Below are 288,358 nucleotides of genomic sequence, written 5' to 3' on the forward strand. Positions count from 1 at the left end.
CGGAGTAAACGTTTTTATCCTGTGACATGTAGTGACGGCTCGACAGCGACAGAATTTAATTCCCACCCGGTTCAAACAAAAATCAACGACCTATGCTTTCTTAATTAACTCCATCACTTTGTTACAACATGCTGTTTTGACTCAGAGCTTTAACACAACAAAGCTAATATCGAAAAATAATCTCAAAGCCAAAGGTATTCTTTAGCTGAAATTTTAGCACCGCCCACTTATTAAGCTCAGCTGACATTTTCGGTGTTACATAAAGACTGCCAGAACACTACAAAACTCCTGTATTAAAGGCATTTCGCTTCTTTCAGTAAAACATTTTCAGAGAACATAATGATTTTCACAGTTAACACAATCATCTCCAGTTACGCGATCAGTATTGTATTCATGTCGTTGATAATCTAGGCCGTAATTATTCCAAAGTTTTGATTTTTTAAAATCATTTCTCGCTAGGTTCAACACGGGCGTGGGAAGCGAGAACGCTACCGCACGACCACGAGATGCGGGCTCCTCAGTAGGAATACATTGTCATGCATCTATACTGCGCCTGAAGGATTTAAATGTAGGACGAGCGATAGTAGAAAATTGAACTGACAATCAATCACTTAATAGTCGAGGACACTCAGTCGTTATGTCATTCTATATACGAGACAAGATTAATGTATGACGTTCCTACGACGAAAATGCACAAGGCCCTCAAAGAGTAATGTCAAATGATGACTGCCTGTCCACTCCAGGATCAAATGCATAAGATTTATTGTCTAAGAATTTTTATTAATGGTCTGCATTACTGTTAACTGTTTCTGCTTATCTGCTTCCCGAATGAAATAATTCCAGTGCCAAAAAAGACAGGTGCTGAAAGGAATGCTACCGAGCCACTGCTTTAATAAATTATACCTGCAAAACACTAACACCTGTTATCTACAACAGGATGGAACGACTGGTTGTAATAAATCTGGGGAAGTTTAGTACGAACACAGAAATCTATATGACCTTACGACTTATCCCTGAACTTCTCTGAACTCATGATAAACAAAGCAAATCTACATGTATAGCATTTGTAAATTTGGATGAAAATGAGTTATTCTGAAGTTATCCCTAATAAAATATAAGATACTAAAGGCTATTTACACTTTTACAGAAACCAGAAAGCGATTATAAAAGTCCAAGGAAATGAAAGGGAAGCAGTATCTGAGAGGGCAATGGAGATAAGGTTGTAGCCTATAGCGTATGTTACTTAATCTCTGCATATAGCAAGTAGTAGGTGAAACGGAGATCAAATTTGGATAAGAAATTACATTTCATGGAGAAGAACTGAAAGCTTTAATGTGTTTCTTGATGTCGCAATCGTCATATTATACCTATATGTTCGAAAGTAGTACATTTCCTTAGGACTACCACGGCTAATAAGATTACTGGCAAAGCAAGCTTAGCACTGGTTACACAGAGAATCAGATATACTCGTCGGAGTTTGGATTTGGTGCCGGAAGAGCAGTTTCACTTATACCTCAACAAAGCAGTAGTGTCCTCCTCTTAGCTGAAAATGGACTGACGACGTAACTTGGATAAAATCGGACAGGATCCATCAAAACTCCAATGCAACGCCAGATGCAGAGTTTGAACGCCTGGTTACTTTCTCTCAGGGAGAAACATCTTTTAAATAATCAGTTTAAAATCTAACGAATAAGGATTGGATAACTCGACGATGGCTGTTTTAGGAAAGACTTTTAATTTTGTTTGTACACCGAGGCCCTTGCCACTAACAGTTTTTATGGGAAGAAATGCAGAAGCCATCAGAAAACTACCTGTGGACATTGCTGAAGAAGTAAGGAGTGAAGCATTCCAAGCAGTAATAAGATCCCGTCCACAAAAAAGGCAACATATCCTCGTCTGATAGAGCTGCACTTTCGAAGCTCCGGAACGATTCTTCCTGCAAACAAAGTTAATGCCACTGCTTTGTTGCTTTGTTGCCAAGAGTCGTCTACTTGAAAATGTATGACTTATTTCAGGACAACATATCGTAAGACTGACGAGGACCCCACTGCACGTATTCCAAGAAAACTGATTCACTTCTGAACTCCAGCTCTATACCCAAGGAAGTTACGAACAGACTGAAGGGTCACAGCTCTGTGTCGATAACGACGTCCAGAAAGTACCACAGAACCAAAATAAATGTTCAAAAGAAAATGAAACTCAAACTACGCTTGCGGCAAATTCTAAAAGCATTGACGTTTAGCCCAATACTGAATAACAAGGACGCACATACTTATTGGTTCGCCACATATTTAGCTTCTTTGTTGAGACCTTTTGTAGTAAATGTGAACATTATATCCGTAATTCAGAAGATTTTATTGATAGGCGAAAAACTTAAAAAACTTAAAACTTTTAGTACACAAGGCTCATGTAGTGACAGACCACAGAGTGAACTGATACAGTTTAAAGAAATACACTCCTGGAAATGGAAAAAAGAACACATTGACACCGGTGTGTCAGACCCACCATACTTGCTCCGGACACTGCGAGAGGGCTGTACAAGCAATGATCACACGCACGGCGCAGCGGACACACCAGGAACCGCGGTGTTGGCCGTCGAATGGCGCTAGCTGCGCAGCATTTGTGCACCGCCGCCGTCAGTGTCAGCCAGTTTGCCGTGGCATACGGAGCTCCATCGCAGTCTTTAACACTGGTAGCATGCCGCGACAGCGTGGACGTGAACCGTATGTGCAGTTGACGGACTTTGAGCGAGGGCGTATAGTGGGCATGCGGGAGGCCGGGTGGACGTACCGCCGAATTGCTCAACACGTGGGGCGTGAGGTCTCCACAGTACATCGATGTTGTCGCCAGTGGTCGGCGGAAGGTGCACGTGCCCGTCGACCTGGGACCGGACCGCAGCGACGCACGGATGCACTCCAAGACCGTAGGATCCTACGTAGTGCCGTAGGGGACCGCACCGCCACTTCCCAGCAAATTAGGGACACTGTTGCTCCTGGGGTATCGGCGAGGACCATGCGCAACCGTCTCCATGAAGCTGGGCTACGGTCCCGCACACCGTTAGGCCGTCTTCCGCTCACGCCCCAACATTGTGCAGCCCGCCTCCAGTGGTGTCGTGACAGGCGTGAATGGAGGGACGAATGGAGACGTGTCGTCTTCAGCGATGAGAGTCGCTTCTGCCTTGGTGCCAATGATGGTCGTATGCGTCTTTGGCGCCGTGCAGGTGAGCGCCACAATCAGGACTGCATACGACCGAGGCACACAGGGCCAACACCCGGCATCATGGTGTGGGGAGCGATCTCCTGCACTGGCCGTACACCACTGGTGATCGTCGAGGGGACACTGAATAGTGCACGGTACATCCAAACCGTCATCGAACCCATCGTTCTACCATTCCTAGACCGGCAAGGGAACTTGCTGTTCCAACAGGACAATGCACGTCCGCATGTATCCCGTGTCACCCAACGTGCTCTAGAAGGTGTAAGTCAACTACCCTGGCCAGCAAGATCTCCGGATCTGTCCCCCATTGAGCATGTTTGGGACTGGATGAAGCGTCGTCTCACGCGGTCTGCACGTCCAGCACGAACGCTGGTCCAACTGAGGCGCCAGGTGGAAATGGCATGGCAAGCCGTTCCACAGGACTACATCCAGCATATCTACGATCGTCTCCATGGGAGAATAGCAGCCTGCATTGCTGCGAAAGGTGGATATACACTGTACTAGTGCCGATATTGTGCATGCTCTGTTGCCTGTGTCTATGTGCCTGTGGTTCTGTCAGTGTGATCATGTGATGTATCTGACCCCAGGAATGTGTCAATAAAGTTTCCCCTTCCTGGGACAATGAATTCACGGTGTTCTTATTTCAATTTCCAGGAGTGTATTTCGAAAGAATGGATGTATAAAACATCATATTAAGAGAGCTCTGCAAGCGAAAACACCAGACCAAACAAAATAATAGCAATAAAGAAGTATGTAAAGTCTACAGCCTTCCTACCCCATCTGAGATACATATCGCCAAAAATTGCAAGAATAATGAAGAAGCATAACGTGGCTGTGATCCTCCTCCTACCAGCCAAGACGGCAGATCTTCTGAGATCTGTGAAGGATGATGTGCTTGTACGAAAGGCAGGTATATACCAAAATCCCTGTGAATGTGGTAAGAGGTACATAGGACAAACAATACCCACTGCAAAAGAACTTTGCATTGAACACTAGCGATACATTCGTCTACCACAGCCCAACAGATCTGCAGTGGCCGAACGTTGTATTTTCACTCGCCATTCTATTGATTACAGGGAATTAAAATACTGGCTACAGCCTCATCCTGCTAGGATTCAGTGGTCAGAGAAGCTGTGGAAATACAATTAGCGGACAACCTGCTCAATCGAGACGAGTGTTTCCAGCTCGACAAATCGTGGAAACCTCATTTCGCGTCTGCATTCTCGAAGGAAATATTGTTCTTAAGTCTTCACTGCTTGACATTCCGGCATATGCCATCCACAATAATCAACCAAATACTTCGTAAGCACTGTGATTTCACCGGCTCTGCACTTGCTTTGTTTTACTCTTAGAGGCGTAGAGTTTAATCTATGACTGACGCTATTGTAACCAACAGTGTTGTTTATGGCGCATGCGTGTTTACTCCACAGCGTAAAGTGCTTTTAAGATCTTGCAAGCGATCACTATGAGTATGGTTGAAACGTTATCACCCTAAATATCGGTACAAGAGTTAATCCCGGATACACTCCCGAAAAATGAAGGAAAAAACTTTATTGCTTACTGGAGATATTATAATTCTATCAGGGACAGCGAAGCACCTGAAAAACCAATCACATGCAGTGAGTAATCACTTGAATAGAGGTTATGAGATTAACATTAAGAAAACAAAACAAAATAGTGAAGTGTACTCGCATCAAATCAAGTGACAGTGAGGGAATTAGTTTAGAATATGAGACACGAATGTAATAGGTGAGGTTTGCTACCTAGGCCGTAAAGTAAGTGACGATGGCAGAAGTGATGAGGAAACAAGGTGTAGACTGTGAATAACGAGAACGTTTTTCTGAAAAAGAGAAATGTATTAACATCTAATAAAAATGTACGATATGTGTTAGAAGATTTTTTTTCCAAATTATTTGTCTGGAGTGCAGATTTGTTTGGAAGTGGACCATGAACGATAGAGTGCTGACAAGATGAGAATAGAAGCTTTAGATATATAGTGTTACAGAAGAAGAGGCATCTAAGTAACCATTCATACCGCTTTCCGTCCGTCAACTGAATGGAAGATATCTTCGTGCCTTTTACAATGGGAAATACCCTCTTCAATGTTCTTCTCGGTGGTTTCTAGAGTCTAGATGTAAATGTATATGTAGACCTTCAGTAACAACATACTGGCATGTCTCAAATTTGAATGTGCATTCTATCATGAAAGGAGAACATTGTAGTTGTTGGACAATTTGGCAGCGTTACTAACTGACCGCAGCTGTTGTACGCTTGGACACGCCGAAGTGAATGTACAGTTGCAATTTAACTGAGTTTTAGACATTCTTCTGAAAGTGGTACCAATAATCGTGCCACGAAGGGTGGATCTACCTTGACTAAAAGGACGTTATTGCAGTCCAGATGAAAGCTGCTGGTCTAATTCCGTGTGGTTATTAATTTACCATAGGGCGTGCTTAACCTGCCGTAAATTTTACATGGTGGACTCGTATCATGGGTACTGCAAATGCAACGCACGCATATGTGCGTGCTGCCCATTACCTGAGGTGAAGCCGGTGTTAGTAATCTCTGTGTTTGCTTTGTTCCTCGTAACTGTGTATGTATTCGCTAATATAAGTCTAACAAAGGAACTGATGGCTCTCTGATAGGGAGCGAGTATCGCTGTGAAATTATTACGTTCGGAGGATGCATTACTTCGCCTATTCGTAGCAGCAAATTCCGCAACACTCCGCTGTACGACATATATATGAAAAAATTAACGTTCATTGTCTCATTTTGCAACAAGGAGGTGTAACCTAAACCGTACCTCAGTACCGACTGGTTCTTTGACGCACTGCAAAATACTGGGTCTGAAATAGACCCCAACTGTTTTCCGAATCAACAGATTTATTGCGTTTGCAACAATTTAACAAATTAACGTTACGTTTCATAAAACGACAAGGGAAAACAAGGCTGAAGCGTACATACCATGAGGAGGCGGAATTCTAAATACATAGAAGCATAAAGAAATATCCCAGATTTGTGAAATACTAGTCTCTTCCTTAAGTAAAAAAAGAAAGGTAGGTTTTCGATATTCAAGCCACAGACAGAGTGATCCACCGACTGATAGGAAGAAAACATTAGATTTTCCCTTAGATCATCGATCGTTAGACCATTATCGTTTCTAGTTCATAAGCTCACCTAAAAAATACAGAGCACACTGGTCACTTTGGAGCGTTGTAAATGATGTTGAACTGGTGCCAGGTGATCATGTTGCCCTCCATCAGCGACGTAAGTCGTGGAAGTGAATTGGTGTTGATATGCCTATCAGTTGTATGGAATATGCGCAGTAACATGGATTCAGGTGGAGACGTAACAGAATGGTAGAAAGGAACTACCGCGTTTGAACGTTCCTTGACCACATCGTGAATGAAAATATTCGATTTCTTGGTGTACCGACACGAACTGTCGAACGCGTCTACAGCGACTGTTGTACCACTCTTAGGGATGCCAAAGGCGGGAGAAACCGCAGTAGCAAGAAGATCCTGTCAGAAAGGGTCCGTAAACCAACATCAGGCCTTGTCAATGTCAAACCGTTTGAAACCTGACGAGCTTTTCTGCTGTGAGCGAGTGCAGAAGCATCTGAACCTGCGAAGGGAAGGCCGGCCGCTGTGACGGAGCGGTTCTAGGCGCTTCAGTTCGGCCCCACGCGACTGCTATGGTCGCAGGTTCGAATCCTGCCTCGGGCATGGATGTGTGAGATGTCCATAGGTTAGTTAGGTTTAAGTAGTTCTAAGTTCTAGGGGACTGATGACCTCAGATGTTAGTCCCATAGTGCTCAGAGCCATTTGAACCATTTGCGAAGGGAAGTGCTTGAAATGGACGTCTGGAGTGGGGTAGCACACACAGGGCTGTTGCTCAAAATGGTACATACTCGTAAAACTGTACGTCTTCAGCTGGCCAGGTAACACATAAACTGGGCTACTGATGATTGGAGGCATATAGCCCAAAGTTCGACTACATTAACGGTCAATGCGGCGTTTAACTTGCAGTATGCGCTGAGTGTAGTCGATGTTCTGGGGATGGTTTTCGTGCCGTGACTTGCCCTCTCGTGCGAGTTACTGTGAACATGAACCACGACGTTTATTTCAACATTCTCAGTTACCAGTGTTGCCTTTTCGTTTACGAATATATGACGAGTATGCTGTGTTCCAAGGGAACACCAGTGGTGTTAATAGTTCTGCAAGCACACGTTCGCGATTTGAGAAACAGTCAGGCGCCTTATCGCACCCTGACTTGCCCTCTAAGCCACCCGATCTTAATCTCACGATAGCAGTCAATGAACATTCACTCAGTTTGGTAGCTCTACAGAATCTGACAATAAAGAATGGCTCCAGCAAGGTGGAGCATACCTGAAGAAAATTGAGGAATCTCTTCGAACTGGCACGATTGACCATGCCACAGTGCGACTTTATACGGTATTAGCGTGATGTCTCCTGGGGGTGACTATTTGTGCAGTGTGCTTCTTACAGTGCAATATAAGGAGCGATCAAAAATCTTTCATTCGCAGGCCTTGCAGTCTAGAGTCTGTATGCCAATCACGTAAAATTTCCGTGAGCACTGGAGCAATGATCCCACCGACGCACACCACCTCGAAGGTATCCGTTCGGTAAAACACAGTCAGCTGCGGCATAAAGACATCCGTGACTACCTGCTGCACACCTTCGGCTGACAGTAATCGTCGACCCTTCAGGGTCTTTATAAGGGGACCGAAGGTTTGATAATCGCACGGGAGAGATCAAGACTACAGGGCAAGTGCTAGCGTGTCTCCCACTTGAGTTGGCATAACGAATGACGCTGGCCTCCCAGTTCGATACGCGTCTTGTGTCGAACTGCGACCGGCACGTAACCTGGTGCTCCATTCCATAATAGTGGTTTTCGACAGACATGTCCGCCTCATACACATTCTTCATTCTTAGACTGATGTCTGTCGGTGTTACACCTTCGGAAAAAAAAAACATGTTTGTCCTGTCCTGTTTGGACGCATTTGCTAATAACGTCCCCATAGTTAACGTTTTCGCGTTTACCGCACGCACGTCGGAAAGATAGAAATACTGCACTAATCCCTTACCTACATGTCGGTATTTATATACCCGCATCGGAGTACCGCTACGTTGCTTATATGCTGCAGGAACGTCCTCAAATGGAATATTTTTGATGGTCCCTTATAAATATGATTTCTTGTAATACCTTTACTACAAAAACGAAATATTTTCTCTTCCCGTACTTTTACTGAAAATGTTTCGACTTGTGTGTACAATCTACAGTAAATCTCACTAATTTTTGTGAAAAATATGATCCAGATTTGATTAGATTTCTTTAAACCGTAATACGTACGCCTACTTTCGTTATACTATGGCTTACCTTCTAGTGCACCATTTTACACCTGGGTTCCACTTTGTAGCATAATGTTGTATATTCGACGGCCTAACCACATTAAACTTCAAAGTAACGATAAACTGTTTCTTTCGCCAAAGATTATTTCTGCATATTTTATTTGCTATTGTAACAGTACTGTTTTGCTCAACGTACGTTTTGTACAATGTTACGCTGCGTTGTACTGTTTTTTTTTATGTGTAGCTACACACATCGCAAGATATTTCTTATTTCAGTGTTACTTTACTTCGCTAGTTGCCAGAAACAAAACCCGTCAGAGGGAAAATCAGCGACTCAAAGAGGGATTTTCTGTTACTTCTACTGCTCGCTTATTCATCGAGTTCTTTTCCATAAGTGTGCTGCCAGTTTTGAAAGTTTAGTTTTCGAAAGTTTAGTTAGAATGTGGATAGTAAGCAACTAAGATAATCTGTAGACTGCGTATGCGTGGGAGACAGAGAGAAAGAGATTTTCTCGCAATAAAATCCGCAAAACAAAATTTGTGGGGACTACACCCTAAAATGTGAGAAAGTGACGGGCGAAGCGTCAGTTGCAGTTATCGACATCAATCGTCAGAACGATTCTGCGCCATCGGTTACACTGATGACAGTAGAAACCGTAACTTGTACACAAGCTGCGGTCTAATCATCCTTTGAAGAAGCAGAAGTCTGGTGTGAACTTCATAAGCATTAGCGAATGGGATGAGTTAACCGGAATGAATAATTAAGAGTGATGAAATGACATTTACGTGACGTTTTCATAAAGCGCGCACGTACGCTGCTCTACACCGACAATACAACCACACTGTGTACAGAATATTCACCTCCTCTTCGTATAACGCCATAAATGCAAATTTTGTAGTCTCCGAACCGAATGTTGGTGGCATACGATTATTCGCCCGTTGGTCTGCCATCGTTCTCCACCATCATCTTTGTGATTCCTACACGACGCTACGGGCTTTTCGTGCAAATCTGAGCATTGTGTGGTGAGACGCGGCTACCTGCGCGGCATCCTCTGTGAGGGGAAGGCCCGATAAGAGCGGAAGCTGCGGCGGCGATCGTGTCCCGCACGAGCCGCGCGCCCGCTCTGCCAGTCGCAACCCACCGCCTCCTGGCGAGGTAAGCCGGCGCTCACCAGCACGCTTGTCACGAGCGCCCTCACTGTGCCACTCGCTGTGCACCCTCTTGTTGCGTAGCAGCTTTTCCTAAACTGTTGGCCACATCTCTAACTTTTCTCAGTTGGTGCAACACTATGTTGGAATTTTGGCCGGACTACACATCCCTATTTTTCGAAAAACATCATCAATTGCCAGAAATAGATACGTATTTTTGTTTAGGCTACTTTGTTTTACAAACGGAATACTGTACATAGGCTTTAGCAACAGCTCTGCCAATTTCTAATATTCTATAACATAATAAAAGTTCAAATAGCAACTTCAGCATTATCACAGCACGAAGTATGAAGAGTCGCTTACTTCTTGCTATATTTCTAATGTTGCCGCCCTGTACTGAACGTTACTGCCAACAGTCGTACGTGTGTCTGTGATATCTGTAGTTTTGTACGCGTGTAGACGCGCTCGCGCGTGCTTGCACATGTAAGCCAGTGAGTGAATATATATTTCAGCGCAGTTCGGTCTATACATGTGTCTTTTTATTTCCTTAAAATATTTGTTTTATCGAGGTTAGCGGAGAATTTTATGCTCGTGTCCGTGACCGTTTATCGCTTGTTTATTCCCCGCGATAGCTTTCTGGATATGGTAGATATCATGCGTTGGGATGTGGATTTGTTGCGGTTCTTTATCCTTACGATTCTCATATATTGTTCTATGTTGGTTGTCTGGTGCTTTCGATGCTTTAAGAACTCCGTAAATGTGGGATCGTTTTTATCTTACTTCCAACATCTGATGTGTTCATTGTAGTGCGCTTTAAAACTTTTACACGCTCTACCTATGCATGCTGCATCAAAAATTTTACATTCAAGTTTATATAGTCCTGCAGTCTGGAATTCATTCCCCCTAACTGATGTTCTGCTTAACTTTATTTGGAGAATTTGCACAGTTTTTATATGAACGCTCTGTTTCATTATTAAGTTTGCCACTCCGTGTTTCAGTTCATGTTTGTAATTCACAGTATACCACGTCGTTTGTTTCTGTGTGGTGTTATAATTTTCTGCGTGTGTTCTGTGTATTTGTGACTTTTGTGCTTGTGAGTTTTCCTGCACTCTGTGTATGGTGTTTGTTTTGTATCTTTGTTTATACTTTTTGGATTGAATATTTGTGCTACATGTGTAGGTTGAGGAAATTTGTTTCGTTTTATACAGACGGACCTAACATGAAAATAATCAACATACTATTTCTGGTCAATGGGAATGCAACACCATGAAGGCGCCAAGCAACGAACATCAAAATCACAAGTGTACTGCATGCTTGGATATGTACATGGTTGGCATTTTAGTTCCACTGCACAAAGTAGCTGGAGTCAATCTTGGACATAAATGCTCGAAACATATCTCACGCTAATGGTTACCAGCTCATTTTTGCGCACTGCACTTTAACTGCGCCGGATCGCCTACAGATCAAGCACACGTATTAATTCTGAGGTTGATGGCCACGTGTCCTCGGATTAAAATGATCACACGTTCTTCAAATCTCTATGAAGCTCTCAACGTTGTGAATCTGTACGAGCCTTCTCTTTCCGGACCTTTACCCTTAGCAACCCTCAGCTCCCGTTTACATACAACAAAAGTTTTACACCTTGCTACTGAACCGAAGACTAAGAAAATAAGATTTTGTATGCAGAGTTCTTTAACTTCTTACTCTGTCTTAACTAGTTTTCATCAAAATGCAAGGTGAATTTACAAGCTTAGCACTCCAAATAAATAGACGTCCTCGCAAAACATCTCTGTGACGATTGCGAATATGTAACACGACATTACTCTGCAAAGGGAGGCGTCACTTCAGTAGCTCATGTAGGTCAACAGCAATAATTTACCCCGCCAAAAAGAATACGCGCCACACAGTTCTCATTTGGAATCAATGCACAACGATCTCAAGGGATAATGCGATTGAAGTTGGGTATTCGAAAACGCGATTTTCAAGACTGTTTTTCTGTACTCATTAAAACAAGCACTGTCAATACTACCAAAATCCTCCTCACCCACCGTTCCCCAGAAACTCGTGCTTGGGGAAGCAAGTTTTTCTTCGCCGCCACCAAATTTTTACAGACGAAGACAGCCACTGCCTAAGCCGCCAGCGCCTAGGGGTAAGCGTCAGCTTTACAGTCTGTTGTCCTGTCATTTAGGAACCACTCAAGAAAGCGTTACCAGCACACTTGACTTTGTCAATGCATACAAGGTGCTGAGGAAGCATATTACGCAAAGTGTCTTTAAGATCGGACACGTATTTTTGGAGACATTTTTGTTTTACATGTTTACTAGTTTTTCAGACAGCCTTAATATTACACAGAAATTGCAATTCTATGTTTCATAAACATTGAAATATCCATTACTTTTGAGCTTTTTCCTTGCTTTATTAATATACATATTTAAGTAAAATAATTTCAAAATAAAGTTGAAACCTCTCATTTACAGTCATCCCACTACATACAGAGCATTTTTTACCAAATTCCCGAGAAGACGCGCTCTTCATTATGAAGAACGCAAGTATCGAGTATTTCACTAGTTCAAACTATCGGGAACTATAATAATCTCTATCCAAGTCAGTTATATTTCATTCCGAATTTTTTCATATTTTTAATGTAATGTGGGCGTGTATTACTACATGTGTTTTTTTCCGTTTCAGGAAATTAATTTGAATTTAAGCGTTTTAAAAAGATCCACTTTGGAGTGAGCTTTTAAAATGTCAGCAAAATTCATGACGGCAAATACAATTCCACCATCAGAATCCAAACCCGTGTCGAGTGTGTGTTCTGAAAGTCAACAGTATTGCAAAGCCTTTGATGTTCTACTGCAGAGTTAGGATTTTTTTCTTAATTTTCAGAATATATTTAGTGTTGTTCTTTGTAGAAAATTGCCACACCACTAAAAGCGTGTTATTCACAGAGCTGAGAAGGAGGATTTGTTTTTTTAGGAAAAACACTGAAAGAGCCTGAAATAAGGAGAGACGGAGTCATTGCCCTTTCCAGTCTTTTCCAAGTGACAATACCACCCGCCTGAGCTGTTGCTGTGGAACGGGATGCTCCAGATAGACTTATTGACTCGACAGAAAAAATATGATTCAGCTGTTAAGCGGGTAGGTCACATTGCAGAAAAGTTTAAATTTAGTTTCACAACCCCTTATTTAAAATGGAGCGATGAGTTTTACGAACAGATGGATGGTGTGGCTATGGGGATTCCCTTACGCCCGGTATTACCAATTTTCTTTACGAAAAATTCGAAGAACAGTTATTAGGAACTGCCAATAAAAACCAATTACACGATTACGTTACATGGTTGATGCGTGTTGTGGAAACATAGCAGAGATGAACTAGGTCGTTTCCATTATATCTCAATAAAATTAATCCGAAGAGTCTTTTCACAGTGGACCAGGTGTTAAACGGCAAACTACATTTCTTTGACGTGCTAGTCTTCAAGAGAGAAGACGGCAGTTTGGATCTCAGTACGCGGAAACCCACTCACATCGTGCTTTAGTACATCTGGATTCAAATCACCATCCGCGACAAAAGCGGGGTGTGACAATCTCGAAACGATAAATCGAGGAACTTACAGGAACCGGAGCTACTTGATGTGGAATTGGAATATTTCACCACTCTGTTACTGAAGAATGCATACCTCAGTAGGTATGGGAAAGGGAGGCTGGCAAAGCTTATAGGTGACAGTGTAGTTGGCAATGGTGAGATCACTCATGGATAAATTCCTGTAGTAGTTAATGTTAGAGATTCATCTTTTTTAGATTGAAGTCAGCTGACAGGTACACCTGCTTAAAGGAAGTCCCTCTAACGAATCACCTTCAGAGGACGTCATGTTTCCAAGTAAAGAAGGAATTAGCATATTTCGTCGAAATATAAGAGGTAGTAGAGATAAAGTTAGTCAAGTGCTTATAAATGTTGACTCTGAAATTATTGGTAAATAATTTGACAATTCAGAGGCTTCCTTTGCCGGGATGCACATTAGCTGGCTGTTTTTTCAAGGAGTTCCTTGCGGGGTGGTGGAGTGGCCATGTACGTAAAAAAAACAGTACTCCATTTGAATGCATAGACTTATCACGGCATTGTACTGAACAGATATTTGAATGTTGCCCAGCGTAAGTTGAATTTAGTGAAACTAAACGTCTAATTTTTGTTGTTTATAGGTCCCCTAATTCTGACTTGAGAGCATTTCTGCTGAAACTAGAGAGGATCCTTGATTCACTTTATAGGAAGTAACAGAAATTAGTTATATGTGGTGACTTCAGAATTAATTTTGTATATGATTGTGCACGAAAAAGGATGTTGGTAGATCACCTAAACTCATATGATCTGATGCAGACTGGATTTTTTCCAGCTAGGGTGCATGTGAACAGTAGCACAGCCATAAATATTTTTACTCATTCTTCATTAATAGATGGGCATTCTGTTAGTAAAAGGGTGAATGGTCTTTCAGATCGTGACGCACGAATTTTAACACTAAAACACTTTTGTACTCAGATGTCACATAATTACAAAGTATTTAGGAAAGTTAATCCATCGGCAATAGTGTTTTTTAAACATCGTCAAGGAACAAGAGTGGCAGGATGTTTATAGTGTCGATAACGTAATGACAAACACATTTCTCATGCTCTTTGAGAGTTGCTTTCTATTAGAACATTCTAAATGGGGAGTTAGCGATAAAAGGCAGTCTGGGTGGCTGACTATTGGGATAAGGATATCTTGTAGATTAAATTGGTAATTATACTAAAATGTTAGAAGCAGTCACAATCATGCTACAGTAGCCCATTACAAACAGTATTGTAAAGTGCGTAAAAATGTTATTAGGAAAGCGATGAGTATGTGGTAAGCAAACAGAATGGCTAATTCACAGGATAAAATTAAAACCATAGGGGCAGTTGTGAAGGAAGTGTCTGGTCAGCAGCACAAGGTCGACGATATAAAGTTAGTTCGTAGTAAAAATATTTCTGTTACTGATAAATCAGATATTTGTACAGTACTTAGCGACCATTTTCTGAGCATTGCTTGAGAATTAAATAAAAATTTAGTTTCTAGAGGAAATCATATAACTCTCTTGGCAAATGCCTTTCCGAGATTGATGTCTGAAATACTCCTCTGTTATACAGACAAGGGGGATATTGAGTCAATAATTAAACCACAGAAGGCTAAGGACTCTTTGATGGAGTGCCTAGCAGAATATTAAAGTAATGTGTTTCACATGTTAGCTCTATACTTAGCCATATTTGTAATTTTTCCTTTAGGAATAGTCAGTTTCCTGAACGATTAAAGTACTCAGTAGTAAAGTCGCTTTATAAAAACGGAGAAAGGAATAATGTAGACAATTTTAGACTGATTTTTATGGCATCAGTTTTTGCTAAGGTTATTCAAAAGGCTGTGTATGTAAGGATAACTGATAATTTTTCATCACATAATTTGCTGTCAAATGAACAGTTCGGCTTCAGAAGCAGTTTAAGAACTGGAAATGCTGTAGTTTCTTTTCTCTGTGAGGTACTGGATGGGTTAAATAAAAGGTTTCGAACGCTTGGCATATTTTTGATGTAACAAAGGCGTTTGATTGTTGATCACAAAATATTGCTCCAGAAGTTGGACCATTACTTAATACAGGGAGTAGCTCACAATTGGTTCACCTCTTACTTTAACAACAGACAGCGGAAGGTGTCACACTGTGACCCAGTGTTGCCTGTAGCTGTGATGTGGGGTCTGGATGGGGGAACAGTCAAATGGGGGGTGCCCCAGGGATCAGTGTTGGGGCCACTCCTGTTCCTCATTTATATAATCGACATGTCCACCAGTATTACGGGTAACTAAAATATTTCTGTTTGCTGCTGACATTAGCGTGGTAGTAAAGTATGTTGTATGCAACATTGGCTCGGTTTCAAATAGTGTAGTTCGTGACCTAAGTCCATGGCCTGTAGAAAATAAACTAATGGTAGATCACAGTGAGACTCAGTTTTTACGGTTTCTAACACACAATTCAACAAAACCTTAAGTTTTCATTTCACAGAATAGGCATATGATTAGTGAAACTGAACAGTTCAAATTTCTAGGTGTTCAGAGAGATAGTAAATTGGCGTGGAAAGCCCACGTTCAGAACGGTAACTGAAATGATCGTTCGACACAAAAAATAGTGTACTTTGCTTATTTTCATTCCCTTATGTGGTATGGTATTATGTATTGGGGTAACTCTTCCCATTCTTAAATGATATTTTTGGCTCATAAACAGGCGGTTCGAGCAATAAGTGGTGTAAGTTCGCGAACCTCTTGTCGACCCCTGTTCACTAGTCTGGGTGTTTTGAAATTTTCCTCTCAATATATATATATATATATATTCTTTACTGTCGTTTCTTGTTAACAATATCACCTTATTCCCATGAATAAGCAGCTTTCACACAGTTAACACTCGGCAGAAATCCAACCTGCATTTGGATCAAACTTCCGTAACTTGTGCAGAAAGGTGTGCAGTATACTGCTGCATTCATTTTCAATAAGCTTGTAATGTCTCTTGCAGCGGTCTCTCCGCGATATTTTCAGAAATTTTATAAATTGTATAACTCAGTACATATCTCGAAATATCTCTTCTTATCTTACCGATTCCTAAAATTTAATATACGATGATTATCAATGCAAAGTAGTTTCAAGCCCTATTATTCCTTGGAGCGTCCATTTACTCCATGGAATAGCTTCTCTGCTATCTATGTTTCCTATTATGAAAAGAATGATTCAGATCTTCCCGATTAGCCGTGAAAGGAGGAGGATGTATATGTATGTATTGTTGAGCTAGTCGCCATCTTGATGAGATTCTGTATGAGAAGGAATTTAATACATGAACTAAACTAAAGTAAGTGTGTTCGCGTATTATTTAACTGATTATTATTGATAGTGTCTGCTTACTACGCTGTGTTGCACGGGATCATTGGGGAATGTCTGATATACACTGGACGAACCTGCCGTTTTGTATGCTCAAGATATCCAGTTACTTCAAATAAATAGGCTAACACGGTCTTACCGGCAGATCTCCGGTCTTCCCCATGTGATCACCGAAAGTTAATATTATTACAAACGTTTTCAGGAGATCGACTGACAATTTTCGTCGCACCGGGACTTCGAAATTGCTTCACTGCCTTATGGAATTTAAGTTAAGCTCAATTTAATCAGGATAGAACAGTATTGAACTGTGTGAATGTGATAAGCCTGCTTTGCGAATGAAAATTCCCTTAAAATACGCATGTTTTTACTATTCTGATCAGTGAAGCTAAATCAGGCCGGTGTGAGAGAGGTTTTTCAAATTTTTTGAATATCACAAGAAAAAATATTAAAAGCTACCACATGAGATCAAAATTCTTACCAGTAATCCATGCGTTTTCAAAACGAAACTGAATGTTTCTTCATGGGTCACACCTATTCTGTTGAGTTCCTTGAAAAATCAAGCTGATGTTGATTGCGTTTACTTAAACTTATGGCTTGACTTTTTTGGACATATTTTTAACTGTTATTACTTTTATGTTGAAATTTCATGTACTGACACGTTCCATGGTCTTGGAGATTTGCTCCTCAATTTGGTCCTACGGAGCTTGACGTGCAAATAAATAAATAAATAAATAATCGTCCGCTGGGATAAAGAGAGCCCTAAAGCAGCCAAGAAAACATCATAGTAAAGTACGTTCGGCTGACGAAAAAAGAAATGAGCTGCTTGTGAAACAATTTCTTTGTCACTCGGATCCCACACAGATATCATAATGATTTTTTAATAGTGGCAAGAAAAGCTCTAAATTTCGAACTACGTAAAAATACACGTGAATGTTCTGTAGCTAACTATGGTTGTCATTCCAAGTAGCACACATAGCGTTTCAGAATGCACTAGGAAACGCTGTGGCTTTCTTAAAGTTTATTTCCGTTTCTCCACTTTGAAAAGAATTATTTTGGCCTTTTCTCTCTTTTTTTAGTAGCATTTGAGGAGTCCCGGTTGTGCGGTTCAGCATACCCCTATGATGTTCGGTCTCTGGTGACCAGGGAAGGGAAACACCCATACGCTGATGCAAATTAATTTTAATAAAATGATAATATCGCGCAAACAGAAGAGTTACTGAAATGATACCGGAGGGCCCAATCAAGCTTGAAAATATGGGTGCCACACCACGTGCATAGATATATTAATGAAAGAAGGGATCGTGTACCTATAACAGAAACAAGTAATCACTATAACAGTCTGGTTTATTATCGTAAATATCAGCGTGTGAGTTACCGATTGATATTACTGAATGAACGTTTAGTAATAGGACACTATTATTATAAAATCTAACCTTGACACAATTCGGTAACAGCATAAAAACCATAGTTATGAGTATTTCGCAGATACGACCAGTGACTGCAAGAGTGGATAGTTGATTACATAAATAACACGGGAAAATAGGTATGACGCGAGAGTCTCACCAAAACGCACAATGAAAGTGTGGCTACTGAGGCAACGTCGGTTCTCACGGTGCTCTCAGGACAGTGACACCTGGCTTTATTTTTCTTTCTAACAGGGTTCTTCGAACAATGCTGGATTTTTTCTTTGGCAGATAGGTGTCCCCGTGAACCAACCGAGGTGTGTCGGATGCGGAACGCGAATGCTGTGTTGGCTACCTGAAGCCGAAACTCAGTTCCAGTCTAATAAATTTACAACTACGCTCCTTTCTTTTAAGAAAACACTTATTTTTTGCCTGCAGTTCACAGCCTCTCAATTATGCAGTCCCTTACCGTAATAAAAGAGAAGAGAAAGGAAGGCAATAACCAAGACCGCCAGGACTGACTCTGGTCTGTATTCATGGAGCAGCGTAACAAAATAACTACATTTATCAGGGGGATTAGCATATAGTATTCTGGAATATGTTCCGTGACAGTATAAGAGAAAAACTGCCTTGTAACACATCCTAAGAGGATCTCCTCCGTCGTTCTGATTTTATTTTCAGATTTTTAATTTTCAGTGAGAAGCCGACATTACTGGTGTACTATCGAAAATATTTCTTGTGAGTAACTCGTTGAATAACCTGAAATTAATCACGAGATGAATGTAATTTCAGTTCCTAAACTCAAAGTTTTGCTTTCATATTGATGTGGCTTTCATACACTGAAGAGCCAAAGAAACTGGTACACCTACCCAATACCATGTAGAGCCCCCGCGAGCACTCAGAAGTGCCGCAACACGACGTGGCATGGACTCTACTAATGTTTGAAGTAGTGCTAGAGGGAGCTGACACCATGAATGCTGGAGGGTTGTCCATAAATCCGTAAGAGTATGAGGGTGTGGGGATCCTTTGAACAGCACGTTGTAAGGCATCCTAGATATGCTCAATAATGTTCATGTCTGGGGAGTTTGGCGGCCAGCAGAAGTGTTTAAACTGAGAATAGTGTTCCAGTAGCCACTCTGTAGTAATTCTGGACGGGTGAGATGGCGCACTGTCCTGCTGAAATTGCCCAAGAACGTCGGAATGCACAATGGACATGAATGGATGCAGGATGCTTACGAACGTGTCACCTGTCAGTCGTATCTGGACGTATCGACGGTCCCATCTCAGTCCAACTGCACAGGCCCCACTCCATTACAGAGCCTCCACTAGCTTGAACAGTACCCTGCTGACATGCAGGGTCCATGAATTCTTGAGGTTGTCTCCATAACTATACACGTCCATCCGTTCGATACAATTTGAAACGAGACTCGTCGGACTAGTCAACATGTTCCCAGTCATCAACAGTCCAATGTGTGACGGGCCCAGGCGAGGCGTAAAGCTTTGTGTCATGCAGTCATCAAGGGTGAGCCTTCGGCTCCGAAAGCCCATATAGATGATGTTTCGTTGAATGGTTCGCACGCTGACGCTTGTTGATGGCCCAACACTGAAATCTGCAGCAGTTTGCGAAATGGTTGCACTTCTGTCACGTTAAATGTATCTCTTCAGTCTTCGTTGGTCCCGTTCTTGCAGGATCTTTGTCCGGCCGCAGCGATGTCTGAGATTTGATGTTTTACCGGATTCCTGATATTCACGGTACACTCGTGAAATGGTCGTACGGAAAAATCCCACTTCATCGCTACCTGGGAAAAGCTGTGTCCCATCACTCGTGAGCCGACTATAACACCACGTTCAAACTCACTAAAACCTTGATAACCTGCCACTGTAGCAGCAATAGCCGATCTAGCAACTGCACCAGACTCCTGATGTCTTACATAGGGGTTGCCGACCGCAGCGCCGTATTCTGCCTGTTTACATAGCTATTTGAATACGCATGCCTGTACCAGTTTCTCTGGCGCTTCAGTGTATCTATATTAATAATGGTTTTCATATTTATATTAATAACTAGCGAACCGGCAATGGTTCGCAAATGGTAAATATGTATGGCAATTGGATATACGTCCAAATCTCCTTAACTCACTCATCTCTCTACCCTTCGTCCCCTACCCCCTACCTTCGTCCTCCCCCTCCCACTGTCTCTACCGTCACCGTCCTCCCGCTCCCTGTATATGTTACCCCACACGCTCTGTGTTCATCTCCTCCTCCCTCATCTCTCTGTCCACATCTTCGTTCCCCCTCTTTATATCCGTTTTATTCCCCCTTCTCTGTCCCTCTCTGTCTCCCTCCTGTCTCCAACCTTATTTACTGTTACTGCAAGTGGACCCTTGACTGGAAAGATAAGTCAAAATGAAATCAATAGTATACATGGTATGAGAGAGACCTTTCCAGTTCCTGGATCAGTGAGAATAGTAGCTTTTGAGACCTACAATTATACATAAAGGGATATAAAGTGAAAGGTTAGGGCCCATTTACGATCATGTGTCATTTATTATTACTACCTAATTGACATAAATGACTCTGAAACAGATAGACCTTATGCAATAATTAATTCAAACACAGATTGAGTAATATATCAAATCTCAATAACAGGTCAATAAAAACAGATAGACCTTCATAAGAGTTTCAGGTAACCCATATTTTGAAACAGCTCTTAATTTACTTAAAAGCAGACAGGCCTTCAATAATAACAGTGTCAGTTAAGTGAAGTTACCGAATAGAAAACAAGCAAGTCTTCTTTAATAACAGCTTCAGTCATGTAAGACTAACAAATGGAAAACAGGTGAATAACTGCTCCAGTTAAGTAACCCAGAGTTTGAATTACCTCCTCACAAGGATTGCACCATAAGCCTTATACGCAAGGAGCACGAGACTACATCACACATGAAGAAAGGTTCCAACGAGAGGACCGGTCTTCCAATGCCCTTTTCGTTGGGTACAAGCTGACAAAAGAAATATTAACACAACAATGTTAATTACGTGAAAGCAACAATAACTAGCCAAAACGTATACCCGTGTCACTGCAAAATACCACCTCTACAACGACGGCGAAGCGCCCGAAGGAAAACTACGGTGCCAAGCCGAATAGCCTTAGCAATGGCAAATTTTGAGACCCAGGCTCCTCCTAAGCCAATACAATTAACAGAACATTGACGTCTGCACTGTCCGAAGGTACCTCGAAACCAGCACCCTGTCGTATTACAAGAGGAAGGTAATCCTGTTAACAGGCAACCAGTGCCAGTATCGACTCAGGAAAAGCAAACAACAGCCGCAATTGAAGGACACAACTGGTGGTGAAATACATCAGCTAAGAAACCGCAATGATCGCAACAGATCTATAGGTACCAATAAGAAAATAACAGTTAAGACCTCTAAAATCCAAAACTTAACTGAAGTTCACGAATCGAAGCTAAGGCTTGCCGCTTACAAAGGGGGCCTGGAATTCAGCACAGTGAAACTGGCTTCAACTCTCTCATCGGTGTGCCACGTCCCAAAGCTGGATTCAAATCGGCCCACGAATATGCCCAGCAACCACTAGCCGGACTCCGGGCCTGGACGCTTGAGCAAGTGCTCGCCTTACTCATCGGGCGGGCCTCTCACCTTCCTCCTCTCTCCTTTAACGCTCACCCACTCGCCACACCACAACACGACCCGTCCCCATCAACAACCTCGAGCAAAGATCTCAATAGCCTCAAGCCAGAGGGACATCACACGAGAGATCGAGCTAGTGGTGTCAGGAATTCTGAAGGTGACGTCGCTACCTCGCCACGGCTCAGCTTTAAAGGTCGTATTTCGCATGGTTTTAATGTACGAACAGGTAGGATTATAAAGTTAGCCGTATACACAACTTCCCTGTTTTCTGTAAAAAATGACTGCGAAAAGGCGAACAAAATCACACACTTTCACAGCACAGCATAGTATGTTTTTTCTCGCAGACAGTTTTACAAAAAGTGTTTATTGTGTAACACATCTGTATTTTCTGCGGTTTAGACTACGCGTTGTTTGTCGGTCAGTCACTCACTGGTGCCATTTTCCAAAGAAATAAACCATGAACTGAAATCAAATGTTTGCAACACACCAAATTACCGCGAACTGACATAAATTCAATCTTTGCAACACACTAAGTATACGATCGTCACCGACAACACACTGAAATATCGCTTTCACTTGTATTCTTTTTTGGCAAAAAATCATTTTTCAAGGCAGAATTTGGCCACGACAGAACTGTCAAACTGAACGTCATTTTGTTTTTGTTATGGAAACATGTGACAGCAGAACTTTCAAGCCGATCGTCACATTTATTTGAGATTTTCATTCAAAAACGCTATCCAAATTTCCAGCTTTTCCGATGGATTTTCCAAAACATCTCTGACGAACACAACAATAATAAAAAATGAGCCAAATCAGTCGACCCGTTCCCAAATGATAAGCTTTCATACATGCAGCGATTGATTTTTATTTATTTAGATATAAAGACGTACACAATGTTTCTCAATTCCTATTATAGGTTTCTAGAGGTTGCAGAGGGGACTCAGTAGAAAACGTTTTGATAAGGGACCGGGGAATGTACCGTTCTGATGTAAAATAAGTTTGAAGATCGGCTCACTTTCAAATCTCCAGCTTGACGTTGCGCACTTTGCGGAGCCAATGGACTCTGATCTGTGAGATGTACAGCAGCTGCTCCACGTGTCGACCCTGCTATCCGTTGCAGAAGCTGTAGCTGCGACCCATGCTTCCATACTCACGATCCACAAACCCTGAAGGGCGTCGATGAAACAGCACAGTAAACCCTCAAAGTTACGAGCGTACGTATCTCGCTGCTGTTGGTGTAGTCGGAAGAAAATAGTGTGTGATGGACTGAGGCGATCGGGGAAACGTTTTCCATACTTGCTTTGTGCAGCCCTACTATAAAGCACCATGTGTGAAGCGAGAGATTTGAAACTGATCAGATCTTCAAACTTAGTTTAAATCCAAATCGTAGATTTTCGGACATGAGATCCTTATCAAAAGTAAGAATTCACATCTACATCTACATTTATACTCCGCAAGCCACCCAACGGTGTGTGCGGGGGGCACTTTACGTGCCACTGTCAATACCTCCCTTTCCTGTTCCACTCGCGTATGGTTCGCGGGAAGAACGACTGCCGGAAAGCCTCCGTGCACTCTCGAATCTCTCTAATTTTACATTCGTGATGTCCTCGGGAGGTATAAGTAGGGGGAAGCAATATATTCGATACCTCATCCAGAAACGCATCCTCTCGAAATATGGACAGCAAGCTACACCGCGATGCAGAGCGCCTCTCTTGAAGAGTCTGCCACTTGAGTTTGCTAAACATCTCCGTAACGCTATCACGCTTACCAAATAAACCTGTGACGAAACGCGCCGCTCTTCTTTGGATCTTCTCTATCTCCTCTGTCAACCCGACCTGGTACGGATCCCACACTGATGAGCAATACTCAAGTATAGGCCGAACGAGTGTTTTGTAAGCCACCTCCTTTGTTGATGGACTACATTTTCTAAGGACTCTCCCAATGAATCTCAACCTGGCACCCGCCTTACCAACAATTAATTTTATATGATCATTCCACTTCAAATCGTTCCGTACGCATACTCCCAGGTATTTTACAGACGTAACTGCTACCAGTGTTTGTCCGCACAATCATACAATAAAGGATCCTTCTTTCTATGTATTCGCAATTCATTACATTTGTCTATGTTAAGGGTCAGTTGCCACTCCCTGCACCATGTGCATATCCGCTGCAGATCTTCCTGAATTTCGCTGCAATTTTCTAATGCTGCAACTTCTCTGTATACTACAGCATCATCCGCGAAAAGCCGCATGGAACTTCCGACACTATCTACTAGGTCATTTATATATATTGTGAAAAGCAATGGTCCCATAACACTCCCTTGTGGTACGCCAGAGGTTACTTTAACGTCTCTCCATTGAGAACAACATGCTGTGCTCTGTTTGCTAAAAACTCTTCAAGCAGCCACACAGCTGGTCTGATATTCCGTAGGCTCTTACTTTGTTTATCAGGCGACAGTGCGGAACTGTATCGAACGCCTTCCGGAAGTCAAGGAAAATGGCATCTACCTGGGAGCCTGTATCTAATATTTTCTGGGTCTCATGAACAAATAAAGCGAGTTGGGCTTCACACGAGCGCTGTTTCCGGAATCCATGCTGTATACATAGCTTCTACCAATGAAGTTAGCTAACCATTTTTCTATCAAAATATTCCACCTAAAAACATTAAATGGATATTACTAATTATTTAAGATATAATACGTTTTATGACGTTCCTATCACATTAAGTTTTTAGGGTAATATACACTCTCAGACCAACTGTATCAGTTACATAAAGAGTACCAATTACAGAACATTGTCCCCTCTTGGAAAAAAATTCTGTGAAAACCAATGCTTATGTACACATAGTAGCCTCCCTCTGCGACTCTTTCTCTCTATCATCCGTTCAATTACTGTTTTCATCAGGTTTTCATATGGTATTATGCGCCCTGTCATTGTGTTCTTCGTTTGAAATTTATTCTCGGTGACACGTTGCAAGACTTCTTCATTCCTGGCTCAGCCAGTCCATTTCATCTTCATAGCCTCATGTATCACTGTATTTCAAATGCTCGTTTCACAGGCCTCTAATAGTTTCATTTCAGTTCTCTCCACTGTGCATGATTTGCTTCCACACTGAGGTATGCTCCAATTATATATTTTCGTGAATCTTACTTTGGTTTTAATTCTACAATTTTTGGGTATTATTAGCTGTTTATTTTCTTAGAAAGCCTTTTTGTCGTGCAATCCACGCTAATACGCAATATAACACGTTTTTGTTAGGTGGCTTTCTTGTTTGTCCGTCTGTTTTGTACAGATTACAGACTGCATTGATACCAATGGCCATCACTTCGAACACCTTCTGTAAATGGACGTACACCTATTTGAGCTTCGTTGACCTTCAAAGAGTTTACTGTTACACTTCATTGGATTTATCGCCACAGCCGCTATCAGAAAATAAGTACCAAATTATAGAATCCCATTTTTTTTAAAAAAAATGACCTTCATATCTCTGAGGCGACCCCACATAGCAACAAAAAACCAACGTCATATTATGTCCCCCGTTGTCCCATGCAACATTTGTCTCACAAACTTTTCAGCTACTACGATACTTTCAGAGTTATTCTACGAGGCAATAGTTAGTGACTCACCCTGTATATCAGAGTGTAGTATATACACACATCAAAAAATGTTTTGCATCACCTCGGTTCCGAGAGTTCCGGAACCTGTACGGAAAATTGGAATAGAGATCAGCATAAACATCAATTCCGCCCTTTTTATTACTCATGAAAACTACGCATTGCATGTTTTACCACCATACAGCGAGACCTCCAGATTGCTGTACACACCGGTACCTCTAATTCCCAGTAGCACGTCCTCTTGCATTGATGCATGCCTGTATTCATCGTGACATACTATCCACAAGTTCGTCAAGCCACTGTTGGTACAAATTTCCCACTCCACAACAGCGATTCGGCGTAGATCCCTCAGAGTCGTTGGTGGATCACGTCGTCCACAAACAACCCGTTTCAATCTATCCCAGGCATTGTCGATAGGGTTCGTGTCTGGAAAACATGCTGGCCACTCTAGTCGAGCGATATCGTTATCCTGAAGGAAGCCATTCACAAGATGTGCACGATGGGGCGCAAACTGTCGTCGATGAAGACGAATGCCTTGCCAATATGCTGCCGATATTGTTGAACTATCGGTCGGAGGACGGCATTCACGTATCGTACAGCCGTTACGGCGCCTTCCATGACCACAAGCGGCCTAAGTCGGCCCCACATAATGCCACTCCAAAACAACAGGGAACCTCCACCTTGCTGCACTCGCTGGACAGTGTGTCTAAGGCGTTCAGCCTGACCGGGTTGCCTCCAAACACATCTCCGACGATTTTCTGGTTGAATGCATATGCGACACTCGTCGGCGAAGAGAACGTGATGCCAATTCTGTGCGGTCCATTCGGCATGTTGTTGGGCCTATCTCTACCGCGCTGCATGGTGTCGTGGTTGCAAAGATGGACCTCGACATGGACGTCGGGAGTGAAGTTGCGCATCACGCATCCTATTGCGCACAGTTTGAGTCGTAACACGACGTCCTGTGGCTGCACGAAAAGCATTATTCCACATGGTGGCGTTGCTGTCAAATGTTCCTGCGAGCCATAATTTGTAGGTAGCGGTCATCCACTGCAGTAGTAGACCTTGGGCGACCTGAGCGAGGCATGTCATCGACAGTTCCTGTCTCTCTATGTCTTCTCCATGTCTGAACAACGTCGCTTTGGTTCACTCCGAGACGCCTGGGCACTTCCCCTGTTGGGAGCCCTTCCTAGCACAAAGTATTGACCGTCTAGATTTGGTTGAACTACAGATAACACGAGCCGTGTACCTGCTTCCTGGTGGAATCATTGGAACTGATCGGCTGTGGGACCCCCTCCGTCTGCTAGGCGCTGCTCATGCAAGGTTGTTTACATCTTTGGGCGGATTTAAAGAAATCTCTGAACAGTCAAATGGATTGCGTCTGTGATACAATATCCACAGTCAACGTCTATCTTCAGGAGTTCTGGGAGTGTATATACATACACTACAGTCTAAAACAAAAAAAGCGATGCACCGTGAATGAGGTACGCAAGTTGGTCACAAATTTATATTCATACAGGTAAAATTGTAAACTGTTTTTTAATCTCATTTTGTTCGTCTTCGTTCTTTGTATCTGCTCGGGGCGGGCGTCGCAAGACACCTGTTTGAGTTCGTCGTTGATCCATTAACTCAGTTTTTTTATTACAGAGGGCAGCTAACCTGCTAACCGAACACGGTGAGTTACCGTGCCGGCAAATTAAAACTGTGTGCAGGACCTAGACTCGAACTCGGGACCTTTGCCTATCGCAGGCAAGTGGTCGACCTTTTTTTTCCGCTGTGTTTGGTCGTTACGGACGTTACGTGACATCCGATCAAGTTCCTTTGTTGATCCTTCCACTCAGTTTCTTTATTACAGAGGCCAACCAGCTCTCTGACCGAACACCCTGAGCCACCGTGCCGGTTGAAGTTAGGCCATGATGGACGAATGTGTGACACTGTAGTGCAATTTCACTGGGCAGCTAGCAACGATAGAAAATAGGCGACATGTCGATATGGGGGCATAAAGTCATTGTGAATTTCATTTCGTGTACTCAGTTGGACAGTAACTATGCTTCCTAGATGGGCGCGTGAACAATATATGCAGATGACAAACTTTGAGAGAGGATGTGTAATTGGGGTAAAGAAAGCCGGTTGGCACAATCAGAGATTCGACTTTTCAATAGGAGCATTGCCACTATTCGTTGATGTTCGCTGGAATCGGTAAACCATGGATGAAAACTGGGTGAATATGGAAGTGGTCGACGTAGCGAGATGGCAGAAAGTGAGCACCGAGCGATCGTCAGAGAGACGCTCAGAGACCCGATTCACCATTATCATCGACCCGACGTGCAACTGCACGCCGCTGTCTGGGGCGTCTCCAAAGTGAGACGTGCCAAAGCCAACCATGGCCAGAAATGTTCCCGGATTTCCTCCCAATTTATAACATTTGGAACATAATTGTCAGAGCCCTACAACTAGCTCGGTATTTTGACCATCCAAAGCGCCACTTGGACAGAATTTGGCACGATATCCCTCAGAAGGACATCCAAAAACACTATCAATCAGCTCCAAGCCAAATAACTGCTAGCATAAAGACCACACGTGGACCAACGCGTCATTGACTTGCTCAATTTGTGAAGTTCTTTCTCTTCACTAAATTATCCAATTTTTCCGAAATTGTAATCAGTTTTTTGCCTGTATATGTACACCGCATCTACCGGTTTCTGCCCTATTCGGATAATTCCTTCGTGGTGTGTCGTTGTTTTTGTTTTAGAGTGTATTATTTTGATCTGCACTTCAGGTCTGTTTAAACTTTTATCGGTAGCTCAAGACGGCTTTAGCTTCTCGTACTCTGTTGAAAAGCGAGATCCAGACGTTAGTCTTTCTCCTACTCCCTTCGAAAATTCGAAATTTGAACTTAGTGGCAGGCCCACTGCACTTCTGCGCACCATACGTTACGAACTTTTTTGTGTATCTCCTAGTTACGGAAGTTACTAACTTGTTATGTTGTTTATGATTGCTACTATCTTATTCAAGTTGTGCCAGAGTCTTCTCAATAAAGTTCATAAAACGGCAAACATAATTTGAAGCCTTTTTAGCAAACTTTTTTTTTTAAGTTTCCTCCTGAAGTTCGAAGATGGACGTCTTACAACACGTTTCTATGCAATGGGTACTTTGTGTCTACGTATGAAATTGTGTCAGAAAATTACTCCATATGGCGTCAACGAAAAAAGTGTACAAAATAACCTAATTTTCCAACGCTTTCACCACCAAAATCAGAGCGTAATGCGGATGTTGCCGAACTAGAGCGTTTGAGAAGACTATAACACGGAATTTCCAGTGCGAGTTCTGATCGATATGCACACCCAGGAGTTTTGAACCACCACTTTTTCATATTTCCTTCACCAGTGCTGCATTGTTACTGATGATCATGTATCTGGTCTTGTACAACATTGAACGATATGTGCTTTTCCAAGTTAAGTAACAGAACATTTACTGAGAACCAATCAATAATACTTTTGAATATTGCATTTATTGTTCGCTCTGGTGATCCATCTCTGTTGAGTTTGAATATTATGCTTGCATTATTAACAAAGAGGTCTGTTTCTTCGTTATCAGTGTAAGATGGTTTTATATAGGTAGGAGTGGTCTCAGAATCGAGCCATGTGGAACACCACGCCAGTAGTAATTTATCCCCACTCATATGACTGTAATTATCTGCCACCTTACTTATGTCATTTCATTGTAGCCATTTGTATTACTGTTTTTGTGGAATAAAAAAACTCATAAAAAAATGTATAATGGGAGCTGCATGAGCTATCTGACATGACACTTTGCTTGCTGCCATTTGAATATAAAGTGAACAGCATAATCAAAGCAATAAACTTTAACTTTATCTAAAAGACTGTTGTTATTTGCAAAGTCAAATGCCTCAGACAGTATGTTTTCCTTTCTTGTTTATAGAATACATGTCCGGTATCCTTGTAAAATGTAAATGCACTTAGTTTGGGGTCTCCTTTCAGAGTTAATGCAAGCCCACTGCACCAACAAACGTTGCTAGCCTTTGCGGGAACTATTTTTGCAAACGCGGTTGCCCGATATCAGCAGCTTCCTGATGGCTTCGAACTTGCCGGGGAATTAGCGAGCGACAAGCGGTTTGCTACCGGAGCGGAAGGAATGAAATTACCGTGATCAGATTAGCGCTCGGCCGCCGTTAACCGCAACAGGAAGAGAGAGCCGATGCGGAAATTTGCTGGCGGCTGCGGTGAAGCCACACCTATGGCCACTTTGCAGCCGGCGACTGCACGCTACGACGCAGTAACGCCGTGCAATGGCCGATAAATGTCGCGACGCCTAATTTAACAGTAACAGAGCCGACAACGTGCTGACAGGGTCACAACCTAGCGATGTGTGCCGGAGGGTACTTCGTGTAAACAGTCGTTCCTTCCGTTTTCTAACTCTGTATGCGTAACGGTCCCTGGGCTAAAAGAATGATACTGGAATGGTACTGACGACATCTATTTGTTACTTGTTGATGAGGATTTAGAGATAATTCGCAGACGGTGTAGTTGCATACAGAGAGGTTACATCTTCACGAAATAGTTTATAAATGCAGGTAGACCTGCAAATGATAATTATTTTGTGAATAACCTGGAAACTGACCCCCATCGTAGAATAATGTGGTACAACAACTGGAGGTAAGGGAAAATACTATATTCTGGTTGATATCGGAACCACTGATAATCGCTAGTCTTCAATTACCTAGAGCAGGGCTTCCCAAACTGTGGTCCGCGGTCCCCTTAGGGATGTACCGGCTATTTCTAGGGGGTCCGCGGCCACCTTTCACCAAATCGTGTAAAATAATGAGTAAAATTATTGAATAAAAATGTGAAAATCAAATTCATCACTATTTTTTTCGTGTGAAAAACATGTGTACTTCTTAGTACAGGTCGTATCCCCAAGCAGCCTTTGCGGTTACTAAGTGAGAACGTATACACAGTTAGAGCCAGAGAATGCGGCTTCTCTGATCAACTGTTTCGCAACAATACGAGGGTCGTTTGTGCTCCGGCTCACGGCGCTAGATGCTGAAACCTTTTACGCATGCGCTCGCTGGCACGTATGCGGCCCCAGGCATCATTAAATGTTAAACTTGCTTTGTCAGTGCACTACCTATTTCATAAGTCGATTTTTGACCAGTTTATTATTTATAATATGGATCTGAGGGGGGTGCGATGAGGAGTTTCCCTTGTAAGATACATACCTTAAGAGCTATGAGTACTTGTTCAGAAAAAGAGATATGTTTTACAGCAGCGATTATGAAGAAGTATGCATTTTTAGTGGCCGTGTTTACTAGACATTTTTGCCTTTCATATCCCTGAATATGGATCATTTCTCCTGGGACGTCCTATATAGATCCATTTGCTCGAGGACCTGCTGTAAATGCAAACTAACAGCGACGTATTGTGCCATTATCATCACTGGGGAACATTTCGGAGTCCCAGTTCGTTAACCCGCGCTATTGCAGCGCGTCTCGTTCTGAAATCCTGTTGATAGCAAGATGTAAATGTCCACAGTTTGGTCAGGTTGATGAGGATTGAGAGTGGCGGACGTAATATGATGACCAATGCGTCCTGCAGTGAGCAGAATCTAATATGAAACCTCTCTGCAGGTATCATACAGCGAAAGCATGCCACGATGTTGATGGTTATTCGTCAGTCGGATGGACACTTGAAGCATCAGTAGCCTCTTAGTGCTATCTGGAATACTTAGTTCCACTCCTTTCCTTTTCTTCCATCGTTATCAGCAACAGAAGCACAGCACAGTCACACGATGCATTCACACTTTTGTGTCACTTTTTTAGTTGGGGTCTTACGTTTCTTCAGAATTCTTCCAAAGAATCTACCCGCCTTCCCAGAATTAGACGTATCCCCACTCAGAATCGAGCAGGATAGATCTCTCTAGGTCAGGGCTTCCCAACCTTTTCAGCTGGCGGACCCCTTCTTCAGTCGCAAATCCATGGCGGACCCCTACTCAGTCAAGAGCACAGTAACTTTAAATTTCAGAGCGAAACCCATGGGAACTGAAAGCTTCTTAATACAAGTGCCATGTTCCCAATGACCCATGCTCCCAATCAATAGTCTTTAGTTTAGAGATCAATGAAAACAACTTGAAATTAACGATCCAATTTGAATTCCCACTGTATCCAGACACTTACTAGTAGATTTACTCTCTTTGTTCAACACACTATAGCCTGATAAAAATTACTTGGTAATTGAAATTTCGCACGATGGAGCTCTCTTCCTCCAAGAGCAATCAACGTCTCGTCCAAACTGTTGACAAGCTGCTGCATATGGTCTGTTCACTTCCACTATTTGGCTACTGTTGTGTAAGGAGCATGCATATTTCGTAACAGTCGTGTGTGTGTGTGTGTATGTGTGTGTGGGTGGGTGGGTGGGTGTGTGTGTGTGTGGTTTTTCGTGAAATCCGAACAAAAATGTTCAAATGTATGCCTATCTTGCGCATGGACTACTCAGTTTGTATATTTTGCTTATTATTTTTCATAGGTCCACAGAACTTCTTCCTGTTTTCTCGATTGATCTGCGTTCAGTTTTTCAAGGCCTATCCACTGTGCCAACTTATAACTAAATCTGAGGAGGGTGCGATGGGGAGGTTCCCTTGTTAGAACCCATGTGTAATAGATAATTTTTGTTTTGTTTTTGTTACGTTCATTTTTGCTATATATGTGTGTGGCAATACTGACACACTTATCGTGAACACTTCAACTACTGCCTGTGAAGTGACTGAATGACTGGTGTGTTAATCTCCCCTCCTCCAAGACTGCAAACGCTGTTGTGTACAAACCCCCAAAATATGAAAAGCCAAGAGCTTACAGAAATAAGAGATTTGTTTCATAGTATCGAAGATGAAGAAGTGCTAGTAGCTCTTAAGGTATGCATTTTACAGCCATGTTTTTTGCTTAGAATGAATGTTTCTTTCATATCCCTGAATATTGATCGTTCCTTCTGAGACACGCGTATACATAAGAATGGCGCCGTTTGACGGTAACATTAGCTAAACTGAAAGCGTATGTTGTCGCCTTTATTGTTAGTAAAGACAAACCGAACACATCAACGCACGGCTCTACTCGTTTAATAAGCTACTGTCCTTGATTTGCCTCGAACCATATTTCATACTTAATGATCCCTAGTGTGTATCCACCGCAAAATTTTACAGTAGGCTGCTTCCGGTTCAAGAGTTTTCTCAAGGATCGTGTGACTATATCATCGCAATAACATTGCAAATGATGTTTATTTCATTGCTAACGTACAGTCCTTCGCAAAATGTGCAAGCATTAAGTTTCTTATCACCAAAGGAAATAAATTTCCTGAATGATTTCGCGATTATTGTGGATATTATGTGAATAAAACCGTCTACATCGCTTAATATCTGTCTTTTTTTTATAAAGTCGTTTCGGTTACTGCTATCATTAATCAGATCGAAACCTACAACTTTTAAACCAAGGGGTAGAGCAACACGCTGATTGACTATGATTGCTGTTTTACAACTTTTAAGTTTTGATCAAATGATGGCGGAAACCGAAACTATTTGATAAATAAAGCTATATATTAAGCGTTCTAAATGGTTTTGTTCACAAAACATTTAAGTATCTTGCCAATGCCTTTTAACTCGTGAGGAGAAAATCGGCCGCCTGCTAACTACTCACTCCAGATAGGGAAGTATGTATGGACTCACAATAATAAAGTTTAAAATAATGTACATTAAAATACATAAGACTGATATAAAATTAGATAAGCTTTGGAATAATAAATGCCTTGATGTTGTAGGCAGGCTGGCTGAGCAAAAAGCAATATACTCGGAAGAAACAAGTCGCACATTCACACTTCTATCTTGTGTCTTCTGCGTCCAGTTCGAGGTCGTCTGTTTAAAATTGAGGGTACCTACCAAGTGTGTGTTTTGGAGCTAGATTCTGGGTAAATTATTCTATATATTAACCCGATCTATGTTTGTAATTCGATATTTATCATTAGGTTGCACAATATTCTGCGCATAATAAGTAGTAGATGCATATCGAATGATACCGCTGTCCACCTTTCCTATATATGTAACTAATAAATACTTCCACTTCGTGCGTAATTTAATATTTATTTCGACCAATATAATGTAAAACTTTGTTTGGAATCTCATACTCAATTGAACTTATTGCTGAAATTTCCAGAAACTATAACTAAAGATAAATAAGTACAGCAGAACATTTGTTGCTTGTTTTCATAGTCACATAACTAACTCTGTTTATCTGCTACACGTAATTCTAATTCCATTTCAGCCGTCCAGTTGCTGATATTCGGGCAGTAATATTTATCTGCTGTTCGAGCAGAACTGGAACACTGCTGTAGTTGAAATAGCACAACGAAAAGTTTCCATGATTGAACCACCAAAAGTGCCCAAGGCGCCTTTACCCCTTATTCATCTCCAGAGAGGAAAATAGTAAGGACTGTAAAAATTTATGTTCATTGTTCCATTTTTCATTTTCTTTGAGAACTTGAACAGCAAAATTACACTATTCATTATGTAATTTTAATGGTTACAGGAAGGGTGTAAATATGGGTATCATCTCTTATTTTTGACTTAAAGGTACCTTGTGATTCTTCAACTTCTCCCGGCGTATTGGGAAGTGTCAAAGACGATCTCGGTTTGCGGAAGGCCGGCATATACCAGATTCCCTGTGAGTGTGGGAAGACTTACATTGGACATACTGAAATGTATACTTTCACGGCCGGAAATATCATGTCCATTATAATTACCCGGGCTGTTATACCGTGGTCGGTTGATGAATTTTGTCTCAATTCCCAACGTTTCGTCTCCGACTGCGGGAGACATCTTCAAGGGGGTCCGTAGGTCGATGGAAGGTCCAACACACCCACTGGATCGCTACAGTCTGTAACGAGCCAGTGGGTGTGTTGGACCTTCCATCGACCTACGGACCCCCTTGAAGATGTCTCCCGCAGTCGGAGACGAAACGTTGGGAATTGAGACAAAATTCATCAACCGACCACGGCATAGCAGCCCGGATAATTATAATGGACATTACATTGGACAGACAGTGCGCACCATCGAAGATCGTTGCCGAGAACATCAGAGGCACACTCGTCTTATGTACCCCAACAAGTCGGCAGTCGCAGAGCACCGTTTGTCCGAAAATCACGAAATGGACTACCAACACACCAGGGTCTTGGCACAGACATCTAAATACTGGGACAGCGTCGTTAGAGAGGCTATCGAAATTCGTACCAGGGACGGACTCATCAACAGAGATTGCGGCTATAATCTCAGCAAGGCATGGAAACCAGCACTGAGTCTAATTAAAAAGAGGCTCAGCAAAGAAAACGAACAAGCGACCAGGGCGGACGAGGCAGTTACACCGACGCCACCATACACGCCGACGCCAGCCTCTCAGCGACCGCCGACGAGCGGGCGCGGAACGCGGAGAGAACGCCGCGCTGGGGAAGGGGATTTAGGACAGCCGCCCGCCCTCAGGAGCTCAGTTCGTCAGCGCACCTGAAGATGGCGACATGGCTGATCGCCGAAATATTGTGCCCGTTGGACACTACGGACCGGCAGTACACCGTGAATTGTTCGAGTAAAGGTACCTTATTTTTTGAAAATTCTAGATTTTTGCCTTCACTAATAACTATAACAAATGATATAGGGGGAAACAATGAATAATATCAATTATTTCTGTACGAAAACGAAGATTCACAAACAGTTTGTAAAATAGCATTAAAAATATGGTGCAAATATAGGCCGGTCCAAAAAAGTCACAAAAATCTTTTAAAATATTATACTAAAGCTCGGTAAAACTTAACAAAGCAGTAGAATCACCTATGAAGAGCCGTTTGTTTATTTGTGCATTTTAAAGGAACAGCGAATTAAAAATGATTTACAGAAACCGCAAATTTAAATGGCTTCTTCAGTCCCGGAGCAATCCAGGTATGTCCTCATTTGGCACATGACACGTTTAAATCACATTTCTCCTCAAGTATCTGGAAAGAATTTTTCATCATCTAAAGAGCACGTTGCACCGCTCCAGTCTGGTGTCCAGGTCATTATCGCTGTCCACAAGAAAAAGGTCGAAGGAATCTGATGAGAAATCGGATCGTTCCGTGGATGGTATTTTCTTTTCTGAAGGCCACAAACTCAACGACCTTTCATTGACAGCACTTTTCTCAAGCGATTTGGTCAACTGACCCTTGGATGGCTTCCATTGATGAGGCCGGCGCTTGCAGCTTTGCTCCCCATCTGACGGTTCTCTTCTTAATGCTGAGGACAAGTGATATATCCAACAAAGATACTCAATTTCAAGTCTCCATGGAATATTGCAGTGTTTAATTGAGGGCCTATCCGTTTGAGAGAAAGAGAGGGACACAGTGGTAGCGGAACATAGTTGACAGAGATAAAACAGTGTTAGGGAAAGAGTGAAGGAGGTGTTGCCTGTGTGAGAGGAATAAAGAGAACGAGGAATCAGATGCGGTTGAGAGCCAGTGATGATGAGACACAGAGTCTTTGATAACGATGAGAAAGCGAGGAGTATAGACCGCAGTAATTGGAAGAATCAGATACCAGCAGTAAGAGAGAGCAAAATCGAGATAGTGACAGTGAGAAGAGACTGCAGTAGTAGGGCAGAACGAAAGAGACTGTGGCTGTGGCTGTGACACAGGAGATAATGACAACGACGGACCAGTGGGTGTGAGCGAATTACAGTTACGGGAGCTTGTGGGAGCGAGAAGTGAACTGCATATCCAGTATGTCAGCATGCCAAAATTCTTGGGAGAATTTTTAAAGGTGCTGAGGAAGGTAGAATGAGGCAGCTGATACCCGACTTTTCAGTCAGTTTTTCAAATAAATGGGAATATACTCGCACACACACACACACACACATATATATATATGCTGTGGATTGGCAAGAGAGCCAACCCAGTTATGAGAGGAAGCCGAAAGGCACGCGGTTTAGCTCACGCAGGCTGGCGTGAGGTCTGGAACAGGTCAATGAAATTAGACTAGCAAAAAAGGACGTAGCTGTGGAGTACTTAACTTTAATCCATAAATGGTGAACATCGCTATTGACGGTACATGTTGTAACTGGTAATGGCGCCTTGCTAGGGTCCGCCGCTCGTGGTCTCGCGGTAGCGTTCTCGCTTCCCGAGCACGGGGTCCCGGGTTCGATTCCCGGCGGGGTCAGGGATTTTCACCTGCCTCGAGATGACTGGGTGTTTGTGTTGTCCTCATCATTTCATCATCATCCAGGAAAGTGGCGAAATTGGACTGAGCAAAGATTGGATAATTGTACGGGCGCTGATAACCACGCAGTTGAGCGCCCCACAAACCAAACATCATCATCATCATCATCGCCTTGCTAGGTCGTAGCAAATGACGTAGCTGAAAGCTATGCTAACTATCGTCTCGGCAAATGAGAGCGTAATTTGTCAGTGAACCATCGCTAACAAAGTCGGTTGTACCACTGGGGCGAGTGCTAGGAAGTCTCTCTAGACCTGCCGTGTGGCGGCGCTCGGTCTGCAATCACTAATAGTGGCGACACGCGGGTCCGACGTATACTAACGGACCGCGGCCGATTTAAAGGCTACCACCTAGCAAGTGTGATGCCTGGCGGTGACACCTCATTATATATATATATATATATATATATATATATATATATATATATGTGTGTGTGTGTGTGTGTGTGTGTGTGTGTGTGTGTGTGTGTGTGTGCCGATAGGAGTATTTTTCAGCTGATGAACATGCATCTATAAATGCTAAAGGCCATTTTATTCATACCATACAGCACTTACTCCAGTCGATACTTCTGCGTGTGATGCTTGCATCACTGTTGCATTTGTTGGTTACAATTATTGGCTGTCAGTTCCACTGTTATTGCCAGTAGCCCCCAAGTGGATGAATGTAGGCTACGTCCTTTCCTCTTTCCCACTGTGGACAACTGCGTCAACCTCTAATGACCCTGATGTCGACTTGTTGACAAACTTCAACTTTCCCGTGTTTCTACGAAGCACTTTGAAAAGCTGTTGGGCAGCGTTACTCTATATTTCCCTCGACACGCAAAGTAATTACATCAAGCCGAGAAAAGTTTCTAATCCGTGCCGGCACTCTAGACAGGAAGTACTTGCTGAAGAAGAGCCTTTTATTAAAACTTCTCATCACGTTCTTAATCACACCTTCCGCTCGTCAAATCCTTGCTGTAGTGCAGGGTGGCTTAAGCATGGGACGCAAAGTTCCATCCTCTTATCTAGCTGCTGGCGCTTGCTAAGCCCTCGCCCGCACAGCTTAATCGTAGCCAAGTGGCCATAGCGGCAGGGATTCTTGGCGCAGAAGTGGTGTAACAAGGCTATGACAACCTAAGGGCGATGGATCCCTATGGGGACAAACGAATTCCTGCTCAGGAAGGCAAGAGGTCACCATGTCACTATCCTGAGTAGCTGTCGTTCCTATATACCCCTCCTTCCTGTTGATCTACTGTATTACATTCCGCAAGTCCCAAAATAAACGCCGTGACACTCCGTCAGCGAAGTAGCTCACGTGAGTCCTGGCGACGAGATAAAGTTGCTGCGTTAGTATGAGACAAGCAGGAGAAGGAAATGTAGCGATGTGCAGCTGTGATGCCCTCACATAGAAAGAAGCAAAGAATACAGCCATAAAAATACTTGACCCTCTTGCGAATTAAAATGCTGACAGATAATGAAAGTTTTGAAAACAAACGCAAATCATTTCTATTTCATATTCCTTTCACTCCATGGATAAATATCTGAGTAGCGTTAATGTATGACGTCGGGCTACAGTTGTCAAACTTTATTGTAGTTCAAGGTCACTGAAATTCAATTATGAAAATGGCCACCATACAGCCATGTGTTCGCAGAGGACATCTGTGATATTTTTTTAAATCGATGTAGGGAGTTGTCGCTATTATTATCCACGTAACATGCAAAAAAATTAACTAAACGAGGTACACAGGCTTCCGCATTTAGTGTCAATCTGAATCATATCATTTCGGAAACCAGATCTCATCAGACCGTAAGAAATTGTAAGAGTTACAAGTACCTCGTACGCCACCCTTTGCTTTACAGGATGTTTGAAAATCACACAGCATACTTTGAGGGTCGATAGAACATTGGGCATAACGTTGCAAAGCGATATGAAATGCAACGCGCATGTGAGGACTGTGGTAGGGAAGGCGAATGGTCGACTTAGGTTTATTGGGCGAATTTTAGGATAGCATGGTTCATACTTTCATAGTGAACGCATTATTGTAGCCAAGATAGACACGAAGCACACGCCTACAACGGTAGTGCAAGTTTATATGCCAACTAGCTCCGTAGATAACGAAGAGATTGAAGAAATGTATGATGGGATAAAAGAGATTATTCAGATAGTGAAGGGAGACGAAAAATTAATAGTTATAGGGGACTGGAATTCGATAGTAGGAAAAGGAATGGAAGGAAAAGTACACTCCTGGAAATTGAAATAAGAACACCGTGAATTCATTGTCCCAGGAAGGGGAAACTTTATTGACACATTCCTGGGGTCAGATACATCAGATGATCACACTGACAGAACCACAGGCACATAGACACAGGCAACAGAGCATGCACAATGTCGGCACTAGTACAGTGTATATCCACCTTTCGCAGCTATGCAGGCTGCTATTCTCCCATGGAGACGATCGTAGAGATGCTGGATGTAGTCCTGTGGAACGGCTTGCCATGCCATTTCCACCTGGCGCCTCAGTTGGACCAGCGTTCGTGCTGGACGTGCAGACCGCGTGAGACGACGCTTCATCCAGTCCCAAACATGCTCAATGGGGGACAGATCCGGAGATCTTGCTGGCCAGGGTAGTTGACTTACACCTTCTAGAGCACGTTGGGTGGCACGGGATACATGCAGACGTGCATTGTCCTGTTGGAACAGCAAGTTCCCTTGCCGGTCTAGGAATGGTACAACGATGGGTTCGATGACGGTTTGGATGTACCGTGCACTATTCAGTGTCCCCTCGACGATCACCAGTGGTGTACCGCCAGTGTAGGAGATCGCTCCCCACACCATGATGCCGGGTGTTGGCCCTGTGTGCCTCGGTCGTATGCAGTCCTGATTGTGGCGCTCACCTGCACGGCGCCAAACACGCATACGACCATCATTGGCACCAAGGCAGAAGCGACTCTCATCGCTGAAGACGACACGTCTCCATTCGTCCCTCCATTCACGCCTGTCGCGACACCACTGGAGGCGGGCTGCACGATGTTGGGGCGTGAGCGGAAGACGGCCTAACGGTGTGCGGGACCGTAGCCCAGCTTCATGGAGACGGTTGCGAATGGTCCTCGCCGATACCCCAGGAGCAACAGTGTCCCTAATTTGCTGGGAAGTGGCGGTGCGGTCCTCTACGGCACTGCGTAGGATCCTACGGTCTTGGCGTGCATCCGTGCGTCGCTGCGGTCCGGTCCCAGGTCGACGGGCACGTGCACCTTCCGCCGACCACTGGCGACAACATCGATGTACAGTGGAGACCTCACGCCCCACGTGTTGAGCAATTCGGCGGTACGTCCACCCGGCCTCCCGCATGCCCACTATACGCCCTCGCTCAAAGTCCGTCAACTGCACATACGGTTCACGTCCACGCTGTCGCGGCATGCTACCAGTGTTAAAGACTGCGATGGAGCTCCGTATGCCACGGCAAACTGGCTGACACTGACGGCGGCGGTGCACAAATGCTGCACAGCTAGCGCCATTCGACGGCCAACACCGCGGTTCCTGGTGTGTCCGCTGTGCCGTGCGTGTGATCATTGCTTGTACAGCCCTCTCGCAGTGTCCGGAGCAAGTATGGTGGGTCTGACACACCGGTGTCAATGTGTTCTTTTTTCCATTTCCAGGAGTGTAGTACGTGAATATGGAATGGTGGTAAGTAATGAAAGAGGAAGCCGCCTGGTAGAATTTTGCACAGAGCATAACTTAATCATAGCTAACACTTGGTTCAAGAATCATGAAAGAAGGTTATATACATGGAAGAAGGCTAGAGATACTGGAAGGTTTCAGATAGGTTATATAATGGTAAGACAGAGATTCAGGAACCAGGTTTTAAATTATACGACATTGCCAGGGGCAGATGTGGAATCTGACCACAATCTATTGGTTACGAACTGTAGATTAAAACTGACGAAACTGCAAAATGGTGCGGATTTAAGGAGATAGGACCTGGATAAACTGAAACAACCGGAGGTTGTAGAGAGTTTCAGAGAGAGCATTAGGCATCGATTGACAATTACAGGGGAAAGAAATACAGTAGAACAAGAATGAGAGATGAAATAGTGAAGGCAGCAGGGGATCAAATACGTAAAAAGACGAGGGCTAGTATAAATCCTTGGGTAACAGAGGAGATATTGAATTTAATTGATGAAAGGAGGAAATATGAAAATGCAGTAAATGAAACAGGCAAAAAGGAGTACAGTCATTTAAAAAATTAGATCGACAGACAGTGCAAATTGGCTAAGCGTGGATGGCTAGAGTACAAATGTAAGGATGTAGAAGCATATATCACTAGAGGTTAGACAGAAACTGCCTACAGAAAAATTAAAGAGACATTTGGAAAAAAGAGAATCATTTGTATGAATATCAAGAGCACAGATGGAAAACCATTTCTAAGCAAAGAAAGAAAGCAGATAGATGGAAGGAGTATATAGAGGATTTATACAAGGGCCACGTACTTTAGGAGAATATTAAGGAAATGGAAGAGGACAAAGATGAAGATGAAATGTAGTTATGATATTGCGTGAAGAGTTTGACAGAGCACTGGAAGACCTAAGCCGAAACAAGGTAGACAACATTCCATAGAGCTACTGATTGCCTTGGGAGAGCCAGCATGACAGAACTCTTCCATCTGGTGAGCAAGATGCATGAGACAGGCGAAATGCCTTCAGACATCAAAAAGAATATAATAATTCCAATACCAAAGAAAGCAGGTGCTGACAGGTGTGAAAATTACTGCAAGATCAGTTTAATAAGTCACGGCTGCAAACTACTAACAAGAATACTTTATAGACGAATGGAAAAACTGGTAGAAGCCGACCTCGGAGAAGATCAGTTTGGATTTCGTAGAAATGTTTGAACACATGAGGCAATACTGACCCTACGACTTATCTTAGAAGATAGATTAAGGAAAGGCACACCTAACGTTTATAGGATTTGTAGACTTAGAGAAAGCTTTTGACAATGTTGACTGGAATACTCTCTTTCAAATTCTGAAGGTGGCAGGGGTCAAATACAGAGAGCAAAGGGCTATTTACAATTTGTACAGAAACCAGATGGCAATTATAAGAGTCGAGGGACATGAAAGGGAAGCAGTGGTTGGGAAGTGAGTGAGACAGGGTTGTAGCCTATCCCCGATGTTATTCAATTTGTGTATTGAGCAAGCTGTAAAGGAAACAAAATAAAAATTTGGAGTAGGAACTAAAATCCATGGAGAAGAAATAAAAACTTTGATGCTTGTCGATGACATTGTAATTCTGTCAGAGACAGCAAAGGACCTGGAAGAGCAGCTGAAGGGAATGGACAGTGTCTTGAAAGGAGGATATAAGATGGACATAAACAAAAGCAAAACGAGGATAATGGAATGTAGTCGAATTAAATCAGGTGATGCTGTGGGAATTAGATTAGGAAATGAGCCACTTTAAGTAGTAGATGAGTTTTGCTGTTTGGGGAAGAAAAGAACTGATGATGGTCGAAGTAGAGAGGATGTAAAATGTAGACTGGCAATGGTAAGGAAAGCGTTTCCGAAGAAGAAAAATTTGTTAAAATCGAATGTAGGTTTAAGTCTTTTCTGGAAGTTTTTGTATGTAGTGCAACCTTCTATGGAAGTGAAACATGAACGATAAATAGTTTAACAAGAGAATAAAAGCTTTCGAAATGTGATGCTACAGAAAAATGTTGAAGATTAGATGGGTAGATCACGTAACTAATGAGAAGGTACTGAATAGAACTGGGGAGAAGAGGAATTTGTGGCACAACTTGACGAGAAGAAGGTATCGTTGGTAGGAAATGTTCTGAAGCATCAAGGGATCATCAATTTGGTATGGCAGAGCAACGTGGAGGATAAATATCGTAGAGGGAGACCAAGAGATGAATACACTAGGCAGATTCAGAAGGCTGTAGGTTGCAGTAGGTACCTGGAGATGAAAAAGCTTGCACAGTATAGAATAGGGTGGAGAGCTGCATCAATCCAGTCTCTCGACTGAAGATCACAATAACAACATGGTTCATCTGTAAAGGGGACCGCATATAGGACGCTGGTGCGACCTATTCTTGAGTACTGATCGAATGTTTCGGATCGTATCAGTTCGAGTTGAAAGAGGACATCGAAGAAATTCAAAAGTGGACTGCTAGATTTGTTACCAGTAGGTTCGAACAAAACGTGTTACGGAGATGCTTCGGTAACTCAAATGGGAATCCCTGGAGGAAAGGCGACGTTCCTTTCGAGGAACACTACTGAGAAAATATAGACAACCAGCATTTGAAACTGACTACCGAAAGATTCTACTGCCGCCACGAAGAGAAGATACGATATGCGAAATTAGGGCTCAAACAGAGGTAAATAAACATTCGTTTTTTCCTCGCTTTATTTCCGAGTGGAACAGGAGGGAAAATGACTAGTTGTGGTACGGGGTACGCTCCGCCACGCTCCGTACAGTGGCTTGCCGAGTATCTATGAAAATGTAGACAGAAACAGGACCATTTTTTGTTGAAGTACGTCTCCTTTTTTATGCGTCGTTAACAGCTCATATGCATGAGGCGCACTGGATATGGCACGCAACGTGCTGTAGCCAAGTTGCAGTTGGTTGTTGTTCGTCTACCAAGGTTTCAGCTTACCTTACCAGTTGTAATCGTTTACTTATGGTTTTTTTCTGGCTTGTTATATAAAAATGATATGCCTCATATACAAATGCAGCAGAAACCTCTTTATTATTATGTGTGTGGTGTCTATTCTCTCGGACATATCCGAAAAAACGGACATTGCACATATAATAGCAATATCTTAGCCATGATGGCATTTCATGATCAGTGTGGACGCACCCTACGTCTGACCTGTGGGAATCATGCGAGATGCTGCGAGCAATGAGGAGAATGGGCACGGGGGGGGGGAGGGGGGGTGCTAAGAACGTAGTGTCCGGTAAGCTGGGAATTTGTGTTGGACGAGAAGCGTGTTCGGATAGCCAAAGCTGTTAAGGCGACTGCTCCCATTAAGCGGGAAATCCGCTTGTATCCATTGTATTATTTAGTGCCTTCATGCAACTGACGCTGGTATTTTTCTTTCATCGTAGTTGTCTTTGTCGACGACGGCGCTGACGAATGACAGTTCCTCTGAGCATATACTATGTGTGTTGGAGGCTGTGTGATTGACGCAGCGTACTGTAAGCAGCAGAATTGTCCGGTATTCATGTCGGGAACAAGCCGAGATGGCGTTTGTGTACGGTCAAGCAGATGGAAATGGTCGAGAGGCAACATGGCTGAACCGAAACAAGTACCCTCACAGACACCAACCGTATCACACAACATTTGAAGCCTTTCTGAGCGTCTGTGTGATCACGGGCCCTTTTAGACAGACGAACATGCAGGAAAGTGGCGGACTGTGCATACACCAGATTTGGAGGACCGGGTTCTACAGGATCTTGAGACGAACCCTAGTACAAACTCCAAGCAAGTGGCCCGCCAACATGGTGTAAGCCAGAGTACGATTATTTGTATCCTGCATGACAATCGCTACTGTCCCTATCACGTGCAAATCGCTGGAGACCACCTCGAACATCTGTTGTGACGTGGATGCGATGCAGCTATGTAGTATGTTTCGCGACGACTTTTTGTTGCTGCAGGCACACCTTCCATTTCCGGACACATGCTCGTACGACCTTTTTTCCCATTTCCTGTCAGGTATCCGCCCCTGCAGATTGTTGGTTTTATTAATGTTCACCCTGTATATATCCACAATTGCCAACTTGTTCTCTGCAAATAAACTGTCTATAAACTTAGATCAAACACAAAACAAGCATAAGTTCCCACGAAATCATTAGAAAAAGTGTTTATGAGTAAATGAATGGACAAAAAAGAATACGCTAAATTCTTGGATATTTATTTTGGCAAGCAGCTCAGCTTAAAGACGTATGTTCAATATTTGAACCACTTCGAGCGATGGCCACTGTGTCTCGACAGCGAAGTGTCAGCGTATTTGCCTAGTAAGCAGAAGACCCAGGTCTGGCACAAATTTTCAACTTTTTCCGCTGATTTAAATCAGTACGCGCTCGCAGCTAATGTCACTGATTCCCTTGTGCCTTGACTCACAGTAGCTGCAGGATCAAAATGGTGACTTTTTTTTCGGGCAAGTCCGAAAGAACAGACACCACATATAAACATAGATAACGTTTTCGTTGATGTTCGATACCATGCCATATCGACTACTCACCAAGGAAAGGTCACACAGAATGTCTTCGCCGATATGTGGTTGGCTCGAGGAATATTTGGCTAACAGAACCCACAATGTCATACGGAAAAGCAGATGTTCAATAAAAACGGAAGTAGGTTCGGATTCGCCTTCCCGGAGCGCAATAGGAACACTAATATTCTCAATAAACATTAACGCCGGCCGGAGTGGCCGAGCGGTTCTAGGCGCTACAGTCTGGAACCGCGCGACCGCTACGGTCGCAGGTTCGAATCCTGCCTCGGGCATGGATGTGTGTGACGTTCTTAGGTTAGTTGGGTTTAAGTAGTTCTAAGTTCTAGGAGACTGATGACCTCAGAAGTTAAGTCCCATAGTGCTCAGAGCCAAACATTAACGACTTATCGGACAGAATCAGTGACACGGTAAGATTACACGCTATCGACGCTGTTGTGAACAGATCTGTCGACGATCGTAAGAAACTCCAAAAAGATTTCGACAAAATTTCCATTGCCTATAATGAAAGGCAGGCCACTTTAAATGTTGGTAAATCTAAGATAACGGGCGTAACAAAGAACCATATATTATCCGATTACAGGATCCGCGGTGAACGCATTGGCCACGTAATATCCTATAAATTTTAGGTCACAGAAATAAATTCAATAGCGGCAAGTGAAAATTTGTGTCTGACCGGGGCTCGAGCCCAGATATCCCGCTTTATGCTAGCGATCGCCTTAATCGCTTCGGCTATTCGAGTGAGCTTCCCGTCCGGCTCAAATTGCCAACTTGTCGCACACTACACACGTAGCGCCGCCTGTAAATTACCTTCATTGCTCTCAGCCTCACGCTGATTCACGCAAGAAATCGGACGAAGACTGAATCTGCAGTGAATGATTGTTAATTGCTGTCAAGATGCTTATATTTATATGAGTACTTCCTGTTCTCTCGGATGTGTCCGAAGGAAGAGACACCACACTTATAAATATTTAGGTACAATACAAAGCAGCGATATGAATTGCGGCATTCACATATAGTCAGTATTAGGGGAGGCGAATGAAAGACTTGGACTTGATGGAAGAGCATTGCTTCTACATTTAGGATCTGTATGAAGTGAGCATCATGTCAGACAGCGTTGTTAGGATCGCCAGAGGTCGGTGCAGTTCTTAGGAAAATGTAACAGAAATGGTCAGGAAACCTAAATAGCAATCTGCAAAGGAGTTCTCGTGAAACCTTCTTGTGTAAATTTATTGTGTTCTTCGACTGTGCGACAATTTCGTTGCCACCATCGTATGTCTCTCGTTGGGATCATGAGAATACGAGAGGCCATGGTGTGAACAGAGGCGAATAGACAGTCATTTTTCTTTTGATCGATACATGAGCGGAATAAGATAGAAAATGAATGATACTGGTACAATATAAACTTCGCCGTGCACTGTACAATGACTTGCGGAATATACAGCGTGATTGAGCTGTCCCTAGCTCTGGGTTTTATCCAGCCCACAACACCTTCAAATAATGCCACAAGATTTCCATATTCTCTAGCTCGCTACATGCAGACTATTAGTCCCATAGAAATTATGAACAGGACCTATTTGTAGGACATTTTACAGTTAATTTTCGTAATGGGATACGTTTTTGCTGGAGGTGCGATTTTCGAGTTATTCAAGAAAAACGCGTTAAAAGGTCACTTTCGTACATTTTTCTTGAATATTTCGAAAAATATGGCCTCTAGCAGAAAATGTAACTATATTAAATTACCTACAAAATGTCCTGTTCATTTTTTCTGTAGGACTTATAGTTTCCATGTAGCTAGCGAAGGAATACGAAAATGTCGCATGTGGTATTTGGAGGCATTGTGGGTTGCATAAAACCCAGCTGTAACGGCAGCTGAAGCATCCTGTATAAACACTGTTTCAAAATCTTTGTGCCAAAAGCCTAGGCGTGACAGATCACGTCATGAGGAAGAACGTTTGTTAGGCAAAATGTTCGCTGGGACTTTCTGGAAATGTTAGCCTTCCTTCAATGTTCGCCCGCCCCTGGGACGACGAGATTTCACCGAACTAGCGGGGTATATTAAACAGGTGTGTTGCATCTACGTACTATCTATCGCAGTAAATTGATAGACATATGAATTTTAAAATGTTTCCGACGAAATGAAATTTCAAACAGACTTCGGGCATGCAGACGATCATCGTTCAACACTTTCCACGATATTTCGATTGGCCGCCTGCTAGTCATTCCAAGATGAGCCACTGAAAACTGACGAAGACGTCCACCGTTCCGCAACATACAGCGCTCAATGAATAATCCGCGCATGCGTCAGAATCAATTTGAAAGACGGGCCACGTTACCCTCGCTAGTGGAACTGTGGGACTCAGCTATCCTCTGCATTACTGTTCGCCGCGGCCGTCGGCATACTCTACCGTCTTCGATCAGAGCAACTCGTGGAGATGACAGGGCTCCACGCACTGTCCAACTGGGTGACGTAATCACGGTTCATCAGATATTGCGCCAGGCATTTTTCCAAGAGTTCTTTAATATTGGGGTCCCAACAAGATAGCGCTGTGCTGAAAATTATTATTTTATTATGTTTCATCGTACGTCAATTGGAAATACAATGTTCGACAATAGCGGACTTGCTCAGTTGCAAAAGGCGAGTGCAGCGTCGATGCTCAATGGAGCGTTCCTTCACGGTACGTGAGGTCTGCCATATGTAAGTCATACCGCAATGGCAGATTCCGACCGTTCGCAGTAACAAATCGTCCTTCACCCGCCCGAGAGGATCTGCAGTTTTAGAAGGTGGGCGGAAAACCACTTTCACCTGAAATTTGTGGAGGATTCCTACTATCTTAAACGAAATGTTGCCCCCAAAAGGCTAAAGATTTTGCCAGAGAGTTCTCCTCTTTATCCACTTCCTAGATCTTAGTTTCAACTGACAGCGCACTGTTATTATGCCGTGAAGGATCTCCGTTATCCCTGAACACAATCTTTAGGTGGGCGAGCTCTTTAGGCGAACTGTCTAAATCTGAGACTGTCCGACAGGTGATGACAACTCGGCGCTTGTAAATACAAATCAGTATGAGTGGGCTTACGATAAAATGAATACCCGAGAGAGTCATCATTCTTCTGTCTAACGTAGACATCCAAGAAAGACAGATAACCTTGTTTCTCTATTTCCACAGTGAATCGGATGTTAGTATGAATTACGCCGGGACGAGCGGTAGTGTAGGGGACAGCTGAGTTCTGAGGTTCCACCAGCGAGGGCGTTACCACCAGATACTGTGCTCGGTCTATTAAATTTATTTTGACGAATGCGCGGAATTCTCAGGGCGCGCTATAAATTGCGGAACCAAGGACATCTTCTTCAGTCTTCGATGGCTCACACGAGGAAGACTGCCAGGAGCCCAGCTGAAATATCGAGGAGGTATTGAACGACGACCTGCTGCATGCTCGAAGTATGTTTGATAGACGGATTCTCAACAAGAAAACCGTAAGGAAGATAGTCTCGAGCCGGAGAAACATATTTTAGAAGCGAATTAGCAACTTCAGTTTTGCTCGGCATTCCGCCTTTCACGCGAAGCATACAAACGTCGCACAGTGCCTACGTACTGCCGCCTCTCAGAGGCGAAAGGATGCCTAGCGTCGCCCGGAAGCGTCAAAAAAAACTTTGTCTCCAACAAAAGTTGTTCCCCATGATGTGAACTACCGGCCCCTGACGTTTGTTGAAGAGACATTGAAACGCCCTGTACATAGGCCGGCCGGTGTGGCCGTACGGTTCTAGGCGCTTCAGTCTGGAACCGCGTGACCGCTACGGTCACAGGTTCGAATCCTGCCTCGGGCATGGATGTGTGTGATGTCCTTAGGTTAGTTAGGTTTAAGTAGTTCTAAGTTCTAGGGGACTGATGACCTCAGAAGTTAAGTCCCATAGTGCTCAGAGCCATTTGAACCATTTTTTGAAAAAGAAAAAGGCATTCATCGGGGGGAGAGAGGGATGGTAGTGTACGAAGCTAAGGAATGGGAGAGAGAAGAGGACAGAGTAGGAGCTATGGGCGGACACGAAACGTAGTGTACCGTCCCATCATCAAACTGGAACCGTTCTCTAACTTTGTTGCTTCACAGCTCCCTACCTACGAATTTTTAAAAATTTCCTTTTTCCCCGGGAGTAGGCCGCGTGTGAGCTTTCTCTGCTTTTATTTTACAACATCCATCCAAAGAATTTAGAATAGCTAATGGCATGTTATAACTAAGTAGAAAACCAAGAAAAATTCCAAGGAGATTTGATGACGCCGTTCTCAAAGTTCAACACACCGTACCACCCAAACTAGGCGTTTCCGTACAGGTTTTACTCTTCCACAAACAGCCAATTTGTCGTCGCGTACGACATAGTAAGCTTTCTCTGCTTTTATTTTACAACATCCATCCAAAGAATTTAGAGAGTGGTTTTATTATGGTGTATAAGCGACGTCAGAGCGCATTAAATAACGTGCCAGCTTGAACCGACAACTGTAAACAACGGATTGGACCAGTGATTCGTGAGCAGGCAGCGTTCAGTGTTAAAGTGGCGGCAGTGCGACTGTAGTGTCTCAGTGTTGTTCTGTCGCAAATCTCAGTGGAACAATATCGCGAAATCAAGTGTTCGAGATAGGCCTATTCTCCATGTGAAGTTCGTCCCGCGAAAAATTCAACACGTGTAACGAGACGGAGTTACCAGAAAACGACACAGCGGAAAAATTCACATGAACGGGCAATGCTTTGAGGACAACACTGACATTTAACCCGATGTGCCACGTTAGTAGAACATCATCCCAAATACGGACTTTTCTGAGTATTTTACATGGTAGTATGCACGTCCTCTATGTTGCACTCAAGTGGAGCGAGAGTCTGTGGAACACCTGGGCATTAAAACTAGCGTAGCTTTCCTCTGCCTTTTTTTTATGATCCAGTCTTGAAACATTTTGGACACTTTGTCATCTTACTGTAAACACGCCGTTATGTATAAACATCGAAAATATAATAACCTTTCCAGCGCTAATCTGACGCTGCAAGATATACAGGAAAATAGCACGGAACAGCTATGTTATAAATTTTCCTTCTATCTCACTTTTCGGCACTGTAACAGCACCTGTGAATATTAACGTAGACCACCGTATTCCTTTTCTGATATTCTGCGAGGCACGCTTGGCCTTTGAAGGTGCAACGCAAGCGTTCCGTCGCCCTTCGGTGAACTCGGTTCAATTGCAAGAAGAGCCCGTATCGATGCCAATCTGACGCAAAAGCGCGGCGCTGGCTGGTAAACACAGGCTAGTGTGCTGCTGACTCGACTGTGGGAGGGATTTGGCTTCCCTGTGCGGCCGCGCCCGGGGAACGGGCGAGATTGCGGTGTGGGCGGTCGCCGTAAACGGGCGAGGAGCGGGGCGCGGAGCAAGTGGCGCTTGGCGGATGCGCGCGCCTTTGTGTGCCGGACAAAGAGAGCTGAAATATCAGCGAGGCGCCACCGTCGGCGCCGGCGCCGGCGCCGCTTCCTGGACCAGCAGCCGCTAATGTTGACAGCGCCTGACGACGCGTAAGCGTCGCTGATCAAAGCTCTGTTAGCGCAGTCCTGTGCAATTAGCGCCATGTACCTGCGTTCCGTCGGTTTTTCGTAATTATATTTCCCACCCCAAGGACTGCACTAGAGTGTTTGATAGCGAGTGAAGCTGCCTGCCAATTCTGTGTAACGCAAAGTAACACGAACATTATCTGGTTGCGTCTTTATACCGATCGACCCTAAAATGTCAAGATTAGGTAATACACTACTGGCCATTAAAATTGCTACACCACGAAGATGACGTGCTACAGACGCGAAATTTAAGCGACACCAAGAAGATGCTGTGATATGCTTTTCAGAGCATTCACGCAAGGTTGGCTCCGGTGGCGACACCTACAACGTGCTGACATGAGGAAAGTTTCCAACCGATTTCTCATACACAAACAGCAGTTGACCGGCGTTGCCTTGTGAAACGTTGCTGTGATGCCTCGTGTAAGGAGGAGAAATGTGTACCATCACGTTTCCGACTTTGATAAAGATCAGATTGTAGCCTATTGCGATTGCGGTTTATCGTATCGCGACATTGGTGCTCGTGTTGGTCGAGATCCAATGACTGTTAGCAGGATATGGAATCGGTGGTTTCAGGAGGGTAATACGGAAAGGCCGTGGTGGGTCCCAACGGCCTCGTATCACTAGCAGTCGAGATGACAGGCATCTTATCCACATGGCTGTAACGGATCGTGCAGCCACGTCTCGATCCCTGAGTCAACAGATGGGGACGTTTGCAAGACAATAACCATCTGCACGAACAGTTCGACGACGTTTGCCGCAGCATGGACTATCAGCTCGGAGACCATGGCTGCGGTTGCCCTTGACGTTGGATCACAGACAGGAGCGCCTGCGATGGTGTACTCAACGACGAACCTGGGTGCACGAATGGCAAAACATCATTTCTTCGGATGAATCCAGGTTCTGTTTACAGCATCATGATAGTCGCATCCGTGTTTGGCGACATCACGGTGAACGCACATTGGAAGCGTGTATTCGTCATCGCCATACTGCCGTATCACCCGGAGTGATGGTATGGGGTGTCATTGGTTACACGTTTCGATCACCTCAATTGTTCGCATTGACGGCGCTTTGAACAATGGACGTTACATTTCAGATGTGTTACGACCCGTGACTCTACCCTCCATTCGATCCCTGCGAAACCCTACATTTCAGCAGGATTATGCACGACCGCATGTTGCAGGTCCTGTACGGGCCTTTCTGGATACAGAAAATGTTCGACTGCTGCCCTGGCCAGCACATTCTCCAGATCTCTCACCAATTGAAAACGTCTGGTCAATGGTGGCCGAGCAACTGGCTGGTTACAATACGCCACTCACTGCTCTTGATGAACTGTGGTATCGTGTTGAAGCTGCATGGCCAGCTGTACCTGTACACGCCCTCCAAGCTCTGTTTGACTCAATGCCCAGGGGTATCAAGGCCGTTATTACGGCCAGAGCTGGTTGTTCTGGGTACTGATTTCTTAGGACCAATGGGCCTAAATTGCTTGAAAATGTAATCACATGTCACTTCTAGTATAATATATTTGTCCAATGAATACCCGTTTATCATCTGCATTTCTTCTTGGAGTAGCAATTTTAATGCCCAGTAGTGTAAATTACGGAACGCTACATCACGTAGCACTAGTGAGATAATTTATTATCTAACTTGGTGATATTAAATGATTAAACTTTAATTCCACTCCGAATTGATGTCTATGAATACACTCTTTTAGTCTTTGTGGCAAGAGTAAACAGCCTCCGATTATTTTGGGGAATTGCACGCCGAGCGAGAAACACATGCTGTTGCAGATCATGTTATGTTGCTGGCTGGAGGCTGCCTTGTAAGTATACACCTTCCCGTAGCATCCCAGACATGCTCTCTGGCTGAAAAATCAGAGGACTGGGCAAGTCCAGACTACTGCGAGACGTGCAAGAGGGAAGCCGTTGAGGCTCTGGAAGGTAGCGACAGGAATGTGTAGCCATTCCAATTGCAGCTCCATGCCCAGCTGCGCTAGCTTTCTCGGTTGAGGATACACTGCGTGAACAGAACGATCGAGGTGGTCCCATAGATTCTCGCCGGTTTTAAATCCGGGGAGCTTCGTGACCGGGGGAGTACGGTAAACCCATCCTGGTGTTCTTCGAACCACGTGCGTACACTACGAGCTGTGACACGTTGCATTGTCGTGCTGATAGATCTCAGAAATTATTCAGGTAGTGAAAGGAGACGAAAATTTAATAGTCATGGGTGACTGGAATTCGTCAGTAGGAAAAGGGAGAGAAGGAAACATAGTAGGTGAATATGGATTGGGGGGAAGGAATGAAAGAGGAAGCCGCCTTGTAGAATTTTGCACAGAGCATAACTTAATCATAGCCAACACTTGGTTCAAGAATCATAAAAGAAGGTTGTATACCTGGAAGAATCCTGGAGATACTAGTAGGTATCAGATAGATTATATAATGGTAAGACAGAGATTTAGGAACCAGGTTTTAAATTGTAAGACATTTCCTGGGGCAGATGTGGATTCTGACCGCAATCTATTGGTTATGAACTGCAGATTGAAACTGAAGAAACTGCAAAAAGGTAGGAATTTAAGGAGATGGGACCTGGATAAACTGAAAGAACCAGAGGTTGTAGAGAGTTTCAGGGAGAGCATAAGGGAACAATTGACAGGAATGGGGGAAAGAAATACAGTAGAAGAAGAATGGGTAGCTCTGAGGGATGAAGTAGTGAAGGCAGCAGAGGATCAAGTAGGTAAAAAGACGAGGGCTAATAGAAATCCTTGGGTAACAGAAGAAATATTGAATTTAATTGATGAAAGGAGAAAATACAAAAATGCAGTAAATGAAGCAGGCAAAAAGGAATACAGACGTCTCAAAAATGATATCGACAGGAAGTGCAAAATGGCTAAGCAGCGATGGCTAGAGGACAAATGTAAGGATGTAGAGGCTTGTCTCACTAGGGGTAAGATAGATACTGCCTACAGGAAAATTAAAGAGACCTTTGGAGAGAAGAGAACCACTTGTATGAATATCAAGAGCTCAGATGGCAACCCAGTTCTAAGCAAAGAAGGGAAGGCAGAAAGGTGGAAGGAGTATATAGAGGGTTTATACAAGGGCGATGTACTTGAGGACAATATTATGGAAATGGAAGAGGATGTAGAGGAAGACGAAATGGGAGATAAGATACTGCGTGAAGAGTTTGACAGAGCACTGAAAGACCTGAGTCGAAACAAGGCCCCGGGAGTAGACAACATTCCATTTGAACTACTGATGGCCTCGGGAGAGCCATTCATGACAAAACTCTACCATCTGGTGAGCACGATGTATGAGACAGGCGAAATACCCTCAGACTTCAAGAAGAATATAATAATTCCAATCCCAAAGAAAGCAGGTGTTGACAGATGTGAAAATTACCGAACTATCAGTTTAATAAGTCACAGCTGCAAAATACTAACGCGAATTCTTTACAGACGAATGGAAAAACTGGTAGAAGCCGACCTCGGGGAAGATCAGTTTGGATTCCGTAGAAATGTTGGAACACGTGAGGCAATACTGACCTTACGACTTATCTTAGAAGAAAGATTAAGAAAAGGCAAACCTACGTTTCTAGCATTTGTAGACTTAGAGAAAGCTTTTGATAATGTTAACTGGAATACTCTCTTTCAAATTCTGAAGGTGGCAGGGGTAAAATACAGGGAGCGAAAGGCTATTTACAGTTTGTACAGAAACCAGATGGCAGTTATAAGAGTCGAGGGGCATGAAAGGGAAGCAGTGGTTGGGAAAGGAGTAAGACAGGGTTGTAGCCTCTCCCCGATGTTATTCAATCTGTATATTGAGCAAGCAGTAAAGGAAACAAAAGAAAAATTCGGAGTAGGTATTAAAATTCATGGAGAAGAAGTAAAAACTTTGAGGTTCGCCGATGACATTGTAATTCTGTCAGAGACAGCAAAGGACTTGGAAGAGCAGTTGAACGGAATGGACAGTGTCTTGAAAGGAGGATATAAGATGAACATCAACAAAAGCAAAACGAGGATAATGGAATGTAGTCAAATTAAGTCGGGTGATGCTGAGGGAATTAGATTAGAAAATGAGACACTTAAAGTAGTAAAGGAGTTTTGCTATTTAGGGAGTAAAATAACCGATGATGGCCGAAGTAGAGAGGATATAAAATGTAGACTGGCAATGGCAAGGAAAGCGTTTCTCAAGAAGAGGAAATTGTTAACATCGAGTATAGATTTAAGTGTCAGGAAGTCGTTTCTGAAAGTATTTGTATGGAGTGTAGCCATGTATGGAAGTGAAACATGGACGATAACTAGTTTGGACAAGAAGAGAATAGAAGCTTTCGAAATGTGGTGCTACAGAAGAATGCTGAAGATAAGGTGGGTAGATCACGTAACTAATGAGGAGGTATTGAATAGGATTGGGGAGAAGAGAAGTTTGTGGCACAACTTGACTAGAAGAAGGGATCGGTTGGTAGGACATGTTTTGAGGCATCAAGGGATCACAAATTTAGCATTGGAGGGCAGTGTGGAGGGTAAAAATCGTAGAGGGAGACCAAGAGATGAATACATTAAGCAGATTCAGAAGGATGTAGGTTGCAGTAGATACTGGGAGATGAAGAAGCTTGCACAGGATAGAGTAGCATGGAGAGCTGCATCAAACCAGTCTCAGGACTGAAGACCACAACAACAACAACAACAACCTGTCGTCAGTAAGTCGACGCCTAGATGTGGTACTGTCGTTCAAGTTCCAACCTTCATCGCCGATGAACAGCAGTCAGTGTGGCCGGACGAACCAGGCACCTGCTGCGGAGGTCCGCATTTAGCAACGTACGCTGAACGTTCGTTGGGGAGACACTGTTGGTAGCCCCTTGCTTCATCTGCGTGGTCAGCTGCTCAGTAGTTCCATGTCTGTTTGCGCGTGCACATCTCCACAGCCCTCGTTCACTCCTTGTCATCTATGGCCCATGGTGCACCACATTTGCCTTGACGCCGTATTCTGATAGCACCATTTTACCATGATATACTTTAACAATGGCAGCATACGAACAGTTTAGAAACTTAGCCATTTAGGAAATGCTTCCACTCTTGGCCCAAAAGCCAATGATCATGCCCTTTCAGACGTCAGATAAATCGCTCTTTTTTACATATTACGAAAACGACCGCAGTGCTTGCTGTTTTTCGTGTCCCCCCCCCCTTCCCCCCCACCCCCACCCCCAACCCACCGACTTTCTTTATATACCCTCCACTGGTAGTGTGGCCAGCTACCGTCTGGTTGCTGCACATTGACGTCGAACATAGGCGGTGCTCAGATTAATGTGACTGGGTACTGTATATTCTTAGTGCGTTTGTGATGTGAACTTGCATACCCTGGTAATATATTCCATTTGGTCCCTTGAAAGGATATGACAACAGCGTGTACCTTTGATGCTACATACTGGCAAACTCAGCCTCCCTTCAACAATTATTAATCAGTCCTATTGTCACATCCGATAGCTCGTTATACCGTACTTCCAGGAGTTGGATATGTGTGAGTCTATAGAACAGCTGCATCCTGTGCCGATCACCAAGACATCTAGGTGACGTTGGCATCGATCTGACAGCCACAGACAAAAGTTACACTCATCACTGAACACCACAAATTGCCGGAAAACGTTAACGTACCAATCCTAAGTCGTCAACTTTGTTTAGCAAGCTGGGCACATCTGGAGACCCGATGTTCGTTTCTTAATTTCTCAGCATAGTAGTGTAGAAGGTTTATCAGTTTAGGTTCTTTGGATGTAGAAAAGTATATCTAAATTAAATATGCATTACTGATGTGTTGCTTTATCGTCAGACCAGACAAACTGGAAAATATGCGCAAATCGATTCCGTAGGAAAAACTGCCGTTGTCTACACTTCAGAAATTTATTCCTTTCAGCAGCGAAGAGCTACAGTTTTGCAGTAGCTACATCTGTCCTAATTCTTATTCTTTTCAGAGCAGCGATTCCATTGTAATGCTGAAGAACAAGTGATGCTTCAGTATTGGTAAAGGTGCATATAATATGTACAATTTGATTATTAAAGGTAATATTGAAAATATCGGACATTGCATTCATTGCATTCGTTGGCCTTTGACATCCTTTGAAAATGTTATGTTAACGACAGCGAGTCAAGAGACACTGAACTTGTCCATTTTCGTCCTGAATTTGCAATGCTCTCATCACCTTCATCGCCATCCACATCAGAACTTTCACTGACAGCGCCAGAGGAGCTCAAGAAACTTCATTGGACTGTTCTTCCTCGTCCACCCTAAAGCCCGGATTTCGCACATTCCGGCTTCTATCTGTCTGGCCCGATGAAAGATCCACTCCGCGAGAAGCAGTACGTGGATGATGGGGAGGTCATTGATGTAGCAAGACTTTGTCTCCGACGTCGACTAGTAGAGTGGTACCATGCGCACATACGGGCTCTCCTAGCAAGATGCCGTAAATCCATCACATTGAACAGAGATTATGTTGAAAACAGGGTTTTGTAACCGAAAGAGTGGGGAATAATATGATGTATTGTAATCCTGAATGAAACCAACCTGCTCTCAGAAAAAAAATGTACTGCGTTACTTATTGAACGCCCCTCGTATATTTGCGAAATCTTCGATTTTGATGATATTCTGTCATTTAAACTGTAAATGCTGAGTGTCTTCATTTTTCTGCATAATTATCTTTGTCTCCCCAACAAATTATCGAAATAATCGCATTTCTGAGGCTTCGATTTCGCTTTTGCCTTTGCTAACTGGGACCCATGATTCAGGAGCTTATAAACTTGATGGTAACGCCGTACTCCCGAACAGTTGTTTTTCTACTTACTTTGTTTCTTCGTGATCTACTTATTTAGCTCCCATTTTGTTAAGTTTTTCAGTATTATTTCCAACATCTAATTCTGCAAGAGGTGAGAGAGTGCAGGCAATGAGCGTAAATTGTCTGACGCATTTAATGAATTTGATATTCATAATTACTTGTAGCAGATTGGAGATGGACCCCAAATGTCATGGATTCTATTTTATTCAGAGAAATTCCAATGTTGGACTGTTCCATCATTTTATTTAATTCTAAGAGTCTTCAGAATTTGATACTAGTACTTGACCGTTGACAAAAAAGTACTAAACACCCTCGTGTCCCTCACCCTTATCAGGTACATGTCGGTAACTGAGACTGTTTCCACTAGAATTCCAGTTGATTACCTCTATAATGAATCTCATGAGCATGACTATGCAGGAACTTCAGTTTCATTCAACATTTCGGTACAAAATCTGCAGGGAGCTTATATAGCGTGGCAGTTCTTGTCTGTCCACTGCTCCTCTGCCTATTTTCATCTAGATTAGGAATGCGAAGCTAAAGCACATTTTGCAAGTGCTTAGCACGAACAAAGTTTCCTACAATGATTCACGTATAACGGAGCTGCTGTAGCTGCCAAGAATTTCTCCTTCTTACTCTCCAATGGCCGCTCCCGAACGCCTCACAAAGGAACGGCCCAAGGCGTTGAACACCAAAGGTGAAATTACATTAAGGCCATTTGAGCAAGTAGGAGAGAACTGCACAGTCTTGCAGTAATTTCTTTCTTACGGTAATTTCTACTTCTGGCATCGCTAGTACCTAACTAAAAAGCTTAGGTAAGAACTTTTTAAAACTTAATTAGGGCAGTAGTTAATTAAAGGAAGACAACGAGTATTTATGTAGGAATTGTTCATAGATGCAAGTAAAAAGGAATGTGATATCCAATACAATTTCAGCTTTTATACTGGTATAACCGAAATCTCGGGCCCCTTTCCCCTTTAATCGTGTCCGTTAAATCGAGTAGACAGTGCCAAATGGTCGTGGGCCGAGTACCGTCGACACCGGAGGGAGGGGGCAGGTGGATTTGAGTCTGTTTTATGTTCCGTCTGTGTTACAGTTCTCAAAATTTATGTCTATCCTAATCTACGTTCTATTGAGAACAACGTAACATTTGGATAATGTTACATACTTTCAGTTGCAAAATACGATTTACAATAGCGCAAATCTTAAATCTTTACGACCCATCTCCGCCTTATTTATTTATCATCGCCTATGGTGTTTGACGTCTAGTTACTACAGAAAATACACTTTAACTACACTATACCACTTCTGTTTCCAGTATAAAGTATTTCCCATCTGCGAAAGACATTTTAATTGAAACTATGCATCTAATTTCTAACCAATTACTTCCTGCTAGCAACCAACTTATATGTATTCACACAGAGAACCAAAACTAAATTGCTCCATTTAAACTCGTCATCTACCACTGATTCCACAGGTGTACACATTCTTTAACTACTGTCTTCTCCCAAGAGGGAGATAAAAGGACACCTTACAGAAGACATGATTTCTTACTTCAATCGGCGTAATTAACGACAGAAAGTAGCATGGGCTGTTTGCAGTACTCCAACAGCGACTCGGCTACAAACTGAAAGTATTCCCAAGGACGGAACTTGGTGTATACCTCAAGGAAGCAAGATAGAAATCGAAGTCAGAACGGATTCATGATAATGGAACTCTACTCCAGGCACTACTCCAAGGCAAATACCTCCTTAGCTAATTGTGTATCTAACTCTGAACGCGTGCCGACGATATAGATTAGCTAACAACACCTAACAATCTACGTAAGTCCGATACCGGGTGACGAGCGACACAGGATTTATGCCTCCGTTCTACTGCAGGCGTGTTCACCCTTGGGTCGCAGACGGATCTGTATTCATATTGTTCACAAAGGCAGCTTTCTTGACCATATCATATTATGACGCACCTCCACTGACGTCTATCAGTGTTAGGCGTGTGTGGAATAACGCGCGCAGCGCAAGCCTCCCTTCATCTGTTGCGCAAGCCCAGTCTGTCGCTCGGCGCCGGGATGTCGGCTGCTTGCACGCGCTTGTTCAAACGATGTCGCAACGCTCTGGCTAGGTCTGGCTACCACCTCCAAGTTGCGGCTTTAGAACAATTTCTGAATTCGATCCTTCTTTACATCTTTTGGAATCGGAATTCGTGACACTATATTCATCTTATAATCTGTCGAACAATGTCTGCGTCAGTAATTTTGTGTCGTAATCTGGTTTTCACACTCTACTAATAATTTAATACGGCAAAGTAGATAAATGTTATACCCTAAACACTAAAGCACAATCATCTAATTAAGTACATCTGCCGTAATGGAATTTTAAACTCTGTTCCCGTGCTTGAAAATAATAATTATGAATTAAACAGCGTCAGCATTTTTGCAAGGAACGTAAGTCACTACTGGGATATACAGTTTAAACATTATATACTGAACAAAAATTTAATTCAGACGTTGCCATAATACCCCTGCGTTGCAGATGAAATGATGTATTAACTTAGACTTGCAGCTGAATTCTGTTGGCAGCCACAGGTCACACAAAATGTAAATAAAAGGTAAAGTACAAATGTTATTAAACAACAATAAAATCTGATATAACGTTTTCCTTACCTCCATAAAATGCATACGGATATATTTCATGAACAATAAAAGGAAAAAAATCACTAAAGCTGCCGCAGCTACGGTGAAACACGTTTGGGCATCAAACGAAACAAAAATTATGCTATCTCGAAAAGGCGGGCCCTCATCAATTCAATATTAAATATATCTAAGCCCCACCTACCGGAATCTGCGTAGGTAAGAGATGTCTTAACCTGGAGCATTGCTTTCCGAAAGCCCATATGCGTTGCTTAAGAACACAACGATTGTTGCAAATCAGTTTATTAAAGCATGCAAAACGTGTCAGACTAGAGAAATATTTTCTGTTTACCCACACACTCATATGTCTCAATAGATTCATATCAAACATGAAAGCTATTTAACAACAAATATCTTTCACTTGTTGGTCATTTTCGGCTTAATGGGTCACCGTCAGGAAGTAACTGACAAGCGTCCGTTAGAGACACTACTCTGCAGGAAACCAGTCATTACAAAGAGAGATCCTATCAACTCGCATAGAATTTTTCGTCATGAAAAATCGAGCGCTCATCGCTCGTGTTGTGCACCAAACATGTTAATTTATAGTATTACATTACAATTTACCAGATGGATAGTATCAAACACACAAAATTAATACATGCAAGTTATATGGATGTAATACTAAAGGTTGTAAGGAACGACAAAGTAAATATAATGACTGTTACACTAGTAATCAGTAGGACCGCGGTTACAATAGAGAGTGGCGTCTTAATCGGATCATGTGAAGCTTAAGAGTGGGAATGTGCTCTGCTGTAACGATTTAGAGCCAGGTGAGTATTTTATGGTAAATGCTTATTTAACTAAAGTCCGTCTAACAGATTGACTTTATTTTTCTTTATTGTTATGTGCAGCATTTCTGTGCTGACTTTATTCCTATGACCTTTCTTCAGCAAAATGTAGTCTGACTTGTGTAATATTCAGCTACATTCATGCTCAGTCAGTCTCGTTGCTTGAAAGCAGTCATTCGACATGAAATATTTCATAATCGTAAAATTTCTGATGTGTCTGGTAGTGTGTCTGCAGCAGTATTAGACGATTCACAAAAATGTCGAAGCCAGTACTTAAAATCAAGTATCACATGAATCTCACATCAGATCTGTACACGGTTAGAATAACGAAAGCTACCGTTAGTATACTCACACATATTGCACTACATCATACCACAGAATGTGCAATATGTTTAGTCTTCATCCAGTGTTAATTTGAGTCTACGGTACTTCCTCCTACACTCTCCCATCAGCACAGCATTTTTTTCAGGAACACCAACTTCTAACACTTATTGCACAAAGTGATACCACAACGTCAAGCAGTCCCCGCAGGGCATGGTCAAAAGCGTCCTATCGTTGACTCAGGATACTAATTACTGCTTCACAATACATTCATTCCTTAATGGAATTTGTCATAAATAATATATATCTCACTCAAACAACAGCTCAGTTAATAGAACAAATACGATAAACAAGAATAATCTACATACACTGATAAGCCAAAATATTATGACCACTGCCCACCGCGACGCTGGATGCCGCCTGGTGGCGCTGTGCGCATGTGACGTGGTAATGAAAGTATGTAAGTGGAGGAGACATGGACGGGGGATAATCCTAGCGAAGATATGGGCTACAAATGGGGAAATGTTAAAGTAACCTCCCACAGGGGAGTGTTATGGACCAATGCTTTTCACAATATACCGGGTGATCAAAAAGTCAGTATAAATTTGAAAACTTAAAAAACCACGGAATAATGTAGATAGAGAGGTAAAAATTGACACACATTCTCGGAATGACATGGGGTTTTATTAGAACCAAAAAAAAAAACACCCCATATTGCTAGATGCGTGAAAGATCTCTTGCGCGTGTCTTTGGTGATGATCGTGTGCTCAGCCTCCACTTTCGTCATGCTTGGTCTCCCAGGTCCCCAGACCTCAGTCCGTGCGATTATTGGCTTTGGAGTTACCTGAAGTCGCAAGTGTATCGCAATCGACCGACATCTCTGGGGATGCTGAAAGACAACATCCAATGCCAATGCCTCACCATAACTCCGGACATGCTTTACAGTGCTGTTCCTCGACTACAGCTATTGTTGAGGAATGATGGTGGACATATTGAGCATTTCCTGTAAAGAACATCATCTTTGCTTTGTCTTACTGCGTTATGCTAATTATTGCTATTCTTATCAGATGAAGCGCCATCGGTCGGACATTTTTTGAACTTTTGTATTTTTTGGTTCTAATAAAACCCCATGTCATTCCAAGCTTGAGTGTCAATTTGAACCTCTCTGTCTACATTATTCCATGATTTATTCAGTTTTCAAATTTATACTGACTTTTTGTCACCCTCTATATAAATGACCTAGTAGATAGTGTCGGAAGTTCCATGTGGATTTTCGCGGATGATGCTGTAGTATACAGAGAAGTTGCACCATTAGAAAATTGCAGCGAAATGCAGGAAGATGTGCAGCGGATAGGCTCTTGGTGCAGGGACTGACAACTGACCCTTAACACAGACAAATGTAATGTATTGCAAATACATAGAAAGAAGGATCCTTTATTGTATGATTATATGATAGCGGAACAAGCACTGGTAGCAGTTAATTCTGTAAAATATCTGGGAGTATGAGCACGGAATGGTTTAAAGTGGAATGATCATATAAAATTAACTGTTGGTAAGGCGGGTGCCAGGTTGAGGTTCATTGGGAGAGTTCTTAGAAAATGTATTCCATCAATAAAGGAGGTGGCTTACAAAACACTCGTTCGGCCTATACATGAGTATTGCTCATCAGTGTGGGATCCGTACCAGGTCAAGTTGACAGAGGAAGTAGAGAAGATCCGAAGAAGAGCGGCGCGTTTCGTCACAGGGTTATTTGGTAAGCGTGATAGCGTTACGGAGATGTTTAGCAAACCCAAGTGGCAGACTCTACAAGAGAGGCGCTCTGCATCGCGGTGTGGCTTGCTGTCCAGGTTTCGAGAGGGTGCGTTTCTGGATGAGATATCGAATATATTGTTTCCCCCTACTTATATCTCCCGAGGAGATCACGAATGTAAAATTAGAGAGATTCGAGCGCGCACGGAGGCTTTCCGGCAGTCGTTCTTCCCGCGAACCATACGCGACTGGAACAGGAAATGGAGGTAATGACAGTGGCACCTAAAGTGCCCTCCTCCACACACCGTTGGGTGGCTTGCGAAGTATAAATGTAGATGTAGATGTAGATGAAATCCACAGAGATAAGCGACTTTGACAAAGATTATTATTACACAGAGCCTCTGAACGAGTATCTCGAAAACGGTGAAGCTGGTCGAATATTCACGTGTTACTGTCGTGAGCTTCTACGGAAAGAGGTAGGACAGTGAAGTTACCACTACGCACTAAATCGTTGCATGTCTACGACTCTTAATAGGACGTGGGGTTCGGAGGCTTGTCTGCTCTGTGGATTAGAATAGATGGTGACCTGTGATACCTCTGCCGAAACAGCACAACGCTGGTGCATGCACAAGTATTTTGGAGCACACCGTCCACCGTACATTGTTGAACATGGAGTTCCGCTGCGGACCACCCCTACGTGTTCACATGTTAACCCAACGACATCGTCAATTACGATTACAATGGGCACGGGACCATAGGGGTTCGACCGTCGATCAATGGAAAAGTGTGAGCTCTTCGAGTGAATCACGTTTTTGCTACAATATGTCGATGATCGTCTCCACAAACTGCGTCATTGAGGTGAACGGCGGTTCCAAACGTGCAGCGCGTTATGGACGCAAGCTGCTGGGAGCAGTATTATGCTACGGGAGACATTCTCCTGCGCTCGCATGGGACCTTTGGTAGTAATTGAAGACACGCTGAAAGCTGCGAACAATTTGCATCCCTTCATGCTTGATGTCTTCCCCGATGGCGGTGTCATCTTTCAACAGTATAATTGTCCGTGTTACGGAGCGACGACCGTGCTACCAGACACATCAGTACATTATAGTGAACTCACGTTGATATCTCGGTCACTAAATTCACTTGATGTAAATCCTATGGAGCCCATCTGGGTGGTTATCGGGCGCCATCACCGCCTAAGCAAATCATCGGCCCGTTATTTACGCGAATTACACGCCTTGTGCTCAGACAACGAATGCCACATACCTCCACAAACCTGCCAACAAACTGTCGGATCCTTGATACGCAGAATCAGTGATTTATTTCGTTCCGAAGACGGACATACACGCTATTAAGCAGGTGGTCATTGTTTTGCTCATCAGTGTAAATACTTACGGGTACTTACTCTGATACAGGAAAGCGTCCGTTATTCAGGATCACACATTATCAGTAACTTGTCAGCAGCCATTAAAAGTTTATCTATTAATGAAGTAGAATATAAGAGGAGCCTAAGGCTTTATCGGTGGCCAATTCTTCCACTTCACTGACGAATTTCTCGGTGGAACCAACTGATGCCCATGTTAGTAATAATACAATAACGTGTCACGCAAAACCTAATATGTGCATATTTAATACAGCAATGTGATCTGTGCAAATAGGTGTTGTAAATTAGTTTGTGTTTATGATTCTTGACTAAGTAGCCTAGAATTATCTTATATACTTTAGCGTATATTCTTTAACTTATTTGTGACTAGTTTGATATTAACTTTTAAATGAAAATGTGTTTCAGAGTTTTTGCTTATTCCAACTTCTTGAAAGCAATTTTATTTAAACTCTGTGTAGGGATTTTTAGCATATCTCCTTTTTTGTAATTATATTTTATGCATTATTGTTCTTATTTTTTGTTGTATATCCTCAGTTGTATGTCCTATGAAAGTATAGCTATCTATCCAGACCGGACATCGTTATCTGTCTTTGCGCTGGCGTCGGAGATAAACATTCCCTTTTAGTGATAAGGTACAACCTTGAACATACACTGAAAACTGTAAACTATGATGTTCTTAGCCAGCACCTCCCCGCTTAGCAATATTTCACACCATGTTGTTCAAGACAAGCGACCATAACAGACGACGTATTTGCGTAGTCATATGAAAGAAAAAACTAATTTTTTACATGTAGTGGAAAAAATTACAATCTATCTGTCATAGCACAACGTGAACAATATTATATGGCGCTAGATACATGTTTAAGTTTCATTGTTTGGGTTTTCTGGGGTTACCTGGAAGAATGTTGCATTTGTAGATTTATCCTGACATTTCTTCCTCCTCATTATGTTGGTTGCGACCTGCATAATACAAAATAGTTAGGATTCTTCTTAAAGTAAAGCTGGGGAAAGCCAACAAAACACTAGTTTCATTACACTATGTGATCAAAAGTATCCGGACACTCCGAAAAACATAGGTTTTTCATATTAGGTGCATTGTGCTGCCACCTACGGCCAGGTACTCCGTATCAGCTACCTCAGTAGTCATTAAACATCGTGAGAGCAGAATGGGGCGCTCCGCAGAACTCACGGATTTCGAACGTGGTCAGGTGCTTGGGTGCCACTTGTCATACGTCTGTACGCGAGATTTCCACACTCCTAAACATCCCTAGGTGCACTGTTTCCAATGTGATGGTGAAGTGGAGACTTGAAGGGACACGTACAGCACAAAAGCGTACAGGCCGACGTCGTCTGTCGATTGACAGAGACCGCCGACAGTTGAAGAGGGTCGTACTGTGTAATAGGCAGACGTCTATCCAGACCAATCACACAGGAATTCCAAACTGCATCAGGATCCATTGCAAGTACTATGACAGTTAGGCGAGAGGTGAGAAAATTTGGATTTCATGGTCGAGCTGCTGCTCATAAGTCACACATCACGCCGGTAAATGCCTCGCTTGGTGTAAGGAGCGTAAACATTGGACGATTGAACTGTGAAAAAACATTGTGCGGAGTGACGAATCACGGTACACAATGTGGCTACTCAATGGCAGGGTGTGGGTATGGCCAATGCCCGGTGAACGTCATGTGCCAGTGTGTGTAGTGCCAACAGTAAAATTCGTAGGCGGTGGTGTTATGGTGTGGTCGTGTTTTTCATAGAGGGAGCTTGCACTCGTTTTGTCTTGCACTATCATAGCACAGGCCTATATTGATGTTTTAACCATCTTCTTGCTTCCCACTGTTGAAGAGCACTTCGGGCATGGCGATTGCATCTTTCAACACGATCGAGCATCTGTTCATAATGCACGGCCTGTGGCGGAGTGGTTACACGACATTAGCAACCCTGTAATGGACTGATCTGGCCAGAGTCCTGACCTGAATCCTATAGAACACCTTTAGGGTGTTTTGGAACGCCGACTTTGTCCCAGGCCTCACCAAACGACATCGATACCTCTGCTCAGTGCAGCGCTTCGTGAAGAATGGGTTGCCATTCCCCAAGAAACCTTCCAGCAGCTGAATGGACGTATGCCTGCGAGAGTGGAAGCTGTTATCAAGGCTAAGGGTGGGTCAACACCATATTGAATTCCAGCATTACGGATGGAGGACGCCACGAACTTGTAGGTCATTTTCAGCCAGGTATCCGGATACTTTTGCTCACATAGCATATCACCGACTTTCAGTCTTAATGTTCCATCTATCCTCACCCTGTAAGTCTAAACTGGTTAAGGGAGGTAATCCATTACAGCCATCACTTCAGTAAACTGACTTCTTATTCTGGAGTCCTATGAGGAACCTGTCATACAAGACCGAATTCGATATACACCATTGGATTAGAATTTTAACTAGCGCAGTGATTTTACGTTCATTTGAATCTGACTTAATACATGGCAGCGTCTTGGGATACGATCTCAGCTGCCACCAATGCTAGATTCGGGGACTGGCGGCGTTTCCATAAGACCTGTGGTCAACAAGTGTCCTCTGGCACCTGCTGGGCTGTTTCCCATAGTCCATAAAAGCCGAGACATTCCCGTGCTCAATACTGGTCAGCGATTGATAGGCTCGCTCAAGAATTAGAATCTTTCTGATAACATCAAGTTTTCTCTCAGTAACATTCTTCTTCTTCTCCTTCTTCTTCTTCTGTCATGCTTTTGGCTTTGCTCAGTCTGTTGCAGAAACACTTGCTGGCCTTGCAAAGCATCTTTTACTTTGCGGAATATATTGCCAAAAATGTAGAAGTAATCTCGGCTCCTCCTTTCGCAAACAGATGGGATAACAATTTTTGTCTATTTTCTTCACACTTTTCATCAATACCAAATATTTTCAATTTCTTTCCAATATTCGTGTTGCCTTTATAATCTAACTTTGTGTATCCTGCTAGGTTCCCTATCTTCCCGAGGAATTTCCTTTCATAGGCCTGTAATCTTATTCTAACTTTTTTTAACTACCCAAGATAATCATAAAGCAATGTTAGACTGATGTATCTTTATAAAATTTAAGGTAAGTTTATCTGCTTACTTTATTTCGAAGACATCTTCTAATGGTACTGTTTAGGCAACTTCTCAGTTCTGTCTTCTTGATATAGGTCTCATGTGAACGTTAACTTGTTACGTAAAAATAAGAGTAGAAGTCAATAAAGTTTTGTCTGAAACTGCTTTATCTCAGTTACGCAACAGAGGAAGGATAACAAGTGCAACACAATAACACAAAATTAATTCTTCGCAGAAAGCAATGACACGAAGACATCCGAAATTCAAATCAACTACGTACTGTACGTTTGACCCAGGACATGATCAAAATGATGTCCATGTAGACAAAGAGAGTGACGTGCTCGACTTCTTACCGGTCTCCGAATGTTGCAGTCTCCGTTCATCTCATTCTGCACAGCGGCACAGCCATTTTCAGTTCGCTGCTGAAGTTGTGCTACATTCTCAATTGCAACACCAAACGCCTTGAGACGGCCGCAATAGTTGAAGTCCAGTGTTAAGATCTGTAGATTGGTGGGCAAACTCGTCCTGCGCGACCTGTTCACTTATATGGACAAGAAACTTCGAGATATTCTCTTGCTCCCGACTGCAATTTGTAGTGCCACCGTTGACAAAGCAAATCAGTCGATATGCAGGCGAAAAATTGGAACTTACGTTCCTATGGGACCAAACTGCTGAGGTCATCGGTCCCTAGGTTTACACACTACTTAATCTAACTTAAACTAACTTACGCGAAGGACAACACACACACCCATGCCCGATCGAGGACTCGAACCTCCGACGGGGGGAGCAGCGCGAACCGTAGAAAGGCGCCCTAGACCGCATTGCTACCCCGCGCGGAGATATGTAAGACAATACGACACATCAAAAGCCTGTTCTTGCCCATGATATAATGCCTATCAGAAATGGCAATATGCATCATAACTCGAAAATAAAGCAGTTTCCGACAAAACTTTATTCAAGTTTTTGATCCATTCATTACAACCACGAAGCTTATACAGTTTTCTTGCCCATGATATAATGCCTATCAGAAATGGCAATATGCATCACAACTCGAAAATAAAGCAGTTTCCGACAAAACTTTATTCAAGTTTTTGATCCATTCATTACAACCACGAAGCTTATACAGTTACTTTTGTATCACTCTGTATAACTTTGTTGGTTAAAATCGTATGTATAATACTGTAGTTTTATTACCCATTACCGTATTATTTATTCTATGTATATATTAAAGAGCAGTGGTGAAAGACTGCAGCCTTGGCGAAGTCTTCAGTTTGTAGCACCTGTTCTCTTATTATCACCAGTCACTTGGATTCTTACATTGTTTTAGATCTCCTGCATTACTTGTAAAAGATGTAATGGTATGCCTCTTCTTTTTAGTATCGCCCACAATAGTTGTCTGTTTTCTTTACCGAAAGCCTTTAGGAGTATATAATGTATAAAAAGGGTGTGTGTTTCAATATTGTATTCCTTATGTTTATAATTTCCGTTTTAATCCTCTGACAGAATGCACTCCATTTTGCGCTTCAGTGTTTTAGTTATTATTATAGCATACTAGCTTATACGTAGAGTTCAGTAAAGGTATCCCTCTATAATATTCGGGATTTGATATGTTGCCCTACTTGACATTGGTTTTCTGATATCTTCCATTCGCTGGGTATTTCCTTCCTTGCCCAGCAAACATTCGGAAATGTAAGGATCTTGTTTTAGATTCTACTGAAGAGTATTTTATCAGTTCGCTATTTTCATAGTCACATCCTACTGCCTTTACGTATCTAGCAAATCTGACATCATGCTCTAATTTTTGGAGACCTATACTTGATTCTACAGCTGCCTCATTTTATATATTGGTTTCATCAGTTCACAAATTTTTGCAATAACTGGGACAGTCTTCGTTCGTGTGTTTTCAGTCCTGCCTATAGAGTTATGCCGCTCATCTTTATGCGACTTTATGCTTAACTTCATCACCTTTGCCATTTACTTCTTATATCTTTCCTTATTGTACTGAGCTGGGTGCTACAGGTATTTTATATATAGTTTTCTCTTTATTCCAACTTTCCCTTCAATTTCTTTCGTCCAAAACATGTGTCTTTTCCTCGTTTTCCTTTGTTTTATTTTACCTAACGATTCACTGACTGCAATTCCTATTATGTTTTTAATTAATTCCCATTAATGTTCAGTACTGTCTGCTTGTAGGAGTCTACCCGTTATTTTGTCCATCCGTCTTTGGTATAGATTCTTGACAGAACTCCCGTCCTAGTAAGTATATTCTACCTATCTACACTGAAGAGCCAAAGATACTGGTACATCTGCCTAATATCGTGTAGCCCCTCCCCCCCTCCCCCAAAGCACGCAGATGTGCCGCAACACGACGTGGCATGGACTCGACTAATGTCTGAAGTAATGTTGGAGGGAACCGACGCCATGATTTCTGCAGGGCTGTCCATAAATCCGTAAGAGAACGACGGGGTTGGAGATCTCTTCTGAAAAGCACGTTGCAAGGCATCCAAATATGCTCATTATCGTTCATGTCTAGGGAGTTTGGTGGCCATCGAAAGTGTTTAAACTCAGAAAGGTGTTCCTGGAGCCACTCTGTAACAATTCTGGACGTGTGGTGTGTAGCATTGTCCTACTGGAATTGCCCAAGTCCGTCGGACTGCACAATGGACATGCATGGATGCACATGTTCAGACAGTATGTTTACATACCTGTCACCTGTCGGAGTCGAATCTAGACGTATCAGGGGTCCCATACCACTCCAACTGCACATCCCACACACCATTACAGAGCCTCCATTGAAAGGTGGCTACACTGAGTCACAGCGCCAGAGATTGCGCCAGAGAGTATTTTTCTGCCGCCTCCACTGGGGCAGTAGTAGTTCTGAGGTTGCCGTGGGCAGTGCTTGTTGCGAGGATGTCGATAGCAGTACCAGTTGAGGGAATGTCGTGTGCAGTTGTTCTGTTGGGTGAGACAGCAGATGCTGTTCGATTTGGGATGTTGTAATGATCACAGTGTATTTTTCGTCAATATATATGAAGGTAACAAAATAAAAATTTTATTTCAAATTTCCTACATAACAATGCCTCTTGGTCACAGGTTCAGTCAACAAAGCATCTGGCTTGTGTTCATGTATTAGACTGTAATTCTGGTTTCTATATGCAATTATAGTATTTCTGGTTTTTTAATTACTTCATTGTAAATGGTGTTTATAATATCTTGTCTTACTGAGGAAGAACCGTGCCAGATGTGTACGTTGAATCACACTTCCACACACAGAACAGTTACACTTGTGCTTTGTTGTTTCGCAGCTTTTATAGTTGTTGGGGTCTTAATTAATCAATTGTGTTAACGTAAATTTCCTTTCATTATTGTTATTCTCTGCAGTCATATTGCGTACTAATACTACTCAGGGCCAACCGGTTACGAGACTTCGTAACCGGACATGCAGCAACTAAAAATTATTGTATTATATAATTAATATAATCATGGATCTATGGATTCATGAGGTTGGCTCCGTACCCGTACATGTCCATTCGCTCGATACAATTTGAAACGAGACTCGTCCGACCAGGCAACATGTTTCCAGTCATCAAAAGTCCAATGTTGGTGTTGAGAGGCTCAGGCGAGGCGTAAGACTTTGTGTCGTGCAGTCATCGAGAGTACACGAGTGGGCCTTCGGCTCAGAAAGCCCATATCGATGCTGTTTCGTTGAATGGTTCACACGCTGACACTTGTTGATGGCCCAGCATTGAAACCTGTAGCAATTTGCGGAACTGTTGCCCTTCTGTCACTCTTCAGTCGTCGTTGGTCCCCTTCTTGCAGGACCTTTTTCCGGCCGCAGCGATGTTGGAGATCTGATGTTTTTCCGGCTTCCTGATATTCACGGTACTCTCGTGAAATGGTCGTACCTGAAAATCACCAGTTCATCGCTACCTCGGAGATGCTGTATCCCATCGCTCGTGCGCCGACTGTAACATTACGTGCAAACTCACTTAAATCTTGATAACCTGACATTGTAGCAGCAGTAACCGATCTAACAACTGCGCCAGACACTTGTCTTACAGAGTCGTATTCTGCTTGTTTGCAAATCTCTGTATTTGAATACGCATGCCTACATCAGTTTCTTTGGCGCTTCAGTTTAGCTTGGTTCCTCTGAGCAGTTTTTTGTTTTGTTTTTTATACCATCCCTGCATTAAGACAATCTTTGCTTACAGTATTAATTGGTCCATATCTGTACCCAAGCACATCCTGAAACAGAATAGCTGTTTTCTGGTTTGCTAGGAAACAGTCAACCATAGTTATAGGTCCTCTGGCAGACCACGTGTACTTGTCAATAGCTTGGTGTTTGTAGAAAGGGTTCAAGTCTCTTTAACTGTTAAACGTTGCAAAATGTCTTAGCGTGGTTACCACTGACTGTAATCTTTCCTGTTTTATAGTCTCCACCAATTACAATGTTTGCTGACGCTTCCTGTGGTCGTTTAGTATTCGACAGCCATGGGATTAGAGATTTCAACAAATTAGCAGGATCTACTAACCAGGTGTCAGGTGTGCTTTATCTGCATATCACCTACCGCATTAAACGGATAAAATGGTTTACGACGAGAAAACCTTAGGAATATGTGTCAATAAGAGGAGAAAGGTATTACACAAGCGAATCATAAACTTCAATTTTACTGGACCCATCCACTTTCATATGGAGCGGATGATTGGATTGTAGGCAACACATAAGGCACACATATACACAGTGTGCCTTTGTCCAACACAGCAGGATGCCTACCTTGCTTTTTGCCTGCAGCTTCACTCCCATAAGCACACGTCTCCTCCACTCTCTCTCTGCATCCACCTCTTCCCATCTGTCCCTCCAACTCATCCATCCCCTCTCTGTCCATTCCTTCCTGCTCCCCTCTCTCTCTGTTCATCACACCTATCCTGCTCTCTCCCTATCCATCCCCTCCTGCCATGTCTCTCTGTCCACCACTTTCTATGTCCATCTCGATTTTCTCCAGACATGCCCAACCGCACATGTAACCCCAACAAAACAGGTCTATAACGCAAGCCAATTATGCACTCATCTGTCATACAGGGCATCCTGTGTGTGAGGGCTGAAAAGCCGTTTCTTGCCCCAGACGTGAAGGCCATCTTGCATAGCAGGTCAGTACTGTTCCCATACAACACATCTGTCGAGCAGAGCAGCCTAATGTGTGGGGGCTGGAAAAACGTTTCTTCCCACTGACATGTAGATCACCCTGCAAAGCATGTCTATAGGTCAACCTGATACTACTCACGTACAACACCTGTTAAGCAGAGCTGCATTCGTCTGTAGCAACAAATCTCGAATGTTTCGATTCTCTTCTGTTCTGGTTTTCCAACAATCTATGTTTCACATCCATACAATGATGTGCTCCATATGCACATTCTCAGAAATATCTTCCTCAAATTAAGGCCTGTGTTTGATACTACTAGACTTCTCTTAACCAAGAATGCCCTTTCTGCTTGTGTGAGTCAGCTTTTGATGTCCTCCTTGCTCCATCCATCATTAATTATTTTGCTGCCTAGGTAACACAGATCCTTCAGTTCCTCTACTTTGTAACCATCAATCCTGATATTAAGTTCCTCGCTGTTCTCATTTCTGATGCTTCTTATTACTTTTTTCTTTCTTCCATTTACTCTCAATCCATATTCTATACCTATTAGACTGTTCATTCCATTCAGCAGATCCTGTAATTCTTATTCACTTTCACTCAGGACAGCAATGTCATCAGAAAATCGTGTCACTGATATCTTCTCACCTTGAATTTTGATTCCACTCCTGAACCTTTCTTTTATTTCCATCTCTGCTTCTTTGGCGTACAGATTGCACAGTGGTGGTGAAAGACTGCACCCTTGTCTTAAACCCTTTTTAATCTGAGCACTCCATTCTTGGTTATCCACTCTTATTACTCCCTCTTGGCTCTTATACAGATTGTATACTAGCCATCTCTCTCTATAGCTTATCCCTATTTTTCTTGTGATTCCGAACATCCTGCACCATTTTACTCGTACATTCTCGAACGGTTTTTCCAGGTCGATAAATCCTATGTATGTGACATGATTTTTCTTTGTTCTTCCTCCCATTATCAGCCGCAACATCAGAATTGCTTCTCTGGTACCTTCATCGTTCCTAAAGCCAAACTGATAGTCATCTAACACACTCTCAATATTTTTTTCTATTCTTCTGTATATTATTCTTGTAAGAGTCTTTGAACTGTTATGCTGATTGTCCTCCAAAGCTCTCTTAAATTCTGATTCTAAAACTGGATCCCATATCTATTCTAAATCGACTCCCGTTTCTTCTTATATCACATTAGACAAATCTTTTCCCTCATAGAGGCTTTCAATGTACTCTTTACACCTATCCGCTCTCTCCTCTGCATTTAACAGTGGAATACCCGTTGCATTCTTAATGATACTAACCTTTCTTTTAATTTCATCGAAGGGTGTTTTGCCTGTCCAATATGCTGAGTCAGTTCTTCAGACAATCATTTCTTTTTCAATTTCTTCACATTTTTCATGCAGCCATTTCGCTTCCATACACTTTCTGTTTATTTCGTTCCTCAGTCACTCGTATTTCTATATTCCTGAATTTCCCATAACTTTTTTTACTTCCTTCTTTTATCGATCAGCTGAAATATGGTTTCTTTGCAGTTATCTTGTTTGTACCTATGTTTTTCTTTACAACATCTGTGATTGCCCTTTTTAGAGATTTCCATTCTTCTTTAACTGTACTGCCTACTGAGATATCCCTCATTACCGCATCTATAGTCTTAGAGAACTTCAAGCGTATCTCGTCATTCTTCAGTACTTCCATATCAGACTTCTTTGCGTATTGATTCTTCCTGACTAACCTCTAAACTTCAGCCTACTCTTCATCACTACCACATTGTGATCTGAGTCTAAATCTGCTCCTTGATACGCCTTACAATCCAGTATCTGATTTCGGAATCTCTGCCTAACTATAACGTACCCTAACTGAAATCTTGTCGTATCGCCCGGCCTTTTCCTCCTCTTGTGCTTCTTGAACAGCGTATTCGCTATTACTAGCTGAAATGTATTACAGAACTCAATTAGTCTTTCTCCTTTCTCATTCCTTGTCCCAATCCTATATCCTCCTGTAACCTTTTCCCCTACAACTGCGTTCCAGTCCACCATGACTATTAGATTTTTATCTCCCTTTACGATCTGTATTACTCTTTCAGTATCCTCATATACTTTCTGTATCTGTCCATTTTCAGCTTGCGCGTCGCCGTGTATACCTGAAGTATCGTTGTCAGTGTTGATTTGCTGGCGATTCTGATAAGAACAACCCTATCACTGAACTGTTCACAGTACAATACTCTTTGCCCTACCTTCCTATTCATAATGAATCCCACTCCAGTTATATCATTTTCTGCTGCTGTTGCTATTACCCTACACTATCTGACCAGAAATCCTTGTCTTCTTTCCACTTCACTTCACTGACCGTACGATATCTAGATTGAGCCTTTGCATTTCCCTTTTCAGATTTTCTAACTTCCCCACCACGTTCAAGCTTCTGACATTCCACTCCCCGACTTTCGTCGGTTATTCAGTGTTTTTCTCATGGTCACTTCCACCTAGGCAATCCTCTCCCAGAGATCCGATTGGGTAACTATTCCGGAATCTTTTTCCAATGGAGAGATCATCATCATTACACTTTTTAATTACAGGCCGCATGTCATGTGGATACACGTTATGTGCCTTTAATTCACTGGCTTCCATCGCCTTCAGAATCCTCATGCCGTTCGTCATTGCTGATTCTTCCGTCTTTAAGGGCAATTTCCCACGCCAAGGGCAAGAAAGTGCCTTAAACCTTTGTGCGCTCTTCCGCCCTCTTAGACAATGCCGTTGGCAGAATGAGGGTGACTTCTTATGCCAGAAGTCTTAGGTCACCAGGGAAAATTGTCAATCAAAATTTAAGCTGTGTCGGGTTTCTAACCCGGGACCGAGGACGTTTTGATTTCTAATCACAGACGTTACCACCATTTTATTTTATTTTTTGTCCCGCACTGTTCGTTGCGTTTGGTCTGGGCGGACGTCACATGGCATCCGTATAATTTGATCGTTGATTCCTTTACTCAGTTTTTTATTACAGAGGATAAGTTTGCCCTGTGACCGAACACGCTGAGCTACCGGGCTGGTAAACCCCTAGAGTACTGGTGCCAGTACGTTACACACGGAAAAATCACGTTCTCTGCAAATATCTCCCCTCCTATGGGAGCTAGAATCCTGTTATCCCCATAGTTTTGATACTCATGAAGTGGGCTGTTTTGGGGTTTAGGAGGAGATGTTGGACACATATACGTCATATATGAAGGGCTTATTTCAATAGTGGTACAAGTCCATTTTTGTTCATATTGAGATACAGAGTCCCAGAGTTAAATGAGCGCTGAAAAATGTGCAGTTGAGATACCAGAAACATTCAAGCATATGGCTTCTTGCTAGAGATAAACCTTTCTTTCTGTTTGTTTGGCTCATTAATTTCAGAAGAATTATAGACAGAAAAGTGGAGGTAATGGACTTGTACCACTATTGAAATAAGCCCTTCATATAAGGCTGAAAACTAATTACGTATGCTGACATGCTAGAGATAGACTTGATTAGAATGTATAAGGACCTTGGGAATGGAAGTCTAATGTTTCAACAAGATAATGCTTCAGTGTATGCTTCTAATAAAACCAAAATATATTGATGTGTTGTCCTGACCTGCTCATAGCCCGGATATGAAACTTGTGGAAAACCGTTGGGGAATACATGCAAGTTGTGTTTGTCGCAATGGAAGGGAATTTGAGGCAACAATTTCACTGCAAGAACTACAAATCCCAACAAAATCAATGCCGAAGATAATTATTGAGGTAATTAGGAAGAACGGAGGTTGGACAAAGTACTAACAATGCAATAGCAGAGCAGAACAGTGAGTACCTTATACCAGTTTCCGCGTAGGAAATGAAAACGCCTTATTTTGTTAATCGTATTATGAGAGAAATTATGTAATTTGTCATAATTGTTTACGTCTTATATGTATCTACTACTTTCATAATAATTTCGGCACAGTATGCTACAGACAGTGTGCTATTACTTTCGCAAGAATCCTACCTTTATGCTGATTTCCACTGCTGTATCGTGGTTAGGTAACAGCCGTGGCCTTATGTGGCTGTTGATCCGTACACGAGCTGAGCTACCGCTGGCGCACTGTTGCAGATGGCGGACCCCGCAGCGATGCACAGCGAGGCGTCCTACCTGGCGGTGTACGGCCTGGTGTCTGTGTTGCTGGTCACGCTCGTGGGTGGCTTGCTGTACGTCGCCTGCTCGCGCAGATACCGCCTCAACTGGTTCGAGAAGAACCTGCTGGAGGCCGCCGAGAAGGGCCACATCGACGAGAGGTAAGTGCATGAGAACTGTCAGATGACATAAGGCTGCCACTAGATACCCGAGCTACAATGAATTTTGTTGTGATTGCCAGGAGAGCCAACACCGTGTTACTAGAGGAAGCCGAAAGACACACGTTTTAGCTCACGCAGGCTGGCGTGAGGTCTGGAACAGGACAAGGAAATTAGAATTTAGAAAAAACGGACGTAGCTGGTGGAATACTTAACTTTAATCCATTAATGGTGAACGTCGCTCTTGACTGTACGTGATTCACAGTATCAATAGTAACTGGTAATGGCGCCTTCCTAGGTCGTAGCAAATGACGTAGCTGAAGGCTAAGCTAACTATCGTCTCGGCAAATGAGAGCGTATTTTGCCAGTGAACCATCGGTAGCAAAGTCGGTTGTACAACTGGGGCGAGTTCTAGGAAGTCTCTCTAGACCTGCCGTGTGGCGGCGCTCGGTCTACACTCACTGACAGTGGCGACACGCGGGTCCGACGTATACTAACGGACCGCGGCCGATTTAAAGGCTACCACCTAGCAAGTGTGGTGTCTGGCGGTGACACCACATTCCTCCCCCGCAAATCGGCGTACGGTTGTGGCATAAGGCTTCCACCCGCCGTGGGGAGGACCCCATGTTGACGTATGCGACGAGGTGGGGAGCCTAACAACAGGCGTGGCTGTGCCACCCGCACCCTGCCATTCGGACCACGGGGAGCTAGGAAACGCCTGAAAACCTGCTCCAGGGTGCACGCCAACATGCGGTGTATGCGCCCGCAGAGAGACAGGAGGGACCGAAGGGTCGACCTCCATCGGGCCGGGGCACACGACGGGCGAAGACGACATACGATCCGGAGCGGGCAAGAGTTCCATGTCGGAGGACAACTGGTCACGGGAAGAGATCGGCGTCGCGTGACCCAAGCACAGCACCGATCCCGAAATATGATGCATGCACCATCAACAAAAGGGGCTTCTTGGGATCGAATGGCGTAAGGCAAGTACTGGAAAGCAACGCCGATTTCAACTGGCGAAAGGCGCGTTCGCATGCCGTCGTCCAGACGAACGGAACACCTTTACGGCGTAAGCGATGAAGCGGAGCTGAAATGGAAGAGGCATGCGGCACATATCTGTGATAATAGTTAATTTTTCCCAGCACACTCTGTAGCTGCTTCAAATTCTGCGGCGAAGGCAAGTCTTGTATGGCACGGAGGTGCTCGGGACTGGGATGCATGCCTTGGGCATTGAGTACATGTCCCAGGTAGGGCAAGTCACGAGCAAAAAACACACATTTGTCCTTCCGCAAGCGAAGACCATTTTGTCGCAAGACCTGAAATAATGTTCTGAGATTGGCTAAATGTTCTTCTTCCGTCTTTCCGGAGATCACAATATCGTCCAGATAGTTTGCTGCAGTATGGACCGACGCACAAACAGTTTGTAGATATTGCTGAAACAATGCAGTGGCGGATGCACACCCGAATGGCAGTCGTTTTAATCGATACAAACCAAGATGCGTGTTAACCACCAACAAGCGCTGGGATTCTTCATCCACCGGTATTTGCAAGTACGCATCCGCTAGGTCCAACTTCGAAAAATATTTACACGGGCACGGTTTGTCAAAAAGATCTTCCGGGCGGGGTAAAGGAAAAGTTGCAGTCACTAGTTGTGGATTCACTGTTGCCTTGAAGTCCACAGAAAGTCTCAATTTTCCGGAAGGTTTTGGCAAAATTACTAAGGGTGATGCCCAGAGAGAAGCCTGCACACGTTCAATTACACCTTGTGATTCCACATCGTGTAATGTTTTTGCGAGCTCATCACGCAATGCGTGGGGAACATTGCGCGCTCTGAAAAATTTCGGTTGCGCGTTTACTTTCAGTTCCAAATGTGCTTTATAGATCTTAGTGCAACCGAGGCCCGGTGCAAAAATGTCTGCAAATTCTTCACATAGACGTGAAACACTGTCTGAAGGCACAGTCTGGTCACTGATAGGACCTGATTGACTATAGACAAGTTAAACAACTAAAATAAATCGAAACCAAACAAGTTCACTGCAGAAGAAGAACGAAAGACGTAAAATGACAAGTTTTGTTTGTCATTTGTATGTTGCAAGAATGCTGCACTGTCCTAACACAGGGATCGCTTGACCTGAATAGCTAGTTAACTTAACATTGATCAGTGAAACTGCAGCCCTGGTATCGAGCTGGAATGGTATCACTTTGCCGTTAATGTCCAAGTCCACAAAACGTTTATTGCCCTGCTGACGACAAGACCGACTGTCTCGTGCAACGTGAACTGACACTGGGACAAAATCACTTGCGACTTGACGGGAGTTCCGGCGATGTCGACGCAAACTACTTGTGGGACGAACACAGTCACTGTTAGAGAAAGTGGCACTGGGCGGAATGGAATGGACTATATGAATGGGCGAAGTTTCGCAAGCCTGAGTATCCTTGGGTCGATTCCGATTCCGGCACGAAGCAAAGGGCCTGGAATGATTTTGAGTTTCCGATCTGAGCTTTTTCTGGCAAACACTTTGAACATGTCCTTTTTTATTACAGTAAAAGCAAATAGCTTGGCGTGATGGGCAATTCTCACGCGAATGTCTAGTAGCACACCGCGGGCATGATTTTAGCACTGCATTGGCTTGCTGGCGCGGTACACGTGGCTGAGAGCCTGGTGGCAGCGGCGCGGCCAGGCGTGAGGACTGTTTACTGTTCCGTGCAGCGCGCCCGGTGGGCCGGCTAACCTGACACACGGGTGGCGAAGTTTCAAATGATTCCTGTGCAAAGTCAAGTGTGTCCTGCCGATCCAATATGTCCATCGCTTGTTGAAGGGAGGGATTGACTAGGTTCAAAATCTGTTCCCTTATACGAACATCAGAAACGTTCTGTGCGATTGCATCACATACCATAGTATTTGAATAAGGGATTCCACATTGACACTCAAAAGCACAATCCCTAGTAAGGCCTTGAAAGGTTGCAACCCACTCCCAATTAGTCTGACCTGACGTACGTTTTATACGAAAGAAGGTATACCGTTTGGCAACAACATTGACTGATTCTTTGAAATATGCATCTAATGCAGACAAAATTTCGTCGTAGGACAGAGTTGCTACGTCGCGTCGGGGAAATAATTTGACTATCACACGGTACGTTTGTACACCGACTGAAGACAACAAAAATGGCTGCCACTCGTTACCTTGAATTCTGTAGGCGGCTAGATGGAATCCAAATTGGCGTGACCACTCCATCCAGTTTTCCAGTGCAGTATCAAAAGGTCGAAAAGTTGGTGCAACTGCGTGTTGTGGCTGCGTTAGCAGTGGAGCAGCGGCTGCCGCATCGTTTTGCATCGCCCGTTGACCCTGGACAAGCTGTCCAAGGGCATCCAGTAATGCCTGCATTTGCTGATTCTTTAAGCGATAAAATTCGGACAGTACATCTGGAGATGGTGGCGAAGCCATTACACAAGTAAATCATTGCAGTATTGTTAAGAACGCGATTTTGCCACGTCGCCAATGTTGTGGTTGGCAGGAGAGCCAACACCGTGTTACTAGAGGAAGCCGAAAGGCACGCGTTTTAGCTCATGCAGGCTGGCGTGAGGTCTGGAACAGGACAAGGAAATTAGAATTTAGAAAAAACGGATGTAGCTGGTGGATTACTTAACATTAATCCATTAATGGTGAACGTCGCTCTTGACTGTACATGATTCACAGTATCAATAGTAACTGATAATGGCGCCTTCCTAGGTCGTAGCAAATGACATAGCTGAAGGCTATGCTAACTATCGTCTCGGCAAATGAGAGCGTATTTTGTCAGTGAACCATCGCTAGCAAAGTCGGTTGTACAACTGGGACGAGTGCTAGGAAGTCTCCCTAGACATGCCATGTGGCGGCGCTCGGTCTGCAATCACTGATAGTGGCGACACGCGGGCCCGACGTATACTAACAGACCGCGGCCGATTTAAAGGCTACCATCTAGCAAGTGTGGTGTCTGGCGGTGACACCACAAATTTATATAACGAAAAAGACTGAACCCAAGAGATCATATGAAATGATCCGTACTTTAGAGCAGTTGTCATCAGACTACAGCCCACGAGCTGCATGCAGCCCGAATCAAGCCTTCGTGCTGCCCGCGGTTCTCAGCTGTACTTATAATACAGAGTCCGCCAGAAAAATGTACACACTCTTTGTCAAGCTCTATACAGGTATCGATATTGTTGTTTGGTTTGAGTGACGATTGTGTTGTAGTATAGTCTTTGGTTCAACAGATGTTAATACTTTCATCTCGGTATTGAGAAAACAAGATAGCTGGAGCACGCTAGACATTCGAGCAACGAAAATGTAATGTGGTTTTTCAAGTTTGGTAATGCCGTTGAAGTGCAAAGTCCGTGGAGGCGGGAGTTTGAAACAGAACCGCCAACCCACCTAACAATTAAACGCATCATTGACCAGTTTGAATTGCATGGAACGATTTGTGATATTCACAAAGGAAGATCAGGAAGACGGTGTACTGTTACAAGTCTTCCTTCGTCGGCTCTCGTGTTGGAATCGTTTGGTAATCCTCCACAGAAGTCTGCTGTGCAATGTGCACGTGAAGTGGGGGTAAGCAGTACAAGTGTACGAAGACTTCTGAAAGCTGCAAAGTGGGAAGTTTACATTCCACGATTACTGCACACGATTAATGATGGCGATCCTGATCGCCGAATGCAGTTTTGCGAATGGTATCGGCAAATGGTAACTGATGATGAACAATTTGTGACGAAGATAGTGTGGAGTGACGAGGCACAATTTAAACATAATGGAACCGTGAATCGCCATAACACTGTGCACTGGGCACCGGAAAATCCGCATGTTTATGTGGATAAAGCGGTCAGGGGTTCATGTGGGGTGTGGACTATCATCTAGGTGCTTAGTAGGATCTTTCTTCTTTGATGCTAATGTCACTGGAGAAGTGTATCTGGAAATGTTACGCACATCAATTTTGCCAGGTATACGTGCGCTTTATGGAGCTGATGAAGAGGTCTTCTACCAACAGGACAGGGAGCCACTACACTACCACCTAGCCGTACGAGCTTTCCTGGATGGCAATTTTCCGGGGCATTGGACTGAACGAAGAGGGCCCATTGAGTTTCCTCCACGGTCGCCTGATCTAACGCCTGTGGACTTTTACTTGTGTAGAATTGTGAAAGATAACGATTATCGACGTAAGCCTCAAACGCTGGAGGAACTTCGCCAGGAGATTACAGCGACATGTGCAGCGACCTCCACTGTAACATTGATTGTCATAGTTGCGGCAACCGCTCGTCGTTCTGTTATGTGTATAGCTGCCAACGGTGAACATTTTGAACATTTAAAGTAACCATGAGCTAAACTGAAGGTTGCACAACATGTGTGATCAATTATTAAGTGTAAAATAAACACGTAAGTAATACTTTTCTCACTTAAAATGCGTATACATTTTTCTGGCGGACTCTGTAGTATGCATCCAGTAACCAACCTCCGAACCCAAAGACGTCCGGGTCACCACTGTCTCTAGTCTGCGGCGCGCTAGGCTTGCGAACTCCATATTGCGTTGTGATGGCAGCGATATTCAGATACAAACGACTGTGTGGTTTTGGAGTAACATTTTATTCTGATAAATCGCTTGCCTTCACCAAGAAAATGCAATGTATTCACTAACAAAAAGCGTATGGAATCACAAGTTTTGCTTGATAACCAAGCGAACGAATAACCTAGGTACAGCAAAAAGCACCGACAAAATTAAGGTCACAGATCTCCGCGCTGCAGCAAGAAAAAGGCATTTCGCAGCGCTCCTGACGATAAGTATGTGAAACCTACTGACGTCTGCCAAACGATCAGTTTATGACTTCAGCCGAGGTTGTCGCTGGTTGCGTCCCTACAACGTCAACTAACATTAGGAGCTTCTTAAGAGTGTAGCTTTCCTGCTTATAACAAACAAAAATGTTTACAGAGGCGGTACTATATCTTTAAGACGTGCTTAAGTTTAATTGAGATTGTTAGATTCAGCCACGAGTTACGTGAAGTTGGGCTGTCACCTCAGGAGCAGTGCGGTCGCTGCGGGGTTAGAGGATGTTTTATTATTTGTCTTCCAGTACTGACGGCTAATGGGCGTTCGCAGCTCGATCCGATCAGCTGCTATGGCTTGAATTTTGACAGAGAAGTAACATGGATTCGTGAATTCGCATTACAGAGAGGTTTCTTCCTCAAATGCGGTACTTATTTGTAGCACGGAATATGAAATTAACTAAAGGCTGTCATAGCACAATGCAATGAGTAGAAGAAAACTGTCATCCGAAACATTTGGTAAACATTTGTAATCGTGTCTCATATTGCATAATGCATTTAAATACAATTACTGTTGTCAATCAGTTAATCATCAACATACACGGATAAATCAACACTTCGACAGGCAATTATAGTGTCATAACTTTGGGGTGGCAGCAGTCTGAAGCAGAAAAGGATATTGCAGTGTCTGTGTTATTCTGAATTATGGTGGCAGTATAACGTGCTCGGATAGCCAAATGTTAAGGCGACCGCTCGTGACGTGCGGGAAATCCAGTTTCGAGTCCTGGTCCGGCACAAATTTTCATTGTCGTCTTTCCATCACACAGCTGATGTTGTCCGTATTCGCAATTGCGAATATATTTCCTGTATTTCATGACGGCTGTAGTCGCCACAGTGCGTCCCAATTTGGAATAACACAAGCACTGCAATATCGCATTTATCTGCTGACACCGGGCAAGTGACTCTCAAGTAAAGTGTCTCCCCTGTATGGGAATATTCACAATGGATGTACGAGTACTGATAGTAGGCAGATATTTGACGACATATATAAGTTTGGGTGTGGCCATGAGTCGTGCACTGATAGCCAAATGGTAAGGCGACCGCTCGCGATAAGTGGGAAATCCGGGTTCGATTCCCAATCCGGTACATTTTTGCTTTGTCGTCATATCATTACACAGCTGATAGTTGTCCATATTCGCAACTGCGAATACACTTCATGTGAAGCAATAAACAGTCGACACGTAGTTATCCGAGTGATGCTGACTTTTAACGGTCAGTACTTGGGGACCGGCGGCCGACTTATCGGTCCCTTACTATAGCTGGCCTGTTGTTGGCTCATAACATACTATGTTATGCAGGTTCCCAGTTAATAGGAAGACAGGTACACGAGGCCCTAGGTGCCGTCCTACAGCGTCAGTATTGGCTCTTGAGCAGAAAAGTTTGACGACTACTGTTTTAGAGCCTCACTCACAGTTCTGGAGAAAATGCGTTACTGCCGTAATCATACTCCTTTTAACTAAATGTGCTATTGACGAAAGGGCCTCGGTCCCGATGTAACATATGTGCCTTCTCCTTGGACTTATTATGGCACTGGTGAGCATATTCATTTGCATCAACAGTGCATCAAATTGCTTTCTCTGACAGCAGTGCACGAGTATACGGGAGGATACCCCTAATCGAGTTCTCTCGTGTGAACTCTCGCCAACCGTCTATGCCTGCCATGCTCTTGTTCGTAATGTCGGAATCACTTTCTGTTACGCTTCTTGTGAATATTTGTAGAAAAGTTGCTTTGCGCGTAAGCAGTTACTTAGTGGAATATTGTGTGGAATTTCGTGATGAAAAAGTGTTAATAAAAAAGACGTATAGCTGAGAACGAAGTCTTTTGCGACGGCACTGTTGCCGCGTCAGTTCAGGGTAAAAGCTCGAGTTTTCAACGATTACCTCCACTGTCTTCGTCTGGACCAACTGACTGACTAAACTGCTGCTGTGGTGGACTTACATTGCCCACAGACGGCTTCTGATTAGTTGAGCCACAGACGGCTCCATTAGTGGGTGCATAACTTCGTAGCGTTTTTCCATAAATTTGATAAACAAAACAGACACACATAACAGACTCTTTAGTGAACAATAATATGTTCTCCTTCACTGTTTACCACAGTCTGCCAACGCTGGGCTAACTCTTCGACTTCGCGACTGTAGAAATCAAGTGCGTTTGAAGCGAAGAACTTGTCGAGTCATATTCGAAGAACATTTTCATTCGGATTGAAAGTTCCATGAAGGTTGTTCGATAGAGAGCTGAAAAGGTGAAAATCTGAGGGCGCAAGGGGTGCGGAATGACTTCCCAACCCAACTCTTGTAGTGTTTTTCGTCGGTCTCGCAGAATGCGGGCGGGCTTTATCGTGGAGTAGAATCACTTCACGCAGTCTTCTTGGTCGTTGTTCTTATATTGCGTCTGTAAGACGTCTCGGTTGTTGACTATAAATGTCAGCAGTGATGGTTATACTTCGGGGAAGCAATTTGTATTACACCACACCGTCGCTGATCCTCCCGATGCATAGCATTATCTTTTGTGGATGCGAGCAGGTCTTTGTTTCAGCTCGACCATTCCTTTCTTTTCCTTATGTTAGCATGAAGACACCATTCCTCATCACCAGTAACAGTACAGGATAGGAATGATCGGTGTTGTTCGAAAGCCTATTGATTACGAGCAAGTAGAGATGCAGATATGGCCACTTGCTGATTTTTGTGATTTTGGCTTCGAGCATGCGGTACCCATACGCCCCACTTTTGTTCTCCATTGCACACAAATGTCGCACGATGGTGGAATGATCGCTGTTCTTCACATCTGCCACTTCTCAAGTACACTGACGTGGATCATTGTGCATTAATGCATTTAAACGATCTTCATCAAACCCCAAAGATCTTCCTTAACATGAGAGACACTAACATCAAAACGTTCCTCCCTAAACGAGAAAACCATTCCTTGGCGTCCTCTGTCCAGCAGCATTAGCGTCATACATGGCGCAAATGATTCTGTCAGCCTTCGCAACTGTTACTCCTCTATTGAACAGAAACAGAAGAATACGTCCGGATGACAAAATGACAATATCTAAGCTCAGATACCAATAGTGAACTACAAATAAAAAATAACAATCGATAAATAAACCTACAACAACCGGAATACCAACAAGCAAAACAAAAACGCTTAGAACTTATGAAACAATTCAGTTGATGTCACCGTCTGTGCTGATGGCGCCACTGTTCGCACAGTAGCGTAAACTTTGCGACGAATATCTCTGCTTCTTCCTTGCATCGACAGCCGCGTTCCATGCATTGTCGCGGCTGAAGTTCTTCTCGCACATTCTTATCTCTACAGCCTCTTCAATTTCAGAATCCCAGTATGTAGAAGCCTGGGACAAAACTTTTGTTTCGTCGGACAGTATTTTGTGGGAACAAACCCTGGACTGACGAGGCAATAAGAGGGAGAATATTTTGTACGCTGGTACCGTCGCGTAACAAAAACCGTGTTTCGTAGAAACGGAGTACTGTCTAACGAATCAAAAGTTTTGTCCCAGGTTTTTACGTAGTGGGACTTTGTAATTAAAGAGGCTGTCGAAATAATAGTGGGTAAGAAGAACTTCAATCGTGACAACGAATATAATCTTAACGGTGCTCGCAAGCGAGCTGTCGATGCAGAGAAGAAGCAGGGAGATTCTTCACACTAAGAAGGGAGCGGTGCCGCCGTCAGCGAAGACACTGATACGCTCTGCGACTTATCAGTAGCCGTCCATGGGCTATATAAGGCAGCCACAGCAGTAGTTCAGAAAGTCAGTTGCGCTTGACGAAGGCGACGGAGGTTATCGTCGAAAGCTCGAGGTTTCATCCCGAAATGGCGCTGCAAGAAGTCCGAGAATATTTTATACAATAAATCTAGTTCTATCACAGTTGTTAATCAACCGCTGCGTTCTTAAAATTCAAGTAATAGACATTAGAAATTATCTTGCTGTGGTGTTACAACACGCTTCGTAACTCTGTTGAGACAGGGTCTCAGATCCGTGACTGATAACCTCGTTGGTTATAAAGGCTGAGGCAAACAGGACATTAATGTTTCAGTCCGACCGTTACTTGTGTATTTCATTACTAGGCGGTGTGTGACAGGTCATTGGTGCCGAGCAACTCACGGTTTTCATGCTGCATGAATGAAATAGCAGCAGTGGCTGTTGTGAATGTGGTCGCACCTCAGCAGGACTGGAGTAGGTGCTCAGAAATAAGACCTCTGAATGATCAACGCCTACACTCACAACCAAAATTTTTGATTGTATCCCGGCAGCTGTTGAAGTGCCGCACATTAGGCTTAGCAGCAAAGAGACCCACAGAAGCAATATATCGACCTATCTGGCCCCCTGGCATCCTCCGCAATTTGCCTTGGGCGTGTCCTTTTTCGACTGGTGCCTACCCAGTTCTTTATCCGACCAATAGAATAATTTTTTATTGAGTGGCGCCCCCTTTTCGCAGACTAAATTACAGATTTCCCCCATTACCATTTCAAGGTAAAGATGAAATAACATAATAAATGTCGTGACAGTACAGAATTACTCTCAGAAAAGTATTTCCAATGTCTCTTCAAGTAATTTCTGAATTTTCTGCTATTAAATTAAGAACAGATTTGAGACACTTTTGACACCTTTTCTTACAATAATAATTCTTTCGCAATGAAATGGAAATGAGCGATTGGCGTCATTGGCCCAGAGACCCCTTGCGGCGCAGGTCCGGCCGCCTTGGTGCACGTCTTCTTACATTCGACGCCACACTGGGCAACCCGCGCGCCGGATGTGGATTAAATGCTGATGAAGACAACACAACACCCATTCCCGAAACGTAGAGAATCTCTGACCCAGCCGGGAATCGAACCCGGGCCCATAGGACGGCAATCCGTCACCCTGACCACTCAGCTATCGGGGGCGGACTATTCTTTTGCAATGATACCTCTTGTCTAACACCAGTGTTAAAGGCAGACTCTTCAAATATTAATTCATTAGAGAATTCCATTTGCTAAACACGTATGTCGGTTCAACATACACTACTGACCATTAAAATTGCTACACCAAGAGGAAATGCAGATGATAAACTCGTATTCATTGCACAAATATTTTATACTAGAACTGACATGTGATTACATTTTCACGTAATTTGGGTGCATAGATCCTGAGAAATCAGTACCCAGAACAACCACCTCTGGCCGTAAAAACGGCCTTGATACGCCTGGGCATTGAGTCAAACAAAGCTTGGATGGCGTGTACAGGTACAGCTGCCCATGCAGCTTCAACACGATACCACAGTTCATCAAGAGCAGTGACTGGCTTATTGTGACGCGCCAGTTGCTCGGCCACCATTGTCCAGACGTTTTCAATTGGTGAGAGATCTGGGGAATGTGGTGGCCAGGGCGGCAGTCGAACATTTTCTGTATCCAGGAAGGCCCCTACAGGACCTGCAACATGCGGTCGTGCATTATCCTGCTGAAATGTAGGATTTCGCAGGGATCGAATGAAGGGTAGAGCCACGGGTCGTAACACATCTGAAATGTAACGTCCACTGTTCAAAGTGTAACCAGTGGCACCCCATACCATCACGCCGGGTGATACGCCAGTATGGCGATGACAAATACACGCTTCCAATGTGCGTTCACCGCGATGTCGCCAAACACGGATGCGACCATCGTGATGCTGTACACAGAACATGGATTCATCCGAAAAAATGACGTTTTGCCATTCGTGCACCCAGGTTCGTCGTTGAGTACACCATCGCAGGCGCTCCTATCTGTGATGCAGCGTCAAGGGTAACCGCAGCCACGGTCACCGAGCTGATTGTCCAAGCTGCTGCAAACGTCGTCGAACTGTTCGTTCAGATGGTTGTTGTCTTGCAAATGTCCCCATCTGTTGACTCAGGGATCGAGACGTGGCTGCACGATCCGTTACAGCCATGCGGATAAGATGTCTGTCATCTCGACTGCTAGTGATACGAGGCCGTTGGGATACAGCACGGCGATCCGTATTACCCTCCTGAACCCACCGATTCGATATTCTGCTAACAGTCATTGGATTTCGACCAACCGAGCAGCAATGTCGCGATACGGTAAACCGCAATCGCGATAGGCTACAATCCGACCTCTATCAAAGTCGGAAAAGTGATGGTACGCATTTCTCCTCCTCACACGAGGCATCACAACAGCGTTTCACCAGCCAACGCCGGTCAACTGCTGTTTTGTGTATGAGAAATGGGTTGGAAACTTTCCTCATGTCAGCACTTTGTAGGTGTCGCCACCGGCGCCAAACTTGTGTGAATGCTCTAAAAAGCTAATCATTTGCATATCACAGCATCTTCTTCCTGTCGGTTAAATTTCGCGTATGTGGCCCCTCATCTTCGTGGATAGCAATTTTAATGGCCAGTAGTGTAATTACTTACACAGAACTAGGGAAAAATTTAGATATATTTTTGCTGTCATTAAATAATTAATTTACTTTCAATAAAAATTGTGAACCCTGTACACTATACCGTACATGGGACTGATCAGTGGCTTCTAACAGACTATAAACACCTTACAACTGCACCCAAATTTATAACCTCTTCTGGCCATCACGTTGGTCGAACTGGCTGTGTTAGCACCAAAAAAATGGTTCAAATGGCTCTGAGCACTATGGGACTTTACATCTGTGGTCATCAGTCCCCTAGAACATAGAACTGCTTAAACCTAACTAACCTAAGGACATCACACACATCCATGCCCGAGGCAGGATTCGAACCTACGACTGTAGCAGTCGCGCGGTTCCGGACTGAGCGTCTAGAACCGCTAGACCACCGCGGCCGGCTGTTAGCAACAATTCAGCTTTATAATGTAATGCAGCTTAGACATATTATCCAAATATATCTACAATGAATAGATACAGGATGTTTCAAAAATAATGACCTGATTTTGGATGGTAATAATAACGAAACATGGGGCATGCCAGCCAGAAAATGTGTGATGTTTGAATAGATGTGGCCTAGAGTTTCAGAAAATCGCCATTAGAAGTCAGTAAGTGCGTCTCCTCAGTTTGCAGACATTCAGAAGTAAGATGGTGTCCGCTCAACAGAAGACTTTTGTGTGCTGCAGTATGCAAAGAATGAGTCAGTGATTTCGATCTAGAATCGGCATTTTGGCACTGATTCGCCTGCACCCAAAAACATTTATCGTTGGTAGCGCCATTTTGAAGAGACAGGAGGCTTGTGCAAATTAAAGAGTCTAGATCGACCTCGCATTTCTGATGACATGATGGAAATAATTCGGTAAGCGTTTGAGCAGAGTCCACGAAAGTCTACTCGCCACGCAAGCAGAGAACGGATAATACATCAGGCCCGACTTTTTCCTCTACTGTTCGCTTTATACAATGCTATAAAACGTGTTCATATCCTTCTGCAGTTAGCGTTTTCTTAAGCACAAGTGGACAACACCCTAACCACGAAAAACACCCCCTTACTGTAACACTACCTTCTCATAGTTCACTGTTGGCGCTACACGTAGTGGCAAGTAATGTTCTCCTGCCATTCGCGAAACCCGAACTCTTGCATAGAACTGTCACAGGGCATGGAGTAAATTACCACTCCAAATCGCTCGTTTCCAGTCGTCCACTGTCCAGCGTCGTCGTTCCTAGCAGAACCTCAAGCGTCGCTCGGCTTTGATTACAGAAGTTTGTGGCTTGTAAGGAGCTGCTCGACCATTCAGCTCCAGTCATTTTAGCTTCATATGCACAGTCATTATGCTATCTGGACTGGTGGTAGCACTTTAGAATTTTTTCGCTAATTTCACGCGGTTTTTACAAGTATCTTCCGGAATACTCGACGGTCCCAGTCCGTCAGTACGTGAGATCTACATGGTCTTGGTTTAGGTGTGGCTGTTCCTTCGTTTTCCCACTTCACAATCACATCACCAACAGTTGACTTGCGCAGTTCCACATTAAACACAGGTTTCCAGATAAATTTGATCAGATATTGTATATACTGATAGCAAAGGTTGGACCAAAATTCGCGCACTTCGTGAGATTCCTTGGATACGAAAGGTAGAAAAAAGTCTGTCACGAAAGTTTCGTCCCGTACATATTTTCTTTAGAAAATGGATCTCAATGAAAGCCTGCTTGGCAACATTTTAATTACATGTACGGTAAGTATTTTCATTAAATTCCCGGCATGTATGATCTACAGTTATCGCAGTGGGTACAGGTCTTAGATAGCATACTAGAATTCGAGAGATCGGTTCCGGGTTTGCTTATAGTTTTTTTGGTACTGTCTAATTCTCATCAGCTCAAAAAATGCTGCACCTTGTATGATACATAACCTACTACAAGTTTTTACAAGTTTTGAACATACTATTAATTAGACATGTCAGAAATATTCCACGTGCCATACCAAGAAAACCTATCAACGTATAGTTACAGCACACATACAGTAAGAACAGCCAGCATTACATATTAAACATACTGTCAGTGTCGGCATGTCCTTCACAAAACATACATAGTCTTCAGAGCAGATGCTGAAAGCGACCTCTCTGCATCTCCAAAACTTTAGTGATCCGCTAACTTAAGATTCTTTGAAGTCTTCCACTTTTATAAGAGCAGAATATAAGCGTGTTACGAGCTCCTTCTAGCACCTCTCAGGAAGAAATTGTACTGCGCCACCCTTTGGACACCACTAACGCCAACTTTGTACTATATTTCAATCGTAGGAGACACACTATGTAAACAAGCGCTATCAGCACTGCAATGCGTAGGTGAAAGGCAACGTCGGCCAGTGTAGCGCACTCTCGTAATACTACAATTAGTTGTCCTGGCAAGACCTTGCCTACACTCAATGGCGTACTATGTGTGTCTTGAAATAATCGTCTGTACTAATACAACGACGTCACGTAAGATTTTATATTCAGCTTCTCATGCTGTAAATTACACTGTCGCTCATTAGGAAATGACTATGTGCGAAAGGATGGACACAATAACACTTCGTGGTATAATGGGGTCAGTGATAGCTATCTGGATATTAATTACAATAACGTATCTGACTATTAGGGTTAGCCGGCTCCGGTGGCCGAGCGGTTCTAGGCGCTTCAGTCTGTAACTACGCAGCTGCCCCGGTCGCAGGTTCGAATCCTACCTCGGCCATGGATGTGTGTGATGTCCTTAGATTAGTTTGGTTTAAGTAGTTCTAAGTCTAGGGGACTGATGACCTCAGATGTTAAGTCTCATAGTGCTTAGAGCCATTTGAACCATTTTGAACTATCTGGGTTAACTAGGCTCGAAAGATAAAATACGAACAAAACTAGTATCAGTCGTAAGAAAAATACTAAATGCGAGAGTCTACGGCGAGTACGAATGACGTATTTGCTTCACCAATAACAGCAACCTATATTGGAGAATACGTTCACAAAGAAAAGATATAATTTTATATTGTTTATGTCTCGTTGTCAATCAACGATAACCTCTTTAAGTAGCACCTTGCTACAACAATATCCTTGACTCTGTTGAAATTTTGTTATAAAAACTGTATCGTTAATCTCAATCTTTCAGAATTAAATGGACTAACTTTTCATTTATAATTAATCGCTTTTCCATAACACCAAACTTTCTTTCCTTATCTAAGGATTAATTATCTTTCTTTTCGTTACAAGTCGTTCATTGAAAAATAATATTCCTTTTCTTTACTTACTTTGAATTTTGCTTTTACCAGTATTCCAGTCTTTATTGGTCTTTGGATTTACTTTATTCCGAAAAGATATATTCCAGATATTAGTGTGCTTTCAAATAAGCCTTATATTATTTTTTCTTGTAATAATTTTGCGGATAAAAGATAAGTCGGGTACTGACTTTTTCAGTTTTAACTGTTTTCTTTATTTGCTGAAATTAAATCAACATCGAAAGAGTTCAAATAAGGTTCAAAAATGTCTCTGAGCACTGTGGGACTTAACATCTAAGGTCATCAGTCCCCTAGAACTTAGAACTACTTCAACCTTCCCTCGATATGTTGGCAAAAATACTTGTTCCAAATCACTGATAGGCAGAAAACATCTTCCGAGATTGCCCTAAATGCTTTCTCCGAAAATTATTTCGAGCAGTTAGTCCACGAACCCACGCGAATTGTAAATGGTTGCGAAAACACACTTGACCTCTTAGCCACAAACAATCCAGAGCTGATAGAGAGCATCATGACTGATACAGGGATTGGTGATCACAGGGTCGTTGTAGCTAGGCTCAATACCGTTTCTTCCAAATCCACCAAAAACAAACGCAAAATAATTTTGTTTAAAAAAGTGGATATAGTGTCACTAGAAGCCTTCCTAAGAGACAATCTCCATTCCTTCCGAACTGACTATGCAAATGTAGACGAGATGTGGCTCAAATTCAAAGATATAGTAGCAACAGCAATTGAGAGATTCATACCTCATAAATTGGTAAGAGATGGACCTGATCCCCCGTGGTACACAAAACATGTCCGAACGCTGTTGCAGAGGCAACGGAAAAAGCATGCCAAGCTCAGAAGAACGCGAAATCCCGAAGATTGGCTAAAATTTACAGACGCGCGAAATTTGGCACGGACTTCAATGCGAGATGCCTTTAATAGGTTCCACAACGAAACATTGTCTCGAAATTTGGTAGAAAATCCGAAGAAAATCTGGTCTTATGTAAAGTACACAAGCGGCAAGACGCAGTCAATACCTTCGCTGCGCAGTGCCGATGGTACTGTTACCGACGACTGTGCCGCTAAAGCGGAGTTATTGAACGCAGTTTTCCGAAATTCCTTCACCAGGGAAGACGAATGGAATATTCCAGAATTTGAAACACGAACAGCTGCTAGCATGAGTTTCTTAGAAGTAGATACCTCAGGGGTTGCGAAGCAACTCAAATCGATTGATACTGGCAAGTCTTCAGGTCAAGATTGTATACCGATTAGGTTCCTTTCAGATTACGCTGATACAATAGCTCCCTACTTAGCATTCATATACAACCGCTCGCTCACCGATAGATCTGTACCTACAGATTGGAAAATTGCGCAGGTCGTACCAGTGTTTAAGTAGGGTAGTAGGAGTAATCCATCTAAATGCAGACCTATATCATTGATGTCGGTTTGCAGTAGGGTCTTGGAGCATATACTGTATTCAAAAATTATGAATCACCTCGAAGAGAAGGATCTATTGATACGTAATCAGCATGGTTTCAGAAAACATCGTTCTTGTGCAACGCAGCTAGCTCTTTATTCGCTCGAAGTAATGGCCGCTATCGACAGGGGATCTAAAGTTGATTCCGTATTGCTAGATTTCCGGAAAGCTTTTGACACCGTTCCTCACAAGCGACTTCTAATCAAGCTGCGGGCCTATGGGGTATCGTCTCAGTTGTGCGACTGGATTCGTGATTTCCTGTCAGGAAGGTCGCAGTTCATAGTAATAGACGGTAAATCATCGAGTAAAACTGAAGTGATATCAGGTGTTCCCCAGGGAAGCGTCCTGGGACCTCTGCTATTCCTGATCTATATAAATGGCCTGGGTGACAATCTGAGCAGTTCTCTTAGGTTGTTCGCAGATGATGCTGTAATTGACCGTCTAGTAAGGTCATCCGAAGACCAGTATCAGTTGCAAAGCGATTTAGAAAAGATTGCTGTATGGTGTGGCAGGTGGCAGTTGACGCTAAATAACGAAAAGTCGGAGGTGATCCACATGAGTTCCAAAAGAAATCCGTTGGAATTCGATTACTTGATAAATAGTACAATTCTCAAGGCTGTCAATTCAACTAAGTACCTGGGTGTTAAAATTACTTCAGTTGGAAAGACCACATAGATAATATTGTGGGGAAGGCGAGCCAAAGGTTGCGTTTCATTGGCAGGACACTTAGAAGATGCAACAAGTCCACTAAAGAGACAGCTTACACTACACTCGTTCGTCCTCTGTTAGAATATTGCTGCACGGTGTGGGATCCTTACCAGGTGGGATTGACGGAGGACATCGAAAGGGTTCAAAAAAGGGCAGCTCGTTTTGTATTATCACGTAATAGGGGAGAGAATGTGGCAGATATGATACGCGAGTTGGGATGGAAGTCATTACAGCAAAGACGTTTTTCGTCGCGGCGAGATCTATTTACGAAATTTCAGTCACCAATTTTCTCTTCCGAATGCGGAAATATTATGTTGAGCCCAACCTACATAGGTAGAAATGATCATCAAAGCAAAATAAGAGAAATCAGAGCTCGAACAGAAAGGTTTAGGTGTTCGTTTTTCCCGCGCGCTGTTCGGTAGTGGAATGGTAGAGAGATAGTATGATTGTGGTTCGATGAACCCTCTGCCAAGCACTTAAATGTGAATTGCAGAGTAGTCATGTAGATGTAGATGTAGATGTAGAGACCTAACTAACTTAAGGACATCACACACAACCATGCCCTAGGCAGGATTCGAACCTGCGACCGTAGCGGTCGCGCGGTTCCAGACTGAAGCGCCTAGAACCGCTCGGCCACGCCGGCCGGCGTTCAAATAAGGGCAGCACGTCTTGTATTATTGAGAAATATGGGAGAGTGTGTCACTGAAATGATACAGGATTTGGGCTGGACATCGTTAAAACAAAGGCGTTTTTCGTTGCGACAGAATCTTCTCACGAAATTCCAATCACTAACTTTCTCCTCCGAATGTGAAAATATTTTATTGACACCGACCTACATAGGGAGAAACGGTCACCATAATAAAATAAGGGGAATCAGAGCTCGTACGAAAAGATATATGTGTTCGTTCTTTCCGCGCGCTATACGAGATTGGAATAATAGAGAAGTCTGAAGGTGGTTCGATGAACCCTCTGCCAGGAATTTAAATGTGATTTGCAGAGTATCCATGTAGATGTAGATGTAGATTAAGATGAACTACAGTTACAGGTCAGCGTTTTATTTTTCGAGTGCTGGTAATCTATTAAAAATATCACTAAGCAGAAATTTAATTAAAAAAAATAAAACAAAGTACCTGAGTGTCACCGCCACTTTTCGGCTATATGATCTTCAAATAATCAGACAAAACTCAGTCACTTCAGGCGTTGACTTTTGCAGCCCATTAAAATTTAAAATTCAAAATTCAGCACTCGATGAACTTTTTCAGATCGAATTAGCGTGTTCTCTTTTAAATGGTTCTTGAGTTGTCGTTTAGGGCCAAAGGGAAAAGCTATCTCTTTCTCAATAAACCTCAGATTGTCTCTCAATGAATAACTATTGCGTAGGACAACCGTTCTCTTTAATACAGACTACACATTCAGTGCATCCAACGAGATTTCCGGAATTTACTATATTGCGACGCTCACGCCGAAGTCACACATTAAATCCTAACCCAAATATCGCTAAGTCACTAGACCTTATGCCTGCGTACACCTATATAACCACAATGATACATTGCAATGCTAGTACCCCTTAGTGCGTGATTTAATCCTCAACCACAAACCAATGAAATCACTTCACGTGAACACGTCTCTTCACAAACACCATCCAACGGAAAATCTCTCAAAACTATTGAAATACAGTTCGCCTACCATTGCGTGGCTGTTAAGCAGCGCAGCGCACTATTAATCACATCTCGGAGAAACTACTCTCACACTTCAGTAAACCGGAGCTTTTCCTATATCTGGTGAATGTACTCTCTACCAAAAATCGGCGAAGTCATCATTCCCTACATAAGCCGATAATCTTCTCAAAATACCTTCCTAAACGACTTAAAACTGCTTTGAACACATTTGAGTTCCATCCGCATTGCAGACTAGTTCATATATCGTACGGGTGAGCCGATCTAATCACACTCTCGAGATAATATCTCTCGAGGCTCACTACTCAAACGACACTCGGATACTACTAAAATTCTAAAACGACAAGCCAAGAACCATTCTCTGTCCGCATCTCGTGGTCGTGCGGTAGCGTTCTCGCTTCCCACGCCCGGGTTCCAGGGTTCGATTCCCGGCGGGGTCAGGGATTTTCTCTGCCTCGTGATGACTTGGTGTTGTGTGATGTCCTTAGGTTAGTTAGGTTTAAGTAGTTCTAAGTTCTAGGGGACTGATGACCATAGATGTTAAGTCCCATAGTGCTCAGAGCCATTTTGAACCATTCTCTGCCAACAAACATACCACGTTAATAATTCTCTCTTTAACAGCAAGTGTTTCTTCTGTGCAGTCGCTGGCAAACGTTGTCGCCAGCTGCAGCGTAGTTATCTTTGCCGCACGCCGCAGGCTTTGCTAAATGACGATTCCTACCGGAAGATCAGCGTTGACCGTACAAAGAAGGTGGAGGACAAGACGAGGTCGCTTCTCAAGGACGCAGATTTACCGGAGGGTGACGCTAAGAAATTGTTACCACAAGGTCCGGTACCGCCTAGACCAGGGCTTCACGACATACGTGCTCGCGGAGCAAGCTGTGAGCAGCAAGGTGCTAGCACGGAGCAGCGCGAGCACGCTACCCTAGCTAACGGACCAGAGCGGGGAGTGGGGAAAGTCACGTGGGGCACACAACAGCTGCGGCCAGTCAATGTAAATCCGCGGCCACCTGCAGGGATATCACTCACGAATTATTACTGCGACAAATGAAACAAATAAAGGAGAATGTACACGTGCCACATAATTTTATTAGCTTAGTGTATGCCTCTACATTCGCATTAATTTGTGAACTGTTACACAATAAAAGGTGTCACTGAAGTGTGGGATTCTCGGTTATCTTGTACTTTTTGCCCTTTACAATTGCGTCTATGTTCGGAGTAATTGTTCTTGTGCATTTTAGGCGCAGCGTGCACTTTAAATTTCGATCAGACAATGCGTTTCTCAGTCGCGTCTAGTTACATTTCATTGCAGAGAACAGTTGTTCACAAACATACGTGGAACCGAACATTGATATTATTGTAGCCGCCAGTTTGTGCAAACGAAGAAATCTATCCTGAGAGAAGTGTCTGTAGAATTCCAAAATGTTTTTCTTGTTCTGAAATTTGTCTCTGTATTCTCTGTCACACTGCAGGTAAATAATTTCTAGTTGCAGCTCAGGACGAATCTCTTAAATATTCGCTGAATATGGAGAGAACAGATCAAAATCACTGTCTAGTGCTGTCACATCTTGAAAGCGCTGATCAACTAAACTATGTGAATAACGTTCACAGTCTTTGTGAACATCTTGCATGGATAGGAAAATGAGCTACGTTTCCTGTTTATAGCTGACTCACCCAAAGTGTCAACTTCATTTTAAAAGCTCGTATTCGATCTATGAAATGAGTAATTAGCAGATCTTTACCTTGTAGTAAAATGTTCAAAGCATTCAGATGGCTAGTTAAATCTGCTAAGAACGCGAGATCACATTCAAACGTGCGCGCGCATTTCCCCTCCCTCCGCGACCTTGCACCTGCTCGCGAGCACGTGCCTGAGCAGACGCGAGTACTCGCGCTCAAAACCGACCAGTTGTTAAGCCCTGGCCTAGACTATATGGACTCCCGAAGGTTCACAAAGAGGGGGTACCATTACGCCCCATTGTCAGCAACATCAGGGGACCTACATATTTGTTGGCCAAATACCTGACGGGAATATTAAGTCCTTATGTGGGTAGATGCCCTCATCACATCCGTAATTCCGTGGATTTTGTTAAACGCCTTGATAGCTTCAGGTTTGATGAGTCAGATATCATGGTGAGTTTTGACGTCGTTTCCTTGTTTACGAGGATACCCCTGCGAGAGTAACTAGAATTGATTAGTCAGAAGTTTGACGAGAAGACCACTGAACCTTTTTGGCGTGTCTTGACTTCTACGTATTTTCTTTTTAATGGAGAATACTACGAACAAACGGAGGGAGTCGCCATGGGTAGCCCACTCTCACCGGTGGTAGCGAATTTGTACATGGAGAACTTCGAGGAGGAAGCCCTGTCGTCATCCGAATGGAAACCTACTTGCTTTTTCCGTTACGTGGACGACACGTTCGTCATCTGGCCACATGGTATGGATAAACTACATCTACATCTACATCTACATCTACATCCATACTCCGCAAACCACCTGACGGTGTGTGGCGGAGGGTACCTTGAATACCTCTATCGGTTCTCCCTTCTATTCCAGTCTCGTATTGTTCGTGGAAAGAAGGATTGTCGGTATGCCTCTGTGTGGGCTCTAATCTCTCTGATTTTATCCTCATGGTCTCTTCGCGAGATATACGTAGGAGGGAGCAGTATACTGCTTGACTCTTCGGTGAAGGTATGTTCTCGAAACTTTGACAAAAGCCCGTACCGAGCTACTGAGCGTCTCTCCTGCAGAGTCTTCCACTGGAGTTTATCTATCATCTCCGTAACGCTTTCGCGATTACTAAATGATCCTGTAACGAAGCGTGCTGCTCTCCGTTGGATCTTCTCTATATCTTCCGTCAACCCCATCTGGTACGGATCCCACACTGCTGAGCAGTATTCAAGTAGTGGGCGAACAAGCGTACTGTAACCTACTTCCTTTGTTTTCGGATTGCATTTCCTTAGGATTCTTCCAATGAATCTCAGTCTGGCATCTGCTTTACCGACGATCAACATTATATGATCATTCCATTTTAAATCACTCCTAATGCGTACTCCCAGATAATTTATGGTATTAACTGCTTCCAGTTGCTGACCTGCTATTTTGTAGCTAAATGATAAAGGATCTATCTTTCTGTGTATTCGCAGCACATTACACTTGTCTACATTGAGATTCAATTGCCATTCCCTGCACCACGCGTCAATTCGCTGCAGATCCTCCTGCATTTCAGTACAATTTTCCATTGTTACAACCTCTCGATACACCACAGCATCATCTGCAAAAAGCCTCAGTGAACTTCCGATGTCATCCACCAGGTCATTTATGTATATTGTGAATAGCAACGGTCCTATGGCACTCCCCTGCGGCACACCTGAAATCACTCTTACTTCGGAAGACTTCTCTCCATTGAGAATAACATGCTGCGTCCTGTTATCTAGGAACTCCTCAATCCAATCACACAATTGGTCTGATAGTCCATATGCTCTTACTTTGTTCATTAAACGACTGTGGGGAACTGTATCGAACGCCTTGCGGAAGTCAAGAAACACGGCATCTACCTGTGAACCCGTGTCTATGGCCCTCTGAGTCTCGTGGACGAATAGCGCGAGCTGGGTTTCACATGACCGTCTTTTTCGAAACCCATGCTGATTCCTACAGAGTAGATTTCTAGTCTCCAGAAAAGTCATTATACTCGAACACAATACGTGTTCCAAAATTCTACAACTGATCGACGTTAGAGATATAGGTCTATAGTTCTGCACATCTGTTCGACGTCCCTTCTTGAAAACGGGGATGACCTGTGCCCTTTTCCAATCCTTTGGAACGCTACGCTCTTCTAGAGACCTACGGTACACCGCTGCAAGAAGGGGGGCAAGTTCCTTCGCGTACTCTGTGTAAAATTGAACTGGTATCCCATCAGGTCCAGAGGCCTTTCCTCTTTTGAGCGATTTTAATTGTTTCTCTATCCCTCTGTCGTCTATTTCGATATCTACCATTTTGTCATCTGTGCGACAATCTAGAGAAGGAACTACAGTGCAATCTTCCTCTGTGAAACAACTTTGGAAAAAGACATTTAGTATTTCGGCCTTTAGTCCGTCATCCTCTGTTTCAGTACCATCTCGGTCACAGAGTGTCTGGACATTTTGTTTTGATCCACCTACCGCTTTGACATAAGACCAAAATTTCTTAGGATTATCTGCCAAGTAAGTACATAGAACTTTACTTTCGAATTCATTGAACGCCTCTCGCATAGCCCTCCTCACACTACATTTCGCTTCGCGTAATTTTTGTTTGTCTGCAAGGCTTTGGCTATGTTTATGTTTGCTGTGAAGTTCCCTTTGCTTCCGCAGCAGTTTTCTAACTCGGTTGTTGTACCACGGTGGCTCTTTTCCATCTCTTACGATCTTGCTTGGCACGTACTCATCTAACGCATTATGTACGACGGTTTTGAACTTTGTCCACTGATCCTCAACACTATCTGTACTTGAGACAAAACTTTTGTGTTGAGCCGTCAGGGACTCTGAAATCTGCTTTTTGTCACTTTTTCTAAACAGAAAAATCTTCCTACCCTTTTTAATATTCCTATTTACGGCTGAAATCATCGATGCCGTAACCGCTTTATGATCGCTGATTCCCTGTTCTGCGTTAATTTTTTCAAATAGTTCGGGTCTGTTTGTCACCAGAAGGTCTAATATGTTATCGTCACGGGTCGGTTCTCTGTTTAACTGCTCAAGGTAGTTTTCAGATAAAGCACTTAAAAAATTTCACTGGATTCTTTGTCCCTGCCACCCGTTATCAACGTCTGAGTCTCCCAGTCTATATCCGGCAAATTAAAATCTCCACCCAGAACTATAACATGGTGGGGAAATCTACTCGAAATATTATCCAAACTATTCTTCAGGTGCTCAGCCACAACAGCTGCTGAGCCAGGGGGCCTATAGAGACATCCAATTACCATGTCTGAGCCTGCTTTAACCGTGACCTTCACCCAAATCATTTCACATTTCGGATCTCCGTCAATTTCCTTCGATACTATTGCACTTCTTATCGCTATAAACACGCCTCCCCCTTCACTGTCCAGCCTGTCTCTGCGGTATACATTCCAATCTGACTTCCTTACGCATCTATACTCCATACACCCCAACATCAAATTCACTATGGAGACTGAAACGGAGGGTAAATTACCTTTCCTTGCGTCTTGGTCAAGAGAAGGGCTGACGGCACCCTAGGTCATGGGGTGTATCGGAAGACAACGCACACTGATCTGTATTTACACGTAGACAGCTGCCACCACCCTTCACAGAGGAATGGGGTACTTAAAACTCTAGTACATAGGGCACGCACTATCTCTGACGCAGAGAGTCTACCCCAGGAATTGGAACATATGAGAACTGTATTTCGAAAAAATGGGTACTCAGAATGGCAGATTCAACGTGCTCTCCGCCCAACTACCACAGCACAACCTGTGGAGATGGATGAAATCACGAGGGAGGAGATAGGCACTGGTTTATTCCATATACAGGCGCACTCTCGGGGAAAATCGCCAGCATTTTGAAGAAACACCGGGTCGGAGCTGTATTTTGTCCTCCGAATAAATCTCGTGCACTGGTGGGGAGCGCCAAAGATGACCTCGGTTTGAGGAAGGCCGGCGTGTACCAGATTCCGTGCCAATGTGGCAAGTCGTATATTGGTCAGACGATGCGTACCGTCGAGAATCGATGCCGTGAACACCAGAGGCACACTCGACTGATGTATCCGAGCAAGTCGGCGGTCGCTGAACATTGTTTGTCGGAAAATCACCCTACGGAGTATGAACGCGCGAGGATTCTGGTACAGACGTCGAGATACTGGGACAGCGTTGTTAGAGAGGCCATCGAAATTCGCACCAATGACGACCTCATAAACCGTGACTGTGGCTATAATCTTAGCAAGGCTTGGGAACCAGCGATTGGGTTAATCAAGAGTAAATCGAGCAAACGTATAGTTGTGACGACCACGGCGGACAGAGCCATCACACCGACGTCATCTCAGACGCCGTCGCAATCTGTTCCACCGCGCGCCCGGGGCGCGGGGTGCGGACGGCGGGGGGAGCGCGCCGCGGGCGGAGGGTATTTAAATCGGCCGCCACCGCGACCGAACCCAGTTCCCCCTGGGCAGCCACACCGTACGGATCTCCGTGCCGGCACGTTCACAGGAGCTCAGTCCGTCAATTCACCTGATGATGGCGACATGTTCGATCGCCGAAATATTGTGCCCGTTGGACACTGTAGACCGGCAGTACACCCGTGGATATTTTGATTATCAAATACGCCAGGAGAAACTCAAGAATCACATGTCTTCATTCTGTTATCAAGCGCAACGTCAGCACAGGCTCTCTGATGTCTTTACCTTCGCTAAAGCCAAACTGTTGGTCATCTAAGACATCCTCCTTTTCTCTTCCATTCTTATGTATATTATTCTTGTCAGCAACCTGGATGGATGAACTGTTAAGCTGGTTGTACGATGCTTCTCGAAGTTATCAGCTGTTGCATCTTCGGAACTGTTTGGATGATGTTTTTCCCGGATGTCTGATGGTATGTCGCCTGAGACTGATGGTCTGTCACCCGTCTCATATAACCTAAACACCGACTTGAATAGTCGTTTGTACGTCGCTTCCCCCAGCGATTTTAGAAATTCCAGTGGAATGTTATGTATCCCTTTGGCCTCATTTTATCTCAAGTCTTCCAAGGCACTTTTACGTTTGGACACTAACACTGAATCCCCTATCTCCTCCATATCAACTTCAGTTTCTTCTTCTGCCACGTCATCAGAAAACTCTTGTCCCTCAAAGATACTTCAAAGTTCTCTTTCCACCTACCTGCTCTCTCCTTTGCGTTTAACTGTGTTATTCCCATTTGACTCTAAATGTTGCCACCCGTGGTTTTCATTTCACAAAAGATTGTGCTGATTTCTCTATATGCCGAGTCAGTCCTTCTGACGATCATTTCTTTTTCGATTTCACTGTGGCCTTTCTGTACTTCCTCTGTATTTCATTCCTAAGTGAGTTATTTTTCTGTACGTCTGTCTTTCGCTGAATAGTTCTGCACTTCGTTCTTTCGTCGAACAAGTGCATTACTTCTCCTGTAACCTAAGGTTTGTTCGCAGTTACTTTTATTGTACCTATGTTAGTCTGTCCACCATCTGTGATTGCTCTTTTAGAGATGTTCTCTTCAATTGAACTCCTTGCTCTGGTATTCCTTATCGCAACTTCAAACGCGTCGCATCATTCCCCAGTACCTTAGTATCCCACTTCCTTCCACACTGGTTCTTTCAGACGATTCTCTTAAACTTCAGTTTGCTCTTCGTCATTATTAAATTGTTACCTGAGCATATATCTGCCCCTAGGTAAGCCATACAATCCAATATCTCATTTCGGAATCTCTGTCTGACCACCGCATAATCCCACTGGCATCTTGCAGTGTGGCCATTACCAAGTATAACTCCTCCTCTTGTGACTTTGGAACAGAATATTCGCAATTATTAACTGTAATGTATTGCAGAAATCAGTTAGTCATTCTCCCCTCTCATTCTTACCACTAATTCCACATTCTCCCGTAACTCTTTCTTCTACACCTTCCTCTCTACAACTGCATTCCAATCACCCATCACTGTTAGATTATCATCTCCCTTTACATACCGAATGTTAAGTAGCAGAGCATTCCTTGACAAAGTCAACAGTGTGAAGATTTTCAGAACACCTTGGAAATTGCTTGTGTGAGTGATTTACGACTCGTGCAAAAACAGCTTTTGTTCTGCAACAATTTACTTAACACTGCCACTCGCGAAAAGCATAAGTTGCCGATTACTCTGTTTCCCTTGTGGTAATAAACGAGATTTTTCCAGGTATCCATCGATGGAGCCAATATTAATAATAATAACAGAATGAAAGCTGGACGTCATAATTGGTGATGAAGATAATAAAAATAGTAATGGAGTTTCGTAATTACCTATGAAGCAAGTTCTTAGTCCTCCTGGTATCTGAATATACTAAGGAAATGTAATGAATATGAAAGTGATACGCATGATACTGTAGCTAGTATTGATCGATAGAATGCATGATAATATATCGAAAACTGGGTTCGAATGTGATTGATTAAGTACTGCGAAGCAATGCATTTAAGGGACGTGGCTATGCGATTTGAATGGTTGCAGGGTAACTATCTAAGATAAAAGAAACAGTGATAGAGAAAGATCGCATATAACGACGTAAAAGGAAAGCAATCTTAATAACGGGTCGGAAGGCATGAAGGTGTAGGGTGTAGAAAAGTGTGCGTAGACGTTTAAAAGCAAAATACGTCTTTAAAAGTGGAATAATAAAAACGATTTCATCGCATTTTTGTTTTAGTATAAATAGTGGCGCATGTTTTGAATGAGACCTGCCGGAGTTGTTGTATAACGATTAAGAAAGCATGTACAGTATCACACAGATGAAAATTAGAAATAAAAAAAAATTACGTGTAGAGCCAGAATCGAACTCTCAAGCTCGGTGGTTCTGGCGCAAAACTCTACCCACAGCACTAACTGGGCCGGACAGCTAAACAATGCTGAACGAAGATACAGTGTTGCCAAGTTGGCTTTTCTTGACGTCCATTTTTTACCGAAAATATGCGAAGTACAAAATTTTGTTAGAGGCGTCTTTATACAGTTAGTGCGCAAGGAATCGCGCTGTAGCTTTAGAATGTGCCAATTCTGGTTCATCCTTTATAATGGTATAGACTGTTTTGTTCTGCAAATTATAAAATAATCTCACTGTTGCGTCCTGCGAAACAACGACGCACTTCTGTACAAATCAAACGTATTGCGTCAAATATAGTAACATTTCATGCTGGAGTTTATTTTGAGGGTTCCATACCTTAATCAGTAAAAACAGAACACATATAGGATCAGTTTGTTGTCTGTCGGTCTGTCCGACGGTTAAGAGCATTTCTTCTAAGGAACGGGCACAGGTATCAAGCTGAAATTTATGTAAAATACTAAGGTCTACAGTCATTTGGTGGTGTAAATAATTTAAGCTTCTAAGGCAATACAGTCGAAAGATACGGCCGTATACGTCGCATATTTTGACACCCATAAATTGACTCTTAAAAATCGATAGCTGGAGAGTCTACACACATATCGAACCTGCAGGTCTGTAGATTGCGCCATTGAATCAGTCTTCGTTTCAGCCAGTCTCGTCCTAAAGATAAATTTAAGCCTTAAATTCAAAACTTCATTAAGAGACAGTTGATTACTCGTCAAGCCATTCATTCCAGCCTTCACCTCTTAACGATGTGAGGAGTCGCTGGAAACAACATATAGTTCGAATTCCAATTAAATCGTACACAACTGGGTAGATTAGGGACACGCAAGTTTCCGAAATAGAATCTAATAGAAAGACTTGCACCAGGCCATTGAGGCACACGAAATTATTGTTATTACTTATGTACATAGCGAGTTTGCAAGGAACCATCAGAGTGGAGTTCTTCTCGTACTTGTTCGGTTTTTCACTTTTAATGCATCCGCCAGTACTTTGAATTGCATATACTTTCGAATTTACAAGACTTGTAGTGCATCACAGGCGTTTCCAGATTGAATACTGTGTTGCATCAGTGGCTACGGAGAAGAAAAGTTGAAACTTCGAGATAATATCATGCTTTTTCACCAAAAAAAAGCATGGAAAACTAAAAACACTTTGTGTGTGAAGTCCACAAAAATGTTTATGAAGCAAAAACCATTTTTAGGTCATAGAACGAATACAAGAAGCTTCCCACGGAAGCAAGAAGTCACGCAAATGCAGACTCAAGATATTTTCATCTTCAATACACTGCCAATCGCATAACATTTCTCCTCCTCAGCTTTTGGCATTCGAAGCCACAATCGGTACTCCCGTGCCGAAAGGCTCGCTAGACTGACGATTATCGGAAACTGCAGAAAGACATTTTCCCTGTTAGACAGGGAACCGTTGGTATACTCACATGAATAGGAGCGAGCAATAAAATTGTATGTGGCATCCCCATGCCAAACAAATGGAGAGAGACAGATGAAATGGCGTAATAATGTGAGATGAAATGCGATATGGCGGGGAGTCGTTCCGCTGTCCGCCTGAGGCCGGCGTGTCGAAGCCCCCACTCCGCCTTCCGCCCACGCTGTTCGCAGCTCGCTGGCCCGTATCGAGCGCCGGCGCGACGTCTTCAGCGGCCACCAGACGCCAATATATCAGCCGCCGCGGATTGCCTCAGCGCCCCCCCCCCCCCCCCCCATCTGCGCCTCCATCCACGCGTGTCGCCCTTCAGAGAAGACGAGCGCCTTCTGTTTTCATTACTCTACCGCTCTCCCTCTCTCTCTCTAACACCTAACTCCACAAGTTGCCTTTTCTTTTCGTCCACTACTTCCTCTCTTCTCTCTCACATCCTTCGGAGGAGAGGGGCGGGGGTTCTTCGTAGGTGGCGCGCGAGGGACAGAGAATGTGAGAGGCGAATGGGGAAGAAGGGGGTGGCTGCACACGAGGGCGCAGAGGGCAGCTGACGGGGGATGGTAGGGGAAGGGATGTGAAATAGTCTTGAAGCTTGTTTGAGACGCCGTGGTCTAGCAGTTATGACAGGCACGACCAGTAAGAGGAGAAGCGACGTAAATACGCATCAATAAACGTAAAGCGGCGAAGACGCTGTCATTTTTGGCATAAACCACTGTGATCTGACGAAATTGTTTGTGAAATGGAGCGAAACAATGTTTCTGAGTCCTTTCTATACATCACTGCCACATCTTGCCTGAGCAATGACATCGAAAAACCATTTCTCATGTCTAGCTGTCCTCTGTTTCTAAGAAAACGCCTTGAAATAATAAGGTTACTTTTACACTGAAAATCTCGCCTTCATTCATGTTCTTCGAAATGTTTGTAATTTCCAGAACTTAAACTGGTCGAAATAATTCGATCACTAGTAATCTACAACAACAGTGAATCATTGTTCGTTATAAGTGGATATTTCCTTTTTGCGATTCTGCTAGAAACGAGATTAAGTTGCCTATTACAAACATTTGTTATGATCAAACCACACAAAGCTTACCTGATATTTGCAACTCCTGCTTGGAAGTATTGACTACATTTTCATTTTCTAAACGTTCAAGGTCGTATTCTGTGTAATAATCAATTAATTTATAGTATTTACGTTCATTTTTTCCGAAAGTTTTTATATTCGCATCTTGAAAGGTGTAGACAAACACAACGTGTGTATAATGCAGAACGAAATTACAAGAACACAGTACTGATGGTACAACAGCGAAAAATTATCGGAATGAATTTTCATTCTGCAGCGGATTGTGCACTAATTTGAAACGTCCTCATAGATTAAAACTGTGCGCCGGACCGGGACCCGAAACTGGAACATTTGCTTTTCGTGGACAACTGTTCTAACGACTAAGGTTTTTTTTAATCCTTTTTAACTTAAATTCATTCATTGTGCTGAAATAGACAGACCTACAACGCAGTACAAATGTTTGCGCAAAGCTTGACTGTTATGAACACATCCTTCAAATTATTTCCATTAAGCAAGTAAATGATTAATTAAAAAAATAAAATGCCGTGTGACTAGCGCATCCCGTCGGGTAGACCGTTCACCGGGTGCAAGTCTTTTGATTTGACGCCACTTTGGCGACTTGCACCTCGATAGGGATGAAATGATGATGATTAGGACAACACAACACCCAGTCCCTAAGCGGAGAAAATCTCCGACCTAGCCGGGAAACGAACCTGGGCCGTTAGGATTGACATTCTGCCGCAATGACCACTCAGCTACCGGGAGCTGACAAATGATTAATTAAAAAGCTGAAAAGAGAAGAAGAAGGTAAAACCTAGGTAAGACTCACCAACCGTCCTCATAGCATTACTTCCGTCAGTATCTATCTTACCTCCCAAACTTCACAGAGATGTCCTGCATACCTTGCATGACTAGCACTCCTGGAAGAAAGGATTCTGAAGAGAAGTGATTTAACCATAGCCTAGGGGACCATTCCGAGGATGAAGCTTCATTCTGCAGCGGAGTTTGAGAGAGGTACTGGTGGATGCTTTAATCTGCGAGGAAATTAAGAAACATATTACACCCTAAGCATGCAATAATACAAGGACGTAACAGAATATTTACATGTATCAAATATTTTCGACCACACGTAAACTATGTCAATTCTATTTAGCATTGTTGCCGGCAGGTCTTCAAATGAGCATGTTTTGGGACATAACTGACACTTCATGAGATGCATCGTCCTTAGTACTTCCCCACATTCCCACATAACTGATTTTCATGGAAAGCCACATATTATTCTTTCAACTCTAGATGAAGCCATTTCACCACACAGTCAATTCTGCGAAAGCCCACGTCGACCACAGCTCTTCGCGTATGGGTGGAAGTCGTTCAGAAGGTGCCAACCAGTTTGATGGATGAAACTTCCTAGCAGATTAAAACTGTGCTGCACCAAGACTCGAACTCCTTTGCCTTTCGCGGGCAAGTGCTCTACCGACTGAGCTATACAAGCACGAGTGCTAGTCTTGCAAGCTTCGCAGGAAAGCTTCTGTGAAGTCTGGAAGGTAGGAGGCGAGGTACAGGCAGAAGTAAAGCTGTGAGGATGGGTTGTGAGTCGTGCTTGGATAGCTCAGTCGATGTTCGGTCAGAGACCTGTCTGGCCTCTGTAATTAAAAAAAAAGTGAGTGAAAGGATCAACAACGAGCTTCAACGGATGTCATGTGACGTCCGCTACGACCAAATACAACGAACAAAAAGAGAAGCCGGTAGAGCAATTGTTCGCGAAAAGCAAAGGTCCCGAGTTCGAGTCTCGATGCAGCACACAGCTTTAATCAGCCAGGACTTTGAATGTAAGAGTGAAAATTTCATTTCAGTGTGTCGGATGATTGTTTCATGCTCGCCGTAGTTCTACTCTGGTACGCTGAGCTGACTCAGGCAGTTCCTTCTCTCCTTTTGTACCTGAGCCAAAGCCTCTATCCCATACACAAACACACTACAAGCTTCCACGCATACATGGTGCCCCACTCAGTATTTTAAGCTTCAACATTCTGTGGTTGTGCTGATAGAAGTAGATGTTATGAAGAAATTGGCTAAGTTTCATTATTTTATGCTTCATGTGTTCACATCAGTTTGGAGAAGATAACTAGAACATAGCCTACTATGTAAATGGCTTTTATACGTATTCTCACGATTTTTACATTGAGTGTATCTATTACTTGCGTTTTCATTTCCAATCTCTTTCCTTTAAAACTATGTTCTACTCAAACTCAAATCTATGCAACAGTTGATCAGTAATTCATCTCATTAGTGTACTGCAGTCATCTGACGAACAGTTTGTTTGTAACAAGTAATGGAGTGGCCCAATAAATGATTTTCAACATGTAATCAGTTTGGTTAGCAGCTATTTGGCAACATAACTTATCATATTTCACAGTACTCTCAGTATGTTATCTATTGACAAAATAGCTTCAAAAATTATTTAACTTTGCAAACTCGTGCTTAGTGTGAGATTTACGTTGTAGTGTGGCGCCTGTTTGTTAGCAAGTCATCCATAATTCCTTCCTCGTATATCTTTACACTGCATCCATAAAATAGTTATTCTCCGGCGCTATCAACGTAGCTTCCGTCTACACCTACCCAACCCCATGACTCTGTGAAGAGGCCAAGGTGCACATCACACGTCACCCATGTGGCTGTCTGTACGTGGAGTGCGCGCAAGTCCTTCCTAGCTTCGGCGTCTCCATCCAGTCCAGATAATCACGGCTGTAGGAGACCCCGAAGTGTTCGTGTGAAACCTAAAGGAATGGCCCCAACAAATGAACTGCCAAAGAATTCGTAACAAAGGCGAAGCGTTTGAATCAGTCCTAAAACACAGTAGAGTTCATAATATTTATTAGACACAGAAAGATGGTGAAAACCTTAAACTGATGGAAGTGAGATTTTTGCGGTAAGCCTAAACGTGCACATAATGGATAGGCGAATGGGAAGTGGAGATGTACTTTTTTTTACGAAAAACAGGAACCTCAGATCTGCTGTGATAGGTATTTTACAGTAGTTACTGTTTCCTGAGATTTGTTACCAGTATTGTAATCGGGCAGGAGTTGACTTCTTCACCTATATCTGCGCAAGACATTACATTTATGTACGTTAAGCGTCAAATTTTCGCCCCTGTGCAAATCATCGATCCTCTGTTGATCCCTTGCAGTTCTCTGCAGTCTTTTGGCGTTTTTACCTTCTTATAGAGAACCACATCACCTTCAAACAGCCTCATGGAGCTTCCGTTGTAATCCACAAGAGCATGTATTACGTTATCAAGAGCAATGGTCTTATCAAACTTCCTGACCAACGGCCTTGCCTTGTTGAATACACTGGTTCTCATCAGGACACTGAAGTTAAGCGACTTTAAGCGAGACCAGTGCTCAGATGGGTGACCGCCTGCTGGTGGCTGCTTTCCCTTTGCCTGTACTGCAGAGAGGAGGATGGATGGTGACTTGAAGTCCCCGATCTCTAGTCTTTGCGCCAATGTCCTGGATTAAATTCCAAAACTCACACCAGAGTCTCATGAAGTCAGGGAATAGTGCTCGGTGGCCCCCAAGGTGCTATTCGAGAGGACTAGGCTATGTGCTAGCTCCAGGTTTCACCCACTCCCTTCTCTCATCATCATTCTATACAACCTTGGCATCATAGTAAACACACACTTATCAGATATACTTAAACACCCAATTCTCACATCGTGAAGGAAATGTGATACTGCGTGCGAAGGAAAAAACTCTGTCCTATTAGGCGACTGAACCTGTCATTTGCGCTGCACCCGCCAACAATACCATACGACTTTTTTTTCACATTTTCTTGGGGTACTCCTGACGTTGGCTTTACATCTCTCAGTTTTGTTCCGTTAAGAGCGTCGTGTTGAGTTGTATCTGCAAGGAAGTCCTGAATTTAGCTACAAATCTGGTTCGATGAGAGGTAAGCTGCTTGGAACAGATAATTCAGAAATCCACAAATCTAATGGTAACAATAATACCCACTTTGAGGATTTCCGTATTGAAACTTTCGTCGGTGGCCATAGGGCAGCTGTAGCAACAATGATTAATAACAAAGTAAATAAATAAAAACCCACTGTATATAGCACAGAAAGCGATGAGAGATTTTTAGGTAACGCGAAACAAATCAAACAGTGCCTTCTATAACGCAAAATTTCTCTCCTATTACAAATAAAATACAAAAAGCAATTAAAACAAGTAGAAATATTCAGACGTCCAGTTAGGTACATGAAGACACAGTTCTGTCATATTTCAAATAGAATCTCGAAAAATTTACTTCTGAGCAGAAGTATGTAGAGGAATTGTGCCGTAAGTCTGAACGAATAAGTGACCTAGCAATGGATAAATATTTATCTGTTAGAATAGTTAATCATGGAAGGGACCCCCCTTGGTATATAATCACTGTAATGAGACTTTTAAAGAAACAGTGACTTCTGCGTAACAGGCGTGAAACAAAGCTAGAGATCCAGATAGATGTCGACCGAAATTCATTTGGCTGTGAGAAAGCACTGCGCCAAGCCTTCAATGATGATTGTAACACAAACTCATCGCAATATCTCTTATCAATTCTGGGCGTATGTAAAAGCTGTCAGTGGCTCCATAGCTACTGTCAGACCCTTATGAATGACTCAGCAACCGAAACTGAAGGTAGCAAACAAAAAGCAAAACTGATGATAAAAATCTTCTGAATCGTGAGGCCGCATCATACACTCCTGGAAATGGAAAAAAGAACACATTGACACCGGTGTGTCAGACCCACCATACTTGCTCCGGACACTGCGAGAGGGCTGTACAAGCAATGATCACACGCACGGCACAGCGGACACACCAGGAACCGCGGTGTTGGCCGTCGAATGGCGCTAGCTGCGCAGCATTTGTGCACCGCCGCCGTCAGTGTCAGCCAGTTTGCCGTGGCATACGGAGCTCCATCGCAGTCTTTAACACTGGTAGCATGCCGCGACAGCGTGGACGTGAACCGTATGTGCAGTTGACGGACTTTGAGCGAGGGCGTATAGTGGGCATGCGGGAGGCCGGGTGGACGTACCGCCGAATTGCTCAACACGTGGGGCGTGAGGTCTCCACAGTACATCGATGTTGTCGCCAGTGGTCGGCGGAAGGTGCACGTGCCCGTCGACCTGGGACCGGACCGCAGCGACGCACGGATGCACGCCAAGACCGTAGGATCCTACGCAGTGCCGTAGGGGACCGCACCGCCACTTCCCAGCAAATTAGGGACACTGTTGCTCCTGGGGTATCGGCGAGGACCATTCGCAACCGTCTCCATGAAGCTGGGCTACGGTCCCGCACACCGTTAGGCCGTCTTCTGCTCACGCCCCAACATCGTGCAGCCCGCCTCCAGTGGTGTCGCGACAGGCGTGAATGGAGGGACGAATGGAGACGTGTCGTCTTCAGCGATGAGAGTCGCTTCTGCCTTGGTGCCAATGATGGTCGTATGCGTGTTTGGCGCCGTGCAGGTGAGCGCCACAATCAGGACTGCATACGACCGAGGCACACAGGGCCAACACCCGGCATCATGGTGTGGGGAGCGATCTCCTACACTGGCCGTACACCACTGGTGATCGTCGAGGGGACACTGAATAGTGCACGGTACATCCAAACCGTCATCGAACCCATCGTTCTACCATTCCTAGACCGGCAAGGGAACTTGCTGTTCCAACAGGACAATGCACGTCCGCATGTATCCCGTGCCACCCAACGTGCTCTAGAAGGTGTAAGTCAACTACCCTGGCCAGCAAGATCTCCGGATCTGTCCCCCATTGAGCATGTTTGGGACTGGATGAAGCGTCGTCTCACGCGGTCTGCACGTCCAGCACGAACGCTGGTCCAACTGAGGCGACAGGTGGAAATGTCATGGCAAGCCGTTCCACAGGACTACATCCAGCATCTCTACGATCGTCTCCATGGGAGAATAGCAGCCTGCATTGCTGCGAAAGGTGGATATACACTGTACTAGTGCCTACATTGTGCATGCTCTGTTTCCTGTGTCTATGTGCCTGTGGTTCTGTCAGTGTGATCATGTGATGTATCTGACCCCAGGAATGTGTCAATAAAGTTTCCCCTTCCTGGGACAATGAATTCACGGTGTTCTTATTTCAATTTCCAGGAGTGTATTACTGTTCGGACTTTTTCTGATATACACATTGCTGACGGAGATTCCCATGAAGTGAAACCCAGGTGTACAATGAATAACAGGTTTATTGATAAATATAAAAACTCAACGCTCTCGCGTGGAATTAGTTCTACATAAAAAAGAAATAGTTCATGAATACGTGTGATTCTCACCAAAAGTCACAACGTAAGCTTGATTGTCTGAGGACTAAAATAAATTACAAAGTCACTGTTGGGTTTCACTAAAACCAACTTACAAAGCTTAAAAAAAGAGTCTTAAGTGAAGAGTCTACAAATATACTAAGCCTCCTATGTAATGCTCCGTAATGACCGTGAAGATAAAATCAGATTAACTGCAGCGTTCAAAGACGCATTTAAGCAATCGTTCTTCCCGCACTCCGTACGAGGTTTGAAGTGGACGAAATCCTACCGTGCGGTACAATGCTGATTATCCTCTGCCGTGCACTTCACAGCGGTTTGCGGAGTATTTATGTAGACGTACTAAAGCTGATCGTTGTTTCTTCACCCACAGCCATCTACCACACAGCAGTCATCAAGACAGCTGAGGAGACAAAGGGACTTTCTTATTTCTAAAAGCCATCATTTCACATTAATATGTCGAAGAAAGTGAATGCTGTCAGACACTAATTGTAGTACGCGAGACAAATATCAGTAATCAGTTATCTAAAAAGAGACAAACAAAGTAATAGTGAGCATAGTAGTATTACTGTAATTCCTGACAAGAAGCTGCGCGTAACGTTGAAATTTATAAAAGGAAACCAGTTCGCAAATCAAATGGCTCTGAGCACTATGGGACTTAACATCTAAGGTCATCAGTCCCCCTAGAACTTAGACCTACTTAAACCTAACTAACCTAAGGACATCACACACATCCATGCCCGAGGCAGGATTCGAACCTGCGACCGTAGCGGTCGCGCGGTTCCAGACTGTAGCGCCTAGAACCGCTCGGCCACCCCGGCCGGCAGTTCGCAAATCCTTGACGGTTCGCATGATCAGTTGTATGCGTTAGTTTTTACAAGAGTATCTACCGAAAATAATGCCAAATGGTCACCACAAAGCCAGGAAATAAAAGAAAAAAAATTATTCATCTTGAAATTATGTGCACTTCATTCCCCACATGCAGACATTTCCACCTGTGTTGTGACCGCATGCCCAATCTCACGCACAACGTCAACATGAATTATGCGCCACGCAGCTAAATTTGATTAATTAGTGTTTGCTCTCATGCGGAAAATCGACAGCTACCAAATCTGTTTGTTTACTGACAGCGTGTAAAAATTTTCTTATAACTACAGTACTGCCTTTCGGTAACAAGCTAATTAGCTGGATATTACGAAGGAAATCTTTAGTTTGTGGAGTTACGTTTTGATCTTTTTACCTGAAAACTTTTATGTACATTAAGATAAACATTACTCATTTTAGCGTTATTGTTGTGCTACATTAGTAGGGAACTGTCCATTATTTGACACCAGATTTCATTGTGGATTTCTTCGAAAACAGAGGTCAGGTAGGCATGCAACATACCATTCCTGATAGCATCTAAACTCTCTGAAGTCACAAACAAATCGGCACCATCAAATTCGAAGTTTCAAATGTGTAACTGCTTATGACAAACTGCGTGCGTGCACGGTAGTGCAGCAGTCATCAACATCGTGATTTTAATTATCAAAATTCTTTAAGTTTTCATCGAATGTCACACAGAGGCGAGTGTCTTTGAGGGGATGACTCGGGTTCGTTCATGCGGTCTTCAACTGGGATCGTGACTGGGGCAGCAGAGAGATCGAGAAAACCGCCGCAGAGATCACGAGCAGGGGTCATTGCCAGGGAACTGCGGCAGCAGATGAATGAAATATTTTGATGACTGCAGACCGCATTACTAGATAACGAAGGTGTTTCGTTTGAGGTTTCAAGGGTTCCCACGGATTTACAATTTAGAGCCCCTAGTTTCAGTACATATACAGCACTCGCTCAACATTTCGCATTCAGCACTGCACGTGGAGGTCCATTTTGGTCTTGTCAACCAGCAACCAGCAGTGTTTCTCTCTCTCTCTCTCTCTCTCTCTCTCTCTCTCTGCCCCCAGATTTGTTACTGCATCCTGTTAAGATGCTACAGTCGGATTCAAGAGGAACAGGTTTCAAGTATCAACGTTCAGCCATATTGACTTACGTTTTCTGTAGTTTCCCTAAATCAATAAATCAAATGTTGGGTGGATCCGTTGCAAATTACATTAAAAATTTTCCTTGCTATCCTTGTCGAATCTGTCGCTAGTGACCTCGACGTCGATTCGTGAAACCTTGATATTTTTCCTGTCGTTTTGGATATTTCCTGCATGTCCCATCTCTTCCGTCTTGCGCCATGCATTGCAATATGACAGAATAATCGTCTCGTTTCCAATTATCTATTTAAACTGTTGATTTCCAGGTTTACTGGGAATTCGTGCAGTCAAAACGTAGTGTATTATTCTGTTACACAGCTATGATATAGTATGATATTTACATACCTCTACCACACGTATAATTTTCGAGCACAGGTTATGAACTTTTAAATACAGAAGTAATAAAACTCTGAAATACATTCGGATAAAATTAAACTTGGCTACAGAAAATTGGTGACTTCTAAAAGAAGGAGAGGAGTGAGCGCTTATGAGTAATTCTTAATAGAGGACAGAAAGGCCAACAGCATTCACTTAGCTACACAAACGTGCATAATTCTTATTTTACTTGTTGCGGTCATTGGTACCTCAATATGTGCCCACTTCAGTGTGATGGTTGTTGTTTACTCTATGTCTAACAGTCTTCCCGGAAAAAAGTCACATAATTTACTATCGGACGTCGTAACTGTGCCACTTAAATTGACTGCACCTCTCAGTATAGACTAACCATTTTGCGTCCTCACAACCACACTTCAACACTTGACCTGCTGTCAAGCGAAAGTAAGCTTAATGACTTCTTCTTTTCACATGTTCTTGGAGGTACTAACCAACCTAAAAACATATTACTCCCAGTAACTACAATTATTAGTCTGCAAATGAAATCAATAGTGATCTAATGTTGTTCAGTACACTGACCTTAGTCACCAATAAATATATATGCACGTATACCCCTAGAACCTTTCGTATTAAAAGGCACAGTCAAATGAAAACGAAACAGATGGAAAAAGAGCACTCAAATGAAAACGAGACAGCTGGAAAAAAGGAACTAAACTGTTTATTATTTTAAAAATAATCACCGTAACTGTTAACACATTTACCCGCCACATGTTGCCAAGGTTGATTCGAGCAAGCTGCAGAACTTTCGCTAGGAAGCCCTTACACATACTCCAGTCCCGATCTCTTCCCATGCGATTTCCATATTTTTGAAATCATGAAGAAAGACTTTTATGGCCGTAGATCTACTTCGGACCAAGAGGTGCCCGTCTGGGTACAATTATGGTTACGTAGATAACTGCAGTCTTTTTCCATGAAGTCACTGACCTTTTTGTCTCACAGTGGGATAAATGTGTTAACAGTTACGGCAGTTACTTTTGAAATACTAAAGAGTTTACTTAATTTTTTTACTTACTGTCTCGTTTTCATTTGACTACCCTTTATATATACATCCACACAGGAAGATTTTCAATATGTGTGGAAAATCTAACCTCATACAAAACATTCCGAAAAGACTGGGAAAGGTATTACCATTTATCAAACAAACCAAAATTTACGGAGCTAACGCTACTTTTCTGTAGCTCACAAAGAGAGGTACGTAAAACTAAGCTATTCAAAAGAGTCTTAACGAACACGTGCTGGACCCATACTAAAAACAATTATCCTTTAGTGGAATAGACATAAGAAATCCTGCCTTACATGCTTTACACACTCTGTTAAGAATCGTTGGAGGCCACGGAGCTGGGTTCTCCCACAGTTCTGTCAGGTGCTATGACAGCGACAACTGTTCGGCGTGCCTGATCGTTAGTGGCTTTCTCGAAAGTGGATATTTCAGTCCAGTTGTCGTATGCACAAATTTTAATACTTCCGGTTGACATACAAAAAAATTAATTTGAGTGTAAGACACGTATAAGCTAGAAACGACAATTTCTTTTTTAGTTACATAATCAATGCAACAACTGACCGGGCGTTGTGATTAATGTTGAAAAATAGTTATAACTGTACCCAACAAAAGTAGATCAGTCAGTTACAGGGTGGAGTAGTTACTATTTTTACTAGAAGGGCGTCTAGGGTGTATACACAATAAAAAAGCAATTTTCTAATTTCTGAAATGAAACTTAAACCCGCACTTTTTATGCAATTGCCATACATCAATACCCACAACTACAATCGCTAGCAATCGATTGTCAACCTTTACAGCCGCATGTAGTTGATTAAAAACTAGTGTTTATTAAAATAATTAATACCAATCATTCTATAACATATTCGGCGCTACTACTAATACATGTGAAAGTATAATATGCGAGATCTGACCAGCTTAACATACAACTGGGCGTTCATGTCTGTGCGTCTACGTTTTTGTTATCCTAAAGTAAAATACCTGTATATTTTTTATAATTCTGATGACCACAAACGTTGTGACGAAATTAATGTGTTCATAAAAACGAAAATATCTGGATGATAAGAAAAGAAGTATGTGTAATATGGAACTGTGTAGTACCAAAAGGAATTCTCGAAACCACCATTCACAAACACTTAAAGATTTTTTATTTCTGATTTTTCAATAATGATACAAGAACAAAATTTGCGTCCATTCAAGACACAAAGATATCATTTCGTGCGACATCTGCGTCTGTCATTGTTAATCTAAACCGACTTCACCCTACTCGATGGCCGGGTGACATCATTTTGTTTAAGGCGGATTCCTAACAACTTTAATGCACGACGTTCTTCGCTTGGCATTGCCAGGGGGAAATAATGTTTTTGGTGCGAATTAAAACTCTTGCTTCACGTCAGAAACGAACAAAATACCTTCAATATATTAAACTAGAGCCAATCCACCTTACTATACAGCATTTGCCTAAAGTTACGTACGGAAATCGAAACTAAAAACAAACAGTGGGGTAGAGGTATACTGCATGTATGCATTTTTGCTCGAACGTTATTAGCTCCCTCATCGAATACACATATTGAATATCTTTTTCCTTTATATGAACTTCACAAAACAATAGATTGATGGTTGAACCTTAACAAAGTAAAAGATTGTACAGGTCTTCAAAAGATAATGTTATTTATCTCGTGACACAACGAAGGTGTTGTGTACTACAAACTGCTTTCCAGGGGTACATCGTAACTGACATTCGTTTTTATTAACTAAAACACTTTGTGGTCACTTCATAAAAATAACTGGTCAGGTGTGAACAGGTCTAGCGCACTAAGGGTTCCGTACAAACTTAATTACGTATATAGACAGTTCATCCATTCCTGGAATCGAGAATCTCGATGATTTTTTGCCTATTAACGACATGTCTCTTGGCAAGATATTGGTCCCAGGGATTGCAAGACATTCGAGAACGTTTTAATTTCATGTTTGAAGCTGCATTACAAATAACAAAAGAAATATTTTCTATTGTGATGTAATTGCAAATTAACAATTTTCTGATTCTTTTCATTTAAGTGTACTGTGAAACATCCCTCACTACACTTATTCTTCTGATTTTGTAAAATGTTTACCTTGTACAAGCGCTATCGAACAAGCATCAAGAAAATCCCTTTCTGAACGAAATTACAAAATCCGTTTCCTAATTATGTGCAGTCCAGACACCCTACTAATAAAGCTAATAACCACTGCTCCCTGTAACTGAAAGATTTATTTTTATTGGGTACAGTTATAACTACTTTTCGACGTTGATCCACAATGTACGGCAGGGTATTATAATAATTATGTATCTACACAATAAATTGTAATTAAGGATATCATAGCTAGCTTATATGTGTCTTACACTCATATTAATATTTTAGTCAATATGTCAACACCAAGTATTAAAATTTGTGCAGACGACATCTGGACTAAAATATTTACTTTCGAGAAAGGCACCAGCGACTCGCTACGCCAAACAGTTGTCGCTGCTATAGATCCTGAGAGAGCTGTTGAGCGGTCCGAAATTGTGGGCCCCCGCGGCTCTAACGATTCTTAGCAGAGGGTGTAAAGCGATAATCGAGAAGCGCGGAAACGGACACGTGCTGGAGTGGCCGCGTGATTTAACTTGCAGAAGCCTGGTTGGGCGGCAGCCGTCTCGGATGAAATTCAGGTCGCTCGATACGATCATGCTATCTAGCCTGAGTGTGCGTTTTAGACGTTTCCTCATGTCCGTCCAGGTGAACTTTGAGCTGATTAGCGGCTTTCTATTTAGTTAAACACTTGACGATTAGGAACAACAGAAAAATAATAGCTGGATCTTCGAGCAGCTGTGAGATCGACTATCAGATATAACGTGGTTCATATATAGATACATAATCGTGTCAATACCGAAAAAGGAATATGCTCACGAGTTTCGTGACGTCATACTACGAAAAAATCATTATCGATAACTCAGAGACCCACCAAACGTCCGGCTCCTCTATACAGTGTGATCTACGTATGTTAAATTTGCAGCACTGTAGGACCTGTCAAAATTGCTTCTCGTCATGTAGTTCACGGAATTCCATATGATGTAAGCATCGTTTCATTCCAGTGTATCAGAAATATATGATTAATCAGTCCGAACTGCAGCATCCCAAGCTACTTGTACGTTGGCGGCAGTTGACTCGTTCTGCAGTCAGCTCAAAATACCGGTTCTCTAAATTTTCTCAACAGAGTTTCGCGAAAATAACATCGTCTTCTGTTCAGTGATTCATTTTTAAGTTCACGAACCATTTCCTTAACACTCGCGTGTTGGTCGAACCTAGTGATAACAATTGCTTCGATATCTTTCTTTAATTCCGCATGGTGGAGATGCCAAACACTCGAACTATAGTCAAGAATGGTCGCTGTAGTGTTCTGTACGTGGTCTCCTTTATAGGTGAGCCACGCTTTTCTCGAACTCTCCGAATAAATTGAAGTTCACCACTCCCCTTCCCTACCACCGTTCCATTTTATGTCGCTTTGCAGTTTCACGCTCAGATATTTTATCGACGTGACTCTGTAAAGTAGGACACTGTCTGTGTTGTATTAGAACATCGTGGGTTTCCTACTCATTTGTTTAAACTTCGATGTTTCTACATTTAGAGAAAGACCTTCATCACACCATCCAGAAACTTTTTTTAAGTCATTTTGTATCTTCTACAATCATTCAACTTCGACACCTTCCCGTAAACCACAACGTCATCAGCAAACAGCCATAAATTGCTACTCACATTGTCGATCAGATCAGGTATGTTTATGGAGAATAAGACTGGTCCTATTACACTTCCCTAGGGCACTCCTGACGATACCCTTGTCTCTGACGATCACACGTCGTACTGGGTTCTGTTGCATGGAAGCCACTCACATACCTGGGAACCTAAACTGTATGCTCAGATCTTCGTTAACAGTCTGTAGTGGAGCACCATGTCCAACTTTTAGGTCCTCATCCCGCCAATTTTTTAAACCAGCTGTCCCCAAGTCCAGATTTACTGCAAACTGGATCTGGCAAAACTAGGTGTCAGAGACAAACAAAATCATCAAAATTCATAGGTAAGTGTTTATTACGTGTTGACATGGCAATGAGGGCGCTTACATAACAAAATGGTTCAAATGGCTCTGAGCACTATGGGAGTTAACTTCTGAGCTCATAAGTCCCCTAGAACTTAGAACTACATAAACCTAACTAACCTAAGGACATCACACACATCCATGCCCGAGGCAGGATTCGAACCTGCGACCGTAGCGGTCGCGCGGTTCCAGACTGTAGCGCCTAGAACCGCTCGGCCACTCCGGTCGGTGCTTACATAACAACCTAAGATCTCACGATTAAGCCGTGCCTTCTAAATGTGCATACTAACTCTTCTATTAACTTTTCTCAATAAATTATGAAGATAGTAACTGTTCTCGAATGAACAGATACCATTGATGACCGTGCAGCTTCTCTAGAATAAGTGATAATTAATTGAAACCCTCAGCTGCCGAGAGGTGTTGAAGCTGCATCTTCATATATAGTTAAATGGCTACCCGATCATTGACCATCGTCTGTGCGAATGCGCACGGGTTGCCCGAGCTCTTACGGGAATCGTCGCCTTAGTGGGCGCGAGTAATGAGTGGATGGGCAAAGTATCTATTAGGAACATTACGTATGCAGATTGTGGACAGTTGGGAATGTGGGTCTCACGGGAAGCGTACAAGGGATAACTCCCTTGTCCTTGGTGGCTCAGATGGATAGAGCGTCTGCCATGTAAGTAGGAGATCCCGGGCTCAAGTCCCGGTCGGGGCACACATTTTCAGCTGTCCCCATCGAGGTATGTCAACAACACCAGTCGGTAGCTGAGGGTTTCAATTAATTATCATTTCTCAAAACATTTCTCTAAATAAGTGAAATAAATTAAATCTTTAAACCAATAAAGAAAATAAAAAAGTCGAAGACAAACTCTTTCAAGTTAAATATATTAATTTATCAAACAAAGTAAAGTACCTCGACTCAAATAAATCCAAAAGATACAATAGCAAGCTTAATAAAAAAATATAAAAGAATAAAAACTAAATAAAAAATAAAAGAGTATATACTAATAATAATAATAATGCTATAAGACAGTAGACGGTGTTTCATTATTAAGTTTTTCTACTTTGAAGTTAATTATAGACTAAATAACTGGCCAAACAAAAATAAGACGACTTTTTTCTACAATTATTTGTAGTTCCTGTACAAATGAGAAACTCTCATTGTGTGTGAGCGCTACATATATGTATATGACTGAGGAAAAGGAGACAAGCACCACATGTAGGTGGAACGCTATTGCTGAGCTGCTTTATCTATTTCAACTTACTAGGAGAAAGTTTCCGACATTACCACTTTCTCATGCCTGCCTCTTTAATTTCTTTCTCTTGTCTCGCACCAAATGACTGCGAAATGTAAGATAATTTGTGTGTTTTCATGTACATAGAGCTTTCATTTGCGCCACGTGTGTTGCGTTCCAGTGAGGAGGCGCTGGTGGAGGACGCCGGAGAGGGCGACAAGTTCTGGGTGCCGCCCAGCCTGCACCGACAGAACAGCTTCTGTCCCAGCGACATCATACAGGACACGTCTGGAGGTAGGCTCTACAAAGCGTTGTGCGTTTGCTCAAACAATAAAATACTCAAATCTTCGTTTGCTCCATTCTCACTTTTTCTGTTAATCGCTTCCACTATCCACACAACATGCACTTTTCTGTTCTTCGACAAAACATATTGCGCTGCAGATATGAGGTGGAGGAAAAGCTAGAATCAACTACAGTATCCATGTGTGTCTAGATCAATTCACTCAAAAAAGACGGACAACTTTTCTTCAGTGGGAAAAAATACACATATTTATTGATTTATATTTTTTTAAAGTTAGACTCATGTGTCAATGACAACTTACATCGTAAAAAATCCCAAATTTAGAAAAGGAGCTACATCTGAACAACAAATTGTATGAATTTGCAGAATGAAAAGAAATGAAAATGACAGCGGCAATTATAACAGAAACAGCTAAGACAGCGACTGGAATCCTTCATGAGATCGTTGAAATTAAAGGGGTTTCCAGTGAGGTGTCAAAACTCACGGGATAGCGATATGCTCATATACACTCCTGGAAATGGAAAAAAGAACACATTGACACCGGTGTGTCAGACCCACCATACTTGCTCCGGACACTGCGAGAGCGCTGTACAAGCAATGATCACACGCACGGCACAGCGGACACACCAGGAACCGCGGTGTTGGCCGTCGAATGGCGCTAGCTGCGCAGCATTTGTGCACCGCCGCCGTCAGTGTCAGCCAGTTTGCCGTGGCATACGGAGCTCCATCGCAGTCTTTAACACTGGTAGCATGCCGCGACAGCGTGGACGTGAACCGTATGTGCAGTTGACGGACTTTGAGCGAGGGCGTATAGTGGGCATGCGGGAGGCTGGGTGGACGTACCGCCGAATTGCTCAACACGTGGGGCGTGAGGTCTCCACAGTACATCGATGTTGTCGCCAGTGGTCGGCGGAAGGTGCACGTGCCCGTCGACCTGGGACCGGACCGCAGCGACGCACGGATGCACGCCAAGACCGTAGGATCCCACGCAGTGCCGTAGGGGACCGCACCGCCACTTCCCAGCAAATTAGGGACACTGTTGCTCCTGGGGTATCGGCGAGGACCATTCGCAACCGTCTCCATGAAACTGGGCTACGGTCCCGCACACCGTTAGGCCGTCTTCCGCTCACGCCCCAACATCGTGCAGCCCGCCTCCAGTGGTGTCGCGACAGGCGTAAATGGAGGGACGAATGGAGACGTGTCGTCTTCAGCGATGAGAGTCGCTTCTGCCTTGGTGCCAATGATGGTCGTATGCGTGTTTGGCGCCATGCAGGTGAGCGCCACAATCAGGACTGCATACGACCGCGGCACACAGGGCCAACACCCGGCATCATGGTGTGGGGAGCGATCTCCTACACTGGCCATACACCACTGGTGATCGTCGAGGGGACACTGAATAGTGCACGGTACATCCAAACCGTCATCGAACCCATCGTTCTACCATTCCTAGACCGGCAAGGGAACTTGCTGTTCCAACAGGACAATGCACGTCCGCATGTATCCCGTGCCACCCAACGTGCTCTAGAAGGTGTAAGTCAACTACCCTGGCCAGCAAGATCTCCGGATCTGTCCCCCATTGAGCATGTTTGGGACTGGATGAAGCGTCGTCTCACGCGGTCTGCACGTCCAGCACGAACGCTGGTCCAGCTGAGGCGCCAGGTGGAAATGGCATGGCAAGCCGTTCCACAGGACTACATCCAGCATCTCTACGATCGTCTCCATGGGAGAATAGCAGCCTGCATTGCTGCGAAAGGTGGATATACACTGTACTAGTGCCGACATTGTGCATGCTCTGTTGCCTGTGTCTATGTGCCTGTGGTTCTGTCAGTGTGATCATGTGATGTATCTGACCCCAGGAATGTGTCAATAAAGTTTCCCCTTCCTGGGACAATGAATTCACGGTGTTCTTATTTCAATTTCCAGGAGTGTACAAATGGCTATAGTATTGCGCACACAAGGCATAAAAGTGCATTGACGGAGCTGTCATTTGTACTCATGTGACTCATGTGAAAAAGTTTCCGATGTGATTATAGCCCCACGTTGAAAGTTAACAGATTTGAACTTAGAATGGTAGTTGGAGCTAGCACATGCGACATTCTGTTTCGGAAATCAGTAGTGAATTCAGTATTCCGCTATCCACAGTGTCAAGCGTGTGCCGATAATACCAAATTTCAGGCGTTACCACGTGCCACGGACAACCCCACTTAACGACCGAGAGCAGCGGCGTTTGCGTAGAGTTGTCGGTGCTAACAAACAAGCAATGCCGTGTGAAATAATCGCAGAAATCTATGTGGAACGTATCCGTTAGGACAGTGCGGCGTAACGTGGCGTTAATAGGCTGTGACAGCAGACGACCGACGCGAGTGCCTTTGCTGACAGCACAACATCGCCTGCAAGGCCCCTCTTCCGCTCATGAGCGTATCGGTTTGACTCAAACTGGAAAACCGTGGTCTGGTCAGCTGACATAGTTTTAGTTGGTAAGAGCTGATGGTAGGGTCCGAGTGTGGCGCAGACCTCACGAAGCCATGGACCCAAGTTGTCAACAAGGCACTGTGCAAGCTGGTAGTGGATCCATAATGGTGTGGTCGGTGTTTACGTGGAATGAACCGGGTCCTCTGGTCCTACCGAACCGATCATTGACTCGAAATGGTTATTCGGCTACTTGGAGACCATTTGCAGACATTCACGGACGTCATATTCCCAAACAACGATGGAATTTTTATGGACGACATTGCGCCATCTGGCAAAATTGTTCGCGACTGGTTTAAAGAACATTCTGGACAATTCGAATGAATGATTTGGCCGTCCATATTGACCGACATTAATGCCATCGAACATTTATGGGACATAATCGAGAGGTTAGTTCGTCAACAAAATCCTGCACTGACAACACTTTCGCAAAATTGTTCGCGACTGGTTTAAAGAACATTCTGGACAATTCGAATGAATGATTTGGCCGTCCATATTGACCGACATTAATGCCATCGAACATTTATGGGACATAATCGAGAGGTTAGTTCGTCAACAAAATCCTGCACCGACAACACTTTCGCAATTATGGACAGCTCTAGACGTCGCATGACTCAATACTTCTGAATACCAGTGACTTGTTGAGCCCGTGCCACGTCCAGTTGCTGCACTACGCAGGGAAAAATCTGTCCTATCCGATATTAGGAGATATCCAATGACTTTTATCACCTCCTTGTAAATATCTTATGCAAACCAAAACTGACGAACACGAATGTGAGTATCCAAATTCTGAATAGTTAAGGGAGTGCAGAAATGAAAATGTTTACGGGATGAATAACGCCAGCAGAGTTACCGACAATGGCATTAAAGTAAGCCCGCCCGGTTGGCCGTGCGATCTAACGCACGGCTTTCTGGGCGGGAAGGAGCGCCTGGTCCCAGACATGAATCCGCCCGGCGGATTTGTGTCGAGGTGCGGTGAACCGGCTAGTCTGTGGATGGTTTTTAGGCGGTTTTCCATCTGCCTCGGCGAATGCGGGCTGGTTCCCCTTATTCCGCCTCAGTTACACTATGTCGGCGATTGCTGCGCAAACAAGTTCTCCACATACGCGTACACCACCATTACTCTACCACGCAGACATAGGGGTTACACTCGTCTGATGTGAGACGTTCCCTGAGGGATCCACCGGGGGCCGAACCGCACAATAACCCTCGATTCGGTGTGGGGCGGGGCGGCGGAGAGGTGGACTGCAGTAGTCGTCGTGGGGTTGTGGACCACTGCGGCTGCGGCTGGGACGGAGTCTCTCCGTCGTTTCTAGGTCCCCGGTTAACATACAATACAATGGCATTAAAGTAGAGAGCAAGAGAGAAACACCGCTCCAATTAAGGCAAATGTTTACAATACAAAAATCGATCTCATTCAACGTAAAACCCAGGAAGTACAGGTCAGTGATAAAACCAGAAATTTAGAATTAGATGGAACGCTTGCTGGAGAACATGGAAAACTCGCAGCGTCCTTTAAGAAGAGAGGATGGGCATCTAAAAGCGTGTCAGAAGTATGGCACCGACGAGAACGGCAAAGAGAATCCAGGAATACTTCGAAAGCAGGAAGACTCAAATGAATTAGCTGAGAGCCGGCCGCGGTGGTCTAGTGGTTCTAGGCGCGCAGTCCGGAACCGCGGGACTGCTACGGTCGCGGGTTCGAATCCTGCCTCGGGCATGGATGTGTGTGATGTCCTTAGGTTAGTTAGGTTTAAGTAATTCTAAGTTCTAGGGGACTGATGACCACAGAAGTTAAATCCCATAGTGCTCAGAGCCATTTGCACCATTTTTTGAACTAGCTGAGAGACGTAAAGGAGGATATGGCAGAAATGGACGTTGCACTGGACACGGTAAAAAAACAGAACAGAATACAGGAAATGAAATAAAGGGATTCAAAGCCCGAAAGGGCTCCAAGGAGACGGGAAATAACTGGTAGCAGGGATGCAAGAAAGCCTATCCAGAAAAAAGTAAGGACTACCAGATTGAAAGCAAACAGAAACACAATAAATGACCGATGCTTCATGCATGACATGAGCTACAAGTAATAATAATAATAAGCAACAATAATAACGCAATAAACACACACCACAGTCATTTACTTCATTTTAAAAGACTAATAATGGAAAATTTAAGGTGCAAGTATCCGTCTTGGCCTATTAATAGGAACCATCCTATTAACTGTTTGGATTTATTTGGTAAACCAACAGAAAATCCACCTAAGCTTGGTTGTATCACGTAAGCAAGTCCCTGTCGTCTTTACATCAACACTGCCTTTTTTTAATAATTCATTTATTTTCGTAAGCGTTCTGGCTAATTTTATGCTTCCGTCCAGGATTCTCTCTCCTGTACAAATCGTAGAGTAGCACTTACACCCAACATCTTCAATTATTTCTTGCACGTACTCTGCCTCTATAGTTTTTCTCCTTTACGCCTCCCTCCAGTACCATGTAAATTATTCACTGATGGCTTAACACACATCCATTAACACTGTCCTCCCTTCTAGTCAGTGGTTTACAGGTATTCCTCTCCTCCCTGATGCTGCGTGGAAATTCCGCGTTTCTTTTCATGTAATTTAATTCTAATCCTATTTCCGTAACACAACATCTGAAACAATTCGATTATCTCCTTTTATGGTTCTCCCACAGTTTACAATCACGATTTCATTAAATGTCCTACATTCTCAGAAAAAAATTCTGAAATTAAGATCTGTTTTTGTTACTAGAAGATTTCTTTTGAAAAGGCGACGAAGGCCCATCTGCTTCTTAGATCGTCATTTGTCACCTGTTGTTTTGCTTCCAAGGCAGAAGAATCTCTTCACTTCAGCTGCTACGTAGTCCTCTATTTTAATACCAAGTTTGTCGCTGATCTCATTTCTGCTACTCGTCAACTCTTTGTCGTTCTTTAGTTTACTCTCAGTCCCTGTTCTGTGTTCAGTAGCCCATGCATTCCATTGAACTGGTTCTATAATTCTTCCTCGCTTTCATATAGCATCTGAGAATTTTATCACTGATATCGTTTCTGTCTGAATTTTAATCCCTCTTTTGTATCTTTCTTATATTTACTTCGTTGCTTCCCTGACACAATAACACAATAAATGAGTAGTAGAGGAGAAAGACAATATCCTACCTCACGCATTTGTTATTGTAAGTATTTTCTCTTGATCTTCCATTCTTATTGTTGTCTCTTGTCTCTCGTGCACTGCCTGATCGAAAGTATCTGTACTCCTGTATGTGGAGTGTGTCCATCCTTCACCTTTATGACGTCTTGAACTCTGTTGGAGACACTTTGACTAAGGCGGAACGGCGGAGTAATGGCAGCCCCACTCGTCAAGAGCTGAAACGAGACCATTTCAGGAATGTTATTGTCCACATATCTTTTCCTTACAGAAGCTGCTTTTTGACAGGGCGTGTTGTATTGTTGATACCATCAATCATCGTCTTCGAACTATTCCTCTACTACACGCAGTACACAATGCTGTAGAATTGTGTTCATAGCCTTCCACATTCAGCGTTTTCTTAAGTGCAGAAAGGGGACCACGAGTAACCACGAAAAACACCAACACACCGTAACACCATGCGGCGGGACGGGGTTTGTCTGTGCAGGCTGCAAATTAAAATTCACCTACCTCAGAACGATGTGTGCTCGATGTCCCTTCACTCGACAACGTAGATACTTACAAGATGATGTAAAAGCAGCGTTGATGAAAAAAACACCATCTAATATCTACAATTACTGAGGCCGCGCAACTCTCGTGATGAAATAAAGTTCTGTAGAAAAACTGTCATTAAAATTTTATTGGGCAGTAAGAAAATGGATTGGCTTCTGGAAAATAATGTCCGAAATTTCCACACAAAAATGTTTATTTTGTCCTTACAGCCAAAGAAACAGTACTATTCAGTCCACATTAAACTGTTGGCTATTACCTTCCGATTCGTGATTCATACATACATTTCACAAGCGCAGCAACCAGAAATCTGTCCAAACCCGACCCATTTAAACCACGTTTTCTCAGTCATTAATTCCACCACTAACATCAGTTATTACATTCGGTTCTTCTTGTGGATTTCTAAAAAAAGAAACTGCTCGCCAAAAATGCTCAGTGGTTGAATACTGAAACAAGCCACATGGATACTATGAAGGCCAAATTTTCACACGCGAATATCATTCCAACAAAGCAATTCCAAAACATCCAAACTTCACAACACTGTCCGTAACTACATCAGCGTTAGTCACGACACGTATCAAACGCGAGGAACTCAATATTACTTCATTTTACACATAATGAGAAACATCACATTTAACATGTCCTTCCGCGACCGAAGCTGGGGAGTCTAACAACCCTACCACAACAAAGGTCAAAATTTTAATAACGATTGTGGTGTTGCTCACGCTGCTAAATACTGCATTTTCGGGCAACATCAGTCATATTATGTGGCAGGTGTCATTAGAGCACAGTTAATAGTCATTTCATGTAATAATGAAAAAACTAGGCACTCATCTTTTTGTGTTTCCCACGCTGGTCTCGTATTACCATGGCTCAATCGTTGATAATCTAGGTGATTATGATTCCAAGCTCGGATGCAAAAAGGCCTAGGTTTTATTCTGCTATATTCAAAAGTTTTGTAGATGCGCTTCTCAAACCATTCTTGGAGATTAAACCTTTCAAAGTTAGTACAACGGTGATGTAAAAAAAAAAAATCAGCACACCGAATTTAAGTTACACTTCCTTTTAACTGCTTTTATTGCAATATCACGTATCACACAAAACATCACTTCACAATACAAAACATACTTGAAAACATCTTCCTCACATTTTATAAGCCAACTATAATATGCGTCTTTCCAACATGACGTCCAAGACTTGACCTTTTCAAGGTCCGACTCTCTAACAAGTTAACAACTAACTAATAATCGCTTACGCGCCCAAAAATCGGATTTACAAGTACGTCAAAGATCATAGTGACAAAAGAAAAAATAAACATAAGAATAATATCATTGCAATATAAACATATCGATGTATCAAAAGTGAAATCAAATCTGAATGTTGTCTCAGAAATATGTTAAGTAGTTAACAGAAACACAGTAGAATATTACCGGTATCGAGAGGTTCAGGTGAGGTGCCGTAATGGTTGCGTAATTCAAGTACCATCACAGGAGCGACTTCTCTTCTTGCAGCCTCACTCCCAGTATAACTACAAGGTAAGGAGTGGGAACCATCTCAATTCTGATTGGCTGATCATACTCGCTGCCTATCAGAATGCTCCCTCATGATCATACTCGCGCCAAAACTGGCCTGCACACAATGCTCGACGGTCCCTAGCAGTTAGTACAGGAAGTCTGCCACGTTTCCTTTGGCCAGGGTTGTGCCTTCGTGTTTTCACTTCACAATCACATCACTAACGATGGCGTTGGGAAGCTTCAGACGACATCCAGTAACTAGCCCACGTCTGAAGTTACTGTGCTCTCCTGATCGAATAATTCTGCTGTTATTGCTCTACAGACAACTTAATAGTCGCCGCCTCCTTTTACACTGGTGAGTCCGCCTCTGGTGGCGTTTAGCGGTCAATTTCAGGTTACACAGTGATGACAGAATACTTCAGATCACCTACTGAACACATTATTTTTTATCTGTCTTTCCTGTAATGTTTACCTATTTTCTGAGGGTTTCACACGTCTTACAGCACGTTACAGTGTCGAAGGGTGTGCTATCTCTAGCTCGATAATTCTTATTAAGATGTCAATAATTCTGTCGCCGCCTCCTTTTACACTGGCGAGTCCTCCTCTGGTGACGTCTAGCGGTCACAATGTTTCAAATGGCTCTGAGCACTATGGGACTTAACATCTGAGGTGATCAGCCCCCTAGAGTTAGAACTACTTAAACCTAACTAACCTAAGGACATCACACACATCCATGGACAAGGCAGGATTCGAACCTGCGACCGTAGCAGCCGCGTGGTTCCGTCTAGCGGTCAATTTCCGGTTACACAATGGTGCCAGAATACTTCAGATCATGTACTGAACATATTATTTTTTATCTGTCTTTCCTGTAGTGTTTACCTATTTTCTGAGGATTTCACACGTCTTACAGCACTTTCCAGTGTCGAAAGGTATGCTATCTCTAGCTCGAGAAATCTTATTATCTAGCGTAACGTCAGAACCGTCTTACTGGTACCTTTACCTTGACTGAGCGTCATGTAAATGACCCTTAATTTTACTTTTGACTCTTTTGTATGTTATTCTGGTCGGCAATTTGGATGTATCAGCTGTCAATCTGATTGTACGATATTTTTCACGTTCATCTGGTCTTGTTATTTTCTGAAAAAAGAAAGAAGAACTGCTTGGGACATTCGTTGAGCGGGAGTGCTTTCTCACGGACGCTTCGGAAGGTCTAGTTCGTGGGAGGAGACTGAGAGAACGGAGGAGATACAATTTGATGGACGACATGAAGAGAAGCGGAAATTACGTGGACCTGAAGAGGATATTACTGTCTACTTCTCTACCAGTTCGAGTGGGTTACGTTGCCAGAAAACAATGAAGTGTGCCTTACAGGAAATAGAGGGAGCTCGCTAAAGAAAAATACTTCAGTTTCAGTTTAAAATCTGCAGTATGTCACCAAAAGACTTCAGGCCTTGTGGATGTATCTTGAAAATATTTATTGCTATTTGCTACATTCTTATAAGGTTCGCAATGTGAGACAGCAACAGTGCGAAAGCCAGAAAGTCTGTAAGAGCCATTTGAAGACTGATTTGTAAGAAACACTGCACAGGTAATGGTTCGACTTTTTTTAAACTTTACACGTGCCTGGGTGCTGTTGCGTAGTATAAAACATACATTTTAATTTTTTTCTTTTCTGTCATTGCTTAGTTGCTCCTATTATTCTTGGAGATGTGGTCCGTCTACGCTACAAAGTGAAAAGCTGTTCGTTTTGTGCCATACGTGTTTCATTTCCTTGTATTTATGACCCACCTTCAGTGGCCTGTGATACATACTTGATTTATGTACTTATTAATTGTGTCGTATAATGATTCCAGATCGTGGCCGAGCGTTTCTAGGCGCTTCAGTCTGGAACAGAGCGACCACTACGGTCGCAGGTTCGAATCCTGCCTCGGGCATGGATGTGTGTGATGTCCTTAGGTTAGTTAGGTTTAAGTAGTTCTAAGTTCTAGGGGACTGATGACCTCAGCTGTTACGTCCCATAGTGCTCAGAGCCATTTGAACCATTTTTTGATTCCTGATCTGCTACTTGACATACAATAAGCGAAGAAGAAAACTGTAGTATAATAACTTATCTGGAAACATTATATATGCAGTTATTGTATACATAAAATAAACAGGTATTACACGCCACTGAACATACTTCATAAATAAAAAAAAGCGAAACACTTATGGAACAAAACATACAAGCTTTCATTTAATTGCAAAGAGAGAGCAACACTGCAAGAAAAACTCATAATTACTCTAAAGCCAGGGTTCTCCTAATGACTGTTTCCAGTAAGATAGCGTGCTGAATTTTGTATTGATTAGTGCTCAAAAACTGATTTAAAAATTAGATTTTGCGACTACATTACATTTCCTGAATGAGTTCTGATGTAGGGAACGGTTTGGAAAGGCCGCGGGGGGGGGGGGGGGGGGGGAGGGGGGGGCTACTGCCTCCATTCTTTTTGGTAAAAACTTTCTGATTTTCAGTCGTCTGGCATAAGGCAAGTCATATATATTATTCTTGTTACCTCAGTCATTTATTTATTCTTGTTACCTCACTTACACATACAGTAATTCTCTTTGCAATATCAATGTTTAACAAAATTCTCTTTCTTTGCAATGTCAATGTTTAACCAACGTCTTTTCGCTTGAAAATGTAGTTCCCCGTTGTTTCTTTTGGTTTAATAATTTCATCTCTGAATCAGTAATGCCGACATCGTGTTCCATCGGGAAAAGTGCCCATACTACTCGTTGGGAAAAGTAACCAAGGTGTCCAGCTTTCCCAGCATTTCACTTTCAATCTGTTTACCCCAAGAAGAATTAGTTATTTTCATGTATCACACATGACACTACAGACTGAATTCCTAGTTCTTTTACATACGAAGCAATCATCCGTCTTTCTATCCGTTTGTGATGATTAACTAATGATATTTAAAACCACTTCTGTTCTGTTACATTTGGCCTAAAAATCAGCCGCTTGGTATTCTTTGAGATTCTAGGGCTTCATGGTGCCTACAAAATACGTTCATAAATTAGAGCAACGACCCTGGGACCCTGCTGGGATGAGAAACGCAATTGAAGCGGTAAATAATGATACAATACCTTCTTCTACAGCAACAAAGCAATTTCATGTTCCTTGTAATAAGCTAATAAGAATAGTTCCAGAAAAAAAACAGAAGTGCAGTAGATGGTAAAAAAAATTATGAGAAGCTAAGAGTGTGTTGAATGAAAAACAAGAACAAGAAATCCTTGATAATGTTTTTGGGATGGAAAAGAGATTTTATGAATTTACGATGAACGAACTATGCAGATTAGCATTCCGGTTAGCAGAGTAGAACAAAATACCACATCGTTTTAACGAACAGTCGGAGAGGTCAGGCAAGTTTTAGGAAGCCTGCCCTAATGGCTAGAGGGCAAGATTTTAATTAAATAAACGTAGATAAGTTTTTTGATGTCCTTAAAACAGTGCAAGGAAAACAGTTTCATCCTAATCGTTTATAATGTGGATGAACCAGTTGACAGGTCAGTCCAAGAATTGCAAAGGGTCTGCACATAAAGGAAGACACCAGGCCGGTGCTGTTACTTCAGCCGAAAGAAAGCTGCTGCACACTTTCGGAATATCTACCTATGTCAGCACTTTACCCCGTTAGGTTGGGAAAAGTGCCCACTATGTAAGGCTTCAGAAAAATGCATGTATGTCCTATTCGTTACATGTTTCTTTACTTGTGAATGTTTAGTGTAATATCTTATAATATGTAGATTCAAAATACGTAAGCGGCAAGCTTCTATCAGTAACCACAGTTGGGTGAAAATTCAATTTCCCTTATAGTCGCCGGCCGGAGTGGCTGTGCGGTTCTAGGCGCTACAGTCTGGAGCCGAGCTACCGCTACGGTCGCAGGTTCGAATCCTGCCTCGGGCATGGATGTGTGTGATGTGCTTAGGTTAGTTAGGTTTAATTAGTTCTAAGTTCTAGGCGACTGATGACCTCAGAAGTTAAGTCGCATAGTGCTCAGAGCCATTTGAACCTTATAGTGGCCACTTTGCCGCACCTTCCCTTACCTTAAACAAGTCCATAATGTCAACCCCAGCTCGTTAAAAGGAAGCATATATCAGCTCCATGAAATACTAGTTCACTTCAAAGATATTATTCTGCCTGAAGAGAGTTAGCAAAAAATAAGGAACTATGAAGTTTTAAAGAGAATGGAAGTGAAAGCAGGAATTCAAATGGTTCAAATGGCTCTGAGCACTATGGGACTTAACATCTGAGGTCATCAGTCCCCTAGAACTTAGAACTGCTTAAACCTAACTAACCTAAGGACATAACACAGGTCCATGCCCGAGGTAGGATTCGAACCTGCAACCGTAGCGGTCGCGCGGTTCCAGACTGAAGCGCCTAGAAACGCTCGGTCAAAACGGCCGGCGAAAGCAGGAATATCTGATGTATTACGTAGAAGTAAATTGCAATGGTATGGGCAATTAATGAAACCGAAGAAAACAAGAATATCAGAACTTATACCGAGACAGGAAACTGAAGGAAAAAGGACTAAGTACGACCCCTGATCAACTTGTTCAAAAATCTACATTTGATAATAAGAAGACTTGCTGCGAAGAATAGGATAGACAAGATTGAATTACATGGAGGAATACCTTGAAGAGAAGTCTTATATGCTTTAGCACTAACGTGCTAGAACTGCCGAATTATTGGTATCTTGGAGAAAGAAACCTTTGTACTGAGGCAATGTCAATTAAAAGATGTAAGGACTTAGCACAGAACACTGTTTGTAGTTCGAACACTGCAGCCAACCCGTGAGCCCCGCGATCTACTTCAATACTGTGTACTCGTATTCAGAATTGTGGGTGCTGTTACTTAGTGCGTTGAGTTCGTCCAGGATTATTCGAAATAGTTATTTTCAGTCTACCGGTGATCATCAGAGGGAGATCCAGGGATAGAGTGAACTGATGTGCTGCAGGTAAGTGCAGGTGGACCAGACCACAATCGTTAAACATTCCTTTCGCACTTAGCGGAAGACCGAGCGAGGTGGCGCAGTGGTTAGCACACTGGACTCGCATTCGGGAGGACGACGGTTCAATCCCGTCTCCAGCCATCCTGATTTAGGTTTTCCGTGATTTCCCTAAATCGTTTCAGGCAAATGCTGGGATGGTTCCTTTGAAAGGGCACGGCCGATTTCCTTCCCCATCCTTCCCTAACCCGAGCTTGCGCTCCGTCTCTAATGACCTCGTTGTCGACGGGACGTTAAACACTAACCACCACTTAGCGGAAGATGAGTGATCTAATGGATATCGCTGCAAGTAGCAATAGAGTGGGTTTTGAAATGAAATCACCTCAGTCCAATTCAGCTGACGCGAAAGTTCTCATGCAGATTCTCTAGTTTATTTAGAATTTCATTGGATCGAATCAGGAAAAGCCTCTTTAACTCAAAAAGGCCCTTTGACAGAAGCTTTTTATCAACACTTATGGCTACCATGTCCAAGGGGAAATATGTTTCACGATCAACTGAAGAACCATACTTATAACCACACCATGCATCTATCAATAAGTTGCACTCAGAGAGATAGCAAATGCCGTATTGTTTTGAAAATTCAGGTAGCAATGACACTGAAAAAACCTCCGTAACGATAGTGTAGAAGTAGTTTCAATTCAATTTACCTAAATAGTCCCAGAATGATAACTGAAGATACTGGATATCTCAATAATGACTGTTCAACCTTTGGACTCCCTTTTCTATACCCACAGCTATACTCCGCTAAACACATTACGTTGCGTGGTTTAGGGTATTTCTGGAACTACTATTTGTTCCCTCATTTACTTTTCCATTCACGAATGCCACGAGGGAAAAGTGCCTGTCGATAAAGCTCCGTGTGCTCTAATTTCTCTAACTTTCTCGGGGCAATCACTATGCGAGACGTATGTGAAAGCCATTATTCTGTTACCCGACTCTTCTCAGAACGTAAGCTCTCAAAATTTCAACAGTAAATCTCCACTTGAGACAGAGCGCCTCTCTTGAAGCTTCTTCTCCCACTGGAGTTTGTTGAGTATCTCTGACAACGCTCTCGCCCCGAGTAAACGGTGCCGTGACAAAACAAGCCGCTCTTCGATCTATTTTCTCGCTATCTTACATTAATCCTACTTGATACGTTACCCAGAGTGATGAAAAATACTCAAAAATCGGTAGAACGAGTGCTTTGTAAGCAACTTATTTCCGTAAGATCCTTCTAATGAATCTCACGCTGACTTTTGCTTTCTCGACCTTTGTTTTATGTGATCATTCCACTTAACGTCTCTCCGGATGGTTACTTCTGCGTATTTTACGCTAATTACAGTTTCCAGTAACTTTATACGGATGGTGTAGTCGAAGAGTAGTGAATATCTTCGCCTATAGTTGCATTTATTTACTTTTAGTATCTGCTGCCAGCTTCAGTTAATTTAAATAAAATTTGCTGTTGCTTTCGCAATGCTATATTGCCACATTATTTTGAAACGATTTTAAGGTTTATGTGCTGTTCTTACAAACCTACAGTTTGTGGACAAAAATATGGAAACATCAACAGCACAACATATTACCATGCCTAAAATGGCGTAGGAAAACCGTTGGCATTCAGACCAGCTTCTAATCGTCTCGAGATGAATAAATAATGAATAAATACCGGTCCTGAATGGTTTTAAAGTCAGTCATATACTATTCTTCCTGCAAAATAGTGGCAAGTTCGGGTAAAGTTGATGGAGGTGGCTATCGATCTCGCACCCTTCTCTTACCAGATCGCCAAGTCTCATTAACACTGAGACCTGGTGAAAGTGGTGCCCAAGACAGGTACCACAATTCATCCTCGTGTTCATAAAACCAGCCCTGGACTATGATGCAAGTTGTGTTAATAGGGCTCCTATCGTCTTGGTACACAACATCACGACTGGGGAGCAAACTTTGTACCATGTGATGCAGCCTGATCAGCCATAATGATCACATAATCAGTAATGCGACCTTCAGAAATAACCATGGTACCCATGGAGTACCACGATATGGCTGCCCAAATCATCACCGAACCCCCGCCATGTTTCAATTTTGGGACGTAAATCACGATAGCTGGAACGGGGATTTGAGCCGTCTCCCTCCCGAACTCGAGTCCAGTTTGCTAACTACTGCACCACCTCGTTCGGTTTTTACATCCAGGACAGAAAAAATAAGACCTAGTACATGCTCAAATATTTGGTTATGTATGTGTCTTAGTAAAGTTGATGGTAATATATTTAAGGGGAGGTTTACTATCTTTCGCCCGAAAAAAGCATGTTCTTTGAGAATTTTTTTCTCTGGATGTGTTATAGATATCAATGTCACATTTGGTCAAAATGTTTATTGATATTTCCTCTACAAACTGGAATTTTTTCGACCGTAAATGTCGAAGGGTAAAGGTGGAAGTGCCGTCGGAACGAAACAAAATTTTGATGTAGACCTCCACGCGCGGTATGTCACAGGACGTCTGAAATCAAAATTGAGTTGACGTTAGCGAAGTATATAAGATTCTTTAGGAGTTGTATCTCGCTTAAGTTATTAGGACCATAGGAACAAAATGGCAGCCATTTGAAAAAAATAGGGTTTTTTCATCGATTTTTCGACTTCATCGGCCAAGTAAAAATATTTATAGTTGATGGATCGGAATAAAAGTGGTCCAACTCCTAGACAATTTAGTTAGCTTCATTGGAAACAAAGAATCATGCCAATCGGTTCAATAGATTTGAAGTTACCATACCGCGCGATAAAATAAACGTCATTTCGAGAAAAACGCGTTTGAAGCTTTGACTACATATTAATGCAATATTATGCAACGTACGCTCAATCTGATATTCTGGGTCCATAAACTAGTCCTTCCTCTTCCTCACAGAGGGCGTTCTGCTCGATCTGGGCCATCCTGCGCTGCTCCAGAGCCGCTCGTACGGCCGAGACAAGCGGTTTTCGGCCGCTTGAATCTGGTGGTCGTTCGAATGCTTGGCGAACTGCGTCGAATAGAGTCCCAGGGTGACGTCCATCGTTGTCATGGTCTTCAGAATTGCTGAATACCCTTCGTTGAAGCTGCTCACTGCCAGAAAAGTCGCAGTCTCCACAGTCTTAGCACCAGAATGCAAACGCTTGGGGGCTAACTTCCAAACACATGCGTTCAAACTTTCATTTGAATTTTGTGTGTTTCCTCACAGGCACCGGTACAATAACTCATCCTCCGAAAGAAAAAAACTGGTGCGTGAAAAAGGCCGATTTCAAGCAAGTGCATTTTTTTTTTTTTTGTTCAACCGCGATTAACAAACATTTCTGTTCCGTATTCGGAAAAACCGTTTAAGGGGTGGATTCTAAACACTTTTATGGATCCAAAAATGCAATTACAAAAAAATCAATTGTTTGAACCAAAAGATATTAAACTTTCCTTTAAGTCATTAACAGAGCAAGATCATAGTTTAACGTAAGCGCGAGAAAAGCCATTGCCAATGTGAAATGTTGGAACATTAATAACCAGTTTAACCGTCAGAATGTTGAATGCGATAGTGCAAACATGCACGAATTGTAGAATGAGATTTTCAATCTGCAGCGGTGTGTGCCGGACCGAGACTCGAACTCGGGACCTTTGCCTTTCGCAAGCGAGTGCTCTACCATCTGAGCTACCCAAGCACGACTCACGACCCATTCTCACAGCTTCAATTCCGCCAGTACCTCGTCTCCTACCTTCCGAACTTCACAGAAGCTCTCCTAGGAACCTTGCAAATCTAACACTCCTAGTTTCATACATGAATTGCGTTGTACAGGTGCCGGATGTCAGCTTCTACAAAGGAGTTCCATGCATGATGCACTTAGTCGGTCAATACAGGGACCGTTAATGGTGCTTGTGGATGACGCTGGAGTTGTCGTCCGATGATGTCCCATATGTGCTCAATTGGAGACAGATTTGGTGGTAGAGCAGGCAAGGCAACATGTCGACGTTCTGTAGAGTTCGGTGGGTTACAACAACGGTATGTGGGCGAGCATTATCCTGTTGGAATACAGCTCCTGCAATGCTGTTGCCGGCCGGTGTGGCCGTGCGGTTCTAGGCGCTTCAGTCTGGAACCGCGTGACTGCTACGGTCGCAGGTTCGAATCCTGCCTCGGGCATGGATGTGTGTGATGTCCTTAAGTTAGTTAGGTTTTAGTAGTTCTAAGTTCTAGGGGACTGATGACCACAGATGTTCAGTCCCATAGTGCTCAGAGCCATTTGAACCATTTTTTTTTTTTTTTTTTTTTTTTTTTTTTGCAATGCTGTTCGTGAATGGCAACATAACATGTCAAATCACCAGACCGACGTACAAATTAGCAGTCAGGGTGCGAGGGATATCCACAAGAGTGCTCCTGCTGCCATACGAAATGGCACCCCAGACCATAACTCCACGTGTAGTGTAGGTTCCAGTTTGTCCAGAACGCACACAGTTCGGTTGCGGGCCATCAACTGCCCTCCTCCTAACAAACACTCGGCCATCACTGGCACCGAGGCAGAACCAGCTTTGAATGCAAAACGCAAAAGATCTCCGCCCTGACCTTCAATGAACTCTAGCTTGACACCACTCAGGTCGGGAATGGTGATAGTTTGGCATCACAGGGGATTGCACGCTAAATGGTGGCTGGCTCCGAGCTATCCCTGGAGTAGGCTATTTCGCTGTCATCGTGGTACCAACTGCTGCTCAAATTGCTGCTGTAGATGCTGTACGGTGCACCAGAGCAATGACGGCCAGTGTGGCCGAGCGGTTCTAAGCGCTTCAGTCTGGAACCGCGCGACCACTACGGTCGCAGGTTCGAATCCTGTCTCGGGCATGGATGTGTGTGATGTCCTTAGGTTAGTTAGGTTTAAGTAGTTCTAAGTTCTAGGGGACTGATGACCTCAGATGTTAAGTCCCATAGTGCTCAGAGCCATTTGAACCATTTTTTTAACCAGAGCCATACGCCGAAGACGACGGTCTTCCCTCTCGGTAGTGCCACGTGACCGTCCGGAGCCACGTCTTCTTGCGACTGTACATTATCGTAACCACCGCTGCTAGCAATCACGTACAGTGGCTACATTCCCGCCAAGTCTTTCTGCAATATCGCAAAAAGAATATCCATCTTCTCGTAGCCCTCCTACACGGCCTTGTTCAAGCTCAGTGATGATAATATCGTCTCTGTTGTCTTGAAATTATTCTCCACTAACATCAACTCCCCACGTCCAATCTCAAAGATAACTAACGCTCACGACCGTTACAGCGTGTATTTAAAACAAACCTCATTTGCATCGTCATAGTGGCGCGAAATCTGAATAAACATCATCTTCCAGATGCAGGAACACACCTACAAACTTTCGTTTATATCGCACAACTCCTTCTGTGTGTGTATGGATTTTTTGTTGCTTCAGTGTATTGCATTTCCGCTTATTGTGATGACTCACTCGCTTTCGGCCTCTTAATGGCTCTGAGCACTATGGGACTCAACATCTTAGGTCATAAGTCCCCTAGAACTTAGAACTACTTAAACCTAACTAACCTAAGGACATCACACACACCCATGCCCGAGGCAGAATTCGAACCTGCGACCGTAGCAGTCCCGCGGTTCCGGACTGCAGCGCCAGAACCGCTAGACCATCGCGGCCTTTCCGGCCTCTTGCGAATTCCGTTTATTATGTGGTGAGAGTATTAATCTCATCCTAGGCATTATGTTTAACATTTAATACAGCTACCTCGTCTCCATTACCAGTATTATCAGCCACCCGATGTGACTGAAGACCGTCATGATTCAAGGGAACTTCATCGCCAGAGTCCTCTGCCTCAGTACGACTGGATTCGATCTCTTCATCATCTGTTTCTACTGATGAGTTTCTTGCCAATATCGTCATGATCTGAGCTGTCTACATGGTCGGACACTATACAATTATCCTCAGCGACCACCTGTGGGAAAGACAGAAACCTCAAAAAAAACCAAGGAAGCAACCAAATTAATACAACCTAAATGATTAAATCACCATTAGCTGAATGTAAGTAGGATTAACTGCGTTACCGTCTAAAAAAAGTTGGTTTAGCTACGTTTACGTGAATTTATAACACATGATACAATTAAGGCTTTCACGACCGGATGTTTCAGCTGCCGAGAAATCTTCCGGGTTGTATGGTCGTGGTCCATGGAACTCTTCTATCCCTGACGTTTCGTCCAAAGCTCCTGGTTGTGCTGAGTCTTGCCAACTGACGAGTCGGACGTCGAAGAACGACCTAAATACCGTAGAAAGTGGGCGTGGTCTGGATCTACAAAGAGAAGTGAGAATACGCGGTTGAAGGAACATAAAAGTCTTCGCCGACTATGGAAAACAGACAAGTCACCCGTGGCGGAACATGCTCTTCAGTCGGGTGATCACGTAGTGAAATTTTCGGAAATTGAAGTTTTATGTACTATGACGAACTATTATCAACGGCTATATAGAGAAGCCATCGACATACATAAACATGGTGATAATTTTAACATAATAGAAGAAGCTATGAAACTCTGCGATATACGGAAAGTGGCGCTACAGAAACGATAAGAAGTTTTTATCTTTGACGTACTATGATCGATACTTTATCCTTGACAAGGTTCATCACTGCTATCACTTGAAATCCAGACCACGCCCACTTTCCGCGATATTTAGGTCGTTCTTTGACGTCCGACTCGTCAGTCGGCAAAACTCAGCACAACCAGGAGCGCCTCCGAAGATATCCAACGAAGCTTTGGACGAAACGTCAGGGATAGAAGAGTTCCACGGACCACGGCCTTACAACCCGGAAGAATTCTCGGCAGCTTATAACACATGGCCAACCAAAACGAAAACTGAAAATTGTATACCTGGGATACTACATTTCTTAGCAACGTATCAATCCCATCAATAAGGAAGTCATAAGGCAAGGTCACAACACTCAGTTCATTCGCAGTCCATTTTCTTAAGTAAAGTAGTAAAATAGCATTATTATGAGAAATGTGATGAATTTTGCTGGATACAGATGACACGCTGTGAGTAATAGAGGTGCTCCTTTGGTTGATTGTACGATAAGCATTCCTATGGCGTCAGTTCTGGATATTCCGGCCACTCATTGTTGTCAGAAGGAAGAGCTGCTACTGTAGTTGTATAAGGGTCCGAGGAAGTTTCGACGATGTTAGTACCGTCAACTGGCGGTAAAGCGTCCAGATTATTATCCTCGGGAAATCGGGGAATGCACATTGAGAGCTTTGTTACTTTCCATTAAAACGAATTAATATCTTGCATTCAGAAATATCTATTCATATTGACTGACAGATCTTGGTTGGTGGTGGATTGAGATTGTGTGACAGAATGTTAGTACTTGAATTAACTGAAATACTTACACATTTGCTTACCTGAATTTAGCCCTAATTCCACGATCCTTTTACTTCTGCCACTAATAGACTCCGTTTTAATCTTCGAGTCGGTCATAAAATGCTGTTCCAGACATAAGAACCTACTGCAATTTGCTATTTGCAGTTGATTAACAATGCCTATGAAGTACTATATCATTGCGAGGTAAACTGTCAAAAATGGTTCAAATGGCTCTAAGCACTATGGGATTTAATTTCTGAGGTCATCAGTCCCCTAGAACTTAGAACTAATTAAACCTAACTAACCTAAGGACATCACACACATCCATGCCCGAAGCAGCATTCGAACCTGCGACCGTAGCGGTCGCGCGGTTCCTGACTGTAGCGCCTAGAACCGCTCGGCCACTCCGACTGGCCGGTAAACTGTCGTTGCAGCTAATACGATAAGGAGCGCAACAGACTGCATTCGGCTGAGTTGTCGTATCATCACTTGCCATTATTTTCGGCTGGTTTCCGCTTGCACGTACAATAGTGTCAAACAGCCAGATTTCTTTTATGCGAAACATACACATACACTACTGGCCATTAAAATTGCTACACCAAGAAGAAATGCAGATGATAAACGGGTATTCATTGGACAAATATATTATTCTAGAACTGACATGTGATTACATTTTCACGTAATTTGGGTGCATAGATCCTGAGAAATCGGTACCAAGAACAACCACCTCTGGCCGTAATAACGGCCTTGATACGCCTGGGCATTGAGTCAAACAGAGATTGGATGGCGTGTACAGGTACAGCTGCCTATGCAGCTTCAACACGAAACCACAGTTCATCAAGAGTAGTGACTGGCGTATTGTGACGAGCCAGTTGCTCGGCCACCATTGACCAGACGTTTTCAATTGGTGAGAGATCTGGAGAATGTGCTGACCAGGGCAGCAGTCGAACATTTTCTGTATCCAGAAAGACCCGTACGGCACCTGCAACATGCGGTCGCGTATTGTCCTGCTGAAATGTAGGGTTTCGCAGGGATCGAATGAAGGGTAGAGCCACGGGTTGTAACACATCTGAAATGTAACGTTCACTGTTCAAAGTACCGTTAATGCGAACAAGAGGTGACCGAGACGTGTAACCAATGGCACCCCGTACCATCACGCCGGGTGACACGCCAGTATGGCGGTGACGAATACACGCTTCCAATGTGCGTTCACCGCGATGTCGCCAAACATGGATGCGACCATCATGATGCAGTAAACAGAACCTGGATTCATCCGAAAAAAATGACGCTTTGCCATTCGTGCACCCAGGTTCGTCGTTGAGTACACCATCGCAGGCGCTCCTGTCTGTGACGCAGCGTCAAGGGTAACCGCAGCCATGGTCTCCGAGCTGATAGTCCATACCGCTGCAAACGTCGTCGAAATGCTCGTTCAGATGGTTGTTGTCTTGCAAACGTCCCCATCTGTTGACACAGGGATCGAGACGTGGCTGCACGATCCGTTACAGCCATGCGGATAAGATGCCTGTCATCTCGACTGCTAGTGATACGAGGCCGTTGGGATTCAGCACGGCGTTCCGTATTACCCTCCTGAACCCACCGATTCCATATTTTGCTAACAGTCATTGGATCTCGACCAACGCGAGCAGCAATGTCGCGATACGACAAACCGAAATCGCATAGGCTACAATCCGACCTTTATCAAAGTCGGAAACGTGATGGTACGCATTTCTCCTCCTTACGCGAGGCATCACAACAACGTTTCACCAGGCAACGCCGATCAACTGCTGTTTGTTTATGAGAAATCGGTTGGAAACTTTCCTCATGTCAGCACGTTGTAGGTGTCGCCACCGGCGCCAACCTTGTGTGAATGCTCTGAAAAGCTAATCATTTGCATATCACAGCATCTTCTTCTTGACGGTTAAATTTCGCGTCTGTAGCATGTCATCTTCGTAGTGTAGCAATTTTAATGGCCACTAGTGTATAATAGTTTACCCCTAAGGCGGTTCGACTTAAACAAGCCACCTGCAATAAAAACTTCAAAACTGTCATTGTTGCACTTAACGATAGTCTACTTCTGATGGTCAGAATTAAAGCTTTATGCCTAGCCCTCATATATTGGACGGAACACGCGTAGGATGAAAGCTGTGTGCCTTTTGCAGAGTCGAGCCCGTGCACGCCGCAGGGCTTGCCGCTGTCGCCGCAGCACGTACAGCAACAGCAGCAGCAGCCGACGCCGGGGGCGGTGACGCCGGAGGCGCCCACAGCGGTGGCGGCGGAGGCGGGGGCGGTGGCGCTGCCGCTGGCTCGCAGCGACAAGCACGTGGTGCTGGCCACGGCGCCTGCGCGGCCACGCGTCTCCTCCATGCACACCAAGCTGGACCACACGAAGATAGACACCTCCCTCTACCAGAAGGTAACCCCAACCCCAGCTACCTGCGTTCAGCTCCGTGTAACCGAGATTGCTCCTCTCAGTTTTCTGTATCCCCGTGTTGTACCAGTCTCTCCTTCTCGTTGCGTCCCGCTGTGGCACCTACAATCTGTTGTGAATCTGTCGGCAGAGTATGTTATACAGAAACGTAAGTACGATATGTGTTCAAAAAATTAGGGAATTTTTCGTTTTTCACATGAAAACGTCGATATTACTCGCGTATGTAATAATTACGATACTAACAATACGTAAACAGTGGTTGAGCCCGCAGCAGATAGGTCCTGTACGTACGTATTTGTGGCGCAGTAATTGTTTTACCTGTGAGGTCACTGCACCAGTGTAGGCGCATGTGTCTGATTGCTACGAATTCACTATATGTAAAGTTATAAATCGTTAAGCGTGGAAACGCGTTTGGCTCAGACACTGATTCCGGTGTCATTGTTAAGACCTTGCGGGGCACTACTAGGAGACGAAGCGAGATAATACAAAGTGAAAATCAGCCTAGTACAAGTGAAAATCAGTATTAAAATGAAAATTACAAAATAATGAAAGCTGGCTCATATGACGCATAAATATCCTCGGAATTATAGAAAACGCAAGTGAGAGGACTGCGTCGAAAGGAATCCAAAAAGCCTACAAAGTCCAGCGCCCAGCGAATGCTAGAACTACGGCAGCGTCAAAAAGGAAATGAAAACACGGTGCAAAGTGTTTACGTAGCCGGCCCATCATCGGACATACAGTGGGCAGCGAAAATCTAAACTTACTATTTATCTGTTTGTAAGCAACACACTACTTTGTGTAACCGTTCTCTTAAAGAGATCGATAATTAAATTAATTTTAATTTTTCATTGTTACTATAATGTTACAGCCAGTTGCAGGTGGTGGCACATATCGGCACTAATGACGTGCGTCGCTTTGGATCTGAGGAACTTCTCTCTGGATTCCAGCGGCTATCTCATTTGGTGAAGGCTGCCGGTCTTGCTTACGAGATGAAGGCAGAGCTCACCATCTGTAACATCATTGACAGAACCGACTGCGGACCTTTGGTGCAGAGCCGGGTGGAGGGTCTGAATCAGAGGCTCAGACAGTTTTGCGACCGTGTTGGCTGCAGATTCCTTGACATGCGCCATAGGGTGGTGGGGTTTCGGGTTCCGCTGAATAGGTCAGGAGTTCACTACACTCAGCTGGCGGCTACACGGGTAGCGGAGGCTGTGTGGCGTGGACTGGGCGGTTTTTTAGGTTAGAAGGCCTAGAGAAACTACGGGGTGGGCTGCAATCTCAAAGGGTGCATGGCAAATACAGGACGTGCTTGGATCAAGGAACAGTCGGAATTGTAGTTGTAAATTGTTGTAGTTGTGCTGGGAAAGCCCCTGAGCTACAAGCGCTAATAGAAAGCACAGAAGCTGAAATCGCTATAGGTACAGAAAGCTGGATAAAGCCTGAAATAAGTTCTGCAGAAATTTTTACGAAGTCTCAGACAGTGTTCAGGAAAGATAGATTACGCAGAATTGGTGGTGGAGTGTTGTGTCTGGAAGTCGAAGTAGATACTCCGTGCGAATTGGTATGGGTAGAGGTTATACTTAACAGCCGAACTAAGTTAATAATTGGCTCCTTCTACTGACCCCCAGACTCCCATGATATAGTTGCTGAACAGTTCAGAGAAAATTTGAGTCTCGTAACAAATAAATACCCCACTCATACGGTTATAGTTGGTGGGGCCTTCAACCTTCCCTCGATATGTTGGCAAAAATATTTGTTCAAAACTGGTGGTAGGCAGAAAACATCTTTCGAGATTGTCCTAAATGCTTTCTCCGAAAATTATTTCGAGCAGTTAGTCCATGAACCCACGCGAATTGTAAATGGTTGCGAAAACACACTTGACCACTTAGCCACAAACAATCCAGAGCTAATAGAGAGCATCATGACTGATACAGGGATTAGTGACCACAGGGTCGTTGTAGCTAGGCTCAATACAGTTTCTTCCAAATCCACCAAAAACAAACGCAAAATTATTTTATTTAAAAAAGCGGATAAAGTGTCACTAGAAGCCTTCCTAAAAGACAGTCTCCATTCCTTCCGAACTGACTATGCAAATGTAGACGAGATGTGACTTAAATTCAAAGATATAGTAGCAACAGCAATTGAGAGATTCATACCTCATAAATTGGTAAGAGATGGAACTGATCCCCCATGGTACACAAATCAGGTCCGAACGCTGTTGCAGAGGCAACGGAAAAAGCATGCGAAGTTCAGAAGAACGCGAAATCCCGAAGATTGGCTAAAATTTACAGACGCGCAAAATTTGGCACGGACTTCAATGCGAGATGCCTTTAATAGGTTCCACAACGAAACATTGTCTCGAAATTTGGTAGAAAATCCGAAGAAATTCTGGTCGTATGTAAAGTACACAAGCGGCAAGACGCAGTCAATACCTTCGCTGCGCAGTGCCGAAGGTACTGTTACCGACGACTGTGCCGCTAAAGCGGAGTTATTGAACGCAGTTTTCCGAAATTCCTTCACCAGGGAAGACGAATGGAATATTACAGAATTTGAAACACGAACAGCTGCTAGCATGAGTTTCTTAGAAGTAGATACCTCAGGGGTTGCGAAGCAACTCAAATCGCTTGATACGGGCAAGTCTTCAGATCAAGATTGTATACCTATTAGGTTCCTTTCAGATTACGCTGATACAATAGCTCCCTACTTAGCAATTATATACAACCGCTCGCTCACCGATAGATCTGTACCTACAGATTGGAAAATTGCGCAGGTCGCACCAGTGTTTAAGAAGGGTAGTAGGAGTAATCCATCGAACTACAGACCTATATCATTGACGTCGGTTTGCAGTAGGGTTTTGGAGCATATGCTGTATTCAAACATTGTGAATCACCTCGAAGGGAACGATCTATTGATACGTAATCCGCATGGTTTCAGAAAACATCGTTCTTGTGCAACGCAGCTAGCTCTTTATTCGCACAAAGTAATGGCCGCTATCGACAGGGGATCTCAGGTTGATTCCGTATTTCTGGATTTCCGGAAAGCTTTTGACACCGTTTCTCACAAGCGACTTCTAATCAAGCTGCGAGCCTATGGGGTATCGTCTCAGTTGTGCGACTGGATTCGTGATTTCGTGTCAGGAAGGTCGCAGTTCATAGTAATAGACGGCAAATCATCGAGTAAAACTGAAGTGATATCAGGTGTTCCCCAGGGAAGCGTCCTGGGACCTCTGCTGTTCCTGATCTATATAAATGACCTGGGTGACAATCTGAGCAGTTCTCTTAGGTTGTTCGCAGATAATGCTGTAATTTTCCGTCTAGTAAGGTCATCCGAAGACCAGTGTCAATTGCAAAGCGATTTAGAAAAGATTGGTGTATGGTGTGGCAGGTGGCAGTTGACGCTAAATAACAAAAAGTGTGAGGTGATCCACATGAGTTCCAAAAGAAATCCGTTGGAATTCGATTTCTTGAAAAATAGTACAATTCTCAAGGTTGTCAATTCAACTAAGTATCTGGGTGTTAAAATTACGAACAACTTCAGTTGGAAAGACCACATAGATAATATTGTGGGGAAGGCGAGCCAAAGGTTGCGTTTCATTGGTAGGACACTTAGAAGATGCAACAAGTCCACTAAAGAGACAGCTTACACTAAGACAGCTTACACTACACTCGTTCGTCCTCTGTTAGAATATTGCTGCACAGTGTGGGATCCTTACCAGGTGGGATTGACGGAGGACATCGAAAGGGTGCAAAAAAGGGCAGCTCGTTTTGTATTATCACGTAATAGGGGAGAGAGTGTGGCAGATATGATACGCGAGTTGGGATGGAAGTCATTAAAGCAAAGAAGTTTTTCGTCGCGGCGAGATCTATTTACGAAATTTCAGTCACCAACTTTCTCTTCCGAATGCGAAAATATTTTTTTGAGCCCAACCTACATAGGTAGGAACGATCATCAAAATAAAATAAGAGAAATCAGAGCTCGAACAGAAAGGTTTAGGTGTTCGTTTTTCCCGCTCGCTGTTCGGGAGTGGAATGGTAGAGAGATAGTATGATTGTGGTTCGATGAACCCTCTGCCAAGCACTTAAATGTGAATTGCAGAGTACTTATGTAGATGTAGATGTAATGATTTTATCCCGACGTTTTCTCGAAAAATCTACTGCGCGGACCGAACTGCCTGCGTACAAAATTTTTGGAAACAATTTCTTTTATTCCTCTACATCAATGTTATGCCCCTCAAAATTATCAACATTTGGTATCATACTCTTCTGCCAGCATTTTTCCAATCCCTGAAACTCTTCTGAGACTCTTATCTTTGGGACAGCTTTAAGCTCTCTCAGCTATGCGTTTTTATGCTTACCTGAGCTTCTAAAACGACGACTTTTTAAGGTTTTCTTTTTTATTGGGAACTTCTGAAACTCGCGCGGGGCAGTGTCTGGCGAATATGGAGACTGGGACATCTTTACAGTATTATTTTCTGCCAAAAATTCACGAACAAGTAACAAGTTCGGGCAGGGGTATTCTCGTGGTGCAAAAGCCATTAATTGCCTCGTCACAAATCTATGCATTTTTTTATCGTATCCGTTCACGCAAACGGCGCAGAACCTCTAACTAGTATTGCTTATTGATCGTTCGACCTTGTGGCGACAACTCAAGGTGAAATATGCCGTTAAAATTGAAGAATACCGTGAGGATAACCTTCACGTTTGACGGCACTTGAGCTTCTGTTCGGTCTTGCCAATCCAGAAGTGCTGTTACGGGGACGACTGAGCGCTGGTTGTCCACATTGTATCCGTAAACCCGTGTCTCATCACTTGTTACGACACGGCTCAATACGTTTGCTGGATTGTTGACTTCGTCTAGCGATCTGTGCAACTTGCATTCGCCGCTGTCTTCGTTCGTAATTCAACAATTTTCGTACAAATTTTGCTGTCACACGTTTCATATCCAAAACACGCGAAAAAAATGTATGCCAACACCATCAGTGATTTGTGTGGTTGTGATTCGGCGATCGTTTATAATCATTTCTTTCACATTTCCCACGATTTATTACTTGATGATGAGTTGGAGCGTCCAATGAGCTCTCCCTCTTTAACGTCTTCGTAGTATTTTTCAAAATGCTTGTACCACACACAAATCATTGTTTTACTCATAGTAGATTCACCGAAAGAAATAATTAACACTAAATGGGATTAATATAACAAGTGCAATTACAAAATTCCCGTTACTTTTTGAGCGTACCTAGTGCCGGGCAGTTAAAAATTGATGTAACGACTACAAACAATTACAAAGAATGCAAAAGGAAATTCAAACAATTTTATATACAAGGTGTCCCACTCAAACCTCCCTGATTTCAAAGACACAGAAAAAAAATCACAGTAGATACGACAATGAAAAATGCACCACATTGTAGAGCATCACGAAGAATTTATTTATTTATCGTCAATACACCTCTACATGTGAACCATTTGTAGCACAAAGAGCATCGAGTCTATATTCAATTTCTTGCCAAGTTCTTTGTAACATTCACTCTGTTATTCTTGCAATCGCATTAGTGATACGATGTCGCAACGTAGGAATATCGTCCTCTTTGGTCGCATACACGCGGTCGTTCACGAATCATGACATGAAGAAATCAAGCGGCGCAACGTCGGATGAACGTGGTGGCCAGGCAATGGGTCCTCCGCGTCCGATCCAACGATTGGGAAATTTCCTATCCAGGAACTTGCGAACAGCAGTTGACCAATGCGGCGGGGCTCCATCTTGTTGAAAAATGATGTTGGGTTGCAAGTCTTGTATCTGAGGATACACAAATTGCTCCAACATGACCAGATACACTGACCCATTCACTGTTTGTTCCGCATCGAAGAACGGTCCAACAATCCTGTCGTGCATTAGCCCGCACCAGACGTTTAGTTTAGGGCCATCACGAACATGTTCAATGACAACGTGCGGATTTTGTGAACTCCAAATCCGAACATCATGCCTATTAACCCTTCCTGATGGATGAAAGGTTGCCTCATCTGAGAATAAACATCTTTCCCGGGATCTGGCATCCATATCGACACGATGCAGCATATCCGCAGCAAATTGTTGTTGGCGTGGTTTGTCGTTCAGCGTCAGATGTTGCAGAATTTGCATTTTGTAAGCACATGTACTAAGACGCTGGTGAACTACACGATGCAGTGTTGATCGAGGTACATCAAGTTGCCTAGATGCTTGACGAATTGATTTACGTAGGCTTCTGAGAAACGTTTGTCTGATGTCCTCCACTGTCTCTTCTGAAACTCTGTAATGTGCACCGCCAGAATTTTTCAGAACACTTCCTGCTGCCAGGAACTTGCTATACCATTCCTTACTTATTTTCACATCAGGTGGATCACATTCATACACACAACGATAATTTCTTTGTATAGAAACCGGCGATTATGTTTCTGCAAACCACACTACTGCTTGTGCACACTGCTGTGGCGTCGCCATTTTCACTTCATGCGACCATGATGCACTCCGGCGACGATACTTGGCACTTGGCAGTTCTTGTTCATTTTCGCTAACATGAAACCCGTCTCTTCCATTGAACAAGAGCTCATAGCTCTTAAGGTACCCTTTTTAGAACCAAGTTCACTATCTCCTCTTGGCTTGGTCCACATTACCCCTCCAAAAATATGGATAGCCAAGAGCTTTCAGCACAAGACATTCGTTTCACATTATCGAAGCTGAAGTAGTGCTCATACGTACGTAAGACACGCATTTTAGAGCCCTTGTTTGCAACATTTTTTGGCTTCGAATGATAGTTTCTGTCGGATCCACGAACAGTGACAATTCATCCTGTAACAACCTGTACACAAAGAGTGTAATGTTCTCTACGCTTACAAACAGTCTTGGATGCTGATACACTGTGATAAGACACTGACACATACAGTTCAGTAGTGTCGAGATACGTCGATGTATTGTTCTCACTGCATCCTGCCACACTAAGGTTGATAAAGTCTGTAGATGCAGCTTCTCAAGGTGAACTCTGAACTGCTGACAGTTAAAAGGACACCCAGTCCACATAGAGTTGCGGGCAATGGTGTCACGTGAATTTAGCGTCCTGCGGTGGCGCCACAACGGGCGATTAAGAGCGAGGTCGCCTGGCGGCGCGCTGACGGGAGATTTGAAAGTGCCGCCTCCCTGTACGCGTGAGCGGCGCGAGGCGACCCAGATGCGGCCGACGAAGACGCCGTCGATACCGCAACATGGAAAATTAGTGAACATCACCAGAGGTAGTGCATATACAGGCACTTGGAGCTGAGTCATATAGTATTCAGAATAAAGTCATGGTAACTGACGCCTTTCAACAGCCGTTATTATTTGCTAATCCTGATGTACCAGCTAGTAAGGCCTGATATTATCATCTCACCACACGCATTGCAGAAATGTCCGCTGCGTAGTCAGTGATACAGTGGTGTGGCTTGTGTTGCAGCAGGCACTGACAACCAGGTCTCCCAGTCTGCCCGAGGAGCCAGTGGGCTCCATCCAGATGGCGCTGGCCTACGACCCATCAGCCGGAATCCTGACGGTGCGTCTTCTGGAGGTGAGTTCGCCAGCACGTGCAGCCGTTGTTAGAATTGCAAAAAAATATTCTCTAATCAATATCTGCTGTTATCTGTGTCGAATCTTAGCTTCCAGTCCATCGTGTAACTTTTGGGCCCAATTACTCCACAGTCGTCGTCGCCACATTTGTTTATTGTGCCCACCACGACTAGCTTTCTAGCCTGCGAGCAGTATCATAAACCTGCCTCACAGAACTGTTTGCTTAATAACAACATTGCCAGTGCCCACTACCCGATGTGTCCATCGGTTCCTTATCTTCTACCTTAGGGTCATAGCTGCGCAAAATTTTCAAGAATTCCCCAAATCCGTGCCTATACTTATTCGTCCCGCAGCAGTATGTATTCAAGTTGTCATATTTAAAACCTCACGCAGCGGAAATGTGTTGCAATTCTGCATCAACATCTATACTCTCAGCTCACGTCCAAATGTGTGGCAGAGGGTACATTGTAGCAGACCATACATTAACGTTTGTTACTATTCCCTGCATTGATAGTATTTGGAAATAATCACCATCTGTGTGAACTGTTAACTGCTTTCATTTTCGTGGCTCGTGCGGTAGTACGCCAAAGAATATATATGTTTTGTTCTAAAATTTGTTCTTGGTAAATTATAAGCAGTTTTCACGAGATATTACACGGTTTTTTTAAGTCCTGGTTCAATGTTTGCATCATTGTAGATACATTCTCCAAAAATTCAAATAAGCTTATCACCTTTCCCACTGCTCTTGTTGGATGCCCTCAATGTCGCTTGCTAGTTCAACCTGATAACTATCCCACATAAGAACGCATTGCCCCAACATAGGCCATTCGTTTGTAGCTTAAGTTTCCGAAAGAGATCTGGCATTACTCTACCTATGTCTTATTCTATGTCCTTGCTCCATATCATATAACTTTATTAAAAGCATTGATGCCTGGCTAAGAAACAATGAGACTGCAAAGAAGTACGGCTTCTCTAAGTGCATCCCTCAACTTTTCTGAAAAAGGGAAGAAAAACAAAACTCACCAGTCTCATTCATTCTGCTAGCAAACCGCCTTTGATTTTAACCGCAAAAATAGAAAGATTGTCTTGATGTGCATTTAAGATAACACACGGTGAAGAAATCTCTGCTCTGTAATTAAACGAATCGTAGGCGTGAACATCAGGCAAAACCGGTGAGAAATAAATATGATATTCTTCCTGCAGATTAAACTAGAAATTTTTCCAGTTTCTATAATGAACTTCAGAAGTAAAAAATAAATTACAGGTAGGCAATCCAAACTATGAGTAACCACTGTTGTGAATAAATTGAAATGGTTCTGTTAAATGTTACCCTTCAATTACAGCATAATCCTTGAGACCATAAAGCTTCAAATAGATAACAAATCTAAGTAATAACTGTGATGTCTGGTTATACGCATCTGAAATACGATTGCGTTGTTCTTTCTTTAGAGAACTACATTTATAGTGGACAACGTTACATGGCAGAAAGCAATGAAACGTCGTGGCAACAGAAGCTACACAGATCTTGTACAGAAGAGAAAGGATTTGCTCTCATGATCGATTCACTGTATTGCTCACAGAAAGTTTGCAATGCTTCAAACTGTCGAAACAGCCTCTTTCTCTGTCAGTCGACTCACACTGTGGATGACGGCGGTTCAGAGTGGTTTCGCCGATTTCCCGGTTCATCATTCCCCAACCCGAGCTTTCGTTCCGTCTCAACCTTCTTTCCTTCTTTCTGTAACATCTAGATATTCATTTCTTGCCACTTAATGTGGGCATCTTCTGTTCCATCAAAGATTATGACAGTATTAGTGTTTGTTTCTTGGTACTTTTTGTGTAATTTTCGAATTTAAAATTTATGTAACTTTTCATGGTCAGTTACAATGCACTACACAAGGTGTGGAGTACAATATTTCTAAAACTAAATCTGTCCAAACACAATATTTTTTAATAAGTCTAGTTGTAAAATACTAACTAAGTCTCTTGGATGTCATGTGTTTCTGGTCAAATGTTTGAGCGGAGCAAAAACAGAGCTCCCCGTAAATTACACAACGGATTTTTGTCCGAATTTCCATAGCCAAACGATGAGTGGGAAATGGACAATTGAGGTAGCAAACTGACCAGCAAAAAAAGGGTTTAAGTGCTTGAAAATAATCAGGGCAATTAAGAGTAGCCTAATTAGTGATTTGAGGCACAATTGAAATATTTCACGAGTAGCTGTTGCTTACTACGTAAATGATATCTCTTCAAGGTCCACCTACTTTGTACGTAAAAGGATGCAATGGAGTGATATTTAAGTGTCAAAAAGGCGTCCTTCGAATCGAGTCCTAAAGTTAAGGCATTTGGAGAACACAAGACTCTATGGAGACAAATGAGGTGTCATAAAGCACATCTTTTTAAGACCTAGCTGTTCCGCACACAGAAAGTTGCATTGTAGCGATATTTAGCTGTCAAAATGACTTCATTCAAACCAAGGACTGAATTCAGGACATTTCGAGAACAAAAGATGTTACGAAAGAAAACCAGGCGTCAAAAAGATCACGCTTTCTGGACATAACACAAAAAAAAACAATTTTTTTGTTTTTGAAAGAAATCAGTCAGACATTTTGTGAAACGATTTGTCTACAAGTAAGAAACAAAATAAATTAGACAAGCATTTGATGCGTCTTTCGAATGATGCTCGAAACCAACAGTTGACCACCTTTCGAATGATGCTCGAAGTATATACAGCAAATGAGGAGCCGATTGAGAATTTGAAGTTCAGTGTTTAACTTAAAATCAAAGAATTTTAAAGAGTACTTCGGGGTATTTGTCTGGTAGATTATGTAGGCCGTTCTTGTGCTGTTGTGCGGCCTTGACATAATATCATCTATGCCCGAAGGTGCGAAAAGGTTCCAACGATACCTCAGTCTCAAAAATTTAAAGAATCCTACAAATGTCAGGGGAATGTGCATTCTCAGCCGGATAACAAAACGGGACGTAGGATATCGTCGACGTACCGCTGTGCTGCAAGGGCGCCACGAAAGACAACCAGAGAGGTCCTGCTATGAAATGAAATGGCACCCCACACCATCACTCTTGGTTGGCGGGCGCCAGTGAGGCTGCTATCTCACCGCTGTCCGGGACGTCTACACACACGTCTTCGCTGGTCAGCAAGGCTCACTTCGAAGCGGGACTCATCACTGAAGACAATTTTACTCCAGTCCATGAGATTCCAGGCACGACGCCACTGAGAACATAGTGGTTGGTGTACAGACATCGAGTGTAGTCGGTGTATGAGCTCAGTTCCCTCTCTGTGAGTCGCCTGTTGATGGTCCTTGTCACTGAAGCACCGCTTACTTCCTGATGATGCATTCGGATATGGTTCACCCGTTCCTGCCAACATTATCGAATAGTGGAATTGCTCCTATTCAAATGTCGGTTACTCCAACTGGCTTCTTTGAACCCAACTACACGTCCTCTCTCAAAGTCTGACATCTGCGCATACTGTTCACGCTCATGTCTACGATGCATAGTTACTGTCCACTTGAGTACACGGTATAAAATTCGCAAAGACTTTATGCTCTGTCGCCTGTTTACTGTTGTTGCCAGCTGCGCGGTGAAATCACGTTGCAGCGTCACACATTCATCTGCCGGTTGTCAAAGTTTAAATTTTGCATTTTTTAATATACCTGTATGAAAATCACTTTGTGACCAATTTGTGTAACTCCTGCACGGTCGTTCATTTTTGTCTTTGAATGTATTTCATATTTTGTGAGTACTCCCTCTCAATTATTACTCTATCCACGATCCGAGCGAGGCGAAGCTTTGCCTCCGGGATCTTTTATGTAAGAGACATACTATGTACTTCTTGAGAGATTGTAACAAGTTAGTATCCCTTTCCTTTTCACAAAGGAAAGTTCAAGGCAATCGTAAAATGCGCTTTAGACAGGTACGTGCCGAGTAAAACTGTGAGGGACGGGAAAAACCCACCGTGGTTCAACAACAAAGTTAGGAAACTACTGCGAAAGCAAAGTGAGCTTCACTCCAAGTGTAAACGCAGCCAAAACCTCTCAGACAAAGAGAAGCTAAACGATGTCAAAGTTAGCGTAAGGAGGGCTATGCGTGAAGCCTTCAGTGAATTCGAAAGTAAAATTCAATGTACCGACTTGACAGAAAATCCTAGGAAGTTCTGGTCTTACGTTAAATCAGTAAGTGGCTCGAAACAGCATATCCAGACACTCCGGGATGATGATGGCATTGAAACAAAGGATGAAACGCGTAAAGATGAAATACTAAACACCTTTTTCCAAAGCTGTTTCACAGAGGAAGACCGCACTGCAGTTCCTTCTCTAAATCCTCGCACAAACGAAAAAATGGCTGACATCGAAATAAGTGTCCAAGGTATAGAGAAGCAACTGGAATCACTCAAGAGAGGAAAGTCCACTGGACCTGACGGGATACCAATTCGATTCTACACAGAATACGCGAAAGAACTTGCCCCCCCTTCTAACAGCCGTGTACCGCAAGTCTCTAGAGGAACGGAAGGTTCCAAATGATTGGAAAAGAGCACAGGTAGTCCCAGTCTTCAAGAAGGGTCGTCCAGCAGATGCGCAAAACTATAGACCTATATCTCTGACGTCGATCTGTTGTAGAACTTTAGAACATGTTTTTTGCTCGCGTATCATGTCGTTTTTTGAAACCCAGAATCTACTCTGTAGGAATCAACATGGATTCCGGAAACAGCGATCGTGTGAGACCCAACTCGCTTTATTTGTTCATGAGACCCAGGATATATTAGACACAGGCTCCCAGGTAGATGTTATTTTCCTTGACTTCCGGAAGGCGTTCGATACAGTTCCGCACTGTCGCCTGATAAACAAAGTAAGAGCCTACGGAATATCAGACCAGCTGTGTGGCTGGATTGAAGAGTTTTTAGCAAACAGAACACAGCATGTTGTTATCAATGGAGAGACGTCTACAGACGTTAAAGTAACCTCTGATGTGCCACAGGGGAGTGTTATGGGACCATTGCTTTTCACAATATCTATAAATGACCTAGTAGATAGTGTCGGAAGTTCCATGCGGCTTTTCGCGGATGATGCTGTAGTATACAGAGAAGTTGCAGCATTAGAAAATTGTAGCGAAATGCAGGAAGATCTGCAGCGGATAGGCACTTGGTGCAGGGAGTGGCAACTTACCCTTAACATAGACAAATGTAATGTATTGCGAATACATAGAAAGAAGGATCCTTTATTGTATGATTATATGATAGCGGAACAAACACTGGTAGCAGTTACTTCTGTAAAATATCTGGGAGAATGCGTGCGGAACGATTTGAAGTGGAATGATCATGTAAAATTAATTGTTGGTAAGTTGGGTACCAGGTTGAGATTCATTGGGAGAGTCCTTAGAAAATGTAGTCCATCAACAAAGGAGGTGGCTTACAAAACACTCGTTCGACCTATACTTGAGTATTGCTCATCAGTGTGGGATCCGTACCAGATCGGGTTGACGGAGAAGATAGTGAAGATCCAAAGAAGAGCGGCGCGTTTCGTCACAGGGTTATTTGGTAACCGTGATAGCGTTACGGAGATGTTTAGCAAACTCAAGTGGCAGACTGCAAGAGAGGCGCTCTGCATCGCGGTGTAGCTTGCTGTCCAGGTTTCGAGAGGGTGCGTTTTTGGATGAGGTATCGAATATATTGCTTCCCCCTACTCATACCTCACGAGGAGATCACGAATGTAAAATTAGAGAGTTCGAGCGCGCACGGAGGCTTTCAGACAGTCGTTCTTCCCGCGAACCATACGCGACTGGAACACAAAAGGGAGGTAATGACAGTGGCACGTAAAGTGCCCTCCGCCACACACCGTTGGGTGGCTTGCGGAGTATAAATGTAGATGTAGATGTAGAAAGGCGTACGGTTTCCTAGCCTCAGTCAGTCGCTTACTACGAGTCGGCGATGTCTGCAGGCGCCTCTCTGAGGTTCTGATGCTATTTCTTCACCCATTGCTTGCCTCCAAGAGAAAAGGGGTGCATTCTTCCGCCAGTTTCACAGTTTCGTAAGATTGTTTCCCTGCCTCCGCTGCCTTTGACGCTTTCACCGTTTTCTTGGCAGGGTACTCTTACATGGACCGGAAGCTCTGTATGTCACTTTTAAGCGCTGCACGCTGTCGACACACATGTCTGCTGTAACGTTAACGCACAACATTGGCGTGGCTCTGCGTAGGGACACTGTTGAACTCGGCTAATTGAGGAAATCTTCGGAAAAAAGGAAATTCCAAGAAGCCATCACTGAAATTCGGTAGTCAGGTATTTTCTATATTGAACGTAAACAACTACGGAAGAAGTACGTAAGAGGTGCAGAGGGACTGTACAGAAAATACTAGTCCTACGAGAATTATAGAGCTACCAGTGCTAACTGCGAAGAGGAGACACGATAAGATGCAGATTCTGTATTATTGATCGGAAATGGACCGCCACAGGCATCTACGACTGATGCCAAGAGAACTGTTACAAAAAAAAAGTAGGGAAGGGGGGGGGTATGGATTCCACTTTTCCCTGATGCAAGTACAGGCGTTCAATCTCGAGGGCATCACGAAACCAACTGAAGTGCGCTCGTCTCCCTTCGTGTATCGCCGCTCAGGAAGGTTTCTTACCTTTTTTAGTATAAATAACGTTAACATCAGATAGACTTTTCTGACATTGTGGTTGATAATGGAAGCAAGACTGAAGAAAAATCATGACACGTTCATAGCATTTGTCTGCGTGAAAAAATCGTTGGACAATGTCAAATGGTGCAAGAAGTTCGAAATACTTAGAAAAATAGGGGTAAACTATAGAGAAAGACGGGTAATATACAATATGTACAGGAACCAAGAGGGTACGAGTGGAAGACGAAGAACGAGATGCACGGATTAAAAAGGGTGTAAAACAGGAATGTAGTCTTTCCCCCCTACTGTTCAATCCATACGTCAAAGAAGTAATGACGGAAATAAAAGAAGGCTCACGGATGGGATTAAAATTCAAGATGAAAGGTGTCAATGCTAAGATTCGCTGATGATATTGCTATCCTTGTGGTGTCACCGCCAGACACCACACTTGCTAGGTGGTAGCCTTTAAATCGGCCGCGGTCCGTTAGTACACGTCGGACCCGCGTGTCGCAACTATCAGTGATTGCAGACCGAGCGCCGCCACACGGCAGGTCTAGAGAGACTCCCTAGCACTCGCCCCAGTTGTACAGCCGACTTTGCTAGCGATGGTTCACTGACTTCATACGCTCTCATTTGCCCCGAGACGACAGTTTAGCATAGCCTTCAGCTACGTCATTTGCTACGACCTAGCAAGGCGCCATATTCAATTACTATGTCTTCTGAACAGATAATATTGTGACTCATGTACCGTCAAGAGCGACGTTCATCATTAATGGATTAAAGTTAAGTATGAAACTAATTACGTCCGCTTTCTGAATTCTAATTCCTTGTCATGTTCCAGACCTCACGTCAGTATAGTGCTTCTCTCCTCACGCCAGCCTGCGTGAGCTAAAACGCGTGCATTTCGCCTTCCTCTAGTAACACGGTGTTGGCTCTTCTGCCAACCCAACAATCCTCAGTGAAAGTGAAGAAGTATTACAGGATGTGATGAATGGAATGAGCAGTCTAATGAGTACAGAATATGGATTGAGAGAAAAATCGAAGAAAAGCGAAAGTAATGAGAAGTAACAGAAAGTGAGAACGGCGAGAAACTTAACATCATAATTGGTGATCACGCAGTAGATAAAGTTAAGGAATTCTTCTGTCTAGCCCATGACGGACGGAGTAAGAACATAAAAGCAGATTATCACTGGCAAAAAGGGCATTCCTGGCCAGAGAAGTCTACTACTATCAATCATAGGTCTTAATTTGAAGAAGAAATTTCTGATAATGCACGTTTGAAGCACAGCATTGTATGGTAGTGAGACATGTACTGTGGAAAAACCGGAACAGAAGAGAATAGAAGCTTTTGAGATTCGATGCTACAGAAGGATGTTGAAAATTAGTTGGACTGATAAGTAATGAGGAGGTTCTCCGTAGAATCGGCGAGGAAAGGAATATATGTAAAACACAGACAAGAAGAAAGGAGAGGATGATAAGCCATCTGTTAAAACATGAGGGAATAACTTCTATGGTATAGAGAAGATAGAGATTGTGATACATCCGACAAGTCAACAAATGATTGGGGACTTAAGTTGCAAGTGCTGCTCTGAGCGAAAAGGTTAGCTCAAGAGAGGAACTTGTGGCAGGTCGCATCAAACCAGTCAGAGGACTTGTGACTTTAAAAAAATTAACAGTTGTCCCCTCTACTTTGTTTGAGTGGGGCAGGGCGGATAGTTATTACTTATCCTTTACCGTAATGCGAACCCCTGCTTAAATGCCTTTGCTCAGCGTTCCCAAGCCTACAAGACAACTGGTTTATGACTCAGAGTTACGAGTTCGTACGCTTGGAAGCTAGCCACCACGTGCTTACAGCAGGCCTGATGCGATACAGCAACCTCGACATAACCAACAGAGGCCCATAATTAAGGTAACAGGGGTAACAGCTGTTTTTTGTTAAGGTAACAGCTGGCTCTAGCGCCTTCAGGCAGATTATTCCCTGACCAACAAAAAGAGCATTTGCGTTTCTGCTGTTAGCTCATTGGTATAAGTTCGCCTCTCGGTTTCCCACACATTAATACTGGAGGATGTAGTCGTAGATCAATGCAACCGGAGCCAGTTGAGCCACTTTCTTTGTTAAAAAATTAAAAAAGTAGAGAGGGAGAGAGTAGAATTGGCTTGGTCAAAGGTTACGATGGGATTGTTGAAAGATGAATGCATTGGAAGGATTAGCTTGTGGGAGAAGCATGAAAGGAAGGAGAAGATACGAGAAAGTTGATGACATTAAAGGAGATGGAAGCTAAATGTAAATGAAGAGGGCGACAGAAGACAGAAGGGCATGAAAAGCACTGTGTGAAGACTTGCCTTCGAGCAGAACATGTAATAAAAAATAATATTTCATGTAATTCACCAAACATCGTAACAAATACAATAACACATACTAAAATTATTTTCTACTGTGGATCAAATGTTATTTCTGTTCAAAACTATATGCTATGAACATTGCTGTAACAAAATTCGAACAGCGTAAGACTGTCCATTGTAGCACAGCTTTTCTAACCAAACACTCAGACTGTTTTTTCGTCTAAGCGTCTGAACACCCAATCACTCGCTAAAATTCAGCAAAAGTCGATGGTATTCACGCTAATCGAATTTTTTATTTAAACAATATACACTAACTAACCAATTTAAATATGTTGAATAATTATTTGGCTTCGAGGATTTCTGTCAACTAGTCCTGTCAGTGACTGTTTGCTTAGTGGATTTTTTATTATTAAATAACATGTACGTGTGCATGCCTTGCCTTGTACGAAACCTGACACATTTGACCTATCCACTGTTTCTGGTTTTAAACGCTGGTCAGAGATTCACATACCTTCACTGTCCACCTTAACGAATACTGTCCATGATGACACGGATTACCTACAAAACAATGGACTGCAGACTGTAACTTATTAATTCCTTTTCCCCTGCTCTGCCCCCCCCCCCCCTCTCTCTCTCTCTCTCTCTCTCTCTCTCTCTCTCTCTCTGTGTGTGTGTGTGTGTGTGTGTGAGAGAGAGAGAGAGAGAGAGAGAGAGAGAGAGAGCGACCGTGCGTGCATGTCGCACACAAAGTTTGTTATGTGTCGACAGAAGTGCCGACACAGTGTTATTTAGAAGGGCCGAATAGGCACGCTATCAGCTCACCCAGAATATCGTGAAGTCTGAAACAGGATGCTCAATGAGTGCTAATAAGAAAAGTACGTTGCTTTGGGAATACTTAACTTTATTCTCTTGTGTGGTACATCTCTATGGTGAATACAAGTAAGACTCTCTCCAGATATGGTTAACTGCGCCTTGCTAGGTCGTAGCTATGGACTTAGCTGAAGGCTATTCTAACTGTCTCTCGGCAAATGAGAGGAAGGCTTCGTACGTCTAGTCGCTAGCAATGTCGTCCGTACAACTGGGGCGAGTGCTAGTCCGTCTTCCTAGACCTGCCATGTGGTGGCGCTAGGTCTGCTAGTACTGACAGTGGCGACACGCGGGTCCGACATGTACTAATGGACCGCGGCCGATTTAAGCTACCACCTAGCAAGTGTGGTGTCTGGCGGTGACAACACAAAGTTGAGTGAGATTGCGCGTCCGTGAGTGGATGTGTGTAGGTGTATATAAATGGTGAGTTTCTTAAATGTTAAAAGTCATATATTAAAAGCAAAACGACTCTTGTAACCTCGTAGAATCGGTTGTACTGTCGGTGGTCCAGTGTCAGGAAATAACTGATGAATACGCCGAATTACGACGTCGAAATATCGTTTTGGAAAGACGCGGACCACCGATTCTACGAGGTGATAGCGAATAGCCGGGAAATTTGAGGAATGAAGCTATCCCTGGTTACAAAAGTATATTGGACACACGATACTAGAAACGCATAAGTGCTTCCCTTCTGGATAGAACGAGTGAACCACAAATCGCGAAGACAACATTCACTACCTGTGTCTAACGCGCAGTAACTGGAGCGCTGCAGATTTTGTCTCCTGGGAAGTCTATCTGCTCTGTCACCCTCACGCTTTTGAGAACTCTTAAAAGTTCTGATAGCCACAGGCTAACAGACTTAGAACGCAGAAGTGACATTAAACTTCAAGATGGGAACTTTTCTTTACAGCTAAAATGTTCCGCATGAAAAGCTGTCAGCTCAAGAGTAATCCAAACAAAACTTGTAATGTAAGGTGCTTCTCTGAAGTGAGTTTACTTTCTATCTCCCTCGAGCCCACCACGCCGCACTCAGCTCGCTCGATTCACAAATGCTTCTCCGTCCTGCGGACGACATATAAATTAGCATTCGTCACGAAAAACGGCGGGCTATGCCGTTAACGGTATACGATGGTAGGTACTCCTTAATGGTAATTCCCGATACCAGGAAATTACAAAACAATTCTATCCGGTGAGGGAAGCATTTTACTTCGACAATACTTTCTGCATCATTTTATTATTATGCAGATGGTCAATAAAATGTAGCATCGTGAATGAAGCACAAAATATGTGCCAGATATGACTAATGATACAAATTGACTAGTAAAATTTACTTCTTAATTTCCTCACTTCGGTTTTAACCCTCGAGCGGTCGCGCCAGTTTTTGTAACATCAGTAGTCGTATTGTTTTTCTATCAACAGCCATCGCGTTCTTTAGAAAAATTACTGCTTTAATATGCTTGGTATTGAAAAAAATTAACTTCTTTCACATAAACATTTATTTTAATGTTTGGACTTCATTTCTTAATAGGTAGTCACGAAATCTAATAAACGTATAGTACCCTTTTATTTAACAACAAATTCGCGTGCATATTACTTCTACAGAACTTATCGTATCATATTCGGATTATTTATTAGATGTGTTATTAATGTTATTATGTACACTCAAATTTTACCGATCTTGTTCCTCGAGCTTATCCACAGTGTTACATGCACACTGTTCAGACAATGAAAGAATGCTTTTCGCACGCGAACATCTTACACTGACAACAGCGAACTGTAGTTACAACGTTCTTTTTTTCTGCCTCTCATAATACAGCGACCTTTTCGTTTAGGGGCTCTTCCAGATGTCAAGGTTCTTACTATTTATAAGGCGCCAAAAATATTTTGAGATCATTTGGAAGCGCGTGTATGTGGAGTCTTGCAACTAAGTGGTATTTCATAACTTGCTGAAACAGCTGTTTCAAAAATATCCTCTTTGTTTTTCTTGGGTTTTCTTTATTAGACTGAAGCAATATTTTGACTTGATACCAGCGATATTTAGTAAAGCAAGCCATACGGCCATTGTCCAACTTCTAGTTACACGAGGTACAAGAGTATTTGCTGCACGTCTGTTCGGCTATGTCACACCCTCCCTTTGTCATGTTTTAGTCTATGATAATACATGGTTCACTGGTTCCTCCATCTAAACAGAACAACTCTTTTTTTGGGCACACACGACATTCCTTGTTTTCGGTTTCCACTGGAGTGATGTGGAACTGCGCTGCGTCGACGCCGTTGGACCTCACTTGGAGTACATTTACTGACATTGTTTCAGCGAGAAGCGTCATTCCAAAAAAACTGAAAAACGCATATTTCTTCGTGGCGGCTTTCTAATGCAGAAAAATTAGGAAATGCAATTACAAAGATTAATACTTCAGTGGATAAATACGTTATGAACAGGTACATCTACATCTACATCTACATTTATACTCCGCAAGCCACCCAACGGTATGTGGGGGAGGGCACTTTACGTGCCACTGTCATTACCTCCCTTTTCTGTTCCAGTCGCGTATGGTTCGCGGGAAGAACGACTGTCTGAAAGCCTCCGTGCGCGCTCGAATCTCTCTAATTTTACATAAGTGATCTCCTCGGGAGATATAAGTAGGGGGAAGCAATATATTCGATACCTCATCCAGAAAAGCACCCTCTCGAAACCTGGCGAGTAGGCTACACCGCAATGCAGAGCGCCTCTCTTGCAGAGTCGGCCACTTGAGTTTGCTAAACATCTCCGTAACGCTATCACTGTTACCAAATGACGAAACGCGCCGCTCTTCTTTGGATCTTCTCTTTCTCCTCCGTCAACCCGGTCTGGTACGGATCCCACACTGATGAGCAATACTCAAGTATAGGTCGAACGAGTGTTTTGTAAGCCACCTCCTTTGTTGATGGACTACATTTTCTAAGGACTCTCCCAATGAATCTCAACCCGGTACCCGCCTTACCAATAATTAATTTTATATGAACATTCCACTTCAAATCGTTCCGCACGCATACTCCCAGATATTTTACAGAAGTAACTGCTACCAGTGTTTGTTCCGTTGTCATATAATCATACAATAAAGGATCCTTCTTTCTATGTAATCGTAATACATTACATTTATCTATGTTTAGGGTCAGTTGCCACTCCCTGCACCAAGTGCCTATCCGCTGCAGATCTTCCTGCATTTCGCTACAATTCTCTAATGCTGCAACTTCTCTGTATACTACAGCATCATCCGCGAAAAGCCGCATGGAACTTCCGACACTATCTACTAGGTCAGTTATATATATTGTGAAAAGCAATGGTCCCATAACACTCCCCTGTGGCACGCCCGAGGTTACCTTAACGTCTGTAGACGTCTCTCCATTGATAACAACATGTTGTGTTCTATTAGCTAAAAACTCTTCAATCCAGCCACACAGCTGGTCTGATATTCCGTAGGCTCTTACTTTGTTTTGGCTGTACCAAATCGCTGAAGCGTAGCCTTTGTCCGATTGACAATATGGGGGCGTGCCTTATCGTGCAACATGGATGCTGGCAGTTTTCACTTAGTGGCGCATCGCAATTTCTGCAAAGTGTCTTCACAGCGCTGCACATTCATTGTGGTTCGACGCTCGTGGAAGTGGACGAGCAGAGGGCTCCTGCAGTCGAGGGAGAAAGTCATCATGATCTTACCAAAACTTGTGTCAACAGCTTTTAATTTCTTTGGCGGGGAAGATGTGGAATGTTTTCACTGGTGGTTCTGCCGTTTGCCCTCAGGCTTGAGATGGTTACACAACGTAAGGTCTTGATGACCTTCGTCTTCAACTGCAGCGGACATCTGCTCGTCGAGTTCCTCGAGCATGGAACCACAATCAATGCGCAGTGCTATGATGACACTTCTCAGAAACTGCGATAGGCCATAAAGTCGAAACGCCAAGAAACGCTGTCGAACGGAATTACTCAGTTGGACGATAACGCGCGTCCTTACACTGCCAATAGGACGAAGGCTATGCGTCAGCAATTTGGTCTGGGAAATACTGCAACATCCTCCGTACAGCCCGGAGCCCGAATCTTTCACCGTCAGATTCTCGCATCTTTGGCGACCTGAAGAAAGACATGCGTGGACATCAGTTTCAGTCAAAAGACGAAGTGAAATAGTGAGTACGGTTATGGATCCCTCAACGTCGACCACTTTCTACGAAACAGAAATTTATCGTCTCATCTCCCAGTGAGATAAACATCTTAACAGGTGTGGTGATTAGAATGTATCCACTCCACGGTCCCATTGTGGCGGGTGTTCGGTTTTCATTTGATTGCCCCTTATAGTACAACAGATCACTACTTTTCAATATCTTCAATTGTTTATGATACATTAGGACTGTGTAGGTTATGGTAGCGGCTCTAAAAATAATAGGAAAATTATGATCGGAAATAAATATTTAGATTCTTACTGAGGGAAAAAAGTTACTCTTTACGGCAAAAATTTAACTCCAGTAAAGGACGACTGTCAGTCTCAATGCGTGCATTGCAAGCGCGCGTTACATTTTGCTACATACTCTCAAATACCCCATTGTCTGTTGTATAAGGAGACAAGCAGTTAGAAACCTACCAACCAATTCCTCGCAGTTTCCACTTCTTTCATTCCTGTAAGGTCTCTGGGAATTGAGACGCAGTGTGTTGACTAGAGGAGCGCTACATAGGCTCTTCATCCACCCTGTTACACTTTTAATGAATATAAGTATTATTCCTGCTTTCTTAATGTATGTGTAATTTTGTTTCTTACGCCTTGTCAGCTCTGGCTTTGTGTTATTGGTGCAGGCGCACGACCTTCAGGCGAGGGACTTCAGCGGCACCGCCGACCCGTACGCCAAGATCCGCCTGCTGCCCGACAGGGGGAACGTCTGGCAGACGCGCATCCACAAGAAGACGCTCAACCCAGGTGCGGCGTGCAGCGTCTGCTACTTGCTACATTCATTAACAAAGCACACACCTTGCCCTTCCTGTTGCCAATCCTGTGCCTCCGCGGGACGAAATCTGTATAGCGTAAATGTCTGCCTGTAGTGTTATCCATGTGAAAGTATGCGAATGTTTTCTGAAAGTTTGCGAATCCTGTCACTGCGGACGGACGTGGGTACCAGCCCGCTATTCACCTTGTCAGATGTGAGAAACAGCCTAAAAACCACATCCAGGCTAACCGCACGCCGGCCCTCGTCGATCCGGGGCTGGCGTGACTGTCCGAATAGGGAATTTGGCTGTTTTCTGGAAATTGTCTTAAATTATTAATTATGTCCTTTTACGAACCTAACAAGCTTCTTTTCTCCTGAATTTCAATATTCTTTTACAAAAATGGAAATGAAATTCAAACAATTTGAAAGCCCGCTAAAACGCTACAATCGAGTTATGTGATGCATGTGACGTCACTGGGTAGCTCGCTGCTTCTACTGTCATTATGTTAATTCTCATTGATGTCTTGTTTTGGAATTTACGTTTCGAAAAATGGGTTACAAATGGTGTGTAGTACCATACTGTACAAAAACATTTATAAAAGCTCCTGAAAAGTTGTTTCTGAGTGTTCCAGGGAATAAGGTGCGTAAAATGTGGTTGTACTGTACTGGAAATTTAACACCACGTCGACTCAAAAGTTCACTAACTTAACTAAAAATGTGTTGCTCTGTGAAGTTACATCAACTTGCCTCCGAGATATGCTCTCCCACTGTTACTACGATGGGTTGCGTCATTCGACGAAATTAAACACCTAGTGAAAATTGTCGTCTTACTCAATTACACCTCAGTTATTCGGTAGTTCAGTTGTTAAAACGGTGGCCCGTCGAATTTTATAAGACGATGTCCATAGATCGCTGATTCGAATCTAACCCGAAAGAACTTTTTTTACTTATTTTTAAAACGATTAGACAGTCCTCTCATACGAAAACCAAATCACAATTACAAAAATTCACCACACAAATCAGAAACAAAATATTATTGTGTTTTTCTTGCTGTTTACATGCACTTACACTTGCATTCGTTATTCATACAAGTCACGTTCAAAAAGATATTTTCTAGAAAATGTGACCACACACTTTTCACTTTATTAGAAGCAATGTTTTTATCTTCGTACTGTCCAGATACGATCCTTATTCTTTAAACTTTTGCAGTTTCATCATCTTACATGAAGATGAAGTAAAGTCTGCTTCAGACGCTAACGTTAGTTTAGACTCTCAAACATCACAGACCTTACGTCTGTGTCACCTGCATGTTGTACACGCTTTATGTTGTTGTTGTTGTGGTCTTCAGTCCTGAGACTGGTTTGATGCAGCTCTCCATGCTACTCTATCCTGTGCAAGCTTCCTCATCTCCAAGTAACTACTGCGACCTACATCCTTCTGAATCTGCTTAGTGTATTCATCTCTTGGTCTCCCTCTACGATTTTTACCCTCCACGCTGCCCTCCAATACTAAAGAGCTGATCCCTTGATGACTCAGAACATGTCCTACCAACCGATCCCTTCTTCTAGTCAAGTTGTGCCACAAATTTCTCTTCTCCCCAATCCTATTCAATACCTCCTCATTAGTTATGTGATCTACCCATCTAATCTTCAGCATTCTTCTGTAGCACCACATTTCAAAAGCTTCTATTCTCTTCATGTCCAAACTATTTATCGTCCATGTTTCACTTCCATACATGGCTACACTCCATACAAATACTTTCAGAAACGACTTTCTGACACTTAAATCTATACTCGATGTTAACAAATTTCTCTTCTTCAGAAACGCTTTCCTTGCCATTGCCAGTCTACATTTTATATCCTCTCTACTTGGACCATCATCAGTTATTTTTCTCCCCAAATAGCAAAACTCCTTTACTACTTTAAGTGTCTCATTTCCTAATCTAATTCCCTCAGCGTCACCCGACTTAATTCGACTACATTCCATTATCCTCGTTTTGCTTTTGTTGATGTTCATCTTATATCCTCCTTTCAAGACACTATCCATTCCGTTCAACTGCTCTTCCAAGTCCTTTGCTGTCTCTGACAGAATTACAATGTCATCGGCAAACCTCAAAGTTTTTATTTCTTCTCCATGGATTTTAATACTAACTCCGAATTTTTCTTTTGTTTCCTTCAGTGCTTGCTCAATATACAGATTGAATAACATCGAGGATAGGCTACAACCCTGTCTCACTCCCTTCCCAACCACTGCTTCCCTTTCGTGTGCCTCGACTCCTATGACTGCCATCTGGTTTCTGTACAAATTGTAAATAGCCCTTCGCTCCCTGTATTTTACCCCTGCCACCTTCAGAATTTGATAGAGAGTATTCCAGTCAACATTGCCAAAAGCTTTCTCTAAGTCTACAAATGCTAGAAACGTAGGTTTGCCTTTCCTTAATCTATTTTCTAAGATAAGTCGTAGGGTCAGTATTGCCTCACGTGTTCCAATATTTCTATGGAATCCAAACTAATCTTCCCTGAGGTCGGCTTCTACTAGTTTTTCCATTCGTCTGTGAAGAATTCGCGTTAGTATTTTGCAGCCGTGACTTATTAAACTGATGGTTCGGTAATTTCTCCGTATAACCTCATCGTCCGGCACCTCGTTGTACTGTGGGCGTATGATGATATCTTCACTACTAGCAATTCTTTCCAAAAAAGTTAATTGTTTGGTCACAAAGTAAATGCATTTCTCAGACTAAGACTAATGTGAAGCTATATATAACACATCTCACAATCGAAACAACTGCTACATCAATTCTTGCTGACGCTATTTTCGTATTTCGTTTAAAACTTTTGAAAATATATATCCTTAGGCGAATATGTGGCTTCTTTTTCTGCACTCGCATGCGCTATTAGTTGCGCCACTGAACACCTGGTACATGCAGTATCCTCGCTGAATGTCTTCTACAGTGGAAATCAGCACTAAGTTTTGCGAAGAATAATTTTATTGTCCTTCAACTCCTAGCTCATGACTGACAGTCGACAATCTAGTTATAATACACGGACCTACTTGCAGAACGTCTACAATTCCCCAGTTTTGAACGTTTTTTTTTTTTTATGTTGCATCGAGCAGGGAAAAGAATGTCCATCGCTGGGCATATCGCCATTATAAATGGGTAGAGCATAAACGCAAGGCTTCCACTACCATCATTCATAAAACTCCTTTCTATTGTTACTTAGCTATAATTGCGTTTTCCATCACTAAATAGCTAAGCTGTTTGAAGAAAAAGTACGTAAAAACCCCGTAACTTCGGATAACGCTTCTTAACACGTGTACAGCTTCGTTTTAATGTTAGCCTGTGTCTACATCTACATCTACATCCATACTCCGCAAGCCACCTGACGGTGTGTGGCGGAGGGTACCTTCAGTACCTCTATCGGTTCCCCCTTCTATTCCAGTCTCGTATTGTTCGTGGAAAGAAGGATTGTCGGTATGCCTCTGTGTGGGCTCTAATCTCTCTGATTTTATCCTCATGGTCTCTTCGCAAGATATACGTAGGAGGGAGCAATATACTGCTTGACTCTTCGGTGAAGGTATGTTCTCGAAACTTTGACAAAAGCCCGTACCGAGCTACTGAGCGTCTCTCCTGCAGAGTCTTCCACTGGAGTTTATCTATCATCTCCGTAACGCTTTCGCGATTACTAAATGATCCTGTAACGAAGCGCGCTGCTCTCCGTTGGATCTTCTCTATGTCTTGTATCAACCCTATCTGGTACGGATCCCACACTGCTGAGCAGTATTCAAGCAGTGGGCGAACAAGCGTACTGTAGCCTACTTCCTTTGTTTTCGGATTGCATTTCCTTAGGATTCTTCCAATGAATCTCAGTCTGGCATCTGCTTTACCGACAATCAACATTATATGATCATTCAATTTTAAATCACTCCTAATGCGTACTCCCAGATAATTTATGGTATTAACTGCTTCCAGTTGCTGACCTGCTATTTTGTAGCTAAATGATAAAGGATCTATCTTTCTGGCTCGTCACCAGAGCATCAGCCAATAACAGAGCGTTTTTGATCACGCGATAAGCTGTTGGTATTTAATGCTTTTAAGCTTTAATTACATAAAAGTAACAGATTTTTTGTGAGAATACTGACCGTAGATACTATTTATATATTATAATCAATCAGAATAACATCAGTCCGAACCATATTTTTAACGTAGGAAAATAGCCTATTCCGGAAGCGGCGTGGTAATACGCATGGCTATCTCTCTTTTATTTATTTATTTATTTTTTCGTCGTCCTACTTTCGATCTCTTCCTTCGTCGTTTTTTCGTCAGTGGTTCTCTGTAAATATCGCATGACATTATCAAATCATATCGATGAGAACCTCACTCACTCTGTTTAGTACAAAATGTGTCCATCCCCTGAACGAACGCACTGAGCTTATCCAGGCGGAAATAGTCCACATTGACCGAAGTTTTATCTTGTCACTTTTTTTTAAAATACGCTCGAAAAATGTCAGCTTATATGAACGTCCCTTTGCGAGCAGATTGAATAATTGTCTACTTGTACTCCCACGGCTCTTCCACAGGCTGTATACAGGGGGTAGATGGCAGTATATTCAGATGCGAAAACTGGTCTCTACAATTAGAAAGCTGACCGTTTAAAAAAATGCAACACTAGGAACGATAGCAGATAAAGAAATTTTACTTAAGGTGAGTATACATTACAGTAGGAAAAATACATGATCTAATTAACAGATGATTTAGAGGTATAGAGTGTACAAAATTTAGTGTACAGAGCACGTCTGGCAGCGACAATGGCCATATTTCGGGTGGGCATCAAGTAATAAGAGCTTGCATGAAATAATTATAGGTGTGTCATTTGACGCTACGTCTGCTCTACGCCAGAGTTAATCAATTATGGTGGCTTGTGGCGGAACGCCAGTTTGTCGGGAACCCATACAACTACAATAACAGTCAAAGATGATAGAAACTATGAGGTATATTTCAAACGTTCTGCTCACTATAAGATAGAATTGAAGAAAATCATTTATTTTACAAAATGTCTTTACTGGCCTTCAGTATAATTTCCATCCTTTCCTGTGAGAGTTTTCCTCTGTCTGATTACTCGAGTTACCTCATCGTAAGTTTCATCAATTGTATCTAAACGTTTTCCATGAAGTTGTTTCTTCAATTTGGGAAACAAACCAAAGTCTGGTGGATTCATATCAAAAATTTACAGTGAGTGGGGAAGTATTTCCCATCCATGTTTGTCGAGCCTGTTCCTCACTGGTAGAGCAAAATAAAGCCACTAGCCGTAAGCAAGTCACGCCTTCTTTGACGAATTTCCGGGCCCAAAAAAATTTTCAGAAACAGCTTTAGTGTGCGTCTGTTACAGGCGTCCCCTGGGCCCTCTATTTGCAGCTTTCACTTCATTCCCGTCATACGCAGAGATCATCATCAGGTCCACCTTTGATTGTTCGCAGCGGAATTTTTTCGAGCGTGGAGAGTCGGGACATTTCCACTGTGATGACTGAAACTTCATTTCTGGCTCAAAATCACTTATCCAGGTTACATCAAGTGCAACAGTTTTCTTAAGAAACTGTTCTCCTCCTGTTCGGTAACGTTGAAGCAATTCTTCTGCGATTCTTTTGCGATCTGCTTCCTGCTCTTCGCTCAGATCACGGGGAACTCAAGTGGCAGCATCTTTTCTCATCTTTAACTTTTCAGACGTTATTCTGTAAACTGAAGTGACAGGCATTCAGGTCTCATATGCCATTTCCTCGCATATTTTTCGTCTATCCTCTCTCGAAATGTCATTAACAGCCGGCCGGAGTGGCCGAGCGGTTCTAGGCGCTTCAGTCTGGAACCACGCGACCGCTAGGGTCGCAGGTTCGAATCCTGCCTCGGGTATGGATGTGTGTGTCGTCCTTAGGTTAGTTAGGTTTAAGTAGTTCTAAGTTCTAGGGGACTGATAACCTCAGCTGTTAAGTCCCATAGTGCTCAGAGCCATTTGAACCATTTTGTCATTAACAATAACCTGAGAGGTTAATCTGTTGCAGTTGATGGCCTTCCACTTCTCTGGTTGTCCTCAGTGCTTACCCGACCTTCACGGAAACGAGCAGACCACGCTGTTACTGTGCTACGATCAACTACACTACTCCCGCACACCTCTCTCAAAGCGTTGTACATTGTTGTTAGATTCTTTCCACGTATGGGTTCGATTTCGATGTATGAACGCTGGTCGCACCTGACTCAGTTTCAGCTTCTATTTAAAAACTGATTTTCTCACGACATAACACGCGAACCAGCACCAAGTCATATACAACCGTCCGCCTAAAGTCTCGCTCACAACTGACGTGAATTTCCAGTTGATCACGCCACATCAACGGTCGCGCAAGAGCAGTAGGCAGGACTTTTGAAATGATCCTCGTTTGTGTAGTTGTTAAGAGTACGAGAATGTATGGCCTTGTATGTTCAATAAAAATGATATATTTTACCCGAAAATTTGCAATGTCGTGTCTAGAGAATGGCAAAGTTTTATTAATCACTCTTCTGAGTTAGTCTCTGTGATAATAAAATGTTCCGAAAATTTGTATTTGGTGAAAAGTGAAATTGGTGGAAACAACGAGCAAGCGTACACTAACATTCAGTCACTGGAGATCTACACGTATTAGGGAAGTTGTTTCAGAGCATGTTGCCCTGGAAGGACTTGCCAATCATTTTAAACGTTCTGAAAAAGTTCACTGTGCCAGATGAGGTGATGTCTTCCCACAGTGACGTCTGGTCGGCAATAATAATGATTGTTTAGCACAGTTAATTTTTTCAACGTGCCACTGGTTCTTCGTAAGTCAATGTGAGTGCAGTCGTCGTTAACAAATTGTGTTAGTTTACAAAGACTGTGCACACCGTTTCCAATTTTCACCGAATATAAAACACTTCGTAAGAGAACTACTTTGACCAGTCGCAATCAGAAAAATACTAAATAGTTAAATTATCACTGACTGCACACTTACACACATGCTCCATAACGTGTGCAGTAAACAGTGCACAACAGACAGCTAATTCGGACATGTGCTGTCAAATACAGAGAAAGTAATTGCAGTTACCATGTTCCCGATGTCTCTCGACGTAGCTTTTCTCTGTTCCAGCAACTGATTGTTTCGATTTCGATACATATTCCCGCTTAAGCCCCTATAGTTTCATGAAGTTCCGATAGGTGACGGCGCTATACGTATCCTTCAAAATGGCGTCTGTAACGGAAGGTTCCAAGCACAGAGCTGTCGTTGAGTTCCTTTTGACGGAAAACCGGAGCAGTGTAGATAACTGTAGGCGCTTGCAGAATATTTACGGAGGCTCAGTGGACGAAACCAAGGTGAGTCATTGGGCGAGGCGTCTGTCATCATCGCAACAAAGTTGCCGAGCAAACCTACCGGCAGGCTGCACCAGACGATTTCAAGGGGTGCCAAACTCATATTCTTGAAGAAAAAAACCTTATCTCGCAAAGCGCCTAGCATCCATCGTACGTTGGTCTATCGATTATTACTACGATTTTGAAACGCATCTCAGTTGGTTTTTGAAATTTTTGAGTACATTCTAAGTTGAGTTTTGAACGTACCGTAAGTTAATTTCTGAATGCGTGCATAATGTAGGTGATGTCTCTGCCAGGGGAATCCTCGTCGCATTTAGAAATAAAAAACTTTCCCATGGACAAAAGGAGACGAGACTACGCGGGCTGAGCCGAATAAACCGGAACCGGTGAATGCCAATTGCTGTTTGCAGGTAAATATCAATCGCTGTTTGCGGGTGAATGCCAATCGCTGTTTCTCTACGTGGTTGATTGCGTGTGCAAATGACCAGCGTTGTTATAATTATTTGCGAAATCCATAGATTCAGATTACCAGAGTGGAAACAAACGACTAACAGGAATAACAGATTACATATTATCTGCTCAGTGTATCTAAAAAAATGAAATTTTGACAGAAAATTTCATGCCACATCGCTACACTACCAGTTGTACAGTCCTCGGTTAACAGCCGCTTAACTTCTATTCTCGGAATAGCGCGGAAAACGCGTTTTACGAACACTTAATAACGGAAAATAAACGCGGAGTAACTGAACCTATGATTGTGGAAGGGCTAGTGAACTGAACTGGAGCTTTTTCGGTATTACACAACGACATTTTGATTTTTCATGTAGCAAAACGTTTGACGAACTTCGTTGAGGTAAGAGATTCTTCCGCCGGTTCTAGGCGCTACAGTCTGGAACCGTGCGACCGCTACGGTCGCATGTTCGAATCCTGCCTCAGGCATGGATGTGTGTGATGTCCTTAGGTTAGTTAGGTTTAAGTAGTTCTAAGGGACTGATGACCTCAGAAGTTAAGTCCCATAGTGCTCAGAGCCATTTTTTAAAAGATTCTTTCGCAGAAAGGAAAGCACGCCGCGTAAAGCTGTAGCAAGATCAGAGAGAAAAAAATAGTGGGACCAAAGGACTAAGAGATGTGTACTCTCTTGCTTGATTGTCTCTTGTCTTTACTGGTTTTATGTATCCTATATTTAATATTATGTCACACAAAATAAACAGAGCAGGAGAAGTACCACAGGACATTTTAATTTCCACTGTCCTGAATTTCGATTCCACAGAGAGTAATACAGTAACGTGCGATAGAATAATGCTGTGTGAAGAGGCGTGGCAGTGCACTTTCGCACACTTAAGACCAAATAATATGTCTTACATTTCCTCGACAACGCGAGGTGCCGCAGTGGTTAGCACACTCGACTCGCATTCGGGAGGACTACGGTTCAAATCCGCGTTCGGTCTTCGTGATTTAGGTTTCCTGTGATTCCCTAAATCGCTTCAGGCAAATGCCTTGATGGTTCCTTTTAAAGAACACGGCCGATTTCCTTCCCCAACCTTCCCCAATCCGCTGGGACCGATGACCTCGCTGTTTGGCCCCTTCTGTCTAAACTAAAAAAACAATTCACATTTCCTAAAACATGCATGTTTTATACATCATACTCTTCAGAATTGACTAGAAGAAGGGAGCGGTTGGTAGGACATATTCTGAAGCATCAAGGGATCTCCAATTTAGTATTGGAAGGCAGCGTGGAGGGTAGAAATCGTAGATGGAGACCAAGGGATGGATACACTAAACAGAATCAGAAGGATGTAGGTTGCAACAGGTACTGGGAGATGAAGAAACTTGCACACGATAGAGTAGTATGGAGAGCTGCATCAAACCAGTCTCTGGACTGAAGACCACAACAACAACAAGAACAACTCTTCAGAAGGATGCACGTTATAAAAATGAACATTTTTGAAAAATCGATTTTTTTAATTTTTGACGTCTTATCTCAAACGCTCGAGTGTGTGTGTCCGGGGGGGGAGCAAGACGTTAGCTCTGTCGACCAGTAGGGTGGTGCCATGTGGACATACAGGCCCCCCAGTAAGGTGACGTATAGCAGTCGCACTGACTGGAGACAATGTTGAAAAATAGGGTTATGTAGCCAAAAGAGTGGGGGGGGGGGGGGGACTTGGTGGATTGGAATCCTGAATAAAAGTAATTTACTCTCAGAAAAAAATGCGTTGCATAACTTTATTGGGCTCCTCCTTGCACATCAAGCAACGGCATGAGTTGTTAGGTTGAAATTGTATCCAAATGTGACACGGTGGGTGAAAACAAACTGCAGCAATTAAAAACAATACGAAATCCACATACAGCAAATGGTTCAAATGGCTCTGAGCACTATGGGACTTAACCTCTGAGGTCATCAGTCCTCTAGAACTTAGAACTACTTAAACCTAACTAACCTAAGAACGTCACACACATCCATGCCCGAGGCAGGATTTGAACCTGGAAATGTAGCGGTCGGGCGATTCCAGACTGTAGCGCCTAGAACCGCTCGGCCACCCTGGCCGGCCACATACAGCAGCGAATACTCTCCCAGTGATACCACTCAGAACGAAAATATTGTCGCCGCCACAAGGGCTCCTTTCCAAAAAGAAATTGTCAGCGTTTTACCTTAGAATGGAGCAGAAACTTGATTCATTACCAAAGGAACCACTGTAAGATCTCCTACGATCGCCAATTACGTAAAATAAAATATACACTACCAAATTAAAAATACCGCTATCACAATTTACGAACATTACTCGCACTTGAACTGAAACAACCATTAGTAATCAGAGGAAAAAGCTCACCAGGTCACTTACTGACTTTGCACCACTGTAAAAATGCGAGGTGGCGCAATGGTAACATATTGGAACAGCATTCGGGAGGACGGCTGTCAGACCTCATTTCAGCCATTCACATTCAAGTGTTGCGTAATCGCTTAAGGCAAATGCCAGGATGATTCCTATGGAAAGGACACGACCGATCATGTTCCCCAACCGTCCCTAATCCGAGTCTGTGTCCCGTCCCTAATGATCTAGTTGACGACGGAAGTTACATTTTTACTTTCCCTTTCGGGAGTGTTGAAGTATCAGAGACCCCAAACCTTAGCAACTCCTATGTGATCATGCAGCTGTTAAATTCAAGCATTCTGCGCTGTCTTAACATTCTAGCAACGGAAACTTGCTTATTACATTCTGACTGACGCTAGTAGAGTGACCTAATAGCGGCCACTATAGACCGCTTATATTTTAGAAAAATACTGCGTAACGTTGCACACGTTTCAGTATCAACATAATAAAAAAATAAAAAAAAAACAGAAGTAATATACACAAACACTGTATAAATATTTACATCTTCAGCAGAAAGTAAAAATACCATGATACTGTAGTAGTACAAAAATCTATAACAAATGGAAATAAAAAGAAATAAAAGTCCTGACAAGAATAATAAACACATGAGTTTGTGGTGCTTTGTATGAAAAACGGTTCATGTTTAGTCACTTCTGTTTTTTAAAATAATTTTAACTAGTGAAATAAGGATGGATTTTAATTTTGATTTCGAGTGAATAAAGTAGTGCACATAATATTGATTATGAAATGATATCCAACCACAGAACTAATTTCCTCATCAGAAATAACTTCGCATTAATAAAAACAGAAGATCTGGCAATGTAAGATACGTGACGTCAGCAACACAATGACGACTCTAACACTAATATTCAGCGGGTGCGCAGGCGCACAGAGTGGGCCACTCCTTAAAAAATCTCTATGAAATATAATACACTGGTACCACTGTGTTCTCTCTCCTTTAGTCCTTCATTGTTGTCTTGACTTCTGCTGTGAACAATCGTTTCTATCTGTGATTGTTACAAGTGGAGTTATTTCATATTTCTTCCGCCTGTACGTGGTTGGCGCACAAAGTGCGCCGCGCGCCTGCTGATTTCCAGATACCAGTAATTTTTTTTTCGTTTTATGTACTGTACAAATCCTTAACGTTATAGTGCTTAATTGTTTTACATATTTTGTAATTATTTTTGCTTTTGTAGAACTAAAAGATGCCTTAATGACGCCGAGATTGAGTGACTACTCAATGAGGATTCAGATTTTCTGGTATCAAGTTTCGAGTTTGATGGTTGTGAAGATGAGGACGAAGAAGAAGTGATCACACAGCGTGACCGAGTGACCATGATTCAACAAGTGAGTAAGAATGCTCCTCTGAAGCCGAAGAAAGTGATGTCGAATCTGTTTCAAATGACAAGCATTCTATTGGAAGGGACAAAAAGTGTAAGTGGAAGAAATCCTGCAGGACAGCCGCAACAAAGACAAAAAGTAATAACACTGTCAACATACTTCCCGGACCTAAAGCCGTAGCCAGAGATGTCAGGGATGATATAACTGCATTCACTAAAATAATCAGCATTGACATGATCGATGACGTTGCCAAATGTATAATGTAACATGTATATTCAATATAAAAAGACTAGTGTAAATTATGTGAAATAAAACGATGCCAAAGACACGACGAGAGATGAAATAATGGCGTTGTTTGAATTGATCTACATCTTATGAACGAAGAAGGCTAACCATACAAATGTGAATGAACTTTAGACGACTAATGGATGAGGCATGCAGATACTTAGAGCTGTGATGAGCTCCAAGCGTTTTCTGTTCCTATTATGGTATCTCAGATTTGATGATAAAAGAACATGACAAGCGAGACAAGAAACGGACAAGTTAGCCGCTATTAGAAAAATTCTTGACGAGTTCATTGGAAACTGCAAAAACAGTTACAGCGCGAGCGAATTCGTAACCGTGGATGAAAAGTTACAAGCATTTAGAGGACGCTGGAACTTCATTCAATATATCCCAAATAAACCAGCGAAATATGGAATAAAGATGTTTGCGCTCTGTGATGCGAAAACTTTTTACACTAATAACTTGGAGATCTATTGTGACAAGCAATCTCAAGGGTCATATGCTGTTTCAAATTCTCCTTCAGATGTGGTCAGCGGGCTTACCAGTCGTATTGAAGGAAGCAGTAGGAATGTGACTGGATAATCGGTATACCAGTTACGCACTAGCACTCTCCTTACTGACCAGCAAACTCACATGCCTTGGAACAATGAGGAAAAATAAACGTGAGATTCCGCCATAATTCCTGCCAAAGAAAGATAGAGTACAAAATTTGTGGGTACCAAAAAATATTGCTTTGGTGTCCTACGTACCTAAAGAGAATAAAGCTGTGATTCTCCTATCTGTGATGCATGATACTGGAGCTATCAGTAAAGAAACTAACAAGCCTGAAATCATTACGTACTATAATGCCACAAAAGGAGGAGTTGACACTGTTGATCAAGTGTCCGAGAAGATGGCCTTTGGCAATTTTTTTTTCCGCTGATGGGCATTGCAGGTATCAATGCCCAAATAATCTATCACGCATACTCTACGCATCCTAAAATCCCAAGAAGGATATTCCTGAAAAGCTTGTCATATACCCTAATGAAACCACATCTGCTACAGAGAGCTAAGATTCCATCTCTACCATCTGACATTTCAGCTTTCCTTCGAAATTACAAAGAAGCAGGAGTAGCAAAAGTTGGAGAGTCTTCTTCAAAGAAACGTGGTCCATGTGTAAACTGCGGATGCGCTAAAAACATAAAATCTAAAATCAAATGTGATTCTTGCCGCAATTTCGTCTGCAAACGCCATGTGGCTATCATATACACATGTGAATTCTGTAAACATGTAGACTCAGAAAAAGACGTTACAAAGAAATGTGTATGCATTGTTCACTTTCATAATAATGTAAAATTTTATAGTTGATTATTACGATAAAGAAATAACATTGCACTGTCTCTATGTAACATTTAGCGTTTTACACGTAAGACATGGAATACAATCTTCTGCTTACCCAAATATATGTGTTCTGCTTTTTTTCATTCACAAATCCATGTAAATAGCAATGTATATGCATTGTTCACTTTCATAATAATGTAAAATTTTATAGTTGATTATTACGATAAAGAAATAACATTGCACTGTCTCTATGTAACATTTAGCGTTTTACACGTAAGACATGGAATACAATCTTCTGCTTACCCAAATATATGTGTTCTGCTTTTTTTCATTCACAAATCCATGTAAATAGCAATAAAAGTACAAACATTCGAAAACACTTACCTGTTGTAAATGGTGTATCGTTCTCCCAAGTTTGCGATTCTGAAACAGTGCTGCTACAACTGTATAAATATTTGTAACTGCAGCTGCAGTAATTGCCATCTTGAAATGACAATGTTTTTGACGTAACAGTATACAAATTAACAAAGGATATTTACAACTTCCTTAATAATGAAAGTAGCTGCAGGCGTCGATAACGAGTGAAAATACTTCGCGCTGTATGTGTGATGTTTACCGCCCTCAATGGACTGCTTGCACTTCAAGTTCACTGTTTATTCGTCGTAGTTCTGAGTGCCGAGTGCACTGTTACAAACGCGGCTCTGTCTCATTATGCCTTAAAACAGCGTCGAGAGCCGCAAGTTGAAATCCACATTGATAATCAGTCTGTTGGTCATTTCCGAGAATTCATTGTTTCGATTCTAGTTACTACATATCGATACATGAATCGTTCCTATTCCCTCACGGAATATTTAAATGTTTATAGCTCATATTTTTCACTTCAGGCAAACACAATTTAAGCGAAAGTAAATTATTTTCAAGAAAGAGAAAAACATATTAGGAGGTGCGACATCGTGAATTGAAGTAGCCATTAAAGGAAAGTTTATTTTAATGCTCTTCAATCCCAGTGTTTGACTACAGACATACATCAGTTTATTATCGATTTCGGTCTGTAGTGGCCACCTTAAGATTTCTTTTGTAAAGGAAAAATATTAATGCAAATAAATGTGCAATATAAACTACACATGGTGACATTTTACCAGACAGTGCTGTTATACTTGTGCAGATATTGAACATGGGCTAGATAAACATACCTGAATATCAATAGGTAAGATAGTTCATAAAAATAAAACAATTCGGCCAACATAGCGACGTCAGTTTCAGCCAAATGTGGAATACATCCAGTATGGCCAGAAATAAAAAAAAAAAAACAAATATGATATCCAGCGTGTTAAGACTTCATACACAAACTACCGACTGATGGGACTGTCAACCAGGTTTCCACTACCGGTAACGATTTTGGTTTTATCCTAGATTCTATCGGAATTTTCCCTTAAATACCCTACAAAATCTTTCAAATCTGTAGATTTAGGACATTTAATTATAATAAAGTACAACACATTGTTTCACTTTTTAATAACATAAAATATCTATAATATAATATACAAAACTTCTATAGATTTACAGGATCAGAAGCTGAAGCACTACACCTTTTCGATGCATTTAACGTGTCACTATCGGACTCTAAAACTGAGCAATTGTTTTCTAGGATTCCCATTTCTGTTTTAAGTTACTCGTTAAGGGTTCCGTTGTCAAGTCTATTTGCCTTATCTGTTTTTACATGTTTGAGAACACTGAATAATGTTCCTACCTCAGCATTTGAAGGTGGAACTGCTAGTAAAAATGAAATGACCATTTCGAGATTTTCGTAAATAAAATGGTCACGATCATCTTTCAAGCTTAGTGCCTTATACCAATAAATTTCAGCTCCCAATTTTTTTATTTCTTCTTCACCTTCAACCCCAAAATTCTTGACGTCGATAAGAGCTTGATGACTCCATTCATCGTCTGCTTTTTGCATGGTGCTTTTTGTCACCAAAAAATTGAAATGGCAAAACACGTCTGCTGCAGACTGTCTCCAGTTTTCGTGCTTCTTGTGGATTACCCTGTTACACAGCCATTGTAATCAGTCGACTTTTCATGCGATTACTGTAAGTATAATATGACTAAATTCCGATGTCGCCCTTAACAACTGGAATAGAAGAGCTAATATAGTAAGCTAATTTAGACGGATTGCACACAATAAGGGTTTGAGAGAATACTCTTTGCCATAAAGCAATAAGTGTAGTGACCCCTACCATAAATAATAAGGTTACCACTTCAAGTTCGACTTCTCACTAAATTTCCCTAAATTCCTGTCAAAATAAAACAGCCCTGAACCACACAAAATATAATATGTTTCACCCTAAAAAAGGGCGAAATCCCTAGAAGTGGAAACACCGCTGTCAACAACATATTGCGGAGCAGTCACAACATCAAACACCAGCGCACTTAGCAACAGTGACCAAGTGTCTGAACTGCACGCACAGCTTGCATCACCAAATTTTAAAAAATGTAACAACAGTTATGAATAGTGTCCTAATTCCGGTATGTACAAAATAAATTGCGGCGACTGTGATCAATACTAGAAAATAGGTAGAGACCCACCTTTTCAGCATACTGTTTCAGGGGAACATATGCAGTAAGAGAATAATACTACCATCGGGATGCATTTGGCAAAGCCCGCCAACTGCGTTTATGATATCGAGAGCAATTTCCGTTCTCTACATGTTGCACCGAAGGATCGTTTGTTCAGTTTATTCGAGGAATTAAAGGTTTATAAAAACAGGAAGACAGTACCTAAAAAATTATTAGTGAACAGAGTGAATTTGTTCGTAACGCATATTTTTCATTTTTCCTCTAAATGGTAAGAAGCTAAAACTGTCGATTTCCTTATCTGATTACTGTCCACAAGCACAGGACGTTCACTTTCACATTTTTCGGGTCATGAGGGACGTAGACAGGTGGCTTCGCAAGTTAAACACAGTCGTTGTTAATTATCCTCTTCTCATAGAGGGCAGTACTGTTTGTTGTTTTACACAATTATATCCTCCTTGCTGACAATTTTTATATACTACGCAGTTATTTTATGCAAAATGGTGCCCTTATGTTGTCACTTGTACTCTAAAATGTTCGTTACACTACAACTAGATTTTTCTTTTTTTTAATATGCTAAATGCATATGTTTCTACACAATTTTATTACCCCATATAGCCGTTTTAATTATTGGTTGCTATTCCTGATAATACACATGCCACACATTATTGTTTTTCGCAGCTATCATAACTGTTATTAATATTTGTCCTGTAAGCTTTGTGTGCAGTTAACGACACCTGGCGAACGTCGCCAATGTTGTGGCACAGTGACTGCATCGCAGCACGATGTCGCCAACTGCGTCGCCTCGTTGAATATACCGGTTCTCGTCAGATCACCAAAATCAAGCAACGTTGGGTAGTGCCAGTCCTTGAATGCATAACTGCCGTATATGCCAAGTGCTGTTGCCCGTTTTCCTGTGCCCCTTGATAACGATCACCACGTGACAGGGGTTGAAATGGCCTCATTGTGGGTCTCCATTTGGCCAGCTCGTCAAACGGTGCAATATCCAGATTTGAGGGGCTTTCGGATGTGACAGTGGCCCGATGTTGAGCTGCATGGCAACATGAGGGTAGGCATGTATCAAACCGAGGACCTAGAAACGACGGAGAGGCTTCGTCCCGCCGTAGCCCTCAGTGGTTCACAATCCCACCACAGGCCACAGCAGTTCGCCCACCGTCCGCAGCTCGTGGTCGTGCGGTAGCGTTCTCGCTTCCCGCGCCCGGGTTCCCGGGTTCGATTCCCGGCGGGATCGGGGATTTTCTCTGCCTCGTGATGACTGGGTGTTGTGTGATGTCCTTAGGTTAGTTAGGTTTAAGTAGTTCTAAGTTCTAGGGGACTGATGACCATAGATGTTAAGTCCCATAGTGCTCAGAGCCATTTGAACCATTTTTGAAGTTCACCCACCCCACCGTCGCCCCACACCGAACCTGGGGGTTGCTGTGCGGTTTGGACCCCAGTTGCCCCCCTTCCCGGGGACGTCTCATACGGGACGAGTGTAACCCCCAATGTTTGTGTGGTAGAAATACTATGGTGTACGCGTACGTGGAAATGGTGTTTGCGCAGCAATCACCGACACATTGTAACGGAGGCAGAATAAGGGGAACCAACCCGCATTCGCCGAGGGAGATGGAAAAAACCATCCACAGGCTGGCAGGCACACGAGAGTAGGCACACTCGGCAAAGTTCCGGTCGACATCGTCTAACCACTACAAGGGAGGATCGCCGTATTGAGCACTGAGCGCATCGTAAGTAACTCTTGCACATCTGTGCCTGCCATCCGAGAAGAAGTAATGGATTCTCTGTAACATTCTGTGTCATCCTGTGCCATTGGTCGGAGCCTAGCAGCAGCCGCACTATGATATTACCGTCCGATGCGTAGGCAGCCGTTAACTCATAAACGGTTGCATTTGGAGTGGTGCCGAGAAAGGGAAGCGTGGACTACTGATGAATGGCGCTGCACAGTGTTCAGCAAAGAGCCGCGTTTCTGCACTATTCCAGATGATCATCGAGAGTTTCACTTTTCATGCCAATCTGATGTTTGTTGCATGCCGCTTTCATTGCTGTTTCAGTGACCAGCGTTATATTAGTTCGCGAATATTCATTTTCGAAAACAGGCTCCTAGCGATACTTTCACAATCTGTACAAAAGCCGAGGTAGAAAGAAGACGAGGAAGGAGTACAGACTGAAACTAACGCCACGGTTAGGCGAGAGGGCTGACGCGCGACCGTGGTGTTGCAGTGTTCGACGAGGACTTCGTGTTCGAGGTGTCGCCGGCAGCACTGCCGCGGCGCACGCTGGAGGTACTTCTGTATGACTTCGACGCGTACTCGCGCCACCACAGCATCGGCGGCGTGCAGCTGCCGCTGGCGCAGATCGACCTCTCCGAGAGGCTCACCCTCTGGAGGCAGCTCGGGCCCTGCGCCGACCAGGACGCCAAGGTATAGAGTGGCCGCAGCTTAAGCGATTGTAGTGTCCTCAATCAACAGCTGCTTTACTACTTTTAACCTACCCATAATCGTTGTTGTTGTGGGCTTCAGCCCGAAGGCTCGTCTGATACAACTCTCCATATTACTCTGTCCTGTGCAAGCCTCTTCGTGTCCAAATAACTTCTGCAATTTCCATCTTTCAAATCTGCTTCTGTATTCATCTCTTGGTCTCCCTCTACAATTCTTACCCCTCACACTTCCCTCCAGTACTAAATTGGTGATTCGTTGATGTCTGCCGGCCGGTGTGGCCGAGCCGTTCTAGGCGCTTCAGTCTGGAACGGTACGACCGCTTCGGTCGCAGGTTCGAATCCTGCCTCGGGCATGGATGTGTGTGATGTCCTTAGGTTAGTTAGATTTAAGCAGTTCGAAGTTCTAGGGGACTAATGACTTCAGATGTTAAGTCCCTTAGTGTTCAGAGCAATTTGAACCATTTGAGCCTTGATGTCTCAAAATGTGTCCTATCAACTAACCCCTTGTTCTAGTCAGGTAGCGCGACAAATTCCTTTTCTCCCCACTTCCATTTAGTACCTTCTCATTAGTTACCCTCCTCTTCTTCAGCATTCTTCTGTAGCATCACATTTCAAAAGCTTCTATTCTCTTCTTATCTAAACTTTTTATCGTCAATGTTTCCCCTCCACACATGGCTACACTCCATACAAATAATTTCAGAAAAGACTTCCTAACACTTAAATCTACATTCGATGTTAACAAATTTTTCTTCTTCAGAAACGCTTTTCTTGCCATTGCCAGTCTACATTTTATATCCTCTCTACTTCGACCATCATCAGTTATTTTGCTCCCCAAATAGCAAAACTCCTTTACTACTTTAAGTGTCTCATTTCCTAATCTAATTCCCTCAGCATCGCCTGATTTAATTCGACTACATTTCTTTACCCTTATTTTGTTTTTGTTGATTTTCATCTTAAATCCTCTTTTCAAGACACTGTCAATTCCGTTCAACTGCTCTTACAGGTCCTTTACTGTCTCCGATAGAATTACAATCTCATCGGCAAAACACAAAGTTTTTTTATTTCTGCTACCTGAACTTTAATTCCTACTCAGATTGAATAACATCGGTGATAGGCTACAGCTCTGTCTCACTTCCTTCTCAACTACTACTTCCCCTCCTGCCCCTTGACTCTTATAACTGCCGTCTGGTTTCTGCACAAATTGTAAATAACGTTTTGCTCCCTGTATTTTAACCACGATACTTCCGAAATTTAAAAAGGAAACTGCAGTCAAGATTGCCGAAAGTTTTCTCTAAATCTACAAACGCTATAAACCTAGGTTTGCCTTTCTTTAACCTGTCTCCTAAGATAAGTCGTAGGATCAGTATTGCCTCGCGTGTTCCTGCATTTCTTCGGAATCCGAACTGATCTTCCCTGAGGTCGGCTTCTACTAGTTTTTCTATTCTTCTATAGAGAATTGGTGGTGCTATTTTGCAGCCATGAGTTATTAAACTTATAGTTCGGTAATAGTCACACCTGTCAACATCTGCTGCTTTGGAATTCGAATTATTACGTTCTCCTTGAAGTCTCAGGGTATTTCGCCTGTCTCATACACCCTGCACACCGGATGGAAGTGTTTGCACTTAATTATGTCTAGTCTATTCCGATTGATTTTCATAGGCTTGTGGGGAAAAGATAATTTTTTTTAAAAAATTAATCTTCTACATCAATCGGCATTTCCAAAGGTAACGGCATTACCTTAGTTCCCTATGTATTTCAAGTAGTAAGATGGAACGCCGAACAGTTTATCTACGATACACACCAAGGTGGTAGAACTTGTAAAGTTTCTAAAGAAATATCAGTTTTTCTAAGAACAGGAGATAATAATTTCGATTTTGGTGGATACTGTCCAAAACTCTTTTAGAGTTATGATTCCATTATCATCTGTATTATATCAGTATACGCGATATAGTATGATGCCACATTTAAAGAATATTTACACCTAGTTGTTAAAATATTTCTTAATATACTTTCGATTATACCCAGTAATCTTGTTAATTCATGGTAAGATTCCTGAGATTTCCCCAACGGGTATCTTCAACATATATGGCTCTCATGTCTGCCGCTGAATCACGTTTTGTGTGCCTTACAATATTTTCTCGAAACAACTGTTGCACGTCGTCAGATGGTGGATGTTTGTTACTGCTGACAAACAGCAGTTGCCGCTGAAGATACACTGCCTGACAAGTAAAACGAAGCATCCACAAGGAGAGGAGGAAAAGTAATTTCACAAGTTGAGAGGGTATGTTGTGTTATTTCAGTGATAATAAATTCGAGTCAAATTTACAAAGGACTTGGCAGTATGAGGCCACTTATCAGTATAGTGTGGCACCCCTTCTGGCCTGGATGCCTCTCCTGGTACTGACACAGCAACGGAGTTGACGTCCAAGCTGGTCCACAAATGTAGTTTTGGGATCACATTTGGAGATCTTGTTAGCCACGGGAGTACCTCAACATCACGCAGACAGTTTATAGAGACACATGCTACACGTGGACGAGCACTGTCCTTTTGAAATATGACGGCATGATACCATCGTATGAGAGGTAAAACATGATGGAAGAGGATGTCCATGCTCTCGAAGTGCCCTCAGTGACTACTAGCCGTGACTTGAAGTCACATTCGGTACTCGCTGGCTCACCAGACGCTAACAGAATATTGTTTGTGGATTTTATGGTACATAGCTCTGAGCACTATGGGACTTAACATCTGAGGTCATCAGTTCCCTAAAACTTAGAACTACTTAAACCTAACTAACCTAAGGACATCACACACACCCATGCCCGAAGCAGGATTCGAACCTGCGGACGTAGCGGTCGCGCGGTACCAGACTGAAGCGCCAAGAACCGCTCGGCCACTCCGGCCGGCCTTATGGTACATGGAAGGACAGTCAGTTCTGAACCCTATCTGTGAAATGAACCACGGCCCTTCCCGATGTAGGAGGACGTACCTCAACGATACAGACAGCCATACTGTGAGAGCTACCACAACTGAGGGGTATGTGTGGAGAAGCTAAACTAACCCGTGGATCCTGTAGATGGGCAGCCTTTTCAGTAGCCGCAGAGTCAACAATTTGGCTGACTGACGAATCTGGCCTTGCAACCTTAGTCAACATAGCCTTGCTGTGATGGTAATGAAAACGGCTGAAAGCAAGGGGAAACAACAGTAATTTTTTCGGATGTCAAGCAGCTCTACTGCGTGTTTAAATGATGATAGCATCCTCTTGGATAAAATAATCTGGAGGTAAAATAATCCCTCATTGGAAACTCTGGGTGGGGTCTACTCGGAAAGATCTCGTCATCAGGAAACAATGACTTTTTCTGTGTTTGATAGTGGACTGTTAGGCCTCTTCATTGGGTAAGCAGGTTAGGAAATTCAGCAAGTTAAATTCAAAGATTGAGATTCGAAATAGTGAAAATTGGTGAAGCACGGTGGCAGCAAGAACAGGACTTCTGGTCAGGGAAGTACGAGTAATCAGCAAATAATCAAATCAAAAATGGTTCAAATGGCTCTGAGCACCATGGGACTTAACATCTGAGGTCATCAGTCCCCTAGAACTTAGACCTACTTAAACCTAACTAACCTAAGGACATCACATACATCCATGCCCGAGGTTGGATTCGAACCTGCGACCGTAGCTGCCGCGCGGTTCCAGACTGAAGCGCCTCGAACCGCTCGGCCACACCGGCTAGTTACCAAAGAGGAGTAATGCATGAGTAGCTCAAATAATGGATAAGAAAACAGAAATGCGGATGAGCTACTATGAACATTGCATTACAGCCAAGGTAGCCACGAAGTCAACACTCACCACAGATATACAAGTTTATGTGTCAACTATTTCCACAGATGATGAAGAGATTGAAAAAATGTGTACTGATATATAGGAGACTACCCAGATAGTTAACTGAGAGGAAAAATTAATTGCGATGGCGAGCTGGAATTCGATATAGGAAAACTAAGAGAAAGAAAAATAATGGAAGAATTTCGACTGGGGGAAAGGAATAAAAGAGAAAGCCTCCTGGTAGAAATTTAATCATCGCTAACACTTAGTTTAAGAATCATGAAAGAAGGTTGTATACATGGAAGAGATTTGGGGACACTAGAAGGTTTTAGTTTCATTATATAATTATGAGACAGAGGTTTTGAAACCAGATTTTAAGCTGTAAGATATCTCCATGGGTAAATATGGACTTTGACCACAACTTGAAAAGATTACAGAAAGGAAACTGAGAAGATGAGATCTGGATAAATTGAAAAAATCAGAGGTTGTTGAGAGTATAAGAGAGAGCCGCAAGCGACGTTGGACTGAAGCAACGGAAAGAAATACGGTAGAAAATGAATAGGCAGCTTTGAGAAATGAAACAGTGAAGGCAGCAGGGGATCACACAGATTACAAGACTAGCCCTAGTAAGTAACATAGGAGGAACTGAATTTAATTGACAATAGAGAAAATGTAAAAATGTAGCAAATGTATCGGATAAAAGGGAATTCAGACGTCTAAAAAAATCAAATTGACAGAAAGTATAAAATGGCTTAACAGGAATGTCCAGAGGACAAATGCTAGGCTGTAGAAACATGTATAACTAGGCGAAAGATAGATGCCGCTTATAAAAAAATTAAACAGACCTATGGAGGAAAAAGAATCAGCCAAATGAGTATCAAGAACTCAGATGGTAAGCCAGTATTAAGTAAAGAATGAAAAGCTGAAAGGTGGAAGGAATATGTAGAGACTCTATCAGGGGAAACAAACTTGAGCACAATACTATAGAAAGAGGTCGTAGATGAAGATGAACTTAGAGATTTGATACTGAGAGAATAGTCTGACAGAGCACTGAAAAACCAAAGTGGAAACAAGGCCCCTGAAGTAGACGACATTCCCTCAGGATTACAGGGATCCGTTGGAGAGCAAGCCATGACAAAACTATTCCACCTGGTATGCAAGAGAGAGGGTGGTGTAGATAAAACTAGCTCGTGTAAGTATAAAGAAAATGTAGTGAAATTACAGAAACGAAGAGCTAAATGGACTTACCATATATTTACAATAAAAAACATAGTGAAAAATACATTTATAGAAAATGTTGAAAGTGACGCCCAGCAATATCAATACACAGTCAAACACATCTAAGCATATTCAGATACTCCCGGTGTAAAGTTCGGATATCGATGACAGCAACTTCACGGCTGATGTTGTCTTTCAGTTCCTGCATTGTATATGGATGTGTTTCATAGACCTTGCTCTTCAAGTATCCCCATAAGAAAAAAATCACATGTTGTTACATCTGGTGAACATGGTGAAGACAACATGGACTCGTTCCTGGGATACCTTAGACATGTGGCTTCTTGCCTCATCTTACTGAAAGAAGTACTTTATTTAATATTCAGTGAGTTGAACACAAAATATATCAAAAATTTCCGTACATCCAACCATGCAGAGGGCATCGTCAAAAAATATCAGCCCAGTGTTGTGTGTCCCTTTTACACCATACCAAACACTGATTTCTCCATCATGAAGCAGTTGCTGACACACACAGTACCTCATGTTCTGCGAATTCACATGACCTGAAAGATGAGGTCGTCCTTCATCGCCCATGATGTAATGGAAAGGGTGTAACAAACCATTGTTGATGTTATTCAAAAGCCAGGTGCAGTCATCTACACGTTTCTGTCATCCTCCTGTAATTGCTGCAAAACCGTCACACGATATGGCTTCAAATGAACACTTTTCAATATCCGCTGGCAACTCCTCCTATTTATATCTGCTGGGCCAATTAACGTGTAGACTTCTTTGAGCTCTGAATAATTCTTCAGCGAATTTCTACAATAACTTATGGTGTGCGAACTGAAGGAATTCCTTGTCGTTTTACATTTTGCACAGATCCATAAGTGCAACAGTTTTCATACAGATCCTGTCTTTGTCTCATTGCTGTGAGCCCTCTATCCGGATACTTAAACACCGACAATTTCGCGAGGTTTCTTAATCGAACCTCTTTTCACATATGCTTACACAGTTTCAATTCTTTCTTCTATCGAGAAAGTTATTTTGCAGACCACGAAGAGAAATATCTAACTTCACTGATGAAATAAACTGAAATGCTGGCAGAAGAATGCTAACAATCAATTATTGCATAAAACTATCCCTTGTTGTGGATGTTTACTCTGTTTCAGAAGTCGAAATTCTGCACTCGCATTCAAAGAGGAGGGGGGCTATTTTTAATTGCGCCACCGTGTATATGAGAAAGGAGAAGTACCCTCAGACTTCAGGAAGAATCAAATAATTCCAATTCCAAAGAAAGCTGCTGTTGACAAGTGAACATTACTGAACTATCATTTCAAGATGTTGTGGCTGCAAAACACTTACACGACACGAATTACATAATGATAGCAAAACTGGTAGAAGCCGACCTCGAGAGGATCAGTTTGTATTCCAGAGAAATGTTGGGACACGTCACGCAACACAGACGCTACGACTTGTCGTAAAGGCGAATCTGAGAAGGACAAAAGTACATTTATAGAATTTGTAGATTTTGAAAAGGCTTTTGAAAGAACTGACTGAATTACACTCTTTGAAATCTTGAAGGTAGCAAGGATGAAGTACAGGGAGCAGAAGGTTACTTACAACTAGCACTGAAGGGTTGAAGCCCAGCCGCAGTGTTGTCCAATCTGTGCATTAAGCAAGCTGCGAAGGAAACCAAAGAGAAATTTGGAAAGGAAATTAAGTTCAGGGAGATAAAAAAAAGCTTTAAGGTTTGTCGATGATATTGTAATACTGCCAGATATTGCTAAGGACTTAGAAGAGTTGTTGAATGGAACGGATTGTTTCTTGAAAAGATATAAGACGAACATCAACAAAACTAGAAAAAGAATAAAGGGATGTACTTGAAACAAATTTGATTAGAAAATGTAGGTAAGTTTTGCTGTTTGGGCAGCTACACTATGTGATCAAAAGTATCCGGACACTACCAAAAACATAAGTTTCTCATATTAGGTGCATTGTGCTGCCACCTACTGCTAGGTACTCCACGCCAGCGACCTCAGTAGTCATTAGACATCGTGAGAGAGCAGAATGGAGCGCTACACGGAACTCACGGAATTCGAACGTGGTCAAGTTATTGGGTGTCACTTTTGTCATACGTCTTATGCGAGATTTCCACACTCATAACCATTCCTAGCTCCAGTGTTTCCGATGTGATAGTGAAGTGGAAACGTGAAGGCACACGTGCAGCACAAAAGCGTACAGGCCGACCTCGTCTGTTGACTAACAGAGACTGCCGACAGTTGAAGAGGGTTGTAATGTGTAATAGGGGGACATATATCCAGACCATCACATAGGAATTCCGAACTGCATCAGTATCCACTGCAAGTACTATGACAGTTAGGCGGGAGGTAAGAAATCTTGGATTTCATGGTCGAGCGGCTGCTCATAAGCCACACATCACGCCAGTAAATGCCAAACGACGCCTCCCGTGGTGTAAGCAGTGTAAACGCTGGACGGTTGAACAGTGTAGAAACGTTGTGTGGAGTGACGATTCACGGTACACATGTGGCGATCAGATAGCAGGGTGTGGGTATGGCGAATGCCCGGTGAATATTATCTGCCAGCGTATGTAGTGCCAACAGTTGAATTCGGAGATGGTGGTGTTTTGGTGTGGTCGTGTTTTTCATGGAGGGGGCTTGCACCCCTTGTTGTTTTGAGTGGCACTATCACATCACAGGTCTACATTCATGTTTTAAGCACCTTCTTGCTTCCCACTGTTGAAGAGTAATTCGGGGATGGCGATTGCATCGTTCAACACATTCATAATGCACGGCATGTGGCAGAGTGGTTACATAACAATAACATGCCTGTAATAGACGGCCTGCACAGAGTCCTGACCTGAATCCTATAGAACACCTTTGGGATGTTTCGAAACGCCAAGTTCGTGCTAGGGCTCACTGACAGACATTGATACCCCTCCTCAGTGCAGCACTCCGTGAAGAATGGGCTTCCATTCCCCAAGAAACCTTCCAGCACTGGATTGAACGTATGCCTGCGAGAGTGGAAGCTGTCATCCAGGCTAAGGGTGGGCCAACACCACATTGAATTCCAGCATTACCGATGGAGGGCGCCACGAACTTTTCAGCCAGATGTCCGGATACTTTTGATCACATAGTGTAAGTAACTGATGACAGCTGAAGTCTAAAGGATATGAAATGCAGTTTGGCAATAACAAGAAAAACATTTCTGTAAAATCGGAATTTATTATCATCTAATGCAAATATAAGTGTTAGGTGGTCTTTTGTGAAGGTTGGAGTGTAGCCTTGTATAGAAGTGAAACTTGAAAGACAAGCAGTTCAGAGAAGAAGAGAATAGAAGCTTTTGAAATGTGGTGCTACAGAAGAATGCAGAAAATGGGATGGATAGAGTCCGTGCAGGATACCGTGGCCGATGCGCAGTGACTCATTTTCGTCCAAAGCGCTGGGCGAGTTCACTCTTTTCTTCAGAAGGGGAGGCCGACAGTGTCTGCTACCTTTCGGCCAGTTAGTAATGACACAATCGAGGCGCACCCCCTGCTATATTTCTCAAACGATTTTACGGACTCTGATAAAAAAAATTCATTTTTACTTTTACTTGTAGCTTTGTATGTTAGGTTCATTGTGATGTGCCCATTATTTCGTTAATGTTCGTAGTTATTGTGACATTTATGTGGAAGTAAGACACTGCGCGAAGTTCGAAAAAGTTTGCAATGAAAAACAGGGGTCGCTATGATTTTGCAATTGGTGTATATTACATAATATGTTGCTGCATATGCAATTGAGCTAGCATATTGAATTTTTCTGTAGAGTTGGGTAGTGGTCTTTATCTGTTGCCAATCTCGAGAAAATTGATCTGACCTAGTGTACTCATTTGCAATTGCACTGATTTAGGTTTTCCGTTATTTCCCTAAATCGTTTCAGGCAAATGCTGGGATGGTTCCTTTCAAAGGGCACGGCCGATTTCCCTCCCCATCCTTCCCTAACCCGAGCTAGCGCTCCGTCTCTAATGACCTCGTTGTCGACGGGACGTTAAACAACACTAACCTAACCTAACCTGCAATTGCACCGTGCCAGCAATAAAGCCAGAATGAGATATCCACAACATTCCTCAGGGTCTGAGATATCAAAATGAGATTTTGGCAAGTGATAGCACAGAAAGTGGAGAGTATTTTGCCATTTGGTTACGATACAAATTTCATTATCTGCCGTGTTATTCCATGAACTACAGACTTTTTCGATGATAGATGTAATTTTTAAGGACCATCTATAGTTGTTGAAATGAGAAATGCTATGGGTTTTAGAACAACTTATGTGGTGACATTACATGTTTATTTTGCACCAAGGATACCTTACTTTTCCTCAGTTCCTCACTTAATAAACTTAATAAACCACTGTTTAGAATTCTCTTGCAATTGCGACTGCACGAGATGTTAGTGAGATGAGACTGTTTAAATTCTCCTGTGTTTTGGCAAAAGAAGCAGATTTTAACATGACAACAAGAGAAATGTGTAGGCTTTACTCAAAATTCGCCACTCTTGACCCTTCTCTGAAAGTTACAAATGGTTAACCAGGCGAAAATAAATCGCTACATTTTCGGCGCAATTCTTTTTAGATGCAGAGGTGACATATCTTTTTGAATGGTCACCACGCAATTGAGGGCATGGAGGGGCCCCACTTAACACTTTGCCGTCCGGCGACACCGCAGTGGTGTCGTGTCGTGTGCGAAACAGCGGTCAACGGCCGGCGACACCACAGTAGTATCGGGTATGCATAGTATCGCTCAGTGGCCGGTGACACTACAGTGGTGTCGTGAGCGTAGTATCACGAAGTGGCCGGCGACAGCACTTCAGCATCGTTTTCATTGTGTTGGTGTTTTGTTTAGGTAACAGTAAGTTACACATGTCAACAAGAGTTTTTGTTTTTATAAGTACTTGTGCACTTTTCATCATGGCAGACGAAAGAAACGATACGATTATTTACGATGAATGCATGAACGTCTTGTCTGCCGATTGGGAAAAAGACATTGACTATCAAAAAAATGAAAGTGAAGCAGAATCGTCGGAAGATAGTGAAATACGTCCAAGAAAGAATTCGGCGAACGCTGCGATTGCCAACTGATTCGGATGAATCAGACGAAGAAGACAGACTATAATTTACTGAGGACCAATAATATATTTGAAGGATCTCCGGGTCCACACATATTTTCCGAAGATACACAGAGCGTCGTGGATATCGTAGCGTTCGATCTATCTGAATATATTAGCAACGAAACCAACAAGTATTAAAGTCAAAATTACAATAGAAGGAAACTGAATTTAAAAAATGCCAGATTTGTCGACGTTACGGGACCCGAACTTAGAAAATGGTTTGGGCTTGCTATCCTTATGGGAACTGTAAAAAAATACAAGGATCGATGGTTATTGGTCAACGAATCCGTTGATAGACGCACCGGTATTTCGCAAAACGATGTCCCGCAACCGATTTAGACAAATATTATCATTTTTACATTTTTCCGACAACAACAATAAACCGGATAATGCCGACCGGCTTTTGAAAGTGCAATTCGTAACTGATTATTTTTCCAAAAAGTTTAAAGAAACGATTAATCCAAGTCAAAACATCTCAAATGAAGAAGGAATGATACCGTGACGTAGACAGTTAAATTTTAAAGTTTACAATCCGTCGAAAATTACGGAATATGGCATACTCATTCGGTTGCTGTGTGATACGAGTACGACATACATTTCTTCATTCAAGATACATTCCGGCCCTGGAAAACCTTTACCAAAAACTCTGATGGAACTATTGACACCTTCTTATGGAAAGTGGCATCACCTCTACATGGATAATTATTATAACAGCGTAACACTTGCAGAGAAGTTACTTGAAAAGAAAATTCGAGTCTGTGGAACGATACGGCAAAACAGAGGATTTCCGGAAAAATTAAAGCGCGCAAAAGTCAATGTGTTTGAAGCTTTTCATCAACGGAAAGATGACAAGCGGCCTGCGACAAGCCAGGTAATCCGAATTAGCGTTGCCGGCGCCAAGTGAATAAATTTGTGCGAGACGTGCGGACGGCAAAGTGTTAATATTTACAAAAAATGTGAGTTTCTAACGGCACTCCCCATCCAGCGCGTGGCATTTTCCCTACAACGCTTGCCCCAATAACCCCCAGCACCACCGCTCTCCCCACGCATACCCTGCCATCTGCATATCTATCGGCCCCGAATTCTGCGCAGACTCTAGCTCGAATAATAAATGAGGAGGTACTGAATCGAACTGGGGGAAAATAAATCTACAGCACAACTCGACTAAGAGAAGGGATCGGCTGATAGGACACATCCTGAGGCATCAAGCAACCAACAGTTTGGTAATGGAAGGAAGTGTTGGGATAAAAATTGTAGAGGGCTCGGATACAGTAAGCAGGTTCAAGTGTATCTAGGTTGCTATAGTTACACAGAGGTGAAGAGTCATGCACAGGATAGACTGGCTTAGAGAGCTGCATCAGATCAGTCTTTGAACTAAAGATCGCAACAACAACAACTGTGACACGTTACGAAATGTGAGAGGAGTCACTCAAAACAAGTGACACAGTATCATGTTTTTGAACAACGCTCGGTCACACCATCCCCCAACAGAATGTGAATTGTTACGCCAGCTCAAATGGGGAAATTTTTAACACCCACCCTACACTCCAGATTTTGTTCCGTGTGATTTCTACTTCATGCGAATGGAAAAATGACTTTACTCTCAACTCTTTTAACTCTGATGAAAAACTTCCTGAAGGTGTCCTGGACTGGATGGGAAAAACTTCCAGAAGGTGTCCTGGATTGGATGGAACATCAGAAGGCTGAATTTTATGGAAAAGGCCATAATAAATACTAAAAGCTGAATGGTTAATGTGTGGTGAAGTAACACAATTTTTTTAAGAGCTCTGTAAGATATTTACTATGGCATCCGTCACAAAGCATGCCGACTGAGGAAAGAAAGAAAGAAGAGAAGTATTTATTTTTCTCATCAATGACGAGCTCATTTCAGATGGGGCAAGAACTCGCGTTGGGCGGAATGGGGCAGGAAATAGATTGTAGCCCTCTCAAAGGAAATGCACCAATGAACCAAAACATTACGACCACCATCCACCCGCGAAGTTGTAACCGGCGCCTATACCTCCTCCTGTGCAGTTTAAAAATTCCTGCAGAGCGGATCTGGCTACAGAAGACGAGAGTTGCAAGCAACAGCATGGAGAGCACCAACAACAACGCCAAAAGCTCCCTTCGACTGTCGTTCCACATTCAGAGAGCTGTAAGAAACTGAACAGCTGAGTGGAACAAAACTACACCCGTAATTTCTCACTGAAACAAGCAGGCAGAACAGACTGGAACTCGCCCTTACATCCACAGCGGACTACGTCGTGGTAATGAGTGTGGCTGGAGCCGAAGGAATTCTGTGTTACAACTTCCCCCACGGTACGTCCAATGCTCATCAGGGCACTCATTCATGGAATTCCCCAATCTCATCCCAACAGAGAGACTGAAGAAGAGATAGGAGAAAAAGGTTTCATCGCCACTGTAGTCGACCGTGAAAAGCTTCCTGGGAAGCACAAAGTCACTCCTATAGTGGTGGCTGTTCTTGCGGATACTGAAGAGCACCAGAAAAATGCTACAGATGACTACTTTGCCACTTAGTAGTCAAAGTAGAGAGCTGCGCGCCACCAGGGGCCCGACGCAATGCTGCCAATGCAAGAATTTTGTTGCAGGTACCTCTACATTGCACCATGCTGCCAAGGTGCAGAGAAGGCCACGATAGTCGCCTACTGCCCCCTCCCTAAAGTCGCATCTTCGAAGTATGCCAACTGTGGTGGCCCACAACCCGATAACTACAGGGGTCTCAGCTTCAGAAAGGTGGCAGTCGACGCATGAGAGCTCTACTACCATTAGAGGAGGACAAGAAACCGGCAACCGCCGTCAAGAGATGCAGCGATGTGGCACCACAGACTCCACAACGAAGAGAAAGCCCTATGAAGCAACCTTTTGTTCGAGTCAGGCCTGGAACCCTCATATCTGACGTCAACATGGGTCACAGCAGAAAATACAACAGTCACCAGCATGACACGGCGAGCTACACTGCGGAGTGTACTGGGCCCATGAGAAATACAGGCCCCACAACGAACTTGTGACGTTGCACTAGTCGCCTTGTCCATCATACTTCGTGAATGCTCAGCTCCATACAAGTCCCACGGGAAATAAATATGTCAATGAGATGGAAGACATTTTGACAACAAGACCACGAGTGAACAGACGACCAAAATTTAAATTACCCAACCAGCACGTACAGTAGCACACAACACCAGCCAAGAGTACCCAGACCTTGCCCCCATCATGGAACCACTAACACAAGACATCCCACTTCCTCCACACCTGACCCAAAGACACAGAAACTAACCCCAGAATACACACACACACACACACACACACACACACAGACACACACACACACACAAGAACCATAGACCTAAGTTACACTTAAAAAGTAGCATAGAAATAATAAATTAAACATTAAAAGTAGCTTACACATCAAAATTACTGTACTACTATCGTATACTACCACCTCTATATACACTAAAGTATTCAAAGAGAATTTACGGAATAATCATAACGGAAAATACTGTATAATATATAAAATATACACTATATTTCAATATGACTTAAAATCTTTAATATTTAAGACTCAATTTCTAACTTAACTTATTTTTAATATACCTTATTTTATATAATATCTTTGTACTTATTTTATATTTTTGTATTATTGTATTATTTTATTATTTTACATTTTTGCATCTTGGTATATTATATATTTTTGTATACTCAATGCTGTCAATATGATCAAATGCACTTTTGCAAGAAATATTGAATTAATAAATAAACGAATGTACTTGTACAGAAAAAGGCTGAAAAGGGCAATGCAAGCCCTCAAGCAGCCCGCCCACCCCTCTCAGGGGTACCCACTAAGTCTTAACTTCGTTGTGCACTATTGACAGGTTGCATAGATTCAAACACACAGTTAATAATTATTAAACTCGTCTGAAGTAGTTACTTGCTGCCCACCAGAGACGGCTGCTGGCACACATAAGACCTGCTGTCACATGCTGTGACGCACATACTACAGCCTGTCTTTATCGTGGGTGTCGACTAGAGTAGTGATACGTCAGACCACAGGTAAAACCCAAGAAGCACAATGAACAGCGCATTGGCCCGCGGCGTAATATCCTGACGCCACATCACTATTGTAAGCCCTCACAAGGTCTCTATGATAGGTCAACAAAGCTCTCAAAAACGCTCCTGATTCCAGCAATCAGGGCAGCAATCAGCAGCACACAACAAACCCGTGAAACTACACAATGAGCTTATGCCAACGACTAGACCAATTCGCAATTTCAACGTGGACCGCCAACAGATACGCTCACCTTTTGGAATTTCGCCATTTTCGACACGAGAAGGAAATAGACCTCTGCTTGATTACAGAAACACATCTCGAGCCTGGTCTCCGTGCCATTGTTGCCAATTATTCACGCTACAGCAATGACGTCTTACAGCGGGAGGTGGCACTGCGACATACGATATGCCCCAAAACTCGCATTGGCACTAAGTTGCACTTACGGCGACTGTGCTAATGATGGAGGCCATGGCAGTGGACACGAGTGTCACAGCGAACTGTCACGTTCATGTCAGCGTACTGGCCACCTCAAGGACATCTAGACACAGAAGATTTGCGAGAAATTCTGCGACGTCCAGGCAAATAAATTGTGGCTTGCGATTATAGTGTGAAACACACGGCCTGCAATTCCAGAACGACGAATAACAGTGAACGCCTCCTCCTTCACGCACTTAACACACAATATATCCACATAACGGCAACAGACCAAGATGTACGTGACATGGAAACAGTCAAAGCGTTCCGCGACTTCATTTTCGCCGACGTAATTTACACACTCCCGCAGTCCAGATTCGCAAAATCCATTCGTAGTATTTACCATCTTCCCAAAACAATATTATGATCTGGCAACAAACTGGCGGACTGCCGACCCTGGGCGGACTGCCGAGAACAGAGGCGATGATGATGATGATGTTTGGTTTGTGGGGCGCTCAACTGCGTGGTTATCAGCGCCCGTACAATTACCCAATCTTTGCTCAGTCCAATTCCGCCACTTTCCTGGATGATGATGAAAGGATGAGGACAACACAACACCCAGTCATCTCGAGGCAGGTGAAAATCCCTGACCCCGCCGGGAATCGAACCCGGGACCCCGTGCTCGGGAAGCGAGAACGCTACCGCGAGACCACGAACGGCGGACAAAGAGAACAGAGGCGTTCCACTGCCCATTCCAACGTGGAAGGAGTGCAGCTCCAAGTGCGTTGCGCGTCCTTGTGAGCATTGCTGCATTTGTGTCATGCAAACGTGATATATCTTAGTAAAGTGAAGCGTATAACAGATTCCGTTTTTAAAGGATGAAGGAATCATAAATTCGTTATTTAGACTCTTAAATAAATCAAAATTCAAAATTACTTCTATAACCACATAAAACATTTTGGAAAAACATTGCCACTGTAATGAGAATTATTCTGCTGGTTTTAGTGTATACAAAAAAGAATACAAAACAAGTGTAACTCAAACAATATCTAAGCGTGTATATCGTGTAGGAAACGTGCGGTGCTGTAAGTAAAAAAGACATGCAAGAAAGTTAGTATCCAAAATGAGAAATCTTGTGAAATTTAGTTCATGAAGGCTACACGACGCTTTGTATAAGACGTAGGCAAGTCACAAGTGACGATGTTCTAGCAGAATAACACGAAAGATGTATGCACAGCACCATTAATCTATTAGTAAAGAGTATACACCTGGTCTCAAAGGTTTCCTGCTTTTTTTTTAATCACTAAGTTAAAAACTGGAAACAGAGCTTTAGGCTTGATTTCTTTGTAATGTGTGAAATTGCAAAGCACGATTCAGAATTACAGTCAAAAGAAGACCTCGTAATATAACTACAAGAAAGCAAATTAAGTTTGCACTACATCTATGATTAGAATAGCCAATAGAAAAATCATCAATTTCCAACAACTTAATAGTTAGTTCAATTTATATAAGAAAACCGCGCTCAGTTTGCCGAGATATGCTTTGAGTGCTTGAGTATAGGGCATGAGAGAGTAAGGAAATGTTGATATAGGCAGGGCCGGTTCGACAACCTCTTTCCACACAAGCGACCTGTCATTTGGGCCCCCTCCTTCCCCATTTTCCTCGCACACTTTCCCCCTTGTCAGATTTCGCTACTAATTGTGAAGCGCACTGTATACAACTCTTGCGCCTGGGAATCCCTGGTACACATTCAGGAAGCGGCCGCTACTACACTGAGGAGCCAAAGAAACTGGCACATCTGCCAAATATTGTGCAGGGTCCCCGCGAACACGCAGAAATGCCGCAACACGACGTGGGATGGACTCGACTAATGCCTGAAGTAGTACTGGAGGGAATTGACACCATGAGTCCTTGCAGGGCTGTCCATAAATCCGTAAGAGTACGAGGGGGTGGAGATCTCTTCTGAATAGCACGTTGCAAGACATCCTAGATATGCTCAATAATGTTCATGTCTGTGGAGTTCGGTGGCCACTGGAAGTGTTTAAACTCAGAAGAGTGTTCTTGCAGCCACTCTATATCAATTCCGTACGTGCGGGGCGTCGAATTGTCCTGCTGTAATTGCCCAAGTTCGCCAGAATGCACAGTGGACATGAATGGATTCAGGTGATCAGACAGGATGTGTACGTACATGTCATCTCTCAGAGTCGTGTCTAGACGTATCATGGGTCTCATATCACTCCAACTGCACATGCCCACACTATTACAGAGCCTCCACCAGCTTGAACAGTCTCTGCTCACATGCAGGGTCCATGAATTCACGAGGTTGTCTCCATAGCCATACACGTCCATCCGCTCGATACAATTTGAAACGAGACTCGTCCGACCAGTTAACATGTTTCCAATCATCAAGAGTCCAATTTCGGTGTTGATTGGCCCAGGCGAAGCGTAAAGCTTTGTGTTCTGCAGTCATCTAGGGTACGCAAGTGGCCTTCGGCTCCGAAAGCCCATATCGATGATGTATCATTGAATGTTTCGCACTTGTTGATGGCCCGCATTGAAATCTGCAGCAATTTGCGGAAGGGTTGCAAGTCTGTCACGTTCTTGCAGAATCTTTATCTGGCCGCAACGATGCTGGAGATGTGATGTTCTACTGGATTCCTGATATTCACAGTACACTCGTGAAATGGTTATACGGAAAAATCCCCACTTCATCGCTACCTCGGAGATATGTGTCCCATCGCACGAGCGCCGCCTATAACACCATGTTCAAACTCACTTAAATCTTGATAAGCTGCCATTGTAGAAGCAGTAGCCGACACTTGTTGTCTTATATAGGTGTTGCCAACCGCAACGCCGTATTCTGCCTGTTTACTTATCTCTGAATTTGAATACGCTTCGCATACTAGGTTCTTTGACGCTTCAGTGTAGTACTGTAATTATCCATGGGCTAATTTTCGGTACTCGACAGGCGGAGCTGGGCGAGGTGATGGTGTCGCTGTCCTTCCTGCCATCTGCAGAGCGCCTCACAGTCGTCGTGCTGAAGGCTCGCAATCTCAGAATCGTCGACGACACCCGGGCGTCCTCTGGTAATCCCAGTACATAAATAATCACTACGTTTCCATTGTCATTATCCTATTGGAATTCCTTAGACTCGTTTAAGTAAAGTTCTAAACTTTTTTTTACATGCTGACAAAATATTTCTCAACAATATACATGACGCAAGGGTATTACATCAAAATAAGTTTAAAATAGTGATGGACTCATGGCTGAAAGAAAAAACACTCTGTAGCACAAATGAATTTATATATGATGAAAAGGAAGATGATCTTTTATTGTAAATATGATTGTAACAACAAAATTGTAGCTTATGGCGCACAACATAACTTGCAGTGTATGTAATCTGTGTTGCAACAAAACTAATTATTTGATAAGCACAAGATAAGCAATATCTTGTAATAATATTTATATACAGTATGTTAATAATTGTATAATGATGTGTCTACTGTCTATGCTTTATATAACATAAGAGTTGTTCAAAGATAACTAAGTCAGTTCAGTTCATAGCAAAGGAGGCTAATTACATCCTCGAGCCGACTCCGTACAGCGAATGTGTAGGTGTGCAGGTATTCTCATTATCAGCACAATTCAGTTGGGGTAACAAACAGAATGAATTATTTCGCAACAAGTCACAGGCAACCGAGTGTTTCTGCCATCAAAATACTGAAAAAACTCTGTTAAGTACAACAGTAGACTTTGGACTCGCTCTATATTTCCTGTCTGTCAGACATTAGCTGACTGAAATTCAAAATCACACACTGTTATCAGTTCACACAAAAATGATGTTTTTTAGAAATATTATGTTTATACTCTGCACAACTGTATCATGGATGTTGCATCCTGATTATTTGACAAGTGTTCACAAGAAATACTAGAGGGGTTTCTGTGGAGGCAGAGCATGTTGCTCAGTGGATGACGCTGCCAAATTTTTCAATCCACTGCATCATTAATATCACAAATGGACCAAATTTACACTAATTCTGACGTATTTAATAAAAGCCATAGACAACCTTCGACGAATTGCAGTATTAGAAAGTGAAATTGTGATCGTGTCGTCAATCTTGTAGAACAAAACTATCAAAATACCATTTTCAAGTATTGCCTAAAAGCCAATTCCTGTCCCTTCCCACTTTCTCCTGGTGTCAGCAACGTTAATTTTAATTTATTTCCAGTCATTATTTCTACAGAAGGTAAGGCACGTTAAAGTCACATTCAAAAGCCGTCATTTTCGATTCCCAATCTGGACGTCCCAGTTTGAGTTTTCAGTGTTTTCTCCTAATAAATCCGGCCAATGCTGATGTAGTTCTTTACTTAAAATAACAGTCGTTTGCTGCTACCTTCTCTTCCTAAACTGAGCTAATGATCTGCCTGTAATGATCTACCTGTTGATGCAGCTTTAAATACTAAATTTGCCTGTTCTGGTATGTATACATGGTGGTCCTAAATTATATGTCAAAAAAGTAACGGCAGGTAGAGGGGACCGAAATAAGAAAATGTCTTATAGGAATGTGTGTGCAGTAATGCTGCCTTGAGTCGGTAGATTCCTGATGACTGAAGCGTATAGAAGCACTTCGCTGGCTTCATTCCCGAATCTCGAGCAGCATACATCGTTTCGCCAATGCGGAGCTGGCCAACAAGTATTTCATGTCTGGGACTGCATAAGGAAATAGATTATCTGCTCAAAGGATGTACAGTGAGTGATTCCCTTATAGGAATCTGCCGGATAACCGAACATTTGAACGTCTTCATCGGGAGTTACGCATGAGTGGATCATTTTATGCTTCCAGGGGTGAAACTGGCAGTGAAAGATACAGCCAAACTTCTGCAGTGGCTGAAGGATATTAAACACAGTAGAGGATAATCCTTCAACAAGCTCGCGAGCTGTAGGACGTGCATTGAGTGGGTGCCATCAAAATGTTTTGAGGAATTTATAAGAAGACAGAATGCATTCATATCATTTACAGAGAGTGCAAGCAATGACCCCTGATGATTGTCTTCCATGTCTCAACTTTTCTAGTTGGTATCTAAGCAGACTGCAGACAATGAAACTTCCCTCCAGATGTTTTATCTACTGATGAGGCTACCTTTACACGATAGAATATGTTGAACATCCCTAATTGTCACCAGTGGGCTCATGGCAACCCACATGGCTCAATAGGACATGCCTCCCGAGAAAAGTTTTCAATTAATACTTGTACAGGCATTGTGCACAATAACTTAATAGGACCGTACATTCTACCTAGTCGTTTAACTGGTCACACATACAACAACTTCCTACAGGAGGTCTTAACTGAACATCTGGGCAATGTTCCTCTAGCTGTCTGCAGACGAATGTGGTTCCAGCATGATGGAGCGCCAGCTCACTTCAGTCGAAACGTGTCTATGGCCAGCAGAAGATGGGATGGGGCAGTCTCATTCTCCTGATTTAACCTGCGTGAATTTTCTCTTGTGGGATCATATGTAAAGCCTGGTGTACGAGAGACCTGTCATATCTGAAGATCTAGTTGCTCACATTTCTGTTGCTGCTGGACACGTGATCAACATGCCTGATGTCTTTTCTAATGTACGCCAATCCATGCGCCATCACTTTGAATCATGTATCACTAGTGGCTGCTCTTTCGAGCACCTCTTGGAAACTATTAATAAATTTCTGATGTCATTTGCCTTTTCAGTTTCCTGTGAATTGTACTGCTGTAGAAGATAGTGCTGCAATGTGTCATTATCGTACACACATTCCAATATGATATCTGCTTATTTAGGTCCCCACCACCTACCTCTACATTTTTGACATACAGTTTAGGACCATCCTGTATACTACATTCGTAGTACTGTTGAGATTAGTCAATGTATCATAGAAACTTTTCGAGCACCCAATTTTCACAAATGATAAAATAAATTGGGCATCCTTCTTAAACACAGTTGTTAATTCTTTATTTACCTGATGTCACTATGCAACACCATAGTTTTTCAAGTCAATTACATAGTCAACTAGCGAAATCATACCAGAACTATGATGGTTCCCATTACCTACTGATTTATGACATCCAATTTGGGTAGTTGCTCCTGCAAATCACGTGTTCTTCACTATCTGCGCCAATAAGAAGTTTTTAAGTCCTTTTGCATGTATTCTGTCTTGCATAATTTTTTTCTTATTTATGGCGATACGTGTCCAAAATTAAATTTGTTTAAGGCAATCAGACTTATCTGCTTCATATTATTTCACAATACTGCAAGTATGGTTTTGTAGTCAATAACAAATCCATGAGTAATTTTAGTCCATAACCACAGAAAACTGCAGGAATGATAACACCCTTTGTGTGGACCAAGGCATCATGGACATTGCATGCTGAATATTTGATAAGTAATGCTTTAGATATTCACAATAAATACTAGAGACGCTTCTCTGCTAAACAATTATAGTAGTGTATTCTTCTGCAGGATACTCAGTTTATGGTTTGATATTTGATTGTGGTGCATTATGTATAATTTGAGAAAATATGGCTTCCTCTTTCTGACTTTTAGTTAATTTTGCTTCTCTGTTTTGTAGTTTATGGTGAAATAAATTGCATCTTCATTAAATTCAAATCATGTCTCAACTACACAACAACATCCTTCATTTTTTCCATTTTCAGATGTTTTTGGGTATGTAATGCATAATGCAATGCTGTGTTGTCTCCTTTGGACACAGACATGTTGAACGTAGGGAGAGGCAGCCCTACTGAGAAGTGCGAGGAGTGCACTGCACCAGGGTGGTGCACAGTCGAGCACAGGGATAAGTAGTAATTTGTACTCAAAAGCTCCTGCCAGGATTACTTGTTTTATTTGGCAGATAAACATGGGCAACAGATCCATTTTGAATGAGTGACTGGCTTCCAAACATTTGAGGCTCACATTTTATTCGACCCTCCATTACGCTGAATTGAAATTTGTGACATTGTCAACAATTTTGCAAAAAGTAAAGCTTTGGTAGTAAAATCTCTGTAAATATTTTTGTTATTTTCAAAACTGAATGACTGATTAATTGTTTTTGATGTTTATGTGTGTCAATAAACAAAGATGTTTTTTCCTTATAAATACACAAACAATATTAATATCCTCATGGAGTTTTGAATATCAGGGCTAGATCCTGCAAAGTGGTGGCGATTTTTCCTCATTCCAATCCATCCAGGATGCCCCAGGTCCACGAAGTCTGCTGTCAAGTGCACACTGGGATCTTTCTCAGAGGTAAAAGGTAGCCAGGGCAATGAGCCCACCACCCTCCCCCTCCCTGTATCACAGTGATGACAGACTGCACTCTACCAGCAGTCAGGGAAATAGCCCAGTCATGGGATGTGTGCCACAGACTTTACTTTATCTTTTTAGTCCTGGATTAGGTAGTCAATCTAACTTCAACATCAGATGGAGGCTCATAGGTAGTTCTGTCATTCCATTGGCAGATGAGCTGAGGCTGTCTCTGGATATAGGTTACATGTTGCCCTTTCTGCTCATGGCATAATGTTGGGTGCAAGAATCAGATCATACCATGACAGAATAGTTTGGGAAACGCAAATTCAAAATTGGGAACTAATGTTCCAGGTTACAAACAAATGTCTCAGTGTACATAAAAACACCAACAGGAAGCTTTTAATATGTAGGCATCTCTTTCATGGAAGGGTAATCAGGAGCACTGACCTGTGTTGACTGATAAATTTGGCACATGGGCAACTTTTGAGACTGTATTACCACTTAAGACACATCTCCCATGGGGAGAATGTTGGAAGTATTGTCTTGCTGCTACTCACTTGTTGCTCACTTCCACCTGCCAACAGACCCCTTCGTGAAAGTGGCACTGGTGCAAGGCGGCAAGCGTGTCAAGAAGAAGAAGACAGGTGTCCACCGGAACACAGTGAACCCTGTGTTCAACGAGGCACTCACTTTTGACATCAGTCGAGAAGCACTTTCACGAAGCAGTCTTGAGATCCAGGTAGGCACAAATTCCTGACCACTGGTGCTGTGACCAGTTCTCCTCTAGACATTATATTGATTATAGTCCCACATCCATGTGCAAATACAATTTCTTGGAATTTCCTCTCTGATACTTGTTAATTTTTGTCTCACAGGCATTAAGCTTTGATCCAAGGCTAGGTACAAATTCACAATTTCATCCACATTGACATTTACAATTGTACATTTCTGAACATTTAAAGCAAGTTCCAATCCTTCAACCACTTTAAAATCTTTCAAGATCTGACTGAATACATGTGCAGATGTTTCCCAGTATTTCATTAAACATAACTGCATCATTTGTGAAAAGTCTGAGGTTAGTATTAATATTGTTTACAAGGTCATTAACACACAATGTGAACACAAGGATTACAACACACTTCCCAGGGGCACATCTTAAGTTACTTCTAAAGCTCTTGATGACTCTCCATCCCAGTTAATGTGCTGCATTCTCTCAAATAATAAATCATCAACCCAGTCACAAATTTTGCTTGATACCTCTTATGGCCATACTTCTAATAAGTGAAGACCTCCATAAAACCAGTCAAATTAAAAGTGGGGGGTGATGGCTAGTTAGATTGAAACAGGAGGAGGGAAGGGGCAGGGTGTAGAACTAACGACCTTCTCCATGCAAACCAGCATTGATTCCAAACTATGAGTCTTTCAAAAATCAATTTACACTTTTTCACGTGAAATTGTGTAAGCCATGGATCAAAGCAGTCAGGTAGCTGCAGTATTTCCTCACTTCTGAAATGCATTTGAATCAGTTTGTTCTGTCAAAGCCTCTTCATTTCTGCAGAACTACTGCAATTTACATCCATCTGAACCTGCGTACTCTACTCAAACCATCGTCTTCCTCTACAATTTTTACCCCCAACAGTTCCTTCCATTACCAAATTGGCTGTTCCTTGATGTCTCAGGATGTGTCCTGTCATGCAATATCTTCCTTTAATTAAGCTGTGCCCTAAATTTCCTTTTTCCTCAGTTCCATTCAGTACTCCCTCAGTAGTTATTTGAATATCCATCCAGTATTCAGCTTTCTTATGTATCATCACATTTCAAAAGCTTACATTCTTTTCTTCTGTGAACTGCTTATCATCCATGTTTCACTTTTGTGCAAGCAATGCTATACACAAGTAACTTTGAAAAAGCTTCTGAACATTTAAATTTATATTCATAGTTAACAACTTCCTTTTTTTCCAGAAACCTTTTCCTTGCTGTTATCACCCTGCACTTTATATCCTCTCCACTGTGGCCATCATCAGTAATTTTGTTCCCAAATAACAATAGTCACCTACTTCTTTTAGAGCCTCATGTCCCATTTTGTAACTTAATTTTGTAAGCATCACCTAAATAATTCAACTACATTCCATTACTGTTTCTTTGAGACATTATCTGCTCACCTTGATTCATCTTCCGAGTCCTCTGCCACCTTTGACTGCATCACAGTGTCATTGGTGAACCTCAAGTTTTTTATTCCTTCTCCCTGAATTATAATTTCTTTTTCACATTTTTTCTCCTTGATATCCTTTATTGCTTGCTCAGTATAGTGAGTGAATAACATTATGGAGAGGCAACAGACCTGTCTCATCCTATTCTCAATTGCTGCTTCCTTTTCAGAAAATACTGTACATCCCTTCAAAATCATTTGTCCCAAGTGTCATGCAGTTGATTTAAGAACTGTAATGGCAAGAGACTCTCACAACTTCAGTAACCTCAAAACTTACACAAAAATAAATTGAAATGAGAATTTACCTTCATTAAATTTCACTTAGCACTACTATTACAAAAACAGGGCTGCAGTCTGTGGGTATGTAAGCCTGTTAATGAGAGTAATGCTGTTTATTTCAGTCACATGGATCTATGTTCAAGAAGCCACTTTTTCTGACTCACTTTATGAGATTGTATGGGGTGGGGTGTCTCAGTTTCTGTCTTGCTTTTTTGTGTTTCTTGGGTCCTACATGTGTACTCTTGAAATGTGTCAGTTTGGTTGTTGCTAGCATGTATGATCAGGCTGTGAATGAGTCCCATTACCTGGCTGAAATGTTCTCTCCAGGTGATCAGGACAGAAGCCCATCCATGCGGCAAAGAAACTGAAAGGAATACTGTATTAAACATAATCTGTAATTTTCTAGAATTCCTTGCCATTTTTACGCTGCTTTATTCTCCAAAAATGAGCTGAAGAAATTTATAAATTCATATAATTGTATAAAAGTGTACTGTGACACTTTCACTCAAAAATATTTTTGGTTTGATTAGATTAGATTAGTACTTGTTCCATAGATTATAAATACATCACTTCGTAACAATGTGGAACATGTCAGTTTAACAAAAGTTCTTTATATATCATAGCTCAACATTTTTAAATAATTGTGATTACTAATTTATAATCCAAAATTCAGTAGAAAGAGTTGTCTTTCAGAAATTCTTTTAATTTGTTTTTAAATACTGGTTCACTATCTGTCAGACTTTTGATGCTATTTGGTAAGTGACAAAAAACTTTTGTGGCAGCATAGTTCACCCTTTTCTGTGCCAAATTTAGATTTAACATAGAATAGTGAAGCTCAGTCTTTCTGCTAGTGTTGTAGCTATGTGCATTACTATTGCTTTTGAATTTGGATGGGTTATTAATAACAAATTTCATATATTTCCTTCGTGGAATGTTTCCTTCTATTATAACCATATCATAAATTTCATATATATTTAGAAAATAATGTAAATATCCTTAGTTCCATAAATAAATGTCTTGCAATATTGTCTTGAGCGGGCTCCAGCTTTCATTCTGATATCACTCATTTGTGTAATGCATACCTTTCTCCTTAATGATAAACTACCCCAAATATGATGCCACATGAAAGGACTGAATGAAAATAGGCATAAGAAGCTAATTTACTGATATGTTTATCACCAAAATTTGCAATAATCCTAATGGCATAAGTAGTTGAACTCAAACATTTCAGTAGATCATCAATGTATTTCTTCCAATTCAATCTCTCATTAATGCACGCACCCAAAAATTTGAAATATTCTGCCTTAGCTACAGAAGTCTGTTGAAACTGTTTATCATACTCTATATTTATTAATGCTATTATGCCATTTACTGTACAGAACTGTGTATAGTGTGTTTCATTGAATTTTAATGGGAGTCGATTTGCAGAGAACCACTTAACAATTTTCTGAAAGACATTACTTACACTTTCCTCAGCTAATTCTTGTTTGCTGGGTGTGATGATTATACCTGTACCATCATCAAAAACAACTAGCTTTCCATCTTTGTGAATATAGAGTGGCAAGTTATTAATATATTTTATGAACAATAAGGGACCTGCAGCATTTTCTGTTGAAAAGTCTTTCTGAAAACAAAATTGATACTTTGTTAGTACTTTATTTTTACAAGTATGTGAAGCTAATCTAGAATGCATTACTTTTTCAAGAATTTTGGATAACGCTGTCAGAAGTGAGACTGGTCCCTTTTTATGCAATTGTTTAACAATAGGATATTTCAGTCTATCAGGAAAAATTCCTGTTTCAGGAGTTATTACATATGCAGCTGAGAATGCAACTTATCTGTTGGGCACAAGCTTCTAGTACTCTGTTGGGATTGCCATCAATTCCAATTTAGGAAGGGGGTTGGGGGTGGCACACATGAGCTATGACCCACCACCGTGTAGATTCATATCTGTTCAAGGTATGTTTTGGTGGCTCACATTTCATCTTCTGCACTGGAGTCATCCTCAGAGACTATAAATGTGTAGCTATTTTATTTTCCAAGCTGTAGTCTCTGTGGATGTCCGCTGAATTATGAGAACTGTTAAGAAATGAAATACATAATGCTCCTAAAACATAAATAACCAATGATCAAAATACTACCTGCAAAAATCTGCATTGTTTCCTCTCCCTATTTTGTCACACACTAGTTCTCTTCCTTCTGCAGCCTCTGAGTCTCTTAAGTGTCATAATATCACAGTCAGTTAGCAATCTTGTTTATTCAATTATTATAGATTTCAGTAATCAATCATTATTACCTTCATTTATAGTATACTATCAGTAATAAAATTAATTCTCCTCTACTTAATACTTACTATGGAACAAGAGTTCCACAGATCACTAAGTGTTGCAGTTACTAATCTGCATTAAGTAACTACTGATAAGTGCTGTAGCAGGTGGTAACTGCAACAGCAGTATAGCAAACCACTTATCTAGAGAAAATATTCTATGGTTATCCTGCACAACTGTACAGGAGGACACTGCAAAAGTCAGCTGTAGTTTGATAGTTTGCCAGAGCTTGAAGGCATCATCTGATTGATAACTAGTATTGTCTAACAGCTGTCAAAAGCATTTGCTTGTGTAATTCACAGTGTCCTGCTATAGAAGCTCAAATATAATGGGATCATAAATCTTGATAGTATGCAACTGTTTTTCTGTCTGTTGAACTAAAGTGATGCAGAGTGTCTCAGTAGCTGGGCACAATGAAAGAGTATTTTTAGAATGAGAAATAATCACATTGGGTGTACCACAGGGATTGATATTTGGTCTGCTTTTGTTCTTATACAGTGGTTTGTTTTAACTTGAGATAGAATTTGTAAAGGGAATTCGTCTGTGCTACTAATGGCACATCCTAACCACCCCTCCTGCATGGGAGGAGTCAACTTTGTATATTCAAATGGGAACTCTCCACCCCCACCCCATTTTTACTGCATGTTTGGATTCTGTGCTGACAATACATACAGTGTACTCAACCACTGTTTTTCATTCATCATGCATGGTGCTGTAATCGACAAATATCAAGCTGACAGTTTTTGCAATTAAGAACTGACACATTTAATTCTACATTTAACTTACAATGTAAATGTAAACCTTTGTGTTCTAATGCTTGATATGTATGTTCAAAATTTACATTAATGTTGTAAATATGGTTGTACAGTACAACACCGTTAGCTGTTTCAATGTCTTATTAGAAACTACATTTAGCATGCTCTAGGAATGACATGGATGTAATAGTTTTCTGTGCCTATCAGGATGCTTGATACTGGTTTCTTGCGTTTCACTTGATTTCACAGGGCCCCTTGCCTCTCACCATGTGGTTGCTTGATTTTGAACACTTGTCACTATCATCTCATGGATATTTTACCTTATTACAATGACTGTGGTTGGTATTCTGCTGGTAACCAGATAGTGACCAGCACAGGAGTTACAGTGGTAGAGCAGAAACAAAAAATGAAACCAGTCACCTGTATGGTGGGGTCAGATGGTGGTCACGGAAATCAAGCATTCTGGTGGCTTGGGGACACACCACAATCAACCCCATAAGAAACAGAGAAATATGTTACTATATAAGTAGTTTATTTCCCAGAAATGTCAATGCCTAGCATGCAAATGCACATTCATATAATAAATGAAATATAGAACTAAATGCATCAGTTCTTAATTGCAAAAATAGGCAACTTGATATTTGTCAATAACAGTGCCATCTAAGATGAATAGAATGATTTGAGTAAAATGCATATATTTTTTGCACAGAATCAAAATATGCAATAAAAAATGTGAAGGGGCCTCCCATTTGAAAATACTAAGTTCACCCTGCCGATGAAGCAGGAATGGTTAGGAGGTGCCATTTGTACCACAGACAGATGTTCCCTTTACAAATATTAACTTTTGACCTAGAGCATTTTTTGTACCATGCATTATTTTTTAGATAATTAGTTGTCTCAAGTTAAAACAAACTGTCTGCATTTCTAAATTATCTGCCATCATATATCCAAGAGGCAGAAACAGTTCACTTTGCTAATAATGCAAGTATTACAATAAAATATAATGGAGAAATTTTGACACTTAAAAAAGTAAACAATATTTTTCAATAATAAAAACTGTTACATTGCAAATGGACCATCAGAAAAGTTTGATGGAACACAGTATATGCAGTTTGGTATTGCACAAGCCCTGACCACTCCATTATAAATATTGCATGAGAGTAAACCAATGAATGAAACAGAATACCCTAACTCTTGGGTGTTTACACAGGTAAGAACCTAATGTCGAAGTCACATTTACAGATTCCTGGCCAGGTTGGGGATTTTCTCTGCCCAGGGACTGGGTGTTTGTGTTGTCCTCATCATTCAATCATCACTCATGAAAGTGGTAAGATTGGACTGTATTCAGATTGAGAATGTGTACGAGTGCTGATGACCACACAGTTGAGTGCCCCACAAACCAAACACCATAATCCTCATCATCACCTTTCACAACCTACTGTAAAAAAGTTTGCAGTTAACACAGAACATTGAAACATAAGTAACACTCTGTAACTGCAAAGAGTTACGTTTGTTTCCACAAATGTAGGAGGAAATCACAAAAATAAATATAAACCAAAATTTTGAGTATTTCATATTAGCCTATCAAAAGTGGAACATGTGATATGGTGCCACTAAAACGTGACAAAACATCTTCATCCAAAGGAATTATATCAGAATCTGTAATATGCTTAAAATGCCCAAAATAGTTGCCAACTTTTGCACATTCAAATAATGTCACTACAAAGTGATCACCCTGAACAGCAACCCAAAACACACATTGAGGTGGCAAAAGTCCTGGGATACCTCCTAATATCATGTCGGCCCTACCTTTGCCCAGAGCAGTGCAGCAACTTGACATGGCTGGACTCAACAAGTCATTGGAAGTTCCCTACAGAAATACTGAACTATGCTACCTCTGTAGCTGCCCTTAACTGAGAAAGTGTTGCCAGTGCAGGATTTTGTGCACAAACTGAGCTCTCAATTACATTCCATAAATGTGTGATGGGATTGATGCCAGGCAACCTGAGTGGCTATATCATTAACTCAGACAGTCCAGAATTGTGGCCTGGTGACATGGTGCATCATTGTTTGGGAACATGAATAGCTGAAAATGATGACCAAGCAGCCAAACAAAATCATTACCAGTCAGTGATCAGTTCAGTTGGATCAAAGGACCCAGCTCATTACATGTAAACACAATCTCAACCATATGGAACCAACACCAGTTACACAGTGCCTTGTTGACAATGTGGGTCTCTACAGCTTCTGGGGATTGTGCCACACTCAAAACCCACCATCAGCTCTTACCAACTGAAATTGGGACTCATCTGACCAGTCATCTAGGGTCCAGCTGATACTGTCCTTAGCCCTGGACAGGTGCCACAGGTGATGTCGCACTGTTAGCAAAGGCACTTGTCAGTCATCTGCTGCCATAGCCCATTAAGGCCACGTTTTACCACATTGTCTTAATGGATATATTTGTCATATGTCCCTCATTCTTTTCTGGGGTTATTTCATGCAGTGCTGCTTGTCCGTTAGCACTGACAACTTTACACATATGCTGTGGCTCTTAGTTCTTGAGTGAAGGCCCTCAACCACTGCACTGCCTGTGGTGAGAGGTAATGCCTGAAATTTGGTATTCTCAGCACACACATGAACCAATCTCGTAGACTAACATACAGCCTGAAGAGCAGTGTGCTAACCACATGCCATTTCATATCCGCATGCAGTGATGCCTGTGGGCTGAGGAAGGCACAGCGGCCAGTCGATACCTTTGGGCCTTCACAGCCTGTTAGGGCGGAGTTTAGTTTTTAAGCACACACTTGAAGCTGTGGATCTCAGAACATTGAATTCCCTAAAAGTTTCTGAAATAGAATATCATATGCATCTAGCTCTAACTACCATTCTGCGATCAGCTTCTGTTAATTCCCATCCTGTGGCCATGACAAATCATCAGAAACCTTTTCACATGAATCACCTAAGTACGAATGATAGTTCCAACAATGCACTGCCCTTTTGTACCTCAAGTATGTGATACTACTGCCATCTGTATATGTGCATATTACGACCCCATGACTTTTATCATCTCAGTTAATGTAATAAATGTTTGTCTTCAGGTGCTGCATGACAGCCTACTGGGCCCTAGTGAGCTGCTTGGACGTGTATTACTGGGCAGTGACTGTGGATCCCCCACGGATCGCGCCTTCTTCTCTGAGGCAGTTGCTAGCAAGACAGCAACAGCACGCTGGCTACAGCTTAGTGAACCGCAATGAGCCTGAGAACTGAGACACACTAGTATGGCATGAAGGGAGCCCACAGCCCAGAAGAGAACAGATACCAAAGATCCTGTGACAATGTCACCTGTGGGCTTTGTCAAAGTTAATTAATTGTAGGAAATGAGACAGGCTTGTGCCAGCCAAGAAAGGGAAGTTCATAAAATTTTTGATGACCAGCTCCTTCCAATGTGTTTTGTGACTAGGTCTGCATTTTGTTCCACCCTAATGTTGTGATTGCACTCATCCAACAATATGTCTGTGATTGAAACAATACACTTTCAACTGGTTACACAAACTCCAGTTATCTTCCAGGATGTTTAAGGACAAGACCTGCATCTTCAAGGAACTTTACATCATTTCTGAAAGTTGTATTGATTGATAATTGTGAGTTGATAATAGATCAATTAAGTCCTTTAAGGTGTATCAAGATAAACAACTTCCTTCTTTTCATATAAATAGCTTTGAAAACAGAATATGAGATGCACTGAATTAAACATTTGTTTTGGTTTTGTTTTGCACTGTCCCTGTTCACTGAAACTGTTCATTTGAGGTGTTATTTACCTTCCCATTTCTCTCATGGTTTCCCTGGCATTATTGAGTAGGAACACATGGGTGCAAAAATAAATTGCACTACTCTACTGCAAATTGTTGTTGTTGAGGAAAATTTGGTTTCTTTACTTTCTTGAATGCCTTTTATAGAAGTGGATAACAGAAAATATTGCCCTAAATATAGTATTTCAGTAAATCTAATAAAATTGGTCAACATTTAGTCACATAAATGACATCAGACACGGACCTATGACTGGGAAATAAGCTGTCAATATATTCATTGTATGTGCTAAAGAAATCCATGTGGTAATAAAATTGAAATAAATGTGAAATTTACATGGTAAAGACTGCAGACTATGTATGAAGACTCATTCTGACTGAATGTACAGGTTGTAGACTCATATAATGCACCAACAGTTGTATATTATTATTATTATTATTATTATTATTATTATTATTATTACTATTATTATCATATCTGCTTCTGCTTGCATTTGCCTCTTCAGGTGGTCAGTTCACCCGCAGAGGCATGAGTATACCATAGCTGAAGATAGATGAACATGAGCAGTGGGTTGGACCTGCCACTCATCATCACTTACACCCTTCACCCAAGTCTTCTCACACAGCTGGTTGTATGCAGTGAACAAAACCATAGTCACAGCACTTATCACAAGCAACCAATTTGAGCAGCCCTTTCTGTGGATTCCCCTAAGCATGTTGTATCACTGTCATCTAATATGACAGTCTTCTTTATTACTACCAGACTCAGTTCTTACTGATTGTCCTAAAGCACAGGAAGTTTTATAATTACAATATCTTTGTGATACATATATGGGGTTCCATTTTGCTCTATGTATGATCCATAAAATGAACTGAAGAACAGAACTCCATATGTAGAGTTTAAAAATTGTTCTAAAGATCCAGTGTATCAATTTTGTTACATTCCATCCTGGATTTTCCATTGTTTGATTAGTATAATAGTATGCCACATATAATTTCTGGAGGTCTGTAAATTGTTGGAACGATATCACTGGTAGATGTCTGAACCATGACTGTCTAGTTGTGACATTCTTCCAACAGGTGTTGTATGTTTTGTAGTATTAGACTATTGATGTGTTGGACCTTCTGAATAGTGTTTGGATTCTACATAATGTCATTTGTGATCCAGTTTGTATTTTTGGTGCTATATAGAATGAGATGGAAACTCATGTACATATTCACACAGATTTTGTAATAGAAAAATTTCTTGTACAAGATTAAGATTAGGAACAAACATGTGCAAACTGAAAATATTGCAGGAGCTGTTATTAAAAAGTGATAAGTTGCTAATGCTACAAAACTGTGCTGACCACACTTCAAAGATTCTTCTTTCAATTGATACACCTATTTACTTAAGAAACTGAACAGTGTTTACTGACAAAAATTGTGACATTAAGGCTGATGGTTTTCCTTATCTGTTCAGGAGCTTTCAAATTGCCATTATGTTCTTTTATTTTTAAAGATGCCCCAATGATGAACAAGTTTTTTTTTTCCACCTGATGCAATGAAACCTTTGTCTTTTTTTTCTGAGCCACTTTCCCACAAATTGTTTGACCTTCTCATAGTTACTGAACTTTTTCCCACATAATTCCTCCTTGAGTGGACCAAACAAATGAAAATTCAAAGGAGACAAATCTTGATTGAAGGGATAATGAGGTAGTATCTCCCAATACATTTTTTCAATGGTTTCTTGGGTCAGCTGGGCAGTGTGAGAGTGAGCATTCTTATGTAGCAATATCATGCCTTTTCTTTGAGATCTGCAATGTTTTTCTCTCATTGCTGCCTTTACTTTGTTTCTCACTAGGTCTGAATAGTAAGTACTATTTACTGTATGCTGATTTTCCAAATAATTACAAAAGACAACACCTTTGGCATCCAAAAAATAGTCAACATGACTTTTCTACCTCATTCTTTCAATTGCCCCAAACTCACTCACTCTCCCCCCCCCCCTCTCTCTCTCTCTCTCTTCCCTCCCTCTCTCCCTTGCACCGTAAGACAATTAAGATTTATGAGTAGTATGTTCTTTGTATTTCCACATTAACATACATAAGAGATGTAAATAATTAATCATCTGCTATAACTACATACAGGATGGCCACAGAGCTCATCTAAAGCAATCAGTATTATATGAGTTTCCAACTATGTTATTTCTTACCACTGAATACTTCCATAATGAACATATTGTCAGTTGCAAATATATGTTCTTTGACACATACAATGTTTTTTCTCCTGTTTAACCTTAATTTATGCACTACAAGAACTATGAGTATCTTCTGTTATATCAGATATGAGATACAAATATCTATAAAATGTCTACAATAACTGGTCATACATGAACTATTTTATTCATTTATTGTTTCTTATGGCTGTACTATATTGTCATTAACTAGTAATTTAGACTGTATGTGATACTTTGCTTTTTACCACTGTAAGATTTAAACTGAGGAATTTTGTGTAGGGATGCTCAACATCTATACTTGTATGTAAGATCATTTATCATGAACACTAGGAGAACAAACTTTTTAAATAATAATATAAATTTATGTCATGAATTCAGTTTTTTCATGCACAACAAATTAAGAGTACCAGCACATGTCATTCTGCTTGTTACACAATGAGTCTTCCAATTGGGTTATGGAATGACTGAAACAGCAGACCAGAAATATGAAAAAGTGACAAAATATGGCCTCACATTTTCCTTTAATATTTCAGTTTATTGGTTTCATGTTTTACATTTTACTGAGACTGATGTACATAGTTGTTCTAGCAAACTATTCATAGATTAGTCATTCAGTGTGTTTTAGTGATGAAATTTGCTATGAAGAAAGTGAATACTATATTTATTTTCATTTGATTATAAAAATTATAAATTGCATTCAGAAAACTTTGTAGTCACAGGCAACTACCCAGAGCAAAGTGTACTCTTACAGCACCCTTCTACAAAGAGGTGAATCACATCAGTAACATTGTTGCATGGAACACAAGAGATATGTTCAACTACTTGACAGTGACACTAAATGATTTACACTATTTTCATTGCAGAATATGCTTTAGTTAACTGAATTAATATTTTATCCTTCACAGTTTTCAACATACATTGTAATGTTTTCTTAGAGATGGCACAATATGAATGTCAGCAGAAGGCATCTTGATTTGTGACAGTATGCAAAGGCGTGCTATACCAATATCTCTGATGAAAAATAAGTGTTAAAATACTGTTTTAAGGTGTTTACATTTAAAAAAAGCCCCTCTGAAAGATCACATTACTAGACTCTCTTTTTTTACAAAATATATAAGGGACATACAGTAATCCAGTAATTAAACAGACAAAGTGATGTAGGAAAAAAACTGTATATTTTTACAAGAGACTTTTACTGTTTCTGAAAATAATACCCACCAATACTAATACATGTGCCCCAATGATGAACAAGTTTTTTTTTCCACCTGATGCAATGAAATCTTTGTCTTTTTTTTCTGAGCCACTTTCCCACAAATTGTTTGACCTTCTCATAGTTACTGAACTTTTTCCCACATAATTCCTCCTTGAGTGGACCAAACAAATGAAAATTCAAAGGAGACAAATCTTGATTGAAGGGATAATGAGGTAGTATCTCCCAATACATTTTTTCAATGGTTTCTTGGGTCAGCTGGGCAGTGTGAGGGTGAGCATTCTTATGTAGCAATATCATGCCTTTTCTTTGAGATCTGCAATGTTTTTCTCTCATTGCTGCCTTTACTTTGTTTCTCACTAGGTCTGAATAGTAGGTACTATTTACTGTATGCTGGTTTCCCAAATAATTACAAAAGACAACATCTTGGGCATCCAAAAAATGGTCAACATGACTTTTTCCATTGATACTTGCATTCAAAATTTCTTTCAGACAGGTGAGCTGGTGTGTTTCCATTCCATTTTGGACTCTGGTTAAAAATTGTAACCCAAGTTTCATCACAAATTAAAATCTTGTTTAGAAAAGGTTCACCTTTTGCTTCATAGTATTCCTCAAGTCTTTACACACTTTGAATCTTGTTATCGTACACTGCTGCATTCACTCTATCAGAACCCATCTTGCACTTGTTTTCCTGTGCTTGAGATTCTTACTGATAATGATATTAACTGTGCCCACACGTACTGCAACTGTTTTTGCTATATGTTCAAATGTAACATGTTGGCCTTAATGAATAACATTGTCAGTGCAGGTATCAAGTGAAGGAATTGACATCTCATATTGCTGGCCTGGATGCTGTTCATCAGTTACTAAGGTCTGACTCTTTTTTGTCTGTTCTACCCACTTATAGAAACTTCCACAGCTCATACAACTTTCAACATACTGTAAAATCATTCAAGAAAAATATTTTAATCCATTTTTCACATTCAGAAAGCAAAAACCAGATCAATGAATGCTGATCAGCTAATGTGGACATCTCAAGCAGACATGCCATCATTAAATGCAATATTAAGTTTATAAACAAAACTACTTTTAATCCAGCAACTTTCCTCAACTCTACCCAGCAATGCTGACCTGAAGTCATGAAAGTACAATTACTGAAAGTCCCTCTCTCTCCTCAAAACTGACTGCAGAATATATAATATCCTCAAAATCTGTATGTTTGCTTACTCAATGTAGATAAGCATTACTGTGCTTGCAACTCCAATCATAATGACCATTTTCATGGAAATGATATTATTACTACTTTTATTGCTTCTGTGTCCTATCCTTATTTATTATACTCCTATAAAAAGAAAACAATTGCTTGTTTGGAACATCTCTGCCTCTAGTGCTTTAATTGCTATGCAGTTTCAGTTTTGTCTTCTGTACAGCTTAACATTTACACCCTCGTACTTTTTCTGTATTGTTTGTTTGTTTCTATTCCTTATTTTAGCCCTTTAACTTTACACAAATTATTTAAACTATTAAAAACTAACTATAGAAAGTCATATGCAATTCACTCCTTAACATCACTACCAGATGCAGACACATAAAAAAATTACATCCCTAAAAATATGTACTTGAATTCTGTTCACACTGCAACAAAAAAGGCTCATTTAGTGCAATGTAAGATTGAATTAAGTGGTAAGTATGAAATCAGGAATTAACATTTAAATAAATTTGTATAAAAAATTCTATATTTACCTTAATAAACCACAGAAATTTAAGAGACAGCAACATTTTAAGGTTCATGGAAACTTCTTGTTTTCCAGCAGTCAGTGTTCAAAATGAGGTTAGTGGGCAAAGTAGAAATTGTCAACAGTTACAAGGGCCCACTGTGGTCTTGCTGTTTATTCAGGCCCTTGTTCCTTTCTTTCCCCCAGTAACAGAATATTTATTTATTTGTATTTTATTCTTACAATATATTTTTCTTTTTCTGTTTGTCAGCAAGCAGAAGAACCACTGTTCTGCAAGCTCAAAATCACTTAAATAGCTCAATTATAGCTTCAATTATATGGTACCATACCTCTTTCCAGTAAGAACAGGTTGTCATTCATTTGGTTGTTCATGTTATTTAAAACTGTAACCTGAAACTAATGTGACAAATTATTACTAATACACTGTACTTGAATTCACCTTCAGTGCTTGGATTTATTATTTGTGAGTGTCAGCAGTACATCTCTTTTCAGGGATCAAAAATATTAAGATAGTTGCCAGTGATATTTTAATGCTATTATAAACCAAAGAACTCAAAAACATGTTACATATTAGTTTGTAAAAAAAACGAAAAATGAAAAAAAGAAACAATCTTTGTGACTTTCTCTTTAGTACACTTCAGGCAGCTGCCAGCTACTTGATAACTGATTAAACGTCTGTTGAATGTACTTATTTTATATTTATAGATCTATTAAAGAACTGAAATTAACACCAAATGTATTTACAATGAAATAAGATACGCAACTGCACCTAATAAACCTTTTAAAATGTTGAACCATTTCTAAATGTGAAGCTAAATGTGTCTATAATGCATCTGCATAGTTATCTATTTACAGTCAGATACTGTATGTGTTATGTATTCTATATTTTTAAGTGTTTATTATAAGATGTGTGTCCAACATATTGAAATAAACTATTTTCAAAGCAACTAAACAAGTTCCATTTTTCATTTATAAACTTTGCAATTAAAAGATAACCAAATAAAATTGTCAACAATCAACAAAGGGTAGAAAAACTTGGTTCCAAGGTACTTTCTCTTCCCTGTGAAACACTGACAATACTTTTTTTCACTTACCACATAGACAAGTATGGCATATATGATGCATTAGAGAAGAATATGTGTACATTTGTACTTGATAAGCCACCTTGTAATGTGTGGTGGACTGTACAGATAAATACAAAATTGTCAAAAATGTGTTACAACAAGAATTGTCATTTTCCAATATTTGAAATGTTGTTAGTCACACATTAATTCAGACACAAATGAAAGTGCCCAACCTTATCAGTAGCCTGTATATCAAACCTTCTTAATCACAATGAACTGAGTATCTTTTATACGCAGTCCAGTTAGAACTACTGCACATAAAATGTTCTAAACCGAAATCTATAATGTTGTCACATCAAAATGAATGTTTTATTTAAGCTTATAATGTCAAGAAATATTTAACAATATAGAAACCAGTGGTATCAAATGTTTGCAGTTAAAAAGCTTGAGTAACTTTTGTTACAGTTCTATGCGACAATAAATAGGATATTTTCATATTCATTAATATTTCTGTACCGTATCACTTGTAGTAACTGCATAGATTCTTATTCTTCTACTTGTTATGTAGTTTATCAACTCTCTTATCTTTCCTCTAGGATTTTACTCTCATGGGGACATTCTTTGGAATTGCCAACTACACAGCACTGTTTTGCTGTAATGTGTCTGCCATCACACTATCCTAACCCTTTACATAAATGATTTTGAAGCTGTACTTTTGTAGAGGTAACATCCATTTAATAACTGAGCATGTATTAATTTGCAACTCAGCAAGATACTTAAAGTCCGGTGGTTGCAGTATACCTTGGTGTGATTGCTATCCAGGAAGAAATGAAACTTTCTGAATTACCACATAACTGTGATGGAACCTAATACTGTCACTGAATATCATTGCTCACAGTGCAAAAAAAAAAGAATATATATCTGACTAGCTGATGTTGCTTGCAATCAGTAGGTTTACAACTTATTTCCTTTAGTTGAAAAAGAACCATCCCCAAGCCCACAGATGATGCATTTGTTGCAAAACAGAATTCCACTAACATGTCAGGATGGTAAAGCGTATTTGAGCTTACGAGAGTAGCTTTTGTGTTTTCAAAATTCACCTAATATGCCTTTGACTTTTGAAGACTGATCATCATGCTAGATTCTTGAAATAAATTTAACACTCTCTCGATAAGTTTCTCCTCTTCGCTCCATGGCTGTGTCACTGCTAGCAATCAACAACAAAAAGCTACCTTAGCATGTAACCCCAGACCAAGCACCACATCTAGTGTGGCTATAGATATGCCCACACTGCATGTCAGTGCAAACAGTAGCACTATAAAATGAGAACTTTGTCATACATACACACATAAAAAAAAGTTTTACATCACCTCAGTTCTGAGAGTTCCGGAACCTGTACAGAAAATTGGAATAGAGATCAACATAAACATCATTTCTGTCCTTTTTATTGCTCATTAAAACCACACATTGCGTGTTGTACCACTATACAGTGAGGCCTTCAGAGATGGTGGTCCAGATTGCTGAACATACCAGTACCTCTAATACCCAGTAGCACGTCCTCTTGCATTGATGCAGGCCTGTATTCGTCGTGGCATACTATCCACAAGTTCATCAAGGCACTGTTGGCCCAGATGGCCCCACTCCTCAATGGTGATTTGGCATAGATCCCTTGGAGTGGTTGGTGGGTAATGTCATCCATAAACATCTCTTTACAATCTATCCCAGGCATGTTCAATAGGGTTCATGTCTGGAAAACATGCTGACCACTCTAGTCAAACAATGTTGTTATCCTGAAGGAAATCATTCACAAGATGTGCACAATGGGGACATGAATCATTGTCCATGAAGACGAATGCCTTGCCAATATGCTGCAGATATGGCTGCACTATCAGTCGAAGCATGGCATTCATGTATCATACAGCCACTATGTCCCCTTCCATGACCACCAGTGGCGTACGTCAGCCCCACATAATGCCACCACAAAACAGCAGGGAACCTCCACCTTGCTGCACTCACTGGACAGTGTGTTAAGACATTCAACCTGACCGGGTTGCCTCCAAACATGTCTCCAACAATTGTCTGGTTAAAGGCTTATGTGACCCTCATCGGTGAAGAGAACGTGATGCCAATCCTGAGCTGTCCATTCAGCATGTTGCTGGGCCCATCTGTACTGCACTGCATGGTGTCATGGTTGCAAAGATGGACCTCGCAATGGTCGTCAGGACTGAAGTTGTGCATCATGCAGCCTATTGTGCACAGTGTGAGCCGTAACATGATGTCCTGTGGCTGCACGAAAAGCATTATTCAACATAGTGTTGCTGTCAGGGTTCCTCCAAGCCATAATCCATAGGTAGCATCATCCACTGCAGTAGTAGCCTCTGGGTGGCCTGAGTGATGCATGTCATAGACAGTTCCTGTCTCCCTGTGTCTCCTCCATGTCTGAACAACACTGCTGTGGTTCACTCCGAGACACCTGGACACTTCCCTTGTTGAAAGCCCTACCTGGCACAAAGTAACAATGCGGAGACGATTGAACTGTGGTATTGACTGTCTAGGCATCGTTGAACTACAGACATGAGCCATGTACCTCCTTCCTGTTGGAATGACTGGAACTGATTGGCTGTCGGACCCCCTCTGCCTAATAAGCACTGCTCATGCATGGTTCTTTACATCTTTGAGCAGGTTTAGTGACATCTCTGAACAGTCAAAGGGACTGTGTCTGTGACACAATATCCACAGTCAGTGTTTATCTTCAGGAGTTCTGGGAACCGGGGTGATGCAAAACATTTTTTGATGTGTGTATATAAAGGCTGTATATTTTCGCAATACCGGAGGAATCTGCCAGTATGAGGACACAAATCAGTGCTTGTTATGTACTTTACACCATGAAGTCTTTGAAATTGCTCTTCAGTGTTTTCAAGGTTGAGTCCAGAGAGGTATCATAATTTTGTTTATTTCTCTGGCATCAATTACGAGCTAGAAATTACTCCCTGATCTCATTACTGTGAGTATCGGACTGAAGTATGGACTAGCAGATGGCCTAATGATTTCCCATTCTGACATTTTTCAAATTTCCTTGGTGACAGCAGATGTCTATGACCATGGTATGGAGTGGGAGACATGACAAAAGGTGTTATGCAGCCTGACATTCATGTGACACTTAAAATTTTGGCTTAAAGTGGGTCTTTTTGCACATTTCAGCAATGTACTCTTCAAATCATTGTACTGTTGAGTAATTAATAAAGCAGATTGCATTGCATTAATATCGAACACAGAAACCAGTTCAGGTAGCTGCCTAGTTATATAATCCATTCAACTACTTATTATTTGAATCTTTACTCCTGTCAATATTTACCATAGGCTTCAATAGTTCTTTCCAATTCTACCTCTACTTCTATGTCATCAACATTCAAGTAGAATACTCTGGCTGAAAGGCTGATCTTTGCATCCTCTCCATGGAGAAATTCCATCCCCAGTATACAGTCCATTACCAAAGAACGCAGTACTGAGAATGTGTGATATTGCTACATTTCTTAATCTAAATGGTGCCTGGACCTGCCTCTTCACACTTCAAGATCTGGTGCCTGTTGCTCCCAGAATCTTGCAGCTGTTAACAAGAAAGTGGGTACATACATTCTCTTGTATCAGTCCATGGAAATAACAATTGTAGCAGTGCCCATGCCTAACACTATTGTATTTGATGTAACACTTATATACATGGTAACTGTTGACTGTGGCATTATATTGTGCTATCACATGTTGCACCACTAGAATAAAGTTTGTACCTGATGTCACATCAGTCTTTGTATCGAACCAGCTGAACTGATTGGTTTCCAGCCCAACCCTATCTGTTGATGCCATTTTGGGGCTCGACATGATCCAGATTATATTACCAAACCTGATATGGGGGAACAATTTCTACTGTCTTCCAGTTCTCATACTTGAGCTGAATTTTACCAATTCATTTTACTTTGTCCACTCTGTGGTGTTTGCCACCATGGTTTGTGGTTACTGTTGTTTGCATAACCCAGGTTGTACTGATTATCATGCTTTCTTTGCTTCCTACTATTGAAGCCATTATTTTGATTTTGTGTGTAATTCACATTTTCATAGTGCTGGTCCCTCGGAACATTAGTTTATCCATTTTTGTGACTTGCATGATCACCAAGACTCGAAACATTTTTTTCATTATCAGTTCGACTGAGTCATGATTGTCGGGTGTAAATTTCATCCCTTCTTACATCAGATTTTTGAATCCAATACCAATATGAACTCATCTACATTTGTTTCAGGGATTGTAACTTTCCCACATATATACTAGTAGTTTTGCCTTCGGTATTCTAAATACATTTCTATGAAATGTGGGATTGTCCCAGAATGGAAATGTGGGATTGTCCAGAATATCGTTTTATTCATATATTTTTCAAAATATTTGTGCATGCTCCCTTGTTGTGTTTGAAGTGATTCAGTGTTGAATACTTCTTTATAAAAATTGTTTTTGTAACCCATCTGACCAGTACTATGCCTGAAATGCTTTTTTTCAAATTTGTCATAGGTTCTGCAGCTTCTGTGGCCAGGCTTGCTCCTTCACCCTGCATGTAGCTACTCATTAAGCCTATTGTTTTACTATCAGACCAAGATTTTGGCATGGCTCTGTTAAATGTGCTAATAGACACTTTGAGATGAGTAGATTTCTTTTCTGACAGTAATTTTGAAATTACCTGTGGCAGATTACATTTTCTACCAGCAGCATCACATCATATAGCAGAGTGGCCCCAATATTGCAACTAGTATCATGTAATAATGTATCCACCTGCTCAGTTGGCATTTGTTGCAGTCTACATATCATTGGTTTGGATATGGAATTACTTTCTGAAGCACACACTTAGGACTGATCATCCCGTACAATGTTTCTAAATTTTGCAATATCTTTATTTATTTATTATTTATTTATCTTTCTTTATATTTTTCAATTGCACTCTTACAGCAAGCATCTTTACATCTTGTAAATCCTGATCTAATCTTTCCGTAATACTCTACAGTTCAGTTCCTACAGGATCACCAAAATGGTCATATTCTTCCTCGATTTCCATTAAAAAAATTTTCAGCGTCTCTTGTACCCTGGTATTTGACAGTTGCACAATTTTAATATTGTTTTTGGATGCACATGTGAGTTGTTGTGCAAATGTTTTCCTTGCATTTCAAACTGCCCTTGCAAAACTTTCCCTTGTGCTATTGAAAAATTATTCATCCTGCTCGAAAGCAGTATGACATTTTGGCAAAGTGCAGATTGCGATAGTTTTATCCCATTAACCTCTCTTGTTAATTTCTGCTACACCTCTGTAAATGTACTTTCTTTAGTTTTGATATCACAGCAGTTAAATCTTTCGTCGTCTTAGTCGATCTTTCTGAAAGTGCAGTAAACAGATACAAGCTCATGCTGCTTCTGCATGCCCTCTGAAATCTCTGGTATTTGTATAGCTGTAGCCTCCTGGTCTTATGCTATTTCAGTCACAACTGAAAACACTGACTCAAATTTTTTCAGTAATTCAGTAATCAGATCTACAGGCAATAATACTTGCATTCTCGTTTCTCCTATTTCGATTCCAATGTGACATCGCTATCATGATCATGATCCATTGTTAGTTGTCTCACAATCTTTATGATAATCTTTATTTATTCAAAAATATAAAAGCAAACCAAATGTAACATCAAGGTATTTAATACAGCAATCTACTGCCCAGTTCTTACTATTGCAGCAGTAACAGTTACGTTGCAATCAGTTAACAAGGAAAGAACAATCTGACTGTGCTTCTGTCTATTGTTGCATTAGTGGCCGATTTCACTCACAAATTAATTCAATTCTTAATTGTCATACAGAACTTACTTTATTCCCTGCTTGATCGGTAATAACTGTGCTTTGAGCTCTTCTAAGCTCTCAAAAACTGATGAAGGTAGTGTAATAAAAAGTACACAAAAATTTTAACTTGCTTTTTTTGCTGCTACACGATAATCTTTTCTCCGTCTCAGTGTACCACAGCTTTTCTTGTACCGTATTGGTTATTTTTTTAATGTGTCTCCACTCAAAAGAATATGAAACATAAGAAACAGGCATAAATAACATTAGTATGTACAGAATTTCATTAACAAATGGTCATGTCACCACGAGCCAGTTTAGTTTATGGGATACGTATTACAGATAAAAGAACTGATATGATCCTCAGGTGCCCTTTCTGCTGACATACAGGTAATCATAAAATTAAATCTTTTGGATATTATTGCAACAAACGATAATCTCTGAATTGATGGAAAAGGCAGCAGGTTCATTGTCTGCTGTATTTAATATAAGCATTGCAGTCTTGTCTCACATCAGTGCTATTCCAGGTAAGGTCTAAAATGCCTCATACAAAGTCTCTGTCATTAGTATGGAATCCCTTTGAAGACCACTGCTTGTTTATATTGACAGACTTTCTGAACTGGAAGGAATGCAACAAGAAAGCAGTACATGATTAGATTAGATTCAGTTTTCATTCCATACACCCAAAGAATGAGATGATTCTTGTGGGTGTAGCTGTCAGAAAATATAACATAAAACATTTGAATATAATATTAACTACCCTGGTCATTTGTCAGCAGACTGTCAAAGTAGGCGCATACAATACAGTAAACTGGACTAGCTAATATTTACAGAATTAATACGCTGTCACAATGAAACATTGTTAAGCACTATTAATAAATTTATCGCACACAAAATGCCTAATCTTGACTGTTGCAATCAAGTGCTGTCGAAACTGAAATCTAACAGACATTTTTACTTAAGCTGGCCTAACAGTCACTGTTAAGATATTCATCTACAGAGTAGAAGGAGTTGCCTATCAAGATGATTTTCAAACTCTGTTTGAACCATGCTTTATCTGAAACCAAGTTTTTAATGGTTGCTGGCAATTTATTGAAAATGTGTGTTCCTGAATATTGGGGCACTTTTTGTACCAAGGTAAGTGATTTTAGGTTTTTATATAGATTGTTCTTATTCCTAGTATTGATATTATGTATTGAGCTATTGGATGGAAATATACACTCCTGGAAATTGAAATAAGAGCACCGTGAATTCATTGTCCCAGGAAGGGGAAACTTTATTGACACACTCCTGGGGTCAGATACATCACATGATCACACTGACAGAACCACAGGCACATAGACACAGAGCATGCACAATGTCGGCACTAGTACAGTGTATATCCACCTTTCGCAGCAATGCAGGCTGCTATTCTCCCATGGAGACGATCGTAGAGATGCTGGATGTAGTCCTGTGGAACGGCTTGCCATGCCATTTCCACCTGGCGCCTCAGTTGGACCAGCGTTCGTGCTGGACGTGCAGACCGCGTGAGACGACGCTTCATCCAGTCCCAAACATGCTCAATGGGGGACAGATCCGGAGATCTTGCTGGCCAGGGTAGTTGACTTACACCTTCTAGAGCACGTTGGGTGGCACGGGATACATGCGGACGTGCCTTGTCCTGTTGGAACAGCAAGTTCCCTTGCCGGTCTAGGAATGGTAGAACGATGGGTTCGATGACGGTTTGGATGTACCGTGCACTATTCAGTGTCCCCTCGACGATTACCAGTGGTGTACGGCCAGTGTAGGAGATCGCTCCCCACACCATGATGCCGGGTGTTGGCCCTGTGTGCCTCGGTCGTATGCAGTCCTGATTGTGGCACTCACCTGCATGGCGCCAAACACACATACGACCATCATTGGCACCAAGGCAGAAGCGACTCTCATCGCTGAAGACGACACGTCTCCATTCGTCCCTCCATTCACGCCTGTCGCGACACCACTGGAGGCGGGCTGCACGATGTTGGGGCGTGAGCGGAAGACGGCCTAACGGTGTGCGGGACCGTAGCCCAGCTTCATGGAGACGGTTGCGAATGGTCCTCGCTGATACCCCAGGAGCAACAGTGTCCCTAATTTGCTGGGAAGTGGCGATGCGTTCCCCTACGGCACTGCGTAGGATCCTACGGTCTTGGCGTGCATCCGTGCGTCGCTGCGGTCCGGTCCCAGGTCGACGGGCACGTGCACCTTCCGCCGACCACAGGCGACAACATCGATGTACTGTGGAGACCTCACGCCCGATGTGTTGAGCAATTCGGCGGTACGTCCACCCGGCCTCCCGCATGCCCACTATACGCCCTCGCTCAAAGTCCGTCAACTGCACATACAGTTCACGTCCACACTGTCGCGGCATGCTACCAGTGTTAAAGACTGCGATGGAGCTCCGTATGCCACAGCAAACTGGCTGACACTGACGGCGGCGGTGCACAAATGCTGCGCAGCTAGCGCCATTCGACGGCCAACACCGCGGTTCCTGGTGTGTCCGCTGTGCCGTGCGTGTGATCATTGCTTGTACAGCCCTCTCGCAGTGTCCGGAGCAAGTATGGTGGGTCTGACACACCGGTGTCAATGTGTTCTTTTTTCCATTTCCAGGAGTGTATATTACTTGCAAAAAATTTCATTGAGGAATAAATACACTGGGAAGTAGTGGTTATAATACAAAGTTTCTTGAACAGGTTTATACATGATGTTGTTCAATTTACACCACAAATGATTCTTATTACACGCTTTTTCATGCTAAAATCTATTGCTCACTTTGATGACTTACCCCAGAAATGATCCCGTATGACATTATAGAATGAAATTATGCAAGGTTTTTTTTTTTTTTTATCTTTATATCTCCTACATCTGACATCATTCTCACTGCAAATACAGACTCGTATAGGCACTTAAGCAGTTCTGTGGTATGTCCTTCCCAACTGAATTTATTATTGAATTGTAATCTCAGAAATTTAACAGTGTCAACCTCTTTGATCGGCTTGTCTTCATATGTTATACACATTCTGGAAGGAAATCTCTTACCGATTCTGAACTGCATATAGTGGACCTTTTCAAAGTTTTATGAGAGTGAATTAGCTGTAAACTATTTACTACTGTCAGTGAAAATATTATTAGCAACTATTTCTAAATCTGTACTCGACTTGCTACTTATTGCAATGTTTGTATCATCTGCAAACAAAACAAACTTAGCATCTGACAATGTAACAGACGAGATGTCATTAATGTACATAAGAAAAAGCAATGGACCTAAGATCGAACCTTGAGTAGCACCACATGTAATTAATTCCCAGTCAGATGAAGACTGACTGCTTACTGCACAGGTATTTTGTAACCTCACCCTTTGTTTCCTGTTAGATAGAGAAGACTCAAACCATTTCACAGGGCTGACACCATAATATTCTAACTTACTTAAAAGAATGATGTGGTTCACACAGTCAAAGGCTTTTAACAGGTCATAGAAAATGCCAGTACCATCTGATTTATTATCTAATGAATTAAGTACATTCTCACTGTAATTGTAAATAGCTTTTTCTATATCAGAACCATTAAGAAATCCAAACTGTGACTTGGACAATATATTATCTGCAGTCAGATGCTTAAGGAGACATTTGTACACAATCTTTTCAAATAATTTTGAGAAAGCTGGCAAAAGTGAAATTGTTCAATAGTTTGATGTCATCTCTTTATCCCCTTCTTGTAAAGAGGCTTAACGTCAGCATAGTTTGGCCAGTCTGTAAATGTTCCACTGATAGATTGATTACACAAATAACTTAAGATATAACTCAACTCACATGAGCACTCTTTGATCAACTTCATTGATATGTTATCATAGCCACCAGAATACTTTGATTTTAAGGATTTTATGATGGATGCTACTTCTTTGGAGATGTAAGTGTCATTTTCATTTTACTGAAGTTATTTTTAAAGACTGGTCTTTTTTTTTAAAGAGTGGTCTTTTTGGCCCCAACTGTCTCTATCTTCACTATAGCCCACATAGTTTTTATTTTGTTGCCCAATGCAATTATCTTTTTATTTTAATGCTTAATTATTTTATTACTGCCAAGTATATAAATATCTCTGTATTAACGTGACTGAACTTCAGCAGAAACTAAGGATGAGAGGGGTTTTAAAATTTTATATTACTCTTTAGCGACCAGCGAGTGATGCCAGCAATGGCAAGGATTCATTCTCCACATCATCGATTTCTCAGCATCATTACGTAATCTCTGACCAAAACCAAAGGTAACACAAATTTTCTAATATTTTCTAAGATACATATTACACCCAGTTTCTGTTTCTGTAGTCATTTCTATGACTACAGCATTTTCAGTCTGATCTAATATTTGGTAACCATTCTCTGTTATCCTAAGACAGTTTCTGTAATCTGCTTTACTCATCATAAGGACCTCTTGTACTCTACATATGCTCTCACCAAAAGCATTTAACTCCCCCTTCACTTCTCCCTGGGTCTGTAGTATCTTGTTACTACCAAGAAACCACTTTTTCTTCTGTTTGCTCCAGTCTCTCCGAAAATCTTGGCACTTGCTGTAAGCATCCTTTCATCTGACTTCACAAGTGACTCAAGATTAGATTAGATTAGATTAGATTAATACTAGTTCCATAGATCATGAATACGATATTTCATAATGATGTGGAATGAACCAAATTTTCCAATACATGACATAATTAAGTTAATTTAACAACATACTTAAGTTAATATAACAACTTTTTCATTTTTTGTGTTTTTTATTTTTATTTTTTTTTTATTTTTTTAAATATTTTTTTTGTTTTTGTTTTTTTTTAATTTATATCTAAAAATTCCTCTATGGAGTAGAAGGAGTTGTCATTCAGAAATTCTTTTAATTTCTTCTTAAATACTTGTTGGTTATCTGTCAGACTTTTGATACTATTTGGTAAGTGACCAAAGACTTTAGTGCCAGTATAATTCACCCCTTTTTGTGCCAAAGTTAGATTTAATCTTGAATAGTGAAGATCATTCTTTCTCCTAGTATTGTAGTTATGCACACTGCTATTACTTTTGAATTGGGTTTGGTTGTTAATAACAAATTTCATAAGAGAGTATATATACTGAGAAGCTACTGTGAATATCCCTAGATCCTTAAATAAATGTCTGCAGGATGATCTTGGGTGGACTCCAGCTATTATTCTGATTACACGCTTTTGTGCAATAAATACTTTATTCCTCAGTGATGAATTACCCCAAAATATGATGCCATATGAAAGCAACGAGTGAAAATAGGCGTAGTAAGCTAATTTACTAAGATGTTTATCACCAAAATTTGCAATGACCCTTACTGCATAAGTAGCTGAACTCAAACGTTTCAGCAGATCATCTATGTGTTTCTTCCAGTTTAATCTCTCATCAATGAACACACCTAAAAATTTTGAATATTCTACCTTAGCTATATGCTTCTGATTAAGATCTATATTTATTAATGGCGTCATACCATTCACTGTACGGAACTGTATGTACTGTGTCTTATCAAAATTCAGTGACAGTCCGTTTACAAGGAACCACTTAGTAATTTTCTGAAAGACAGTATTGACAATTTTATCAGTTAATTCTTGTTTGTCAGGTGTGATTACTATACTTGTATCATCAGCAAAGAGAACTAACTTTGCCTCTTCATGAATATAGAATGGCAAGTCATTAATATATATTAAGAACAACAAAGGACCTAAGACTGACCCTTGTGGAACCCCATTCTTGATAGTTCCCCAGTTTGAGGAATGTGCTGATCTTTGCATATTATGAGAACTACTTATTTCAACTTTCTGCACTCTTCCAGTTGGGTACGAATTAAACCATTTGTACACTGTTCCACTCATGCCACAATACTTGAGCTTCTCTAGCAGAATTTCATGATTTACACAATCAAAAGCCTTTGAGAGATCACAAAAAATCCCAATGGGTGGTGTTCAGTTATTCAGATCATTCAAAATTTGATTAGTGAAAGCATATATAGCATTTTCTGTTGAAAAACCTTTCTGGAAACCAAACTGACATTTTGTTAGTACTTCATTGTTACAGATATGTGAAGCTACTCTTGAATACATCACTTCCTCAAAAATTTTGGATAAAGCTGTTAGAAGGGAGATTGGACGGTAATTGTTGACATCAGATCTATCCACCTTTTTATGCAAAGGTATAACAATAGCATATTTCAGTCTATCAGAGAAAATGCCCTGTTCCAGAGAGCTATTACACAGGTGGCTGAGAATCTTACTTATCTGTTGAGAACAAGCTTTTAGTATTTTGCTGGAAATGCCATCAATTCCATGTGAGTTTTTGCTTTTAAGCAAGTTTATTATTTTCCTAATTTCAGAGGGAGAAGTGGGTGAGATTTCAATTGTATCAAATTGCATAGGTATGGCCTCTTCCATTAACAGCCTAGCATCTTCTAATGAACACCTGGATCCTACTATATCCACAACATTTAGAAAATGATTATTAAAAATATTTTAAACTTCTGACTTTTTGTTCGTAAAGAATTAAGTTGATCCATAAATCCTCAGAACTTGTAATCTGGGTCATCTGTGCGACACATCAGCTAACGTGAAAGTTGACTGTTAATATTCTACTTCATCTATTGCATAATTTGCATTAATAGTCCTGTTCTTAAAAAAATTCATATAGTCATAAACTTTTGTACAGCAGTAGAAGAGATACTAAACATCCTGACCAGTAGATGTAGGGGTGGTTGAAGTGGAAAAGGGGGGGGGGGGGCACTTTAAAGGTCACTTTTTTATGAAGAGGTTGAAAAAAATCAGCCAACCAGTTGCAAACCCAAGGTTTATTTAACCCTTGACCTAGTTTTCGATATTTATAAAAATATCTTCTTCAGGATTGGGTCCTCGAATGTATATAAACGGTTACAAACTATTTTTACATATATAACAAAATATTAATAATAGAAAAATATTTGTGAGTTAAGTGTATTCACTTGTTACATCACGTGGTGGTAAATTACATTAGCTGAAGCTGAGCAGCTCCTGTCATATATAAAATGTATATAAAAATCAGAAACATCATGTGCCATTGCCTAAGACAGCTACCAGATTACACTTACATACATCAAAATAAATGCACAAATGTATTCGTCGATTGGTAACAGTTCTTGTCTACATAAAATTATAATAGAATTTCAAAGAATGAAATATTTGCATAACGTTAAGTATTCACCACGCCAGAGACAAAACCCAATTGTTCAAAGTACAGGATCAAGTGATAAGGAAAAATCAGGATGTGGAGGGCATTAAATACATGTGCGCAAGAACTATGGTTCGCTTGCATTAAGTAACATTTTCCATTCACATAAGAATGAAAATTTCTTCTACAAGGCTACTAATAATGCAATAAATTTACAGGTATATATTACATATAAAATCTCTAACACATTAGCTGACAGAGTAGTAATGTATGAGTAATTGAGCATGCTGAAGCAAGAGTCCTGTTTACAAAGGATTACTGTTACAAATACATGGGGAAGGAAGAGCAAATATGAGTTAAGACAATGTCACAATATGGAAGCTTACGTGTTAAGGAAATATTGGTATGCAGTCTGCACTATATGCATGCGCATGAGCACTGCATCTTGCTGGTGTTAAGAAACATAATTTTACATTAAAGCAAAACAACAATCTCTTACAGAAGGCCAGTAATAAATGCAATAATTTTATGGGTATACATTAAATATAAAATTATCTGTAAAACATTTATGTAGCAGGGTGGCACAGCAAGTAAATTTAGAGTGCAGAATATAACAATTTTATTACAAAAAATTACTGATATTGCAAAAAGGTGGAGGAAAGAGTAAAATTGATACAGTTACATCACAATCCAAAACATGAGAATCTTCTGCTTAACTGTATAGAGGCTTAAGAAGAAAAAATGTAAACCATAATACAAAACACGGTTTTTTGGAATACCAGTGTAGGAACTTGTGGTAAGAAGGCCACGAAAAACTAAATCCAATGATATGAAATGTAAGTAGCTCAACATTATTATAAGTAATGTTTCAATGTATAAAATTAATGTTTATTTTCAAATGAAGTGTATTAAGAACAAATATTAAAGGTGTGTACCACACCTATGTACAATAGAGCCATACTAAGATATAAATTGTTATCTGGAGGTGCCAAGGGCTCGATGATGGTGTGGGGTGGAAGCAGATGTATGAGGTAAGATAGTTTGCTGGATTTCCTCTGTCATATATCTGCAAACTGAAGCATGAACACGTGTTCCCCCTCCCCCTCTCCCTCTCTCACCATGTCACAAGAAGCAACTACAGCATTTTTAACAAAGTTATACCAACCATTCTGCCGCAAACCTTATAAATCACTGGTAGGATAGTATGTGCATGGGCCTTGGGGAGGGGAAGGGCATTAAAATTATTTGGAATACAGATATGAGTTACAGGTATTATGAGGGGCATTCAATAGGTAATGCAGCACAGTTTTTTTTTTTCTCAGCTAATTTCCATTGAAAAATATGGAGTTTGTTGTGGGACATCTTGAAATATTCCCACTTCAGTTCATATACTTTCATGAAGTTCTGACAGGTGACAGCACTATACATAGCCTTGAAAATGGCATCTGTAACAGAAGTGTGTTCCTAGCAGAGAGCTGTCATTGAGATTCTTTTGGTGGAAAATCAGAGCATCACTGATATTCATAGATACTTGCAGAGAGTCTATGGAGACTTGGCAAAGACACAGTGAGTTGTTGGGCAAAGTGACTCATCATCACTAAAAGGTCATGCAAACATGTCCAATCTCCTGCATGCTGACCAGCCTCACCCAGCAGCGACTCCTGCAGTGTATGTGCAGACACTCTCATTCGAGGTGAGCAGTGGATCACAGTCAAATACCTTGTTGCACACCTGTATATCTCTGTTCATAGTGCTGACACACTTGTTGACTAATTGGGGTACCCAGTGTGCACCACAGGTTCACTTGCCACCTAACTGAAGACCATAAAGAGCAATAAAGGACCAACTTTGTGGAATTGCTCGTGCGGGTCGAGACTGATCGTGACAACTTTTTGTTGAACATTGTCAAAAGTGATGAAACATGGGTTCACCACTTCGAATTGGAAACAAAACAGCAAGTCATGGTCTTTCACCACACCACCTCTCCTCTGAAGAAAAAGTCAAAATCTGCATCCTCAGCCAGTAAAGTCATGATGATGGTCTTCTGGGACTCTGAAGGGGTTATTCTGTGTGAAGTCCTCCCTCATGGTGCAACAATCAACTCTGAAATACATTGTGCTACTCTTAGGACTGAAAAACCCACTTCAACACCTTCATCACCACAAAAACACAATCGACTTTTTCCTTCTCCATGATAACTCAAGGACTCACATAAGTCTGTGTGCCGAATAGGAGCTCACAAGTCTTCCACAGACTGTTCTTCCTCATTCACTGTACAGCTTTGATCTTGCACCTTCCAGCTTCCATAAGTTTGGCCCAGTGAAGGATGCACTTCATGAGAAGCACTACGTGGATGATAGGGAGGTTATTAATCCAGTAGGATGTTGGTTCTGAAACTGAGCAGTGGAGTCATACCTTGTAGGCAAACAGGCTCATCCAGTAAGGTGTCGTAAGGCTGTTGCATTGAACAGAGATTATGTTGAAAAATAGGTTTTTCTAGCCAAACAAATGTGGAATGATGTGGCATATTGGAATCCTCGATAAAATCAATCTGCTTCCAGGAAAAAATGCAATGTAGTACTTATTGAGAACCCATCATACTAATGCTTATGGACAGATTCTGTATAAAAATCCCCACAGAGTTCTACACCGATAGAGGTAATATTAACTCTCAGTCATCCTGTACAGAAGCTGTAGTATTCGTCCAGGAAAGGTAACTACTTCCACCATGAGCACCGCTTGCTTTTCAGTTTACAGGCAGGGTATCCAGTTCTTTTATATAAGCAGACAAAATTACTTCACTGACCTCATGTTTATATATTGGAGTTATTTTCAGATTATTAAGTGACTACTTATTTGCAGTTAAGTGTGCTAGTGTGTAACAAGTCTCAACAGCTGGAGCTGTTAATGGTCTGTCACCCTGAAGAAACTGCCCCATCTGTAACATGCTATCAGTATGTATTGACAATGTCAGTTTCATTGTCTCCAATATACTTTTCACAGTATGAGGGGTATCAAATGCATAACCATAGCCTCAGCTCTCACAACAACTGAAGGCTCAGTGGCTTAAGTTAATTCCCTCTGCAACAGGAGGAGGTCACCTAGACATTTTAGAACTTTAAATGCGTCAACATACATCAAGCAGTGCATTACAGTAGATTGCTCTTCTAGACCTGAACATGATCAGTTCCACTGCTTCAGACATTTTCACACTATTTTGCAAGACATACCGCAGATGTGTGGTAAGTCACCCCACTCTGTTCAGCCTGTACAGATATGCATTCTGTAGCTGCACTTCCATCAAATCTGGCTGAAAGTTAGTGGTTGAAAATAGGCTATTGCCAGTGATGTAGTCAACACCAGATTTGTAGTTCAAACACATTACTTACACTTTGATTGTTGAATGAAGAAATGTTTCTGGCCAGATCAAGGCTAATTTAATTATGCTAAATAAACAGCTAGCCACATACTATACTCAACAGGTGTGCTATAATGTTATTGTTTGAGTAGAGTAATATAACACTGATGTTACAAAAAAGTTCACATGTGGCACTGCCTTTCAGATCTAACAGTCAAATTGGTATGGAAACAATATGCACAGTAAGTAACTATTGGAGGTAAGACATTTCATTGGAGGTAACACAGTTCATAGTGTGATCCTATTGTCACAGTGAACAGAAGGCTCATACCTGGATAAAACAAAGATGAATTGTTGAATATTACAAATTCATTCAACATATCCGCCACTGTAAACACACCAACCAGGATCACAAAAAATTCAAAAACAGCTCTAGATCAGATTTTCATAAATGCAGACAAACTACACCACTCAATTGAAGTCATCAGCACAGGTTACAGTGACCATGAAGCCCAAATACTAACAGCGAATTTAAATTACATAGGACAATATCCCACAATAACTAAAATACAAAGGCAATATAATGATGATGATATAAGGCTTTTTAACTATCTGTTAAGGGCTGAAAACTGGGCAGAGGTCTACAAAGAAAATGATGTAAACTACATATTTAATTCCCTCCATGAAACATTTCTCCACCACTTCAATACTGCATTTCCACTGAAATCCAGGAAAATCGGAAACAAACACACAAACTCATGGGTAACAAAAGGGATAAGGATTTCCAGCCAAAAAAAGCGTGACTTAAAAAATCACATGAAACACCATGAAGTTGAAGATCAGTTTAGGTCATATTGTAAAACCTATTTTGCAATCTACAGGAAAGTAATCCAACAAGCAAAAAAATTATACAAAGATAAATTTATAAAGGAATCTAACAATAAAATGAAAGGCTTGTGAACAGTTGTAAAAAATAAAACAAACAGTGAGCAGCATGTTATAAACAAAACATTAAAACTGACCCTAAATGATGAAGTCACATCAGATCCCCAAAAAATAGTAAATGATTTTAATGACTATTTTAGCAAAATAGCAGAAAACCTGATAAAGAAAAACTGCCACAGGCCAAATACTCAACACCAAACACTAATAGAAACCATACCAGTACAGGCATCAACGTTTCTGAACAAAGTCTCCAATAATGAAGTACTTACAGCTATAAAAGGACTAAAGAATAAGAACTCCAGTGGCAGTGACAACATTCCTGATTTAATTGTAAAGAAATGTGAAGAATCTATTGTAGTATCCCTAACCCACATAATAAATGCATCCTTTATGAACAGAGTTTTCCCTGACCTACTAAAGACTTTTAAAATTACCCCACTTCACAAAAAGGGCCCTAAAAATAATGTAGCCAATTACAGACCCATAGCACAACTCAGCTCATTCTCAAAAATATTTGAAAAATTATTTTACATCAGACTGGAGACTTTACTAATAAACTATCCTTATTAACAAAACACCAGCACGGTTTTAGAAAGCAAAAGACAACTGCCACAGCTATTTAAGAGTATCTCAACAAAACCATAAAAGCACTGGATAATAAGGAAATCACTACTGGTATCTTTTTAGATTTATCCAAAGCCTTTGATGTAATTGACCATACCATACTCCTTAAGAAGTTAGCAAATAAAGGTATAAGAAGAATTGCAAACAAATGGTTACAATCTTACCTGTCAACCACATTTTAAAAGTTGAAATTAATTTGGAAAAAAAGGATACAACCACCCATCAATCTACTGTCCACTCTTCTGATGCAATGCCTATTAGATATGGTGTGCCTGTTGTGCCATAAGGCTCAATCCTGGCACCCATACTGTTTCTGCTATACATTGATGACATAACCACGAAGCTTGCTACAGGACATACCACACTATTTACAGATGACACGAGTATACTAATACCAGGTACTGATACAGAGGACCACAACCAAAAAATTAAACCACTTATGTCATCACTCAGCAAATGGTTCAATGAGAACAAACTGATTATAAATATACAGAAAACAATATACATCAACTTCAGACTCTCATCCCAAAAACAAGAAATGCCTGATGTGATTCTAAATAACCAAGAGCTTATGTGTGTGAACTCTGTCAATTTTCTTGGCATATGACTTGAAGAAAATCTTAAGTGGGAAAGACACACAAATTACATCTCAAAAAAGCTATCAACTGTGTATTACATTTTAAGGATACTCAAAAAATCTGTCACAAAATCTGTTTTCATATTTGTAAATTACGCTTACTTCCACTCTACATTACAGTATGGAATCATATTTTGGGGGAACTCACCTGGAGGTAGATATATTTTCAAAATGCAAAACATGGCAATACACATAATATGTAACCTAAGACATAATGAATCATGCAGACAACATTTCAAAACAAATGGCATTAGGACACTGCCCTCTGCTTACATTTATAATATCGTCTCATTTGTCAAGTCATAGCTGTTAAACAATGGCTGCACATTAAATTTCAATGGAGATATTCATAACTATGCAACAAGGCAGCAATCTGACCTACATATGATTCAGTCCAGAACTACTTGCTACCAAAAAAATGTTTTAAATATTTGGATACAAATGTATAATAATTTGCCAAATGAAATCAAAACAACAAAGAACCCAAGAGCCTTCACATATAAGTTAAAAAAATATCTCTTGGACCATTGCTTTTATGCAGTTGATCATTTTTTGAAAGGGGTTAAAATTGTAAACAATTTTATGATACATGTTCAATTAGGTCTGAAAATTATATACTGTGCATGTCTATGAAATATACTGGATTATTATATACTGTGCATGCCTATGAAATATACTGGATTATTTCACTATTACATTTTTATTGGCTGTTTGTATTTTACTATACAACATTTGTATTTACTGTTTTGTTAAAGATAGCTAGCTTACTCATTACAAAATAATGTAAAATCATTTATTAAAAATTAATTGCAAATATGCTCTCTTGACCTGTCCAATATCATATGTACAACCGTACAATTCTATGATTTGTATTAATTGTTTTATTTAAGATAGATAATTTCCTTGCTGCAAAATAATGTAAAAATCTATTTGTAAAAATTACATGTAAATAGCTCTCTTGACCTGTCCAATATCATATGTACAGCTGTACAATACTATGATTGCCTGGATCAATAAAAATACAATACAATACAATACAGAAGATTAACACTGTTGATGAGAGTTGTTAGAAGTTCACAGTCAATTTTAAAAGCAAACACTGTGTCATTGAGTAATCTCCTGGATGCAAAATTTAGACAAGACTCAGTACAGTTTCTAACTGGTAATTTATACAACACTGTCTGTGGTTTATTTACCCACATTTCCACAGACTGGCTTAAAATGTCTTCCAGCACCATTCTTTTATAGGTTCACAATAATTAAACTAAAGTTAGCTATTGTAGTTTCACAGATTTTCACAAATTAAAATTAAAACTTTACGTTTCTGAGTAACTGGAAAGTAAAAGAAGATTCATTCAGAAAATATAAATATGAGATTGTATTGCAGTAGCAATGTTTTATGAAAGACCTTAATTACTCAGCAAGAAAATGAATTCAAATGTTGCTATCATATTTTGGTCATTCACTGTACTGATGCTTCACTTATTTACATACATGTATGATCCACTTCACCATGTAGTTAACAACTGGGTATATAAACAATGATAATGAAATTTAAAATTACTTTTGCCTGCATTTATTAACTGAAACCACATGGGTGCTGTCCCATGCCAGTGCTTCAGACCACCACCACAATGAAAACAACTTTTTGATCTAAATTCCTGGTGTAATAGTACCATACTTTAAAATAAACTCATCTGGCTACTGCTTAGTAACAAGACGCCATCCATTGAATGATGTTTATCTTGCCTCCTGCATGCTGTATTTAGGCCACATTGGTCTACTGGCCCCAACATGATTTCAGCTGAACTCTCTTGAAATGTGACCATTATCGATCTGTAGCTGCTATGAACTGGAATCGCAACACACAGTGCTATACCACACACAGCTGCAGTAGATTTAGGTAGCTGATGGTTCACCACAACAGTACCATTCCAGCTGCAACCTGCTGGTGCGACCTCATAGACAGATCTGGTCTGCAAGGCTCTTCTCAGTATCAGGCAAAGTTGAGAACCTGAGAGCCTAGGACTTGGCACTGTGTCTTTGGGTCCTGCTGATACAACTATAGAACAGGTTGGTCTCCCCGTTAGCAGCAACAGCTGTGCTGCATCTTCTGAAGACATGAATGCTAAGAAACTAGTTCACTTTCTGAACCCTGTTTGAACATCAGTTTATTAATTGGACAATTTTTGTAAAAAGAGGTGGAGCCCTGTATAGGTATGTAAGGAAAAGCCCCGACACGCTACGATAAAAGTTAAAAAAAAAAACAATGACAATAAATACTAGCGCGGCCACTGTAAGCGTCGGCAAAGATGTATTTTGCTATGCCGGAATGCGAATGACAAATCATGGAAACTTTTTTCAATGTTTTAGAAGACTCTGTCTTTAGTTCTGGTAGGGAGAAGACATATTCTTGTGAGAAGTGTGTAGTAGACATTGCGTATCTGAATAATAATTTTTATGAAAGTATGAAGTGTAAGGATTCTTATTAGTGCAAAACTACGAAAGTTTTAATTTACTCCCGCGTCTTATGCTAACGTCATGTCACTGTAGCTACCTGCATCCGAAGAGGAAGTCCGATACAAATCAGCTTTGTATTCACGGTCAAAAATGAGAAGTACTTATGGCGGAAGAAGACGCTTATAACTGAATTGCGTAAATCTCAACGGCGTAGTGAACGCAAAAATCGACTTAAGTTCATGCTACTACTGACTTACAATCTACAAGATTTGTAAATGAAGACAAAAAGACAATTTATTCACTTCAAATTTTATATCACATAAATCTCATAATATTGTCGTTAATTCGATTAACAATAATAATAATATATATTTGCACAACTGGCATGACATTGAGAAAGCTATGAAACCAGTCGTGTATAAAGTAAATTGTTTAAAATTATTCATAACATTGTATTAAATTTTTTGCATGTACTAATTATTTTTAAATTTTCATGTGCAACATCACGACTGGGAACAAAAGAACCAGAACCAAAAATTCTTGTGGATAAAGTAACCAATTAAAAAGGGAATCAAAACTGAAACAGGAATTTACGGAAAATTTTGGAAATACGCTGCTTGTTTCATCGCAACTAAGGTAGGACCGCTTTGCTTGGTTAGCTATGCTTGGTAGCGTCTCCTGCGTAGTAATTAGACATCCTTTTCCTTAATTTTCCTTTCTAAATGTATTTTAGCGAATTTTTCAGGAATTTTTAGGTAATGATTAGCGAGAGAGAAGTTTGAAGTATTTGTGTCATAACATTTCGTGCGTCATAGAAGTAGCTTGACGACACGTAAATCGTATTTTTTAATTTCCAAAAGTAATATATTTCAATTTCCTATTTTTCAGAATTTTAATTTTAATGTTCAGTCAAAATGGCACAAAAATCAGTTTCTACTATTGTTGACAATGGCGAAAAGGCAATGAGCCAAGATGGCGTACAATTGCAAGACAGAACGTATGAAGTACCAGCGGCGCCTTTCGCGCGCACCTGCACATTTGAAGGAGGGAGATATCCTCGACTGGGGGGCGAAGTACTAGCGCACGAGGCGCTTCACCTTCTGGCATGAAGGTTTGGCTAGAAAATTACATGGCTTTATCGTGCTGCTTAGCTTTGTGCATTTTTCCCTTTTTTGTGATTTTTTATATTTTTTATTTTAAAATAAAAGAAAGATTAAAGGATAGTGAGAGGGACAGTGAGAGAAATGGAAAACGAACGGCCTAAGTGACTGGCCGGGGGTTTTAGCAAGAGTCTCCGCTACTGTGGTGATGGCCTCGCATGGTTTTCGTTACTGAAACTGCCGTTGTTTACGTGCAATGTCTTCCATGTCTTTCGGGATCCATCTTCCTCCTACCAGACCGGAACTCTTCCTTCACCCATAGGTCTATAATGTCTACTAGGTTGAGAAGGCGTGAAGATGGGGTGTGAATTTATCAAGGCTAGTTCTTTCTTCGTGAGCGCTTCCATCAACGCGTCACGGTATCTGTACGTGCGAAGGGGGATCGGTCGATGGGGGAGGGGAGGTATAGGCTGGTCTGGCGGGGTAAAGGGGTATGGTTGGTCTGAATAGGGGTAGGACCCGTTCTTCAGTGCCGCGGCAATGTTCTTCAGGATGACCTGTACGTTGCTCACGCCGGGGAATGGTAAGCTAAGCCTCCTCTTCTACGTTGGCTTCTCGGCTTGCGAGGAGTCAGGAGGCGCCTTAGCGCCCTTGCTTGCGGCTGCCACCTTGGAGGGGGGGCAGCACAGGCGGCACATCCTCTGTTTCCATGGGCGCCACCTCCTGCATTGCTGCCGGGGGCGGAGCAGCGGTTGTTTGCGTGGTCCCGTCGACCCCCACCGGTCGACTCATGGGGGAGGGGGGGGGGGGGGGCGCCGGCGGGAACTGGCGGCTTCTTCTTGGTAGCCCGCAGCTCATCGCGCAGCTGTTGGAGCTGGCGATGCACAGCTGCGAGCTCCTCCTTCAGTGCGGCCCTTTCGGCCGCAAAGGCGGCTTGGAAGCTGGCCAGAGCGTCATCGGTGTCGGCCTCAAGGCGCCACGACTCGCACCCCTCGCCGGGCGGCCGTCGAGGCGCTTGACGTCGCCGCAGGGCGTGGTGCGGCGGGTAGACGGCGTGACTCGCGGAGGTAGCCGCAGCTACGCGAGTTGGCGGCGTGTGGCCCGCCGCAGTTCACGCAGCTGCAGGCCACCCCACGAGGTTTCGTGCAGCTGCGGGTGTCGTGAGCCGCCGCGCACTTCAAGCACGGCCGCCGGTGTTGCCCATCGCATGAATGAGGGTTTCCAATGCGGCGGCAATCTGCTTCCCAGCCATGGCGTTGCGTGCGCGGAGACGATGTGAGTCGCAGCGAGTCGAGCAGCGGAATGGGGGGGGGGGGGGGAGCGGCGCCTTTCCACACTCAGAAGTATTAAATAGTTCAGAGGTGAACATAACCGAAATAACAAGTGCTAGCGAGCCTTCACAGAGTTCTAACTTTGACGATACGTTGATGACAACAGACGAAACTACATCACGTATCTCCTCGAGCAACATTCTGCTCGCACAGGAAAACATAGAAAGTGAAGATAACATGATTTTTGACGACACTTTACCGTCACCCATCATACGAAATCCGAATGTTAATTTACAAAGTACAGTTGTTAACAAACAAAGTACTTTAGATAGCAACCAAAATAGCACACTTGCCGCGATACTTCAAAAACTCGATAGCTTGAGAACCGAAATAAAAAATACAAACACCAATTACACCAATTTGCGTGTGGACATAAAAAATACAAACACCAATTTTCGTACGGACATAAATACAAAATTTGACAGTTTGTCGCAAAACCTTGCCATAGTCACTCAAGACAAACAACATAAAATAAGAGTAGACACAAATTTTAAAAGATTTTCAGGGTACAGTCACACAACAGATCAGAGATTTGACAAAGAATTTTCACGAGGAAATGAATATAAAATTTAAAGACATGGGAAAACACCTAAAGCAAGATGTACTTTCCGAATTAAACAATGACATTGCGGAAATAAAACATAAATTAGACACTCTCAACGAGCAGAATGATACGGTAGAACAGCAAATAAAAGCTATTAAAGACACACATTAAAACCTGGAAGCTACACAAACAATGAAACTCCACAGTAAAGAACATCACTACCGTAGTGAACAAACTGCATAAGGATTACGAATATATACCAATAGCAATTAAAGAACTCACCTTAAAAGTAGAATCACTTGAAATCGAATCAGTCTGTGCCAAAAATAAAAGAGACAAAATTAGTGAGAATCTATCTGATGTAATTTCACAAGCTTTAGTTTGCTTTGCTTTATTTTGGACAAAACCAGTACTGTAGCGGTAGAGGAAGTGAATTAATGTAGATTAATCACTGATGTAGTTGAAAAAGTTATTCAGCAAAGGGAAAATGACGTTATCGACAAAGTAAACACCAATTTGCAAGCTACAGAGGACAGGATACGCAACTAGTTAGGTGGAAGTGTTACAGACACAAGCTGTACACACAAACAAAGTGCCAGCCACAACAACCCAAAGTAATGCATGAACACAGATCATTGCAAATCCTAACAACAATGCCAGTAGTAATGACAGACCACAGAGTGTAAGTTTAAATGGCATAACACCAGTACCTACGAGAAATGTAAATAATTATGACAGCGATGTAAGCACAGCACAAAATGCAAACAGCTTGTCCACTATAGTTGCTGAGTAAGGTCTATTAAGACACTGTCAATTTCCAACGTTTACGAGTGAAGGTTGTATTTAACTGCGCCCCTTTTAATAGCAAATATGGTAGCTCGAGAGGGCGTTTTGAGAAGCATATCAATAAAACACGTTATTGGACGAATCCTATTTCTCATGTTTTAAAATTTTTAAAAAGTCTTTTGCCATCACACATTCGTGAAAAATTAGTTACTACACCTTAGCACGACACAGAATATTTTCTTTCCATTTTAGACTTAATTCCATTTTAGACTTAATCGACCTAATATACGAGGAGAGAGTAATAACAAATAGAGCGCCAGACAGCCAAGCACCACAACAAAATAACTCGAATAGTCAATACAAAAGGTCAGTCGTAAACATAGTCAGCTGCACCAAGGGCCAAACACCGCTTGGTGACTACAACAATAATATGCCACACGCTGTATCACAGCCAACCTTTGCCCAACAAAATCACAATCTGGCAACATTTCACAATAGCCATGTGAACACTGGAGAAAGTATGTCGCAAGCTGGTAATAATACAAACTGGAGATATAATCACATAGTACAACAGACAGACATTGTTCCATGCACAGTTGTAGATCAGACTACACTACAGAAAAACCTGAATCGGTCATAGTTGAGCCCCGTACTATTGACTTTACAAGAGGTAGGGGCAAATCAGGTTTTCAAACATGTTTCGTACGATTCGATGAGCAAGGAGCCATAAAAGACGATCTATACCAACATGAAATAGAATCAACGAAAAATACACTAGAAGACCAAGTGCAAGCAGTAGTCAGGGTGAAAATTTTTGGTATAGACACACAGTTAATATTTGATACAGGGTCCACGACTAATTAAATGTCTGATGCAATTTTCACTGAATTAAAAAGACGGAATCAATTTCTTGTTTTCCCAGTACAAAATTGCAAAGTACAAACTGCTACTGGCAGCAAAACCAAACTAGTAAAACACCAAGCTCTTATCACAGTGCAAATTGATCAATTTTATGTGAAGTGTAATTTTTTAATAGTAGACAAACTTATAGTCAATTGCTTGATAGGCATGGCCACTAGACTTGGCCACTGTTTCTATGTTTCGATACAGTGTATCGATACATGGAACTGTTTCAGTGTTTCGGAACGGTTGTGGTTCACTGTTTCGAAACAGTGGTGTTTCATTCCGCCCTTGTCTCGGACCAGATTCGATCTCGAGCCACACACAGAAACTGTATCGTTGTTTCAAAATAAGGCTGTTTCAGTCCACCTGTGCCTGGAACAGACTAATTGTATCGAAACAGTGATGTTTCATTCCACTCTGTGTCGGACGAGATTCGGGCTCGGCACAGGTACTGAAACACAACATACCACTTCATGAAACTCTTTCAAGAGTGTCGAAATCTTTTTGACAAGCAATAGCATGAAGCTTAAGATATCCGAAAATAAAGCTTCGTTTCTAGCTGACTGTCCTGTTTCGAAATGGCTTTATAAACACTAACCAAACAATAAAACAACGCATACTATTCACATTCAAAATAATAAATATGTGAAAATCATTCAGTTAAATTACACTTTTTTTATAACATACGCTTCTCTGTTCATGTACAGTAATCATATTAAGAAACGCAAGTAAGCCTACATTTTGAATAAAAAAGGCGTAGAGTGACAGTTATTAGACATATACATAAATTTGATGTAGGTATAATTGCATGCAATCTGTTTGACAAATCACTGATAGTGTAATGGTGTACGGGAAGGGCTGGGAAGCATGGTGAATTTATAGTAACGGTTCGAAACAGGCGTTATTTGTGAGTCTATAGTCACTGTGCCTATTATCCACAATGATTCCCTTTGTGTAGATAGAAATTAGCAGGATGGGTATATTACCAATACTAACGGAATGTGGGACTCCCAGTAGAATATCCGTTGTTTCTGCAGTTTGCTCCCACCTCCAGTTCCGTTCGTGGTGGTTCTTCTGTCTTCAGCTATGGCTGTCCTCAGCCAATTGAAAAGTATGACAGTCACGCGACACGAAAGCAGCGCATTTGCTGCAGGAAATACGAAACTGCCAAGGCGCCTAAGTGATAGTTTCATACTTTCTGCGACATGATTAGCGCTCTCGCACCTCGTTTGTGTTTATATGGACATACTTATACAGTAGACATTCAAGATGATAAAATGTGTAGGTTTATTAGATTACAAAACACAAACTGTTTCACTGTTTCGAAACAGCGTATTGGAACATTACATTGTACTGTTTCATTTGTTTCAAAACAGTTACGTGTTTGTTTGCCCATCTCTAATGGCCACATTTAGAACCTACAAAAGTCAAATAGACATAGGTAATGGTAAGTGCCATTTCTTTGTGAAAGACCAAAGATTTTTTATCAGCCTGATAACTACACCAGAGAGGTATGACAAAGCAAACCCAGGCCCCAGTGTCACTGTACAGTATTCACATCCCACCGTGTATTTTTTAAACAAATGTGATAACGAACACGATACTGACCCTAAAGTTAACCATGAATTAGTAGAACAAAATCTAGATACTAGACAACGACAAGAACTTTCTGACTTACTTTTTAAATATGCAAATGATTTTAATAAGAATCCAGGAGTAATCAAAGATTATGAACATAAACTTAATGTCTATCCTCATGAAACATTTTGTGTTATATCTTACACCATACCGTGAAGAAAGCGTGAAGCAGTTAAGCAGGAACTCAGTCAGATATGCAAATGGGGAATCATACAGCCATCATTTTCACCATATTGAATAATACTAGTTAGTAAACCTGATGGATCATACGACTAGTTTTAGACGCTAGAGGCATAAACAAAATCCTGGTACCAATAAGAACAAAACCAAATAATTTAGATGAACACTTACTAAAATTTCATAACACCAAATATTTCAGCACCCTCGATCTTAAAAAATCCTACTGGTAAATAAAGTTACATGAGGAGAGTAAAAAATACACAGCATTTGTCTGCAATGGCAGGAGTTATGAATTTCAAGTTCTGCCCTTTGGCTTAAACATTAGTGCACACATATTTATATCAGCATTGGACAGGGTCTTAGGACCAGAATTGTTCAGTAAGGTTGACGATATGTTAACAGTCACATCAACGTGGACAGAACACACCAGTGTAATGGAAAAAGTATTTCAGAGATTTACAGAGTACAAATTAACAGAAAATCTTAAAAAATCTAGGCCTCACTTTGGCAAAAAAACAAGTAAAATTTTTAGTACATATCGTATCAAAACAGAGTATATTACCAGACCCAAAGGAACTATATGCCATACGTAATTGCCCACCCGCAAGGAACAAAAAAACAATTGAAAGCTTGTCTAGGACTAAACTCTTTTTTTTCGAAAATTTATACCACAGCAACTTATGAATAGTGATGCCATACTTAGCACGTTGATAAAAGAAATAAGCCTTGGCTATGGAATATGAGATACCAGGAAGACTTCACCCAAATTAAAAATGCATTAATATCAGCAATCATTTGGAATCACCCTGACATGTCTCAGGATTCTTGTTTAAATACGGACGCCTCGCCTCAGGGGCTGGGGGCATGTTTGTTCCAGGTACAAGAAGAAGAAGGAAAAACGGTAACCAAAGTCATTAGCTTTACCAGCAGAACTTTATAAGAGGCAGACAGATCATATTCCGCATCAGAACTGGAAAGTTTAGCAGTAATTTGGGCGTTTAAGAAATTCGAGTATTTACTTTGGGGTAAGAACACTAAAGTCTAATGTGCTCACCAATCATTTTCTTTTATCTCAACATGAAACCTATTACACTGAAGACTAGCGAGGTGGTGTTTGTACCTACACGAATTCAATTCTGAAATAATATACATAAAAGACAGTCAGAATATTCTCGCAGATGCACTATCCAGATTACTGCTGGGACTAGACGAGTTCAATGAACTGTCTGAAGACGATTCACAAATCCGAACATTACTGATGCAAAGTAATACACATTGTAATTCTGTCAGAGACAGCAAAGGACTTGGAAGAGCAGTTGAACGGAAAGTGTGTCTTGAAAGGAGGGTATAAGATGAACATCAACAAAAGCAAAACGAGAATAATGGAATGTAGTCCAATTAAGTTGGGCGATGCTGAGGGAATTAGATTAAGAAATGAGACACTTAAAGTAGTAAAGGAGTTTTGCTATTTGGGGAGAAAAATAACTGATGATGGTCGAAGAAGAGAGGATATAAAATGTAGACTGGCAATGGCAAGAAAAACGTTTCTGAAGAAGAGATATTTGTTAACATCAAGTATAGATTTAAGTGTCAGGAAGTCGTTTCTGAAAGTATTTGTATGGAGTGTAGCCATGTATGGAAGTGAAACATGGACGATAAATAGTTTAGACAAGAAGAGAATAGAAGTTTTTGAAATGTGGTTCTACAGAAGAATGCTGAAGATTAGATGGGTACATCACATAACTAATGAGGAGGTATTGAACTGAATTGGGGAGAAGAGGAGTTTGTGGCACAACTTGACTAGAAGAAGGGATCGGTTGGTAGGACATGTTCTGAGGCATCAAGGGATCACCAATTTAGTACTGGAGGGCAGCGTGGGGGGTAAAAATCGTAGAGGGAGACCAAGAGATGAATACACTAAGCAGATTCAGAAGGATGTAGGCTGCAGCAGGTACTGGGAGATGAAGAAGCTTGCACAGGATAGAGTAGCATGGAGAGCTGCATAAAACCAGCAACAACAACAACATGTAAGTTATGTATTTCCTGTAAGATAATGTGTAAAGCAGACAAGCTGACATCTCCAACCCAATATACAAAGAAAAATACGCCGACAAATAAAGTTCATTGTCCCCCTTTCGGCAAAACTTAAATTTAAGCTGTTCGAGTGGACAAAACACTGTGCGGCTCCATTGCATGTCACCGCACAGTGTGGGGACAATTGTATAGCCCCGACACGCTACAATAAAAGTTAAAAAAAATACAATGACAATAAACATTAGCGTAGCCACTGTAAGCGTCGGCAAAGATGTATTTTGCTACGCCGGAAGGCGAATTACAAATGATGGAAATTTTTTTCAATTTTTTAGAAGACTCTGTCTTTAGTTCTGGTAGGGAGAAGACGTATTCCTGTGAGAAGTGTGTAGTAGACATTGCGTTATCTGAATAATAATTTTCATAAAAGTATGCAGTGTGAGGACTCTTATTAGTGCAAAACTACGAAAGTTTTTATTTCCTCCCGCGTATTATGCTAATATCATGTCTCTGTAGCTGCCTGCATCGGCGGAAGAAGACGCATATAACTAAATTACGTAAATCTCAACAGCGTAAGAGAACGCAAAAATCGACTTAAGTTCATGCTACTACTGACTTACAATCAACAAAATTTGTAAATTAAGACAAAAAGACAATTTATTCACTTCAAATTTTATATCAAATCAAATCTCATAATATTGTAATTAATTCAATTAACAATAACACACACACACACACACACACACACACATATATATATATATATATATATATATATATATATATGTCTACTGCCATCTCTGCTGATGGGTTAGATTTCACCAGAGTGACGTCTCCCAGGTTGTGGATACTGTGATGCTTGCATACATCTGGTTAAGGTTAACCATTAATATGCACTTATTTGGAGATACATTGGGTCAAAAGTTGAATGAAAGGTGACAGTTTGAAGGGCAGAGGGAAAAAGTGCCAAGGCAAGAGCCAAGAGAAAAAACTCTGCAATAGTTAGGTCATGTTGTAATATCAGTAGCGTTTTTCTAGGTGCCTACGACAGGTCATGCAAGAGCAGGCTTTGTTAGTAGTGGATGTCATGCAGGTCGACACCTTTGATGTTGTGTAGTGGTGTTACTCGGCGGCTGCCGCTGGATGCCGATGTTGATTTCTCAGTCAGTGTCAGAATACCTGTAAGAGCTAGGTTCATCATCGTTTTGTGTTCAATAGGTCATATATCGGATTCACAGTGTGAGGTAATGTTGGCAATTTGTATGTGTGTCAGTGGTGCGAGCTTGTCAGTTTCCCTGGTGAAGCCTGTTGGTCGGCTTTAATGGTAGCTGGCATATCCAGTCAACGTTGGCGATATACAGGGGCTTGCTGACGTTGTTGCTTGTGAATGTACCATAGGTGGTTACACCCTAGCTAGTACTGCCTTTGGCCCCTTATGCTTCCACCTATGGTTGTGATCATAGTTTCCCATAGTTACGATGAAAGGATTGTTCGAGTGTCTCAAGTTACTGTACAGTAGTGTGGCGTGTTTTTTGAATATTCCCTTGAGGGTTTCAAGGTGGTATTCATTGTGAAGATCTACGGTGCTTGTGTAACGTGGAGCGTTGCTAATGATGTGTAACACTTTGTTCTGTATGATCTGCAGGCGGCACAGGTGTGTAGGAGCTGAGTATCCCCGATGGGATCTGCGTACGTCATCAGAGGTCTAATCAGTGTCATGCATATAGTCCTCGACACCCTCCTTTTCAGTGTCTTTTCCCTGTTGAGCATTGGGCAGAGTTGTTTGAGCCTCACGTGCGCTCTGTAGGCAAAGTATTCGATGTGGTCCCTCAATGTAAGTTTCCAGTCCAGCCAGACACCGAGATATCTAACTTTCTCCCGGAAACATATTGGATGTGTATGTAGTGTTACCTGTTGACAATGCTGATGTTTGTGCAGTAGTTTCGGTCTGTTTGTGAACAGAATTGCTTCACAATTGTCGACGTTTACTTTAATATGCCATTGTTCCAATCAAGGCTAGATAGTTCAGAGTGCCATCTGTATTCGTGAATTTATGTTCAGCGGCTTCCAATCTTGTGCAAGGATGGCTTTGTCATCCACATAGATGGCTAACGTCGCGTTTTGTGTTGCTGGAAAGTCATTAATGTACAGATTGAACAAGATGGGCTCCACGATACTTCCCTGGGATGTTCCAGCTCGGATGCCGTGTTATGTCGATTGTTTGCCCTGCACATCAGTGTTAAAACATTTGTTCATGAGATATGAGTATATGAGACGCACGAGTCCGTCTGGTAAACCAGCTTTGATTAGTTTTCATGTAAGGCTTTTGCGCCAGAGATGGTCGAGAGCCTTTTCAATGTCCAGGAACACCACCACTGTTGCTTTGTTCCTGTTGCAGTGTATATTATATGTTCGACTACGTGGAGGAGTTTTTGTGTTGTTGAGTGGTGGTTCCTAAAGCCGAATTTCTCCGGTCTTAGGGTGTCGTTGGCGATGCAGTGCCTAGAGATTGATGGGTCGGTAATTTTGTGGGAGGGAGTGGTCTTTCCCTGGCTTCCTGAACATGAGAAACTTGGCCACCTTCCAAAGTCAGAGAAGTGATGGTGTTTTAAGATGGCATTCGTTATGTGTACAAAGTATTCTATGGCTCTATCCGTGAACTCGTGGAGGATATGGTTTTGGTTGCATCAGGTCCAGGGGCTTTCCTAACGTTGGTATCCTTGAAAGCTCACGTAATTTCGTTTGTACTAGTGCATCTGATTTCGTCGTGCGAGGGCTGGGCAACAAGTCGTGTAACCTCCTGGTTCGTTTCGAGTGTGAATACTGGATCTGAAGGAGCCAGATTCCGCATGAAAGACGCTCCAAGTGTTGTTTCCTTAAGCTCTTCCTTCTCTGTTACAAAGTAAGCTGGGCTGTCTGGTTCTTGTAGAGTGGGAATGTACTGTTTCTCCCTGGTGAAGTGTCTGGCTAGCTTCCACACGCCAGGACATGTGGTAACTGGCCCTGCGAGTTTCTGCTCCCATTGTTCATTTCGAAATGTTTGTATTTTGTCTCGTATTACACTCTGGAGTCTGTTGACGTGCAGTGTATGGAACGGGCGCCTGGTACGTTGCCAATACCTCCTGAGGTGGTTCTTCCTTGAGATAAGGTCCAGGATTTCCTGAGGCAGGGCCGTCGAGCGTTGTTTTGGTGTTGTACGTGGAATGACGTTAGTCATTGCGTCTTGGACGGCAGTAGTAAGAGCCTCCACCGCCCCATCAATTTTTTGCATGTTGTTAATTTCGTGGGTGTCTGGAATACGACTATCAAGTGTTTCCTTGAACAGGATCCAATTCACGCGCTTGTAGTTCAGTACTCTGCATGATTCTGTATGCTGCAGTGTTTCTTCTGTGTATAGTATTACAGGCATGTGGTCTGAGTCCAGCTCGTTTTCAACCATAACGCTGAGTGTGCATGTGATGCCCTTGATGAGGGCACGTCTGGCATGGGTCGGGCCTGTGCAGGCACGTATGTGGGAACATCCAGCCCAAGTATAGTGTAGTTTCAGCCTAGTGCATGTTCGTATAGTTTCTTGCCGTCGGAGGTACGTATTCATGAATTCCAGTTGGGGTGTTTAGCGTTTAGATACCCAGCGGTGATTACCTGCAGTGCAATGTTGAGAACTGTGCTGATATCGCGTGTTACAATGATTTTAGGAGGATTGTACAGCGTTACCAGTGCAGTATTGGCTCTGTTGAACTTGACGCTGATACCCATGCCCTCTAGTCTCTCAAGTGCAGGGAGCTCGATGTTCGTGTGTTCTATGTCTTTGTGTATGATTATTGGTGTGCCGCCTCCCTTCCTGCCGTCCGCTCGGTAGATACGATAAACACAATAAAAAATGGTTCAAATGGCTCTGAGCACTATGTGACTTAACTTCTGAGGTCATCAGTCCCCTAGAACTTAGAACTACTTAAACCTAACTAACCTAAGGACATCACACACACCCATGCCCGAGGCAGGATTCGAACTTGCGACCGTAACGGTCGCGTGGTTCCAGACGGTAGCGCCTAGATCCGCTCGGCCACCCCGGCCGGCGATAAACGCAATAGCCTGGGATGTTTAGCTGTTTGCGAGGCATAAGCAGTGTTTCGTTCACTAGGGCGATTCGGATACCCTTTCACTCCATGAACGCAACCATTTTGGCTCTTTTGTTTGAGATTCCGTTGGCATTCGAAAACAGGATCCGTGAATTTGTATTGGCGTCTGCGTTTTGGGGCTGGTGTGGCGTGTTATCCATGTATTGGTGTAAATAGTGGTGTGATAATCGTTTGTATGCTAATCCAGTTGAGCAAGCCCGACATGAACTGCATGAAGATTTGTGAGACACACCCAATAATCTTCCTGATTACTTTGGTGGTCGTGAGTCCGGGGAATAATGTCTCCATTATTCTTGGGAGTGTTGAGGTAATGTTGGGAGTGTCGGCCTGTGGGTTATTGGTTACATTGGCGGCCGCTGGTACTTGTGTTAGTGTCTTGTGTGGGCTGGGTTGTGTGTCAGTTGTTTGAGTGGTAGTTATGGGCACCTGAGTGGTCTCTGTGGTGAATGGGTGTGTTGTGTTGGTGTCTGAATTGTGTAAATTTGTATTGGTGTCTTGTTGTCTGCGTGCTTGTTGTGGTGTGGTCGTGCCTCTCCTGTTCCAGTTGTTTCTCCTTCTCTGGCGTTGTGGCTGTCCCTGCGTAGGTGCGTCTTCTGTGGTCTGTGATGGGCTGCAGTCAGTTATCTCAGCAGGTAGGGTGGTGTTGTTATTTGTGTTTTCTGGTGTGTCTGGTGCGGGTGTGATGATGGTTGTTGTATGTCTTGGCTGTGTTTCTGTTGCTGGGGATGTTTGTCATGCATGTGGGGAGCTCTGAGATTCCTCTAACCGCCCCGTGCTGCCGGGGCTGCCAGCTACCATTCCAGCAAAAGATATTCTACTCCTTACTGGGCGCAGGGGCGGTTTCGGAGCTGTGAAGGTGGTAGTTTTTGTGATTTGGCTATTTCGCGCCTCAGATCTTCTTTCTACGCAATACACCCCCTGTAGTTGGCTGGATGGGCCGCACCACAGTTGGCGCATTTACATGGTGTCGTGTTGGGGAGTTAACACTGTTGTGTCATGTGACCACTAGCACATTAGCAGCAGCAGGGAGCAAGGCTGCATCGGATACCCACGTACGCAAAGCGCTGGCACTTGTGGCGTTGTTGGGGGGTGTGCAACATGTTATAAACCTCTTCATTGACGACCATGTGAAGAAATATTTTTAACTTCAGCAGGTCACAGGACTTGGCCGTGTCGGCCAGCTCCACTGTGTAGTTATGTGATGTTCTCACTGTGCCGAACTCATTCTTTCGATTTACGCAAATGCTACTCGGCGATCTGCAGATCCTTCAAGGCAACAGCCTCTTGGAAAACAGAGAGTGGGATGGTGATGCTGGCGGGAACATCCGGCATTCCCACCTCTTGTATTGCAGCTTTGCTGGGGATTAGTGGAGGAGATATGCAGGAAAGATCGGACATCTTTCCTGCATAAGGATAATTTTTTTGGATAGGTTCAAAGGGGGTGGGGAGTGCGACAATTTTGCTCTTTTCGATAACGACAACTTTTGCTTTTTCGGTGAGAGTGCAATATATTGTGTATCTACAGAAGAGGAGAGTTCCTATGACCTATCTGCCATCTGCTGAAGTGCAATATGCGGCACAATAAAGTGCGGGTAGAAGAGACTGGCCTATAGTGTGTGTGGTTATCCGACTTGACGGGCCCCTCACACTGAAAAACCCCTACCAAAAAAAGGGAGATTCCCACTGGGGAGTTTGCTGCCGAGGTTGTGGAGAGTTGAGCTGAAGCTCTTGCTGCTTAGCGTTTGGAAGCTTTAAGTGGCTTTCGCTAGGTCGCAGCACTTCAAAGAGTGTCACTGGCAGCTATGCCTCTTACAGCTTATTGTATGTTACCGCTTATAGAGAGGCTCACAATCGACAGGTAGTGCTTTGATTGTCATATTGATAAAGCATCCAAAATTATTTCTCTTATTCTTCAAGAGGAATACAGACAATGTATGTTATATATCTACCCAAAGCCTGCAAGTGATGAAGTGGGAAATATATTTATTGGTCAACCATGTTTATGGAAGCAACCAGTCTAGAGCATATGGTTACACCATAGCTCAACACATGCATTTTCTCGCAGTAGCTGCCCTTCACAGCCCTCAGTGTTCATGCTAAGCATAATACATGGAACAGTTAATGCCCAACTTCTAACACCTGACACCTGATGCCTGACACTCAATGTCCGATGGCTGATGCCTGCTGCCTAATACAACAGTTAAACATTAAAACCAAAAGAGGCAGACATATGCTTGTTGACCATTAGATAACACATTTATACAGAATACATATCTCATCTAAGATGAGGTACACAAAGCTGCTGCAAAAGTTATATTCTTCTAAGAAAAGTATTAAGTTGAAATTAGTGAAGATCATGATGTGGTGGGGGTGTACACAGTGGATTATCTACTTGTTCAGAATAGTATTTCGAACCTATATGGCTGGAGTGTAATTGTGGCATTCTCTTAACGAAAGGAAATGATCGTATGGCACTAATGACCAGGAGTCCCCACCTGGGGAGGCTCATTTGCCAAGTTGCAAGTCTTTTCAATTGATGCCACATTAGTTGACTTGCTTGTCAATGATGATGGTGTGATGATAATTGCAACACGAGTGGAGAAAATATCAGAACCAGTCGGAAATCGAATCCAGGTCCACTGCATGGTAGTCAGGCACACTGATCACTCAGCTAAGGAGGCAGGCAGCATTCTGTTAATGGTAGACAGTAAGACAACATCTCATCCTGTCATGCAGATGCAAGATGTTGTAGCCAGTGGTGCAGCAAGATAGGTGTAACGCAGGCAGAGAAGCAAGGCATCTGATGTCACTCCAGGAAGGCAGAACCAGCTAGGGAATTCCAAGTCAGTGATCACATGTTCTTCAGTTTGTAAGGCTCAAGATGTAACATATCTTTTTATACCATAATACCTATGCAGTCAATGGTTTTCTTGGCAAGTACAGAGATGGGGCTGTTTTAGATAAGGCATATATTTTACATACCTATCATATTATGACACACATTATCCATTAGCCAGCAAGCATCTATCTGCATCTTATGGTTCTTAAGTTTAATGAAATTATTGTTGTGTACTATTGTACTATTGTAAATATGCTCTTATTGCTCACATATTTAGGTATGATTAGCTTTTTTCGTGGATTGCTGTTGAAGGTAGTTGTTAACATAACTCTGCTGTAAAAACATGCAAATCCACCTGCACGAAGTCCAGGATACCTGTGTGTGTGTGTGTGTGTGTGTGTGTGTGTGTGTGTGTGCTCAGCTGAAATCACGTGGAGACCAGTGTGGTCTAAGTACAGCATGCAGGAAGCTAGATTAGCATTATTCACTGAGTGGCCTCTTGCTACTAAAGGGCAGCTGAATGAGCTAAGTGAAGCAGGGTACTTTTAACGAGTAATGGTAATGGGACAGTGTGTTTTCATTGTGGTGGCTGTTTGAAGCACTGGCATGGAAAGGAGTATCCATGGACCACCACACTCCATAGTTCTCCAAATGTATGTTTCTGATATGTGTAAAGGGCACTGACTTTGTAGATACTATCTGTTGAATGAAAAATGAGGTAATTACACCAAATTATTAATAATTAACATTAATAATATTAAATCAGAGAGATATTCTGAACAAAGGAGTTTCATCTAAACAACATGTGGTTGAGAGTACTTGCCTGTGTAAAATTTGCTTCCAAGGAGAGGTTAGTGCAATGTTCCATCCATGTGGACACTTTACTACCTATGTTCAACATGCACTCTCCGTTTCCGAGTGTTGCTTGGTGGAAGCCTACAACATCTACAGTTAGAGTATTCATTCAACGTAATTAAGACACTATCAGCAAATGGTTTTTTTCTCTGCAGTATGTTAAACTACACAGTTGACAAATTAATATGTATATGTTGTAAAGGACAATAAATGTCTCTTTTTCTGTTGAAGTTCACATATGTAGCTATGTGCAGTCCATAGCCCTAACCATGAACTTAATGATGTATGTTATATATATTCATATAGACACACACACATACATATATATGAGTGCTGTTAATGAGTGTCTGAATCACATACAGCCATGTTCAGATTATGTAGTACAGACATTATTTGGAAATTCGTTAGCAAACAGTATTTACATTGCCACTGGTATATGCTACTATTGTGATACAAGCTGGTAGGCTTGCTAACGAACTTTATGATGTATTATACATAGAGTTACATGGTCTGTCAGCACTATGTCAGCATTGTCACTTGTTGTGGATCACTAACATCACTGCTGCTCCACCATCCTGATACAGTCAAATTTTTAACAGCATGTGAGAACTGGATGACAAATGACGATTTACTATCACACACTTATAGGAGGTTCCACTCATTGTGTTTGAGCATCCAATCTAGCAATGCGGCTCCTACACTTGTATGCTGTTAAAGTGTGCAATAAGTGGATTTGTCTCTTTCAAAACTGCCGTACTGTAGCTGGTCTACAGCCACACTCACACACTAAGCCCAAGCTGTAGGCACAGGTGATAGTAACTGAAAACACGTGGTTACCCAACAACTCATTTATTAACAGCAATATGTATACATTGTAAAACTCATAATAGTCACACAAGAAATGTTTGCAAGGGCAACTGCATGAGTATAGTGAATGGCTCAACAACTGATCCCAAAGGTTACACATTGCTAAGTGACTGAGCATTCAGTGCAGTCTCGTGGTTGCAGAAGGACAATGGACACAGGATTGACCAAGCATGTGAATGGTCTCCCATATCATGGATACCATTTAATTTAATACTGTATAATTTAATATAACAGCGAACGAGTGGCAGCTGTCCGGTTTGTGTATGCTTAGTGGGGAGTGCATGATGTGCTCGACTCATGTGGAACATGGCTCACGAGATTGAAGAACGACATAGATGTTCATGAGGTATTGGCTGCTAGCTCACACTACTGTCTCTTTTCGTGTCCTGCACACCCATGGGCACCACATCATTGCAGAGCTTTGGCCTAATGGTACTTCCACGTAGGGACACACGCAGGTGAATGTCAGCCCATTGGCTGTGTCGTTTACAACTGCTGTGCTACCATCCACGAGTGTGGTAATGGCTGCCACACAGATCACCCTATTGGGAGCAGAGCTCAGTAGGCACAAGAAGCGACAATGTTATATTTGCAGCTAGCATATGTTTGTGCTTCATGCGGTTTTGGTGACATCAGCACGAGCATGATGGTGGCAGTGCGTGACATCATGTGCAGCTGGTGTGGCATGGGGGTGTGTGCAGGGCTCCTGCATGGAGTGTGACATTATTATGATGCAGCACAGGCATGTGAAGTGGACACAGCAGCCAGTGGGTGTGATGTATTCTCCTGACCTCTGTGGTGAGACTGGCCAGTGAGCCTGTGTGGGACACAGTCTGGGTGGCTGTGTGGGGTGGGGGTAAGCAGGGGTGCATGTAGCTGCTAAGTGACAGCTAGTGGCATGACTGAGACACTGGTGGCTGTGTGGATGTGCTCTGCCTGTCCAGTTCTGTGCAGAGCATCGTCCACTGCCAAGTGCTCTGCAGGGTTGAAGAAATGTGCCAGCCGGCTTTGTCAAGATGTACACTGGTTTGACTCTGTTATCGAGATTTTAATTGGCCTACCATTATACTCGATCTAAATGGTTCAAATGGCTCTGAGCACTATGGGACTTAACTGCTGTGGTCATCAGTCCCCTAGAACTTAGAACTACTTAAACCTAACTAACCTAAGGACTTCACACACATCCATGCCCGAGGCAGGATTCGAACCTGCGACCATAGCGGTCATGCGGTTCCAGAGTGTAGAGCCTAGAACCGCACGGCCACTCCGGCCAGCTTATACTCGATCTCCAACATCTTTCCATAGTGAGTTATCACAGGACACAGTCTCGAGTAGGGTAACCATAGTGGTGGCTGTACTGTCTACATGCACAGCATGCCATGCATGCATCACTGCAGGTCCCTGTGGCAAAGGCTTTGCTGGTACCATACCATGTCAGTAGATGGGGTCAGAGGCCAGCCACATGACTGCAAAAGCATTCTGCTAGTGGCGGGGCGGTGGCTGTAGATGAAGTCTGCAGGTGAGACTCAGATCTCTTCCTTCGGAGTTACTCACAGGTCATGGAGTACATGTAGGAGTGCCTCCATCCAGGTGGTGTCATGGCACATCAGGGACACCTTCGGTGTCTGATGGAACCACTCGACCATGCCATTAGATGCTATGTGGTAGCTTGTTGTGCAGTGTAGTCATGCACCACACACTTGGGTGACATGTCTGAGTAGCACATCGGGTTAGGCGCTCATGGACACTTGGGTGTATCTCCTGACTTTGGAGGGCTGACATGCCATATAAGTTCTTGCCCACTGACAGCAGTCTTTTTGTTCAGTCCAAAGAAAACATGTGGCCACAACTAACACTGTGGTGTTTGCACCAGGATTTTATAGCACATGGACACAGTCGAAAAGACTGCTCCAGGAGGAACAGGTGATGTGTGCTTGTCATAACATCGCATCAAACATTCTGGGAGGATCCAGGGATGGGCACCACTTCTAGTAGTAGGCTGCTGAAGGTATCGTTTCAGAACTGTCCAGTTCTGTGTTGCCCCTTCCTGTTCTTGTGTGAGATCTTCAAAGATCACCACAGTGGAGACGACTTCAAAGTCATGGGACAAGCAGTCGGTGATAACATTGCCCATCTCAGAGATGTGGCAGGACATGTAATCCAACTGCTGTCGTTGGTGCAGTGAACAGTTGGTATTGTTGATCTCAAAAGCGTGTGTTATCGGATTTTGGTTGGTGAAGATAATGAAATGGTGGGTTCCTACCAACAAACGGAATTGTTTGACCATGTGATACACAGTGACCAGTTCTTGTTTATACGCACTCCAAGAGCACTGCAATGCTGATAAATTCTGTGAGAAGAAGCTGACTGGCTGCCAGCTGCCATAAACACATTGTTGAAATGCTGCGCCAGTAGTGGTCTTGCTGGCGCCCACAACAACAAAAATGGATCAAATGGCTCTTAGCACTGTGGGACTTAACGTCTGAGGTCATCAGTCCCCTAGAACTTAGAACTACTTAAACATAACTAACCTAAGGACATCACACATATCCATGCCCAAGGCAGTATTCGAACCTGCGACCGTAGCGGTTGTGTGGTTTCAGACTGAAGGGCCTAGAACCACTTAGCCGCCCACAACAGCCAAATCCGCGTCGTGTATTGGGTGGGCGAGCAGCACCGCTTTGGCGAGGCTCAATTTCGTCAGCCCAGGTAACAGGAGCCCTTCCTTTCATGGTGGGGCCATGTTACACTGCAGCACCACTGGAGTGTCATGCAGATGGCACTGGTAGAAATTTACCATCCTGAGGTTATGACGTAGGGATTTTTTAATTTGTGGGCATGGCATGTTCATGATCACCTGTACTTTGTCCAACAGATGTGTGGATCCAGTAGGTGTGATTAGGTGTCCTAGAAATTCGATCTCCCTGAAGCCGCATACACATTTCAGTGGGTTGGTCACAATGTCAGCTTCACTAAGGCACTGGAAACATTTCTTGGGTGGCTGAGGTGGAGCTCAAGCATCTTCTAGAACATAAGGATGCCATCAAGATATGTGAAGCAGCATAGTAAACCTAGTACAATGTCATCCAGGAAACGTTCCCAAGTCTGTGTAGCATTCCATGTCCAAACGCCATAAACATGTTCTCAAATAGCCTGAAGGGGGTGGTAATCGCGGTTTTTTCTGTCCTCAGGTGCCATGAGGATCTGCATGCACACCTTCATACAGTCAATTTTGTTAAATATAGTCACACCTGCCTTGGCATGGCTGAAGTCCAGTAGATGCAGTACCAGATATCTGTCTGGCATTATCGTTGAATTTAGTGCATGGTAGTCCCCCATGAATGTGCAGCACAGTCCAAGATCCACATTCCAATGTTGCGTGGTATACCTTTTGATGGCGGAATTGTTTGTCGTCATGAGACACAGTGTTTCGGCCCTTCTGCCACAGACAGATCTTCTATATAGTACTGCAGCTGGGTGCGTCTATGCCTGGTCACAGTTGGCATTTGGGTGCAAGCAAGGGGCTCAGTGCTTGGTCGCTTCATTGGTAAAACGGGTGTGATAGTAGCAGACGCCGCTTGGAGCCTGCTCTGACATTAGTGGGGTACTGTGAGAGCGGCAAAGGTTGCTTTGCCAGGTGCACAAGCTGTGGCGCTCATCGCTCGGTTCACTGATACTGCAATGTATGCTGCCCTCCTGCCATGAACACACCAAGCAGTCGACCTGTGATCTGAGTGCAGCCAGCTGGTCGGCCAAGTTCTGCTCGAGATGGTGCAGGTTGGTGTCCATTGCAAGGGCTGCAGGAGGGGTGTACCACATGGAGTGAAGGTGGGTGGTGGGGTAAGGGGCTGTAGTCCGCTGCGGATGCTGTGCTAGGCATCGTTGCCAGTGCATCATGCGGCCTACCTGCCAGGTTTGCTACGACATCCAGTTGCGTGTCGGTCTGGCAACAGCAAATCCAGACTGTGCTAGACTCTGCAGGTGGTGTGGTACCTGCAACGGCCCCCAGTTGCTGCATTCTTCCTGGTGGTGCAGCTGCTGTACTCGCTGCTTCTCGGGTGACGAAATCTGGCATATCAACTTTTCTTAAGCAACCTGCAGAAAGACTGCATTGATGGGGAAGTTATTATGTCCCGTACTTTGGCTGTGTAATTCTGGTCCATAACATGTCCAAATTTCGCGATGTCGCATGTGATATTGCTTTTAAAAACAGCCTCCACTTGACTACAGCACATGAACAGTAGCCGAAAGGGGGGCAGCGTAACAAACACACATCCAGCACTGGTTGCCACTCCAGCAGCAGTGGTACTGTTTTACGCAAGCGAATCTCTCTCTCACTCATACACACACACAGTATAAACATCATTAATAGAAGTTAGTCTCGATCATATACTTCGTTAGGTTGACAACAACTAGGTAAACATACCAAAGAAAATGAAACACGTACTGAAGTCGCAATATTTACGTTGTGAAAAACAGTGTACGGCGAAATCATGGAGGTACTCCTTATACCTCCATGGATGAAATAGTTGTATCGAGTGACAAAAGAACAACAGTCCACCACAACAAGACTGAGAAACATGGTGAACAGTGTGTGGAAGGCGATAACACAAAGATGTGATTATATGACAGTGATAAAAGTGGCAATGCAACATCCAGACCAGAAGTGAGAAAACACAGATCAGCAGATCGTAAATAACTACTTTTAATACAAAAAAAGTGCGAAGTGAACTGTTTAATAATCTGAAACTAACAAAACTGTATTGTTATAGATCCCACTGATGATGCCTTAGAACAGGAGAAGGCGAAACACGTATGGGATAAATAAAGTAACTAGCACCAGGAAAAGGCAGTTTGATATACAAAACAAGTATTTATGTGCTTGCTGAGGAGGATGGCCACACAAACAGTCTTGTTATTCATGTCATGGCAGGCATTTACAGATGGCCTATACCAGAAATTCAGTAGACTTTATCTGAACATCCATAAAACCATACAATACATAATATTCAACAACATATGCAAATGTAACGATCTTGTACCTAAATATATCAATGTAAAGATTAAAAACAATTCACCCAGCGCCCAAAAAGCAATCCATGCTGCTCAGAAAATATGGTTAAAATACGAAATCAAATCCCTATTATCTAAAAAACAAGAGTTAAATTACGAGTTGTATAAGACACATTTTTAACTCGCAGAGACCATAAATAATACGGCAGTTTTGTACCATCTGGTGAACAAGGTTGAAAAGCACACAAAAACTGCTGTACAAAGAATGGAAACAGTTCATAGAAGAAAGATCAACCAACTCAAAAACTCCAGTCACAACATAATACCTTCACACATCCAAGAGAAATACACACACACAAGCTGTACCCAAGATTAGTGAACCTTACATACACACAGTTAAACAGTAAAGAAAGATAGCTGTTGGAGAAATGATTAAAATACAATGTAATTCAGAAATAGATGAAGATTACTTAGAAAATGTAATTATAGAAGCAGAAAATGTTTTGACAAGGGAAGATAGGAATGAAAATAGCAGTGTCAACATTGGATTAACTAGAGAACTAGAAAAAAAAAAGAAATTCAGAATATAATAACCAGTATAAAAACACAACAACAAAAGCAACAAAAACACAGAATCTGCAACACTTAGAAAACTTAGAAGAAAACGTCAAAATGACAATGTTATCATTTCAAAAGCAGACAGGGGGAACACAGTAGTACTGATAGACAAAGAACAATACATTGAAAAAACACAAGAATTCATCTCACAAAATAACATTACAAAATTAAAATCAGACCCAACAAACAGATTCCAGACAAAATTAAAAAACACTCTGAAAAATATTGACATCATACTGGATAACACAGAGAAAAGAAAGTTGACACAGATCAGTCCCACTGCACTGGTCCTTCGAAGCCAACCAAAAAAACCTACAAACCAAATCTTCCTGTGAGGCCAATACTGGATTTCAGAAAATCCCCCACTTATAAGCTTTCAGGATACATGTTAAAATGACTGTCTGAAAATTTCAAAGTACAAAAAGACAGAACCATTAAAAACACTACACAGCTAATACAACAAATAAAAGATATAAAAATCCCAGATACACCAACACTCCTCTCATACAGAAAACATATATTCCAACATACCAGTACCAGAAACAATAGAAATTATATATAAGAACCTTACAACTTGTAGTCAACTCCCTGATGAACAGATAAAGGAAATATGTGCACTAATAAAGCTCATAACAGAACAAAATTACTTCCAATTCAATAATGAATTTTATTTCAAGGAAGATGGATTACCAACGGGGTCCACAGTTTCAGGAGCCTTAGCAAATATTTTTGTAAACCACATTGAACAGATCATTTTCACAAAAATAGTAGCAAAAGAATACAACATATTATATTGGTTCAGGTATATGGATGACATCCTTTGCTTAATAGATATTCCACAAATAAAAATTGAAAAACTACATACTTACATCAATAAGATACATAAAAATACAAAATTCACAATTGAAAGAGAACAGAACAACTGAGTTGACTTTCTGAATATAACTATCAAAAAACAAAACAATAAGCAAATATTTGAAATTTACCGTAAATCCACAGCAACGGACATTATCATTCCACAATCCTCAAACAATCCACATGCACAACAGCAAGCAGCACTTCGGCACATGCTCCATAGACACAACACAGTACCACTCACCAAGGAAAGCTACCAAAAAGAACTGGACATAATAGTGCAGATAGCACAATATAATGGTTACAATAATAACACGGTCGCAAAGCTAAGCAACAATATTAAAAGTAAAACAAAAGCAGAGAGCTCCAAATCACAGACAACAACACAACAGAACCAAATGCAAACATGCAGTCCTATAACAACTACACAGGATAATCAGGAAAAGATGAAAGAAAACACAAGATGGTACACAAAGACATACAGACACAAACTCACCCATAAAATCACAAACATTTTCAAAAGACAGGGAATAAACATAGCATACACAACAGACAATTCTAGACAAAAATACACCACAAAACTGACAAAACACTGAGAGATATACCAGAAAGCAGGTATATTTCAGCTACAGTGTAACACTTGTGAAGGCACATAAATAGGATAAAAAGGTAGAACATTTGATGTCTGGTACAAAGAACACATGAGAGTCTGGAAATATGGGACAAACCACTCCACCTTTGCAGAGCACCTAAGAGAAAATGACCACAAACCAGCCACTACAAAAGATTACGTAAAAATAATTAGAATCAACAATAAAAGACACGTCCTAACCATACAAGAAAATTACCACATGCAGAAAACCAAAGCAGAGGGGAAAAGCCTGTTGATGACCCAAGTACACAAGCCAAGCAATTCATTATTTACACTAATAGATAAAATAATAGAATAACGTTCGCAAACTGTCCAATATAGAGCTGTCCAATATAATAATAATAAAACCTAATATCTTTACACTCACTCATCCATGAACCCCTCCACAGAATATTGAAACGAAAAGTCAAATCAGCTGTCACCAAAGTTTTCAATCACTCGCTAACATCTAGTATACCACCCCAACACACACACACACACACACACACACACACACACACACAACAAAAAACCCTTGTCGGTTCTATCCCCCTCTCTCTCTCACTCATACACACACTCGGTATAAGCATCATAGTTAGAAGTTAGACTCAATCATATACTTCATTAGATTGGCAACAAATAGATAAACATACCAAAGAAGATGAAACACGTAATGGAGTCGCAATATTTACGTTGTGAAAAACAGTGTACGACGAAACAGTTGTATCGAGTGACAAAAGAACAATAGTCCACCACAAAAAAGAGTGAGAAACATGGCGAGCAGTGTGTGGAAGGCGAGAACACAAAGATGTGATTATATGGCAGTGATAAAATGGTAGTGCGACCTCCAGACCAGATGTGAGGAAACGCAGATCAGCAAATCGTAAGTAATTCCATTTTTTACAAAAAAAATTGCGAAGTGAACTGTTTAATAATCTGAATGTAACAAAACTGTATCGTTATGGATCCCACTGATGATGCCTTAGAACAGGAGAAGGCGAAACGCGTATGGGATAAATAAAGTAACTAGCATCAGGAAAAGGCAGTTTTATTTACGAAACAAGTGTTTGTATGCGTGCTGAGCAGGATGGCCACACAAACAAACTTGTTACTTTACACATTTGTTGCTATGTTCCGTGATTTTACCTGTTTAAAATGTGGTAATCAATGATTTCATTTAAAGCTGTGTTTTAAGTTTGCCAATAAATAACGAGTTGTTTTAAGCCCAGTTTTTTGGCTTTTTCTCTCCCCCTCCCCCCTCTCCCCTGTCAATTCTCTGGCCATGTGCTTGGTTTCGATAAAGGCCTCGCATCCCCTAGCGACGGATCTGTGTGAAATATAGATAATACTATTCGAATAAAAAGTAATATTTCTTGTAGATTTGTGGAATGTCAAGAAGTACCATAAACTATCACTTACCGAAAATAGCCACATAACGAAGAGCTACACAGAGAAATACATGGCACTTCCACTAACAACGCCAACAATACATGAAAAATCAGCTATCTGCTCGTGTCGTTAATACTCAAGAAAAGTACTGCACTGTGACTCTACTGCCATCTAGTAAATTTTCGTCAACAGTTAGTTGGTTAGTTGAGAGAACTACCGTCCCTGAATGGTAACTGAGAAATGATGTGGTGAGCCACATTGACCACCACCCTTTCAAAGAGATATGTGTTAGGTTACAATTATATCCACACCTCAAAGAGTTAAATGGCTGGTATTTAGGACCCAAAATTTTTCTAAGTGGCTGGTCCTCAAAGTGGTAAGTTTTGAATGAGAGTCAAAAGCTTCACGATTTAAGAAATTAATCACACTTTCTCACAAGTAACACAAAAATGAAGTTTAATTTAAGAATGACGTTTCTCAAACCACAATACACAATACTTTCACGCGACTTGCTAGAAATGTAAATAGTTGTGACGTCACACTCATCAAAGCAGTTTGTTGTTAGTAAGTACTGGGTGATTATAATTAAAGTTAAACTTTCAAAACGCTGTAGAAATAACACCACTGGTCAGAATGACGTCAAATTGCAGCGGAATATTATCGGAGAAGGGGGGAAATGTATGGCAGCAGAAAAAATAGTGTGAAATTTGATCAATATGTGTCAAAATACATAAATGAAAACACGTCATGCGCACGATCCATTGAAGTTGGTATAGACACGCCAGGTATATGGCTGTTCCTCTTTTCACGTCTGCCACTTCGCCATGACTGTGTCAATGCAGGATCGCGCTCTGCTTGTGAAGCTGTATTACAAGAATGATGACTGTGCACATGTCGATCTGCAGAAGTTCCAGACACTGAAGGGTTTGAAAAAAGGCGTCGGTTCAATGACTGCTGTGAATCTGATTTGGAAATTCCAAAAGACGGGTTCTTTTGGTGTTCAACCTGGTAGAGGGAGGAGATGAATTGATTCAACATCAGTGCACGCAGTGGCCACAGCAATGCAAGAGTAGATGAGTGGTGGTGTGTAACCATGTAGTGCATGGAGAATTGCCCAAACATTGGACATACCCATGAGGACAGTGTGTAAAATCCTACGAATCATCCTTCTTTGCTATCCATTCAAAATTACCCATGTGCACGAGTTGCTTCCTGTTGACCTGCCAGCAAGAGAGTCCTTTGCTTTAGAATTTCTTGCTCACATAGAAGTCGACAACGATTGGCTGTGGAAGATTTTGTGGGCAGACGAAGTCCAACAATATATGTCAATACACAGAATTGTCGAATATGGGCAACGGAAAATCCACACACAAATCACCCAGTACCGCTTCATCCTGGAAAGGTCACTGTGTGCTGCGGATTTACGAAATCATTTATCATAGCGCCATATTTTTTCGGAGAGACAGTTCTGTTACCTGTACCGTCACTACTAAGCGCTATGTGTCTTTTGTGCAACCACATCATTCCAGCCCTCAAACAGCATGAGTGTGTGGATGGGATCATTTTCATACAAGATGCCACACCTCTGCACATTGCAAATCCAGTTAAGCAGCTGCTGAAGCGCCATTTTGGAAATGCTAGAATTATCAGCCGTCACTTCCCTACAGCCTGGCCAACCCGATACCTGATTTTAATCCGTGTGACTTCTGGCTGTGGGGCTATCTGAACGATGTTGTGTTCAGTGTTCTGATTGCAAATTTAGCTGCATTGAAGGCACGCATTGCACAACAGATTCGGAACATGACCCCAGAAACACCTTCGATCAGTTGTGGAACATGCTATTTCTCGATTTCAACTTGTTGCAGAAAACGATGGACAGCATATTGCACATGTTTTGCGCCAGTCACACGGAAATTAATAATCTGATCTGATTTTGATTGATGTTCTTTATACGATTTTTGACCTCAGGTTAAATTAAAAACCGATGTGATACATGCTTTTTATGTGGTTTTTGGCCTCAGGACAATTAAAAACCGATTTTTCCCTTCCGGTGTGATATGACCGCGCGTGGTGGATGGGCTTACATAACTAACAGTATCACGCCTATACACCCATGCACACTGAGTAGTACAGTTTGTTGAATGTCAAACATACACCTTTGGCATTGTTATATGATTCAATTGTCATTTGTAGGTGACCACTATCAAATTATGATGCTTACAGCGCCATCTATTTCTACATTTCGTTGTTGTTGTTGTGGTCTTCAGTCCTGAGAATGGTTTGATGCAGCTCTCCATGCTACACTATCCTGTGCAAGCTTCTTCATCTCCCAGTAACTACTGCAACCTACATCCTTTTGAATCTGCTTTCTGTATTCATCTCTTGGTCTCCCTCTACGATTTTTACCCTCCACACTGCCCTCCAATACTAAATTGGTGATCCCTTGATGTCACAGGACATGTCCTACCAACCGGTCCCTTCTTCTAGCCAAGTTGTGCCACAAACTTCTCTTCTCCACAATCCTATTCAACACCTCCTCATTAGTTATGTGATCTATCCATCTAATCTTCAGCATTCTTCTGTAACACCACATTTCGAAAGCTTCTATTCTCTCCTTGTCTAAACTATTTATCGTCCATGTTTCACTTCCATACATGGCTACACTCCATACAAATACTTTCAGAAACGACTTCCTAACACTTAAATCAATACTCGATGTTAACAAATTTCTTTTCTTCAGAAACGCTTTCCTTCCCATTGCCAGTCTACATTTTATATCCTCTCTACTTCGACCATCATCAGATATTTTGCTCCCCAAATAGCAAAACTTCTTTACTACTTTAAGTGTCTCATTTCCTAATCTAATACACTCAACATCACCCGACTTGCACCTACGGCATGGCTATCTGTATTGTTGAGGCACGTTAGCCTCCCCACCAAAGGCAAGTCCATGGTTCAAGGGGGGGGGGGGGGGACGGTAAATAGTCGACAGTAACAATAGTCGACAATAACACTTCTGTCATCGAAGTATAGGTCACTGTATACTTCACGCCCTATATACCCATCTGGTAAATCCGGGAAAAACACGAATTCTTCATCTAGGAAAAACCCAGGAAGTTTTTTGTAATTCCGGGAATTTTTCATTGTTTGAGTTTTCAGTTAACTGTAAACTGTTTTGACTCTTAAGAACTTACATCTATCAAAGAATTTACTTTAGTCTACTACTACATAATAATACCGCAGCTCAAAAAAAAAAAAAAAAAAAAAGGAAGAACCGAGAGAATGACACCAAAATAAAACTTCAATTTTGAGGAAAATGCACCATTTGAAACAAAAAAACAAAGTGCAGACACAAGCATCTGCCGACAGCTAAATGTGTCAAAGGCTATGAAATACAGACTGATTATATTTAAACTTTCAAACCGCTGTAGAGATAATATCACTCGTCAGAATGACGTAAAATTGCAATGGAATATTATCAGAGAAGGGGAAAACGTATGGCAGAAGAAAAATAAAGAGTTGCTACAAAATGTATAGAAACGAAATGGCAGTTATAAGAGTTGAGGGGCATGAAAGGGAAGCAGTGGTTGGGAAGGGAGTGAGACAGGGTTGTAGCCTCTCCCCAATGTTATTCAATCTGTATATTGAGCAAGCAGTGAAGGAAACGAAAGAAAAGTTCGAAGTAGGTATTAAAATCCACGGAGAAGAAATAAAAACTTTGAGGTTCCCCAATGACATTGTAATTCGGTCAGAGACAGCAAAGGACTTGGAAGAGCAGTTAAACGGAATGGATGGTCTCTAGAAGGGAGGATATAAGATGAACATCAACAAAAGGAAAACGAGGATAAAGGAATGTGGTCGAATTAAGTCGGGTGATGTTGAGTGCATTAGATTAGCAAATGAGACACTTAAAGTAGTAAAGAAGTTTTGCTATTTGGGGAGCAAAATAACTGATGATGGTCGAAGTAGAGAGGATATAAAATGTAGACTGGCAATGGCAAGGAAAACGTTTCTGAAGAAGCGAAATTTGTTAGCATCAAGTATAGATTTAAGTGTCAGGAAGTCGTTTCTGAAAGTATTTGTATGGAGTGTAGCCATGTATGGAAGTGAAACATGGACGATAAATAGTTTAGACAAGAAGAGAATAGAAGCTTTTGAAATGTGGTTCTACAGAAGAATGCTGAAGATTAGATGGGTACATCACATAACTAATGAGGAGGTATTGAATAGGATTGGGGAGAAGAGGAGTTTGTGGCACAGCTTGACTAGAAGAAGGGATCGGTTGGTAGGACATGTTCTGAGGCTTCAAGGGATCACCAACTTAGTATTGGAGGGCAGTGTGGGGGGTAAAAATCGTAGAGGGAGACCAAGAGATGAATACACTAAGCAGATTCAGAAGCATGTAGGCTGCAGTAGGTACTGGGAGATGAAGAGGCTTGCACAGGATAGAGTAGCATGGAGAGCTGCATCATACCAGTTTCAGGACTGAAGACCACAACAACAACAACATTTACCGTCTAATAAACTTATCATAGCTTACTAAAATGGCTGAAGATGAAAGAGAAAGTGTCACTTTTCGGATGATTGCATAAAAGAGTGGTATTTTGTCAAGAAAGGACGTACGGATCAGTAAGCGTTGTGTGACATTTGTAGCTGTTTCATCTCAGTTACTCCTGGAGGTAAGACGTATGTGAGGCATCACATTTCTATGAAGAATCATTCAAACAGATTCGCGGGACCATCGACGTAAAAACCTATTTTTGCATTCATGTTTAAATAAGATACCCAGGAAGAATTGGAAGAATTGTCGTTACTGCTGCAGAACTAACAACAGCTAATAAAGTTGTCAAACGTCATCAGTCCTTCACTTCTCTTGACTGTACGGTGAGACTGAATGCCGCGGTGTATCCTGACTCCAAAGTCGTCGCAAAGAAGTCAAGATACAGCCACGGCCAAAGTTACAGAGACAGCTAAAAATATTCTCGCACCACACTCTGTGTCCAAATGCATAAAACAGTTGCAAGAATTTTAATTTTACAGCATTGGCACTCACGTATCGAATCACAAGACTGAAAAGATAAAATACTTTACAGAAACCGATGGTATCCAACAGAAGTTATTAAAGATTGATTCGCTGAATAAGGAAACACTGGAGGCAAATGCAATGTTTTATATAGACACTGGAAGGCAATTGCAAATTCCATTAGATAAATTAATCGCTTTTTGTGGAGACACTACCAATAATAGCTTCAGAGGTCTTCATCGAGGCGGAATGTGTTTCATCATATTAAAGAAGAATTGGGAAAAAATGCAGAAGGAATTGGATACCATACCCATACACTTCACAGTACTGTACTATATCAAGCGCTGTTGAAATCATCACCATTGAAGTAATCGACATGGAAATATTTAATTATTTTTCAATAAACACAGCAAGGCAAGAGAATATGAAAGAATTATGCTTCTACGTTGATGTCAATCGTTAGACTCTTCCATCTCGCTCAAAAACAAGATGACTGTCGTTAATGACCGCAGTAGAGAGTTCTTAAGCTTTGGATTCCATTAAAACAATTTTTTGACGCCGAGGACAGGCCACCCAAAATAATTTAAGTTTTTTTCAGTAGTCTAATCAGTAGTACTTCATACTTCTGCCATCAAACTTGGCTCTGTTTGAAAAAAAATTAAAAAGCGTGAAGAAGAATAAAGTCTCCAAGACTGAAATAAGAAATACCGTATATTAATTGACACTGAAAGATGTCTGAATGAAAGGAAGACTACCAATTTTATTGGTAGGCAAGCCAAGACGAATCTGAACAAATTAAAAAGAGATCCCTAACCAAGAAACAATTAATTTGATGAATTTCTATACTATAGCATTCGAATACTTAGAGAAAAGGGCTATATCTTTTAATAAATATCAAGTATTAGTTGGATGACGCTATTTGAAACATTAGATTTGGTGGTGACGGAAAATGCTATTATATAGCTGACTAAAAATGATGTGAAGATTTCAAGCTACAATTTTTAGGAATACATGGAGCTGAAGAGCTTTTTAGAAGCTAAGCATAACTCGAAAGAATGTATGTCTAAACTCTCCGTGAAAGAAAGGTGGATTTACTTTTTTAAGGAAACTGAAAATCCTGAATGCAGATCCCAATTGCTAAAATTATGATTTGTTTTGTATTCCCGCACAGAACGCCCCTGTGCAAAGAGTAGACTATGTGATCAAAAGTATCCGGACACCTCCAAAACATATGTTTTTCATAACAGGTGCATTGTGCCGCCAACTACTGCCAGATACTCCTTATCAGTGTTGCCAATTTAGTGACTTTGTCGCTAGAAATGGCGACTTTTGCCTTCGTCTTAGCGACAAAGAAAAACTTTTTAGTGACAAAAATTATTTAGCGACTTATCTGGCGACTTTTGGAATACTGACGACTTTTGAAATACAAATCAAAACTATTTTGGGCCAGTATTTTCATTTACTAAACTAAGATTTTAACTATAGAATGGGTACTATGCTGACTTTGTTCTAGATTTACTAAGTTAAATTAAGTTCTTAGCACATCATGTAGCATTGTTCAGCATTTAGTAAACCTGAATGTGGGAATTGCCTACAGAGTAAGAAATCCTTGACTATAGAACAATTCATTATCATTACCCACTAGCCTGTTATCGTCGATAGCGTATCGATCTATAATTCTTCAACTTTTGAACTCCCTTTTTGTTTTTCGAATTGACAAAAAACACACGTAATGTTAAGTATAATAGAATACATTTCCGTCCAGCAACCTCTAATTTTGCGAAATGTTAACTTGCAGCCAAATTATTACCACAAGCACAGTGGTAACGCAATAACAATTCGAGGGGGGGGGGATATCTCAGACATTATTACGTTTTAAACAATGAACAATAGGACTGATATCGAGTTATCGAGTGAGTAGATTGTTTTCATGACCTCTAGTTCGCCTGAGTTTTAACGTATTTTCAGTGATTATAAATTGGTGAAACATAATACAGCAGAAGAAGAAGCGGTGCGCTCAAAAATATTGGGATGCGTGGGAAGTAGAACCTGAATTCAATGGGAGGCTGAAACCAGTCGTTGGAGACTTATCCAAGGCAAGATGTCATGTATGTGCAACAGAGTTTTATGCTAAATTGTGTGATATTAGAAAGTATTCGAAAACTATTAAGCATAAACAAAAAATTGATTAAAAAAACACAAACCACCTTACCTGTGAAAATTGTTCCGAAATCTACAGCTAGAACAGCAATCAGAGCGGAAGGCGCCCTTTCTTTATTTATTGCTGAACATTGTTCTATTTTAGCTGTAGATTATTTAGGAATACTGAGCAAGAAGGCGTTTTCCGGTGATGAGGGCGCTAAAAACATGCAGTTATATCGTACAAAGTGAACTAACATTATAACTGAAGTTTTGGCTCCATATTTTACAAAATCATTGGTTGAAGATATAGGTAACCAAAAGTACAGTGTACTAATGATGAATCCACAGATGTATCAATATCTAAAATGCTAGGTATCGTTATATGGTACTATAGTCTAAACAACCAAACCTTTAGATCAGGATTTCTCAAAATCGATGTAGTAGAGACTGCAGATACAAGAAATCTGGCTGCTGTTCTTGTGAATTCTTTGAAAGATCTCAAACTTCCAATCGCTAATATGGTAGGAATTGGCACAGCTAATGCTTCTGCAATGGCTGGAATAAACAATGGGCTTTTCGAACAACTCAAGAGAGAATATGGTTTGAAGCATTTGGTATTGATCCGTTGCATTTGTCACTCTCTTCAGCTTGCAGTTTCGCACACCTCAATGAATACCATACCTATAAACATAGAGTTTCTTATACGGGAAATCTAAAATTGGTTCTCCATTTCACCCAAAAGACAAGAGGAATATAAAAAGGTTTATGAGACAATAAATTGTGGAAAACAGCCACCAAAAATTTTTAAGGTCTGTGCAACACGTTGGCTTTCAATTGAACCAGCAATACGAAGAATTATGGAGCAGTGGGAAGAACTAAAGCTACATTTTCCATTTGCCATGTTTCAAGACAATTGTTACACTGCCGATCTTTTGTACAAGATGTATTGTGACGACTCAAATCATCTTTACATGTTTTACCTTAAACATGCCTTAAAAGACGTACAAATAGCAATAAAAGCTTTTTGAGGAGAAGACAATGACTCCACTAAATTACTAGATACACTTGTATTTCTCATGCAGTCACTCGGACAAAACATAGTTTTTCCAACTGTTGATTTGTTGGCAACACCAGTTCCAAGCGAATGTATGTACACAAATCCGAGCCTTGGCTTTACGTTTGAACAGAAATTGTCTGAGTCAAGATTGTCTGAAGAAAATAAAGTTTATTTGAAGAAGAGATGCATTCAGTTTCGTCTGAAACTCATATAAGAAATTCAACAAAGACTGCCAATAACGTTACGATCCTGAAAAAAAATGTCAATGCTGAATGTTGAAGAAACACTGAAAGTGAATAAAAATAATGCTGTAGCGGATGTAGCCAAAGAATTGGGTTTTAGTGGCGATTTCATAGACGGTATGCTGCAAGAATGGCATAATATCAACTTCATTAGGTGTAGTAACACTACTAACACTGTTCGATTTTGGAGTGAGGTTTTGCAGTGTAAAAATGCCGCAGGTAGGTCCTTTTTCCTTGATTTCACAGCTAGCAATGACTGTTCTATGCCTACCGCATTCAAATGCAGAAGTAGAAAGAATATTCAGTTCTCTGAACATTATAAAAACTGAACAACGTAACAGATTATCGTTAAAGACAATGCTTTGATCATATTGAGAGACCACCTGAAGAAACAAAATAAAGATTGTGTATCTTTTGACATACCGTCAGACGTATTGGAACTTATTGGAACGAACGAAAGTTATTCTTTTGCGACAAAAACAGTCGAACTGCAACATCATCTTTTGAGCGACGTTCAGCCCTCTACATCAACTACAGTTCTGTCAGAGCATGAAACAGAAGAATTATTCGATCTTCTGAGTGACGACGATGAATAGCTCACATACTGGTATGTATATATTTTGTAACCTAATTTGAGTTCTTGCTTTCTTTTGTAACAAATATAGTTGTATATTTCTATTATATTTGACTACTGTGATTGAAACAACAATTTATGTGTTGCATCAATTATGATAACATGTTTAATTAAACGTTAGCGTATATTATATGTATGTTGTTGCAAGCGATGCGTCATTTAATTAAGACAATATAGCAATTACGTATGAGACAATTTTGATTAATATTTTATTACCCCCCCCCCCCCCCCAATGGCATATTGCACCATTCACTGCACAAAATTTTCAGTACACCCGAAGTAAAATCAGTTTTAGCGACTTTTGATATTGAATCTAGCGACTCGGTTTTTTTTAGAGTTGGCAACACTGCTCCTTATCAGCGACCTCAGTAGTCAACTAAAGTACGCGTCATTTATGTTGGCGGCCGAGTTTAGGTTCGTTCTGCGCATCTGACGTCACAAAACACAGTCAGCCAATGAACAGAGAACGACGTTGCCACATCTCGACTGCAGTGCAGAACATGGATGAGTGTCTTCAGTTTTAGAAACGTTCAGTCATAAATGAAGTAATAGAACAAAAGCATAGCAGACATTCTTTTATAGAAAGTTTGGAAAAAGCATTCTTTATACAAATTGCTTCATATTCTATTAATTAATTAAACCAAACAAGCAATAAGACTTCTAATTCAGGCGATAGCAAGGAAAGGTGTTCGTATCACTCTCACGAACCGCTTTTTCGCAATAAAGAACAGCGGTAATTGTTGATTTCCTATTGTACTTCGACGAAGCGTGAGTAATTCATAGTCATACCAACAGTGTTTGTCAGTATTTTGCGTGACGTGTTATAGTCATCATAGCGTTATGTAGTCACTCATGAAGTTATGTAGTGAGTCAAGGTGCGTTAGCGTAATGGTTAAGGTGTTGCGATGCTACACGAAAGGTTAGAGTTCAAATCTTGTGCAGTGCTTGATATTTTCATTATTTAAAAACAATATCGAAGTGCCTTACTTCATGAATTATATTCGTTTGAATGCAGTTTTTTGAAATTTCTAGTCCTTTGTCTCTTCATTAACCCTTTCGCTGCTGCAGACACGTGCTCGCCGCATTCCGCGCTGTGCGCGATTTTGTCATCACTGCACTACTCGCCTGTGCAGACACATGGTGTTCCCACTGCTTTGACACACTTATCATTCGATTTCACAAAAACTATTTGGCCCAAAAATTTGATTTTACACGTCTTCTTGACTGATACCTTCCCCCAATAAATGACTTAATTTTGTTTCGATGTTCAACGCAGTTATTATGCAGCATTAAATGTAGTAAACCATTGCACGAAATTTTGAAGAGTTTGCAGAGGTAGAAGTCCATAGCGTATACTTAACCGTGTGGTCGATTTTTGATGCCACAATGTTGAGAATGAAATGTGGACAAGATACCTAAATTTCATATAAAATTTACTGTACAACAATTTCTCATTCAATTTAAGTACGACATAGGTGTCGTATGTAATATTGAGAAATATTCCGTCTTTCGCGACTGTAATAAAAGTATTATTTACACCGGACGCATTTGGCTTTGTTTTACAGCACTTCAATCAAGGAAAGGTATGGTACATACACAATGGTACTCATGTTCTCTTTCTTGTTTTTGTTCCACTGTCGCAGTTTTACCAATGGTACTGAAATATATTCCTCTTCTGCAACTGTAATAAGGGACTTATTTAGACCAGATGCGTTTCTCTCTTTTGAAGCATCTTCAGTGGACAGTATTTTGTCTCCTCCATTGCCAAGTCACCTTTCGTAGTTTTGTGCTGCGGTAACACAATATTCAACGTTTGTGTTGGCAGATCAGTGTTTTAGCAAATAAATGATGTTTGTGTGTGCCACACACAAAAACTATATTTGACATAGCTCAGAGCACTTCACTGATAGACGGTATATTCAAGTCCTAATGTTTTTGTAAGTCCACAGTTTTGTTTAATGTTTTTTGTCTACTTCCTTTTGATTGATTGAAGTGCTTTAAAATAAAGCCAAACGTGCTCAGTGGAAATAAAACTTTTGTTATAGTCGCGAAAGACGGAATATTTCTTAATATTACATACGACACCTATGTCGTACTTAAATTGAATGAGAAATTGTTATACAGTAAATTTTATATGAAATTTAGGTATCTTGTCCACATTTCATTCTCAACATTGTGGCATCAAAAATCGACCACACGGTTAAGTATACGCTATGGACTTCTACCTCTGCAAACTCTTCAAAATTTCGTGCAATGGTTTACTACATTTAATGCTGCATAATAACTGTGTTGAACATCGAAACAAAATTAAGTCATTTATGGGGGGAAGGTGTCAGTCAAGAAGACGTGTAAAATCAAATTTTTGGCCAAATAGTTTTTGTGAAATCGAATGATAAGTGTGTCAAAGCAGTGGGAACACCACCATGTGTCTGCACAGGCGAGTAGTGCAGTGATGACAAAATCGCGCACAGCGTGGAATGCAGGGAGCACATCTTTGTAACAGCGAAAGGGTTAATGCGGCCGTGGTTGCTTTACAGTTTACTTCATGAACTGCGCGCTCCCCCATAAACGTAAGCTTGCGAACTATGCTATACTATGGCGCTGCTTCTATTGGCGCGTGCGTCGTGTGCAATTGGCAACGCAGCAATCTCCCGCGTCTGGGCGGGCATGCGCGAGCCGCCAAGATAAAAGAATTGAACTATAAGAGATCGTGAACGTGCATCTCGCGGGCCCCGAGGAATCGCATCATGACGTCATCAGAAAGGCTGAAAGCGTGACAGCGCTGCCTGGTGATTAGACCTGTAAACAACTCAGTTGACGTAAGTGACGTAACACGTTGGCCACAGCGTTTATACAGACTTGCCTTCAGATGTTGTTTTGGAACGTCAAATCAATCCAGATTGTTTGAGTGAAGCTTCCGTTAACAGAATTAAATGTAGAAAGAAGGTTTAAATGCGAATAATCTGGATTATGGTGACATGATAATCCGCAGCGTAGTCAAAGTTACATATTAGAGTCGTACGTGATTGATTGAAGCCAACTGATTACAAATTATTGGTCGAAAGGCAGAGTGATTTATAGCGTAACACATATTGCGCATTGCGGACAATGTGTCTAAGTGTTTTTAATGCATTAACTGCAGCTTACTAATGTAGGCTAACTACCACTGAGACGTTTGCAGCACGAATTTGTCGTTGAACCCATACCAGCAGTAGCAATGCGGAAAAATCAATCAAATTTGGTAAAGGATACGTAGTGGAACGCCCATTGCATTTTCCCAGTTTGTGCACGATGTCTGTACGTAATATGCATCAAAACACGTCGGATGATTGTCCATTTTCTAATATATGTTTTTTGGGGATGACCTAGTAGTTTTATTTTAAATGCGTTAAATGTGGGAAAGTGCATTTAAATACGCCGCAAGCAAATATTAGGCAAAGTCACACGTCTGTGTATTACCACAACTTATATTTCTTATTCGCTGTGTTCCACAACTGTCACCGAAATTATCGCTTTTCAACCTAATGTAGACCTCAGACTATGCTACAAATAAAGTTATTACTCTAGCCAAGGTTTCTACGGAAAAAGGGGAGGGGAGGCGGCGAAATTCAGTAATGTTCTCTAGCCCAGATATATGGTCTTGCCCAGTGTGTGTTACCGATATGTCTGAATTTTGATCGTTGGTTTTCTGTAAACAAACAGCTATATGCCAATCACATCGTCCTGTATGTAGTTTCTCAAAAATCCAGTATATGTGATATTAAGATAAAGAGCTCAATGAGGGAATATTAATAGATCTAAGCAATAGTGACATCTCCAAATTGTAAGACTGCTATAGATGCAAGTCACTGATTGTCAGAGTGTATCAGTGGGACAAAACATTAGAAGTAAGCTTGAAGTTAGTTCAACTATTACTTCTTAATGTAGTAGGCAGTCACAATTTTCTTCCGTATTTTGATGTATATACATACTACACAAGCAACCAAATGGTACCCGGTGGAGGGAACCTTGTACCACTACAAATCATCTTTCCTGTTCCACTCGCAAACAGAGAAAGGGAAGAAAGGCTATCTACCATCCGAGCCATGATTTCTCATGCCTTCTAAATTTTCTCAATAGTGTTATACAAAAAGAACATTGTTTTCCTTCCAGGGATTCTCACATGAGTTTGCCAATCATCTTCATTATACTCGCACATAGTTTGAAACTACTGGTAACCTATCTAGCATCCAGCCTCTAAGTTGCTTCAATGTGTTGCTTAAATCTGACCTGGATCTCAAACATTGGAGCTGTACTCATGAATGTGTCACATAAGTTCTATATGGGTGGTGTAAGTGATCTTCCCCTCATTTCCAGTCACAAAACATATTCATCTTCCCAGAGGAAGGAAGTAATGACCCTGAAAGCTAGAAATGGTTTTTTTATTCAAGTGCTGTTTTTCTGTCATACTTCGTACAAAGCATTTCATAATTTTACAATGAGCACTGTCAGCCGTACATATAGTGGTAACATTAAAATCCTGTTAATTTGAACCTTAGTGTTAACTAGCATATGCATCCGTGAGTCGAAACATTATGTTTAATTATAATTATAGAAGGAGAGGCTAATAAAATAATTTTTTACTTTGTATTTTTTTAATACCTTAGGATTTTCAGTTTTCTGCCTGATGTCTAGCAGCAACGTGTTAAAGACTTTCGATCAAAATGTGAAATTCCATTCTGAATTGTAGGAAGGGATGTATAGTCTATATGGACATTGTTTTTACTTCCATTATTTTGCAAGTTCATTTCACTGAACAGAGTAAACTTACCCCTATTATGAACAACAAATACTATTAGGGAGTAAATATGTTGACATGTAAGTGAAAGACTCCGAAGGGCCCTGAAGAGACTTCTGTAAGAAGCTGCGCTATCGATTTTACACAATAATTTTACTCACATGGATAAAAGGTTCTGTTAACTTGCCACATCAGATTTGAATAAAATTGCAAGCTTTTCATAACAGCCTCCGTCACCGTCACCAGTAATAGTACTGGTATGTAATGGTATGGTGTACTGTGGCAGCACATTAAAAAGTGTTTCAATTGAATTGATTCTGCATTATTTCTCTTCCCCATGTCCTTGACATTAATGCTAGCAAGTTATGTTCTTGTACGGTAATTAGTTTCCATGTTATAACATGTTAAATATAGAAAGTTTAATTGTAACCAAGCAGTAGTTTTATTTGATGACAATATCAGTTCCAGTGCAAAACTGAATTTAAAAATCTGTCTTGTGGGGTGAAAATCCGTTACTGCTGCTATCTTGTGCTGACAATGAGATGACTTTCATAGAAATACTGAATATGTACTGAATTATTTCATTTGTAATACAGTTTCATAGTTTTTGTAGTTGCTCATGATCTTTACACTTGCATGCAATGGGTGTAGCATCAGCATAAAGAACTATCCTTGAATTGGAGGAGCAGTATTTTGTCATTTACACAAATCAACAAAAGAAAGTATAACAGCACAAAGTCCTGGGTACCCTGTATTACCTATCAGTAATGTTAGATCTGTGTGTGCCACTCGCCATCCTTATGAGTGAAAACTGATTTGTGTTAGATAATGTTTTATTAAACTGTGAACAATTATCAGCATAATTACCAGCCATGTTCCCTTAGTATTTACTATTTCTCTGTACAAGCAACTGATAGAGATTTAGCTAAAACATCTGTAATTTCAGATGGAGGTCTGTCTATATCTAAAATTATGTTTCCTTTCCCATCTATGGCTTATCGCAGAAAGTTCAGTAACACCTTCAACATGTAGGAATTACATCTTTGAGCACCAATTATTGCCACTTTTTGCAACATCACCATAAGGTTTGATATCCCTACTGATAGATGAGCAGAAATTCTTTGTTAATGGGTGCATAATAAGATTCTTTTTTGGTATACCAGTGCTCAGTAATAACTGAAACATCTGGTTTATTAAAACATGCTATTACGTCCAAATCATTGTGCTTATTTCCTAGGCTCGTAAAGTTTTGGAGGATGATCATGGTTTGCAGGTTGCATTATCAACACTTTTTTTTAACCGTAAATATCCTCATTAAGCAAATCAGATGTACTTGTCAAACTGGGAAGAGGACACAAAAAGGCCACACATATACAAAATAATAATAAAAGGAAAAATTTCAAAATAGTTCCTGACAGCAAAATGTAAAACTTAATTGTTTTTGGATATATTACTTACTTATAACCTTCATTCAAAAACTTAAGAAGGCTGTTAGTTTAGTGTCTTCAAGGCATAATGCTGTTTCATTGAGCATCGCAACAATCAAGTCTGAGATAGTAGTGTACTATGATACTACCTATGAAGAAATTGATGCACTGGATGTGAAGTGCACAGTTTAGTCTACCCAGCAGGTGTTCCAGAAGATGGCCCTGCACTGTTCTATACCATCATGAATATACCTATACGTTAGTGATATATTCATCACTGACAGAAAATTGAATAATCATATTTTTGCTTCACGTTTCTGAAATGGCAGTTGATGAGATCATATCTGAATTAACAGCTATCAACCCACACTTTCAACAGAGGTAGGACTAGCAATTACCAGGATTCTGAAATGTGGATCTTGTAAACCTAGAGTTGCTCTAGGAAAACAAGCAAGATGTGACACGTGTTCCAGATCAAAGATGAGAAAATAAAAGGTTGCTGTATTAGTTATAGCACACAAATATGCAGTGAATAAGAAGTGTGAAATGACTGTGTTCGCCGGCCTGGGTGGCCGAACGATTCTAGGCGCTACAGTCTGGAACCGCGCGACCACTACAGTCGCAGGTTTGAATCCTGCCTTGGGCATGGATGTGTGTGATGTCCTTAGGTTAGTTAGGTTTACATAGTTCTAAGTTCTAGCGGACTGATGACCTCAGAAGTTAAATCCCATAGTGCTCAGAGCTATTTGAACCAACCATTTTTTGGCTGTGTTCAAAGCTATGTAGACTTCTTTAATTCCTGGTTTAAGTAATTTGTGGTGTCACCGCCAGACGCCACACTTGCTAGGTGGTAGCTTTTAAATTGGCCGCGGTCCGCTAGTATACGACGGACCCGCGTGTCACCACTGTCAGTAATTGCAGACCGAGCGCCACCACACGGCAGGTCTAGAGACAGATCCTAGCCCTCAGCCCCAGTTGTACAGCCGACGTTGCTAGCCATGGTTCACTAAAAATTATGCTCTCATTTGCCAAGACGATAGCATAGCCTTCAGCTACATTTGCTATGACCTAGCAAGGCGCCGTATTCAATTGATATTAAGATTCTATTAATGTATCATCAAGAGCGATGTTCTACAAATGTGGATTAAAGTTAAGTATTGCAGAAGCTACGTACTTTTCTTTATAGCATTCATTACCTCACGCCAGCCTGCGTGAGTTTAAGCGCGTGCCTTTCGGCTTCCTCTCATTGTGTCTAGGCTGTCTTGTCTAGGTACAACATAATTCACATTATTTCATTGCTGTTTCCTGCTGTCATCCATTAATACCTCAATGTCAACAGTTACCTTCAACATGTTCACTGTGGCTCATACAAAGGTCAATAAGAGCTACTACCACCGTGCTTTTAAGTGTCATCTGCGGTGAATTTGCAAAACAAGAACATTTTTGCAATTTAATTGAAAGTCCTAACTCAGCTTCCTTTTTCAGGCATGTTTATTTTTAAATATTAAAACTGATGAGAGTTTCATTACTAGACCACTAATTTTGAAATCTGGATGACATCATCCCAGAACTGTAACAAAATGTGCACCATACACAACAGGTTCAATGCAATCTCTCCTCTCCACAAATTTTCACCTCAGATGTGTTGTATGTCATATAATACTACAGTTAATTTTCCATATATCTGAGCAAAACCAGTTCTTGCATGTCCAAGTTTATCTCATCTAGGCATTGCACCTTTCTCTTAACTTTAGTGTGCTTTACAATAAAATTTGTATGAAAAGTTTTCGGTGTAAATTACCTATTCTACACCTACAGCTAATGCTTGTATAACCCAGTGTGCCATTCAGGTGGGTTTACTTGTGTGTCAATATAATTGTCAGGTTTGGTATGAAAGGGTTTCTTGAAATATATTCCCACATAAATTTTTTAGTATCTATTCTCAGTTGCAAAATATATTATGCACTGTCAGTGCCATTTCAATGCAACAATTTTAAATCATGCTGGGGAATATACCAATAACACAGTTCCAGCACACCTCAGAAATTTGATTTTAGTTGCTTCAACCAATGGGAATTACGGACCAAGTCTTTCACTGCCCTGTTTTGTGTATTAATCCGTTGGCTGGCGTGAATGTGCCGGTGGTCACAGCAGACTGCTCTGCTGGGGCCAGCAATGATATAGTAACAACCAGGTATCAGCAATTTTACACTGATATCTTACTGAGGAAAAATATTTACTTATATTTGATATTCCTTGCCATTTCCAGACTATTTTTGGGTCTGCAGTATTTTCATTTAAATGTCTTACAGAACCAAACGGTTAAATGACTACAAAGTTATTCATGAATTCATTTTCAGATACATATTTAACTGTGTAAAGAATAATTCCTGAAACGGTAATTAGCATTCTAGCTGTTCTTTTTAGCCATGACTGTACAGATGCATATACTTCACGTTCAAAGTTCCTAAATGCCTGCTTAATACATTGACTACCATGCTGCTCACAGCAGAGCAGGACACTTAATGCTGTATGCCTGACCTGGTGGTGAAACATCCATGACTAATCATGTCAGGGTCAAGAAATGCAGAAGATAATCTCTCAGGGAGTACTATAATCTAAAAACGTAAAATTATAACTAAAAAGGCCATTTCCAATTATGTCTACCAAGCAAATTATGCTTTCAGTCAGTGATTTCTTTTGCCATAAATGACTTATGAACGCACATGCCAGAGGATGGTAAATGTTCATACTTTGCCTCTGAGAAGCAGCAAAGCCATTAGAAATAGCTATGCACATAGTCCAATTTATGTTGAAATTATCACCTGGGTATTTTAATTAAATTTGGTCTACTATAAGCAAAGTGATAAAGGAATCAAAAGAAACACACACACACTGAATTAATTTCTTTATTAACAATGCTCGGATTTCCACATCACCATAGAGGTACCAAGCTTGATGCGTTACTCGTTTTTTTACATGGCGAGTTTCCCCAGTTGGCCTATAAACCATGAAACAGACAAAAAGCTACTTCTCGCTGTCTTCTCTTCTTTGGATTTTCACTTCAGGAACTGAAACATCCATTACAAAAACAGATTACATCACTCACAAATCTGGATTCAGTCACTGCAATTTATACCTATTTTACTGTAAAAAAAATACTGACTATGATGAATGATGTGATTTTGAACGTTCAAAAGTTTTCAAATGTGCAGGT

The 288,358-nt window shown here is 41.8% G+C and overlaps 1 protein-coding gene across 1 annotated transcript; it reads left to right on the forward strand.

The window, feature by feature from the left end:
• Window positions 1–9,730: 9,730 nt before the first annotated feature.
• On the forward strand, window positions 9,731–217,161 carry LOC126188588 (synaptotagmin-5). The gene is made up of 10 exons (XM_049930190.1): window positions 9,731–9,743; window positions 76,472–76,653; window positions 122,296–122,408; window positions 144,638–144,891; window positions 152,366–152,476; window positions 167,137–167,257; window positions 185,254–185,453; window positions 203,116–203,233; window positions 208,013–208,167; window positions 216,097–217,161. Exons 2-10 carry the CDS (start codon window positions 76,472–76,474, stop codon window positions 216,250–216,252), a joined length of 1,410 nt encoding a protein of 469 aa, XP_049786147.1. The 5' UTR covers window positions 9,731–9,743; the 3' UTR covers window positions 216,253–217,161.
• The last annotated feature ends 71,197 nt before the right edge of the window (window positions 217,162–288,358 follow it).

The sequence above is a fragment of the Schistocerca cancellata genome, chromosome 5 (genome assembly GCF_023864275.1).
Source record: "Schistocerca cancellata isolate TAMUIC-IGC-003103 chromosome 5, iqSchCanc2.1, whole genome shotgun sequence".
Lineage (NCBI taxonomy): Eukaryota > Metazoa > Arthropoda > Insecta > Orthoptera > Acrididae > Schistocerca > Schistocerca cancellata.

Coding starts and splice junctions, on each gene's coding strand:
- LOC126188588 (XM_049930190.1), top strand. CDS start 76,472: ATGGCGGACCCCGCAGCGATGCACAGCGAGGCGTCCTACCTGGCGGTG. Junction 167,258..185,253: donor CAAGAAGACGCTCAACCCAG/GTGCGGCGTGCA, acceptor GTGGTGTTGCAG/TGTTCGACGAGGACTTCGTG. Junction 208,168..216,096: donor GAAGCAGTCTTGAGATCCAG/GTAGGCACAAAT, acceptor GTTTGTCTTCAG/GTGCTGCATGACAGCCTACT.